The sequence below is a fragment of the Erpetoichthys calabaricus genome, chromosome 8, assembly GCF_900747795.2.
Source record: "Erpetoichthys calabaricus chromosome 8, fErpCal1.3, whole genome shotgun sequence".
In the NCBI taxonomy this organism is placed as follows: Eukaryota; Metazoa; Chordata; class Cladistia; order Polypteriformes; family Polypteridae; genus Erpetoichthys; species Erpetoichthys calabaricus.
In genome coordinates this window covers 90,731,289-91,019,646 of record NC_041401.2, presented here as the reverse complement: position 1 = coordinate 91,019,646, position 288,358 = coordinate 90,731,289, and the positions used below count along the sequence as shown (strand labels likewise).

Below are 288,358 nucleotides of genomic sequence, written 5' to 3'. Positions count from 1 at the left end.
CCATAGTGGGGTCTGAGCGCCGTTGCTTTCTTTGTGATAAACCGGGACTTCTGGCTTGGGACTGCCGCCTCCCACCTGCACAAACCACAGACATCTGTCTGACCCAAGTATGCAGCTCGCAAGTTTCCCCCAAGATGTTAGTCAAGGACAATATTAAGGTCTCTGTTAAATTGGCAGGACGTGAACGGTGCTGTTGGAGCAACCTTTGACTTATTCCAGCAGACCCCTTATAGGACCACTGACTGAGGTGGCCGCTCTACTGACCAAGACATCACAGACCATGAGTGAAAATGGTTTTCACTATATGCTCGTGTTGGCTGGCTATGCGACAACATAACATGATGTGGCTGCTCTACTGAGAGCGAATGGACAGACTGTCGCTAAAGCTGTCTCGGAAATGTTCACACATATTGGCATCCCGTGTGAGATTTTAACTGACCAGAGTATGCCCTTCGTCTATGCATCATGAAGCAACTGTGTGAGAGGCTTGCAATTATGCAATTGAGCACCACTGTTTGTCATCCACAGACGAATGGCCTGACTGTGCGGTTTAATAAAACGTTGAAATAGATGATACGGCGGGTAGCCCATGATGACCCAATCTCCTGGGATACTGTGTTGCCTTTTCTCCTGTTTGCTGTTTGGGTGTCCCTCCAAGCATCCACTGGGTTGAGTTCATTTGAACTACTGTTTGGCTGGCGACCACGTGGGGTTTTAGACATTTTTCGGGAGGAATGGATGGGGGTTTGCGAGGCACCTCGCGGGAGGGCAATATGTCGATTGAGTCGTTTCGCTCCAAGAACAGATCTTGAAATTGTCCTCTATTGCAGTGGAACATATGCAGTGCGAATAGGAGGTGCAAAAGCATAATTATGACAAGAAAAGCAAGCTCCTTGATTTTAAGAAGGGGGATCGTGTGCTGGGGTTGATCCCCTCGGACCCACGTAAATTTCAGGCAAGATGGCTTGGCCCAGCAGTAGTGGAAGAACACATTAGTCCAGTGAATTATAAAGTCAGAATTCCCGGTCGGCAGGAGCCCGTGCAGATTTTGCATATTAATCTGTTGAAAGAGTGTCACAACCCTGGTCATGTCGGCAGCAGTTGCTCAAACTGAACTTGCTATTGGCGATGATTTGACGGATGCCCAGAAGGCAGACTTGCTGACACTAATCAGAAGGAACTTTGATATCTTTTGGGCCTTGCCTGGCTGGACAGAAATTACAGAACACAAGATCGTAACTGCACGCAGTGTTACTGTACATGTAGCCCCCATATTGCCTGTGTGGAAGGCGGCCAGGTGGGCCTGGACAGTGCAATACCTCCCCCGGATGCTAGATGGCTGACTCCCTGAGTTGGAGCGGTGCCTCGGTTTCCCACAGGGCTCCATGGGAATTTGAGTTGGGTGCAGCCCTGTTGGGTCCCACAGGCACCGCCAGGGGGTGCTGTATTTGGGACTACTGAACCCGTGTGGGCAGCATATTCATCACACCCGGAAGTGCAGCCGGAACTCGGTGATCAAGCACCTGGAGCACTTCCGGGGGAACTATAAAAGGAGCCAGTGACCACCACTCAGGGGCCAGAGTCGGGTGGAAGAGGAGAAGGTTGCTTGGGAGGAGTGGTGGTGCCAAGGAGAAGAGAAAAATGCGTGATTTATTTGTGTCTGTGCTTTGGGACTGTGTATTGCCTGTGGGACACGGGGAAGACGTGCACCCACAGGGGAAGAAAATAAATAGTTTATTTACTTTACTAGTGCCTCCCGTGTCCAATCTGTGTCAGGTCGGGCACTATATAGCGTCTCATCTTACACCTGCCCAAGGCAACGAAGAAGGTGATATATGAGGAGGTGAAACAAATGGTCAAATTGGGGGTTGTATGCGAAAGCAAAACCAAGTAGCAGAGCCCAATTGTTCTGATCTCAAAACCGGACAGCTCAGTCCAGTTTTTTACAGATTTCTGTTACTTCAACTAGATTTCCAAGTCTGATGCGTACCCGATGCCGCTTCAGGTCCCCCTGAAGGAATCCAGTTGCAAGAAAGCTGCATTCACCACCCCATATGAGTTGTTTGAGCTCACCAGGTGTCCTTTCAGTCTCTATGGGGCTCCATTAATTTTTCAACAGATGATGTACCAGATCCTGCATCCCCATTCCGTGTATGTGGTAGCATATGTCGATGACGTGGTCATTTTCAATAACGACTAGAGATCTTCCCTCGACCGCCTGCACGCAGTGTTTGGCAGTTTGAGGCCATCGGTATTGACGGCTATCCCTAAGAAGTGCAGGCTGGGTATATCGGAAATATTTGGGGTATTCCATGGGGAGGGTTCTGTTTAAGTCTCAGATGGTCAAGGTAGGGGAGGTGCTTGCGTATCCACGGCCCGAAACGGAAAGGCAGGTTTATGCCTTCGTCTAGCTCGCGGGGTACTCGGGCAGTTTATTCCCAATTTTACGCATCGGGCCACTCACCTTACTGAAGAACCATAGTATTGTCTGGACCAATGCCTGTGACAGCCTTCTCAGACTTAAAAGCCGCTTTATCGTCATAATCGGTTCTACGGAATCCGGACTTTTCAAAGGAATTTGTTCTGCAGACAGATGCAAGTACTTTTGGTTTAGGAACAGTGCTTTCTCAATGTTTCGAGGTAGAAGAACACCCCATTCCGTTTCTCAGCAGGAAACTACTTCCCAGGGAGCGCAATTGCTCAACCATAGAGAAGGAATATTTAGCGATTAAGTGAACAATGTAGCGTCGGTGGTTTATTCTAGTGACTGATCACACCCTGCTCCAGTGGTTCTACAAACAGAAGAATGTGAATGCCAGGCTCACTCGGTGGTTTATTAGCTTACAGCCATTTGCTTTTGACGTTCAAAACCGTCCCGGGGCTACGCATGTCAATGCTGACATTCTCTTGCGCTTGGCCAGGCCCAGTTTGGGCAGTTGGTTTGCCCACATTGTTGTGGACAAAGTTAAGGGGGGGGGCTGTGTGGTATTTTTTAACTCTGTTGAGAACCTCCCCCCAACAGGGCGACATGCCGAAATGCGATTGACATAACTGTCAAAGGCTTCTTGACTGTCGCTGAGGCAATCACAGGTTTGCAGCGCCACAGAGGCAACAGCAAGCTCATTGCCTCCTCGCGTAACATGTCTGTCGCCCAGGCCCTGTCCGTTTGCTGTGTCTGGGTGTGGTAGAGTGATATCTCCTGCTGCAATAAATAGTTACTATCCACAGTTTTACACATCTATGGTAGATCTTGAAACGTATCCCCCGCCAATACAGGGGTTCTACTGTATTCTTGGTTTCCCTCCAATTTATTCAGCCTGAATTTTGGTTACTTCTGATACTCCGGGTGATACAATTTAGACTGCAACTCTCCACAATCCTAAAGCTGCATTTAAGCTACATTATATTACATGTTCAGTGACGCAAGGGTGGATCTCTAAGGGCTCGTTTATACTTCACGCTCCACGCATCATGGCTGCCACGCGTTCCCAGCGTTCATTTGACGTGTCCTTTGAGCAGGTCCTCAGGAATTAACGCGACACGTGTGCGAGTTGCAGTACCAGCAAAAAGTGGGGGGGGCACAGTGTGATAAAAGTCGGAATGTGACGTCAGAGTCTCTGTTTACTATCTACATGGGACCGAAAACTGCTTTGCAGATCTTATAGGATCAATGTGCGTGCTTCAATGTTTGATGAATGGTTCAATGTGGTGAAGCGAAATTCTGACATACAGATGCATTCGTGGTGCTTTTATATTCAAGCGTCGCATATTCCCGATCGTAATGACATTTTAAAAGTCTCACATACCATCTTTTGTGCCATCTTTTTTTTTCCAACTTCACAACAACAACATAATGTATAGAGCTGTATTTGAGCCACAGAGAAAAAAAATAAGGACATGGTGAAAAGGTGTATTTTGTGATTAAAGTGGAAATTTCAGCTTTAATCTTGAAATGTCCACTTTAACCTTGTAGTTTACTTTGTCATTAAAGCAGACCGTCGTAAACGTCATCCCAGTTTTTAATCGTTACGAGCTTCTTGGACCTGAAAGCAGCGGCAAGCAACAAAAGATCACCACACAGAACACATTAAATGTATGATATTCCTACTCTCTGCAAATTTAGAATCTTTAGATTTATACTTGATATCACTTTCATGATGAAATGCATTAAAGTATGTAGATAGATAGATACTTTATTAATCTCAAGGGGAAATTCACATACTCCAGCAGCAGCATACTGATAAAAAACAATATTAAATTAAAGAGTGATAAAAATGCAGGTAAAACAGACAATAACTTTGTATAATGTTAACGTTTACCCCCCCCGGGTGGAATTGAAGAGTCGCATAGTGTGGGGGAGGAACGATCTCCTCAGTCTGTCAATGGAGCAGGACATTGACAGCAGTCTGTCGCTGAAGCTGCTCCTCTGTCTGGAGATGATGCTGTTTAGTGGATGCAGTGGATTCTCCATGATTGACAGGAGCCTGCTGAGCGCCTGTCGCTCTGCCACAGATGTCAAACTGTCCAGCTCCATGCCTACAATAGAGCCTGCTTTCCTCACTATTTGTCCAGTCGTGAGGCATCTTTCTTCTTTATGCTGCCTCCCCAGCACACCACTGCGTAGAAGAGGGCACTTGCCACAACCGTCTGATAGAACATCTGCAGTATCTTATTGCAGATGTTGAAGGACGCCAGCCTTCTAAGGAAGTATAGTCCTCTCTTGCACAGAGCATCAGTATTGGCAGTCCAGTCCAATTTATCATCATCCAGCTGCACTCCCAGGTATTTATAGGTCTGCACCCTCTGCACACAGTCACCTCTGATGATCACTGGGTCTCCTAAAATCCACCACCAGCTCTTTGGTTTTGCTGGTGTTCAGGTGTAGGTGGTTTGAGTCGCACCATTTAACAAAGTCCTTGATGAGGTTCCTATACTCCTCCTGCTCATTCCTGATGCAGCCCACGATAGCAGTGTCGTCAGCGAACTTTTGCACGTGGCAGGACTCCGAGTTGCATTGGAAGTCCAATGTATATAGGCTGAACAGGACCAGAGAAAGTACAGTCCCCTGCGGCGCTCCTGTGTTGCTGACCACAATGTCAGACCTGCAGTTCCCAGATGCACATACTGAGAGGTCTGTCTGTAAGACAGTCCACGATCCATGCCACCAGGTATGAATCTACTCCCATCTCTGTCAGCTTGTCCCTAAGGAGCAGAGGTTGGATGGTGTTGAAGGCGCTAGAGAAGTCCAGAAACATAATTCTTACAGCACCACTGCCTCTGTCCAAGTGGGAGAGGGATCGGTGTAACATATAGATGATGGCATCCTCCACTCCCACCTTCTCCTGGTATGTGAACTGCGGAGGGTTGAGGGCATGGCGGACCTGTTGCCTCAGGTGGTGAAGCAGCAGCCGCTCCATGGTCTTCATCACATGTGACTTCAGAGCGACTGGCCGGAAGTCATTCAGCACACTAGGATGTGAAACCTTTGGGACTGGGGTGATGCAAGATGTTTTCCAAAGCCTCGGGACTCTCCCCTGTTCCAGGCTCAGGTTGAAGATGCGCTGTAGAGGACTCCCCAGCTCCAGCGCACAGGCCTTCAGCAGTCGTGGCGATACTCCATCTGGACCCACTGTTTTGCTGGTACGAAGTCTCCTCAGCTCTCTGTGTACCTGGGCTGCTGTAATTTTGGGTGGGGGAAACTCTCTCCTATTCTGGTATCAGCAGAAGGATGGGTGGAGGGTGCAGTACTCCGAGGTGAGAGTGGGTTAGGGTGGTCAAACCTGTTAAAGAAGTTGTTCATCTGGTTTGCTCTCTCCACGTCTCTTTCGATGGTGGCACCCCACTTCGAGCTGCAGCCAGTGATGATCTTCATCCCATCCCACACTTCCTTCATGCTGTTATTCTGCAGCTTCTGCTCCAGCTTTCTCCTGTACTGCTCCTTCGCCACCCTGAGCTGGACTCGGAGTTCCTTCTGCACACACTTAAGCTCATGCTGATCACCACCTTTAAAAGCCCTTTTCTTCTGGTTCAAAAGGCCCTTGATGTCACTTGTAATCCATAGCTTGTTGTTAGCATAGCAGCGTACTGTTCTTACTGGAACTACAATGTCCATACGGAAGTTGATGCAGTCAGTAGTGCAGTCAACAATCTTTTACAGATACATTTTACAGATAAATCGTTAATTTGGTTTAAATAATGAATACTGTTAATAATTACACACAAGGGGATGACATGGTGGCGGAGCGGTAGCACTGCTGTCTCGCAGAGAGTCACATCACGGGTATTTCCTGGTGGGTTTCCACATTGTGCTCCAGTTTCCTTCCAAAGATATGCAAATTTGGTGCTGCTAAAGTGACACTAGTGTGTGTGTGTGCTTGTATTCACCTTACGATGAGCTATGGCCCCGTCCAGGGATTGTTTCTGCCTCATGCCCAATGCTAGCTGGAATGGACACATCCCTGGATTGCTGGATTTAATCATTAAATTAAATATCCTTTTCAGAGATATTGCGGTAAGGTGTCATCAGAATTTAATGGGAGTTCCAGGCAATTCACAACACAGAGAAGCAGAACCTGTTCTCACCGTGATAATATCTCGCACTGCCACCTGCTGGATTCCTCCAGATGTATGTAAAGTATGCGTGCAAGTATAAACAGTAAAACGCTTGTGTAGCAGGATTGTCCGCTTCAGCATGCGTCGTATCGCATGAAGTATAAACCCGGTGTGATAATAATACAACATAGACATCATAAAGATTTGGGGCAGCCACCCGTATATTGTTTTCCCAGCTGCAAAAGTTTTATTTTTTTTAAGCACGATGTGAACAGAGCAGAGTTCACAACAGAACTGACTACAATAGACAAAGATGCAGGCTTTAAAGGCATGTAGAGGAAATGATGTCATCAAAAGGGCCGGCTTTAGAAGTGATGTCAGTAAAGGGGGCGGCTTCAGAAGTGACGTTAGCAAAGGGGCCGGCTTCAGAAGTGACGTTAGCAAAGGGGCCAGCTCTGGAAGTGATGTCTTCTAAGGCGCCGGAACCTTGCAGGATTTCCTAGGAAAGGTCTGTAGGGAACTGAAAAAGACAGTCCATGCACTCCGCCGCCCCCTGGTCGGATGATTTATTACCATTACTCAGACCCTTTAGCTGCCTCCTACTCGCACGTGTGTGACACTGGCTTTAGTCTTTCTTTTATTTACCTAAGACTACCTTTTCCTTTGGAAGATCATGGGAGTCCAAAGTTTGTGCCAGTAGCCTTGGGTACATGCCAGGTGCCAACTCTTAAAGTCATGTATTTCCATTATAGAGCTTATTTACAGATTCACTGGGCCAATTCAGGTTGTCACAGGATGCTGGGGGGCAGACCCAGCCGGGACACCTGGAAGGACCGGGAGGCGGGTTATTCGTTCCCCTGGCCACGAGGGGGCAACCGCCCTGGATAAAGAAGGGACCACGGGGACGGAGCCAGGAGGCTCAAACCCATTAGGGCCCATGGCCGCCGTCGTGGAGCCCAGGAAACCTGCACTTCCACCACACCTGGGCAGGTGGAGGAAGAACCTTCTGGGGACACCTGGAATGCTTCCGGGTGCTCGTGTGGCACTTCCGCCACACCAGGAAGTGCCACCGGAAGGTCATCAGCGAGCACCTGGAGCATGTCCAGGTGAACATAAAGGGGGCCGCCTTCCTACAGTCTGGGAGCTAGAGTCGGGAGTGGGAGCAGGACGAAGCTCCCGTGAGGAGAGGAAAGGCGGCCCACAGGCACTGGGAGAGAGGCCCGTGAAGAGGGTGATTGGTGCTGGGAGCACTGTGTGCTGTGCAGGACTGTATTTTATTAATAAGCCCGTGTGTTTTTGTAAAGTTTTGGTGTCTGTCTGGTGGTGTTCGGATCCGTGTCTCACAAGGTTTACTAATTAACCTAGCAAGTGAGTTAGTGCAGTGATGAGCACTTCTGCCTCACAGATTTAGTGACTTGGGTTCAAGGCCCAGCACTCTTAGTGTCAGTTTTCTCTGAGTTTATTTCCATATCCCAATAATGTGCATTAAGAGAAAGTGCCTTTGTAAATAATCAGGTATATGTGGCTGTACTGAGCTAATCAAAGGCTGATTCCTGCATGCAAGTGATTGATTCTACTGGGACACACAATGCCCCAGCAGCTGGTATAATGTAATGTAAATATACTAAGTCAGCTAGAACTTTTTTTAGAAAATAATTGAATAAGTATAAGTAAGTAAGTTACAGAAGGTATAGCCAAAAAGTAAACCAAAATTTGCATATTGTGTAACTGTGCAGCAAATGGGGGATGTTGGTGGAGTTGTCTTTCATTAGTAAGCAACATTTAGAGGTATCTGTACCAACAAAAGCCATTCTAAAATGTATTTACGGTGGCCAATACATCAATGAGTGAAGGCACTATGCACATTGCACAATAAGGAGACAGTGAGGTGATTCAGTTTGAGCAAGGAATTAATCTTATATTTTGGGTATAATATAGTAGGACCTTAACTGACATTGTTCACGTTTCAAGAAGTATATGATAATGAAAGAATTTCACAAAAATTAGGGAATGTGTGATACAAGACCTTTTAAATGAGGCAGTAAAGAAGAGCCTGTTTCCTTAAAGCACTTTTGGCCTCCGCTGCCAATTACTGATTGCTCTATAATGTCATGTATCTTATTCAAGACATGTACACCGGACAGTCTAGATACCTCAGCCGCCATCCTGTAACCAACTGTCACCACTTTTTTGTTACACAATATTAGATTAGGTTAGATTATACTTGTATGCTTATAATTCTTCCAAAGAAAAAAATAATAGTTTACAGAAGCTAGCAAAAATAATAAAATAAATAAATATAATAATAACAAACAACAACCCTTCCAACCACACATAAAATATGTAAGATTAAGTATATTTTAGACAGCTCCTTGTATGTGTTGTTGTAAGGAGACCATCTGAAGAGGGAATATTCTGAACAAAGGAGGAAAAAGCCCAGCTATGGAGCTCATAGATAGATGTCAGGCCAGGGTAGACAAATGTCATTTAGATACAGCAAGAGGGTAAGCTTTATAGGGAGCCTTCTCAAGCCTAGAACAGTAATCCACAGAACCTAGCCATAATGTAGTGCCATGAAGAATCTGTAATTCTGTGGTTTATTTTTAGTATCCCTGAACTTACAACATAAGAGACACTACACAACAGGGGTCTAGGGAGATGATACTAAAATGCTCAGTGCCAGCAGTGTTTATTAGAAGGAAGTTACTACCACTGGTAAGGGCAGACATCCTAGAGTTAGACTGAAGTGCCAGGTCCTTTTGTAGTGTAGATGCAAATAGTTCATGGGACAGCTAGCATGTCTGCAGTTCAGTGGATGAATTAGTTTGGAGGACCACTTCTGATTTCATGGGGAGACTTGAAAATTAACTCTTGGTGGGGTTAAAATGACTAGTATCCCCACCAGACAAAAATGTCTGAGTTTAGAGTAGAGGAGACAAAAAGATACAATGACCAGAACCTATTGCCATAAGATAAGAACGCTGGCAGCCTCATCATATTGAATGGATACAAAGACAGATCTGGACAAGGCAGATACAGTAAGTGGTTTATTGAGTCATGTGCTTTGGAATTTACTCTCCTCTTCTTATTGTGGTCACTCATTATAACCAATTTGTCTGTTTGCAATTCTGTGATTCTGTTTCAGAGACAAGCAGTCACAAAATACAAACATACATCAGACACAGAATTGGCACAGAGTTTGTTGGCAAGTACATTACATGTACAAACAATATGTTTTGTTGCATTGATGTCAGGGCAGGGAGTTAAGTGCACTGTTAATATCAACATATACGTATAATGCGTTTTGTTATTTCTTTGTGTTACCCTCCCTTATTGAAATATTGATATTTATTTCAGTAGAATATGACATTGACATCAAAATAATATCTTATTATATCTGAGGATTAGTGAAAGCAGAAAATAAAAGATGCTATTCCTTACCTCCTATTCACAGAAGCAATTTTGTAAACCTTTTACAAACTGCCTTTAGCAGGCAGGCGGAGGTGGAGTGGTGGCTCTGAAGCTAGGAATCCCGTAAATGCCAGAACTGATTCCACTCCATTAGGCCCTTAAGTAATCCCCTTAACCTGCAGTTGCTCTGTCTTGGGTATGACATTAACCAGAATGCACCCCTGCACGCAGGTCCTTCATCTTGCTAGAGAAGATTTTGGGGTTCGTGGCAGGATTGGTAATCCAACCACTGTAAAAAACTTCACACTGTTCCATTCCATTCAAATAAGAGTGGTGCCGAGGTGTCACCCATTGCACAGCTGCACTCGGTTCCTAATTTGGGATCCTGAGGTGGTTTGTCATGTGTTGGGTGCAGCAATGCACTGTATCAGTGCATGCTCCTAACCTCTTTCTCCTCTTTAGCAAGCACTAAGGGTTAGATGATACCTGATAGGGCCTAAATGAGTTACCATTAGTGAGAAAAAAGCAGACTAACAGCAATTTACAAAATAGTGCACAACAAACAGCATCTGTCTGTTTGTACTGTATATTACCTTCATTTACAAATGTAATCTTTTTTTCTATGCATGGATGTAGAATCAATGAAAATGAGTGTAGATGGGGGTCCTGGTCAATCATCACAGATGTCCAAAGATCATATAATGAGAGCAATGTGCCAACTAAGAAGAACAAAGGAAACACTAAATAATTTAGTATTACTTTCAAAATGCTGAAAAATAAGGAGGCACAGCAAGTACGGCAGACACTTGAAGAAGGCGTTGTAGCACGTGCACGTCTAGCCTCATGCCAAAGGTAGTTTCATTAATTGAAAAATCCAATTTTGTTTTAGTTGTTTTTGCCCTTCATATTTGACAGTTATTTTATTAGTATACACAATGTATACACAAGACATGATATCCAAAAGATGTAATTTATTAACGGTGATAGAGAACTATAAACACACATACTGCATCTATTCTAGTTTTTGGTTTCAGTGTAGTTTATTTTTGTATAGTGCAGGCACAGTGACAAGTTCTCAGGTAGAAATTCAAGTTAAATTTTACAAGTTGCTAAACACAAATTAGCACACACAAAAATTTGTTTATACACACAGAACAATAAAGTAGTTTAAAACAAATGTACATAAATGGAAACACAATATCTTTCCATTAATTACTTATTAAACTGTGGCCAGTTGACAGCAGAGGAGAGAAAAACAAAAGCGCCAGTCTGCAGCAGCATCCCAGGAGAAAATAAACCTTTGGGAGCCCTCAGTCAATTGTAAGGGAGAAAGACAAAGTCAGACACAGTCAAAGTCCTGAAGACCTCAGCCAACTGGCCACCCACCCGCTCCTGGGCATTCTACAATACAGTCTGCGCTGGGCCATCTGTAATGACTACATAATGATTCTATCCATTGGCTCTCGGTATCTGACATGACTTCTCCATAGGCAGGAGAACAGCTTGGGAGTAGAGCAGTGGATCATATGCCACAACAAGATGCCAAGAAGAGACACAGAAGAGAGGAGGGTTAATAATGATTTAAAAATATTGTATTACAGTAATCCCTCCTCCATCGCGGGGGTTGCGTTCCAGAGCCACCCGCGAAATAAGAAAATCCGCGAAGTAGAAACCATATGTTTATATGGTTATTTTTATATTGTCATGCTTGGGTCACAGATTTGCGCAGAAACACAGGAGGTTGTAGAGAGACAGGAACGTTATTCAAACACTGCAAACAAACATTTGTCTCTTTTTCAAAAGTTTAAACTGTGCTCCATGACAAGACAGAGATGACAGTTCCGTCTCACAATTAAAAGAATGCAAACATATCTCCCTCTTCAAAGGAGTGCGCGTCAGAGAGAGAAAAGCAAACAAATCAATAGGGCTGTTTTAAGTATGCGAAGCACCGCCGGTACAAAGCTGTTGAAGGCGGCAGCTCACACCCCCTCTGTCAGGAGCAGGGAGAGAGAGAAAGCCAGAAGAAAACAAAGTCAAAAATCAATACGTGCCCTTTGAGCTTTTAAGTATGTGAAGCACCGTGCAGCATGTCCTTCAGGAAGCAGCTGCACACAGAAGGTAGCAACGTCCCTATCGTCTAGGTGTGCGAACAGCCCCCCTGCTCACACCCCCCTACGTCCGCGCAAGAGAGAGAGAGAGAGAAAGTAAGCTGGGTAGCTTCTCAGCCATCTGCCAATAGCGTCCCTTGTATGAAATCAACTGGGCAAACCAACTGAGGAAGCATGTACCAGAAATTAAAAGACCCATTGTCCGCAGAAACCCGCGAAGCAGCGAAAAATCCGCGATATATATTTAAATATGCTTACATATAAAATCCGCGATGGAGTGAAGCCATGAAAGGCGAAGCGCGATATAGCGAGGGATCACTGTACTTATATTTTTGTAAAAATAATCAATAAACTATGTGCAACTAATCAGCAGCTCTAGTCAGGGTATGCTATACTAAAGTAGGAGTTTGTTCAGCCTGGATTTAAAAGCTGAGACCAAAGGAGCATCTCTTATATTAGCAGGTAGATCATTCCACAGCTTTGAAGCCCTGTAACTAAAACCTTGACTTCCCATAGTTAGTTTATTAACCCGTGGTGTCTTTATTATAGATTGGCATCTTCAGATATCAATGTGTGCTTTTATTTGTAAGTAAGGATAAAATAAGATAAGTAAACAAGGCCATTTTAGGCTTTATATGTAAGAAGGAGAATTCGGAAATCGGTGGTAAGTTTAACTGAGACCCAGTGTATAGACTTGATAGTTATGTGTTCATGCTTTCTAGTTCGTGTAATGTTCTTTCGGCAGCATTTTGAATTAATTGGAAACTGCATAAAGAACGATTTGAACAGCCAGCGAATAACGCATTATAGTAGTCAATCCTACTAAAAATAAGTAATTGTATTTTTTTTCAGTAAACTTTGTCTTAATTTTGTATCGTTTTTAAATGAAAAAATCATGTTTTGGATGGTTTCTGTGTGTGTTTTAAAAAGTCATGCTAGTGCCAAAGCTGACACCTAAGTTGTGTGCTAATTTTTTAAAATTAATGGTTAGTCCGACTGAATTATGTAACAGAATATTGTTGCAGTCTGCATTATTCCCCTCAATAAACAGCATTTTTGTTTTTCTGTGCTCAGAGACCAGTAGTTCACATCCATCCACACCATCAGAGAAATGCCATTTGGTCTAAAAGAATGGTATAGCTGATGATCTTCTGCATATGATTGAAAATTAACAGATATGCAAAGTGAATCATAATAAACAATGTTACCACCAAAATAAACAGATATATTGTTAAGTACATGGCACTCGGCTATGTCAGATGTACAATGTCTACAGTAAGACCATTTGTAGAATGGAATACCTCTGGAATGTTTAAGTTTGAGATGGAAGAAAAAGAGATTTTCAGAATCAAGGAATGTTGATTGGACAAGAAAGTTGTCTTGTGAGAGGAGATTTTCAGAATTATGTACATGTAATGAGCTCCTGAAACTTGCTTGTGCAGGAGAATGTAACCTAAGAACCATTCCAGAGTACCTCACACCTTTAATTCTATGGTAGAAGATGTAAATCCATTTCTGCAGTCACAAAGTTAGAGTTAATGCTGTCAGAGACAAAGGTGGATTAGTAACTCTTGGCATCATCTGTTATCACTTCCCTCATCTCTAAAAATAATGATGATGCTTAGAGAAGCAAAGGCACTTGTTTGTAGGCAGCATTGGCAGAGGAAACGCATGTGGTATTCCTGTTAAGTTATGAACGGTTCTGGAGCTGCAGGGGCAGTCCAGGTCCCTGAACAGGGGGGGGGGGGGGTCCACCAGCACTGATGAGACATGTTCAATTCTAAGGTGTGCACAAATATACATGTTGGAGAATAGAAAATTTGCACATAAATTTGGGTCAGTGTATCTTGACCAGCCCTCACCCTAAATTACAGTGGTGGAGAGGAGGGGAGAGAATGGAGAATCGGTTCTTGATTTTGGATCCTGATAAATCTCAGATTAAATGCAATCAGCTGTCTGCATGCAACTCCACTGCAGACACACGCAAGGGTTGGTAAGGAAAGAGGGTGGTGAAGAAAATAGAGAAAGTTAAGAGATAAAATGAGGGGTCCTCAAATAATATATTCACATTTTTTTTTAATTTAGGAGGCATTTCTAGCATCCTCAAAAACCAGGAGAAGTCCAGGCCAGGCAAAACTGAATTGGAAACAAAACTTACAAGTTTTGTTTTGCTAAAATGCAAAATTATGCAATTTTGTGCCCATTGAAATTCATGCCTTTGACCCAGGTAGAAAGGTATTTAGTACAGTATGTTTAAAACAACCTTTTCCGCCTGTATTTTCATCTAATCTGCAATCTTATGGCATTGCTAGCGAAGGGACTACAATTCCCATCAGGCAGCAGTAGTGTGCTGGGGCTGACTGGAGGCCATTTTATCTTCATGTACAAAGTTTAATTAGCACATTTAATTGCCATCTAATTTAGATTACATCTTTTGTCTTGGAGGAGTAAATCTGTTATGTCTCATTGTAGATTGTTTTTATCCATGTTAAATTTGTACCCTTTTCTGAGAAATGTATGGGTCCAAAAGGAGTGTAAGGTGTTGCCAATTATATATTTTTAATTATTACTTACCCAGGCAGTTTGTAGTGATGGCTGAGAAAAAGTTTTACTCTCATGTTTTCATGTAGAATGGAGCTAACAATGTTTTTATGCTTTTATGAAAAAAAAATATTTTTAGTGAGTTATGTGGTTGTGAAATCCATTGTGAAATTAATTTAAGTGCTAGTTTTATAAAACTGTTAATGAAAGGAAACTCTGTTGCTTTGCTCCTCACTGTTTGTTGTGTTTTTGTGATTTTATATTTTACATAACCTGGTGTGTTTTGGTCAAAGGTGGAGATATGAATTTCATTGAACTGTGTACATGCGACAACAAATCTGGAATAAACAGATGAGGCTGCATTTTTTTATCAGAGCAAAGCCTTCATTTAAGAAAAAGCCAAGAGAATGAAGGGTGATTTTTCAGTGCATTCTGTTGTTGTTATTCTGAATGTGGTAGAAAGAGAAGGATAGAGGATGGCATTACTAACTGTTGCTGTTTCCTGTTGGTATACATTTACTCAAGTCCATTTTATTATCAGGCACTTATTATCTATTTTAAATCAACTTTAATTCATCTTTATATTATTTTATACCATTTATTCTAATAATACGGCGCTCCCAAACACCCACAAAACCATGTGGCAGGTACAAAATGGACATTAAAAGTGCCTTCGGACTTTTAAACCATGTTATTAATTACATGCTAATAGTTTATTTTATTTAGAGACACTACTGCTATTGCATATTTGTGATATTGTGTATAGCTGTATTACTTATTTATGGTTTTTTAGAAAAGTCTGGTAAGATAGGTGCAAAAATAAGGATATGCACTCCTAGAACATGCATGCTGACATGTAAGAAATGTCCTTTAATTAAAAACAGCTGCAGCATTGCATTATACAGAGTGACCTTTACCGAACTGTTGTTTTCTGAATAGTAAGCTCCCACAGCCCCCTCAGTCAGCTCACAGTGGATTGCTAGTCACCTATAGGAATGTATTTGTTCTCCAGGGGCAGAACAACAGAAGAATAGGACAGGACACTGCACAAAGAAATTCTGCTTTACCCCCCTCAAGTCCATAGCATGGCATACATAGTCAGTCGTGCAGAAAGTCTGAGATGGCAGACTGCAATGACCTACACTAGAAATGGAGCTGTAGCTACCTTGATCTGAGATCACCAGTCAGTCAGTGCTGCTTCATTTTATATAGCAGCTTTCACAGCGAGTGATTTTTCCATGTGCTTTACATGACAATTTACATTAATGAGGCAGCGCAATGGAAAAGAAAGGAGAGCAGCAACTCCACATGGGGGAAAGGTGCAGCAAAGCGGGAAGGCACAGTGGTTACCTGGGCTACCTGATGAGGAAACCGACAATGCGTAACAGTAGTCCTTTTTTTACCGACCTTATTGTAAATTTATATAAGCATTAGATTATCAAAATGTCAAAAAGTATCTTATTTGTAAGCGATGAAAGTTATGCAATTGTGTTAGTTTTCTGTGTAATTCAGAATTCACTATGCACTTTTCCAAGTGTTCATATTTGTTATCAGTTGACACATGATTATAATGGCACTTATGGTCTGACTGCAATGTGCAAGGGTAAAAATATTCCTTCCACCCAATTTCTGCACTCACTTATTCTAATATAGTTGTGGAGTTGGAATCTGTCCAGGCAACGTCAAGCACTGGTGCCAGTCCATCATACGCAGGACACACTTGCACACAAACCCAAGCTCACTTTTAATGGAGCTGTTTAAAGTTACCAGTTATCCTAATGTGTAAGTCTGTGGGATGTGAGATGAACTGGAGTACCTAGAAAACACGAGAGAGCACAGGCCAGGCTAGGAATTAAACAGGTCAACCGCTATGCTGTTCAATGAGCTGCTTTAACATGTTCATTGTTTTCCCAGATTTTGCATTCTGGATATAAAGGGCATCACACTGTACACAACAGTGAAGTTATTTTCATTAGAGTCACTAATCGACCTAACAGCATGTCTTTGAAATAGGGATAATATGTAAACTACAAAAGGATAGCCCAACCGAAAACCAATTTTTTTCACAGGAAATGTAAGTGACCTTATTTGCCAAATATTTTCCTGTAAGTTCGCCATGCAGGCGGTGAACATTTTTTTTCCTGACACGCCATGATGCTTTGAGAGGCCAGTGTGATATCGCAGAACTGTAGCCACCATGTGCAGAACTTTCACGCATGCTTACTGTAAAATAGTTGCAGATCTGCTTCAGGCATGCATGATTTCACCACTCGATCAGTACTGCAGCCTTCCACCTTGCATGCATTTATTTAAGATTCTGCATTTGCCCTTTTCATTACTAGCCTGTAACCATTAACCATGCAATAATTTTCTCTTCTCTAGTGGGCGTTTTGAGTTATTTTTGGGAATTTGAACACCAAGTTCACAGCGGAATGGACTGGCAGAAAAATAAAAAAGTCAAGTGCTGGCTAGTAAAAAGGGAACATGTAGAATATTTATAAATAAAAAGATTTATTTTTACAAAACTGCTCTGAGGCAATAAAATAAGTTCACTGGAGCACAAGAAGCCAAAGCAGTTTCCTGATATAAAAAAGTGCAATGCAAGGCAAACAATGTACCAATAAACAAATAGTCAAAAAATGAGCACAGAGGTAAAAAACATCCAGTAATTCACAAAAGCACAGAAAAATCACAAAAGACGCTCACTAACACTAACGCACTGAATGGACTTCAAGGGACAGTCATTATTCCTCAGCCGTTATAGAGCTGTGGGCAGCCCCTCGACAGTGATGGGCAGGTGTCTCACCTCTTGGGGGACCACCTGTAAAACAAAGGGCACATAGTAAAAGATACATCAATACACAGAAACTAAATGATCAGAAATATTAACATAAACAAAACATTTAAAAATGAATAAAACAGACATTAAAGAGAAATTTGAAAACCAGTTGGGCGGGGACCACGGCTCAAACATAACAACAGCCGCCTTGAAGGAGGTTGAGCTGCACCGGGTGCTGAGCCAGTTACAGATATACTGACACAGGTTCTTCCTCTCACTGTCTCTCTCAGTGGACATGAGTGTTAGAAGGTGGGATGTGAACAAAAGGATCATCAAAAGGTACAGTCATGTGGTGGAATTGAGACTTGGCTCATTTCATTGCCATAACTTGTAATGGAACAACCTGTTGGCCATGGCCACAAATGTACTGTACACTAGATGTTTAATTAGATCTAAAGGTCACACTCTAATGCCATTATATAAAAGAAATCATTAAATGACTCAAAGAGCCCCAGCTGCTTTCCTGGGAACAGGTGCCCATGGTCCACTAAATTTATATCAGTGCCTCCCAGAATCGCTTAGTGAGCAAGAAGCCCGCTGGCCTGTTCTGGTCATGCAGTCCTGGGCGCTCACATTCTGCTTTCGATATTAAGCCTCTGAAGAATTTAATTTCAAAGGTCTTTGTTAAATAGCTGAAAAAACATGAAAGTGCAGCTCCCCACTGAAGATCTAAAGAGGTTTAATAATTTATAAGGTTGAAATGTAGTCGATATCAACATTAGAACACCTCTTTCGTTAGATTGCTCAGTTTTGAAGAAATCTTTTAAACAGAAGCAGTCATTTATGTGCTGATTTAATTCTGAATTATAAAGCATCAGTGGAAATGCAACAGTGTGTGATAGGTCAGTATAAACAAAGCCTTGCATAGCATATGGGAAGAAGGAGTGACATTTTGCAAGCATGAATAAAAAATCTAGACTGAAAATAAAACAAACTGGAATTTTTATAGAAATGAGAAAATTGAATTTGCAAGCGGTGCCCCATGAGGTCAGGAGGATCCACTACAGGGCAGTCAGGCAGAGTTGTCAGCTGCCGGCTAGCCAATCAAAGACGCCGTGGGTACGCGCTTTTCAGAAGAGCCTATTGTGTTTCTCAATGGGATGAGTATATTAGTGTCACTTTATTTTTTTAATTATAATTTTGAAAAATCCAGCACACAAACAAAAAGATTTTTTCTCCTGATTTGTTGTCAGCAGCAGGTGCTTCTCAAAGACGTGGTTATGGCAACAATATAAATGACAGATAATTACTTTTGTGACAACGTGCCAATTAAATTAGACTCAGCAGAATAACATAATGACAATTTGTTATGCTCTGGTGAGCAATAACACACCAATCATAATTAAACGCTCTGACCAAAATAGCAAGCCGCTCAGCACGAAAAATATAACCCTATTCCCTCTCCTTTAAACATTCACGGCTCGGGCCTCATTTTAATTTCAGAAAGATAATGGCATTAGTGCACAGTGGAATTGGTCTGGGCGATGCTTCTGCTCCGATTATTTATTTATTTATTTATTTTCTTTCTTTTTTCCTTTTTCTATTCACCATAAATGTATGCTGTGCTGCGTTGCCATTGGAATAAAAATAATAAAGATAACAAAAAAAGAGCTGATTGGATCCCATTTAATTTGCTAGCCCTTCAAACAAAAGTGCTCTCGGCTTTGTCTGCTTTTACTGAGTATCATTGAGACGGAACAAACACTTCCAGATATGATAATTTACTTGTTTAGACTTATTTACACCCACGGTGTCTCAAATTAGCAGCTCAGTTTTTTTTTTGTTTTTTTTTTTTAATTCCAGGCAAGTCTTATTCCATCCGGAATGCAACATCCCCATTGACAGATACCCGCTGGTGCCTCCGTACAGTGAGTGTGAGCAGCCACGCCATGTTGAATAAACACTGGCATCACAAGGTTAGTGTGAGAAGAATCTGAAATGCTAGCAGGTTAGTAAGATGGATCTTTTTGGTTGGAAAGCACACCAAAGTCCACATAGAATGAACCCTGGCTCTGGGCAAAACAAGCCAGTGCCGTGCAATGTCATTAAAGGTCGTGGATTTTTGAGGGGCTTGTCTTCATTTCTTCCTTACCACATCTGAAAGTTTCAACATAGAAAAACTATAAATCACTGCTGTGTAAGTGTGTTGTGTGATAGACTGACTGTCTGGGGACAAATGCTAAAATTTGACTAAGTCTGGACCAAGCCCTCATAATCACCTCACCCTGATACGGTGAAAGGTTTTGACTCAAGTTAGGTTAGCATAATGGCAAGGTGGACACCAGTGTTCTTTTTTACGTTGCACTATGCTAATCTGCATACAGGTGTACACGTCCACCATCTCTACTGCTTTCAATGCTCACACATTATAATCCTGCTATACCAACCTACCTGTTCACTTAATGACCAGTCATTTGGTTTTTGACACCTCCTAAACTTAAATTTACATTTTTTTATTTATGTATTTATTGAAAGCAATTAATTAATCAGAAGTTTATAGTTCAGTGGTTTTCAAGTTCCATCAATTTATCCATACAGAGAATCAATTACTGACCCGGGAACAATATGCCCTATACTTCAAGACCTTAACTACTATCCATTTAATATCATAAAATTCTCAAGATTGCATAATCCAATGCAGGGTCACAGCAGGGCTGGCAGTATTGGGTGCAAGGGAAAGCCATCACAGGACAAATTCACACACACTGAGCCAATTTGGAATCACCAGTTAATTTTTGGGATTTGGAGGAAAAGGAAGAACCCATGCAGACACAGAGAGAGCATGCAAACAGCACACAGACAGTCACTGGGCATGGGAATTGAGCCAAGGATACCGAATCCATGAGATAACAATGCCAACCTCTGCGCCATCAGCCTGATCTTAAGTTCTCTCCATTCATCCATTTTCCAACTTGTTTGTCCATGTTGCTATCCTGGTAACCTGGTGAACAAGACAGAAACCAATTCTACATGAGACACTAGTCCATTGCAAGCATTCACACTTGCGCTGGGCCAGTTAACCTAACATGTGCATCTTTTTGCTCCCTTTTTCATCATCTCTAACACCAATTCTAATCTGCTGTACAGCTACAGTGTCTTTCAAGCGTTATGGTCCGTCTTTGCGTTCTGGTTTACATTTCATTTCTGTTTTGTTCTACCTTGTTCTCATGTGTTCTTCATAAAGTGCCTACTGGGGGGGTGCAATAAGTTGACTGACCAATCAATTGATTCCAATTCTCGGTTCTTCTGCTTATGACAGTTTTGTCCTCCTCTTGTCACTTCTGCTCTGGCAGGAGTGAACGGTTCAGGTGCCAGAGCAGCCAGCCCCACACCCCATGGGAGGACACAGCTGGCACACTGTCATATTACTCAACCGGAGACAGCAGCAGGTACTCCCGTGGACCTTGTTATGCTTCTCTGAATAACTAATTCCCATGAATATGCCTCCCTGAGAACTATACTGTTCAGGCCATTCCTCAGAAAGAAGAAGAAAAAAAAAAAAAAGAGAAAGAAACGTGGACTCCATCGTCTGTCCTCTAGAGACAGCACAGTAATGACAAAGAAAACCCCATTCAGTGACTCATTAATGAATAAACGGATGGGCAGATTAATTGGCAAGGCTTTCCAGCGAGGGTCAGGGAATCAGAAGGCAGTTTCAATTAAGTTTGGATTGTGTTCTGCACTCATGCGATGTGCGTCTCTCTTCAATTTACAATCCCCTTCCTTATGAAAACAGAAAATCACAAGTCCTTGCGAGTCTCCACTGCTCCACAAGTGCTTATTGTGAGATGTGACCAATTAATCAGCAGTCGCACAGAACATGCAAACTCAGGAAATATCAGAAATTTGAGAAGAATATTCCTCTTAGGTGCTTCACTGTATTTGGTATATTCGATGAATAATATATTTTCTGGCATTTTTGGGCAGACAGCTCTTAGAGAGAAACATGGGACCTTCATGCCAATCATCCAGAGCTCAGTGTGACAAGGGTGCTGCTGCCTGTCAGGCTTACACATTCGCATAGATTTGTTTTGTTGTGGGATATGGTACAGATGCTAGATGATAAAGAAAGTATGAAATACAAAAACTATGGCAAATGAACAAAAGTGTTGCTTTGTGATTTTCAGGTAAATCCTCACGATTTTTGTAGGCTAGTGAGGGCTCTGCAGGAAAGACACAGACATTCAGATGACAGGACCATGGAGCGTGGGCATCTGTCTATAGAGACCTGGGCCCCCGGCTGAGACACTCGCACCACAAGCCAGCAGGAAAGAAGCAATTAGCCCAGCTGCCACCTGACATGTCGAGGAAGGCACTGTGATGGCGGTCATCGTGAAAGACACCACAGAAAATGAAGACAGATTGATGGATTGTGTGTCAAAAGCATAAAGTTGGAACTGAAATGTTGCTTTTCTTTTTTTTTCTTACTTTGTGAGCAGAAACGTGAAAAGCAACGAGCGCTGCTCCAGAAGCACAGTCCCCAGGGTGCTGAAGATGACTTGTCGATTAGTTTGCAATGAGAGCTAATTTCCATCAGCCCCTCAGGTCTGTGCTGGTGCTAGGGCTAAGAGCCTGGGATCCAATGAGGCTGTACTGCCACCTAGTGGCCCCAGCAGACATCAATCTCTCTAAATACTGTAACTTACAGTACATTAGAGGCCCCGCTGCCTCTGGCTGTATCACTCAAGTGTGACATTTGCCAGAGAATCGATAACTCATTATTGGCAGCACACAAAATCTGATTTGTGTTCATGTACAGAGAGTATGAAGCTGCATGTGTCCGTGAGGCAGGCACAGGGAGACAGAAAGAGAGAGAATGTCTCAGAAAAGTATTTTATCCTTTCTCTGTTTTCATGTGATTGTCCCACCAATCTAGCCGTAGTTCATATAGTCAGGGAGCACCATTGCAATCAGGACCAATGCTACACAATAAAAAGCAGGGCACCAGAAGTGCAGAGTACAGAAGTGCATTAATGGCACTGTGGAGAAGGCATGCAGTTAGAAGTAGGCCCCAGGATCAGTGAAAAGGGAAAGGAATGAATCATCAAAATGTGGAGGAGTGTAATCAGGAGCTTCAACAGATCTGAATGACCTTCCCAGAAAGACTAAAAACAAGTTCCCATATGCATGTGATGCCATATAGCACCAAGCGGGGAAAAGGCTTCCTGTCCAGCCCCTGGGATGACCTCTGCATGCAGATAAGCAGATGGTGCTGAAAGCATTTTCACAGAAAACATTTAAACATCTTTCCCGGAAAGCTGAGCACTCATCCGGCATTGTGTCCACTTGAAAGGGTCACAGTTCAGTCCTTCATGCTTCATTCCCACTGCCTATTGAGAAAAGCTGTGGTGCTGCACAAAGCTGGCAGGAAAAAAGAAGGCAACTACAGTGGAAAGCTAATGCCACCAACAAAGATCATCTACACACCTCCTGTACCACACAGATAGAGTGACACCAGTGTCAGGGGGATTGGGGTACCAAGTGTAGATGACCTATTACCTCTCCTTCTTGAGGAAGTCAGTGTTTCTTACAGATGACTCATGACATCTGAAGGAGCTTCTGTGTGGTGTGCCAAATCGAGATTGGTTGGTTTTACATCTCATAAGTGGATACACTGTATCCTCCAGCATGACCAAGAGACACCCATGTGGCAAAGGGGCAACCGCAGAGTGAGGTACCCCATAAACCAGGGAATGCAGGGAAAGGATGGCACCTAGATTCAGTACCATTTTCAAGCTGCCTGAACACAACTAAGGCAGTGAACTCTGATGCCATCAGTGAAATCCATCCGCATAAATGCAATAAATAAAGATCAACATTACCATGGCCGTGTCAGTCATTTGCCACGCTCCACGGGGAAGGCCGGGTAACGGCGATAAGGTGCGGATTTATAATGAAGCAGCAGGAGATGTTGGAGCTACCACCTGACTTCAGATAAAAGAAGTCAGTCAAGCCTGCTGACGACCAACTTTGAGACAAATCAGTCAGGATGATTGACTGGGTGGCTCTATCAGCTCCGACTGCAAGGTAAAATAATTAATCTCTCAAAAGGTTAGAATAGACTAGGATGAACAGCAGACAAAGAAAAAATTTGAACCTTCTTGAAAGGAAGCCTTTTCTCTGGCTAAAGAAGAAACTCTGTTGGAGTATAAAAGAGCACTTCCTCTTGAAGGCAAATGAAGAGGAGACAGAATCAGAAAGTGATGGGTGTTGTCAATCAATCAGCAAATGTAATCTAAGTTTTAACCCATTAAGCTCAGACTACCAACCACAGCAGCCACTCTCCGTGTTTTCTGATTATTAACCAAGTAATTAATCATTTGTTATACAGTGCCTTTCCAAGTGACCTCAGTGGCCATGCAAAAAAGAAAATTTCAGTACAAACAAGGGTGAAATAAGGCATTATGACACCTGTGGCAAGCTGACAAATCATGCCCCTGCATAAATTCGGTATAACCTAAACCCACAGGTTCAATTTGCATGAAGACCTGCGTGAGAGATCAACATGGCCAAGCATGCAAACGATTAGGTTTGCATGTCTCATGTACTCAGACACATGATGACCTTGGAATGGCTTGACAATGCTAAACAACTGAATACGTCAGGCAAAGGCCAGACTTCATGGCACAAATGAAGAATCAAAACCACAGGTGGAGTTGTAGATCATGGGACAAGCGGTCACATTCTCTTTTTCAGTGATTTCCACCATAAATTATCAGGTAATACCACCTAATCTGGGTCAGTCCCCCATAGAGCAGGGTCTACATTCAAAGTGTTTAATAGAATATCTGCCAGGGACTGTGACTGGACTTGGTTCAAGCATTCAAAAACACACTGGACTGGTGTCGGGTCACTCTAGAGAAGATGCAGAAGTCAGTACAATAGTCTCACTGATGCTTACCATGGCAGCCTGCCACGCTGTTCAAGGGCTTCTTGCCTCATCCTAGTGGAGACCCAGCCCCTGGTGATCCCCAGTGGGACTAGTGACTATTTCTTTGACGTATGCAATAATTCAGTGACGACATGGAAATATTTTCAATGAACACAGCTGCACATGGTAGGTTTTTAGGAATGAAATTCCTGTTGCTTGGCCATTACTATTCAAATTCACATTCAGTGAGAAATGAGCACTAAAATGTGTATAGCTGCTTCTTTCTCATGCTAACAGTTACTTCTTTAACAAGAAGCATCCGTAGCTTTCTGGCCATTATCCTCTTTACAATTCTGATTTTTTTTCCTTTGACTGTACTATTTATAAGAGATGACAAAGAGCCCTGATTCTAAGGCATTCACTGTTTGGCTACCAAAGCAGTCCATACATCTCTAGGCACTTGCTTACAAATGCAATGGGCAGCTATGCCAAAACACTTTCAACTTGACAGATTAGGAGAATGAGGAAAAAAGGGTCTCAGTGAAAACAGGCTTTTCAGCCCAACACAGCTTGTGAATTTCTGCTCACCTAGCATTTGGAAAATAATGTTCAAGGTAGTTAAGGCGCTATTTTCCACTGCTTTACTAAGGAACTGATTCTAAGTAGGCATAATGGCTCAGTAGTTAGTGCTGCTGTCCGACAGCTCTTACGTTGGTGTCCCAGCCCAGTCGCTGTTTGCATGGAATATGCTGTGTATGCTGGGGTTGAACAACATACACCAGTTTCAGATGGATGGATGTTTAGTTCTAAGTATTCAATGCTGACTGTTTGAAGAAATTTGTAGCTTCTAATGTGTGCAATTTGCCTCAAAGCAGCCTGCAAATGTACTTTACTCATTCATCCATCTATCTGATTTTTTTAAACTGTTTGACTTAAAGTATAGGGGGCACTTGCAAGTTAACCCCCCAACCCAAATAATAATTAAAACTTCTGTCACATTGAATGAGTCAGAGTCAGAGGGTGGGCAGCATGGTGATTGTTGCTTGCATGTTCTCCTCATGTCTGTGTTGGTTTACTTCAAGTGCACCGGATTCATCCCACAGTCCAAAGACATGCAATTTAGGAATATTTGCAACAGTAAATTAGCCCTTGTGTGTGTGTGTTTGAGAGTGTGTTCACGCTGAGATTGGCTGGCCTCCTGTGCAGGGATTTTTCCAGCCTATACTTGCTCCCAACCCCCTGAAACCCTTCTCATCATTATGCAGGCTTACAAAACATCATGGAATGGAATACTCGGGGGGCATGTCAGACCTGATGACTGCTGTTGTTGATCTTGTTGCCTGAGAATGTAAACTTATCCATCTATCCATTATCCAACCCGCTATATCCTAACTACAGGATCACAGTGGTCTGCTGGAGCCAGTCCTAGCCAACACAGGGTGCAAGGCAGGAAACAAACCCTGGGCAGGGCACCAGCCCACCGCAGGGCACGCACGCACACACACACACACCAAACACACGCTAGGGACAATTTAGGGTTGTCAGTGCACCTAACCTGCATGTCTTTGGACTGTGGGAGGAAACCGGAATACTCGGAGGAAACCCTTGCAGACACGGGGAGAACATGCAAACTCCACGCAGGGAGGACCCGGGAAGCGAACCCAGGTCTCCTTACTGCGAGGCAGCAACACTATGTAAACTTATATGACTAGAAATTGCTAGGTATGTCTGATTACCTGACTAAGTGATGACTTTCCAGCACAGTTTCACACGTCCAAAGTATCAAAAGCTTATCACTTTTGCTGAAAACCAATAAAGTGGTGCCTGATAGAGCCGGTACTTTTCCTTTCTGTCGTGGTACGTGCAACATCAGACAGATGAGCCTCTCTTCTGTTTATGAGGTCCAAAACCTCATTGTACTAACAGGTGACTGCTAATTGGTTGTCGGCTCTTGCACAGATGGAGTAACCCCCATAACGTGGCCAGTCATTGACTAGTTGGTCTGTGTCACTGGGTATGTCAGACTAGACAACTTCCTCTGACATGCTACGATTATGTAAATGAAGTCTGACTGAAAATCACTGGAAATGTTGTGAAAAGTGACCTGGCCTATGGGAGACCAAAAGTATCGGGATAAAGAGGGATTTATCACAGACAAGGTTAGTAACAAAGTATGACAGAAAAATAAAACAAAGGCCCAGTGCCCTTCAGGGCCCACCTGTGCAGGTGACTATCCCCTGTGGAGCAGGTGGTCAACTACTCATAGTGTTCCTCTAATACACTCAACTCACCTTTCAGGAGTATATTCTTGGCCTTATTTCTTTCCACCAGAGGAGCCCTTGCCAAATGCTCACATTTTGACTTCACACTTAATGGCCACAAGGCCAGACGTTGCTTTTAAGCTGCAGCCATCAACTACTTTCAGCCGCCCCTGCAAATTACCATCAGGGTCCTGGACATTTTACAGCTCACTGTGTTGGCCCCAGTCACTTCTATGACTGTTTAAAGGACTAGATACCCCACAGAGGCCTGCCCATTATATTACTTAAATCATAAGTGTGCCAAGAAATTGATCATAAAAAAAATAACTTCACATGCTCCTGAACACCCAACATGGTACAGAAAAGTCTGAAATCCCATCACATGAAGGATATGACAGCAAAAGTGCTCCTTCTTGATGTATTAGACCACATCTTGCTCCACAAGTTACCCACACAGAGATTCTGCCCTTCATCCATTACTCTCTCTCATAGGATGATAGTTTTGATGGAAGTTGCTTCATTCAGTAACGCCTGAACTTGGACTAGGTGGTGTGCTTCCACACCCTTCCCCGATGCTGAGATTTGACAAGATTTTTAAGTTGATGTGAAACACAATATCATTACACTTTTGTAAACACGGCCTTCTTGATGCTGTCATGAGAGGAAAGTAGTCAAGCCTGTCACTTGCTCGTTCACTAGAAATTTAGAGCCACCAATTCATGTAACACGCACGTCTTTGGAGTGGAGAATGACCACTGGACTACATGGAGAAAACTCCACACTGGCATGGTGCGAACATCCAAATTCCATGCAGGTAGTGTGGAACAATGGAACTGTGAAGCAGCAGCACCAACCACTGTGCCACCCAAAAGGAATATATATATATACTTTAAAAATGTCAAGCCACAGAAATCACTGAACCTTGGGATTATCATCTTCCTCATAAAATAAATATTTTTTCAAGGGAAATGTTTGAATGCAGGCAACACCCGTCATCAGGCAGTGAGTAGCTTCTGAATTCGGTGATAGTGAAATGCAATGGCTGCATGTTTATCTTCCCACCAGTTTTATTATTCAGAAGCCACTTCCAGTGGGTAATCTCCATCTATCCATCCATCCATCCTCTTCCACTTATCCGAGGTCGGGTCGCGGGGGCAGCAGCTTGAGCAGAGATGCCCAGACTTCCCTCTCCCCGGCCACTTCTTCTAGCTCTTCCGGGAGAATCCCGAGGCGTTCCCAGGCCAGCCAGGAGACATAGTCCCTCCAGCGTGTCCTGGGTCTTCCCGGGGCCTCCTCCCAGTTAGATGTGCCCGGAACACCTCACCAGGGAGGCGTCCAGGAGGCATCCTGATCAGATGCCCGAGCCACCTCATCTGACTCCTCGATGCGGAGGAGCAGCGGCTCTACTCTGAGCCCCTCCCGGATGACTGAGCTTCTCACCCTATCTTTAAGGGAAAGCCCAGACACCCTGTGGAGGAAACTCATTTCAGCCGCTTGTATTCACGATCTCGTTCTTTCGGTCACTACCCACAGCTCATGACCATAGGTGAGGGTAGGAACATAGATCGACTGGTAAATTCAGAGCTTTGCCTTGTGGCACAGCTCCTTTTTCACCACGACAGACCGATACAGAGCCTGCATCACTGCGGACGCCGCACCGATCCGCCTGTCGATCTCACGCTCCATTCTTCCCTCACTCGTGAACAAGACCCCGAGATACTTGAACTCCTCCACTCGAGGCAGGATCTCGTTCCCAACCCTGAGAGGGCACTCCACCCTTTTCCGGCTGAGGACCATGGTCTCGGATTTGGAGGTGCTGATTCCCATCCCAGCCGCTTCACACTCAGCTGCGAACCGATCCAGAGAGAGCTGAAGATCACAGCCTGATGAAGCAAACAGGATAACATCATCTGCAAAAAGCAGTGACCCAAGCTGGCTCTTGGGACGTGGGTAATCTCCATCTTTGTTTAATTAGTTTCCACCTTGTTCTTTCAGGATCTCAAATGGCCTGAACATGTCATAAACGTTTGTGATAAAGCCAGTTCTTGTTTCTCTCCTTACCTGCTAGGATAAGCAGGCATGGAATAACTAAAGAATGAATAGGTACTGTCATAGCTTTTAGCACATAGGAGTCATTTTATATACTTCTTCATCAGCTATACGTTTTAAGAATTCACTTACATGTTAATAGTTTTCTCCCTTAATTACTGTTAAATAATTCCTTTAAAAACGACAATTAACAAGCAGCAGGCGCCAGTGCAAATGACAATGCATCCTGAAGTGGAGCTGCTAATTCAGTTCCATTTACACTTGTGTGCTCATCATCAAGCAGCCGATTTAATAATCAGCACTTTAAAAGAAAACAAAAGAGCAAAATCCTGCCAGGTAAACTCAGGAAGAAAAATCCACTTGTATGACTGAAAGAAAAGGACCTGCTTAATTTCACAGAAGTATAGAAGAAGCTGTGCTGGTGTTTTCAGTGTGGCTTCCCACACCCACAAAGCTCTAGCTGTGAACATCACTATTAAAGACACCAACAGATTCCAATTTCCCCGCCCTGACCAGAAGGCCACTACAGAGCCCACATCCGCCCGCACAGCTGGAAAGGCAGGCAGCCCCAGTGATTTTCTTCACTTATTCTTTCTCTTCCTTTACTATCTTTCATTGATTCCTGGAACTTAAAGTGAATTGGGCTTGCATTATTTTGTGCTTGTACAGATTTTGTAGAATGCCTTGGCAAATTTTTCAGGGAGTCATTTTGTGAAAGGATAGACTTTGTCATTCTACATCCCCGAAATTGGATTAAGCAGCTTCATTGAATGGATGTATGGATGATTATTTTGAAAAAGAAGTAAATGGTGGCATGGTGGCCAAGCATTTTGCTTTGCTTTCTGACAGCTCCTTGGTCCTGTGTTCAAATCCTGCTCTGGTCGCTCTGTGTGGACTTTTTATGTTCTGCCTGAGTTGAAACGACAAGCTCTGCTACCTCATCTACATATGATCCTGCATTTGAAAAAACAAGTTAAAAAAACTGAATTTAAGTTTTCTATTTAAAGTGTCATATAACGGTGTCCATCATATTGATGTGCTGCTGAGCTGCTTTCCATGCTTGTATGTCTGTAACCCCACAGTCCATAGATGTGCCGTAAGATTAAGTAATGTGCCTGAGAACAAAAACAATCTATTTCTGGTATAACCCAAAATCACAAAAAGGAATGCCTCAATGGACTTTTGTAGGCCCGGTTTTTTCACAGCCCCCAGCCTTGACACCCAAAGAAGACAAGAAAAAAACTCCCAAAAAACAAAACCTTTGTAGTTAGGCATGTTGGGTGTGCAATGGGTACTCAAAAAAAGGGGTAAATACAACACACACAACAGAAGTAATTCTCTTCACGGAGCTGGATGGCCAATCTATCATTACTACCTTAGCAATACAATACAATAGTACAAAATAAAAGACAAAATGCAGGAACAGATTTTTACCACTCACTAAATACAAAACTATCACATATGAGAATACAGATTTGTTCAAACACACCAAAAACAAAGTAGAAACTAATTAACATAAATAAAAACAACACAATCTGTCCAGCCGTTCATTGTAGAACCTCGGCCAGATTGTAGAAAAGCAGTCAGACAAGCCGGACACAGTCAGAGTCCTTCAGTCCTGGAGACCTCAGCCAACAAGCTGCCTCCTCCCTATTGGTTATTCTACAGTCGAGTCAGTGGTGGGCCGGCCAGTCTGATGAAAGGACCCTTCTACCCCATGATTCCAGAGCTCCTTTATCTGAGATGACTTTTCCATAGGCTGGCAAACAACATGACAGTAAAGCAGTGGCACCAACTGCCACATAAGAGTGCTAGTGTGCCTGCATCACATCCAGGGTAGGTTCCTGTCTTGTGTCCATTGCCACTGTGGTAGGCTTTGCCTCCTCACCACTCTGTAACGTAAAAAACAATCAGAAAATGAACGATGAAGTTGCATGATGGCTGCTTTCTCATGGATCCAGTGTCCATGCTTGGTCATTGCCTGTGTGGAGTTTGCAAACACTCCCTGTGTCTGTGTGGGGTTTTCTCCCAAGAATCGGTGTATTAGATTAATAAATGATTAAAGAATGGCTCTTTTTCAGTGCATGAGGGTGGTCCTGTGATGGATCGATGCCTTGTGCAGTGCTGGTTGCCGCCTTATATCTGTTGCTGCCAGTTTAGGCTCCTTTTGGCAGGTTTGAGAATGTTACATTTTGATCCATGTCAACAGGCTTTGCTTCTTATCTTACCCCTCTGGATGTTGTTATCCTCACCAGAGGAGAGTGCTAAAGAGAGCTGTCACTTTGCAGTATGGTTATATATTAATTTCCAAAAGAGAGAGCAGATGACTTGAATGGGACCGCAACTAAAAGCCGCCTCAAAGGTGAGATTAGCTGGTGTCCAAAACCCAAATACAAATAAAGAGAGAAAGACGTAGAGCTCTCTGAATAAATGGTCTCATGAGGAGAGGCTGGAAAGAGGCCATCAGAGCTGTAAGTGTAAAGCTGAGGCGGCACTTCATCGCTGGATGAACAGAGCATTTCTTTTTTTTCTTTTTAAACTCCCTGCCTTATGATATCACTGTTGTCGGCTGTTTTATAAGCAAGCTCCTTGCAGAAGTTATTCAGCTTATCTGAGAGCAGATTGCTTTCGGTCAATTGTGCTTTCCACTTTAGCAATCATTATAGTTGGAGATTTCTTCAGGTAATGTGGCATTGAAAAGGCATCAAGATGGAACTGTTTTCAATAATAAAAAAAAAAACCTAGGAAAATAGGGCGAACGCTGACAAGGTCATTGTGTGAAATAGACAGTTTGGCTGATCTCAGATCTGCCTTTTGTTGGGAGAAATGTGTAATAGATGTACAAGAGGCTATTCAAACCTGCAGATGGAAGAGGGACCTTTTTATCGCATTGCGCCAAGTGAGATTACTGAATTAGCCATTTCTATTGCTAGGCGGCATTCAATGACCCCCATCGTGTCCTGGAGGGATTACGCTCCTCTATAATTTTTATAACGGCTGTTCAAATCATGGCCCTGCATTGACAGCAATAAAAAAAAGAAGAGAAAGATGCAATATGGGGGAGACTGCTTTGTTGGCTGCCGGTTTGGGTTCGTGGTCACCTAATGTGTACCTCAGTTGCCTAACAAGCAAAGGAGAGTTCAAGAGTTTCATTTGGCGCACAGCCCAGGGCAAAGCATATTGGAGTGTGTCATTCTGATGCCCCCACTGTCTCTGAAACATGTTGACAATTGCATGGGACAATTAACGCACCATGGCTGACTTACTGGTAATGTAAGCCCATGGCTAAGAATAGGGTTTAAAAGCACAAAGATCCCACTGGTGGCATAGGATTGTTCACTTTATTATGTTGTTTGAGCAAGTGTTTATCATCAAACAGGCACGTCTGCAATAGGGAGCTGTCTCCCCTGCAGCTCAGTGACAGATGGCAAGTTTAAACAATTCATCTTTTATGGAAGCACAACACTTTGCCATTCATATAAAACAAAACACTATTTGCCCAAGTTAAACTGATTATGCGCTCATTGCTTCTGTGCCTGTAGTCCTCTCACACACTTCTTTGCAGTGGCACTTGCCATGAAAGACGCTATATCAATAACATCATTCTGCTGGTTTCAGGAGTAGCATATTCGTGTGGTGGGTGATGTTGCCTCGCCATGTCTGGACCCAAGGTGAGCTAGGGTGGGTTTTTTTGTATGTTGTTGTTACCTTCCACAGTCCAACAGCACAAATGTACGTCAATATGTGTGCCCAGCTGTCGCCTGGCATCACCTACAGCAGTGTCCTATTACTTATTTCCACTGGGGTCACAACAGTGAACAAACAGAAAAAGTTGGGTTTAGAAAGACAGATGGATACAGTAATCCCTCGCTATATCGCGCTTCGACTTTCGCGGCTTCACTCTATTGCGGATTTTATATATAAGCATATTTAAATATATATCACGGATTTTTTGCTGGTTCGCGGATTTCTGCGGACAATTAATTTCTGGTACATGCTTCCTCAGTTAGTTTGCCCAGTTGATTTCATACAAGGGACGCTATTGGCAGATGGCTGAGAAGCTACCCAACCAGAGCGCGTATTACGTATTAAATAAAACTCCTCAAATATATTGTGAGCACAGGGGCTGTTCGCACCCCTAGAGGATACGGCCGCTTCTCAATATACGCTGAAAGATTACCTTCACATTGCTCTCTTCCTTGCTGGGCTTACATATGGCTGCTTTGTCAAGCGATATGCTTCCCGCACTGTGCTTCGCATACTTAAAAGATCAAACAGCACGTATTGATTTTTGATTGTTTGCTATCTCGCTCTGACATTCTCTGCTCCTGACGGAGGGGGTGTGAGCAGGGGGGCTGTTCACACCCCTAGACGATACGGACGCTCGTCTAAAAATGCTGAAAGATTACCTTCACGTTGCTCCATTCTGTGCAGCTGCTTTATCAAGTGACATGCTTCCTGCACGGTGCTTCGCATACTTAAAAGCTCGAAGGGCACGTATTGATTTTTGATTGTTTGTTTTTCTCTGTCTCTCTCTCTGACATTCTCTGCTCCTAACGGATGGGGTGTGAGCAGAGGGGCTGTTCACACACTGACCTAGAGGATACGGACGCTCCTCTAAAAAATGCTGAAAGACTACCTTTACATTGTACCAGCCGTGCTCCGCATACTTAAAAGCCAAACAGCCCTATTGATTTTTGTTTGCTTTTCTCTCTCTCTCTCTCTGACATTCTGTGCTCCTGATGCGCACTCCTTTGAAGAGGAAGATATGTTTGCATTCTTTCAATTGTGAGACGGAACTGTCATCTCTGTCTTGTCATGGAGCACAGTTTAAACTTTTGAAAAAGAGACAAATGTTTGTTTGCAGTGTTTGAATAACGTTCCTGTCTCTCTACAACCTCCTGTGTTTCTGTGCAAACCTGTGACCCAAGCATGACAATATAAAAATAACCATATAAACATATGGTTTCTACTTCGCGGATTTTCACCTTTCGCGGGGGGTTCTGGAACGCAACCCCCGCGATCGAGGAGGGATCACTGTATTTCAGTTCTGCCTTCATGAATGAAAGCCACACCCAGGGACACCACTTTTCACAATTTTGTGGTTTTCCTTAAAATGGCAGTGAGTGTTGTCACTTTAGTAGCCCTCCGTCTCAGCACAGTGTTCCAGGACAGCCTTTACATCAGTTCCCTGATGTTATTTAGACCTTTCAGGCTCCTTCATGCTTGCAAACCCAAATCCTTATACTGGTCCATACATGCTCTCCTTACCCCATGTCTTCTCTCTCAGGTGTTTCACATGAGATGACTCAACAATTCCTTTTGGCTCCACTGCTTCCAAAATCCTATTAGCCATCAGATGGAAGTCCCCTGAAATGTTGAATGTGCGCCATTGGGTTTTATCTTTTTATAATTGAATCCACTCTCCACTGGGAGAAATGATAACATCTCCATGAGAGCTTTCATCTTTGACAGAAGGCAGCAGCTGCCCTCAAACAATATTGTTAATTGAACTATTTTGTTGTTTATTTTTCCCCTTCTTTTCTGGCAAGGGGCAGGATGCTGAATTTTTATTACTCTTGCTGCCCTCATGTTCTTTCCCTGCAGCATCTTAAGTTTTCGAATACTGAAACAACAGACCTTGAGCGCATCTAGGCGATGGGAGAGGAGAATATGGCTGCCAAGTGTGTTGTGCATTTCGATTTGAACGGGTACAGGTAAGAGCATATTTTTTTCCCCACTTTCTAACCTTTGCATGTTTTATTTTTACTTAAACTATTATACTATCCAGGCATCTATTCATAGTTTAAACACTTTTTGTATTACCCTGTTGCACAGAGTTTGTATTGTTGCAAGGCAGGAAGCAGCCCTAGACCGTAAACATAAATGGACTGCACACAGGTCGTTTAATGGCCAGAAACGGAACTGAAGCCGTATCCAATGAGCTCCCATAGTGTTTTGTTAATTAATAAATAAATACATAGTAAACCACAAGCCCTTTTCAAACAGTTCCCTCAGAGAACTGAATTAAGCCCTCAAGATTCACAATTTGCCATCCTTAACCCCTAACCAGAATCACACCATCGTGGAATGAGACAGCAGCCTCAGCCTCGGCTCCAGCACTCATTTTAACAGCAGCTCACCTAAATGTGCACGGGGGGACCTCAGTTAATCTGAATTGACCACAGTGGACACTGCATAATGCTTCAGTCCCTTTTCTGGGCATTACCCAGTCTGTGTGGGGTCCATTTATGTAGGGTTTCTTCATGCCTTGCACCAATGCAACCTACTAGTTAACTTGAATTGACCGTGTTTTTCCACCATGGCGTGCTTAGCATCCTTTTAAACATCAGCTGAACCCCAACACCACTGCCATAGCTTGTAAACATCTTGCTACAGGTGTGCACATCACGGCAGGTCCCCCAGAATGCTTTTATTGTACTTGAGCTGAACATCTCCTTCATGTCCCTGTCAACCTCTGTTTAGCTGTTGTTAACCTTGTCAAACTCCTCATTTCTTTCTGTAACTTTCCTTCAGCAGGACCTGAGGCCTTTGCCGTTGTAAGCATTATTTTGCAATGCAGCTTTTCTGATAAATTATTGAAGCAGGTGTTTTAGATGTGTCAGTTGTGAAGATGTTTTTATAACTGTTGACAGACATGTGCTCACCTAAGCCTGGCAGACTTAAGAGCCTTTTACAGTGAAGAACATTTTCTCTGAAGTGTTTTCAAAGTGAAATATTTTGGAAATAAGATGTAACTCAAAGTTGACTTATTTCTACAAGGCCTTGCTCCTGAGCTCAGCTCACTAAGGGCTTTCGAGGTTGCAGGTCTTCTTTGTAACCAGTCTGTTCATTTTGGGTACTCCAGGGACTCCTTTGTTAGTCAGACTTCTTGTTTTCATGTTTCTGCTCTCCATGAGTGAAATTGCAATTAAACTTAGGAAAGTTGTCTATTAACGATACAACACGTTGGTCCACACAGGCACATTTATTTTTTAGTGTGTTCATTAGCGTTTTGCTGCTGCTCTTTTTTTTTTAAATTGTGGGTAATTACTATTGAGGTGCGAGTGACAGTGAATACAGTACATAGCTTCTCTGTTCACATGCCATCATTGTTGTTATAAAGTAGAACACCACAGAGGTTTTGTGAGTTAAAACTCTTGAATGGGATTTAGGTTTACCAAAAGTCACACAAAAGCAACATCCAAATGGTAAGGAAATTAGGAAACAGGAGGCCTGCGCTCAGTAAGACACAAAGCAACAATGAAAGCCTGCAGCGTGGTAGGTAGGAGAACACCTTTAATCATTATTGAACAGTGGAGTGGTGGCTCTGAGGCTAGGGATCTGTGCCGGTAATCGGAAGGTTGCCGGTTCAGATCCCATAAATGCCAGAAGTGATTCCAGTCAGTTGGGCCCTTGAGCAAGGCCCTTAACCTGCAATTGCTCCGTCCTGTGTATGACATTAACTAACTTGGGGATTGGTGGCAGAATTGGCACTCCAGCCACCGTAAAAAAAACATCACACTGTTCAGTGTGGTGCTGAGGTGTCACCCATTGTACGACTGCACTCAGGTCCTAATTTGGGATCCTGAGGTGGTTTGTCGTGTGGTGGGCTCAGCAATGTGCTGTATCAGTGCACGCTCCCAAGCTCTCTCTCTCTTCAGGGTCAGATTAGGAAAGGGCGAGGCGAGGGCCCTTGGACTAAGGACATTTTGAAAAGTCAACAATAGAACTCAGTACAGATGCCTACAAATACTGCATAGGTAATTGTGTATATTAACACAGACAAATACTGTTTTTCAAAATTGTACTTTCTTTGCAGAAAAACCCTTGATCAGGTCACTAAAATCCATTTTCTGAACTAGATCACTCCACGTTGACATCAAATGATTAAGTCTTTCTAGTCCCATTGTGGAACTGAGCCTGCTCTTCACTAGCCTGAGCTTGGAGAAGATCACTCAGACTTTGGACAGCACTCAGTGTACAACTAATTTAATGAGATACAAATAGACAGAAGTGCTAATAAACAGTATTAACACTACAGCTTTCACTAAAGTTCACAGTGTTCATTGCCATTTTGGATTGACGTCATGGTCTGAAGTTGGACAAACTTAGACTTGACAGACCAGCCCTGAGTTACCAAGTTGGAAATCCAACTTAAGGGGGCATTCCAGTTGAAAATTCCAACTAGGAACTTGGAAATTCTAACTTCTCACATCAAATGGAATGTAGCATAAGTAACCAGGAGTGATTGGACCCTCGCACAGCATCATGGGGTATTAGTGGAAAAAAAGTTAGCTTAATCCAGGATGTACAGAAATTCAGCACACAAGGATGCCGGGAAAATCCAGTAAATTTGCTGCAAAAAATGCTCTTTTTGGGATTTCCTTAGAGGTCAGGACCCTAGGCCACTGCCCTGGCAAGCCCTTGCTATAATCCACCATGAGTACCATAGACCATTGTGGTCCAAGTTACAATAAAAATGCATGAATTGAGAGAGTTTAGGTACAACATCATGTGCACACCTTGCCTTTTAAATACAGGAGCTGAAGGAGGCCATGGCTCTCTGCTAGCCATAAGTCTTGGATTCAGTCTCCACGAAGGTGGCTAAATATGATATGCTTCAGACATGCAGGACATAAAGTCCTGTGTAGCCTGTGCTGACATGCTGTTCCTTAAAGAAGCCACATGAAAGGACACAAATTACAACAAGACTGGCAACGGTGGTGTCAGAAGTAGTTTGTACCCATCTGAGGTGAGGGTGGAGACCCTCTAGATGGTCCTAGATGGTCCAGAAGAAGGACTGTTGAAATGAAAGGCTGGATTGGGCTGCTCATTGCAGTTGGAGATATCCTATATATTTCTGACTTATTTATTATATGTAGCTATGGTCCCTCAAGTGAAGCCCTTTGTCACAATGCTAATCATGAATGGAGCTCTGCAAATGAACTAGATAGATAGATAGATAGATAGATAGATAGATAGATAGATAGATAGATAGATAGATAGATAGATAGATAGATAGATAGATAGATAGATAGATAGATAGATAGATAGATAGATAGATACTTTATTGACCTGAGGGAATGTATGTATATATTCATTGAGACAATGCAGTGCTTATTACATACACTAGTACCCACCCGCATTCTGAAGTGTGCTATAGTGACATTTTTGCTCCAAGATGAGGAATCGATCAACTGATTCTCAAGCACCTTTTCAGCCATCCACCTAATTTATCCCCAAAGGCCTCCTATTGAGAGCTGAACCAGCCTCGTCTCACCTCCTAGTGAGATCTAATTAAACTGGGACACAAGCTGCTCACCATTCCGATGCCAGACTTAATGGCCAGTTTTACAGTTTTTCATCAAGTTGTGTACAAGTCTGCAAACCCTCAACCCGCAGCTTCACTCAATGGCCACAGCATTACCAGAATTTGTCATATGGTGCAGAGAGACAGTAACAGAAGCTCTGGTACACTGTTCCTTTGTTTTTTGCGGAATCCTTTAAAACCCATTTTAGGGTCTTGGGGTGGCAGGAAGGGTACCCACTGCTATATTCACTCACCCACTCAGAGGTGATTTAGAGTCAGCCAAAGCTACTCATCTTTGGGATGTGGGCAGAAAACCAGCATCCACACAGGACTGAGCAGATAGCATAGAGATGGTGACTAGACCTTGAGGAGTGAGGTAGTCACACTTAAGCACAGTACGCCGTCCTGAACCACCAGAGCAACCAAACAATGCTAAAGACTTCCTTTGCTTTTTACACAGTACCTTTCATGGTGAGCACCTTGTCCTGCTCTACTCATTTTGAACACAGAGTTCACACTTATGACACTAAATTTTGAACCTTAGACCTTGCAACTTTGTAGCTCAAGACAAATAACCAGTAGGAGAAATGGTGAGGCATTGTCAGGGCAAACGCAAAATACAGTGCAGCAACGGGCAAAACATTCCATGTAAACAGAAGGAGAGAAATCACTTGAGAAAAAAAGTACAAATAACTGAATGGCAAAAAGGAGGCCATATCTGACGTCTCCTAGCTGGGGAGAAATGAAATCTCCAAGCACAGAGTGCACAGGGCTCATTTTCCATAGCGAGACCCATTTCAGAGGAAGTGATGACAGCATCACATTTCGGGATCCTGGCACATGAATGATAAGGGCTATCTCAATAATTCAGAGCTCCCAGAGCAGCGTGGGCACTTTCAACATACGGTACATGAGACGTCTAGGAATATGGGGCTGGAGGTGTTGTGGGTCTTGTCTTAAGCAGGATTTTTCAATACTGAATAAGTTGTATGAGATGGAACAACTTTGGTGCTGTGCTCAAACATCCCTGTGTGATCATGTAATTTTAATTTAGCCATCATTAATACTGATGCACTGAATTTCCATAACTATTTTATTCATAGCTGCAAGATGAACTCCTAATGGCAAAGTCATTATATAGAAGTAGAGAAATAATGTATACCTCACACATGGCAATGCCACTGGGCCTCATCCATCACAAGATGAAATACTCGCTTTGAATAGCTTGCTTCTAATGTAATGGGATTTCTAAGATTGCGTCTCTATGGCCCATCTGCACAGGCCTTCCTTCACTTGTATTCCCAGAGATAAAGGACCGGGATCTAATGTGCTATTTGTTATAAAAGTTTTTCCGAAGCTTTGTTCAACTTCCAGTGACAATGTTATGCAGTCATGGCAAGGCCAGGCTGGAGGGGCCAGGACTACTCGTTGATGTTGTTGATGTTAATGCAGTTTGCAAGATTTAATAACACAGGCAGATGGTCACAGTCACCATTAAATGTCACCCAACTAGGTCAGGTCTGCTCAAGGCCAGGTCAGTGACTACTTTACGACACGGTATCCTATAGAGAGTTGCATCCATCTCTTTACTAAATAATTCATACATCTGTGATCAAACTTGGCTTTGAGCATTGAGTGTAAGGCAGGAATTGTGAACCTGCTGCCAGTCACCCAGACTTTCACACACACTCGTACTGATCAGGCATGCCTTCAGGATGTGGGATGAAAACTGTGACACATGGTGAAATGTAATAAAAGAGAAAAACAGTGCTAGGTTAGTAGAAGTGACACAAGAGCAGTGTACTGGGGTGCCACACATCATGACATGATCCCTGCATGTTAGTGTGACAGTGAGTTGAAGACATTCATTTCAGATTACCTGAGGACTGCGTGTGTCCTGTGAGGGACTGCCATGTGGTTCTCCGAGGTTCATGCCCTACACCAGTATCACTGTCAGCTGGGTCAAGTGTCTATAATGAGTATTTGGATGGATATTCGGCATATTCATTTTAACCTGTTTCATTTTTAGAATGGCCAGTATACACTATAGGTAAATTAATGTGCTTTCCACATAATCCATAATTTCCATTCATATAATCAGCCAGTTAAAAGCAGGTCAAAGATCACTTACTTCTGTGTACCTGCTACTCAGCCTTCTTAAGAATCTACGGCTGGCCCAGCAACAATGCAGCCCACACTCCAAAATCCAATGCTACGATATGCCTGTCCAGTATCAAACCAGTTTAATCCAGTTCAGGCTCACGGGGCCACTGCTAGCATCTGATGCAAGTCAAGAATCAACTATGGATGGAGTGCCAGTCCATCACAGGACACACTCACCCATTTATCATTCATGCCAGGCTGGTTTAGAATCAACAGTCAGCCTAAATTATACATCTTTGGCATTGGGAGGAAACTGAAGGGAAACGGCATGGGCACTTCTCACACACACACACAGTGACAGAGCCGAGAAGTGAAGCTGCCAGGGTCTGGCCCAAGTCTTATTTCTCAAAATATGAAATGACTGATTCATAACATTTGCTCTTTCTCTTCCTGGCAGTGCTGTAAAGCATTGAGCTAATAAAGTCTATCGCCAGAATTTAATGACCAGCACTCACTTATTGGGAGGACAAGTAAAGGGGACGTAAAAAACGAACACACTTCTCCAATCATGAGGTGATTTAAGGTGATGACCTGTAAGACGTTTTGACTGGAGACTCTCCAGAAGTACAGTTGAAGATGCCTGATGTAGTGCATTTGGAGGCTAAAGAGCGCCAACGGTTTAATCAATCCCCTAATTGGTTTGCTGATTGTTTAATGATAAGGGAACATTGATTTTGATTAGAGAATGTGTTGCGCTGTGCCAGTCCCCTTACAAGAAGCACAGGCACAATCAGGAGAATTAGGGGGGATGTTGGGTGGCTGCCGAAGGAGGCATCCTGCAGTGAAGCATCAGGTGGGCTTAGCAGCCCAGGAAATCGCTTGTAATCAAAGAGTGCAAAGCCCAGAGAAAAGAGGGCATCAAGTATTCTGTCTTTGTTTGATGAGCAAGGGTATCAAATTCCCTCCATGAGGGCTGCATTGTGTGTTGTTCCTCACTGTTTCTCACTTTATTAGTCGAGTAACGCACGTCTCCACGCCTTGAGCTCTTTGTGGCACTTTATAAAGCTCTTTTGTGACAGGACACAAACTTACTCTGTGGAGTTTTTGTGCCCATTTTTCCAGTTTATTCCAGCTCCCTTGCACATCCCAAAGACATTCATATTAACTGATGGCTAATTTCAGGGCATAACTACATACGACACACTGGGCAGCCTAACCTAACCCTCGTGTTTTGTTTCGAGGAGAACCCTTGGGTTCCTCCAGTCCTGTGTCAGCACAATTTGGACCAATGCCTGTTATATTTTAACCAGGGCCCCTCCCCTGGCTGCTGTTAAGGTTCCTTTTTTTATGTCCTTTTTTTCCATTTTTGATTCTTTTATGTTACTAGTGCTATACTGGTGTTAAATATTTGCATTATTCTGTGTTCCTCATTAGTTTTGTGTATTTTCTTTGTGTCTATGTATTTTCACTATGTTCCAAGTGCCATATGGGTGGTTTACCAAGAGGTGGGTCCACCTTGCCCATCAATGTCAAGTGACTATCCTATGAAGGCAGGGGAAGACCTTCAGTCCCTTGCGGTTCATTGAATGTACATGTATTGTTGGTGAGCTCTAGTATCTGTTGCTTTGCCAGTGATGTATTGTTCTGGATTTCAAGCATTTGCTCTGTTCTTTCAACTCTTCGTTTGCATTTCTGTATTGGGACATTGTTTGCTATGGGACTGTCAATTTCAGGCAACTCCTGAAATGCCATTTTTACTCTGTGGAACTTTTTGTTAAGATGATTGTAAAAAAAGAATGTTTTAAGTAAGATCCAGTGTTTGCCCTTTTGTTACTAGCCAGGGTTTGACAGCCCCCTCCCCCACTTCTAGTGGGCCTTTTGGGTTTTTTGGGACTCTCTTTTCTAAGGAACCCCTATTTCAAGACTTCAAGGCGGCTGCTGTGCTTCATCCAATCCAAACAACTCAGACCAATGGGTGCCCCAACTGCCTTTTCAATCCTGCCCTCCAGTTTGGCTTTCTTCCTTGGAGGATGGAATTTTAAGCTTGTACAAACTAAAAGAATGTTGTGAACCCCCCCACACACCTTGTCCACTTTGGTAAACTCACCTCACCCCACCACAGATGGCTCAACAAAAATGTTTTCTAACTGCTAAAAAAAATAAGGTCACACTTAATCATCACAGTGTAATACCAAGTCAGTTAAGCTTCAGGGATATCAATCTGTCCAGTTAGGATACATAAGTGATTGTGAATCAACTTCACCGGGTTTGGTGCAAATGAAAGTGACAACAAGTGCACTGGAGAGGCAACAGCAAGACAACCCCCAAAAAGAGAATGGTGGCCACAGACAAGTGCTTTCTCCTCATCCTTCCTAGGTGAATCTTCTCTAGTTTTGCATTTTGCTAGTGTCCTTGTCACCACTGGTAGCATGAGGTGGTACCTGCAGCTAATTCAGGTTGTACAGGTAGTCCAGTCTCCTCCAGGATGGCACATTTATACGTGCCGTCACAAGAAGGTTTGTTGTATGTCTCAACACAGTGTCAAGAGCATGGAGGAGATACCAGTGCACTTGCTGTCACTTTCATTTGCACCAAAGCAGGTAAAGTTGATTCACAATCGCTTACGCGTCCTAACTGGACAGATTGATATCAATGACGCTTAATTGACCTTGGTGTTAGACTGGGATGATTAAGTGTTCCCTTAATTATTTTGAGCATTATAGTAGGGTCATAAATCTGGTAAAGCCACAACTGGTTGCACAGCTTTTCCTTTAAATATTTTTTCTTCTTCTTTCTCATCATCTTTTCCCACTTCTCTGTGGTGTTGATGTACTTCATCAACCTTCTCCAAGCAGCTCAGTCCACTGTCCTCTCCACTCAAGCGCTTCATTTACTTTATCCATCCACCTCCACTTTGGCCTCTCTCAATTTCTCCTCCCCCGTACTCCATTCCCATGATTCCCTTGCCTACACAGTCATTGTCTCTCGTCATCACATGTCCGTACCACTTCAGCCTACTTTTCCTGTACTATCTTAGATCTGTCTCACACTTTTGTTGTACCTCTGATTGTCTCGTTATTTATTTTGTCCTTTTTTTAACTCCACACATCCACCTCAATATTCTCATTTCTGCCTCATCTAACTTCCTCTCATGCGCTTAATTTTACTGCTCATGTCTCTGCTCCATACGTCATTGTTGGTCTTATGACTGAAACCTTACCTTTAACTTTAGCCTTAATTCTTCAATCATATAACACTCCTGATACCTTCTTCCAGTTGTTCCATCCACACTGCACACTATGGGTTATCTCTGCATCTAGTTTTCCATCTCAGGCTACCACTGATCCTAGATATTTAAATGTATCCACTCTTTTCAGTAGATCTCCTTGCAGGCTGACTTCTGAATTCTGATCATCATTAAACTGCATATATTCTGTCTTTTTCCTATTTATCTTCAACCCTCTATCTGACAAAGCCCTTCTCCATTTTTCCAACTCACTCTCCACTTCCTCTGTTCTGGTGGTACACAACACAATATCAGCAAACAGCTCACACCAGAGGGATTGGTCTTTTACCCATGATTCAACACATCCATAACCAGATAATGTTACAAATACATTCATGCGCTAGATATTACTCATTTCTTTTTACACTCCACCTCACCATGGTACTCGGAGTAAAGACCACGCAGACAAAGAGAACATGACACCTCCACAACCTTGAAACTTCTGTCTTCCTCTCCTGAAAAAATTCAGAGCACATTTACCATCACCTAGCAGCATAATAAAAACACCTGAAAATACACAGAAAAAAACGTGACATGTGCTCATCGTCAGGTACAAATGGCCATTTCTAGATTTCAGAGAGCCGCAATAGCATGTCCAGCAGAGAGTGGCGACCTGTTGCATGTTGATTCGCCCATGTGACAATTAGGACAGTATAGCTTAGCCCAGGGAGAGTTGGCAGGTTTGTCGTAGACGGGATGGCCTCCCACCAGGTGTTCCGTTCTGCCTTGTTCTCAGTACTGCCAGGATGGGCTTTGGTCTAACTGGAATAGGCAAGTGCAAAAAAATGAATAGATGACCTCCTAGTAGGCAATAAGGTCTGCATTTTTACTGTAAGCTGTAGAGTAAGAAAGCAGGTTTAATATCTACTGTACATCCATACAGCTCGATCTCTGCTCACTTCTTGGTTTGTTCTTCATGCACAGCTTGGTTTTTCAAGCCACAGACTTGACATTTGGCACACAGCGAATTCTCACCATAAGTCTGAGTTCTGACATAAAACTACACTTCAATGAGGGTGGCCTGGGGTCTGTGCCAGTGAAATACTAAAGTGTGATCTGTCGACAGAGAAGCAATGCAGTGTTGGTGTGGCAATTAAGAACTCCGGGTTCAATTCTGACCCATTACATTATTCTTTAATCAAGCATTTAAATGTCACCCTGGGTCACCAGAATCATTTAGCGCAATTTATTGCACCAGAAGTGCCAATCCTGGCCACTTTGGGCAGATATTTTTATTTTAATGTGTACCAGTTCTGTATGTAGTAATTTGTATAAATTTATACTTGTGTTCTGAGAATAGTTTACAGTGTTCTGAGCCTGCACTATACACAAATAAGTGGCAACTGTAATTGTTTGGTTCCCACCCTAGAAAGGGCACCAGTCCATCACTTTTTAATGCTAACTTCAGTATTTTATATTTGTAATTACTGTGAAAGCGAACTTTGTAAGAAAAAAACCTGAATGAAATTGGATTGAATTCTTTAATTGTTATGTCCCCTTAGCAGCATTCACTGCAGTGGGCAAAGCATACGTGAGTGGGTGAGCAACCGCGGCTCCAAGGGCTCAAAGCTCTGTGTGAAGTGAAAGGGCTAACGGCTCATGAGAGTTTAATCCACCATACAAAGAGGTACTAGATGGGTGATGTGAGGGGCCTGGAGTAGTACAGAAATGAATCCGGAGGCACATAGTGAGCCAGCGTCGTGTCAAAGCGTATGAAAGTTTAATCTGCAGCAGAGAGCAACGCTAATCGTGTAAAGTTGAAGGCCTAAAGGCTTTTGAAAATGTAATCCACTGTTCATACAGGCACATAGGAAGATGTAATTGGGAGAAATCAACAGCTTAGAGGCTTCTAAAAGTTGAATTCTTAGTAGACAGGTGAGTAACGTCTTATTGAGAAGAGAGTGTGTTATTGAGGGCTGATGTGCGTATCGGTGCAGTACAATCCACTCATCCATTTGACTGTCAACTTGTCCACTCCAGGGTGCACAGAGTCGCTGCCTGTTCTTTCCACATTTGGTGTAAGGTAGGAAGAACCCCGGATGGGGCACACACACTCACTTTGTGCCAGCGTGCTATCACCTCTTCACCTAGGTCAGAGAACACGGGCACAAAGTGCAAACTCCACAGAGAAGAATTACATTTACATTCTGGCTGACGTCTTTATCTAAGGTGACTTACAACATTTACTTCTTTTGGTTTTTCCAATTGGAGTCAATGCATGTCAAGTGATTTGCTCATGGCCACACAGTGTCAGTAGCAGAATTTGAACCCACAACCTCAGGGTGTCAAGTCCAAAGCCTTAACTACTACACTACACTGCCTTGCCTAGAAGTGGATGACCAGGCTGGGCTTCGATCTCAGGACTCCGGCGCTGAGAGGCATCAGCAGTAATCGCTGAGTCTAAACTACAATACACCAAAACACTGACGGAGATGTGATAGAGATGGGCAATTTTAATGAGATGGTCATATATTAAATATTCAGGAGGGGAAACCTGTCTTAGCTTTAACATTCTGTAATAGCCAAGGCAGATTTTAGACTGTAAATGTTACCGAGATATTGGGAACCAGCACTCAAAATCATCAGCTGCACACTAGTTCATCGATGTGAATTGTCACAACTCCATTTTCTTCACCTTCTTTTTTCAGGACAGGATTAGGGCTGCATAGAAAGTTCCAACTGCAACAGGAAGAAGACAGAAACCAACCCTAGGTGGAATGACAGTCCGTCACAGGGGGCTACCACAGCAGCAACTTATTCAACGTCTTATAAATGATGTTAATGAGACACAAATCGATCCAAGGTACAATCTATACTACTTCTTTACATTTATATTGTATATGAAACAAATTAAATATTAGCACAACCCTTCCCCCATCAATTCTAAGAGCTATGTGAACAGAGAGACCCTCATATAAACTGAGTCCTCTTCTCAAGGAGCCCACTCTCGACCCATCTCAAGAAGGTAATTACAGACCTGTGTGTCTCTTCTCCTTCTTTATCCAAAACACTGCAACGTGCTGCCTCTAACTGAGTGTCTTCCTTTTTTCTAATCAGACAGCCTTTAAGGAGGGCCATTCCACCAAGACCACTCTGTTTACTGTTGTCAGCACATTACGGCAGGTAAGAGCTACCAACGTGTCACCTGTCCTCATCCCGCTAAATTTCTCCTCTGCCCCGACACGGTCAACGACCAGGTCCTCCTTCCCAACCTCTCTGACCTTGGCATCACAGGAATTGCCTTACAGTATCTCTTGGGCAGATCCTAGCATGTGTCCTGGTGAGGAGAGATGTCAAGGGTGTGCCAGGCAAGTGCAGGGTGCCCTAAGGATCAGTGCTGGGCCTTCCTCTCTTGTCTCCATGCACCTCCTCACTAGGTCTTGTCATCCAGTCCTATGGTGTTTCTTATCATTGCTATGCTGATGATACACAGATGTTATCTGTTGTTCCCTCTAGAGAACCACATGGTATCTACTAGAATCTCAGCATGTCTCACTGATATTATAACCTGGATCAAAGAACACCTTCTTGTCTACTTTGGCACCCCATCCCTGCTCAGCTAGGCTCATTATCACTAACACCTGCCAAGGTGGTACACAACCTTTGGGTGGTGATCAATGACTGGCTCTCCTTTAGGGACCATATTGCTATAGTCTCTTGGTCTTGAAGATTCACTCTATACAATATTAGCAAGATCAGCCCATATCTGACAAGAGTAGGCAGCACAACTCCTGGTCCAGACTTTGGTCTGGTTACATTAGGACTGCTGCAACTCTCCACATGTGTTAGCGTTCTGCTTCAGATGATTCAAAATGCAGAGGTACATCTGATGTTCAACCACTCAAGACAGGCACATGTCACTCCTCATTTCAGATCACTACACCTGTAGGGGCACGTATTCCATTCAAAGCATTGATGCTAGTCTACAGAATAGACAATGGGTCAGCACTTCTGGTGTCCAATGCTCCTTCTCAACCAATCAGGTCTGCTGTTGAATGGTGTCAGGTGATGCCACCTCAGTGTGGTATCAAATCTCAGTCCAGACTCTTTTCATGTGTAGCTCCTGGCCGGTGGAATGAGCTGCCTACCTCCTTTCGGAATTCTGACTCCCACAATGTGTTTAGGAAACATTTAAAGACTCTTTTTGATTAGTGGATTTATGTCTAGCTGATATTAACTTAGGTTTTGTAACCTGGGATCGTAGGTTGCTTGTATGTTTGTTCTGAGCTCCTCACTTATGGTGATCAATTTTGTAGCCTTGTCCAGAAACACTTGAAACAATCAAAAACAGTCCAAATAGACCCCCAGACTGATGTTTACTCAACCATGTTGACCTCTTTTGTGGGTCACATTGGATAAAAGTGTCTTCTGAGCAAATAAAACAAAATGTAAACGATCAGTCGTTAGTCAGCTTGTTTAATTTAGGACAGCGTTAGTACGTTCTTTTAAAATATTTCTGAAAAAGACCATTCTCAATAGAGATATTTTTTATTATGTAAAATAACATGGTATAGTTTATAGATGATACCAAACCTGAAGAAAGGCAGAAAATACCGAATAAGCTGAATTGTTGCAGAGGGACTTGGACAACATACAGACCGGGGCAGGTTTGTGGCAGGTCAAATTTTCATTTCCATTTCTTCATTTGGCTGATGTCTTTATCCAAGGTGACTTAAAACATTTATGATACAATTGGTTAGATTTCTTTTGTTTTTCCAATTGGAGCACAGGCAGGTCAAACAACTTGCTCAGGGCCACGCAGTAATGTAAATTATTTTAATTTGGAAGTAAAAATGTTCGATTTGAATACAAAATGGGAGGTCTGAAACTTGAAAATTCACATTATGAAAAGTCATAGTAAACCCATGACTATCTACATCAAGACAGTGGACAAAAGCCATTAATAAGACTAATAAGATGTTAGGCTAGGGTTACAGAGCACAAGACAAGAGAAGATATGTTTAAATTATAAACATACCAGTGAAGCCTCACCTGGAGTACCATGCTCAGATTTGGTCTCCATCTTACAAAAAAGACATAGCAACACAAGAGAAGGTCCAGAGAAGAGCAACTAGGCAGATTCTGAGACTGAGAGGGATGAGTGATGAGGAGAGCCTGAAGGAGCTGAGCCCTTTCAATTTAAACAAGTGGAGATTAAGAGAGGACCTTATCAGAGTGTTTACAAATATGAAGGTAATTAGCAGAGTGGATCATGGCCGTTACTTTAAAGTAATTTCTTCAGCATGAATGCAAGGACAATGTTGGAAATTTATTAAAGGCAGACTTTGCACAAATAGTTGACAGTTTTCTTCATGCAAAGAACATAGACACATGGAATTAATACAAAAGTAATGTGGTGGAGTGTAGCACTTTAGGGACCTTCAAATGCTATTTTGGACAATCTCGGTGAATAGGATGGATGAGCTAGTTGGGCCAAGTGGCCTGTTCTCATCTCAAGGTTCCCACTAAATTACAGAAGGTCAATCAGGATTATTCCAGTTGAGTAAGATGAGACAATAAGGAATCGGTGGGGGGTAAAAGAGCACCATTGATTTTTCCATGGTGTTTTCAGGAAAACAAGGAAAACTCCATTTTGGGATTCAAAGTGTGTCTCACTACATAAAATAAACTGTTCAGGCTTACCACTGTGTTTAGTTGTATGTATGTGTGTGTGTGTGTATGTGCGTGTGTGTGAGAAGTGCCCATGCCGTTTCCCTTCAGTTTCCTCCCAATGCCAAAGATGTATAATTTAGGCTGACTGTTGATTCTAAACCAGCCTGGCATGAATGATAAATGGGTGAGTGTGTCCTGTGATGGACTGGCACTCCATCCATAGTAGATTCTTGACTTGCATCAGATGCTAGCAGTGGCCCCGTGAGCCTGAACTGGATTAAACTGGTTTGATGCTGGACAGGTATATCGTAGCATTGGATTTTGGAGTGTGGGCTGCATTGTTGCTGGGCCAGCCGTAGATTCTTAAGAAGGCTGAGTAGCAGGTACACAGAAGTAAGTGATCTTTGACCTGCTTTTAACTGGCTGATTATATGAATGGAAATTATGGATTATGTGGAAAGCACATTAATTTACCTATAGTGTATACTGGCCATTCTAAAAATGAAACAGGTTAAAATGAATATGCCGAATATCCATCCAATTACTCATTATAGACACTTGATCCAGCTGACAGTGATACTGGTGTAGGACATGAACCTCGGAGAACCACATGGCAGTCCCTGTTGAGATTTTAGAGGACATATTTTTTATGAAAACAATCACACTGGGATTTTCAACAAAAACTGTCTTTGTAGACGCACTGAACATTCTTTGGAAAGCTGTGTGTCTGTAATATAATTCAAAACATGGGAAGCATCTGAGCCATATATCAAGTGTCACAGCAAAGGGTCTTAACACTGTGTAAATCCTGTTTTTGCTTTGTCCTTCTGGGGTACGGAGTGTTGGTAGACAAGAAGAGGCCAATCAGCACAACAAAGCTCGCCAGTCCTATCCACTTAATTCTTCTAAAATAACATCGTCGAGTTTTGAAAGTCCCTAAAGTCCTACTGTCTACCACACTACTTGGTAGCTTATTCCACGTGTCTCTGGTTCTCTGTGTAAAACACTTTGTGAAGCAATGCAGAGCTGGCCCCCCATCCACGACTGGACCCTGCCTCGTGCCCAGCACTGCCCATGATTTTCTTTGTAATAAATCTGAATTTGGCTTTCATGATCTTTTCAAGTGCAGACTAAAGTAGAGCTGGCCTCTCTCTATGGCCTGAACAGCAGCCCAGGGCCTCCTGGGGTCAGCTCCAAGCTTTAATAGCCTACACATATACATAATCAGAAATCAAATCATCTGATTAAGACAAGGCAGTGTGGTCCTTTATCACGCTATAGCTGCATACATCTTAATACCACGTTCTTAATTTATCAGGTCAGCGCTCCATGCCTTTATAATCTCCCTGCAATATTCCACTCTTTGCACCAGGCTTCATTTTTGCTGTACAGCTGGAGTTTACTAAATATTCAGTAAAAAGGCAAACTGCCACACAGCAAGGGACACCGCAGTGATGGGAAGTTAATTCCTGATGAACTCAGACATCTGTTAATCTGCACAAAACTGATTTTCCCTACAGCTCAGTGGAGTGTGAAGAGGGCTCAGGCAAATGAATCTCATCGGCTTGCTCCCACGCATGTGAGCGTTCATTGCAAGAGTCTCAGCACGGACGTCCATCCAGCTGCATACGCTTGGCCCTGCATGACAGGGTGAGAGGTCAGAGTGTCCAGTAGGCTAATGGCTACCACTAGAGAGCCTAGCAATGGGCTCAACCCAATAGCATGATGGGATGATGGTGATCTTGGGATGCTTTTATTGCCACTTACAATGTGCGAATGACTTAGTGAAGGCCAAATTGTCAGCCCCACTTACTGCAGTAAATGTGACGGTGAGAAGTGCAGGTGACACTTAAAACAAGTAATGATTCATTGGTCCAAAACAGGGGGACACACACGGTGGCTTTCTATACACAGTAAAAAAAAAAAAAAAAAATCCCAGGGTTGACAATTGTGTCAGGGCATGGAATCCTGGAAGTTTACCGTATCCAATAGAGTATTACGCAAAAGCTCCGCAGAAGAGGCAGTGCTTCATGGTGGGTGTGCAGCAGCCTAGAATGTTCCACAGATACTCTCTCAGTGAGACGGATGCCATTGTGAGGTTTGCGTTCACAGGATATGGTGACCATGTGTCACCAGGCCTTGCTTGGCTTCATAAGGGCACCATGGACACTTGCAACAACCAGTCATGTGATGGGTCTTCAACTCAAATTGCCCCTAAAAAGCAGCAGAGCGATGACCAGGCCACCTTCTGGTCATACGAATCCATTTTTGTTTCCAAATGGACTGAGGCTGCTCAGTGAAACCAGTTACAAAAGTCCCTACAGGAGGAAGGAGGCATGCATCACAAAGAGTCTAAATCAAATCACACACAAGTTTGTAGCGACATTTTCAACATAGAATTTCAAGGTCATCATAAAAATATTCTTAAGAATGAAACAACAGACTTCAGCATTTGCTTATTTTTGTTTTCTATTCATACCAATGAGGAAAATCAATTTTGGCTTCATTAACTTTTTGCCATTCATCCAATTTTATGATGGTTGAAGGAGAATTTCAGTGGATTTAGGCCATTACCAGCACTTGGCAACACAAGGTATGGATAGCTGTTGTGCCACACACAGGCTTGGCGAGTCTCTTTTGGGGACTACATTAAGGGTACATTTAGGGGATGCTGGAACGTTGATTCACTCGCTTTCCATTTTTCTCTATAGAATGGACAGACACAAAGAAGAAATCTGGCATCACTTCTTTAGGCTCCAGCCAGGAAGAATAAAACCCCACATGATTTTGGACTGGGTGGCAGTCAACCAGTAAATGAAGTAAAGTGACGACAAACTCTGAACACTAGAGTGCGCCAAAAACACTAGAAAAATAAATCTGATATTTGACTAACAACATGCCAATTAAATAAGGTCTCCTGACTGGAACCCCAATACTTTTTACATTTCTTCTCCTTCCTTTTTAACAATGCACAGATATGAAAGTTGAACCCATCACTACTAAAACAAAAAAAAAAATGAGACCACATCCTCCCTCTGTGGAACAGCAAGCAGAGGAATCAACTTTTTTGATTGACAGCTAAGTAAAAGCCCAGGCTGTCCAAAAGTAGATGATGTTATATAATACGCTACCGTGGCTATCAGTTTGTCTGTCCGGGATTTTAAATCACCTGTAGCTCACGGTTTGTTTGAACTATTGACCTGAAATGTGGTACACATATACTACATGACATCTACTTTCCGCTTTCGGGGTGATGATTTTTATTACTCTTTTTATTTTTAGTTTACTTTATTGTAGAATCGACTCTCGGCAGCGTGCAGCAGGGCGGCTGTGTGGCGCATGTGTATGGGTGCCGTTCTCATTCCCTACCACTTTCGCCGTCATTTCACTTACCTCTTCATACCTTAAATCATTCTTGAGGCAGATTGAACACTTGAGTGCCAGCTTAAGTGAAAAATGAAGAAAAATGTACCAAGTAATTGCAACACAACCACTGACTGATCAGTTTTAAACGTGAAAAGATGTTGACAAAAGAAGAGAAGAAGCGGGCAGCTAGGGTGGAGAAAAGAAGAGCTGCTCAGAAAGCAGCAAGCGCATCAACCTCCGAGCAAACGAATGCTAAACATACAGAGAAAGAGGATGAACACTAGGAATGCTCAAGTCAAGTGCACCATTACTGGTGTCATAAGTAAAACAGTATTAAGTACTAAGACATTATTCTCAAAAGTATGTATATAGTCTCACATGAATTCATTTCACTAAAACTGTTTCAATGATACGGCTTTATCAGAATCTTGAGAATTTTTACAGAGTCCGCTACTTATTTAAACGTCAGCTCCTCTAGAATATCTACTGTGTAATAAAACACAAAGGTCTGTGCGTGTCTGGTCCGTTGGAGCAATCTGATAGGCTTTGGTGAGGCAATTTATGAGATTTGGGACACACAAGAAGGAAGGCATAGGAGGCACGCTGAGAGTCGCCTTCAAAGATGGGGAGTATAAAAGCGGACAGGAGAGAGTCTAAGGACTTGGCTTTACGGAAACGCACTTAAGAGGGGGAACGCTGATCCAGAGAGGTTCGGACACAGGACGATACAACGGAAAGGCATTGTAGCAACCCCATCAAATATTTTCTCATTTATTCTATTACTCATCATTGACAGGTCACATGGCTAGTTTAAACATAAAAGACCAGGGGTCTTCAGTGACAATCCTGGAGGACTGCAGTGGCTGCACATTTCATTTCAGCCAAATGTTTTTTAATTAGACCCCATTTATTTGCTGAATAAGCAATATGGCCTTTGGGATTCATTTTAGTTACAATTCAGAATTCTTACAGATTTTAGTTGTATATAGCTGCATTTATATTTTAATTGTTTTTTAGCATAATCAGCCACCAGTTAAAAATGAGATACCTGCAATTTCCTTCAGCGTTAATAAAGTTTCTCTCTCTCTACAAATAATGAAGGAGCCAAAACCTCGCCGGCTAACCTGCTTCCATTTAAAACTATGTATATGCTTCATTAAGTACCCTGTTAATAAAATGTATAAAAATAATTAAGAGAGAAAATAATACACTCTCAAAGGAAATTGTCACAATGTGCATATTTTGGTGTAGCCCTCAAAGACTATTATTATGATTATAACGTCTGACATATGGAATAAAATCACAATACAGCTCACTACTGAAAATATGAAAAAACATATTTTCTTGAAAACATAACAGCTGTTCTCATTGACCATGCCAAAAAAATGACCAAAGTACATGGAGGAGCTGACCTGTACCCTACCATGTTTACCGACTTCATCTTTAAAGTCATGGGGGCTGATGTTTGAAGATTACAAGGCAGCCACAGGCTTGAATGTGATATTGAGGAAAAAATACAAAGAAAAAGACCGAGCGGCTAGTCATTGACCTGGAAGACTTCCATCATTAAGGCAAAGCACAGAAAGCTCAGTTGAGGTCTAAGAGAGTTAACCTCATCTCAGCCCTTCTTGTGCTGCTTAACCTGCTCAAAGGAGGCAGGAAAGGGGGACAAATGTAGCACAGGCTTCACACATTTGGTTAAACAAGGAAAAAAATGACTAAATGCACTTCTGAAAGAAAACCTTTAGAAAAAGCAAAAACAAAAGGATTTCACAGCAAAAATTCATCATCGGTACAGAAAGAAAAGTCAGGTAGAGATTCCAGAAGACTTGCTGGAGGAGGAAATGAAAGACTGCTGGTGTACTTTCATTATAAATGGCCATCTACTTAAGTAACATGAAATAACTTCCAAGATCAAAACTAACCATGGGTTTCGGCTCTTTGAAGTTATGAAGAAATTCTTAGTTACTCTAACGTGTGCTAACCCTAAGCAAGGCTTCAAGTTTTTACAAGCAGCTCTGTGATGGTGAAGGTTTGTGTGACACCAGCTCCTTTTGTTTCACTAATAGGACACTGTGCTGAGCGCCTTACGATTCTAAACAAGACCCTCTTTTTCACCCTCCAGTGGTCTCCCTGAAAGCAGTAAACTCAACAGAAGGAGAGTCCTCTTGATTTGGAAACATCACGGCACCAGTTTCAGTCTAAAGTGTATTTATTTGCATAGGGACTGTAAATACCTGCTGTACTTATGAAATAAACAAACTGTCCAATTCTCTCATAGCATACAAGACATTGTTCTCTAAATATTAGTAAATATGCCTACACTGCAGGTAAAGCACATTAAAACACTGATGTCTGGCTTTCACGTCTCTTTCCTCTTCTTTTTCATTGCCGAAGTGGCCAGAGCTAATTTCACTGTTGCACATTTTTCTTGGGCCATTCACATAACAAAGACGGACCTTACCGGATTTTTTTTCCATAAAATTAACGTGTGCATAAATATCGAGGATACAACCCACATTTGGGGGATCTCGTCTTATTACCATCTTCCAAATTAGTTACGTTGCAAGAGAAGGCAAATATCACACAGTATCATGTGGACATCTTGATACTACCTTTTTACATTTCATTTGTAATGACTTTCTGTATGCATTACAACATACAAGCCAATTTAATCAACAGAAGTTATTCTACTGCAGAATGTTGGGAAAATGATCTGTTTTAAATAGCTGAATGGAGCCTTTTTTGTTATAATTAGTAGCATAAAATCCTGAAAGCTTACCATTTCTGACAATCTTTTAGGTCCTACTTTTCTCAATAAACAGAACTCATTAAAACCATAATTGGCACTATTTTAATAATAAAAATATACTTCTTCTTTACGTAAAGACAACTATACTTTTCCAGCACAAATGTATACTGAGAAATAAAATGCTATAACTTAAGATTTTCGGTCTTTATTCCACGTTATTGTTTGTAAGCTCACAAGGAACAATGTCCTTAATAGAAAACACCACTGGAGTCCACTTTTGTTCTTCACAGGTATACAGGACGCCAGAGCCTCTTTACACAGCTGAGCTTTCACCTCAAAAGCAGTGTAGAAATTTAACATCACAGAGAAATTCCCATTCGCTCCTAGTAGAAATCCCTTCCTTCAAGCAGATGGTGTACTCTGAGAAGGGATATTCTCTTTCTCTGAAGACTGTGGAAGAGAAGACATTACATTTTGCCGCTCTTCCAACATGTCTTTAAGTTTCATTTCAAGTACAGGTCTTTGGTTTTCAGTGTCTGTGGAAAGTGAGCTATCTGAAGTCTGTACTGCCATCTGCTGGAAGAGAGCAAAGGATTACTATCTTTAAAGGTAAAATGAAACACTTGTAATATCGGCATTTTAAATTGTACTTTACAGTTGTCAGTTAAGGATTGAAAGATGTATTTTTGTAGCAAACATTTCAGACATTCAAGTATGAAATAACTGTACAGGTGCAGCTCTATAAATCAGAATATCATCGAAAAGTTAATTTATTTCAGTAATTCAATTCAAAAAGTGAAACTCATATATTCTATAGATTCATTACACACAGTGATATATCTGAAGCATTTTTTTCTTTTCATTTTGCTGATTACGGCTTATAGCTAATGAAAACCCAAAATTCAGTATCTCACAAAATTAGAATATTGTGAAAGAGTTCAATATTGTAGACTCATGGTGTCACACTCCACTCAGCTAATTAACCCAAAACACCTGCAAAGGTGACCTGGGCCTTTAAATGGTCTCAGTCTGGTTCAGTAGGCCACACAATCATGGAGAAGACAGCTGACTTGACAATTGTCCAAAAGACCGTCATTGACCCCTCCACAAGGAGGGTAAGCCATAAAAGGTCATTGCTAAAGAAGCGGTCTGTTCAGAGTGCCGTATCCAAGCATGTTAATGGAAAGTTGAGTGGAAGGAAAACGTGGCAGAAAAAGGTGCACAAGCAACAGGGATAACCACAGCCTTGAGAGGATTGTGAAGCACAGTTCAAGAATTTGGGGGAGATTCACAAGGAGTGGACTGCAGCAGGAGTCAGTTCTTCAAGAGCCGCCACTCACAGACGTATCTGGGACTTGGGCAACAACTGTCGCATTCCTTGTGTCAAGCCACTCCTGAACCAGAGACAAAGTCAGAAGCATCTCACCTGGACTAAGGACAAAATGGACTGGACTGTTGCTCAGTGGTCCAAAGTACTCTTTTCAGATGAAAGTAAATTTTGCATTTCATTTCCAGAGTCTGGAAAGGCATAGAATTAAGTTGCTTGAGGACCAGCGCGAAGTTTCAACAGTCAGTGATGATTTGGGGAGCCATGTCATCTGGTGGTGTTGGTCCACTGTGTTGTATCAAGTCCAATGTCAGCATACCAATACCTGGTTTAATGGCCATGGTATCACTGTGCTTGACTGGCAAGCAAACTCCCCTGACCTAAACTCCATAGAGAATCTATGGGATATTATCAAGAGGAAGATGAGACATCAGACCCAACAATGCAGATGAGCTGAAGGCCGCTATCAAAGCATCCTGGGCTTCCATAACACCTCAGCGGTGCCACAGGCTGATCGCCTCCATGCCACACCGCACAGTAATTCATGCAAAAGGAGCCCCGACTAAGTATTGAGTGCATATATGGACAGACTTTTCAATAGACCAACATTTTTGTATTAAAAATCTTTTTTTTTATTGGTCTTGTGTAATATTCTGATTTTCTGACATACTGAATTTTGAGTTTTCATTACCTGTAGGCCATAATCAGCAAAATAAAAAAATAAATAAACGCTTGAAATATATCACTCTGTGTGTAATGAATCCATATAATACAGTACAGAGGGTCCTCGGGTTACAATGTCTCGACATACGATGTTTCGAGTTTACAACACTCACTCCCATTAGCGTCGTACTTACAGACTATGTGGGCGAACTAGTTTGGTTGCGCGCGGCACAAGTGTTCTTTTTGTGTTACTTTGTTTGGCGACTTTTTGTCCCTTATCATGGCTCCTAAACGAAAGTCAGAGTCTTCAGATGGTAGTGCTTCGAAGAAGGGGAAAGCCATCACGACAGAAGTAAAATTAGACATTGTAAAGAGATCAGAAGGAATAAAGGTAAGGAATTTTTTTATACTCATTTTTTCTGTTACTACAGTACAGTGTACAGTATATTTATTTCCTTTTTCTGTGGCTTAGTTGTGTTTTTATGTTCTAGATTATGATTTTGCAAATGTGTTAGGATAAGTAAGTGACTTAGTCTAGGGTGTTTCCACTTACATCACTGTTGTAGGAATGGAACTGTGTCGTAACCCAAGGACCCCCTGTATATGACTTTCACTTTTTGAATTGAACTACTGAAGTAAGTTTTCGATGATATTCTAATTTATTGAGATGCACCTGTATAATGAGTGCCACAACAGAGTCACACCTATGTCAAATAATAAGTCAGCTGCCAGTTAAATCTGTTTAAATACAACAGCATATTAATGTTTCTACTGCCTGGGTCTAGCTAGCACTCTTCGTAATGTGACGATGTCATGCATAAGTTACATTTTCACATTCTTTAAATGTGTAAATAAAAAGGTTCAGCCTTTTCCCTGCTGTAAGACATCTATAAGATGCTGAATCCTAAGGCACTTCACTGGCTTTCCAACAGAAGGACAAAAATACGACAAGAAACAATAAGGTGATAATGATATGCTGAGACAGCATTTTACTGAAGTAAAAAATGATGTTCTACAAGTTTTGGGACAAAGGTATACTGACCCCAAAGCCACCGGTCCTTCTTCTCAGGATTAGGCCTTCAGCAAGGAGTGCTTTTCCAGTCTCTTCCAAAAGTGCTTCTTCACTAAGATTTGATGCTTTTTCAAGTTCCTGATATTTTTCTATAAACCTAAGGCAATGGAGGGAATAAAGCAGTGCTTTTGTATTTTTCCACAGACAGAAGGCTTTTCCACAGTACACTCTTGCCTGAATGAATTTAAATAAAAGAAACACTACATAAATTAAAGATATTCATGTAGGAGACGGATACTGAAACCTGGTCCTGGAGGTCCACAGTGGCTGCAGGTTTTTGTTTTAAGCAAAGTTTTAATTAAAACCCAGATAATTACTACTAAAGCAATATGTTTTCTTTGGCTTAGTTTTAGTTAACTCACAAGTTACAATTCAGTACCCTTAATTGCCTATTTTAGTTTTAAACAGCGGTTTCATTTTAGCCTGTTTTCTTAACTAGCCATCAGTTAACGATGAAGTGCAAATGACAAAGGAAACACCAACTCTCCAGCTAACATGCTTCCATTCAAACTTGAATATATGTATCATGACGTTTCTCTGTTAATTCAATGTTAAAAAAACCTGAGAGTGAAGGGACAGACCAAGAGGTACCAGAAAACATATGGACAATATTCTCAGAAAATGAAAAAATCTACAATGTGAAAGATTTGTCTTAGAAAAATAAAAGCACCAGCAAGCCATATAATTAAACACAGAGTTCCATTGTCAGCTAGGCCTGACATCTAATTATGAAACAGGGTGGAATGAAAACTTGAACCCTCTGTGGACCTCCAGGATTGGAGCCGGATACCCCTTATGTAGAGTTTATACTCAGTTATTTTACATTATTGCATTATTAAGTGGTTAAGGAACTACAATATTTTCTTTCTCAAATTACTTAATCCTCAATTTTATCTGGTGGAAGCATTTTTTTTTAGCTGTCACTGAATATTCACATTTTGTTTCATAAGTAGTTTACACTGCTTTTTTCCTATTTCATTATAGTGCTGGGCAGTATACCGGTTCCTACCAAAAACCGTTTTTTATTTTTGTTATGATATGGATTTTTCTTATACTGCAACACTGGTTTAAATAGCCTAAACAACGTTCAGAACGTGGCACAGCGGGAAACTGTTAAAGGAGGGACCTTTTTCACTGCTGCACCGCTAAACACGCATACAACGGAGTACGTGCGTTAGTGGAGGTATTGAACGGTGAAAATGGACACACATTCCGAAACTGAAATTGTAGCAGACGATAAAGTTGAACATGATGACACAGAAGAACTTTTGCTGACAACTTTTGTCTGTTGTCTGGAGATGGTTTGTTTTTAAAGGTCGGATGTGGACCATTATGTTCAAATGTGTAAATACTGTTTCTACACTACTGGATAATACTGCAAGCCAAGTTGTACTTGTTTTATTTTTTTTTTTTCAATACTGTGTAATGTACCTGGGTACTGTGTAATAGTGTGACGACATGTTGACTTTATTCTCGACATTTCCACTTTAATCTCGACGTTTATGACATTTAAGTCAACATGTCGACTTTATTCTTGTAATTTGTCATTAAACTAGAACATCGTAAACTAAACTTCATCTTAAAATGAATATTTTATTTACTAGATTTTCTCAAACCCTGTCATAAGTTATGTAGCACATTAAATGCTTTGTGTTAAATGTTCCCCAAGCCATGTTAATCACTACGCGCTTCTTAAACTGACTTCCTCTTGGACTAAGAGGAGGCGCAGGCAGCAATCGCTGCACAGAATACATTCACTTCATGATATTCCTGTTCTCTGAAAATTTAGAATGCTAAGATAAATACTTGATATCATTTTCATGATATGAGTCGGGGAACACTTAACACAAATCATTTAATGTGCTACATTAACTTATGATGGGGTTTGAGAAAATCTAGTAAATTAAACATTGATTTTAGGATGAAGTTTAGTTTACGACATTCTACTTTAATGACAAAATAAACTAAAAAGTGGAAATTAATCTCGACATATAGTTTTTTTTTTCTTGACTGTGTCCGTATTTTTTTTTCTTCCCCATGGCCCTAAAATATGATTCCGTAGGGCTACACCACAAATAAATGTAAGTTTCAGTTTTATTATTTATGTATATAGCTTAGCTTGAAACAAGGTCCATATTAATGCAATTTGCCTTAATGATGGTTCAGCTGGTAAAGATGTCATCACCAAGTTGCCCTTGTTTTATTTTATTTTTATTTGGTGAATACTGTGTAATGCACCTGGGCTTGAAATCTTGAAGTAATAGTATTATTACTGGAAGTTCCACTATTATTTATTTTATTGTTATTATTTATTAGTTTAAATATTATGCAGTTTAATGATGGTAAAGTTGTGTAAAATGTCACTTTAACGTGTCAGTGGACAGAGATTGTTAACATTAACAGAAAGTGTAGTTGGTTTACAAAAAATATTTACTATTTATTCCTTTTCTAAGACATGTTCAGTGCCATACAAGTTTTGACAAGCACCACTGGATATTTTACTAAGTCTAAATGCCTCTTTGGATGGTTGAAAATATGTTGTCAGAATTATAGTTTAAGTTGTTTGCAAAATTTGTTCAATATATTTTGATTGGAACTGTCATGCAATGTGATTCCTTCTCTTCATTAGTGCCACCCCCTTGAAAACTATCACTTTATGGGGCCATGCAAACCTGTATTAGTACTTGTGTGCACATTAAAATGTTTTTTTGTACAATGTACAGTTCTCATGACAGTGGATTAGGTTATTCTTAGCCAGTCTCCTGCAGTAATTGCAGTGGAAAATGTGGTTAACATCAACTCATGCATGGGAAAAAAAATACCGTTGAATACCGTGAAACCGGTATAATTTTGAAAAAAATGTGATAATAGAATTTTGGTCATACCACTTGGCACTATTTCACTGCCTGTTATTTTTTTCATAAATGTGAAATTATCAGTGCTGATATTGTACTTACAGGTATGTGCATCACTATAACGTGACCTTTTATAGTACACGGAAAGTAGATTGTATTTTTATTGTTTATTTGTTTTCTTTTCTTACCTTTGACTTGTGGACACAAAGTTAGCCTTAGTGAGATCAAAAGCACGAGGTCCATTCCCATAAATTTCAAAAAATTTCCTAAAATGAACATTAGAGAATATTGTATTACATTGTAATGCTTGCAGGCAAACAAAAAAAACAGACATGTGATGACACCTACTGGCAGCAAACAGGATTACAGAAAAACACCAGGTTGCTATTGCTATTGTTGCTATGCTATATTGCAGTTACATTTTAAAATAATCTAAGCCAATATGAATCCAAATAAACAAACAATTATATCTCTGAGTAAACCTAAAAACAGAAATGATCTTACTAAATTGCTTAATTAATTCTAAGAGACTGTAAGGGACAATTTTTTAACAATTATAATAACTCAACATACTAGGCCCAATAACATGTTGACTCATTACCACAGGTTGTTTAAAAACCTTATTACTGTAAACCAAAAACAATGCATTTTATTAATAGTGTGCAGACCAGAAATTCTAACAATGAAAAGCAAGCATTGCATATACTGTTAGAAATAATGGTGCTTGCACCCTTCTTTGTTTGTTATATTGCTGCAACTTTTTGACACTGAATGTTTTCATGTCTTCAACCAAAATCCATCAGATAAACTGAGTGAACAAATAGTGCATTTGTAACTCACCAAACGAACAAAGTTATACAGCACCAATTGTTACTGTGCCCTCTAGTGACATCACCCCAATTGAAGGGACAGTTAGTTAGTAAACTGAGTGAACACAGCCAGGCCGGAGTAGTGCCAGCTCTGCTCAGTATATGAACTTCTCTTTATTTTGACCTTCACCATCACAGTCAAGTTAGCAGCACAAAATGCTGCAATCAACGGAAATTTCTAAAGAGATCACAAGAAAGTTTTCTATCAGCCTGGAGAAGGCTACAACGCAATTTCTGAGGCTGTGGGACTCCATGAGCTCCAAAGAGAAAACACTTGAACAAGTGGCTGGCCTACCAAAAAGTGTGCAGCATAAAAGCATCCAGGATTTCATAAAGTATCCTAAAATAACAAAAAAGAATTGCTGATTTCTCTTGCCTTCGTAAACGCCAGTGTTTACCACTCCACCATCAGAAAGAAATGGAGCAAAAATGGGCACCATTGAGGGGGACAGAGAGAGAGAAACTATTTCTGGCCAAGAAGAACAAACGCTGAAGTGACAAGCACAAACTGAATGACCAACAAGCCTTTTAGGAGAATGTTCTGTGGACAGACAGACAAAAGTGGGACTTTGCGGACAGCAAAAATTCAGTAATATCATCCAAATGATTTGAAGTCTAAAACGAATAATTTTCAGTCTGTCACATCTTTCTATTAAGTGTTTTATTAAATCAAACAGTGCACGATGAACACACAGATGTAAATGGAAACAAGCTACATGGAGAACTTCTGACTGCTTTGTCATTTACATTTTATTGCTAATTAGGAGCCATTAAAACAGTGAATGCAGCTCTTTAAGATTGAAATACGCAATTAAGGGTGGGGAACCTTAACAAGCAAGACCACTAAAATGAAAAATCAAAATGCCACTTAAGCAATAAGTGGTTCATCAGCAATAATTGACTTCTCATTAAGAAACTGTGTTGGCTCTCCAGGACCAACATTGTCCACCCCTGCTCTATAGGGTGTCCTTCTCTTGCACGATTTGGCTCAAAAACTAATCGGCGCATCATCATCTCATAACTGGCTTAAGTTTCCGGTTTGGTATTTTTCCATCCAGCTGTTTTAGCTCTAGACCGTCCTCAAGAAACCGTGACACACATATAGACACCCACCCACCTTCAAGATATCAACATTTTCAGTGTCAGGGGACCTTAAAATATCAAGATCCGTTAAAAACTGGAAATGGAAATTTTTGATGAATCTAAAGCTTTCACCCCGCAGTCAATAGGTTATGGTGGGGGAAGGTGTTACTGATCAGTAACGTTTGGTAGTACCCTCCACCTCGCAACATGGTAGTTGACCCCTTTTGACACTGATTTGATAAGTGGTGCAGTGTATTACAGTACATCAAAATAAATGTGTCATGTATTTCTGTACTGATTCAGAATGTAAACACTAAACACACTTTAAGTTAACCAACAGACACAAAACTCTGAGACAAACAGGTCGCTGTCATTTCATGCTATTGTGAATAAAATGGAATGAACAAAAGTTTAGTGATGTTAAGTAAAGCGCAGCTACCATAAATTCAAAGTTGATTTTAAGAATTCCAAGCAATGTTATCAATCATAACAATTGTCTTATTTGGCAGTTCGGAGACTCTCATGCATTTCCTCATTCTCTGCTCAGCAATCCCGAAGACAAATAACGACAACAACATTTATTTATATAGCACATTTTCATACAAATGTTGTAGCTCAAAGTGCTTTACAAGATGAAGAAAGAAAGGTTTATATGAAACAAAAACAAGATTAGGCAATACTAAGTAACAAAGAATAAAGTAAGGTCCAGTGGCCAGGAGGACAGAAAAGGCTGGAGGAAAAAAAAAAACAAAATCTGCAGGGGTTCCGAGTCCACCCAGCCCTCACTGGGCACTCTACCTACCATCAATGATCTCAATCAAATATGTTTTGCTGTAAGCAATCGGTGCGGAGGTGTGCATCATTTATGGGCAGCTTAAGCCATCACAATACAAGCTTTCCCCAGTACTGGCCATAACCCTCTGTGAAAAGTATCCCATGTCAACTTTAATGAAGAAGACTTTCCCTCATGTTGGGTGCACTGTAACACTGGCTCTTCGATGTGGCCACTAAGAGAGAGTTACCAAGGAATAAAAAGGAAACTCTCAAAGTGAATGTTGATTAAAACGTTTTGTAAACCTTTGCCTATGTGGGCCTCAGCAAACTCTGAGTAGGTTCACTTGTACCTTCCTGACTCATGTCTGAACAACTGCTGCTGGTTCCTCTTTGCCTCTGACGTGTTCTCTCTAAGCCCAGGCCCTTTGTTTAATTCCACCTCAAAGGCGGACATATTATGGGATACAAGGTGAGGGTTTATTGTAGGTGGGTGCAGATCACATTAGGACTGGACATCCCCTGAAGTTTACTCCAGCATCTGTATAAAACAGAATTCTGCTTTCTTCCATGTTTCCCAAAGCCCTTTGCATATCCTTCCTGAATTTACTATGTCAGCAAGAGCAGACCTGAAATGTTACAATACGTCAATGAAACGGTATAAACATTATTAATGTCTATATGAACTGATATTAAATATGTTGCTAAAAGATATGCATATTTGTATTAATAAATTTCAAGATGTTTGGTGTATTGTTTTAATAGCATTAGGATGACAGATTCACATATTCAATTTTATGTTTTATGAGCTAACATTAACTGCCAAATAAAAAAAAGAGCATTTAATTTATCAGATTTCTGCAGTACTTACGCCCGAATAACATCTTCCTTGTAGAATATTTCCTGAACATTGTCCTCCACCTTTCGAAATCTCCCCATGGGTTTTTGATAGACTGGTTCCTTTTTAGGTGGAAAAGCAGCATAAACGTCATACCAGACAGGTCTGTCGGCTTCCTTGATAACTCCAGCTCGCATAAGATCTCGTATCCTTGATGTGCAAAAGAAAACAACAAAAAAAAAAGAAAAGAAAAGCATCTGGTCAGGCACAACTCATGTTTCAGCTTCTCTGTGCCTATCTGACCTTCTTTACTGATCAGATGTCAGTCATTTTCTAACCTGCTTAGTACTGGAGAGGGTCAAGGGAGTCTGCTGGAGCCTAATCCACCTGACACTGGGTACAAGGTAGGGCGCTAGTCCATTATAAGGCAGGCGGGCGGTCACACACACACACACACACACACACACACACATTTAGGGTCAACTCCGAACTGCCACATGACAGTGAGGTTCACTCTTACTTCAACAAATTCAAAAACACAATCGATAAGCATACTTCCCTATCCATTTTCAGATTAATTGCTGGCATTGTGTTTACTTCGACCAACGGGATACCTTGACAAAGCTCTAGTTTATCAGAAAACCTCCCTCTAGTTGCACTACTGTCCGATTTTCCAAAACACAAAAATGCTTTAAATTTCACCTCCCTGCAATATAATTAAAAAGAAACCTCACCCTAAAGAGAAATTTAATTTCAACTCCTTTAGCTGCAAACCTGAAAGTCGCCCACCACAAGAAGGCATTAGTTCTCACCTTGTAAATACGGTGCCCAGCTTCTCCAGGCGGCTGCCTGCCATGCTTACAGGCTTCTAATCCTCCAAAAGAGCTCCGGTGTCCAGGACGTGTCTCGTCAGCGTAACGTGATAGCAACAGTGGCAGTCCTTCACCTCGTACGTCTCTCACGTACCCGTCAACAGGTCATTATTACGGCACAAACCCTACAACGTGAATCCATAGCACCCGGACGTGAACGGAAGCGAAAGGTCAAACGTCACAACTGCCGATACTACTTCCGGAGTTTAAGGGTTAATAAAAACCATCGATATGCATAGACGTCACATTCACTTCACCCGGACACGTCAATAGAGCCGCCATCTTGGAGCGGTCGACCTTTTGTTCTAGCGGTGTATCAGATTTACCTGCGACCTTGAAGGAAGGCCTCAAAACTGTACAGCCTGTAAAGGCAAGGAGGGGAGAAACGTGCAGACATGGCAGGGAAGGACCACTTCTCACAAATGAGTTTGTATTTTGTATTACTGGTATTACCAAGTTAGCACTGTCAGACTTTAAATAAAGGCAAAACAGATAAATATTGATATTTTGATTTGTGTATGAATATATTCATGTCAAAATATTCAATAATTGTTTGTTGTGTGGACATATGTAAAAATATTTAATTTTATAGTCCTGATACAGTTACAGCTATCATGTATATTTACATATCATTATATGCAAAATTATGTTGTTTCAAGCACATTAATACTTAGGATTGGATGGGTTTGGATTTAAACTACCTTCCCAAAGTTTGGAACGAAACAGTCATATTGCTCATTGTTATGTCATTCAAGAATAAAAACAAAATAATAATAACATAGCGCTGGATCCTTTTGCGCCTTTCATGTCTCTTTTTAGTGCTGTGCCATTCTTGCACTGGATGAATTTTGTTTCCAACACTGCATGCTTGCTTTTTTTATGGGTGTCCCTGCCGCCGTCTCTGAAGCCACTCATTTGTTTGATGGAATGCCAGCTCATACTATGGGTGACCCATCCCTGACAGATACAACTTGTCGGCACTGTTACAAATAAAAAAAAAAATATATTAATAATAGCAGTTATAATTTGCCTTAAAATAGATGAAATAGATGACACCAAAAAGTGCTTCAGATATTGTATTTATTATTTCTGTTATTTTGGCCACAGCAGATCGGTGATGCGATTTTGATCTCTGCTTCGTAAATGCAGAGCATTCTGGATGTTAACTTCATTATAATATTGCTGCCAATGCTCTTCCATGTAGTCCGCTGTATTTGTCTTATTTTGTCTTGTGTTCCTCAGAGGGTGTTTGAGGGTAGACTGTAGTTCCTTGTGCCTCCCACCTGGTTTCCCTCTTTTATGTAAGCTAAACAGAGAAGGTGCCCATCTTGCTACTCCCCCGTAGCTCTTGGACAGACTCGGACCCTTAACCAGCCTGATCTCCTTTCACCTTGTACTGTGCACTGTTGGGGAAAAACAAAGGTACAAGTCGTCGGTGGGGCTGTGCGGTCAGGGAGGCTGGCAACTGTAACCCAGTATGGGTGCAATATTTATTTATACCCTTAGAAAAAGCTTTATGCCATCATAAAGGTACAAATACTGCAGCCGTGCCAGTGGTCCAGAGGATGTGCCTTCATTTATGAAGGGGTTTCACTGTCGCTCTGCTATAATACTAGAGTGTCCAATACAGGAAGATACAATTATTGAATTTGTGTTGCCTTATGTTTTATGACATTGTGATATTTGAATGCTTAGGTACCTGCTGCATTTGTATTTATGTACAGGACAAACAGCACATACACACTGTGACCACTTACTTGATGCTGTTTCATGGAATTTGAGATGTAGGAGATTTTAATGTTAGTTAACTGCAGTTCATCATAAAGTACAGTAGTGCATGTAAAAGTACAGATTAAGCAGTGAAATCACTTCTAATACCAGGCAAACTTAAGACTATAGTAGAAATAATAATAATAATACATAGGTCATGGAATGATTAAACAAACAAATAAATAAAACCTGCTTGAAATCGCAACAGCACAGGGCATCTTCAAAATAGAGAATTTTCATTGTACTGTACTGTAACATTTTCCACATGGAGGAAGCAGAATATTACTGTACATCGAGCAAAGTTTAAATAATTTATGCATTTCATGACCTGCTGCTAGTTATTATTTTTGTTAGTATTATTATGTGTACTGTGTATTAGATTCTCCTGTTCTTTACGCTTAAGAGGTGAAGCATTATTATTTGTACGTTTCCTTGGAGAAAGCTGAACATATTAGATATTTTTTCATTATTTACTTATAGTAGCTCACTGTGGCACTGTTTCTTGCAGGTATTAATAACAAAACGTTTTACAAATAATACACCATGTAATTTGGAAAACTGGCTGCAGGCATGTCTACCATTTAAAACCAAACACATTTTGGGACAATCGGTTGAGAAATAAGAAAGTTCCCCACTGATTTTAACATGTGATCTCCATACATGTCTGTGAGTTTCCAAGCCAATCCAGACCTCTCCAATATGGCTGACATGTCAGCAGTCAGTGTGACCTCCGTGTGTGTATAACTGCTAATTAGCTGCAATAGAATAATAGCAATAGTATGGCTTGTGATTTTATGTTTTACATTGGGCATTTGATTAGCAGAGGACAAACCTGCTCCACCTCATACATATTTACATGTCTATCTGATATTTATATGGTTTTAATATCTTAATGTTGCATATGTACTGCTTGTTCATTGCCACTGCTCTATGTCTGCTCCACTTTATTATTAAGCATACACTGCATTGTTGCTTGCTCCATTATTTAATGCGTCTGTATTCTGTTGTCATGTAAGGTACAGTATAATGACAACATACCCGGCTGAATGTCACAGATATCATTAATGCCGATGACGTGTATACTTTCTTAGTGCCACCATATTCTTCCATAAATGTCCTTTTTTCTGCAGGATTTTGCTCCATGACTCTTGAGTAGTTTCAGTAACATTACAGTGCATCAGCCATTTTCTTGACAGTCGTCCACTCTGAGTATTTGATGAGATGAAGGGTTCAGAGTTGTTATCCATCACAAGCTAATTTAAAACACCAACCAAAGAACACAATGAAGCTGACATGGGCCAGCATCCCCGTCCTGCAGTTTGGCTCCTCCACATTCCCGTGAACTTAAGTTATTTTGAAAGGAAACGGGGAACATTTCACTCTTGGGCAGGTGTACACATTGGTAGTAAAGGAGGTAAGTTTACAATATTTTTCAAAAGTCTGGAGTGTAGCTTGGTGACAAATTTTCAGTCACTTTATGCAACTGTCACATTTCGAAGCATTAAAAGCATGACCGAATTACAGACCATAATCGGAAGAGTACACAAGTAAAACATTTGCTCACAGAGCCATATTTGTTCTATAAGGCTGTTTTTCGTACTTTTCCTGGAAAATGTATGCTGTATAGGCTGCCTGATGTTACAGCAGGTTTAGAGAGAAGTTACAAAATCATTAATATTTTTACAGAATTCATTTCTGATGCAGCACCACAAAGCAATATTAACCGCTAATAATTAGTAATAATTAACCACTACCTTGGCAGCCATATCCATCCAAGTTGCAGAGTATCTCCTTTAGCTCAGCCAGTTACTTCACTCCATATCAGTGCTGGGTTAAAATACTCCTTACTTGTGTTTTACACAGCATAGTATTGACCAATTTTGACTTAGCATAGAACTGCTGATCATGGTCCTAATTTTGAATGTTGACCTTTTCACTCCCTGGGCACAATTTCTACATTCTTCCTGTGTCACTGTAGTTTTTTTTTTTTTGGGGTTATTGTACTTTCTCCCCACATGCAGGACTGGCTTACTTGCAATTCTTTTAAACGGTGACCACTACAATGGACTGGAATGTTACACGACCCTGTTACTTACTTGGTGCTGTCCCGATAGGTTCTAGTCATTCACAAGCCTAAACTGGACTGAGCGGCCTTTGAGAATGTTTAGTACCTTGTAATGATACCTTGGTTGTTCACAAGTATTAGGCTACCTAATGACTAGTAACTGACCTTATATCAGTGAGAGTGAGTGAGGATGTGTGCAGTCCATCCAAGGATGGCTATTGTCTCACACTTGACATTGCTGACTCTGAACTGGATATGTGACTTCCTTTATGTATGGCAGGAAAGACATCTGATGCTTGGTGGATTTTATTTCTCTGCCACCATTTCCCTTTGTGCATCACAAACAGAAATGACTGATTGTATCATAAGTCACTTATTAATGATAGCCTAATGCATTCCATCCTCCTGGAAAATAACATTCTCATATTCACATATGTAACACTTGGGATTAGGCAGAGAGGTCAGTGATCGATCCACTAGACTAGTTTACCAGTTTTTTCCAATTTAAAAAATGTTTCAAGATAACAAATGGTTGAAATATACTGCAGTGTTGAGAGTAGTTAGGATGATTTACTAGAGGCAACTCATCTATATGTATTATATATACTGCAAATCAGGCGGCGCAGTGGGTAGTGCTGCTGCCTCGCAGTTGGGAGACCACTTCCCGGGTCCTCCCTGCGTGGAGTTTGCATGTTCTCCCCGTGTCTGCGTGGGTTTCCTCCCACAGTCCAAAGACATGCAGGTTAGGTGGATTGGTGATTCTAAATTGGCCCTAGTGTGTGCTTGGTGTGTGGATGTGTTTGTGTGTGTCCTGCGGTGGGTTGGCACCCTGCCCGGGATTGGTTCCTGCCTTGTGCCCTGTGTTGGCTGGGATTGGCTCCAGCAGACCCCCGTGACCCTGTGTTCGGATTCAGCGGGTTGGATAATGGATGGATGGATGGATACTGCAAATCTATATATACAGTACTAGGCGGCTTTGCTTGCCCGTCCCCGGTTTGGTTAACTGGATATACAATTTAAAGAAATTGTTATTTTCATGGGAATTGTTACATATGCATTATTTTCACTTTTACTTTAAAACTTCAGTAAAAATAATATTTGGAATTAACTTTTCTTCAAGATCGCATTGAATTTTGATTCTGTGTTTGGACTTGCATCGTGTCAATGCAACGTATAACTGTGTGTGAGTGAATATCGTTTCTTTCTCTCTAATAAAAAAACTTGACTTTTTGGAATGTTTGTCCATGCTCTTTCTTCTTTGCTAAGTCATTGATGTATCATCTAGAATGTATAAAATTATTGTCCTGATAAAATTTATAACGGCTGAGAGCCAGGAAGTGTGTCTGCCAAAAGCATTCACACAACTGAGGTTAGATCAGGGGTAGGCAACGTCGGTCCTGGAGTGCCACAGTATGTGCAGGTTTTTGTTCCAACCCAGTTCCTTAACGAGAACTCAATTATTGCTGATGAAGCACATATTGCTTAAGTGACATTTTAATGCTTCATTTTAGTGGTCTCGCTTGTTAAGGTTCTCCAACCTTAATTGCTTATTTCAATCTTAAACTGCTGCATTCAGTGTTTTAATTGCTCCTTATTAGCAATAAGATGTAAAACAGGGGTAGGCAATGTCGGTCCTGGTGAGCCGCAGTGGCTACAGGTTTTCATTCAACCCAATTGCTTAATTAGAAACCAATCATTGCCAATCTCAGACCTTATTTAATTTTATGGCTTGTTAGTCTGTGCAATGTAAGGCTTTTATATCGTAGATTTTTTTCCTTTCCAAGGATATCATCCAAATGATATGAAGCCTAAAACAGATCATTTTCAGTCTGTCACATTTTTCTATTAAGTGTTTTATTAAATCAAATAGTGCATGATGAACACACACAGATGTAATTGGAAAAAAGCTAGCTGGAGAACTGCTGGCTGCTTTGTCTTTTACATCTTATTGCTAATAAGGAGCAATTAAAACACTGAATGCAGCAGTTTAAGATTGAAATAAGCAATTAAGGTTGGAGAACCTTAACAAGCGAGACCACTAAAATGAAGCATTAAAATGTCACTTAAGCAATATGTGCTTCATCAGCAATAATTGAGTTCTCGTTAAGGAACTGGGTTGGAACAAAAACCTGCACATACTGTGGCACTCCAGGACCGACGTTGCCTACCCCTGGGTTAGATGACCGTGGTCTTGTTTGAAAATAGTTGTAAGTAAGGCGTGACTTGAAAGAATCTAATGGCAGAAGTCATGTCTCATGGGACTTCATTCCAAAAAGTCTCTCAAGAGGTCACGTCTCGTCCCAAGATTTTTTTTTTATTATAATAGACAGATATAAAAAAGCTGCCACTCCCTGACTAACTAACAAGAAATTTCTGTCTACTTGCAACCGACCTAAGAAAACAGTATTCACTAATTGATCTACCAATGGCCTTAAGGCCCAGACAAAAAAAAACAACCTTATCAAAAAGTTAATTTAATCAGGGGGAAAAAAGGGAGAAAATCACAATGGTGTTGCATTTAACAGCCAGAACGGGCACTCTTTGCATCATTCTCTGGCAGGTGCACATTAGCACAGAAGGCAGCGTGTCCGACTGCAAGTCAGCAGCATCGGGTTTGAGTCCCAGCTGTATTCTTTTCAAAATCTTGATCTTTTATGGTTCAGATGCAGAACAGTTAGCCAAACTCCATACAAGAAGTGATATCAAATATAAACAACTGGTTATTACTATAAAATTAGCTTTTATCACACACAAAAATATCCTCTGATATTGTTAAAAAAAATGTAGGATATTCATACCATTCAGGCTTTGCTTCTAGCCGTTCCTGAAGTACTGTTATTATATTATATTGTTATTTCATCTGGATGCATTTCATTGCCATCTTCTGTATTCTATAATTTAAACCAATTACATTACCGTTGTCCCTTAAGGAAACACATTTGTCACTGTCACTCTTTCTCCTGCATTGCTCTTTGTTAGTTCACATGTCTGAGTTGCTCCTGCAGTTATTTAGTTAGGGGTTAAAAATGATCACTCCAGTTTTTACGTTTGTCATTAGTAATCTATACATTTCTCTCTTCCTATTTGTACTATCATGATAACTGTGTTATTCATTCAAACAAACTGGCTGCAGAATGTAAGCCTTAATTATTACTAGTATGATGATATACTTCAAAGCAAATGTTATTACAATATTGCTTGGTTTTCTGTCTAAATATGTTTTACCTACATTAGGCTCAGGAGACTACATTCTCACTTCAATGTCTATTTGCTCTTTTTCACCTTAATAGAATTAAACTCCCACAAGGCACTGGAATGCAAATGGTAACTCGTATTAGTGACCATTCAAAAATGTACTGCCTCATTGACCACTGGTTTGAATCTGCTACGAGGCAACCTATGTGCAGTTTGTATGTTCACCACATATCATTATAGACCTCCTCCAACAAGCAAGACATTGTCAAGCTGAGTCACATGATAAGACCCCTGAATCTATGTGAGCCTGGCATCACAATCAGGCCGAGTGCTACCGAAACAGGCATGAAACGCTTATTGGTTTGAAGTGCCATTTAGTGATCAGTCCAGGCCTACCACACTGCGGGGAAGACTTTGGGGTTGGTGGCAGAATTGACACTCCAGCCGCCATAAAAAACCTCACACTGTTCCACCTGAACTAGTGTGGTGCGGAGGTGTTACATGGCTGCACTCAGGTCCTAATCTGGGATCCTGAGGTGGTTTGTCATGTGGGGGGTTGCAGCAACGTGCTGTATCAGTGGATGCTCCTAACCTCCTCTTCCTCCAGAGAATTGTTTACCTCTCCAAATGCAACTCCTTACATGACACCACAAGTGGGAATTATTCCAGTATGCAGCATCGAGCAAGAATCCCGCTGCAAAACTAACAATAAGCAACAAGTGCAAAAACACAGAAGAATACAACATCACTTTAATATATCAATAGCTAATAAACATTTTCTTTTAGACGTAAGAAAATCAATTTTGAAATAATTTGTAAAATACAACAATCACACACAAAGCCTTCACAGGTTGAAAGGACTTTTAAAAACTCAGGTTTTTTTGTTTATCATTCCATCAGTAATACAATAGATATAATCATTCTGATTATTTTATTAAAAACATTTACTATTAAATGAATTTTTTTCAGGATTAGAAAAGAAGGACCTTGTCTTCCTGAACAAGGACCTGCAGATTTAATAGACTGTATCAGCTTGACTAAAAAGTTGCGTTCATCTAAATAAGTTTTAAAACCAGTACATCAGAATACATTCTCTCATGTATTTGCATTTTGCAAGTTTTTCCCACCCATAAAAGGTCAATCATAAATATGAGTTCTTGCACAGAGGGAGTCACAGCCACTCTTGACAAAAACCCTCAGTTAGTACATTCAGTAAGCACTGTGCTCCTGCTGGGGCAGCTAAAGCGGAGCATGCTGGGAAGGTTCACCTTCTGGAACAGCCGCTCCTTAGCAGTTAAAAGCAGAAGCCAATCCAGAATCGCACACTTGCCTATCAAGTGGAAATGAAAGTCTCGAGTTGTCTCCTTTTAATGATTATTGTGACATCGGAAGTAAAATAACAAAAGAATGCTGTGCAAGGGGAAAAGCAACTGATAAGATTCTGAGGCCTGGTGAGCTTTGCAGTAAAGAAGAACAGAGTCCTATGTTACTGTATTCACAGAGGCGTATTAGTGGGGCCCTTAGGACCTTACGCTTACTTGTTATCTCTTTAGTGACAACTGGCCCTTTCTTGTCTTCTTCCACCCCTCCCAATATTTCATGAACAACATTATAACAGAATTTGATTGTTTTAATCCTCTCCTATAGTTGTGTTAGAAACTTCTAACTTGGCTGGCTCATCTCTCTGGGTTTTTTGGTCTCTTGTGTTGTATTTATTCCCAAAGTCAACTTTGTACCCCTGTATGGTGTTTGTGGTTATCATGGATGACTAGTTAAGTTCAATGGGGCTGCAAGCTAACCAGCCTCTTCAGTTGCAGAGAGGGAGGTTGGTGAGTGAAGCTACTGCACAATTTCGGACACTCATGAAAACATTGGTGCAATGAAAAAAAATCACAATACCTTTCTCAGTTTACCAACAGAACTTAAAAAGTACGCACTACATTAAAACTCAGGTCATCTGTTCAGAGTTGGAGCTTTGAAGGTACATGGCATCTCACCTTTTGGAGGTTTCCAAAATCCCCCTAAGCTTAATGCCAAAATTACTCACTGAGGTGGGTGTGTTTAGATCCTTCAAATTTTTCTAGTTTTCTTCCAGTTGCTGAGCTAATTCAGATAAATGTTTAACAAGTTTTGAAGTGGTTTTCTTAAACTGAAACCTTTATATGTAAACAAGTGCATGGAAAGAGTGTCCAGTGAACCAACACTCAAATCTAAAGGTGACTTACAGTCAGGCCAAAAGTCATTTTACACTCAATAATTTTAAACCATACTTGAGTCTTAAATGCCCTGTCTATAATCGAAAAGAAATTTAGCATTCATGGTCAGTGTTGACATTTACTGGTAATGAGTGGAGATGCAATAAGATAAGAAAAAAGCACTTTAAGACAACATGTCCTAGTCTGGACCGACTCACAGTGATATCATCTATTGGTTTCTGAACAGAGATAAGCTACATTAAATTGCATGCCTCCTACCTTTTCTCTGATCTGAATATGCAGACATGAGCAGGACAGAAGCATGAATATCCCTGAGACTTGATGCTGCCATCATGTGAGGCAGGCAGTCAATTCCATATACTGAAAATAAAAGTCCTTCTTATGATGTGATGCATTAATCAAAGGCTTCTACTGCTTACGTGCCATTGTGGGACACAACTGCAGACATTATCATTGAATCCTGTGAAAGTCAATGCATATGCTCACTGTTGCCCTCTGTATGATCATTTTTCTTCCTAAATTATCAGTTTCTGCTTGAAAGAATTTATGATGCTAAGACATGGTTTGCTTTGGCTCATCAACTGGAAACTGGGCATTGCAACGCTTTAGCAAGCTAGCATGGAACATGGGAATGATACACAGAATCCAGACAGGCACCATGCATGACTGATATTTACAAATGCTGCTTTGTGTTATTTCTCTTATCAATGGACCAGGATTTAAGAAAAGAAGCCAAGACATGCGGGGCACTATAACTAAAGCAGAGGCAGTGCACGGTCTCAGCACACATCAGCTTACTTGGTATCCCCATATACATTAAAGTCTCCAAGTGTTGCACTGCTTTCTTTTCCGTCACATTTGTGAAATGCACCATGCAATCAGCACGTAACTGATTACATAAAGTCTGGTGAAGTAAATGGGGCTTGGAAAGATTTAACTTGGATATCCCAAAACAATATACATCCATCTAGCCTCTATGCCCTGTCACTCTGAGAGACAAAATAATGAATTACTGACCTTGAGCTCAAGATTTTCAGAAAAAAATAAGAAAGGCACTGTCGGAGTAGTGCATGTCTCTGAAGGAAACTGTTTAATATGGTGCCAGGTGGATTTTATGATTGCTCATGGGGTCTCCACATGCTTCTCTAGCGACCTCAAACCAGTGCATGGCTTCCTTAATGCAGTTTAAATGCATGTATGGTTAGCTTTGAAAAACATTCTGTGTGCAAGTAGCTTGGATTTGCATCAGTTGCAGCATGCAACTCTGAAATATGTTTGAGTCTATCAAAGTAAGATAAAGACAAAGGTAAAAGGTCTACACTGATAAGTGGGTATCGACGTCAACATAAGCACTCGCACACCATGCTCAGGGATAAGTAGCAGATAACGGCTGCTGGCTGACTACTATAGATATCTGTACCTTTATGTGATATTAGCCTCACAGAGACCTACAATATGGAAAAAATTTTTTTTTTTTTCCAGTAGCAACTGGAAATGTTAATTTCTGAAAATAATGGGTACTACTCTAATGCCATCTCCCATATCATTTCTTGGAACAAAGGTGCAGCTATAAGCAGTATCTGCTCATAAAGTCCAGCTAGAGCACCAAAGTAGGCAAGGTGAATACTCAAAACATGACAGAACAGAACGGGGGTACATACTGCTTCTAGAGCTTGTTTGTAGGAACAAATACACACATCAAACAAAATGGCTGATACCACGGACATTCACTTCACCTAATACCTTCTGAAGAAACTTGTCGACATTGTCTTTTGTGTGAAAGAGTTAAGCCTTTTTAAGCCATGTTCCAAAGGCCCAGAAAGTAAAGACTGAATGATCTATCAAAGCTCTGCTGCCACCTCATGCATGCTGAATAACCCAAGGCCAAATCATACTCTTTAAACTCAATAATACACTTATTTTCCTGGGGCAATGGCGGCTAAAGAAAAATGACGTCTTTTTTTGTTTGTTTTATGTTAAAAAGGAAAAGAAAAAGAATGAGAAAATTGCTCTGCGTTAAAAGCAAAAGGTGGATCAACAAGTAGCAGGAGAGCCCTGTGTTAATGTCGCTCCTCAAGACGACAGATCTGATGAGTCACACAGCTACTGCCCCAGGGTTAAGACAGCTGATGAATAAAATCTGGCAGAATGCTGCTTAGGACAGGAGGACGTCATATAGCTGATACACCCACTTAATGCAAACTTGGCTGCAGCATCGATGTCCCAAAGAGCTGAGACCTCGGGGGATCTAAAAAACAGAGAAATAACAGAAGCATGAGAAAGTGAGGGGAACTTGGAGATTGTGTTGCCATTCTTTGAAAGGAAGAGAGAGAGCTCACTCAGAAGAGAACAATCTATCATTGCAAAGCCAACATGCTAGAGTCCAATCCTGAAATCATGGGGCTTACACCAAAAACAAACCTTGTACATGACGCCAGTCTGTACAGAGAACATAAGCCTTCTGCAGTAAATGGTATCAGATTTAACGACACAGCCTTAACAAGGCTTGAATTGGGCAGCTTTCACACCCCTCGGACTGTGGCCTTATGTTCCGAAAAGATTCCATCAGCATTTAAAATTACTAGTAGGGTTTTGTTTTAATGTTATTCTTTATTGTTTATGTATTTGCCAGTTTACTGTTCCAACTGATGACATTGCCATTCAAAGTAGTTGTAGCTACATCACTTCATTGTTTCCAGATGCCTTTGTGTATGTGTGTGGTGTTGCACTGTAAGCTGTATGAAGTCGCCATCTTATTTAAGGCTGAGTCACAGTTCTGAACTTTGTTTACATAAAAAGGCTAACCAGTGACAGAATATTAATTTCTTTGGAAAGTTCGAGGAACAGTTTAGGTTTAACTTTTCCCCATCTAGTGAATTCTGAATGTGTTTTGCTTTTTTGCTTGGTTGGTTATCTTTAATCTTTAAAGTTTGTGAAATGAACCCAGTAATGTTTTGACCAGCCAGCCTTTTGTCATCAGTTCATTTTCTACTGGCCCTTGCCTTGATGTAGTCACATTTTACAATTGATTATTTAGTACATTGTACTGTATAGGTTTTTGCATTCGTGTTACTGGCAGGCAGTACAGTATAGTATTTAATGAACCATCACCACTGGGTGAAGATGCTGTACTCAAACTGTATAAAATAGTCAGTCAGTCATTGTCCAACCCGCTATATCCTAACACTGGGTCACAGGGGTCTGCTGGAGCCAATCACAGGGTGCAAGGCAGGAACAAAACATGGGCAGGGTGCCAGCCCACCACAGGGTACACACACACACACACACACCCCCTCACGCACCAAGCACACACTAGGGACAATTTAGGATCGCCAATGCACCTAACCTGCATGTCTTTGGACTGTGGGAGGAAAACGGAGCACCCAGAGGAAACCAACACAGACACAGGGAGAACATACAAATGACCCAGGAAGCGAACCCAGGTCTCCTTACTGCCAAGCAGCAGCGCTACCACTGCGCCACCGTGCCACCTGTATAAAACAGTTATAAAAAGAATTTTGTTTTCACTATAGAAATATATATACAACATATGGGCTATCACTGTACTTTGTCTCTAACTCCCGTAATCCAGACCAAGGTCGCAGTGAGGGCTGGAGCCTATCCGAGCTAGCACAGGACACAAGGCCAGAGTGCCTGTCTATTAACACACTAGGGCCAATTCAGCACTACCAATTTACTTAACCCATGTGTCTTTAGATAGAGGGATGAAAACGGAGCCCCCAGAGGAAATCCACGCAGAATCAGGGAGAACATATAAACTCGACACAGGGAGAACTAGGGACACAAATTGCTGAGGAGTTGGCAACAGCACTACCTCTACTCCACCATGCTGCCCAGGGCGATTTTAATTAATATCTTTAAAAATGTAAAGCTCTGGGCTTAGAAGTGTAAGTTTCCTGTGGTATATAAGAATCAGCTGAACTGGACTAAAATTACTCAGCAGTGTAGGTTTTTCTTTTTTGGGAAATCTGTTTATCATATTCTCATGAAGGACTGTCATATGTTCCTTTTGCAACATGCAGTGTGATTTTTTTGTTTTACTTGTCCGCTGTTAAAACAAAAAGGCATTAAGGCCTGAGATATGGTAGAAAAGTAAAAATTGAATTAGGGTGTCAATTATGTTAGTGATTTTTTGCTGTCTTACACAGTTGGTCCTTTTTAAATTTGTGAAGGCTAAGTGAAATTCTTAGATATGCAGTTTCCATTTTCACCAGTGTTGGTAGGCGTCACTATATTAGTTTTATACATTTTACCAATACTTGACTTAATTCTTAGTTGTTACGCTGCTGTATTTGCTAAAGTCTGGTATATTGGAGGCTTGTAACTGAAAACGATATTTATTTTGTGGGAGAACTGGGAATTGAGATGTAATCAAAACTACTCCTCATTTCAACGGTTTAGAGACATCTTTTAAGATGGTTAAAAAAGTGTGTTTTCTTTGATGGATTGGTGCAACTAACTGCAACTGTAAAATGAGATTCAATAAATAAATACGTAGATCGTTTTTTTCCTTTACCTACAGTTGTTGCCTTATTGCTTCAGAGTGCTGGGTTCAAATCCTGACTTGGCCACTGGCCGTTAGGCGATTGTGTGTTCTGTCAGCAGTGTCTGTCTTTGGACCTATTTCTATGTATTCCAGTTTCTTCCCACATGCATATTAACTGACTGGCAACTCCAATATGAGTGTGTCTTGCAAAGGACTGGTCTGTCATCTGGACTGGATCCTACTTCATTCCTGATGATGATGAAATAGGACCCAGTCCCCATTCACCTAATATTGAATTAAGGAGATTTAGAAAATGGATGGATAGTTGGATATTCATCCATGCATATACTGTACCTGTGAACAAGTAATCTGAAATTAGTATATTCATATATTTGGCATCAGTGGCAGAGAATATTGCCACAGTGCATCTGTAAAGATTCATATATACTCCTTCTCATTACAATTTTTCTTAATCTTAATTTTTATTTTTCCAAAGCATTTTCAATCTTTCTTTGTAATATTATTGTAGTAGTTGATTGATTGTAATTGGTGACTGACTGAAAGAGTGAGATGTATTGAGTAGACTGACAGTGTATAACTCAACCAAGTTACCTTCCTAAGTAAAGATGCAGGCAGTGAAGAAGAGTCGAGCATTAAATATCGCAAATGCTTAATAAATATACAGTTAGGTCCATAAATATTTGGACAGACAACTTTTTTCTAATTTTGGTTCTGTACATTACCACAATGATTTTTAAATGAAACAACACAGATGCAGTTGAAGTGCAGACTTTCAGCTTTAATTCAGTGGGGTGAACAAAACGATTGCATAAAAATGTGAGGCAACTAAAGCATTTTTTTAACACAATCCCTTCATTTTAGGGGCTCAAAAGTAATTGGACAAATTAAATAACTGGAAATAAAATGTTCATTTCTAATACTTGGTTGAAAACCCTTTGCTGGCAATGACAGCCTGAAGTCTTGAACTCATGGACATCACCAGATGCCGGGTTTCTTCCTTTTTAATGCTCTGCCAGGCCTTTACTGCAGCGGCTTTCAGTTGCTGTTTGTTTGTAGGCCTTTCTGTCTGAAGTTTAGTCTTCAACAAGTGAAATGCATGTTCAATTGGGTTAAGATCAGGTGTCTTGGCCATTCAAGAATTTCCCACTTCTTTGCTTTAATAAACTCCTGGGTTGCTTTGGCTGTATGGTTTGGGTAATTGTCCATCTGTATCATGAAACGCCGCCCAATCAATTTGACTGCATTTAGCTGGATTTGAGCAGACAGTATGTCTCTGAACACCTCAGAATTCATTCGGCTGCTTCTGTCCATGTGTGTGTCACATCATCAATAAACACTAGTGTCCCACTGCCACTGGCAGCCATGCACGCCCAAGCCATCACACTGCCTCCACCGTGTTTTACAGATGATGTGGTATGCTTTGGATAATGAGCTGTTCCACACCTTCTCCATACATTTTTCTTGCCATCATTCTGGTAGAGGTTGATCTTGGTTTCATCTGTCCAAAGAATGTTTTTCCAGAACTGTGCTGGCTTTTCTAGATGTTCTTTAGCAAAGTCCAATCTAGCCTTTCTATTCTTGAGGCTTATGAGTGACTTGCACCTTGCAGTGTACCCTCTGTATTTACTTTTATGCAGTCTTCTCTTTATGGTAGACTTGGATATCGATACGCCTACCCCCAGGAGAGTGTTGTTCACTTGGTTGGCTGTTGTGAAGGGGTTTTTCTTCACCATGGAAATGATTCTGCGATCATCCACCACTCTTGTCTTCCGTGGACGTCCAGGTCTTTTTGCGTTGCTGAGTTCACCAGTGCTTGCTTTCTTTCTCAGGATGTACCAAACTGTAGCTTTTGCCACTCGTAATACTGTAGCAATTTCTCGGATGGGTTTTTTCTGTTTTCACAGCTTAAGGATGGCTTCTTTCACCTGAATGGACAGCTCCTTTGACCGCATGTTGTCTGTTCACAGCAAAATCTTCCACATGCAAACACCACACCTCAAATCAACTCCAGGCCAATTATCTGCTTAATTGATAATGACATAACGACGGACTTGCCCACACCTGCCCATGAAATAGCTTTTGAGTCAATTGTCCAATTACTTTTGAGCCCCTGAAATGAAGGGATTGTGTTAAAAAAATGCTTTAGTTGCCTCACATTTTTATGCAAGCGTTTTGTTCATCCCACTGAATTAAAGCTGAAAGTCTGCACTTCAACTGCATCTGAGTTGTTTCATTTAAAATTCATTGTGGTAATGTACAGAACCAAAATTAGAAAAAAGTTGTCTCTGTCCAAATATTTATGGACCTAACTGTAAGAATTATAGCATACTATGCTGCAAACTCGGTTGACACAGGTCACTGTCTAGAATTACTGGCATCCAAATATGCATTTCCCCAGTTATTACAAAAACAAAAAATAACTGCCAACATAAGGAGAACTATTGTAAATAAACAAATAGGCCAAGAATGGATTCTCAGACCCATATTAAGCCTCTCTAAAAAATGTGTGGGAGAAAATTAAATCAATGACAAAAAACAACAGAGCTGGCACAGTGAGCCATAGCCCAGCTAGAAGGAAGTGACAGGAAATCTCTGACTCTCACCATGACAACCCTTCTTTGTGTAGACTACCTTCTTCTTGTACAGCAAGTTGCCTTCTGATCAGCGTGTCTTCATCTACAAAAGAAACAATAAGACAGAATATTATTTGGAGGTTGGCATGGCTAATGGCTATATTTACAAAATAACTGTCAACTGCAAGGCTTACCACAGGAGTTTCCTTCCACATCATCCAAGAGGTTGGCAGTGGAGGCTGCACTCCCCAGGCTGCCCGCTTGGTTAAGAAAAATACTATTGCTCTGCTTATATACATTATTCTAATTACAGGAAGAAACAGATGTGAAAAGGATACGACTGATGTTTTAGCAGGGTCTTCCTTTTCGGCTTCCTCATCTTTGTCTTCTCTGAGAAAGTTCGGGCAATTTCAAATAGCTTTTTTCTTGTGGCTGTGGGTATATCATAAAAAGGTTAAGTTAATTTTAAGCTTCTTGATACCATATATCTAGTTACAAAGAAACTGCCTTTATTTTACATAATATCTTTTATAACAAACACCATCACAAAGTGCTCCACACATGCATCAGCATTAAAAAACTGGAGCACAGTAAGGATAAGAGACTCTTCAAGGTCACAATGCCACCCTTGGGAGTGCTTAGCCAACTAAACTGAACTGCCCACAACAAAATCTTGAAAACTCTTGCCAAAACCTTAAAAAGCTTTAGTGACGGAAACCTAAGACCCCAAGTCTTCACAGTAGCAGGATCTCCAACACACCTGCATAACAAAGGCATCAAGGCTAATTGTTAAACTAATACAAGGATCTTTTCTTTATATCATATATGTACAGTAGGGAAGTTGTGTGGTGTAGAGGGGAAAGAATTGGGGCCTCATGTATAAAACTTGTTTACACTCGGAAACATGCATAAGCCATTTCATACGCAAAAGACAGGATTTATAAAACAAAACTTTAGTGTGGAAACTGGCTTAATGTTACTTGACGTTTCCACTATCTGCAGGTCCTATTCAACTGTTTTTGGTGTTGGCATTTTAGTGACTCCAGCAGGCAGGACAATAAAGTGACTAGAAATTCTTGTTCAATGATGTGTCAGTCACATTCTGATCTCCATCCATTTTTCTAAACCCACTTTATCCTAAGCAGTGTTACATTACAGTTGACCGACATGTTTTCTTAAGACTGCTGTCTTCAATGTTGGTAAATATACCTAATGCAAACACTTAGGCTACACATTAAGGCAGTTATCTTATCTATTTTGTCTATAAAAAAGGTGTGCTATGTGTTTTATGGCATAACTGACAACAGCAGCATTGCGAAGAAGCCACCCATCATATATGGCATGTCCCTAAAGTCTCCTTTCACACTATTTAATAAAATAAAGGAAGCAGAGTTCAATTGGACCACTTCGCAACAATGTTAGCCAAACACATTTAAGCATCAAGTATTAGTTGTAAATATGCACCAGTACAGGGAATCTACCAATCTCAAGGTCTGTCATGCGGGAATTGAAGTGATGACAGGAAGAAAGTGGAGAGCATAGACTGTTGTAGAACAAGCACAGTCTCTACTGAGGAACTGTGGGCTGAAAGGTTGTGATGTCAAAGTTGGCTGCAGGTCACATACTCCCTTGAACCCAGAGCATCAATAGTCATGTACCATGATAAGCCAGTGCAATGAGGATTCAAACCAAGCAAGAGAAAGGTACAAAAGTGCTTTGTGCATCTATTCCATAAATTAAAAAAAAAAAAAGTTTCTTCCATAATACATACTCAGTAACTACATCTAAACCCAATTAAAAAATGTGTCTATTGTGGAGGTTAAAAAAGCCAATAAATAAGTTAAAATCCAAATGAAATGATAAAATTACACATGTTCCTCTTTTATACGCGCTTTCGGTTCTTGTCAGGTGACATGGGTGTCCCACAGACATAACCTTATGCATCCCCCACAATCTGCCACCTATTCCAATACCTGCAGACCTGCAATGACTAACTCTGTCGGTCACTGCAGCTCCCAGTGCGCTGTGTCTCCTCTCAGATGTAGCTATGTTGGGACCACATCCTTTCTCCAGCTCCTGTGACCTCTCTCTCACTCTTACCAGCTCTGCCTTTTCAGTTCTACACTTCTGCAAATGCAGCCAACTCCCAGAGCTCCTCCATCCTGCTCCCTGTAAACTGATCAGCAGTCCGGTATTGCCCAACTTATCCTCCAGCATCTATATTTCTCTGACTCTAGGCTTTGTTCTTTTTGTTTTTTCTCTGTCAATCCTACTTCCTACTCAGGCTTCGTTTTATCTTCCTGTGGGAGATGCGCCATAATTACAATCTGCAGATTGCCGATGTGGAACAGCTGACCAATTAAACAATCAGCACACCCCCACACAGTATAAACCCATGGCAGCCCAGTTTCTCAGCCACCTCTGCAACCACAGAGAATTGTTTTTACTTAAAACCTAGCACACTGCTACAGACCCTTGACATACCTCATCACACAGGTACATTGGCCAAAGGACTGGCAGGCTTGAGCAGTTTCCAGATGACCCATTACAACAAAGCAACAGGCAAGCTGAGGAGCCAACTAGTCCAGCAGGAGGTAAGAGCTGGAGTTGAGGAGCTGCATGTCAGTAAAGCTGTAGGAATGTGTTAGCAGAGTGCCTGGACCAAATGGGACAGGGCAGAGGAAAGAAACATCTCTTGGAGTGAACAGCAGCAAGCTGAGCCCCAGTGCCCAAAGTTCCTGATACACTCAGTGTACAGCATCCTTCCAACACCTGCTAACCTTTTTTGCTAGGGAAAAATTGAATCACCATCTTATCATCTGTACCAAGGCAGAGGGACACTGGAGTAGATTCTCAGCTGTTGCTCGAAGGCCCTGAGATAAGGGTGCTATTGTTGGCACCACAACCTGGTGATCAGAACAGTAGCTGACACCATTTGTAGAACAACCATGTCCATTGTTAAAGCAGATGAGAACCATGTATTCACCAGCAGAAGCAGTCAGGCATTTTGGAAACAACTAGGAACAGGCAGCTGATGGTTGACCTGGGATCATCTCCATGACCATGTCTAGGCCAGACATAATTCTGCTATCTGTCATCCAGACAGGTGTTCAAGCTTAAGCTGCCAATTCCCTGGGAAGACCGGGTGGAGGACTCATACAAGAGGAAGAAAGACAAGCATCATGGCTTGGACGAGGAGTGCTGCTGCAAGGGACCGCAGGCATGGTGCATGCCCATAGAAGCAGGATGCAGAGTGTTCATTGGGAAATTGTTCTGTAAGGCCCTAAGTCGATTAAGCACAACAGGCACCATTAAGAGGAGATACCATCAAAAATATCACAGAGGAGGCTTTGGATAAAGCAGAGTGAACCATGGCAGACTGCTGCTCACACACAAGTTGGGGCCTGATCAACTCCAGCTAGGTCGCCCAGGCGAGTGTGTATGATGTTCAGAAGACTCAAAACACCCTATGACCCAAGGGAATACCACTGAGTGTTATATATAATAATAACAATATATTAATTGAATGAAAGTGCTTTTTGTTTACAAAAGCAAATTTATTTTGTGCTGGTGCCTTTATCACAACATGTTTGAAGTCAATTGCGCCAATTGCATTAGAAAAATCAGCGGCAAATTGCTTATTCACCTCATCTTGTTCACCCTAACCTTACAGAAGTTCTAAGTATCTGGGTTGCAACTTAATTATACTATCCCATACAGATGTCAAGACATGGCTGAGGGATGACAGCAAGATTCCTGAATGGTCAGCCAGTTCACGTTGTTAAAGCCTGCAACAGAACAGGGATTGTGGGATTTCTGCAAGATTGACTCCATAATGTAGGCTTTAATTCAGCACAAAGCTTTAAATTCTAAGTCTAAATCATCCTAAAGGTCAAGTTTACAAGTAAATCATCATTGCAAATACCATTAACAATATTTATATGACAGAAAACATTGTATTTTAAGTGTTTGTCAACATACTTTAAATCGCGGCAAAATAAGTACTTTATTTTAACAAGTTAGAAAATGTATACATAGCATAACATTTGGGTGGCAGTTAATTGATTTGAAAGTTACAATGTTATCTGTTATTTATTTGCATCATCCAAGACATATTTTTTAATTAAAATTATACAGAGTATACCTCTGTCTGTGTTTAAATGTAGGTGACATGCAAAGGAGAGTTGCTTTGGGCAGGACAGTCTCTGGTGTTCACTGATCCATCCATACATCCATCCTCTAGATCTGCTTATGCAGGGCAGAGGGCAGCTGCAACTTATTCCAACAAGCAACAGATATAAGCAGGAACAACATCTGGACAGGGCACCAGCCCATCGCAGAGTTAATAAACAAACATATTTGGGGACAATTTAGTATCGCCAATTCAAATAACCTTCATGCCTTTGTACAATGGGAGTAAATCGCAGAAAACCCATGCAGACCCATGTGAAAACTCCAAACAGGGACGCGACCACTACAGACTCCTTACTACAAGCCGCACGCGCCTGTGTGATCATGTGCCTAATTAGTTGATTCACACTTACATTAACTGTGGCCAAAACAAAAAATACAAAAAAAACTGAAGAAAAAATAACCTTTTACTTGAGACTCATTTTAGTAACATAATATATATACTCTGTCCATTAAGGAGAGGGGTGCAGTCATACTCTGTGTAGATGGAACTTAAATATTCTGATGCATGAACACAGTGGGCGAGTGTATTACTTGGGTAAGAAATCAGTTTTGTGGCAAATGGGAATGGAAAGCTACAGGATATGATGCAAGCCTGTATGCAGGGTTTCCTACCATACAATATCAACTAAACACAATTACATTTGTCAAACACTTAAAGGCAGTGATAGTCGAAGCCCATATTGAGCCTTAGGTTGGGAGTGTCCTCCTTAGGAGGCGGAGTGGTGGCTCTGAGGCTAGGGATCTGCACTGGCAATTGGAAGGTTACCGGTTCGAATCCCGTAAATGCCAATAGGGACTCTGCTCTGTTGGGCCCTTCAGCAAGGTCCTTAACCTGCAATTGCTGAGTGCTTTGAGTAGTGAGAAAAGCGCTATATAAATGCAAAGAATTATTAAGAATTATTAGTGTCCGGAGTGCACACCCTCTAACTTACCTAAATGGTACCCCTCGGATGACGGGATCAGCTCTGCTTAAAGGACCGTGACACCAGACAACATACAAAGAATTTCAAAAGTTATTTTATTTAAGTTACAGAAATATTAATTAGCATAAACCTGTAAAGTGCTTGGTATGAAGTACAGATGTAACGTTAATTTTTTTTTTTTTTTTTTACAGGTAAGAAAGTTTTCTGTAGTCAGTTAAATGTTTAACACATTACAAAAAGGGATCTACAATTATTGTTGACATGCGGGCCAGGTTTATTCTGTGCTGTTCATTCAGGGGCAACAGTCTTTAGTACTGAGGCTCCTTGACTCCTTCGATTTTAAACTGTCACTGCAAAGTACGATACCATAGCGCCTTACTTTTTCTTTATTACATGCTATTTTAAAATGATATTTCATCACATTTACTATATAATGCAAGACACTACAACTTTTCAGTACTGAACTGCATGAAGAGTGGCGCTAAAACTTTGTGTGCTCATATACTTCCAGATGTGCTTCAGTGTGTGCATTTAATTCGTCAGGGCTCATTTACAATCCAACAAAAGCACGCCTTACAGAACAGCATGTCGACGTGCTAGTATTTCTGGAAAAAAGCATGAAAGTTACAAGTCAGTAGTCTGCTTATATGTCACTTTTCTGAACAATTGTTTGCAAAAGACTGCATTAATGTTCTTTTTACTTGAATGCTTATTAAACGTTTTAATTTTTTTAATGTATTTGTTTACAATCTATTGTAATATTTATTCAATTACCATTTAATGTCATTTGTAACATTTCATCACACTACATCAGTAATTTTTTTCATCAACGTAAAAAAAAACTATTGACTGGATTTAAACTTCTTTATTTTTTATTGTTTATAGAACTTTACTACTACCTTTTACAAAAGTTTGCACTATTTCAGGTATTTGCGTTGAATGACTAAAATTTGTATTATTTATTTTAATAAATACAAAGATTTTAATGCATGCAGAATTGCAATTTAGGTTTTTTTATTGCGTTGCATAATATACTGTATTGGGTATCAAAAATGCCATCGAATTTCAGTACTTTTCTTAGTATTGTATCAAAGTTTTAAAAATGTTGGTATTGTGACAACCCCAGGACCATTGACTTAAAACAACAAGGTACAGTTGTAGTTTTATTTAGGTTGCATTAGTGCTTACTTCCTTACTGAAGTGCATCAGCAATAAATATCTAAGTCTTGGCTCAGGCCGCTTTCTTTTTTGTCCATGGGGTGAGGTACGGGCTAGCCTTCAAGCAAAAAGAGATGACAGACATCTACACAAACTTCGGCAAAGATGTCCTCTTAAAAACAATAACTAATCTTTGTTATCTGTAATTATGGGAGAATGGTGCTGGAGAATTTCCAAACACTGAGGTTTATTTCCTTTAATTGTCTCTTAATCTTAAGTAAACATCTGCTTCACAGAGAAGACAATATTTTACTGTTAATTGTTTTTTTTTTGTCTCTTGTACTTGACCTATTTAACTAACCCACCAGAAATGGCAAAAAAAACACAATTAGTAAAATTAAAAGAAACAAAGCTCAATGTTAAGGCTGAAATTTTACCATTTAGTTTTTCCTCAAAATTCTAACTTGCATCAACTTTGATTGCTTCAAAGTTCATTTCTGATGGTGTTTGAAAAAGGTAAGTCAGTAAAGTGCAAAAAGTATCTGTTAATACCTGCAAAAACATATTAACTGATTATGCATGCATCAATATTTTTAGAAAATTGGCAAAGCATGAACTTATGTAATATATTTGACTGATGGTCAACTTAGTAAATATTTATTTAAGTTATAAATTAAGTAGTAGTATTTTCACATGTACGGTTGAGTACATTAGAACTATTTTGACAAGAATGGGCCATTCAGCCCAGTAAGCTCACCAATCCTATTTACCACATAGCATCATGCGTGGCATACTTTACACTGTACAGCTCAGTGTTGAACAGATTTGCCTAGTACAACTCAAAACAGTGCAGACAGGTCAAGATCTGTGTGGACAAACAATGGAGAAAAACCCAATTTAGAAAACCATAGCAATGTTCCAAATAGAACAACCAGCACAGAACACTACATTTATCTATCCAGTAACTTTACCTGCCTTGGGTGCCGTACATAGCAGAGCATCCTCACTCACACTAGGTCAGTTTTCATGTTCCAAACAACAAGAAAAATAAAGGATTTCCAAGAAATACATACTTCATGAGTTGGCTAACCAGGATTTTAACTAAAAAAATCTAATTCTATAATTACCATTGATTCAAATAATTTGGCCATGCTTTCTGTATAAGTTAATGTAGGATTTTGAAACCCTCTTAATCAAGTTATGGGTTACGGAGATGGGAGGTTATACCAGCAGCACTAAAAATCAGAAAACAACCCTGGACAGGACACCAGCTCATTGCAGGGCCACTTGTGTACAAACCACATCACTCTTAGTATCAAAATGCAGCATTATGTGTCACTTGTTCAGGTGAGTGGATGAAAAGGAGTGCCACTTAACTAAACTGAATCCATTTAACTGAAAAATGTTAAACAGAAAAGTTAATAGAAAAACTGCTGAGTGGGGCATGAATCAGTATCATCTGGGGTTTAGGCAAATGAAATCCAAAGCACAAGCTTCAATAAAATTTAGACCTTGTTTCTTTTCTGTCTGCACAGTTTCTATAAGAAAACTTAAATTCAAACACTGCTATTCACCATCTTTACTTTGAAAGTATACCACAAGTAGATTCTACACAAGTAAAAACTGAAACCATGTTAAAGACCTTTCCTACTTATTATGAAATTGCTTGAAAATGACTTGTAGTAAAGTCAGATTGAATCAAGAATTTTTTTTTGTTTACATAACACTGCCATTATTTTCGAAGTGTTTTAATAAGAGTGGCATGGTGGTGTACAGGTTAGCACTGCTGCCTTACTACAGCTATTTGTGTAGGTTTTTCTGTAGGTTCTTTGGTTTATCTTCTACCTCTCTAAAACTTGCATATTATTTTGTTTGGAGATTCTAAATTGGATTTGAGCATGAGTGATCACTGCAATGGATTGACACCCAATCTAGGATTGTTTCCCACTTTATGTCTAGTAATACTAGGTACTGACTCACTGTGAACCTGAATTAGATTAAGAGGGTTTAAGAATGCTGTGTTATGTTAAACTTACCACAAAAGTGTTATCAATTACAAAGGTCTGCATACATCTGCTTCAAAATCTGTTCATATTGAACGCAACAATACCCAATAAATAAATATACCCTGGGGTGTGTGGGGGGTTGATTTGTTTTAAACCTTTTTTTTTCTTTTTCTTTTTGTAAAACTGGAGTTGTGTATGGAATGTTATTTGATTTTAATAAATTCAATAAAATTACAAAATAAATAAATAAATATACATCTTTTATGTGATGCTACTGAGTATTCTTGCCAGCTACCTTTTTACCAAAGTAAAATGCATGCAATATATTAGTGTGATTCATATGTTAACAGTTAAAGCAGGTATTCATTAAATGAACTGAACACGGTGTGGTTTCATGCTGAAACATGTTAAACCATTTATATACTGACTGTATTTGACAAATGTTCTCAAACACTGATGGATGGCATGCTAGTTTCGCCATCTGAAATAATATCAGACAGCAGGGTGTTGCAGATAATACGTGACATCCTTTTACCGAAAGGAGACAAAAATACCATGGCCTAGCTCTCTTACAGACTGTAATGTGTGTGCATAAATGAAAACACATTTTTTTCCCACTTAGAGCATACTTACTTCTTTCAACAATGACACTCAATTAACCGCTGTGGAGACCTCTTTCCATGAACACTTTTTACTACTACAGTACCTCATGCACAATGGCCGGTGCCCCTAAAGAATACAACTTTTATATTTCTTCTTGAAGTCATTTGGATATCTTCAGTATAAAAGGGTTAGAACGGGGCAGGCTAAATTGTCAATAACAATTCATACAGTGGTCCTTATAAAATTAAGGTGTATCACAGAATTCCACCAATCCGACAATGGTGAATGACAAACATTAACTTCAAAAATACAAGCTCCAAGAAATGTTTTCATTATAACATTTTTATTAAAAGCTATTAGAGAGAACAATTTTAAAGTGAAGTGATTTTCCTATGACATCATGTAGTCACAAACATAAAACTGCTTGCTTCTGCTCATTTTGCTAATATATGAATATGTGAACATCACAACAATTAATCAATTGCAAATATTTGTATCTGTCAGTAGTGTTTTATACTTGCTTTCAGTAATTTTCATTTGTGAAAAGACTTGCTGGCAGCTGTACATGCTATCCAATAATGATGTTGTGCAAAGCGGGCTTGGAAAGCCTTGGAAACAAATCCTGACTGATGTACAGTCTATAGAAATCAAGCAGAGAAACTTTTCTAAACTTTAAGTTCAGTGTTGTCCTGGGGCTCAAATGTGCACATCCAGCTGCAAAACATCTGGAACACTGCTCATATTAACAGCAAAACGAGATGAAACAATTGCAACATCTGTCTTGTGGCACCTAAAGTCCTGAAAGTGAGATACAAATTCACCACTAAGGACGTCAGTCCATCTGCATGTCTGGTGAAGTTCACATTCCTATATGAACACTGTTCCTTAAAATTGGAAAACAAACCAGTTTTGCCTGTTGTAACTGGATGGATGGATGGATGGATGGATGGATGGATAGATACTTTATTAATATGAGCAGTGTTCCAGATGTTTTGCAGCTGGATGTGCACATTTGAGCCCCAGGACAACACTGAACTTAAAGTTTAGAAAAGTTTCTCTGCTTGATTTCTATAGACTGTACATCAGTCAGGATTTGTTTCCAAGGCTTTCCAAGCCCGCTTTGCACAACATCATTATTGGATAGCATGTACAGCTGCCAGCAAGTCTTTTCACAAATGAAAATTACTGATTACATCTTGCCTGAAGAAGGGGCCTGAGTTGCCTCGAAAGCTTGCATATTGTAATCTTTCTAGTTAGCCAATAAAAGGTGTCATTTTGCTTGGCTTTTCTCTTAATCCCAAGGGGAAATTCACTAAAATAAGAGTATTTTAAAGTGTGAAGCATGGAGTAAAACATAAATTAACAGCTTTGTATCTAAATTCAAATGAGCTCACATGGTAAGCCGTAACTGCCCTCCCTCTTCTGACTTGGCAATGACATGTTTGAAAAACACACAAACCATCTGAAGGCAAGGTGAGAATGCTAGTGTCGGTAAGTGCATTTTATTTCTCATCCTATTAAACAGAGTGATACTGCATCCATGTGCTATAAGAATTTTCAGAGCTCCATCTTGTAATGTTTCACCTTCTTACTACAGTGCATTCATGTAAAACACCATATCTGGCTGACCAATTTATATTTTTTTTAATTTTATACACCTGGCTGAGGTGAAGAATCGGCACTTGTGGTAGCTTTGTTTTTTCCAGATTGTCCTACATGGAGCTCTGACTTCATACAGCTTTCACATGAAATTTCTAACTCAACAACTCTGATTGTTCATATATCCAATAGCTCATAAATGCAGCAAAAAACGTTTTGTTCATTCCATTACTGGAAAACCTTTCTCTTTTTTTCAGAAACCTTTCTCTTTCTAACTTCTCCTTTCACATTTGTATATGGAGCTGTTTATAATCATTTGTGTACCTTCGAGGTACCACTGCCAAAAAAAATCCATTGCTGATAAAATAAGCCATGTTCAGAGTCACATTCTTTAAAAACACACATTCTGGACAAAAAGCAAGTAAGAAGCTAAAAACAAACACCCCTCTATGTGGTAGCAGTACAGACTGTCCCTATTCATATGATTAAAGCTTTATTTATTTAGTTATTATGCTTAAAACCAGCCACCTTTACCATCATGTGGTTAAGAACAAACATCACACAAGGCTGAGTGGCCCACAGACCCCATACACCCATGCCATGGGACTGACAATGATTTAGAAGCAACACACACACAAGAATCAAGCGCTAGTTATGAAAATTAAACTGCTTGCAGTACATTTAGGAGGAGAAACTTCAAAGTTCTAACTGCCATGTACAAAGCTTCTTAAAAATGATAATGTCACTTACATTTACCCATGTGCTTCAGTTTATCTCTGAACAAAGCATCATCAGACACACCATGGCAAGCTTCTCCCGAGCAGGGCGCACTGTGATCACCTACAACACAAAAACAGATGCGTTTTAATCATTTATGTACAGGGTAGTTCTTGAGGGCTATAGGACTGTAGACATTACCATGGGACAGCCCATAAAGGGATATGACTAGAACTTAATGGATGGGCTTTCAGCACAAAAACAGCTCAGCTGTAGTAGAAGGGAAGAATGTCAGAAAATACAAAAGGGACCCCTGGGTAAATGACCTGGTAAGACTCAAGAGACTGCTTCCACTGTATAATCAGTGGGGGCATTTTGAAGGCCTCAACACATGCCACAAGACAGCAAGAGCATTTCATAGATTAAATTCTTGAGATACTGTTGCCTATTGGGAAGGGTAAATAGATCATAGAAAAAACACAAAGAGTGTGTGTGTGAATGTGTGTGTGTGTGAGAGAGAGAGAGAGAGAGAGAGAGATGCACAGAAGAGGTAAAATGGTGATTACTGTGATGGGACAACACCCCATTTGGTAGACAGGGCAAAAACTTGCAGATGCCAACCTTTTTCATTTATTGCTGGATTATCTACTTCAATAAACAATTCATTATGATACCTCTTGTGCTCTTATGGAATTTTATTTCAAGATGGGAGCAACCTGTATTGTTTAGACAATACATTTCAGTAGAAAGCATTTCAATAGATTCAAGACAAAGGAACAATGTAACAATTGATATTCACTCTCATATTTCAGTTAGCTCAGCTAATTGCACTATACGGAGAAAAGTATGGGATGGCCTGGCATCCCACCCTCAGTAACCTTGCGGCCTTGCATTCATTGCGATGGGAAACAATTTGAGTCCTTGTGTCGCATTTTGAAAACAAGTTTAGAAAATAGAATGGATGGACAGATGACAATTTACTGTTCACTGCTTTGTATAACAACTCTTTGCTCCTCGAAGACTCTTCAGCTGCACCACATCAAAGGTTCATCTCACTGCTGGGTCACTCAAATGTTATGAAAGGACTGTGGCCCATAAAAACAGTCAGATCTGTAGTTCTTTTCATAGTTCTGTCTGCAGAATGTTATTTGGTCAAATCTGCAATGTTTTGTTCTATGTCAAGGCTGTTTTTGTTCAGCATTTGCAATCTGGTGTCAGAATTATTGGGGATATTCTACTTTTAACATCAGTCTCAGTATGTCAAACTGTTAACTGCTATAAATTGTCTGAATGAACACTGGTCAGTTGTCCGTTTTCTTTATCTTTTGCATTCCCTTCTCCCTGAGGGAACTGCAAACTTTCCATCTTTACTATAAACATAAGGGTTTGGGAGCTTCTGATTTAGAAACATAGGTAAAATCTTTCTTAACATTTTCTTTCTTAAAATTAAGTTTGATCATTTATGAATGCCAACATAGTAGGTTTAAACAAAAAAAGGTGGTATTTAAAATATTTGAGAAATCACAAGTGATAAGATTTTTAGGACTGTGAGAAATGTAGAATCTAAATAAATGGCTTGCTTGCTGTATGCTGAAATCCATATATAGTCATCTCTATTAGCCAGATATCAGTGATACTACTGATGCTACAAAAAAAGTGAAAGCTCATCTGATGTCAAATGGTGTGTGGCTGAATCAGGCTGTTTCACCAGAACATGTTTCCTAGAATTTATGAAGACTTATAATCAAAATGTGAGCTGTCGAGCATGCCGGCTATCACGCTTGATGACAGATGTAGAATCGAAGACTGTAATAACATCTGAGGTTGAAGCTGTAGATTACTTTAGTAAAGTAAATGAGATATATAAGATGGAGATGTTGAAAGAGAATGAAAAATGTTACCCTATAAAGCAGCCATGAAAGTGGCTAACAATACTTTATTTAATAATGTGTATTGCTTCCTATCCAGGACAGCTCATGAAAAAACATGTGGCTCAGACCTATCCAGTTTATGATGGATGGACACTGTGCCTGGGTAATGTTTAAAGTAGTCGTGCCATCAATTTACAGCCACCAGTATATATATCAATTGAAAGAATTCCTATTTTTTTTCTAGTTAATGTTGAGACTCAAATGATTAAATAACTGGCTTGGACTTTGTGGTTTAGGTCAGGGTTTGCTAAAGCAAACAAAACCTGTGAAACGGGGGTTAACTTCATCCACTCTGCAAATTCCTTCAGCCATTCCCAATGTGAACAGAAGGGCCTGTGACACACAGACAGAGCAACACAGGATCTCCTAAGGCTCATCTTTAGTCAATGAAGATGTACTCCTGCTGTTTAAACACTGAATAGAGGAGAATTAGAGAGCATATGATGGCATTAATCAAATCCAGAACATATCAGGACAGCATACCTCAGGGCAGAGTAACAGCACTGCTGAAATTCTGGAGACACATAACCTTACCTGGTGATGGATTCTCCATGCCCATGCCAGCCAGGTTGGATTTTGATTTCTTTGATTCATATTTTAGCCGATCTGAAACATTAAATAACAAAAAGATGAATAAGATTAATCAGACCAAGGCCTGTCTGGCACAAGAACATCCATGTACCTCTTTCCAGTGCAATGAGGAACTCGCGGTTCCTCTGTAGCTCTTTCATGAACTCCTCATTCTGCAAAAATAGCGCAATCCTTTCGTCTTCCAAATACTGCTTCAGCTTGTGCTCCTGTTCTGTGGCAGCCCCCTGGCAGACCTGGAGGGCACCCCCTGCTCCTCCCTGAGCTGGCACCAGTGTCCTTCCTTGCAGGATACTTGAAGTGGAGTTCTGAAAATAGCATGAAGAAAAGGCAGCTTGAGATTATTAAAGTGACACCACCTAATGCCAAAAAGCAAAAGATCTAGTGGACAAGTTCAGAAGGCAAAAAGATTGCCTTAAATTTTTAAGCCAACACTTATAGATGGATCCCCTCCTTTAGGCTTGTCAAATTAACCTAATTAAGAATTTCTACAAAACAAATAAAAAACTATGTTTAATTTTTGACTCTGCTTGTTATAACTAAATAATAAAATAATGACAAACACAAAGACTTGAATATTAGAGCCAGTTTCAGATGACAATTTATAGAGCCTATACAGGATTTAATAATCTGTCAGATAATTATAACTCATACATCCATTGTTGTAACCCGCTTATCGAAACTCTGGGTGTCAGGAGAATACAGTCTATCTTGAAGTTATCGTGCACAAAGCTGTATGGGATGAAAAGTGTATTGCATTCAAATTAAATTATTTTTATACTTTATACTGCACATTTACATTAAGAAGACTAGAGGACTGTATCCTATTACAAATATATCTAGTAACAAAACACTTATTAGCCCATTCTTCCTAATATAGGTCAGTATCAATTTCTGTCACAGGAAAGACTGTGCACTGGTCCAGTACACAAATCCCTTTAACTATTAAAAGTTGGAGACTCCATTTCTCTTAGGCTGTTAGCTTTGAATTTTGTACTCTTAATGTCCAAGAATTAGGTCCTTCAAGGTTAAAGAGTCAACTCTTAAACAGCTACAAAAGGTAGTGATATACAGGGAAAGGTCAGCTCAAGAGTGAGCCATTGGTAGTGCCATCTGTCATGCTGTCTTATCTACTGTACATCATATTGATCCCTTGTAGCTGGGTCTTGGTGGGCCTTTGAAGTTACAACAATACAAAAGACAAAGGATTTCAACTGTGTGTTGCACTACTGTGTATCAGCTCTATCTTCCAAGTGTTTTACCAAATTTCAGAGGCTGTCTTGTGCTATAAGGTGTCATGCTTAATGTTACTTTATGTATGTAGTGTGTAAAGAAGTTACTTTTATTTTTTGTCGTTTGTTTCACTATTCGTGTGGTCTGCCATCTATTGATGATATCACTGGCTTTACTGTGCGGTTCAGTCTTTAATATGATGTTATATCTTATCTTCATTCAAGTGCATATGTGTGGCATGCTGTGATACATTATGGCTGGAATCCTACTGTATATCAGACTGAAATACATTTTAAATGCTTATCTGATCCTTGTTCTAATTCAGGGGTGTCAAAGTCAGTTGCTAAAGGGGGCTATAGTGGCTATAGGTTTTTGTTCTTGCCACATTCAGGACCAGTAACCAATTACTGCTGCAATTATTGCCTTGAATGAAATCAAATTGCTTTTTAAGATTCAGAACCATTAACTGTTTCATTTTTCCCTACTCAACAGCCAAAGTGAGGCAACAGATAACAATCAAACTATGTGGTCTCAAACCCAGTTACTGGAGGGCCGCCATTTTTATTACAACAAGTTTCTTAATTAGAAGCCAAATCTTGAAAATCATTATTTAATGCTATGGCTTGGTGGTGCTCTCATTCTGCCACACCAAAAACTGTTGAATTTCTTTTTATCTGAGAGGACCATTTTGTGAACAAGACTAGATCAATACTTCTCAGACCTTCACATTTTTCTTTTCAAATATCTGACTTTAAAAAATGTTGTATGATAAGCTACAAATGTGGTCAAGTTAGCTCTCATGTTGGCAGCAGCAATTAGTTTCTAATTAAGAAAGTGGGTAGAATTAAAACATTAAAACACCTGTGGCCCTCCAGGACGGGAGTTAAGAAACCCCATACTAAATAAATAAAGAAAACTGTCTTTCTAATGAAAGTAATCCTTTTGTTCTTCAAACTAAGTAAAATGTTAAGCCTTGAAGTGATTTTGTGATTAAGAATTTGGATTCACCCTTTAGACAACACCACTCATATCTGCTGCTATTGTGTACTGATTCATACTCACCCCAACTACTTTTCTCATAATACCTGTTAATAAACATAAAGCTCTGCCACAGAAAAAAGGGAAAAATACTACACATATCTTTAATGTATGGAATGATCTAAATGTCTGCAACACTAGGAATGAGGGCTCCCAAGTAAATCTGATTCTGAACCACCCTGAAAGCAAATCACATCTCCGATGGACTTTGATTGCATTGCTGGGATAACACTATGCTATAATGGGGCTACAGCTCAGGCACAGTGGTGCTGCTTTAAGATTACTGCTTAATAACCACACCAGACTGGGTTTTAACCCAGCTGGTGCCCCATCCAGTGTTGGTCTTGCCCTACCTCTGATATTGATTACACGGGATAAATGGTTCCAATAAGTGGATGGATGGAAAAATCACTAATTCTGAGAAAGAGATGAAGATATACTAGAACCAATGGCACAAATGAATGTGTCAGTTCTGAAAAATGAAACAGGGTGATGTAATAGCAGCATCAGATATGCATGTGCTTCAAGTGTATGTGCTCCTTATTTCCCCATACTTTTTCATTGAAATGGTGTCTGGTGACATTTTTCAAAGTAGACTATTCACCGTTAAATGAATATTAAGTTTTCATACCTTTTCAGGAAGAAAGTGAAAGACAATAAAGTAACATGATATACGTATTGCTGCTTTTGTTTTCCACACACACTGCTTTTCTGAACACACTAATTATTAATTTAGTTCCAACTAGGTGTGTTGTTTTGGTCCAAAAACACTTCCAAGAACACATTTGTTAAGTTGTGTGGAGGATGACTAGAAGTAACTGAAATGTAAAGGTTTTTACGGCTGAGGCTTGGTTATCATAAACATAGCAGCTGCATCAGTATAGCAGTGAATACACTCAAGACACCCTCAAATACTTCGAAATAAGACCTTTCCATAAACTATACCCGTTAGAGTGATATTTATCATGTTGACATAAGTTGTGCCAAAGTTCTTTAAATCCAGTAAGCACTAAGCTCAGACATTTACCAAGCTGGCTTTTGTGTTTTTTGCTTTAAGGATCCCCTTGTAGTCTGCCAATGCTAATTTTCAAATCAAACACAAAATAATAAATAATGTGATAAATGAATATGTTTATTATTCAGTTTCTTGGTACCCTATAAAGAGTGATCAGAAAATAGCATTTACTCACATTAAAAAAGCTATTGATTCTTGATACTATTGTGATGGGCTGCCCAGTTGGCAAGACTAAAAAAGGGAGGATAGCATAGGACGGGTACAGCCATAAGAGATAAATGCACTGGCACTGCCACGGGCATGTACTGGCAGTATGTTAGGCCATATACAGCTACTAACTGGACCAGAAGGGCAAATGACAGGTCAACAGTGCAAGAGCAACAAATAGCTATGACTGGGAGTAACAACACAGAAATAAAGTAGGCCAAAGAGTCATCACAGGAGATTGGAAAGTCTCGTGGCAGATGGGACAGCATATGATCTGAGTCATGAAGATGAGTGATGTTACTCGTTTAAAGGTTGGGACGGGTGGAATGTCCATTATGAAACTATCATCTAGCAGCACACAGTTTTCACCTGGCAGAGATGGAACCATTCTGCCTCTTATTGACATGCAGCCAAAATGCAGACCAAGACATTTGGCTCTTTAAAGACTACTTTACCTTATGGGAAGAAGGATCACCAAGAGCTGCTACAAGTAGTCCTTACCTGAGATATCACTGCATGAAAGTGCCACTACTGCCAGATGAAACATCTGTAAGGATTTAAAATCTCCTTAGGAGATGTTTTGGGGTAGGGACATCCTGACAGGAAGAAGATACTTCCATCTGTCTGTTCCTTTTAAATGAAGTAAGAAAGTGTCCAGTGGTACTTTGGATTTGGGGACACCATTTGCAGGTAAAGGTACAAGACCTACTTAGGTAGCTCCCGAGTGTGACGCTATAGCCTCACCGTGACGCTGATCTATTTATAGCACGGACAGCTACGAGGCAAGACTTTCAATAAGTTTTACATATGAAATACAATGAGCAAAGTACTAGCGGGTTTGCAATGAGAAAAAAAAAAAGGGGAACGTTTTTTTTCTAACTTTTGTAAGATATTTGGACTTACCATCTGGTTGTTAAGGTTTTTTTTTTTCAGAGGTTTCGCCGTAGGTTTCGAGCGCAAGACTCGCGCGTAACATATCATTTTTACCGACTGGTGTTTTAAAGGGGGTGCAGATGCTAAATGTAGTCACAGGTGCCTGAGAAGGTCCAACGAAAGCTGTAAGAGAAGTCCAAATAGTATTAGTAACGTACGTGTACCGTAATGTTTAAATTTGTATGTTAATAACCTCGAGGTTAGGTATAAATGTTTTTGTTGTTTCGTTGTTTATTGTTTTATTAGGTATAGGTGGTTGTCGGATATTTTGATTTGTATTTGGATGGTACGATTTCCCCGGAAGGTCTTAAATGGTATCTCCCTATGATCAGGTAAGCCGGTCCTGCTAATGGAAAAGGCTTTATAAGTACAGTTGTGGCCACAATGAGGGGATCGTGTGGAGAGAATTAAGAGGTGCCGGAGCGCTGAGCTGTTGGTTGCTGTAAAGGAGTGTGGTAGTCTCCTGAGGACCAAAAACGACTCCTGAGATTATTTTTTTTTTGAGGAGTTGTACTGGGAACCTGGACTGACACAGAGTCCAATTTTGTATTATTTTAAGGCTGCTGATGCCCTTGCATGGACTGTAATTGAATGTATATATATTAGGGTAAGAGCCTTTGTGTTTTACAATTTTTATTTTTTTTGTCCTATTTTTTCTTTTTCTTCCCCTTCTTCATTATTTGATTTTGCTGTGTCACTGGATTATTTATACATTTTTGCATCCTTTTTTTTTTTTCTCCTTCAAAATTAAAATTACCTTTGGTTTTGAACATCTGCCTCTCTCATGCCTCTTATTACCCCCTCAGTCCTGGTCGGTCCCAAACTACTAGCAGGCCATCTGTTTTATTAGACGGTCTGTGACATTTTGGTGGCAGCGGTGGGATAGACTGGGGGGCTTGGAAGGAAGATCTTAGAGAGAGCAGAGATGGCACCCAAGAAGGTTTCTGCATCCGTTCCAGCTTCCTTGTCAGGTGAAGAACCACAGCTGCAGTCCCCAGAGTCATCGGAAGCAAGGTCTAAAGAGGCACAGTCATTGGAAAGAATGTTCCAGCAGTTTCTACAAGCACAGGAGTACAAGGAGAAACAACAAGAGCTGAGGTGGAAGTCGTTGCAGCATCAGTTTAAGTTACTGCAGACGGAGGTACAGCGAGGACGCGAGGGAAGTCCTTCAAAGAACCCTGGAGTGGCTCGTTCACAACCTGTAAGTCCTAATCTAATGTCTACAGAGGGTGCGGAGGTTAACACCAGTAACTCTGCTGCAGGATCTACCAGGTGGGTGGAAGGTCCAAAGCTCCTCCCCTATAAGGAAGATGAGGATGTAGAGATATTTCTTGCCACATTTGAAAGGATGGCTGTTGTTTTTTCATGGCCAAAAACTGAATGGGCAATAAGATTAGTACCCCTATTAACTGGCAAGGCTCATGCAGCTTTTGTGGCTATGGATTCTTCTGAGTCATTAGACTATGAGTCACTCAAACAAGCCATATTGAATAAATTTGAGATTAGTGTAGAGAGTTATCGTCTGTGGTTTAGAACTGCAGAATGGAAGGAGGGTGAATCTGCATTAGAGCTACAAGCCAGATTAAAGGATTTATGCACTCGTTGGCTTAAACCTCAACAACATGATAAAGAGATTATAATTGACTTTATTATTTTGGAGCAGTTTTTACAGGTGATGAAGCCGGAGCTAAAGACTTGGATTTTAGAACATCGGCCAAAATCTTCGCGCCAAGCCGCGGAACTGGCAGAGGTCTTTCAAACTGCTCGAGGCCATTCCAGGAATCTACAAAAAGTGACTAAAACTATTAGGGCCCCAATGACTTATCCAATCCTTCCTAGTGCATCCAAGGTCGTGGTAGGTCATGGTTCTCTTACCTCTAAGAGTGGGAGGGATGGGGGTGGAGCCGGTGTAATATGTTATCTTTGTGGACAGCGGGGTCATAAGAAAATACAATGTCCTAGGTCTAAGAGTAGTGCAGTGTGTGAAGAAAATAAATTCTGTTATGTTCCGTGCCCAATTCCTTGGAAAGTAGTGCAGAAGAATCAAGAAAAGGTAGTTAAAGTAAAAATAGCTGGTCGAACCAGAACAGCATTGATTGATACTGGGAGTACCCAAACCTTGGTGAGAAGAGATATTCTAGATGATAAATTGCTGTCGACATCCAAGAAGGTGGTTCTGAGATGTGTCCATGGAGATGAGGTTTCTTATCCATTGGTGAAGATGTGTATTGAGATAGGAGGCCAAATGTATGCAATGTCAGTGGGCATAGTGGATGACATGCCATACCCTGCCTTGCTTGGGCTGGATGTGCCAGATATAGATGGCATATTGCAGCAGAGCCTGGTGCAGGAAGCCCGGGTCTTGACCAGAGCTCAAGCAGCTGCAGCCATAGAAAGTGACCAGGTGGACTGGAGCACTTTGCCTTTTTCCCAAGGGAATGAGGACTCTGTCCATAAGACCCGCAGGCAGAGGAAACAGGCGAAAATTTTGGGCACACCTGCCCTTGATACTGGCATTACTCTTGCCTCTGGAGATAGTGACTGCTCACCTTTCATTACAGGGGAGATAGGGGCTTTGCAACGAGGCGATCCCAGTCTGCAGGCCTGTTTTGTTAAAGCCGAAAAACAACATCAGTCAGTTACAGGAGAAACCTTTGTGTTAGACCAGGATATTCTTTACCACCAAGATGAGCATGGCAAACAGCTGGTATTACCTAAAGAGTTTAGGGATGAGGTGTTAAAAATGGGACATGATATCCCTTGGGCCGGACATTTAGGGCAAACTAAGACTAGTGATCGTATTGCTAAACATTTTTATTGGCCAGGTTGGTCTAAAGATGTAGTCAGTCATTGCAGGAGTTGTCCTGAATGTCAACTTGTAGGACCTGTTAAGAAAGGAGACAGAGCTCCGTTAGTGCCATTACCTGTGATAGAGGAGCCTTTTAGTAGAATGGCGATGGATATTGTAGGTCCTCTACCACGTAGTAGTAATGGGCATCGTTATATACTGGTCCTATGTGATTATGCAACGAGATATCCAGAGGCATTCCCATTGAAGAAGGTCAAGGCTACTCAGGTTGCTAACGCCTTAGTTCAGTTGTTTTCCAGAGTTGGCATCCCTAGGGAAATGTTGACCGACCAGGGGGCTAATCTTACAGCAGGGCTAATTAAACAGGTGTATGGTTTGTTAGGGATCCAGGGTTTGAGAACCACACCTTACCATCCACAGACTGATGGCCTAGTAGAACGCTTCAATGCCACTCTGAAGCAAATGCTAAAAAAGTTTGTGTCTGACACTGGGGCAAACTGGGATCAATGGCTGCCATACTTGCTCTTTGCTTATAGAGAAGTCCCTCAGGCGTCCACAGGATTCTCGCCATTTGAACTGGTCTATGGGCGAAATGTTCGAGGCCCTTTAGCTGTTCTGAAAGAAGCATTAGAAAATGGCAGTGGTCCAGAACATATGAATATTCTAAGTTATGTTATCAGAATGAGAGATCGACTGTCAGCAATGTCTGAGTTGGTTAAAAAGAACATGTTGCAGTCACAAAAGAAGCAGAAAGCCTGGTATGATCAAGCTTCACGTAATCGGAGTTTTCAAGCCGGTCAGAAAGTCTTATTATTGTTGCCACTATCGACTAATAGTTTGCTGGCAAAATGGCAAGGCCCGTATGAGATTGTTTCACAAAAAGGCCCAGTAAATTATGAAATTTATATGCCTGACCGGTCTAGAAATAAGAATCAGGTCTTCCATATTAACCTGTTGAAAGAGTGGAGGGAAAAAGCTAATCCTGAGGTACAGCTTTTGATTCGTAGAATTCAAGATGAAGATGAATTACCAGAACAGTTTCTGCCTGCCACATCATCTTCTGCAGATCTACCAGCATTGGCCCACCTTTCGGAGAAGCATCAGGAACAGTTAAAAACCCTGATTCCGGAGCATCTGTTCAGTGAAATACCTGGTAGGACTAATTTAATAGAGCATAATATTTGCCTTACATCTCCAGGTCCCGTACGACAGACATGCAGTAGAGTTCCAGCTCGTCTGAAGGAAACGCTACGGAAGGAAGTACAGTCCATGCTCCAATTAGGTATAGTAGAACCATCTACTAGTGAATGGTGTAGTCCAGTGGTACTGGTTCCAAAAAAGAATGGACAAATTCGCTTTTGTGTGGATTATTCCAAACTAAATTCTATTTCTGCTTTCGATCCATACCCTATGCCAAGGGTGGACGAACTGATAGAACAACTGGGTCCAGCTATGTTTTTATCAACTTTAGACTTATGCAAGGGATACTGGCAGGTGCCACTAGCAGAAACAGCTAAACCCCTCACAACATTTAAAGTGCCTAGCGGACTGTATCAGTTTAACGTCATGCCTTTTGGATTACACGGAGCTGCAGCCAATTTCCAAAGGTTGATGGATATTATTTTGAGAGGGGCAGAATCTTATGCTCGAGCTTATATTGATGACATTGTAATCTACAGTGAGACTTGGCATGAGCATTTATCACATCTTGCTGATGTTTTTCACAGGTTAAAACAAGCCGGCCTGGTGGTAAACCCGGCTAAATGTGTGTTAGCCAGATCTGAGGTACAATATCTGGGATACACCATCGGAGGAGGATTTGTAAAACCTCAGGTGGACAAGGTGATGGCTGTGCAGGATCGTCCACGTCCTAACACCAAAAGACAAGTCCGGTCATTTCTAGGACTGGTTGGATGGTATAGGAGGTTCATTCCACGGTTTTCGGAGATTGCCCTCCCACTTACTAATCTCTTACAGAAGAAAGAGCCCAACCGTGTGAAATGGACTGAAGAATGTGAAAAATCTTTTGCTAAATTGAAAAATCTAATATGTTGTAACCCTATTTTGAAATGTCCTGATTATAATTTACCTTTTTGTTTACAGACAGATGCATCTGGAGGGGGACTGGGTGCTGTATTGTTGCAGGGTGAGGGCGAAGATAGACACCCTGTTGTCTATATAAGTCGCAAGTTGTTTCCTAGGGAAATGAGATATTCCACTGTTGAGAAGGAGGCACTGGCAGTTAAGTGGGCAGTGGACTCTTTGAAATATTACCTGCTAGGTCATCCTTTCGTTGTGGAGTCTGACCATCGTGCGTTGCAATGGCTAGCAAAGATGCGTGACTCCAACGCTCGAATTTCGCGGTGGTATTTGTCCTTACAACCATACAAGTTTACAGTGAAATATATACAAGGGAAACAAAATAGATGTGCCGACTTTCTCTCTCGAATGCATGATATCGAGGGTCTGAGTGAGGGGGTGTGTGACGCTATAGCCTCACCGTGACGCTGATCTATTTATAGCACGGACAGCTACGAGGCAAGACTTTCAATAAGTTTTACATATGAAATACAATGAGCAAAGTACTAGCGGGTTTGCAATGAGAAAAAAAAAAAAGGGGAACGTTTTTTTTCTAACTTTTGTAAGATATTTGGACTTACCATCTGGTTGTTAAGGTTTTTTTTTTTCAGAGGTTTCGCCGTAGGTTTCGAGCGCAAGACTCGCGCGTAACATATCATTTTTACCGACTGGTGTTTTAAAGGGGGTGCAGATGCTAAATGTAGTCACAGGTGCCTGAGAAGGTCCAACGAAAGCTGTAAGAGAAGTCCAAATAGTATTAGTAACGTACGTGTACCGTAATGTTTAAATTTGTATGTTAATAACCTCGAGGTTAGGTATAAATGTTTTTGTTGTTTCGTTGTTTATTGTTTTATTAGGTATATGTGGTTGTCGGATATTTTGATTTGTATTTGGATGGTATGATTTCCCCGGAAGGTCTTAAATGGTATCTCCCTATGATCAGGTAAGCCGGTCCTGCTAATGGAAAAGGCTTTATAAGTACAGTTGTGGCCGCAATGAGGGGATCGTGTGGAGAGAATTAAGAGGTGCCGGAGCGCTGAGCTGTTGGTTGCTGTAAAGGAGTGTGGTAGTCTCCTGAGGACCAAAAACGACTCCTGAGATTATTTTTTTTTTTTGAGGAGTTGTACTGGGAACCTGGACTGACACAGAGTCCAATTTTGTATTATTTTAAGGCTGCTGATGCCCTTGCATGGACTGTAATTGAATGTATATATATTAGGGTAAGAGCCTTTGTGTTTTACAATTTTTATTTTTTTTGTCCTATTTTTTCTTTTTCTTCCCCTTCTTCATTATTTGATTTTGCTGTGTCACTGGATTATTTATACATTTTTGCATCCTTTTTTTTTTTTTTCTCCTTCAAAATTAAAATTACCTTTGGTTTTGAACATCTGCCTCTCTCATGCCTCTTATTACCCCCTCAGTCCTGGTCGGTCCCAAACTACTAGCAGGCCATCTGTTTTATTAGACGGTCTGTGACACCGAGTTTTATTTTGCCTATTTGTACTTTTTCTCCTTGTGTTCATAACTACTGTATATTGTGTTGTTTTTAAAATAAATAATGCCATTTTAAAAACCTTGTGACTACTTGGTATATAATGATATACCAAGAGGTGCCATCTCATGTTTTACTAATTTTGGATTTATACATACATATGCCAATGTGACTACACAGTGTCGTTATTTTCTGGGGGTGCTTGGGTAATTTTTTTCTTTGTTTTCTGATGCAGGTCTAATCCAGGTAAACATCACTAAGAAAGCCCTTACACTACAGGATCCTTCGACATGACAGACTGTTAAATCTTTATCAGACAGCAAATGGTGCCACAGCTTAATAGCTAACCACACTGCCTCATAACACTTGGAACCCAACTTGATTCCCAGGTGTGCGGTTTACATGTTCTTCTTTGGTTTGCCAAAGTTTCCACTCACAGTCAAACAACTCATCATTAAACAAACCGATGACTGAACTGTCCTGGGTGTGGCATGATTGTTACCGACAGATGTACGCGTGTGCCCTACAGGGCTGTTACCTATTTTTGTATCAGCTCTGCCAGGAAAGGCGGTAGCATCCCAGAACACTGTATTGGAAAAAACAAAGGTTGTGCAAATAGATGGATGCATTTTCTTTTCATTTTGACAAGGAAGGCTCAATATTAAATCAGGCACAAGGAGCAACACTACATGGTGATCCATGCATAATGCTCCAGGCTTGCTGTCTAAATTAACCCAAATTTACCTGCATACTCTCCATTTGCTGTGGTAGTATCCTCAAGAAGTCATCTGGAAGGTTGCCCAGTAATGGGGGATTCCAGTTTCGATAATGCCGTGGTTGCTGTGGAACAAGAGTTGGTTGTGCATCAAACCTGCAAAATAAGTAAGCGATTAACAGTACATGTCTTTGCAATGAAGCTCTTCAAAAGGTGTAAGGTGGCATCATCTGAAAATGCCATGGTGGCCAGAATCTGAGATACTATAGGACCAGACTAGTAACCATTTGGAAATTGCAGAACCCTTTTTTTCTTAAGACTAGTGTACCAAAATGGCAACTGTTCAGAAATAGCAGGTTAACCAGTTCCTTTGACTGTTAAAAAATCAAGAAATAGTAGAATTGCTTGTTCTTGAAAAACAATGCCAAAAGATTGGCAAGGATTCAAGACCAGCCCTGGCTAAAATATTTGGGCATAATGTGAGAGGCACTACACAAAAGAACTGTTTGTGGAAATGCATTTTTTTGGCAAGCACTGTACAGATTGCAGAATATAATCACTCACTCCACTCTTCCAGAGCGATTCCAAAGCAATGCACACAAATAAGAACAGCCAGAACTAACAAGTTTCTCACAGCATGCAGAGCTTCCTTGAGGACATGTATATGCAGAGAGGAGAAACTAGAAAGTATTTAGAGCCAATGATGTGAAAACCTGGAGTCTTCTGTGTCTGCTATGGCACAAATGTGTCTGGAACAGCAGGGTGTGAATTTTGTTTTAAATGTGTAAGTTCAGTCAGATGAACCTGATTTATCTTTGTCAAGAAAGTGGCTGGCACCTCTAGATCTAGAAGCATGACTTGCTTACCTTGGAGGGGGAGTAGGTGGTGCTTCTGGGTACTTTCTATCATAGATGTGCATATCATATGTGGGGGGAGAGTAAACTGGTGGAGGTTCTTCATCTGAACTGTCTGGCTCCAGAGTTCGCTCCAAGATCTAGAATAATAAGGATACAAGACAAAAAAGATATTCACTCAAGAGAAGCTGGTTGGCAAGGTATAAACATAAATAGATATAAACATACTGTTTGACAATGTTAGCCAAAACACTGCCTAACAGTGGTAAAGGGTACACCGTGTTTTTGGGAAAATGCCAAATATCTGACTTTACCATTTAACTGCCTCAGCCTCTTCCAGAGACATCGAGTTTGTTATACTGGTTCAGTGTGGAGTTATCTCTAGTGAGGAACCATGTCTCTTTTACTGCCACGTGGGTCTCTCCAATTCAAACCAGATCCTCTCAAATCAGTGACATAGTGACATCTTCTCTCTTCCATGATTTATCTGTCCATATCTTCACTTGTCACTTTCCTGTGGCTTGACCAGATTAACTTTTCAGTAATATCAAGACAGTTTTTGTTGATTTGCAACCCAACTCAAATCTTCACTGTTAAAAGGACCACCTGTAGTACTAACAATTGCTGACATATTGATTGATTGAAATGACTTATTAAAATAAAGGATGTATTTACAGCATGTTGGCTACTGGAGATTCTAGTGCTAGGATCTCAAAGTAGTGTCTTTATGGGCTGCAGAATTTCAATTTAAATCAGATTTTAAGTTATTCGTAGCTGCTTTTTCATTGTATGTCAACAGTCAAAAAAAACAAATCACAAAAATATGGGTTTTACTCTAAGAAATTAAAAAACTTAGCTGGCACAGTCAAAGCCTTCAGTGAGCTACATTTGTTTTGGACATATTTTAGATAAATTTGCTTATTTGCATGTTTTCTTAATAGGAGAAGCATGGTAGTGCAACATTTTTCAGAGGTACTTTATGGCTTCAACAGACTGGGTTAATATCCTGGCCCAAAATTTGCATTTTTACTAGTGTTTGCTACATTTAATTTGGAGTAAACTGTCAACTCTAAATTGGTCTTGTGTAAGTGAACTCTACAAAAGACTGCTGCCCCTAAATCTCGACTTCAAAGTGACTCTAAAATCTAGACAAATAAGTTTCAGGGAATGGTTGTTCTTCATAAAGCAGATAATGGAATACAATATTCAAAAATAAAAAAAATAAGGATTGCAAAATACTACTTACTACACTCTGGTCTGTACAGCTCTCTGTTTACTTATTCCAAAAGGTAACATTTATAATTTTGGGTATTTCTGACTAATAAGAGTAGGCACTAGCCATTTAATTAAAAGAAGTGGTGGCTCTCTGGCTAAAGGATCGGGGCTGGTAACTTGACGGTTGCTAGTGCTATCAGATCCTGGCAATGACAGAAGGAATATTACTCTGTTGGGCCCTTGAGCAAGACCCTTATCCTGCAATTGCTCCAGGGGAGCTGTACAAATAGCAGACCCTGCGCTCTGAAGAAAGTCTCTGGAGAGTAAGTTTTGGTATGCGGAAAATGACAAATTCCTAATATACTGTAAGAAATTGTATATGGTGATTAAAAATCACTAAAACAAATTAAATGTATTATGATGATCTACGTCTGAGGGTGGCCTTCACATCAAGTTAGTTTGAAAGCTGTCAGTTCCATTCCAACTATGAACTTGATTCACTTTAACAGGTGTGAAACACTATTTGAATACACAAATATGAGAGTACACAAAAATTTTGAAGCCTGGTCCAAATGGGAGTCTTCTGTCTCTACCAATTCTAGACACACAGGTGTGCTTTGTTTTCAAAATCTGTATACAGTATGTGAAAGCAAGCTATTCCAATTTGTATTCAGTATCACAATGTGTGAGATACTGTGAGCCTGCATCAGTAAGTAAAGCTGTCATCAAACAGAGCAATGGCCACACTGAAGGATGCAACTAATGACCAACTGAACAGCATTTACTGGTATTGATGCAGACATGTAAATATGACATGTAAACTGCAAATCTTAGTCACTGTTACATAAATACAAACTCACTAATAATTGCATCTACCAAAACGGAAGTCTGCACACAACGCTACAACCCAGGCTCCACATAATATATAGGATGTAACACACATTTCTTATGCACTACCAGCTCTGAAGGGAAATTGCGTCCTATCCCATAGTAACTGGGCACAAGGAGGGATCCCTAAATATGGCATCAACTAGTATGTATTAAAAATATAATTATTAGACACTTTATTGCCCCTTTATCAATTGGAACCACAGGTTTATATAGCTACATATAAAGTATGCTACTTTGGCATTATGAATATTTGGTGTTTTACCCACCCATGCTCAACTAACACATCAAAAGGTCATGCTGAATTTTAAAGGTACAATGACTTGTCTCCTTCTTGTTATTGACACTTATCAGCATGTATACATTTGACAAACTGCTAATGTGAAAGCAAATCAAACTAAAATCTAAAAAAGTCAAAATTCAGACTACACCTGGAAGGTGGGAAAACCCTGAAAGATTGCTAGGGTCCAGTCACCATCCTGGAAGGCTACAGTATTTCACTTACACCTGATTTTCATATTTTCAGAATCATTATTTAACTAGAACAGGAATCCCATGCTCAGTCCTAGAGGACTACAATGGCAGCAGGTTTTTGTTCTAGTGCTACTGCTCAGTTAGAAGTTAATCATTGCCGATAACAAAATTTGTAATTTAATTCTGTGGCTTTCATTCAACCATATCAGGTCACTCATATATTGTAGACTGTTCCTTTCCAATGATATCATTCAACTGATTTGTGCCTCTGAGCAGATCAGGAATTCTCAGTCCTTCACGTTTTGCTCTTCCATTACTTTCCAGACATTTTATTCATATGGAAATGTCTTGACTGACATTCAGGTGTAATTACGGCAAAGTTAGATGATGTACTGCTGGTTCTTTCGTCATTGTTAATTTGCAGCTGGTTAAGAAAACAAGAAGCAAACAAAAGTAATGAGTGCAGCTGTTTGTGACTAAAAGAGGCAATTAGGAGTTTGAATTTTAACAAGCAAATTAAGTAAAATGAAGCCAAAAAATGTTGCTTAAGGCATAACTGCTTATGCAGCAATGGCTGGCTTCTGATTAACAAATTGAGCTGTAGTTAAAATCCCACATCCACTGATTTTGGAAACCCCTAAATTAGACCCTTGGTTTTCTAGCACATTCTTATTTTGTGAACACAGCAAAATATAAAATTTATAAAAAGGCCAATTGCCATTTAATTTTTTTAACATTATTAAAATCCTAACAAATATTAAGATATACACCCTACTGGTCAAACATTTTAGAACACCTCAGTTTTTTCAGTTTTTATGGAAATGCATGTTTTAATATTTTAATGATTCACTAAATCAATCATGAAGTGTACAAAATATTATTCAAATTTTTGATTCATCAAAGTAGTCACCTTTTGTTCATATAACAGCCAAACTGTGGAAACCCTTTTGATTCAGAATGCCAGTCACTCTGTACAAGGCACCAACTCTGCCTCCAGCAAAAGAACCCCAGACCATCAAACTTCCTCCTCCATGTCTGACAGCTGCACACACTGAGGAACAATCTTTTCATCAACTCGACGGCATACAAACACCCTGCATGATGAACCGAAGATCTCAAATTTTGATTCATCAGTCCATAAGACTTTCTTCCAGTAGTCCACAGCTGGTATTTCAAGGCCCTGTGTTGTCCTTTACGGAATGGATTTCTTACTGCCAATTCCCCAGTCAAATCTGCAGCACAAAATCTCCTCTTCACAATAGAAACTGAGATTTGCTTTTTTCCACTGCTGTTAAGCTGTGCTTGAAGCTGTTGTGCACAGAAGAGCCTATCACGCAAGCTGGTGACCCTCAGAAACCTGTCTACTGATTGTGTTGTGACTTTGGGTCTGATTTTTCTGACAGTTCAGACAAAAAGCCATTCACAGCCCCTAATAATGCAGCTCTATAAAGATAAAAAGATGGGGTTACCGGGGCTTCCACCTGGACCAGGCCTGGGAGAAGTGCTCACTTCCATCAGGCGTAGCCCCAAAACATAACATGGGACTGCCCTCCTCTTGGCTCACCACCTGCAAGAGGAATAGAGGCCGGGTGCAATGTGACCTGGGTGATGGTTGAAGGCAGAGGCCTTGTTAGCCTGGAATGCAGACACATAGACTCTTGGGACGTAGAATATCACCTCTCTTGGGTGGGAAGCTGCTGGAGTTGGTGGGTGAGACAGAGAGCTACCAACTAGGTATAGTTGGGCTCATATTCACTCACTCGCTTGGTTCTGGAACCAAATCCCTCAAAATAGGCTGGAGTCTCCTTTACTCTGGAGTTTACTGGGGGGGAAGATGTCAGGCAGCAAGGAGGTATAGACAGGCCAATAAGGCTATGGCGTTGGCAAGCAGGGAAGCAAGAACTCAAGTGTTGGAGGAGTTCAGATAGACCATGGAAAGTGACTATCGATCAGGCTCAAAGAGGTTCTGGCAAACCATCACGTGACTCAGAAAGAGAAGGTACGGATTCACCCAGGTTGTTCTCAGCAAGTGTGGAGAAGGGATAACCCAGACTGAGGATGTTGTCTGGTGGTGGAAGGAACACTTTGAGGAGCTCCTGAACCCAACAGATATGCCCTCTGTGGAGGAGGTAGAGCCAGAAGCTGATGGGAAATCAATGCCAATTTCCCTGAGGGAGGTCACTCAGGTATTTAAGCAACTCCACAGTTGCAAGGCCTCGGAGGTGGATGACATCTACCCAGAAATTCTGAATGCTCTGAACATAGTTGGACTGTCACGGCTGACACGCCTTTTCAATGATGTGTGGTCATCAGGAGCTGTGCCTCTGGAGTGGAAGATTGGGGTGTTGGTCCCCATTTTTATAAATGGGGACTGGAGTGTGTGCTCCAACTATTGGGGATCACACTCCTCGGCCTCCCTGGAAAAGCTTATGCCAGGGTATTAGAAAGGAAACTCTGCTCAGTCACGGACTCAGATCTAGGAGGAGAAATGTAGATTCCATCCAGTGTGGAGTTAAAGAGTCCCTAATAAGGGCTATTTGGTTCCTGAATAATCACACTGAGAGCTGTATCTGCATACTCAGAAAAACATCAGCACTGCTTCCAGTGGGTGTCAGACTCTGCCAGTACTGTGTTTTGTCTCCTGTCCTGTTTGTGATTTTCATAGACAGGATATTGAGGTGCAGCCAGGGAGGGTGGGGGGTCCAGTTCGGTGGACTTAGAATCACGTTACTGATTTTTTTTTACAGATGACATGGTCCTGTTGGCTTCATTGGGCTGTGAACTTTAGCACACATTGGGATGGTTTGTGACAAGAATGTGAAGTGATAGGGATGAGGATCAGTACCTCCAAATATGATGCCATGGTCCTCTGTAAGAAAACGGTGGATTGCACTCTCGAGTGGAAGGTGAGTTACTGCCTTAAGTGTAGGAGTTTAAGTACCTTGGGGTCTTCTTTATAAGAGAGGGAAAGAGGGATGGTGAGATCAACAGACAGATTGGGGTGGCGAGTGCAGTTATGAGGCTGCTATACCAATCTGTAGTGGCAAAGAAGGAGCTGAGTCAGAAGGTGAAGCTCTCAATTTACTGGTCGACCCATGTTCATACTGTCACGTATTGTCATGAGCTTTGGGTAATGATTGAAAGAATGAGTTTGCGGGTGCAAGCGGCTGAAATGAAATATCTCCGAAGGGTGGCTGGGCTTTACCTTTGAGATAGGGTGAAAAGCGCAGACATCCAAGAGAGGCTTGGAGTGGAGCCACTGATCCTCAACATCAAGAGGTGCTAACTGAGGTGGTTTGGGCATCTCATACGGATACCTCATGGACACCTCCCTGTGAAGGTTTTATGGGCATAATGAGCTGCTAAGAGACCTTGCGGAAGACCCAAGGCTTGCTGGGAAGATTATATCTCCTAGATGGCCTGAGAACATCTTGGGATCCCACAGTATGAGCTAGCAAGTGTGGCTGGGGTAAAGGATGTATGGGCCTCACTGCTAAGACTATTGCCCCCGCAACCTGGCTTCGGATAAGCGGTGGAAAATGAATGAATGAATATTATTAAAATGCTTTTAAAGTGGTTGACCATTTTCATGATTGATAAAAGAAGAATTGCTTCTATTTTGGACACAGTGATTTACAACTATGAATCAATATTTTTAACCATTAGATTCATTAAAAAAAACTCATAGACACCCATTTCACACAAAAGGCAAAATAAAGCTTTATTGGTAAAACATTCTAGCAGAAGTGAAACTGAAACGCTTAGGACCTTTTCAGTTCCTTTGTGTAGTGCATAAAATAAGAAACAAGAAGTGAAGCAAACTAGGAGTATGGTGAATGAGAAATATCTTCTGATTAAGAGACTGGTTAAAGGTAGACACTGAGGCCTCCCAGTACCAGTACAGAACACTCATAGTCCAAAAACAGTAGCTAAAACAGAAATCATTTGATCAAATCAGCTCTGCCTGGTTGGAAATACCTTATCTAAAGTCTCCTGAAAATTCAGATAAATAATCTTACAGTGTCTTGAATAACCATAGTTTTGTTGCTTCCTCACTGAATTTCAGAATATTATTATATTATTATTATATCTCTCTATTATAAAAAAAAAATCCTGCAGAGAAACAGTAGGGCGTTGAGACGTGATCGTCACATTAAGATCACGGAAGACACTTAAAAGACCCGCAAGACTAAAAAGATTGGCCACAGAGCGTCTCACAGGGACCTTAAACATGAGACTGTGCCAAGAGATTGACCCAGGACCGTCTCGCAATGACGTAGAACATGAGATTCTTGCAAGACATGCCCTGCTTACAACCAAATAAGAGCACGGTCATCAACACTCTCAGTTGTGTTTTGGCTTTGAGCACACACAGATCCAGGGCTCTGAGCGCATATAAAGCGTATAAGGACAATACGTTACAGATGAAATGTAGGCGACTAAGTGAAGAAGAAAACAGCGTGGAGAAAAGAGACTCAAAAGCGTTGGAGAGACAATAAAGAAAAATAATAATCTACAGTAGGTGCAAATTCAGAAAATAAGGAAAGTAATTATCAGCCCGGAACAAGTGGAATTGAAAAAAAAGCACGTCCAATCCAGACGATGGCGCTATACACATGCAGAGAAGGTTAGAGATTATGAAAGCAATGGAATTCGAAAGGCTCAAAAAAAAAAACAAAAAAAAAAAAACGGCGCGATACACATGTGGAGAAAGTTAAAGAATATGAAAATAGGAAAATTAGAAAGTATAAAAAAAGAAAGTAAAGATTGCAGTAGCACAAACAAACGGAAATTATTACTCGAAAAAGGGAAAATAATCACCATGGACCAGGTGTCATTGAAACAAAAGCAGGATAAAGCGAGGTCAGAAATAAAAGACAGAGTAGAAAACAAAGTAAAACATCATAAAGAGGTTAAAAAAAGGGGGGCAAACACATGCAGAGCAGGTTAGAGATAATGAAAACTGGAATTCAGAAGCCTCAAAAAAAACGTAGGCGCGAAACACATGCAGAGCAAGATACAGAATATGAAAGCAGAAAAAAACGACAGTGTCAAAACAAAGAAAGTAAACATCGCATTAGCGCAAAGAAAGAGAAATTATTGGTCGGAGAAATAACGAAAAGGCAAAAAGAGATTGGATATATGGACATAGGTGATATGTCAGAAGTATGTAAATACTGTAAGGCTTTGAAGTTTAAGGCAAGAGAATTTCAAAAACGGAGTTTACCTCACATGCATTTATTGGTTACTTTGCAAAAAAAATGAACTGCTGATGATGTGGATCGTTTTGTCTGTGCTGAAATTCCAAACAGAGAAAGCTATCCTGAATTATGGTACAAAGTCATTAAACACATGTCTCACTGACCTCATTAAAACGATTCAGCACATTGGGACTCGAAAGATTCCAAATATTGTTTTTACAGGAGTTCAGAAATAAAAGTGAAACTAATGAAATAGCAACAATTCAAAGAAAAAAAAATCTTAAAAGTGTGTATCCGGAAAAACAAAAACTGGGGTTCGAGAGTGAAGCAAGCTGGGGGCGAAGCCCCCTAGTTATTATTATTATAATATTAGTGAAACATGACCTGCACTGTTTGAACCCATGTTGATCATCTGCCAATATACCTGTTATTGACATGTGATGCTCTATCGTTTCTTCATAATTGCTTCCTATAGTTGCATAATCAGCCCGATTACCCATTTCGTACAATTAGATAATATCTGCTAGCCTCTATTCTTTCGGAATTTACCCGGTGTGCAGAGATTTTTTGGAAAACAGGTATCAATGGTTTTCTATATTTGCTAATTAACTTTCTTAAGCACTCAGGATAAATGTCATTTGGTCATGGTGAATTGTTAGATTTCATCCTATTTAAACTAAACAGTACTTCTCCCCTTATAATTTCCAAATTACTAAGTATCACTTATTAGTTTGTGGTACTTTTGGGAGGTTAAAGACTTTTTTGCATGCAGAAAGTTCAATAAAATGCAAGTTCAAAGCATTTGTTATTTCACTGTCTATATATTCTGCCTCACTCATACCATTCCTAATACATTTCATTTGCTCCTGTTCCTTTCTGACTGTTCTTTTACTACTAAAATATTGAAAGACTCTCTTAGGGTCATCTTTATTCTGTTGTGCAATATTTCTCTCCAACTGCCTTTTAGCTTTCTTAAAATCCTTTTTAAACATTGCTCTTATATTCCCTACAATTAGCATTGGAGTCTTACAGTTCTTATAAGGCCTGTTTTTTTCTTTGTAACTTTTTTAGCTCCTAGCTTACCCACCACTTGCTTATTTCTTACTGTTTCTAAATTGTGGGATACACTTGTCCTGCATTACCTGTAAAACACTTTCGAACCTGCTCCACATTTACTCATCTATCTTCACACTAAAAAGCTTATCCAAGTTATTTTTTTAGACTTTGCTGTATTGTCTCAAAATTTTCCCTGCTAATATTATACTTAACTATTTTAGTTTTTGAATATGCATTCTGCTAAAACACTGCGAAATGTGTAATCTTTTGGTCAATAGATCTTAATGGTTCACATCTAACCCCTGAATCCAATCTGGATTATTACAGAATAGTAAATCTAGACAGGCTTCCCTCCATATTGGTGGCTTAAAAAAATGTCATTGATTGCACACAGAAACTGTTGTTCTTGTGCTCTTCTTTTGTACGGTTAGCCAAACTGCTCAAAAAAATTAAAGGAGCACTTTGAAAACACATCAGATCACAATGGGAAAAAAATCATAATTGATATCTATACTGATATGGACTGGATAATGTGTTAGGAACGAAAGGATACCATATCGTTTGATGGAATTATCAACCTACCATATAGGAGGCTGAATTCAATGACACCCCGAAAATCAAAGTGAAAAAATGATACAGCAGGCTAGTCCATTTTGCCGAAATTTCATTGCAGCAACTCAAAATCGTACTCAATAGTTTGTATGGCCCTCATGTGCTTGTCTGCATGCCAGACAATGTCATGGGGTGGGGGGCATACTCCTAATGAGACGACGGATGGTGTCTTGGGTGATCTCCTCCCAGATCTGGACCAGGGCATCACTGAGCTCCTGGACAGTTTGAGGTGCAACCTGGCGGCATCGGATGGACCAAAACATAATGTCCCAGAGGTGTTCTATTGGATTTAGGTCAAGTGAGCGTGGGGTCAGTCAATGGTATCAATTCCTTCATCCTCCAGGAACTGCCTACATACCCTCGCCACATTAGGTCAGGCATTGTCGTGAACCAGAAGGAACCCAGGACCCACTGCATCGGAATAGGGTCTGACATGGGTCCAAAGATTTCATCCGAATACCTAACGGCAGTCAAGGTGCCGGTGTCTAGCCTGTAGAAGTCTGGATATGCCTCTCCAGACCATCACTGACCCACCACCAAACCGGTCATGGTGAATGATGAGGCAGCATAACGTTCTCCACAGCTTCTCCAGACCCTTTCACGTCTGTCACATGTGCTCAGGGTGAACCTGCTCTCATCTGTGAAAAGCACAGGGTCCCAGTGTTGGACCTGCCAATTCTGGTATTCTATGGCAAATGCCAGTCGAGCTCCACAGTGCTGGGCAATGAGCACAGGGCCCACTAGAGGATGTCGGACCCTCAGGCCACCCTCATGAAATCTGTTTCTGATTGTTTGGTCAGAGACATTCACACCAGTGGCCTGCTGGAGGTCATTTTGTAGGACTCTGGCAGTGCTCATCCTGTTCCTCCTTGCCCAAAGGAGCGGATACCGGTCCTGCTGATGGGTTAAGGACCTTCAATGGCCATGTCCAGCTCTTCTAGAGTAACTGCTTGTCTCCTGGAATCTCCTCCATGCCCTTGAGACTGTGCTGGGAGACAAAGCAAACCTTCTGGCAATGGCCCGTATTGATGTGCCATCCTGGAGAAATTGGACTACCTGTGCAACCTCTGTAGGGCCCAGGTATTGCCTCATGCTACCAGTAGTGACACTGACCGTAGCCAAATGCAAAACTAGTGAAAAATCAGTCAGAAAAGATGAGGAGGGAAAACTGTCAGTGGCCTCCACCTGTTAAACCATTCCTGTTTTGGGGGTCATCTCATTGTTGCCCCTCTAGTGCACCTGTTGTTAATTTCATTAACACCAAAGCAGTTAAAACTGATTAACAACCCCCTCTGCTACTTAACTGACCAGATCAATATCCCAGAAGCTTCACTGACTTGATGCTATATTCTGATTAAAAAGTGTCCCTTTAATTTTTAAGCAGTATATTTAGGTCACTGAAGGCCCCAATGACTGTAATATCTCACTCTAGACTTGCATTTTTAATACTGTCAGACAATTAGAAGTGTTGTATACTATGATAGCATGCATTAAAATCAATGTCTAAAAATCATAGTGAGTACTACAGCATTTTGCAAAATAAAGTATGTGGAATTAAAAATCACTTTTTTCATGCTTGCTATATGGAGAGACACTAATGCCTTGATGAGTCAGCGCTGTCTCTTACAACCGCACAACTCCACTGCACTTACAAATGCACTGCAATTTGGTATCCAGTTTTTGCAGCCTTTGACAAGTTACGCACCACAACACAGTGTTGTGAAAAAGTACTTGCCCCCTCCCTGATATTCTCTATTTTTTTTGTTCGTCATAATGAATGACTTCAGATCTTTGAACAAAATATATTAGATAAATAAAAGCAGAGATAGCATATAACAACATTTCTAAATTGCTACTTAATATATTTAAGTAAAGGCATCCAGCACCTCTGTTGTGCCTGTGAAAAGGTAACTGTCCCTTCGCTACTCAGTCAAACAGCTGACCATTGTTAGTTGAGATTTCAAGAACAACATGATTTCTCAATCAAAGGAAATTCCAGAAGAGATGAGTAAAAAACTATTGAAACTTACCAATCAGGAAAAGGTTACAAAGCCATTTCTTAGGCTCAGGGAATCCACTGTGATCCAGAGAGAGCCTTTATCTTCAAATAAAGAACAGTGGTGCTGAATTTCCACAGGAAAGTCCAGGCTTCCAAAATTAGCCAAAGGGCACAGTTGACTACTAATTCAAGAATTTACTAAGGGTCCTAGATGAACTTCCTAAGAAATGCAGGCCTCTCTAGTCTCAGCTAAAGCCAGTGTTAATGATTCCATAACAGAACTGACTCTTTAGATAACACAGGTCCCACTATGTCTGGAATAATGGTAAAGCATCATTTACAGTAAGAAAAACATAACACCTACAACAAGATATGGAGTGGTAGTGTGACAGTTTGGGAATACTTTCTTGCTTCAAGACCTGGAAGACTTGCCTTTATTGAAGAAACCATGGATTCTGTACTTTACTAGAATAATCTTAAAGAGAATATCAGGTCATCTGTCCGTCACCTGAAGTGTAATTGGGTTACGCAGCAGGACAATGACCAAAACACAATGGCAAGTCTACAACTAAATGGCTCAGAAGAAATAAAATGAAAGTTCTGGAGAGGCACGGTTAAAGTCCTGACTTGGACCTAATAGAGATGCTGTGTCAGGAACCTGAAACAATCAGTTCATGCTTGGAAAACTACAAATGTGCCCGAATGAAAGCAGTTCTGCAAAGAACAGTGGGCTAAAATTCAAGTGAAAGACTAATTTCAAATTATAAGAAGCATTTAGTTACAATTATTGCTGCTAAAGGTGTTGCAGCCAAGTATTGAAACTATGGGGTAATTACTTTCTCACACACTAATGGGGGTATTGGGAAACTTTGCTCCTTGAATAAATAAAGTAACAAATTGAAAACTTTATTGTGTGTTCACTCACAAATACTGCATTTTGTTTAAAGGTGTTGGGACATTATTATATACTAGCAAAATACCCGCGCTTCGCAGCGGAGAAGTAGTGTGTTAAAGAGGTTATGAAAAAAAAAAAAGGAAACATTTTAAAAATAACGTAACATGATTGTCAATGTAATTGTGTTGTCATTGTTATGAGTGTTGCTGTCTTTTATATATATAATATACACACACACACACACACACATAAACATATATATACATATACATATATATACATATCTACATATACACATATCTACATATATATATATATATACATATACACATCCACATATATATACATATATATATATACACATATCAACATATATATACACACATACATAAACACACACATATACATACACACACACACACATACATACACACACACATACATACACACACACACACATACTATATATATATATATATATATATATATATATATATAAACACAGACACATATATATATACATAAATATTTACATATCTACATATATACACATCTACATATATATACATATCTACATATTATATATATATATATATATATATATATATATATATATATATATATATATATTTATCTAGACATACATACATAGATAGATTGACACATAAATATATACATATCTACATATATATATATATATGTAATTGTGTTATTGTTATGAGTGTTGCTGTCATATATATATATATATATATATATATATATATATATATATATATATATATAGCAAAATACCCGCACTTCGCAGCGGAGAAGTAGTGTGTTAAAGAGGTTATGTAAACATATATATATATACATATACATATATACATATCTACATATACAGATATCTACATATAGCAAAATACCCGAGTTTCGCAGCGGAGAAGTAGTGTGTTAAAGAGGTTATGTAAACATATATATACATAAACATATATACATATATATACATATCTACATATACACATATATACATATACACATCCACATATACATATACAAATTTACATATCTACATATATATATATATATATATATATATATATATATATATATATATATATATAGATCTAAATATAGACATACATATATACATACATACATTCACATATATATATATATATATATATATATATATATATATATATATATATATATATATTCACGGCATTCGAAATCTGTGTCACAATCTGATTGTATGGGTGGTTACCTACCAGGTAACACTTGTGGTTGGCCAGCAATCTGCTAACATCCGCCACGGTGCCCTCAGTTTGTGAGGAGCAGATCATAGAATGGTTGAAATAGTTTACTGTCAAATAAATGCAAAGAGTACGCGACACGTGTTTTGCCCTCATTCTGGGCTCATCAGGCGTACAAACTCCACTGCACTCCCTCTCGGGAATCGAACCTCGGACGTCAGGAGTGCAGTGGAGTTTGTACGCCTGATGAGCCCAGAATAAGGGCGAAACACGTGTCGCGTACGCTTTGCTTTTATTTGACAGTAAACTATTTCAACCATATATACAGTGGTGTGAAAAACTATTTGCCCCCTTCCTGATTTCTTATTCTTTTGCATGTTTGTCACACAAAATGTTTCTGATCATCAAACACATTTAACCATTAGTCAAATATAACACAAGTAAACACAAAATGCAGTTTGTAAATGGTGGTTTTTATTATTTAGGGAGAAAAAAAAATCCAAACCTACATGGCCCTGTGTGAAAAAGTAATTGCCCCCTGAACCTAATAACTGGTTGGGCCACCCTTAGCAGCAATAACTGCAATCAAGCGTTTGCGATAACTTGCAATGAGTCTTTTACAGCACTCTGGAGGAATTTTGGCCCACTCATCTTTGCAAAATTGTTGTAATTCAGCTTTATTTGAGGGTTTTCTAGCATGAACCGCCTTTTTAAGGTCATGCCATAGCATCTCAATTGGATTCAGGTCAGGACTTTGACTAGGCCACTCCAAAGTCTTCATTTTGTTTTTCTTCAGCCATTCAGAGGTGGATTTGCTGGTGTGTTTTGGGTCATTGTCCTGTTGCAGCACCCAAGATCGCTTCAGCTTGAGTTGACGAACAGATGGCCGGACATTCTCCTTCAGGATTTTTTGGTAGACAGTAGAATTCATGGTTCCATCTATCACAGCAAGCCTTCCAGGTCCTGAAGCAGCAAAACAACCCCAGACCATCACACTACCACCACCATATTTTACTGCTGGTATGATGTTCTTTTTCTGAAATGCTGTGTTCCTTTTACGCCAGATGTAACGGGACATTTGCCTTCCAAAAAGTTCAACTTTTGACTCATCAGTCCACAAGGTATTTTCCCAAAAGTCTTGGCAATCATTGAGATGTTTCTTAGCAAAATTGAGACGAGCCCTAATGTTCTTTTTGCTTAACAGTGGTTTGCGTCTTGGAAATCTGCCATGCAGGCTGTTTTTGCCCAGTCTCTTTCTTATGGTGGAGTCGTGAACACTGACCTTAATTGAGGCAAGTGAGGCCTGCAGTTCTTTAGACGTTGTCCTGGGGTCTTTTGTGACCTCTCGGATGAGTCGTCTCTGCGCTCTTGGGGTAATTTTGGTCGGCCGGCCACTCCTGGGAAGGTTCACCACTGTTCCATGTTTTTGCCATTTGTGGATAATGGCTCTCACTGTGGTTCGCTGGAGTCCCAAAGCTTTACAAATGGCTTTATAACCTTTACCAGACTGATAGATCTCAATTACTTCTGTTCTCATTTGTTCCTGAATTTCTTTGGATCTTGGCATGATGTCTAGCTTTTGAGGTGCTTTTGGTCTACTTCTCTGTGTCAGGCAGCTCCTATTTAAGTGATTTCTTGATTGAAACAGGTGTGGCAGTAATCAGGCCTGGGGGTGGCTACGGAAATTGAACTCAGGTGTGATACACCACAGTTAGGTTATTTTTTAACAAGGGGGCAATTACTTTTTCACACAGGGCCATGTAGGTTTGGATTTTTTTTCTCCCTAAATAATAAAAACCATCATTTAAAAACTGCATTTTGTGTTTACTTGTGTTGTATTTGACTAATGGTTAAATGTGTTTGATGATCAGAAACATTTTGTGTGACAAACATGCAAAAGAATAAGAAATCAGGAAGGGGGCAAATAGTTTTTCACACCACTGTATATATATATATATATATATATATATATATATATACTGTATATATACATATCTACTTATTGGCTCCTGTATTTAGGATATAGCGGGTTGGATAATGGATGGATGGACATCTGTATGCATAGCCCCATTTGCCCGTTTTCATTTTTTTTCTTTCTTCAGTAATATTTCAGTAAACCCGGAGCTTGTCAGTTCAAATCCTGGTACTGACACCACTGTGTGACCCTGAGGAAGTCACTTCACCTGCCTGTGCTGCAAAAAACAAAAGTAATGTAACAAATTGTACCTCAGATGTTGCAAGTTGCTGGAATAAAGGCATAAGTAAAATAGATAAATATGTATTATACACATAGGAACTATTCATTTATTTTCAGTTAAGTCATCTGCAGCAAACTTTTATAAATGAGGGTTTCTCCTTTTTAGATAGTGCAAACTGTTTCTTCTTCATTGACGTTTTCTCTTGGAGAGCTTTTTTCATTTCATTGAAAATTAAAGCAGCAGCTGCCAAAATATGTAGCTTTCTTATTAATTTTTCAACATTGTGTAAAATAAATTTATAAAGTAACATAAAAGGTTTAAATACTGGTTATCCTTTTACACTAAAATATTACTAAAGAGATACAAAAAAAGTAAAATGGATATGTTCTTTTTCTTTAAGGAGATTAAATATTACTGAAGAAAGAAAAAAAAAAAATTAAACAGCCAAACGGGGCTATGCATACGAACTTAAAAGGTTTAAATAAAACAGAAATATATATTTTATTTTTACTTGCTTAACTTGTGGAGGGTGTATCCTGTAGCAAAGCCCTAACTTTTTTCGTGAAAGCCCGTTTCAGTCAATAAGTCTTAAAAAAAGGTGTAAAGATATTGACAATAAGCTACGCAAACCCACCAAGACATGGAATCGTTTAAATCAAGTATCATTACATCTTCCTTTCTTAAAGAGAAGTAAGGCAGTACTTATAAGCTTACATATTTATATATAGACATACATACATATACATATATATATATATATCTATATCCAAAGCCGTGCAAGCACACTCTTGAGAATGCAACGTATGGTTGTACAGAAGAAAAGCAATCTTGCCTCAAATGAATGGCAACCTTTTGTAGGTCTATGAACTTAATTTAAACTTTAGGTTTACACGGTGCTTTCTTTCCGAAGTACCTGCACTCATGAATATGTCTGTATGTGTCAGTCGGTCAAATCCACGCGCTTCGCACCGGCAAAGTACCGCTTTTAAATTTTTATTAAGAAGAAAACAAAACCTTTTTAAATTGAGGGAAAATATACTAATAACAGTTTGTTAAGGATCTGTTTTTTTGTGAAGCTGCCTTCACTCGAGTGATCACTTCGACCTCACTTGGTGGCCAACTATAAGCGTTACCTGGTAGGTAACCACCCATACAATCAGATTGTGAATCAGACTACGAATGCCGTGAATGTAATTACCCCGATCTACATGTTGTCAAATAAACGAACCACACGCCGTGGCACGGAATGTAATTACCCCGATCTACATGTTGTCAAATAAACGAACCACACGCCGTGGCGCAATTTTAGGGGCTTTGCCTGTAGCGCTGACGTCCGAGGTTCGATTCCTGTAAGGGAGTGAAGTGAGTGGCTGGTTACCTACCAGGTAACGCTTATTGTTGGCCAGCAAGTGAGGTAACATCAGCCACGGTGCCTTCAGTTGTGAGAAGCAGATCATAGAATGGTTGAAAATAGTTTACTGTCAAATAATGCAAAGAGTACGCGACACGTCTTTCCCCCTTATTCTTGGCTCATGAGGCGTACACACTCACTGCACTCGCTTACGGTAATCGAACCTCGGACGTCAGCGCTAGAGGGGCTTTGCAGCGGTGAAGTATTGCTTTTAAATTTTAATTAAGAACAAAAGAAAACCTCAGAGGTTCGATTCCCGTAAGGAAGTGAAGTAAGTGGCTGGTTACCTACCAGGTAACGCTTATGGTTGGCCATCAAGTGACGTAACATCAGCCACGGTGCCTTCAGTTGTGAGAAGCAGATCATAGAATGATTGAAAATATTTTTGCATTTACCTTTTTAGTAAAAGGCGAGCTTTTAAGCCTGAGAAATCACCCCGTAAATGCACACGTTTAATTGCACATGTGTTAATATGTATGCTTACACAGTATTAAAAGACAGTGAACAACGTCATTTAACTTTGTTCCCGCGTTTGATAAAAGGCGAGCTTTTAAGCCTGAGAAATCACCCCGTAAATGCACACGTTTAATTGCACATGTGTTAATATGTATGCTTACACAGTATTAAAAGACACTCAAAAATTAACGTCATTTACCTTCGTTCCCGCGTTTGACTCGTGCTGTAAATCTCTTCCTTGTTTTTAGTTCACGTGATTACGTAGGAGGCGTGATGACGCGATACGTGACTCCGCCTCCTCCATTAGAGTATATGGACAAAAAACATGTTCCCGTTATGACCATTACGCGTAGAATTTCGAAATGAAACCTGCCTAACTTTTGTAAGTAAGCTGTAAGGAATGAGCCTGCCAAATTTCAGCCTTCCACCTACACAGGAAGTTCGAGAATTAGTGATGAGTCAGTCAGTCAGTCAGTCAGTCAGTGAGTCAGTGAGGGCTTTGCCTTTTATTAATATGTATAGATTAGGAAGCGGGCAAATACTTTTTCAAAGTGCTGTAATAAGCGAATTTCAGCCACAGGGAAGAAAAAAGCAAACATGTCATGACTACACTAATGACAGGTTTCTACTGATACCTGAGTCATGACACCATGTGGCGCCATCTCTGCTTTACAGTTTTATAAATAACCAACATTTTAACTATGAAGTGTACATCTTGACCCAAAATTTTTGAGACCTTATTCGTTTTGCTGGCCACTTCAACTGACCAAAACCCATGTTTTAACTAAGTTAATGTATCACAACACAGTGGGGAGGGGTTAATTTGTATCTGAAGAACTCATTTTGGATGGTACCATTTTTAGTTAGCATTACTTTTTCGAATCAACTTATTGTTTCATTGATTTACTGATGGTCAAATAGTGTCTAATGCTTCACAGCTCCTGTCTTTGACTGGGATGTTGGTCATGAGGCTAATTATCAAATAACCCAAGTGAAGACAGGATGATTGTTAATTAAAGGAGTGTCTTGCCCTTTGACCACTGCTGCCCCATATGTTTCTGATAAATTCTCTACTGGCCCCAAGTGAAAGTAGCGGTGTGCGTGAATAGACCCTGCAATGGACTAGTGGACAGTCTAAATATGGTTCTTACTATATATCCAATGTGTATAATGACATCTAGCTTCCTGCAACCCTCAGCTGGAAGGAGTGGGTTTAAAAATGTTACGACCTAAGGCTCTGTAATGGTCCAGCTGTTTTCAGTTCAAATTATTGTTTGATCAGTTTAACGTGACATTGAACTTTCTTAGTTGACATGTACCTAGATGTTCCTACACATTAACTGCAAATGAGGGATGTATTTATTAGTGCATTTTTTTTCCAGAAAATTAGTCTCTGTTCTTTGTTTCTCACCATTAATATTAGCTTGTAAATCCCAGATTCTTGCAAAATTGGTGACGTCCAAACTTGTGCCATTATCATCTAATTTCTAACTTTGTAATATGTGAGGTAGATAATTTTACATGGTCATTGTGATTCATCCATAGTCATCATGATTCTCATCTTCCACTAGTATTTTTTTTTTAAATTCCTATTAGGCAGTGTAGCTTAGTGGTTTAGGCTTTGGACTTTTAAACTCAGAGGCTACCCCTCTAGTCACCACTTCTGAGTCACTGTGTGACCCCGAGCAATTTGCTTAATCTGCCACTGCCACAATCATAAAAAAATAAAATAAATAAAAGCCAAAGTAATTGGGTCGGGATTGAAGTTGTGTTAAGGATGAGTTTTGTATTTTGATATGAAACATAAATCTGTCACATGTTGTACTGATTTTATCATTTGACTTATTTTTGGCTTATTCACAGTAATGTAATTTACAAAAGTCAATAAAATATTTAATAAAAAAAAAAAAGAATGAGGGAGGTGGGATTTAATTCTTAGCTTTGCTTGATGACTTTTGATTCATCTCTCCACCTCCATTTTTAAACTCGCTTCCTCCCATTCAGGTGCAAAGGCACAAATCTGCCCTAGAGAGCTGCTCAGTTTATTCACCAACAGTTTGGTTCAGGAAATGTAGAACTCACACAACTATAAATTGTGGAAGTAGGCCAAACTGCGTGAAGAAAAGCCTACATGAATATGAAAATGCCATGCAATTTTGAGGTGTTAATACTACCCATTATGCCATCATGCCACGCTGGCCTATATCCACTATAATATTCCAGTGCAACACTGCTTTTAATGATGTAAAATCTAAAAGACTTAAAATGCAAGTCTGACACAACTGCAGCTTAGCTTATTTAGAATTCAAATCTATCACTAAAATGATTGCTTTCCAAAACCTAGAGAAGAGAGTGTCGTGACATTACTTAATTTCTTTTTGTATTACTGGGTAGCAAACACAACTGCATTGTGACTTTGTAAGGTGACAAATGTGAGTGAAAACTGACCCGGCTAGCTACAGAAATGAAATTGTGCTAAACATCCTTTCTACTTGCTTTGCTATGTTATCTTGTTAACTCTAATTATCATTAATTTACCAGCAATCTCACAGTTCACTTAAGATAAAATATAAAATATCATAATAGAACCTAATTTAAGGTGGGGCACTTTGACCCGGTGCACCAATATACTGTATGAAAACCATAAATATCAAACTTCTTAAACTTATTCAACATGTGGAAATCACTAGGTATTCAATCCTTCAGAGATCTCTATGTAGACCTTTATGCTTCTTTTGAACTATTACCTCATAAACATAATATCTCAGCAAAATAGTATTTTTTCTATATGCTCATAGAAGTTAGAAGTTTTGCAAGAAGTAATACTCCCAGTTTTCTTCACTTCCCTTCAAAATATATTCCAGAAACAATACTGGTTTGTAAAATTAAAAGGTTTACAAATTTTAAGGAATTTACATCTATATCTGAGAAGGACAAAGGAACAAGGGTTTTTCTGTTAGAAGTTTAGATAAGAAATGGAACTCTGCTATTCAGGAAATACACTCAGTTTGTACAAATCATTATTAAGAACATCAGGTATATATATGTACCTAAAATGCATCAAAAACAAGATCCAAATTGTAAACACTGTTAACTGACGTCTGTCCCATTAGAACGTATGTTTTGGGAATACTCTATATTTTTTGCACATCTTCCATAATGCCTTGGATCTAATTAAACTCCCAAACCCTTAATAGCAATATCTGGAGTTGTACTAAATGAGATACTCTACTGTGGTATCACACACTGTTTGCACTAAGACTAACCTTGCTTACCATAACTGGGACAATCCTAATCTTCCTCTAAAAAACTCAATGGTAATATCTTACATTATCTTAACACTGGAAAAAATTAAATTCTCTCTCTCTCCAAAGAATGGTTCAAAAATGTTTGGAATTCATTAATAGTATCTTAAAGTAGCTTGCTGGATATTTTGCTTGAGCTTTGCTGTTGTTTTAATATATGTGCAGAATCACATTAGGTCTTTTTGCCATATACTGCACTGTAGTCCTCTGCTGTAGGTAGGGGAAGGAGGTTCTTAGTTTGATGGATTTTTTCTGGCTTATTTCTTTATTGGAACACAATAATGGTACGACTGTATTGCTAACTTAAGTGTATCTTCGACTAAATTGTGTGTTATTGTATGTGTATATTTCTCAAATAAAATAAATGCCACTTGTCATAGACTTGATGTCAAGAACATTTAGAGATGGGCTTCTTATCCATTTATCTATAGTGAATTCAAATCTGAATCATCTACTTTAAGTTGTTTTTTAATATATCAGATAATCAGGTCTGCCAAAAAAAACAATAAGAGGTAGAGCAAGCAAGAAAAACATGGCACTTATCTGGCAATTAAGTTTAAGGGCATGATATCCAGCTGCCATATAAATAGCTTGAATTAATTCCAAATGTTAGCTATATTGGCAGAAATTTATTCCAGTTTAGGGTCTCATAAAGGGGTGGAGCCTTTGCTGGCAGCAATAAGTACATGGCAGAGACCACTCTAAAAAGCATGGCTGTTGATAGAAATGATGCTCAACTGTCATTGATCAGGTCATTGATAAACATTTAATGGTTAGAATTAACCCTTCTATAACTGTACATAATAATAAAGGGATGATGGTGATGCAACTGGATTTTATAATCAATGTTTATTTTAAATCTGACAGGTGAACCCTTTTTTATTTTTATGCATTGTGTATCAGAATTTAACAAAATGCCCAGTTTTTAATTGACTAGTCATTTAATAAATGCACACCAAACATCAAAGCACGCCCCCACTCTTCGATTTAATATATATTTGATTAAATATATAATTTTGGGTTGCACACGAACCACTAAGGGGAACAACCTCCAACCTCTCCAACCTTTTCAGATTAGTATTCACCTACTACACTCACTGGAAAAGTGAGCTGTATCTTGTTCTGGAACCACGTAAATCTGGTCAGCCTACGAACAGCTCATTGTTTTCCAGTGATTTAGAAAGTCATCCGAACTACCTCATGAAGAGGCTCCAGTAAAGACCAAGTCATTGTCACCTACCACTCCACTTTATTTGTGGATTCAGATCTCCCTCTTACCTCTGGAGGAATGCTGTCATCTGAATCAGAACTGTCATCCAAGCTGTGGCCCTCAATGTTCATCTGCAGGAGCTGATCAATGGTGGCATCCACTGCACCATTGTTGGCCCGTAGCACACACTCAATTACATCATAGTCCATATTAGGGAACATAGTCTTGAAGTCCTCCATGGCCTGGTTGAATTCAAGCCTGCGGACCTGCCGCACTGGCCGGCTGTTATTGAGCTCCTGGGTTGTACCAGCCCCAGAGGCTGTTCCATTGTTGGTAGCGGAACCATTCCGTGAGCTTCCATTGCTGCTCCGACGAAACAGGCTGGTCATCTTTCCTACAGTCTTCTGAAAAATGTTCACTTTTTGAATTTTTAACCTGATATGTGAAAACAAGATCTAATTATGAGTTTGTCTGCAGTAATCCAACGTTGCATGACAACATCATCTCCTAAACCGCAGCTGCTTTTTTTTTCCTGCCACTTTCAGAATTAACTCTGAAGTTCCAGCTAAAAAGGCAGTTCTTCTTCTTTCCTTGGACTTAAGTCTACCCAGCCTTAGGGTGTGGTGATGTACAATAAAAACATGGCCCACCCTGTCTGCTGCAATCTGTTTTTTCTTCTTTTGTCAGCTATTGAAAATCATGTCACTTCTGCAGCTTCTGGTGCGTCCATGCAGATAAATTTCTTCTCATCAGTCTCCGTGAGTCAAAGTCATGAAGTCCACACCAAGATGCTCATCTCCATCTAATGGAACTTTGCTACCTGGTGAGGCAACAAAAGACAGAATTAGAGATTACTTTTATTGCTCAGTATCAGTCAAATGATAAAACATTTAAACAACCTCAGTCTTTCAGCTTGACCCCTACTTTCATTTCTCTCCCATTCCTAAAGTTTTTAAAATAACAGTGCAATGACAGTATGGGCACACTGTATTCAGTAACAACAAATTGGCCATTCAAAAACTAGTATTTTATATATTTTTCAAATATGCTTTCTTAAACACACTGGAAAGTATGCCCTATTTTGTTTGTGTGTGTGCATGTGAGGATGAGGACATGTATGGCCTACTGCTGAGGGCCTACCTGTCACTTGATAAAACTAGCTCAGCCATAACCCTGATAGGGTCAAGCAGGTTATAAAATGGATAAATGGACAAGGAGTGTCAAATAGATGGCACATGCTACAATCGGAGTAGTAGTTACAAGACCCCTTGGCCACAGTTCAGCATGCTGCAGCAAGATACAACAAACACAGTGTCTCTGATGTGGACAAGCACTCCCTCACACTCTGTGTTTGTCTGCACTGAGCCCTGGTTTTCATCACAGTTTAAAAAATGTCTTGTGTGCTGCTTGGCAGTGACCCCCATAAATGATGTGCATGCCAGCCTATAGATTAGTTCAACGGGAAAAAAATTGACTTCATGCTCTTTGCACCAAAATATTCAAGAAGAATCATGTCCTTAGATCCCTAAAAACACATGTAAACTTAACCGTGTTGGGGTCTGTGGCCTTTACATATTTTGTAAACATGCCATCACTGATGATAGAAGAACAAAGCAGTGTACCTCAGTTCACCCTTACATCAGGGAGTGTCCTTTATTTCTGCCCTTTTCCATCACAAGGACGAAGAGTAGTAGCTTCCAGATACACATGGCTGCCAGGTGTCATGCCCATAGCTTTTGATATCAAGTTTTCCAATTTAACACTCAAAATAGTTTAAACTTTGCTGACTGATTCAAGCAGAAAAATTAAAAGCAGACAGAAAAAAGTCTGCAGGTGATAAAAAAAATCCAAATTAGAAACAGTACAGTTAACAAAAGGATGTGTTGGACTGAGCATTGCTGGCTTTAAGTGGGATATCCTGAAACTGTGCATTCGCTAGGGAACTGAAAGAAACTCTGTAAGGGTAGTCGGTTTAGGGGACAAAGCTGACTAGATTAGTCAGGGAGTTTTAAATTGATGGAATATGAACTGGACAGTACATAGTCAGTCCCAACAGACAGAATCTATGCCATTAGCATTATGTGGCAGGAAACAACATTGGAAGTAAAGCCAGGGCATTATTCCTCATGGGGCATAGTTGCATGCATACCCACATTCTACTTGGCAAATGAGGAGCTGCCAATTTCCCCAACATGTATTATCAACGAAATATGACAGAAAAATGAAAGTTCCCCAAGAGAAAAAAAAGTTGCACAGACAAAGAGAGAGCATGTAAACTTTTGTGACAAAATCTGAGCCAATAAGTCTATTGTTGTGATGCAGCAGTACTAACCACTGTACCACTCTGTCCCCCACCTCACTATTTCCTCACATTCTCTCTCTCCCCATTTTATTACAAATAGAAGTGAATGGTATTACTCTTTGCACCAGGCCAATAAAGTGAATTCTGATTCTCATTCTTATTCTGTGCCGGACACAGAAGCAGGGCAACATTACGGTCCTTACCTGAATTCACTAACTCAGCATATGACATGATGTTGCACTTTGCTGGGAGTGCCACTCAAGGCTCCTTGTTTATTTATTAATCTAAAAAGGCTGCAAAGCAGTGGATCTAACTTGCTTAATGCTTGTGGGTGCCTAGCATCATAATCCGTTTTCTAACATTTTAAATTATTTAAAAATTTCAATTATTGGGGGTGGCACTTCCGCTTGTGAGCAGCCTAAAAGCTTGTACTAATGTGCTCTGCTTACCCACCTTCACTCAGATGTACAGATGTGTACTTTGAAATTTTATTTCACAGTCTACCGAAACTTTAAAATTCAGAAACACAGAAAGCCTTTCATCTCACAGCATTTTCCATTCACAAGCAGCAGGGAGGCTTATTGATGGATGTTCTATGCAAATTTTCTGCCAAGATGTGTTTTATATTTGTGTTAACTCACCATTGCTAGAGGCTCAGGAACACTTTAACTGAGAAGGTACAAATAATGAACACTTCATCCACTCTCCTGTCTCTTCACAGTCACGGTCATCATTAAATGGGCATTCCCTGACCTGACATGACACAGTTGGTATGGTTTGTCTGTAAGAGGGGCTTGTGTCTAAAAGAGGGGCTGTTGGCAGATAGGAGTGGCACTACATTCTAAATGGAAAAACAAGGACTATACAATGAAATCATGCCAATTAATATTTGTGTGCTGCTCTTCTCTGAGTGCAGGCTCAGATTGTGATAGCAAGTGTACAGTTAAAATGTGCATTATAAACATTTAAACATTAGTGGGTGTCTGTAGTAGGTTATAATAGAAAGTCAGAGATGGTCATGATCATATGATGCCTGAAAAATGGTGTGTAAATAAGCATTATATAAAAGCATGACAGAAAGACACAAATAATATGATGTTTGTATATATATTGCTATGTATGTGTGCCTAGGGATCACCTTCAAGGCTTAAGCAGGGAAAGTGATTCCACCCCAGACCAGAAGGAGGCACAGTCACTCACTGTTCACTCTCTTCCATTCGCTGTACCAAGAACAACCTCAGTATCTGACACAGCCCTCGGAGTGTGGAGAAGGCCCCACCCCTTCCAGATAGGGCCTAATAAAAAGGGGCAGGCCCAGAATAACAGATTTAATTTTAACCCTGAACTCAATCATGGAAGAAGCTCCCAAGCTATCTGAAACTGAAGTGCTTCTTGTGTGTATTGAAAGCTGTCATATCTGTTTTTTTTCTTTAGCGGATGGACTGATCAACTTTTCTTTCACTAGCAAGCCATAATACCTGTATATTTCTTTCATTAAATGGGATCCCCCCAGCTGACTCTCCAGATTTATTTTGGGCTACCTGAATCTTACTGGCTGTGTACTGCATGTATTAATTGGTTACTATGAATATTCAAAGTTCTAGTAATCTTATTACATATGTTTGACTATGATATATTATATTAATCATAGAACATTAATGATATGTGTAATATAATTTACATAATATACTAATCTGCTTTCCTCCCACGGTCCAAAGACATGCAGGTTAGGAAGTTTGGCGATACTAAATTGGCCCTAGTGTGTGCGTGCGTGTGTCCTGCGATGGACTGGCAACCTGTCTAGGGTTTGTTCCTGCCTTCAGCCCTATGTTGGCTAGGATAGGCTCCAGCAGCCCCCGCTACCCTGTTCAGGACAAAACAGTTTAGAAAATGACTGACCAACTTTTAGATTCTAAAACATGGGAGGTGCTAAAATTATAAAATGAGTCCGTCTTATAAGTGACAGCACAGAAGAAAAAAAAGCTAGTAAATAGCTGAATCAATTGGAGTGATTTTTTAAAAAAAATCTTCCTTAGTTTGTATTCTGTATTTATTGTGTATTTTGATATATTTACATGTTTTCTTTCATTCTTCGACACCATCTAAGCATTCTCAAAATAAATACATTTAATTTTTGCAGATGAGGTTGCTGTTGTGGCTCAGCCATTAATTTTTGAAATTTAGATACGACATGCCTGATAATTTGAAGCAACTATTTTGTGGAAGAAACCATACATTTGGAAGGACCACGGAAGTCCCTAGACACCAGGTCATGACAAAGAGTCACATTTCTGCAGGCCTAGGCCAACTAGTCCTGAGAATTCTACAGTGTTAAATAAATTGGTGCTGGGCAGCCTAGTAAAAATACTGAGTTCTTTCATCCAAGAATTCCAAGACTTCTAGTATCTCTGGGGTTTTTCCCATGGGCAGAAACAACAGCCTGGCAGTACAGCAGTGGCACCACAAGCCACAGCAGTGGCACCACATGCCACAGCAGGATGTCTTTCTCCAGAAAGACAGATAGAACAGAAATGGAAGAGGTTAAAATAAGCAGTAAAGTATAAGGTTCAAAAGTGAGAGAACAGGGAGAAATGAGAAGACATAAAATGAGAGACAGCAACAGGACAGGGGTTCAAGATGAGGGTTCAGTTAAGCCAATGTCCCATTACGCGACTTCTAGTCATTGGGTACGTCAGACTTGCTGACTGTAGTTGCTGATCTCATCGCCGGACCATGTCAATTAGCAACAGAATGCTGACCTTACAGCACAGCACATTCTTTTTCTGACAATGAGTGAATTTGGTTTGTTTTACCTGATGGACCTGCTGTCGTACGAAGGGTTAAGAGCTAAAGTGAATTCACCTGCAAGCGCAGCCTTTTTTTTTAATTTTGTCATGGTATATAAAACATGACACATCAGACAGACAAGCCCCTCTTGTAATTGTGATGTCTAAAATTCACATGCTCCTTATTCCTCGTCTCTGCATTATAAGCACTGTACCTCCTTATAAGCATTCACTGGTTGTCCGCTCTCATGCACACAGAGCCAAACCCTATGAGTAAAGCCAAAATTAAACCTGTTTCATTTTGTTGGACCATGTCATAGACTAGTTGGAGTAAGTCACTGGGCATGTCACATTACACAACACATTCACGGAAGTGTGACACCAATTGGCTCCATCTTGCCACAATTATCTAAATGAAGGCATCGGCTGAAAATCGATAGAAAAGTCGTTGAATATGACATGACCTTAGGATGAGTTCCACTTAGGGAGAAGTAGATACAGTAGAAATAGGGAGTGGACTGTATGGTGGAGAAAGTGGAAGACAGAAATACAGTAAAGGGAAACTTTGGAAAGCTGAGGAGTGAAATAATGGAGAGAATGTCATAGGAATGGACTCTAGAGCGCTTAAGCATGAACAAGTGTCATTATAAGTCTAATGACAGAAGTCAAATGTAAGGAGCTGTCATTGCCCAAAAAACGCAGTGGAAATATAAAAGAAAAAGTGTAGTTAATTGAAAGTGGAAACAGCTGGTCAAAGTCGAGTGATTATAAAAAGTACTATAGTCTTAAAAAGGGGAGTGTTAACCACACCCCCTTTCTGTGTGAACTTGGGTATGATAGAGTTGCATGAATTTGGTGAAGGGTGCAAAGAAAGGGAAGTGGTTATATAAAAAATAAATGCCTTTAATTGAAAAAGGGTATAATTCCATGAAACATATGTGTCTATAAAAAGTAATGTAGTTATCCAGCTCAGGGAATGGCTATTCAAGGAAGGATATAACAGAATAAAAGAGGAGTGGCTACACAAAAAGAAGAGAAGTTATAAGAAGTTCACTTGTTTAGAATGAAGAAGAAGTCTGTTAATAAAAAGGGAGTGGTTAATTAGAAAAAAGCACTACTGCGCCAATGGGTATGGCCATAGGCAAACAGGAGTGGCTATTTGTGTATTCATCCACAAAGGGAAGCACTTGTATGAAAAATTGGTCTGGCTTATCAAAAAGGAGACTGGCTATGAACCCTGGGTTTCAGAGTCAGCAAGCACTTGCTTATCCACTTGAGCTAAATGGAACTTCCCTTGCTCAAGTGACCAAGCAGACCTCTGATTTCAAACTACAATTGTGAGAAGGTCATAGTATGTGATGGCAGGCTTCCTTGCTGTCAGCTTTGCTGACCCTTATTGCAAGGGTATATTCACACAAAATCTTTTAAGAAGTCACAAAAAGTGGTGCTTAAATCAAAAAGAGGTGGAGTTACATAAGAAAAGGGTAAAGTTGCATAAAAGGGGTTTTAACACCAAGAGGGGCGAGTGATCAGAGAGACAAGGTGTCTATTAAATTTAAAAATAGCATAAGTGTATCAAAGGAGTGTAGAGTCAACTAGTTATACCTGACAGATCTGATGTAGTCAGGCTGTACTGAGTGGAAAGTGGAAATCTGTCTTTGTAATACAAGTGACAATACTCTGGAGCGTATACCAACCAATACCGCTAGCCACCGTTATAAAGGTGCATTGTGGTCCGAGCAGGTATATCCGTGAAAGTAAGAGAGTCTGCTCTCCCATAGACTCCTCTGCCAACCAACCCAGCCTCTGCTTTTCTCCCACATACATGTCCTACAACTAAAAAATATTGAAAATGCCCAGTGGTGATTTTGTCAGTATTATCATTATGGCTCATTACAAACACTGAAGGTGTGATATTCAAATATCTGCCCAAAATGAGTTATACTTTTGTTTTTTTTGGTTACTTTACCTGAATTCTATACGTAAGAGTTGAAGGAATGGAATACATAGCTTCTACCCGAATGAAACAAACTTAGAGCAAGATAATTTGGAGCCTTTATGGTATTAATGACGTTTGGTTCTGATGATGTGCTTGTACAAGACAATACAGACAAAATCCTTAAAAAACACTTGGAGGTAGAAATTTTGAACACTAGTATTAAACATTCCAGGTACCCTTCCACCTGTATGGCTTGCTGCTGTTTAAGAATTTATTTATTTTTTTTATAGATTGCCTATATTTTCCCAGCTATTATGGTATTTCCTGTATGAAGGTCCTTTCTGAATCATTTTGAAATTTACAGTGATTAATATAAATACAAGCAACCACCAAAGGCAACATAGTCATTGATAAGCACATACCTACTGCAAATAATTAATCTATCAATTTACTGAACCCACTTAACCTATTTTACTGTAAGTGTCACAGGGAGTAGAAACCTATTCCTACACCATCCCTGAATAGGGTGCCAGTCCATTACAAAGTATCATAGGCTTTTCAAATGTAGACAGACATATATTTACAGAGCAAAATCTCCTTAGAAAAGTTCCACACAGATTTTGACCATTCCATAAACAGTATTCAGACAGTGACATAAACAAAGACACACCACAGAGCGTAGGGTGAGATGAAGCTAAATAAAGAGATGAGGTCACCATATCTTGTAATGGCTCTGCTGTGGTTCAGCTCATCATATGTCATCACTTCACCATTTACCTCACAAGACTAGCAGAAACCACCTGTTCAAGAAACTGGAGGCCAGTGCACACAAGCCTTCAGCAGGAACTGACAGTCCGTTTGACTCCAAACTACATTTTATCCAATAAAGTGGTTGCTCGAGGTAAATTAAATTAGTCAAGCTGCATGCTTAGATCTCCAAAAACAACCTTTAATTCTCCATGTCATTGCACAATACAGACAATCTAAAATGTAGGAGGCAATTACTTCTACACCGTAGCCTTACCAATCAACTGGCCACCACTGAATCAATATACTGTATGTCAGCTTTTCTAAAAACAATCAGCTTTATCATGAAATTCCCAAGATGAAAAATATCAAGACAACTCCTTGAAATGGGAAGCCCAGGTTGGGTATTTTTCATTTCCTGCATGTGCTGGCCGTGAGCCCAAACACATAGACAATCTCAAGCAGGAGCCCCAGCCCCCCCTCTCTCTATGTAACAGTATTCTGCATAGAAACAGAAACAGTCAATGTTCTTCAAAGTAGTGCAGCATGGGTATCTCTTACAAGTAGTGTTTAACTACATGTCCACAGCAGCTGCCCAAAAACTTATTTGCTCAAAACGTATGAAATCAACTCAGATGTTACAGTTTCCACAGAAAAGTCATTTGAAAGAACATTCACTCCCTTTCCAAACCTGCTGATTACAATACAAGATCACACTTGTAGGCACAGTCTGTTGGGTGCAAGGTAAAACTTTGGGGGGTAGTAGTGCCATTTAGAACTGTCAACCACCCAACCTTGAACATCTTTGGGAAGCAGGAGGAAACAAAAAATTAGACACCAGGAGGGAGAGTATTCCATATACACAGTAACCAGGCTGGAATTTCAAGGACTCTATGAGGCTGTAGTGCTAAGTCCTTTATCACTCTGCAGCTTTTCTTGAAAATCCATCCACTTTCAGACCTGCTTTATATAATACAGGGTCTTAGTGACCAGTGCCCATCCAGGCTGCACTGACCGCATGGATGGACACTTCTGCAAACTTCCACAGTCATTTAGTCCAGAACAGATTGATTAGCTAGCCTTACCCGCATTTGTTTGGAATATGAGTCTCCCTCTCCCTTTTCCTCTCTTAACAGTCACTTGAAACAACTCCCGTCAAGATTGCAACTTTTGCAAGTGTGAGCTTAGATAGCTGAGAAATCCCATTCTCTCCCGATTAAGATTTTGAGGGTTAAAAGGTGAAGAATGACTGATGGCTGTTTGCAGGGTGTTGTGATAGTGTTACCAATAGACTGTGCAGTGTTAAATGGTATATAAAGTGACAGAAGGCACTTCCATTATATTGCACCCTTCCAAAAAGCAATTAACTAATGAGTTTCCTGGTCACACAGGGACCACAGAGAATGGGGTTATATCAAGGCACCTGAGGCACTTTAAAAGTGGGACTCTTGACACTGGCTATTACAGAGCAAGGCTTTAAATATATTATTTATATATATATATATATATATATATATATATATATATATATATATATATATATATTAATGGGAGCCTCAGGATGCACACGTCTACATGATAGCAGACCATAAGAAAATAAGTAGCCATTCTAAATATCACAGAATCAAATAGAGGGCTTTTTTTTCTTTCTGTGGATGAAATCCATGTCTGTGTGCTGATTATTTTATGATTTCACAGAAAGGGCTGTCCTTGGTGACCTTGCCCTCTTCTGCGATTATCCCTTATAGACATACACTGTAATCCTCCAGCCTAACACCTCATCTTAATATTCATAGAGAAATACATGGCACCAGCCATGGGAGGGCCTCTGGCAGACAAGCAGCACACATGCCACTTGTCCACAATGCTAGCAGATGAAGATCTCTGGAATCTCTGGTAAATTATCTTGTCCTGCAAATACTTCATCAAAGACTTAGTGCCTGAATGGGCAAATAGTCTTAGATTGTTGTTTTCTTTGTGGAAAGGCAATAAATAAAACAAAGAGGCTGACCCTGTGTTTGTCTAGCACTTCTTTCACTCTTCGAGCAGCTCCAAGCATCTTTAGTTAAATATTAATCTTTCAACTGCACTACACAGTGCACGTGATGCAGTGCAGACAGGGCCCAAGAGGCACAAATACATTATCTTTTTACATCAAATCTTTATGAGAAAGAAAAAAAAAAAACACAAACAAGAAAAAAGAAAAATCAATAGCACACAGCCGTCTGTGCTGATTTACCAAAGGTTATCAATGCCTTCCACTTGGCAGATTCTCAATAATTATTTCACAGGGTGCAGGAAAACCCTAACAATGCAGATATAGGTCAAGAAGGGACGAGCAAAAATAAAGGAGCAGCTTTCTGCAGGATTTCAGCTTTAAGTGCTGCAGCCGGACAGTGTGGCAGGCGAAAAAAAAAAAAAAAACAAACAATCCGAGTGACCAGCATGCCCAGAATAGCAATTAGTCTAGGAGTCCTAGATCACACAAAGCTTGTGCACAGATGCTAAGTTGTTTACAGCACTGGGTGAGTGCGTGATTTGATCTGTTATGATTCCCTAAATAACACATCCAAGTCCACCCATACCCCGGTGTGAAAACTCCCAGAATGCAATGCTACCAGTTTTCAATAGGATGGAACAAGAGAAAAGAGACAAAAGCGAGGAGTACTTAAAAGTTAGAGGGTAGAGCAGAGAGGGATACAGGAGAGGAGAGGATAATGAAGGAAATGGAAATAAAGGAATGAAGAGGGAAGATTAACAAAGTGTTCCCAGTTCATATCAAAATGCTTCATAAATATACAGAAAATGGTTCCTTTAAAAGAGATTCAAGAACAAGGACAAAATGTGTTTAACGTGATTTGTATTCTGCCTGCCTACATTTTACTAGTATTAATTTTCCATCTTAATAATAGCTTCTGAAGCAGACTCTTCACTAGACAGGTCTGTGACTGATCAAATAACCTTAGTGTGTGCTAAAGTCTAAAGCCCATCGAGTTCAAGATGTATTTTATAAGGCTGTCTGCAATAATTAAACAAAAAGTTTAATAGTCCATCATATCCTTGGCAGAAAATTAGGTGATCGTCACTTTGGAATGGCAAGAAAGATCTGTCTAGCGGCATCCCAAAAAGTAATACTAATCCCACCCTTGATTTCATGGAGCTAGCCACACTACCCATGGGTAGCCGCAATCATGACTGTGGCAGTTGTTTGTGTAGGCATTTATACGTGTTGCCAACTCATTCAAGTGCTGTAATTCAGCCTCTGCAACACTGCTGTTCACACACACATTCAGGGCAATTCCCAGGAATTAACATTTTGCCATTCACTCCCAAGATGCTTTCTAACTTGCAATAAGTCAGAAATGGCTGGGTGCTATTCTTTCCTTTAATTACTCACTGGTGGAACATGCAGGTCTCTAGTCCTCAAATAAAAGGGAATGGAAGACAATCAGACTGATATGAGGGCTTAAAATGGACAGCCATTAGGGTTTGTCTTCTCTGAAGTAGATGAATAAATATGTTTAAGGTGGTGTTTACTAGTTATTTGTGGTGAACACAGCTGCAATAGCATCTGATGCTGGAACACTATAACACCAGTCTTGTAAAAATTTTTACTTCTTAAACCTGTCTGTTTAAACCTCCCTGGAAAAGTCTATTCGGGGTTCTGGAGAGGAGGGTCCGTCGGATAGTCGAACCTCAGATTCAGGAGGAACAGTGTGGTTTTCGTCCTGGTCGCGGAACAGTGGACCAGCTCTACACCCTTAGCAGGGTCCTGGAGGGTGCATGGGAGTCCGCCCAACCAATCTACATGTGTTTTGTGGACTTGGAAAAGGCTTTCGACTGTGTCCCTCGGGGAATCCTGTGGGGGGTGCTCTGACAGTATGGGGTACCGGACCCCATGATAAGAGCTGTTCGGTCCCTGTACGATCGGTGTCAGAGCTTGGTCCGCATTGCCGGCAGTAAGTCGAACTTGTTTCCAGTGAGAGTTGGACTCCGCCAGGGCTGCCCTTTGTCACTGATTCTGTTCATAACTTTTATGAACAGAATTTCTAGGCGCAGCCAGGGTGTTGAGGGGGTCCGGCTTGGTGGACTCAGGATTGGGTCACTGCTTTTTGCAGATGATGTTGTCCCGTTTGCTTCATCAGGCCGTGATCTTCAGCTCTCTCTGGATCGGTTCGCAGCTGAGTGTGAAGCGGCTAGGATGGGAATCAGCACCTCCAAATCCAAGACCATGGTCCTCAGCCGGAAAAGGGTGGAGTGCCCTCTCAGGGTTGGGAGCGAGATCCTGCCCCAAGTGGAGGAGTTCAAGTATCTCGGGGTCTTGTTCACGTGTGAGGGAAGAATGGAGCGTGAGATCGACAGGCGGATTGGTGCGGCGTCTGCAGTGATGCGGGATCTACATCGGTCTGTCGTGGTGAAAAAGGAGCTGAGCCATAAGGCAAAGCTCTCAATTTACCAGTCAATCTATGTTCCTACCCTTACCTATGGTCATGAGCTATAGGTAGTGACCGAAAGAACGAGATCGCGAATACAAGCGGCTGAGATGAGTTTTCTCCGCAGGGTGTCTGGGCTCTCCCTTAAAGATAGGGTGAGAAGCTCAATCATCCGGGAGGGGCTCAGAGTAGAGCCGCTGCTCCTCCGCATCGAGAGGAGTCAGAAGAGGTGGCTCGGGCATCTGATCAGGATGCCTCCTGGACGCCTCCCGGGTAAGGTGTTCCGGGCACGTCCAACCGGGAGGAGGCTACAGGGAAGACCCAGGACACGCTGGAGGGACTATGTCTCCCGGCTGGCCTGGGAACGCCTTGGGATTCCCCCGGAAGAGCTAGAAGAAGTGGCCGGGGAGAGGGAAGTCTGGGCATCTCTGCTCAAGCTGCTGCCCCTGCGACCCGACCTTGGATAAGCGGAAGAGGATGGATGGATGGATGAAACCTGTCTGTGGTTTTAGCTTTCTCTTTCTTGAATTTGTCTCATATTAAGGAGTCACAGCTGCCAAATGGTGTGTATGACTTTGTTTTGGGAGTGCAGTGTAAGTTTGTGCAGGAAGCGGTCGGCGTTTGTCATGACTAAATTCTGTGTCCTGTAGTATGATGTTATGCATTGCTACTTCTAGGTTTTCTGTTTAAATATTTAATTCACTACTTTCCCACCCTGTTACATTCATAGGGTTTTCTCTAATTTTGTCATTTTTCCACTAGCTTTAAAGCAGACAAACAGTAAAATGTAAAATTTCGCTAATGTTCAATTTAATTATTCTTTTTAGGAAGTTTGAGATTCCTTGTCTTGTTAGCATGTTTCCCTGTATTTTGTTCAATTTATTTTTACAAACCACATTTCTGAATTGTCGTTCTCACCAACTCTTTACTGAACAAGGTCAATATCTCAAGATTAAAAGTTGTGATCTGCACTATTATTTGTGAATACATCTAGTCAATCAATCCTCTTCTAACTTTTTCTATGATACAAAATACCGCAATCAAGAAGAATCTTTAGCCAAGAGCAAGCAGAGCAATGTAGATGGCTGTGAGTTGGTGGGGCAGTGTGGATAGAGCTTGTAACATAGACAGCTTAAATTAAAGTCCTGTGCTGTACACTGTTCACATGTGCTCTCACCTGAGTGAGCTTGACTGAGGTATTATTACTAGCCCAAGTTCCTTCTGAGGCACCCCAATTCCGACAAGAGTTTTGAAACGAGTTTTTATCCATATACTAACTTCAGAATCCATATCAAGGTCTCAAGAAACCTAATTGATTAACTATTAGAATTAAATTGTAAATAAATTCAGATTTTTGAAAGTGTGTGTTTTGTTTTGTGTGTGCATATATCGATCCATCCATTTTATGATTGCATGTTCTAAGGAGCTTCATCATCAGGCACTCACACACACACACACTAATTTATGTAAGGCCAAGCTGGCGTTACCAAATACTTTAACATTTACATCTTAGGATGCAATAGGACACTGAAGCATTCTGGGTCATTCTCTGAAACCAGCCTTCACACTGTTTCATGCCTTAACTTTGACACAGCTGGCACAATCTTTGCAGCAATATGGTTAACACCCTCTAGAATGTGTTTTTATTACATAGCATCATCAAAGACTGAATGACTACATGAATGATTATAGCTGGCATTAGCTGCAGTAACCCACAATCTTGAGCTGAAAAGTCAATTTGCTTATAGAGCTCTTCATTGTGTATACTGATATAAAAAGCAGAGGGTGAGAAGAGGACAGAGATAGCACAGAAGACGACAGAAAGAGGTGCTCATGCTCGACAGACTAACATCAGTTTCTCCCTGTTGCTCATTCAGCCCTGTCAGTGAGTATTATCCCGGAGTTTCCCAATCCATGCCAAAATATGCACGTTTCCATGGATTCACAGGAAAGCTATTCATCATGTCACTGACTAAAAACCCTACAAGCACGGAAACTCTGCCTGCCAAAGCGCTTTGTTTTACTGTGCAGTGGAGCTTTTTTTCTTTTAACTTTTTCTTTTTTGTACTTGCTTGAGGCCTCCGCAGTAAATTCTATTAATCACAAGAGAATTCAACTGTTAGTGAAACTACTAAATTGAGGATGCAGTTGGTGGGCATTAGGAGAGATAGGATGGAATTGTTTGAGTGTATAAATGGTGTCAGCAATAATCTCTTACCAGTCACTCATCCCCATGCAAAACCAGTAATGCCTGCCTCCTTAATGCCAGCTTATTTAATTAAACAATCAGACCGACAGGTTGTCTTTAATACTGATCTAACTCATGCCTCTTGTTTCAGAATAATGCACTGGCCCGTAAGGCTCCCAGTTCCACTTGCACCATTGTGTCACTCAGAATAGTCTAGCCTGGCCAGAAGGTCACTGGCATTCCTGTATATCATCGAGGCAAGTGCCCTCCTATGTTCTCCAGTGGAGGCTGGCTGAGTAAATGTGATTAAACAAACTGGCTCCCAATTGGAAATGTGTGGAAGGCAGATGCTAATGCCACTGCTCTCACAAAAAAGAAAAAAAAAGGACTTACAAGCCAGGCTGCATCTCTTACCCACATTCTGCGGCCACATGGTTCATAGTGGCTTAGCATTGGAGAGCTGACACCATTTGATCCTTACAAGTCCTTTATTAAGCTCAAAGCAGGTCAGCTAAACACACTATTGGTGTCCATGTTGTGAACTGTTAGCAGTAAAGGTGGAGCAGTGTTGCTGCCATTAAAAATAAGAGAAGGACTGGATTCTGGATTTGTCTCCAGCTTTAACAGTACCCTGACCCTGTAAGCTGGAGCACTTTCTTTAGAGGCTTTGTTTCTTTTGGTATTCCACTATGAGTATGATATGCCACTTTAGTCTGCCTCCTATAATTATATCCTGACAGCTACTAAGAGCCTGAGTAGGAAGTGTTATAGAAGCACTTACAGTATTCTTCATATCTGAAAAATGGGTCAAGGACTAGTTGCAATGGTCTCTCATCCAACTACGTACAGATTTGAGGTTACACCACCATTCATTTTATTAAAGCAAGTATAAAGGCTTAAAAATAAAGACTACACATCTGGTCAAGCTCTGACAGATGGGCAGTCACTTAGTAATATGCTATTACATCTATGAAGGCTGGTTTGCCATCATGTCCCGGAGAGGAGGCTGACTGAGATGACATCTAATTAGGAGCAGCTGATTGAACCAACTTGTGAGTTGTGGATGGCTTATAGAGCTGACATTTAATTTGGTAGGAGCATACAGATGTGACAAGCAACTGGAAGGAAGCCGGTCAAGCTGACCTATAACTGGAAAGCAGCTAATTGAGGTGATGTGTAACTGGAGGGCAGCTGGTCAAGCTGTCATTTAACTGGAAAGTGGCTTATGGAGCATTGAAGAAACACTAAACTGGTTGATGGCATATATATCCAATAGGCATCTGGAAGAGGGTGGGATAAGCTGATATTTAATTGAGCAACAGCTGATTAATCTGACTTGTGATTGGAAGTTGGAAGATAGTGCAAACATTAAATTGGGAGGTGGCTTACGAAGTTGATATGTACTGTAACTGAAATCAAAAGACAACTTATAGGGGTAACCTGTAAGTAGAAGGTAAACTGTAAGCTCAAGTGTAATTCTATAGTCTTCCACCAGTATACTAACCTGATCTAGATAACTGGTGACTTAGAGAGACTTCCTTTATGCTTACAAAACAACACCATGTGGCAGTGAAAAATCCTTTGCCTTTGTCAGGAACAAAAAAGAAAACAAAAAAAAACACAAGAAGAAACAACCCTGGTCTCAACACCTTCTGCAGGTTCATCTGTAAAGGACAAGCTTCCAAAAATAAGTTGCTTAGCCTAAAAATATGCAAGTCTCAAAGTCCCTGGAGGTGGATGCATGGGAACTAAAGGAGTCAGAAAAGCAGAGCACATAAAGAATGAGCTGAAAAACCAGAAACTAAAGTTGAGGCTTAGACACAAGAAGGCTGCTTTTCTCTTGCAGCTCATTTCTCCTTTTTATTTAATGCTGTTATTTTATTTAATGAGCTGGCCTGTATGAACAAAAATCCTTCTATATTCCTGACGTATGGCAAATAAGACAAACAAAAATCTACAGTTTGCACTGTCTGAAGAAAACTAAAGCTAGAATTATGAAGTTAGGGAAGTCATGGTTTGTGACTTGGGTCTGGGAAGAAAAGGAAATAGGCAGAATTAAGGAAGAAGATGATGCCTCTTATAGGACTTGAAAGGATAAACAAAGACCTTCTGAAAATCTTTCATAGTCTACCAGAATAAAACAGTTGCAAAACAAGCTGTGGAAGGATACAAGGTTCTGCCTTTCAAAATTTTGTTAGACAAGTGTCAGGATCATGTTGTGGCTTCTTCCCGGTTAAGAAGGCTTCCCAGTAATTTTAGTGCACTCAAGTAAGTGGCAATCCTGAAGACTTGCCTATTTAAGCACAGCTTTGGCCCCAGAAAACTTTGGCATTGTCATGAATGTTTGTTCTGTCTTTTGGTTTGCTTTGGCACCCATTGTTTTAAGTCACGTTTTTGGTTATATTGGGTTTACAGAATTAAAGTACCGGTACTTCTTTTCTGGATTCCCACATGTTGTTTAAGTCTAGTCTATAGTTAGTCGATTTTACTAGTTTGCTAGCAAAACATTTTCCATTTTTGTTACTGTGATTTAAAAAATCTGTAGAGATTCTTGTTAAATATAATAGCTAACAGATCTTTCTGGTCGATGACCCATTGCCCATTTACATTTTGTGTTTTTGGATAGCGTCTTGGCCTTGGTAATTTTGGTTTAGTTTTCTATTTGTTTAATTTGTTAATTTCTTTGTTCCTTATTTGCTTTTTCTTTTTGGTTTCATTATTATCCATCCACCCATCATCCAACCTGCTATATCCTAACTACAGGGTCACTGGGGTCTGCTGGAGCCAATCCCAGCCAACACAGGGCGTAAGGCAGGCAACAAACCCCGGGCAGGGCGCCAGCCTACCGCAGGGCACATACACACACACACACAAATAAACCAAGCACACACTAGGGAAAATTTAGAATCGCCAATGCACCTTACCTGCATGTCTTTGGACTGTGGGAGGAAACGGGAGTGCCCAGAGGAAACCCACGCAGACACGGGGAGAACATGCAAACTCCACGCAGGGAGGACCCAGGAAGCAAACCCAGGTCTCCTAACTGCGAGGCAGCAGCACTACCCACTGCGCCACCATGCCACTGGTTTCATTATTATTTACATCAATAATTCTGTGCTTTCAGTTTTTTTTTTTTCTTACAGTAAAGCTTATTCAAAAAATTAAATACAGTAGACCCCCATGAAGTCGCAGTTCAGAGTTCGCGGCCTCAGTCATTTACAGACTTTCCTTAGAACCTATCTAATAATTGTTAGTGGAAACCGCAAATATCCTCTGCAATTTTTATGGCTTTTTCGTGGCAATACTGTACTGTGATATGCTTCTCGCTCGATGCTACACATACTTAAAAGCCTGAACAGCACCTGTTCTTTTTGGCTGATTGCTTAATTTCTCTCTCCTCCCCCAGACATCCTCTGCTCCTGTTGGGGGTCCGGCTCCCATTGTGCTCCCCTATGATGTTTGTCTATTCTTTAATCGAGAACTAAGTGCATACTGAGCTCATTTTACTTCTGAAAGAGACATGTCTGTTTGAATAAAGTTCGTGTCTCTACAATCTCCTGTGTTTCTGTGCAATTCTGTGACCCAAGCGTGACACCCTGCAACACTGCAGCCTAACTGTCCCTGGGATTGAGCCGCTGCACCAGACTAGCCTGCAAGCATCAGCGTTTACCTCTGTGTGCTTCAGTGCCGCCAGTTCAAGCGCAGTTGGCTCGGTGATTTACTGAATTTCATCCATGGCATCAGTTGTACTTTGTACATATTGTTCCAGTAGTTTTTTTTTTTAATAGTTCTTACAGTTCATTAGCAGTGTGTAAAATGATCAGTGTTGCAGTAATTGTGATGGTCTTTGCATGGAAAAAAAAGTGTTCCATTAAAATTTCACCTTTTCTTTGTGAATTGTGACGTTTACTTAAAGTGCAGCAAAAAAGTATTTGGCGTCCAGGGATGCACCAAGTATGTGGCAGTTTAAGGGTTAAAGCCCCAAGATGCCGCCGAAACGCCCTGCACATTCTAAGGCTTCTAGCAATGAAAACGCGCTTGCATGAATTACAGTACATATACTGTAGCGGTAACATCAGTATTTTACATTCTAGCACTGCGGGAGACATAGCAGTACAGTATACAGGTTTACCTTTACATTCTTTTTTTTCAAGTAATGTATATGGTTGAGTTTGAAATTAAATTAAAGTGTTTTGGGGGCATATTTAGGGTTTAAACTATAAAAATAGGCATTTTTTTAACCACATCCAAATTCGCCGGTGCTCTAGGAACGTAACTCCCATGAATTTTGGGGGTGTACTGTATACATTAATTGAAGTTGCCTAGTTTTTCTTACAGAATACCCTGTTTTCTGCTTTATTCCTCCAATCTAATCATAACAAGAAGAAGCAGGGAGTTTGATTAATCTTTCTCCCTTCCTAACTATGACAACAAAGTCAAGAAGATAAGCGAGATATGCCACATGTGTGCAGGGGGGTTCAAATGTTTGAAACACACACACCAATGACAACAGGCACCACAGCAAAAGATAGGAAGCTCAAACATTTGTTGGAAGAATGAAAAATCCAGTCACAGCAGCAGATTGCAAATGAGAAAGGTTCAAAGAAGAAAAGAGTTGAGGTAGCTACTGCAAAGACACAGGGGTTGTCAAAGATGTGCAAATGCTCCTAAAGATAAATGCACGTAATGAGCAAATTCCTTGAAAAACAGAAGAAATTAGAAATACTGGTGACTTGAAACAATCTTATTGATTGCCACTGCTGGGCTCTGAGGGCCATTGTTACTCCTTTCACTTGTTGAAGTGTGTCCCGAGTACATCAGATGTTTTCACTAAGAAGGTAAATCTCTCATGCAAAGCCCTCAGAAGTTTAGAAGTTTCTCATATTTAAAGTATAGGGCAAAATCATGTAGACTGGACACTGACTTCATCGTCTGCCTTCATTAAGATTAAGAACAGAGAGCAGAGGACAGAAGCAAAAAGAGAAGGGTTGATCCAACCTTACAAATCTTCTTCTGCATGTCAAGCTACATAGACAAGGTTGAATAGGGGTCAGTAGGCCTTGTGATTATATGGCCTGAATCCTTCAGCATCTCAGAAAGAGAAAGAGGTCATAGTACACCTCAAATAGCCTTCAATATCCTCTATAAGATATTACACAACCCAGCTCCATCTATGGGTGCCAGATTTCTAACTAAGATAATAAGGACATGTAGGAATGATGGGAAGCCAATACGACTCCAACAGGTGGTATTAAAGTGACCCTACAACCATACTCCCCTAAAGAAAGAACAAGTAACCAGAAAGCTGCTTTGCTGAACTGAGCTTTTAAAGGCTGATAAGCACCTAAGATACTGGAAGTAGATTCCGAGGCTTGACCCATAAGTAACACAGGTATAGGTGCAAAAGTCACAACTGCCAAATGGATTAGTCTGGATGCCTGCTAGGCAAAGGATTATTAAGGGAAAGCTAAACAGAGAGAGACATTGGAAGTAAAAAAGATAATCTTTAGTTTTATTTTGGGCAGGGGCCAAACTGGAAAAGGTTAGGACAACAGCCAAGCACAGCCTAGTCAAGCAGCAGGATTGCTTTGCTTTTGTCTTTTCATTGACTACTTTGTATTCTCCTGTTATTCATTCCTTTCCTGTGGGCTTTTGTTTAATGAAACCATTCTTATTCAATGGTAGCAGAGTGATTAGCCTAGCTACCTCACAGCTGCCACCAAACTGACCATGCCTACTTTCCAGACCTTTACCTTGAAAACTGAGTGCATCTTTCCAAAGGCACACTGGACAACTGAACTGTCATCCCATTAATCCACAGCACTTACTTTGTGGACATAATCAGTCCTAGACTGACTGCTTAAGTCATTTAACTGTAATGAAGTTAACATAAAAAACATTACCACTGATCATCTCCAAAGGAAGTGATGCCGCATTTTACAAAGGTTTGAGATGCGCTTCATCGTGTTGCATACCATGGCTCCCTTTATTTATTTTCTGCAGTGACTCATGTCACATTGAAGCCAGCTGTGCAGAACCCACTCTTGAAACACTGACTCCAGATCAAGAAAAGAGCTGCACACTGCCATGAAACAAAGTCTGGACATTTCCCGGCGCCTCACCCATCACATTACATGCCAGACCTCTAACCACATCCAGGTGTTCAGAAAGAGGGAAAGTATTCCGAGAGCCAGGACTGGAGTGAAAGAACGTGTCATGTGGGCAGATTTGCAAGCAGATGCCTTAATTCCTCTCATCTGGGCTAATTTAATTAAAAGAGGCCCCATGATAGGGTCTGTCTGTGCACAGCATTCATCTCTCTCTCACTCACACATGCACAGTGTGCAAGCTCCTCATGGCCCCTGAATGTAGTAATAAATACCAAATCTATTTAAAATAACAAATCTACATTAAAAGAACACCCATTACATTTATTTTCTTCAAATCTAACTATTTTAATTTTACATATCTTGCACACACATTTCATTTACATCATCAATTGACAGAGATAGCCAGCGTTTTAAAGCCCATTGCAGCACTTCGTGTGTGATTTTGGGCTATACAAAAATAAATTGTATTGTATTATATTTATCCAAATTCATGTATGATTAATCTGTTTTTTCTTTATGTTCCCTTTATTAAAATAAATCTCATTCTTCCCGAACAATTTCAAGAGTCTGTAGATGCAATTTATATAACAAATTGATCTGAAGACCAACCAAATAGTATTAGCATTGAAGCAAGAAACCTCTCATCCCCACTTAAATAACGGGTGTCTGAATGCGGCCTACACCTTCTGGTAAAACTCCTGGAGGGCCACACAGACTACAGTTTCTTAGTTAGCCTCCTGACTGCAGAATAAAGTGGCTTGCAGTGGCATACTAAAAGTTGTTTTGCCAGGCTACTGACTTATCTTCAGTCCATTCACCACGAGGGATCCTTTAGTCTAACAATACAGTACATGACGATGGTACAAAATATTTGATCAACTAATTGCTGAAATGACATAGTGTGCTCAGCTGGCAATATTTTTATAATTATCAATTCACTTTTTTTTTTTTTATCATTACAGGCTGGTTGGCAGAAGCTAATTAATCTAATCTGACTGACACCGACACACAAACACAGTGTTTAGGTCAGTAAACAAGACCAGGTTCATGTAGCTTCCTAGCTTCTTAAAACCACTGACATACAGTATTTCAAGAACCCATTCTTCCATTTCTTAAATCATTTTAATGCAATTTTTAGGGTAAAGGTAGACTTCCCAGTTGAAATCATCCCTAGATGGTACACATAGACAAACTCACATTAGTCAGTAAACCAAACCATTTTTGTGATGTGTAAGGAAACCTGGCAAAAACACACAAGACAATGAGAAAAACATGTAAATTCCACACAGTGTTTGGACCAGGATTAATTGTGGTGATTTTTATCAGACAATCAAGTGACAACAGGGAGTCAAGGTAGATCCTGAGAAAACTGGCACACAAGAGGCCTAATTAAGCGAGCAGTTCAATTAAAGGCGCGAAAGAGACTGTGAATAACTGAGGCTCGATCAACACTATAAAGTTAATGCAGTCCACAAGGAGCCAAGTTTAACATTAGAAATTAAGAATCAAACCTGATTAAGTAAGTACTTCAATCAGAAGATTGCTTTAGCTCTGCTTCGTTCATTATGCAATGTCCACATTTTAATGTTTGACAATACTATTATTTATTTTAAGACAGAAATTGGAAAATAAGTAACAGATGCATAACTCTACAATAATAACACAACGATAATTACAGTAGACTATAAAAGAAGCATGGTACCAACTATCATTAGTGAAACAAGCCATTATCAGTGGCAACAATGAATCAGCTTAAAATGGTCTTATTCATTATTTAGAGTAATGAAACAAAGTGGAGCATAATGTAAATAATACAGCCTATTAGCTATTTGTTTTCTGTACCAGATTTATTCAATTAAGGGTCAGTGGAAGCCACAGACTATTCAGCAGCACTGGTACAAGGTAGGAACCAAGCCTGGACAGAGCATTAGCCTGCTATAGGACATGCTCATGTACAAATGCACACTTACTAATAACACATACAATACAATGTCAACAACTAATCTAAAAACAATGTCTGAGGGATAGAAGAAGAAAACCATAAGACTGAAAAACGCAAATGGAATTGAACTTATTAAACCTTATCACTTGTCACACTAGAACATTCAGTAGTAAAATCAGGATGCACATAATTTTATTTTTAGCATGAGTTTCAGCATTAGTGGAAGTGCACTGTATTTTTAAGCACCTAATTGGAGAGTTCCTCATAAATTATTTATGTTTTATTAATTTTTCTTATTTAACATTTTAATCCAAATGACAAGGAAATGATCCAAAGCCAGTACTGAGAACAGTCAGTAACCTTAAGCCGTTAGTTGGTGAGGTGAAAGATGGACATTCCAGTTCCAACAGCCAGATTACATACCTTCACAAGTCAGTCTTTTATTAATTTCGTAGTGCTATCAGGTCCTTTATAAGCACTGAGCTGTAATGCAGCTGTTTACATAGATTTTTCATGCTCAGAGCACAAGGCAGGGTTGAAGCTTGCATGCTAGTTGGCATAAAGTATGAATTTGGTGGTCCATTTTCCTCTTGGTATATTGCCAGAAATCTTGAATTTTCTATATTTGCAAATAATTGGATGTATTATTAAATAATTGACTTTGGACTCCCTTGAATCTGCTTTGTTACCTCTCCCAGACACACCAATTATCATTTTTAAGAAGCTCTGGAGATCTTGGCACAATGTATTTGACTCACCCCGTCTCTTTTGTTAAAACAAGTTTCTCAATTTTAAGTAAAGTTGTTCAGAGTAAGTTGTTAATTAAGTGTGACTGTTTTGGTGTATAGAATGTGCAGCAGATTGAAACTGGGGGTTACTTACTTTCTTGGCAAGTTACTCCTGGCTATTCAGTGACAAGCAGCATTTTTTTAATGGAATTCTAAAAGGAATTCACTTGAACATCTGCCCACTTGTCTTGTAATAAGCATTTGTAAAACAAGTGTGACCAGATGTCACACAATGATTATATCCTTGATGCATCGAAATCAAAATGTTTCATAAAGTGTAGTGTGAACAGGACTCAAACTTGTTCCCATCCTCTTGATAATCTGCTGCTGTTCTTCCTCTGCAATATTCATTTTGTCCCAACTTCATTCCTTCACAATAAGCTACCTTCTGTATGTCTTTAAGCTTGCTGGACTGTGTTGGTGTGGACATTTGTTTTGCTAAAGTCGGGGAAGTTCATTTGGTGACATGCTTCATGGTATTCTGTAAATGGCTACAAGAGTCTCAGCGTTACCTGCACTGCACATCACACTGGACATCCAGAAACAGCTCCACCAAGTTTTATAGCAGGAATTCAGCATATTCCACCAGATGATCAAAAATGACTCGGTTCTCACTGACTCCTCATAACATATGAATATTTACAACTATATTAGAGTAATTTATAAAGTTTTACATTTAACTAAACAAACATGCATATCAAGGGAAATGTAATAAATTTAGAACACTTCACATAAACATGATTGGGATTTTATGGAATGGCTCCCATTAAAAGTAGTAGGGTAACTACTGTGCCTGGCAAGTCTTCAATGCCCATTTTGGCTACATCAATGTCTCTTTTCCTACTAATGCAGACCTGTAAATATCTTGGAGTGCAGCTGGATGATAAATGATAAATTTATAAATAAATTAGACTGGACTGCCAATACTGATGCGCTGTGCAAGAAAGGACAGAGCCGACTATACTTCCTTAGAAGGCTGGCGTCCTTCAACATCTGCAATAAGATGCTGCAGATGTTCTATCAGACTGTTGTGGTGAGCGCCCTTTTCTACGCAGTGGTGTGCTGGGGAGGCAGCATTAAGAGGAAAGACGCCTCACGCCTGGACAAACTGGTGAGGAAGGCAGGCTCTGTTGTTGGCATGGAGCTGGACAGTTTAACATCTGTGGCAGAGCGAAGGGCGCTCAGCAGGCTCCTATCAATTATGGAGAATCCACTGCATCCACTAAATAGTATCATCTCCAGACAGAAGAGCAGCTTCAGCGACAGACTGCTGTCACTGTCCTGCTCCACAGACAGATTGAGGAGATCGTTCCTCCCCCAAACTATGCGACTGTTCAATTCCACCAGGGGGGGTAAACGTTAACATTTAACATTATACAAAGTTATTGTCTGTTTTTCACCTGCATTATTATCTTTCTTTAATTTAATATTATTTATTGTATCAGTATGCTGCTGCTGGAGAATGTGAATTTCCCATTGGGATTAATAAAGTATCTATCTATCTAATGTAACCTCTGTTTCAAACATTATCTTGACCCTAAATTCTTTTTGTTCCTAAAATCCCTTTTGGTCGAGTGCTCAACCAATGTTTGTATAGGGAAGCCGTACAGTTCTTTAAAAGCTTTCATTTTTTGGTCCTAGCTCCATGTACTCACAGCAATTTATATCATATTGTTTTCCATTATTGACAAATATCAAAACATAACCTCAATGTATAAGGTAGTACCAAGAAAAACAAAATCAGTTGTTTCTGAGTTAGTTGATAGAAGCCCCAGTTACTTTGCATAGGTGTGAACATATGAAAGCAGTGTGACATAGTGGTTAAGACTTTGGATTGCAAACCCTGAGGTTGTGGGTTCAGATCTCACTTACTGACACTGTGTAACCACAACCAAGTCATTTGGTCCACTTGTGCTCCAACTGAAAAAAAATCAAAAGAATTTTCTGGAATTTCATTGTAACTTCTGTATATGCAAAATCACGAAGCCAAAGCTTGTCCAACATACTAGATTGCTTGAAAACAGTACCATCATCAGATCACAGTCTTTGACTGGCCCCATGAGAAGTTACAGTTCTATTACTGATTTCGAAATCTTTGAAGGATTAGCCACCATCTTTTCCAATTCCTACCGAATGCCTGGGCACCTCTGTGTCACTGGGGACAGTTTATTCTTTTAGCTTGCCTAGGAATAGATGTTATATTTGCTGTGATTGGGTCTTCACTGTCATTGGTCACTTTTGGTAGAAGAAACTATCTTTGTATTCTTGCGGTTGTTTTTTAATATTGTTTTTAACCTTGTTTTTAATCTTTAATTTGAGAATGCATTAAAATCCATTTCACTGCTTTCTTTGTAAGATGGTGGTTGCTTTTGTTTTATGTTGCATTTTAACTCTCTTTATCTTGCTACCCAAATGTCTGGTCTTGTGACTTTTTTTATTTAAAGTTTCTTCTCGTTCCTCTTTTAATTTCTTGTTCAGCAATCTTACAGTCTAAAAACTTCCACATAAGTAAACCGTATTATTAGTAATACTTCTATCCATTTAATAAACTTGCTTGAGATGGAACCTATCACAGTAATATTGGGCAAAATACAGGAACCTACCCATCATCGATTAAGCTAACCAGCACACCTTTAGGATGTGGGGGTGTTGGAGGGTTGGACTTTATGCAGACAAGGCAGGAAGATGCAATATACTTAGGAAAGATGACTGGACTCAGGATTTGAATCCAGGACTCTGGACTTGTGTGGCAGCAGAGATTCTTATTGCCATGTCTGGAACCTTTGGTCACAAAAGGGATTTCATGGCAGACTCAATATAAACATTTGAAATGATATTCATAATTAATGTACAAGTAAAAAAAATCCTGCAACACTGTTCAACGTGTTATCCTGTAATAGTGCAGTGATAGGCAATGTAATTAAAAATACATTAGTAAATCTTAAAATGAGCTTTGTAAATGACATTGATTCTGATATAGTCAATGTGTGAAATTTGCAGATGACACCAAAACTGAATGGAGAACTAAATAATGTGGAGGCAACAAAAACAATTCAAAAAGTCCTGGAGAATTTTCAAAACTTGGAAAACACTTGAAAAATAAAGTTTAATGTAGAAAGGTAAAAAGTACCACACATAGGAAAAAGGAACATTAATTACAAATACACTGAGCTAGAGGGAACAAGGTCTGAAAAGGATTTAGCGGTTTACATTTCATAGATAGCATGCAGAAGCGATTAAGACGACAAATTAGATACAAATCAAAGGAAGTTCTAGTGTATAATGGAGTACTGTGTGCAGTTCTAGTCACCACAATATAAAAATACAAAGCAGTGCTATGAGTAGTACAGAGAAGAGCAACTTAAGGGCATTCTGTGACTAAAGGAAAGGCCCTGCTGTTATAGGCTAAGGAGATTAAAGCTCCTTACTTTTGGGATAAGGCTGTATGAAAGGACCCAATGCAGGTCTATACAATTCTCAAATGCTTCACTAGGTCATGGAAATATGGAGCAAAATGCCAAGTCAAGCAGTTGAAAAAGAAACCTTGACAACTTTTGAAAAAGTATCTGAATGAAGTATCAGGACAGCATCACTCTTAATTAGTCAAGCCTGATGGGTAGAATTGTCTTCACTCATTTGTAAAACCTCTCATATTCTATATTAGCCACTTAGGATGTTTGTATGAGGGTCTGGGTTCAATCATAGATGCAGGATATTATAACTGCCTGAAACTCCATTAAATATGGGAAAATATAACTGAAATGAGATCAACTACCCAGATATATGAATAAATGTAATTTTGTACTGAAAAATAGAAAAATTGAAATTAAAGTGCATATCATACGTAAACTCAATAGTGTAGACACTCAATGAAATATTAGTTTTTATTGATGTAGAGGCTGAAATCAAGTCAGATCATATCAGCGTTAATAACATCTTCTAACCCACAATATACTGTATATGTGAAATGCAAATAGGTTATAACATAATGCAATATTCTTAAATCTGTTTAAGACTATTCAGGGTAGTGTGGAGCAAGAGACTATCCCAGCAGCACAAGGTAGGAAACAGTCTTGGGCAGGATGCCAGTTCAATGCTGGGGTCACTCATGCACACAGTGCTACCCACTGTGCCACCCACAAATGGATCATTTTAAGGAAAATAATTAAAACAAGAATCTTTCAAGGGTGGTACAAGATAAGGGTCAAAAAAGAGAGGGAGGAAAAAGTGGAGTGGGGGGCACTTTCCCTTAAACAAAAAGTGGATTCAGTGGTATAGTTCACTGAGGAATCAATTAGGGCCACTGGGGACAGGCATTACAGGGCTTTCACAGGACATTCCATGTCCTAAACCTGCACTAAGGACGTCAAAGAGAGAGATACAGCACAATAGTAGAAAAGGTAGAAGTACACCATATATACAGCACAATAGTAGAAAAGGTAGAAGTACACCATATAAGACAGAGATTGACATTCAATTAGATATAGTCAGGTCTAGCATGACAGCAGATGGTTTTTTTATTCCCAAGTAAGCGAGTGACATCAAGGTTCCACTTCTAGTTACAAGAGTATCATACCCAAAATTTTCTCCAAAATGGAAAATGCAACTGAAATTGTGTCTAATATTGGCCAACTGACCCTGTATCCATTATTGAAGGATAAAAATATAAAAGTAAATATTCCACTAGGCCATAGGAGTAAAGCTTCATTTAAGACTGCATCAAGCTTTTGAGACTTAAAAAACCTATTAATACACTGGGAAAACATACAGACTTTAAACTGATTGTGACAAAGCCAGGATTTAGAGCAAGTCTCCTGGAACTGTGATGCATTAATGCTATTCACTGTACCACTGATAAGTTACAATAAAGAACTGGGGCCTTATGATATTTATACCGTATACAAGTGCTGAGCAACATGGGTGAATCACAAATGCATCTAAAACAGACACTTCAAAGGCTTCCTTTAAGTAAATACAGAGCAGTAATTATTGGCCAGTATGCAGATATCCCATAATTGAGTGCTTCGCAACCGCTGCTTGGCATACAATTCTCCTTCACTCAGACCTGTTTGGCAACATTTCCAGTTAAGTAAACTGTTTGATGGATATCTGCTTAGGCAAATCTTCGAGAAGATATGTCCTTCCAGTTATCTGAACAAGTGTTGGGTCTTTTTCAGCCAGCCTGTATGTGCGGCTACAAATACTGACAGACACTATATTTGCTACTGTAACTTAACATGTTGTGTGTATGCATTTGTTGCCTCACTGAAAAGACAGAAGATCAGAACTAGAGAGATACACAGCCATATATAAGACAAGTGTAAGGATGTAAGGATATGTGGATTAATGGGGGGAGGGGCAATCCAAAAGAGAAAATGTACTGAAATGTTACAATAATAAAAAATGGTTCAAGTCTGCCTCTTAGAATGTGCCATCTAACTAGCTGGTACTCATTGCTATTTATGTTATTTCACCTCAGAAGTGCCTGCAAGTGTTAGGTTTTCTGAGAAAATAAAGAAAATGATTTATGGAATAGTATCACTCTATGCCTTAATTTGTTTTTCTAGTGTTAAAAGGAATTAAGTTAACTGTTGTTATTTGCACCTTATTGTCAATGAAAAAAAGAGTAAACTACACGTGCAAGCAATTTAACTAAAAGTAAGCACAAATGTGAATTCAGAATCAGAAAAACTTTATTAATCAGATGGCTAGTTTATTAATTAAAGGTGATTTTAACAATAACCATTAATTGTGTCTTCATTCAAAATTTCTATTATGACTGTCACAAGGGCTACAATTTCTACTTTATACAATCAGTTAGTGATACAATAATTTAGGTTTTCAACTGGAGAGGATAACTTTTCATACCCAGCAAATGCCAGCACAGGCACCTATCAGTCTGGACTGGGCAGCTCTCAAATAGATGAGAATGGGGGTGTTAAAGCAAAAGGACTAGAGTAAGGTGAAAGTCACTAGAAAAAATATGGTGCCAAAAGGTCAGCAGAACTTTGGCATTTTGCAGAATCTGCCTTACTGTTGTACCACAATAAGACACAATTTTCCAACACTGGACACCATATGACCCACCAAAATATAAAGAAGGCTTATAGAATAAGTAATTTGAAAAATACCCAAGCCCATCTTAAATAAGCAGCAGTCTCGTGCCATATGGAAGAAGCCCCTGAGGGTACCAGTAAATAAACTATCAATATCCTCATCCTCCAAACTGCAACAGACAAAGTGCCAAGGGTTGTTATATAAAGATTCCCACAATTGTATACATGTCTGTCCAGACCCGTAGCGGAACAAATCAGTTCTAGCACTGCAGCAGCTGCACAAGCAATGCCCCCTCAAGAAGGATTATCAGATAGCTGAAGGCCCAAAGTCCCAACCAAAGATACAAAAATTATGGCACTTAGAACAAAGGTCATGTTACATTCAATCTTTTAACTCTCTCTACATCTTTTTAGACATAAAGTAAAAGTGGACATTCCCTCGCATCAAATTCACTTCAACGTATACTAATTACATTGTAATCATTAACCAGCAAGAATACTTTATGTGAAGGAAATCAGCTCATTTTCAATTAGAAATGTGCATTACTTAATGCTAATCAAACTTATTTCACCTTGTAAAAATAGGCTAAATATTATGCATTCTAATGAAGCATTTTTCACTCTGAAAAACTGACCAAAGTTGAAGGATACAGTCCTGAAAAATAATGTACACATACTAGGCTAAGTAGATATTTTTCACCTTGATAATTTTAAGCTTTATTTTCACTCTGGCCCAAAATACAGGGATACAGCTTTGAAAAACATTCCAAAAATATCATGCTAATTAAATATCTTCTTCATAGTCAAAAATCAGCAAAAACAACCCAGGCAAACAATTTTGAAAAGTCAATAACTCAAAAATATCAACACACCTAAACTGTCTAACTGTCTTTATCCTGGTAGTCCAGCCCTACATTAACAACCACCACATAGCACATCTCAGAACCCCCACTTACACCTTGAACTTACCGCATACATGACAAAGGCTCAGAAAAAAAAATGAACACGCAAGTACAAAATACCATTTCATGTAAGCTTTATTCTCCAGGAAGCCAACTGTCGAATATCTAAAGCTAGACAGTATTTCAGCACTTAGGTGGAGCCCAAGCAGCCATCATAAGCTTCAACAGAGGGGAAAAAAGTTTTTCACTTAAGATTTTTTTTTTAACAATATGCCTTCCCAATTAGTAGTTTGTAAAAGCAAAACTGAGTTTAACGTTTTTGTTCCAGCATGGTCATTGCCTGTATGAAGTTTACACATTTTCACTGCACTGGCTTGGGTTTACATTACCATCCCAAAGACAATGTGCTGAAGTATTTGACCATTTTGGTTTGGTTCCATTTAATTTAGTTTGTGTACTAGTGTGCTCTATAATGGACTTCAGTCATCTCAAAGGTTCCTTTCTACATTTGGGCTGTTGTTGCCTGAGTAAGTTTTAGGCTCCTAGAACCCAAGACTTTGGCTAAGCAGATTTACTTAACAGCTTGAAGGATTTTCATAGACTCTGCTGCTAAAATAGTTCTGGCATGACTGTTTATTAAAGTCACTATTTAATTCAGGCAATGAGACATGGGTTTGCATCCTGGGTCCTCCCAGCATGGAGTTTAGAAAAGTGTTTTGCGTAGTGAGAAAAGCGCTATATAAATGAAAAAATATTTATTATTAATATTACTTTTATATAGCACTTGTAAATTATTACTAGTGTCTTGAAATAATGTGAAACAGCACTGATTAGGATGCCTCTGTTAAGTTTACACACAAATCTGCAATGGGCTCTAGGAATATTGTAAAAATAAATGGACAGGATCACTTTTAGACCTCTTATGTGTAATTAGTGAATGGGCGGAGTGGTGGTTCTAAGGTTAAGGATCTGCGCTGGTATCTAGAAGGTTGCCGGTTCGAATCCCCATCACTGCCAAAAGAGATCCTACTCTGCTGGGCCCTTGAGCAAGACCTTATCTTAACCTGTAATTGCTCCAGGGGCGCTGTACAATGGCTGACCCTACGCTCTGACCCCAAGGGGTATGCGAAAACTAACAAATTCATAATACAATAAATTGTATAAGGCGAAATAATGAACAAAAAAAAAAAAGAAGTAGTAAATAAGCAAAGAGAAATAACAGAGCAGATTAAAACTCACTTGGCCAATCTATAGTCATATTTGGGCAGGAAGCACTTCTAGGCAGGGACCCAGTCCATCATAAGGAACAAAAAAGAGAATCAAAAATTATTAATATTAAACCAGCTGTCTGAAAACAATGCAGGGAGGACAACTTTTCAATCTACACAAAGAAAACATTCAGGCATTTCCCCTATAACTCAGTGAGCCTAGACTTGCACCTTTACCAACAGACATTTCCCAGTTAGTGAAGATTGACAGTTATACTTTATGCATTTGCCAACATCAAGAATATTTATTTCTTGCACACCAATATAAAATGAACTGAAAAGTGATTTTCAAATAGTCATCCCAGCCCAAACCATCCACATATCCATTAACCAACAGCTATCAATCACCTCATATGAAACTGAAAGTGCACATGTTAGACTCGGGTGTGGCCTGCAACAAGTGAGACGACTTGTAGACATTCAAAAATTTTGAGCTTATTATCTCAGAGTGTCAAGCTGATACAGTGCTTTCAAGCACATCAAGGCCTTAACGGTGGAACATTCCACGAAAAAAAGCAAAATAATATCTTTTATTGGCTAAATAAAAAGATTACAATATGCTGCCTTTTGAGGCAGCTCAGGCCCCTTCTTCAGGCAAGATTTTGGCTTTTGCTAAGGTATTCAGAAGTATAGCCTTTAAAGGGGAAGCACTCCAAAGGCAGATTAACACTTGCCTGTATCCGCACACTTCTGGCTGATGTTGTGGTATTAGTATTTTGTACATCTTGCCTGAAGAGGGGGCCTGAGCTGCCTCAAAAACTTGCATATTGTAATCTTTTTAGTTAGCTAATAAAAGGTGTCATTTTGCTTGGCTTCTCGTGGCAGGAAAAAAAAAGTTTATTGCTGCATGTTTAAAACGACCTGTACTAATTTAGAAAAAGAACTGTTGTTTTCTTTTCATGCACGTCTTCAAGTCTTGAGAGTGAAACATCTAATAGCTGCTTACTGACACATTTTTGTAGATACCTGAGAATCATTTAGCTTTTATTTGGGGGATGTGCAAGCCTGGTAATCTACTGTTACTCTGGTGAATTTAATATTGCTTTTTCTTGTGTTATTTTGAAAAGTTATCTCCATCATGCCAGTTACAGCTATAGCATTCTGCCTCGCTAATTAATTACATTCAGTGGTAGATTATTAAAATCATGAATATCACCTTCCTGTTTTCAAGCTCACTAGCTATTTGTTGCTAACTTCTCTATTTTCCCCTACATAGTAAATTCAAGGATGTTTTTTTTTTTTTTTTGTTTTGTTTTTGTACTATGATTGTTTTCTGTGACTTAGTATTGTCTGTTGGGAAATTAAATATTTAGATTTTTGCTTTTAATGAAATGTGACAAGACAAGCAGACATGTGGTCACTGAAAAGTATGTTCTGCGGATTCTCGAAGTGTCGGGCATGAGCTTGATGACCTTAGTGAGTTTACATCAGACTGCATGGTCTTTGTGTCTCAGCATATTCTTGGGGTTTGTATTTGAATATGCTCCTCTGTCATGTGTACAGAGATACTTTATTGATTTGATGTGGGTTACCTCTTTCCAGACTTGTTCAGAAACCTATTTATATCAAACTGTCATTCCCACAGTATTGCTGTTAGCTGAGATACCCTCAGTTTCATGCATTTTAGCAACTATGGTTACTCTTCTTAACTGTTGTATATGTATCTGATTTTTAGCCATTTAATGACTATGTTCTGTGGCCCACAGGGGTAGCTCCAATTCCCCAAACCCAACACAGACAGATACAAGGCACAAGTCCAGCACAACACACATGCTATACTTTGTGAGAAATGCTTCTCAGACTTTTCCCCACCTACACAGTACAAAGCACATTAACCAGAAGCACAAAAAAGTATATAGCACTTTGTCTTCTCTCTCTTTCCACCTCCACTCTACCTCCAGCAAGCTTTGTCACCTTCCTCCCGAGTCTAGCTCCTGAGGTAGTGGCAGCAGGCTTCTTTAATCCTGAACCCAGGAGTACTTGCAGTGGTCCATTAGTGTGGTCCAGAAGCACTTCCAGGTGAGACAGAAGCCCAACAAAATAGGGCTCCACAATCCCTGCAGCACTCCCAAAACCCTACAGGGCTGAGTCTTCATACTTCGAGCATGCCTTGTGGAAATCTGTGGGGCTACTGCAACCCAGGGTCTGCCATCTAGCAATTCGGGGGAAATAATGCCCTGTGCATCCTTTAACAAGGTGACCCAGCCAGGCAAGGGCCCTGGCTGTCCGCCACAGTTCAGAAAAAGTAGCTGGTATGTTCTTTCAGTTCTAAATCAGCTTCTTATTCAGAAGTACTTTCAGTTTACCCAAATCAAAAAAAACAATGAAATAATTACTTTGAATTGACTCTTTTGCAAGTCAATACTTCACTCATTAAAACCTAGTTATCAGTTCACAGCTAAAAACTGACATCCTGTACAGCAAAACACAGGCAGAAGAAGTAGTACCACTGCGCAAAACATGTAGATTATCCCATAGCTAACAAGAAAGAAACTCCAGTGTCATATACTGTACAACCCTAAGGATATTTGTCCAAAGAGTCACTCAAATGAAGGAAAATGCCAAAACAACCTGCAGATGTGTTGCCAATGCACTACACACTACCAAGAACAAAGCAAATTAAGGGGATTGTGATCAACATTAGTGACAAGGAATACTTCCACAGATAGACAAACTACAGTATATGATATGATTTAATGATGTCCACAGAAAGATGGACAGATATATAGATACAACATGAAAAGACAGATGTATAGATAAGAGATTTGCTAGATTCTCCACAGCACTGGCACCACACCTCCTTAAGCCTGATTTAATCAACCAGAATGACAGACTACAGCATCTTTCAAATAGAGGACTACTGTCTGGCTTGAAGGACTATTGCTTATGTGTTCAGGATGCAGAAATACCTTCCAGACTCTCCCAGAATTCTGCATAGCAGGACAAGACACCTGCTGAAAGGCAAATGTGCTGTCCTCTCTCTCTCTCCTAGGACATTTTACGTCATGCTGAAGAAAGAGCTACACTGAAATGCAGAAGCAGTGACCATTTTACACTGCACAAAATTTCTCCCAGGTCCAAGCTTACTCTTAAACAGAGGAAGATTATGATTAGGGTCTATTGCAATGAAGAATAGTCTAATGTCAGGTTTTCACTTATAGCCCATTCATCACTGAAACCTCAGATCCTAACTGCAAGCACATCAGGGCACATTAGGTGTGTTACAAACGAGCCTTGACTAAGAATAACAAAATAACCAAAAAAAAAAACTGAACACAAAAGAGTTAATACTAGAAATGTCTAAACTGTTAAGGTTGATTTATCCTTCTGCATGGAGCCTACACCATAGCTACATGCATACTCTATGCCATCAAAAGCAGGTAATAATTCTGCGTTGCACTGTGCCACAGACACATTTTTGAATTTTAGTTGGCGGTGTTTGCAGCATGCAACAAAAGTGAATGATTCATTAAAATGATTGCAGTTTTTGCCACCCACAATCACTGCTCCTCTTGCTACACATTTTCTTCCATTGTTGAACGTATCTGTCCCTGACATTTTTCCACTTTTCATACATTTGCTATCAGAAATACCTAACTACCAAACTGGCCAATGAGAGTCATAAGGGTCTGTGTAGGGTTCGCGTTGGCACAACATGTAATCACATATTTGAGGAGGTGTGTGTCTGGCTACAATGCAAATACAGTGATCCCTCGCTATATCGCGCTTCGCCTTTCGCGGCTTCACTCCATCGCGGATTTTATATGTAAGCATATTTAAATATATATCGCAGATTTTTTGCTGGTTCGCGGATTTCTGCGGACAATGGGTCTTTTAATTTCTGGTACATGGTTCCTCAGTTGGTTTGCCCAGTTGATTTCATACAAGGGACGCTATTGGCAGATGGCTGAGAAGCTAGATTGCTTACTTTTCTCTCTCTCTTGCGCTGACTATCTGTGATCCTGACGTATGGGGATTGAGCAGGGAGGCTGTTCGCACACGATACGGACGCTCGTCTAAAAATGTTGAAAGATTATCTTCATGTTGCTATCTTTTGTGCAGCTGCTTCCTGAAACGACATGCTGCACAGTGCTTCGCATACTTAAAAGCTCGAAGGGCACGTATTGATTTTTGACTGAAAAACAAACTCTGTCTCTCTCTATCTCTCTCTCTCTCTCTCTCCCCCTGCTCCTGACGGAGGGGGTGTGAGCTGCCGCCTTCAACAGCTTTGTGCCGCGGTGCTTCGCATACTTAAAAGCCAAACAGCCCTATTGATTTGTTTGCTAGAGATTGTTTTCTCTATTTATGTGACATTCTGTGCTCCTGACACGCACTCCTTTGAAGAGGAAGATATGTTTGCATTCTTTTAATTGTGAGACGGAACTGTCATCTCTGTCTTGTCATGGAGCAAAGTTTAAACTTTTGAAAAAGAGACAAATGTTTGTTTGCAGTGTTTGAATAACGTTCCTGTCTCTCTACAACCTCCTGTGTTTCTGCGCAAATCTGTGACCCAAGCATGACAATATAAAAATAACCATATAAACATATGGTTTCTACTTCGCGGATTTTCTTATTTCGCGGGTGGCTCTGGAACGCAACCCCCGCGATGGAGGAGGGATTACTGTACACTGTAGCCGAAAGCAGACTACATCGTAACTACAGCATAGGCTCGACACTGAAGTATAAATCTTCTTTGATTTGCAAGTACATCCTGAAATACTTGCCTATATAATATTCATAATCTCAAATACAAAACAAGAATACCTCAACATCAGCTAGAAGCGTGTGGATTCATACTATGTGTCAATCTGCCTTCGGAGTGCTTTCCCTGAAAACGGTACACTTCTGAATACCTTAGCAAAAGCCAAGAGCTGCTACAAGGGCTACTACTCCTGTGTGTTTTCCACACCCAGATAACTACATTTGAAAGGGCTGTACAGTCTAACAGAAGCCAAGGCTTTGCTTGAAAGCCTTCCCTTGAGGAGTCACGAAAGTCTGTACTCGATTCACTACTTTTAAAAGAACTTAACATTGACAAACACAGCTTTACATTAATACTCATCGATCACTGCTAAATGTCAGTAAACAACAAAGCAACTCCCAAAATGTATTTCAATCATTAGTTATGTTTATTTGTAGAAAAAAACTGGCATTAATTTTAGATATGAAAACATATAACCTAATGATTCAAATTAAGCTCACACAGGGTCAGGTGGTGGCTTCAGCTTTCTCTTCTTAAGCCCAGTATGATGCTTACAAGCATTGGAACAGTAGATGGTAAAACAGAGTTGTCTTTTCTCTCTCTGGCAGTTATGAAGTCTTGCTAAAATGCTTTTCACCATGCTGTGAATTTTTAACAACTTTCTGGCTGACTTATATAAGACGTTGCACCAGTCGAAAAAGTGAGCAACTGATAAGTTCCAATGGTCTGGTTGATTGTTAGTTAAGTTACTTTTAGTTAACTATGAAACATGTCAATCTTAAAGTCCTAAGCCTCCATTTTACAGAAGCACATACACGCTGGTTAGATTATCCAAGCTTAAACATTAACATTCTCATGGAAATTAATGCCTTTTCTTGCATTTTCTTTCACATTTGCATATCCCCCAGTATTCTTATCTAGTCCCAAATTGAACACTCTTTGAAAATACACTTGCTGCTGCCTCGCAGTTAGGAGACCTGGGTTCGCTTCCCGGGTCCTCCCTGCGTGGAGTTTGCATGTTCTCCCCGTGTCTGCGTGGGTTTCCTCCCACAGTCCAAAGACATGCAGGTTAGGTGGATTGGCGATTCTAAATTGGCCCTAGTGTGTGCTTGGTGTGTGGGTGTGTTTGTGTGTGTCCTGCGGTGGGTTGGCACCCTGCCCGGGATTGGTTCCTGCCTTGTGCCCTGTGTTGGCTGGGATTGGCTCCAGCAGACCCCCATGTACCCTGTGTTTGAATTCAGCGGGTTGGAAAATTGATGGATGGATGAAAATACACTGTCGTTTATTTTATCTCTAAAAAAAAATCATATGAATCATTTGTATAGAGCTCATTTGTACCTGCCTGCTGTTCCAGCTACAGAATATTTTGATTGCACACCAATAACATCAGTTTCCCATATGAGCTCTGGTACACAGGTTAAGCGCTGTATCTAAATAATCCTATGATAAAAACACACCAAAATAAAACACATAAATATTATGAGTTATATTTAGCACTCTGTACATACATATTTTTTCTGTATCACCAATACACCTGGTTCAACCAGATCTCTCAATAAATAAAGCATAAGCACATAAAAATATTTCCTTGTGATCTTACAGCCACCAGCGGCCTTGGGATTTATAGATGACATACAATTGATCAATAATGTGCTACTCCATGAGCACACATAATCAATAAAGAAATCAATTTTTATTTTTACAAAAAGCAAGTTTTCTTCTCTAGTGGATAGTTCTTTTTACTGTATGACCACATCTTGCATAATTCAAACTGAAGTAGTCAATAACTAAAAAGACACTTAGCTCTATGTGTTAGAAATTAGCACTGAATGGTTTACCAGGATGAAACCCCCTTTGTGTTTCCCAGTCGATGGAAGTATAACCTGTATTCAGGAGCAGGCACTTGACAAGTAACGCACAACCAGGGTACCATGGCTGTTGTTCCCTTTGCCTGACCTTAGAAGGGTGGCACCTAAAAGGTGGGTGATTTCTCTAGTAACAGGCTATAGTACTCATAATCATGCACGCTGCGTCAGCTCCTACCATCTAAACCTAAAATAGCCTGATGTCACTTAACACTATTTATTTATAGGCCACTCTCAAAAAGAGTGCCGTAACCCAACCCCCTTCTAACAGTAAATTTAAAGACAAACGGAGCCAAGGAGAAAGGGACAGCTGTGAAGCTGACAGTTTACGTCTCATTGTTCAGCTGCCCGCTGGGCATTGTGCCACCTGGGCCTCTGATGTGCAATCGGCCTTGTGTTTGCCCCAGGAGATCCCATTCCAGCACATGTCAGGTGTCCAGAGCTGTAAGAACTAGGTCAATGAACAGCGCAAGACTTTCTCTGAATGAATCAGCAGTCCAGAGGCAAGTATACAGGCATGTCCCTGAACTGAGCCAAAAGTGCCGTGACCTCTAAAATACTTGCAACCACCTGTGAAAATATGCTGCAAGAAGTGGCATATTTCTAACATAAAAAAGAAATGCCCAGGTAACAGCTTAAATGAAAAGGAAACATGAGTGAAGCACAGTGTCTAATATCAGCAAGCTGCATTGACATTGCCAGACATGCCTTGATGGTGCTAACTGTCTCCACGTCAAGTTCAGTTCTCCTATTTTCCATCCAGCATGGCACATCTGAGGGCAACGTATATTCCATATCTGCTCAAAACACCATGCCACCTATGCTAAGTAAGTGACAGCCACACATCCGGAAATTTAAAAAAGTAGAAAATGAACATAGCACACAACTGCAACTGGGAATCCACGTCAACAACATGAAAATATGACGAGTCACCCTGACAGTCACACATTAACCAGAAGACAGGTTTACACACAAACCACATGACAGGTAAATTGACCAAATATTCTGACAGCTTCTTGTCAGATGGGGTTTTTGTCATCAGCAGAGGTTAAGTTGCTTAAGTGGAACTCTTGATGGGTCATCTGGGGTGATGTATGCTCATCCTGGGGCTGTTTTGTCAAGCCACAATTTAGAAGAAAAAAAAAAAGGTAATGCTACTGACAAATTGACCAGGTGAAATCTCATTTTTTTTGATGCACTGTTCAATGCTGATACTGTGCTAAAAAGTAACACCACACCTCCAAAGCTACCGATAACCTTATTTTAGCTTACAAATAAAGGTCATTATGAAGGTAAAAGCAAACTAGCCTCCCTCACTGTTCAGTTCTATCCTGGTGTAAACATTATCACGATGGCAGAGCCATACGAGCTCTGGGCACGGTCTTCTATTCTACTCCAATACCACCAACACTAAGAAGGTAAAAACATAAAGAACCTAACCAGCATTGACCTTCACGCCGCCTTCTGCCCCACTCTATCTTGACACTACTAACATTAGGAAGGTAAGTCTTCTCTGCACCTGATGGAGACAAGGTGAAGGTGGCTTTCAATACCATAATAATACCACCATTGTGATGGTAGAACCGCATTGTTATCTGCATTCTTCTTATACTCTTACAGTAAACCATCCATCCATCATTTACTGCTGATTCATTCCAGATATCAGGAGCAGTAGTCTAAGCAAAAACAAGACCCATTTTCCTGCCACCTCCTCCTAGGGGATATTGAGGTGTTCCCATGCCAGCTGGGAAATATATTCTTTCAAGTGTGACCTACGTCCCTCCCACATGCCCGAAATATCTCTGAAGGGAGGCATCCCAATCAGGTGCCTGAGCCACCGTTTTGATGTGAAGGAGCAGTGGCTCTACTTTGAGCTCTTCTATTCTTCTGACCATATCACTAAGGCTTTGCTCAGACACTGCAAATAAAGCTTATTTCCACCACTTGTATCCATGACAGAGTTCCTTCAGTCACTACCTAAGCGTGTGGCCATTGGTGAGGGTAAGAACATAGATCGGCCAGTAACTTGAGAGCTTTGCCTTCCAGCCTAGCTGCATTGTCTTCACCACGATTGACTGGTACAACATCCACTGCTCCGATCCACCTGTCGCGCTCTCTCTCTCTCCCTTCTCCCTCGCTTGTTAAAAAGACCTTGAGATACTTAAGGCAGCGCCTCTTTCACAACCTGGAGAGGGCTCTCCTCCCTTTTCTGGCTGACAGCCATGACCTCAGATTCAGAGGTGCTGATCCTCATCCTGACCACACTCTTTACAGTGAATATTATTAAGAGAGTAAAGTCACAATATGACTTGTCAGGGTCACCTCCTCTCCTCCTGCTGCCCAGTTCCACAGTGGCAGTAATCATCATTAAGAAAGTAAAGCCAATCCTGGTCAGAGTTCACCACTGCTCCCTCAGTATACTGTTACATCCTAATACTACAATCGTTAATAAGATAAATCTGAACAGACCCTTGGCTGACTTAGCCTTCACCCCTCCATTTGTCCATTCTGCTCTAACACTGCCATTATTAAGAAGGTAAATCCACCCTTGACTTGATTAGAGTCCCCTCTAGCCCTCCTGGTGACCACCACAACCATAATCATTACAGCGAAAGTAAAACCGTACCAGGATCTGCCACAGGCATCTGCACTTCTCCCAGCATCCAGATCTGCCATGACAATAAGCATCATTAGCAAGGCAAAGCCACGCCAGGCCAGTCCAGAATCACCTCCACTTCCCCTTGTGCCCTGTGTTATCCTGACAGAACTACCATTAGCGGGGGAAAGCCACCCCAGGCATGGTGACAGTTATCTTCACCCCATCTAGTGCCCCATTCCACCCCGACAGTAATCATTAATTAAGAGAGTACGGGCAGTCCTGTCCAAGCCTGGTAAGAGTTCACCTCTACAACTCGTTTATTCCTCGTTGTAGCCCCTCTATGAAAATGATAAAGGCACTCAGCCTCGCCATATTTCAGTGAAATGTAAGAAACACCACTGGCAAATACAAAAGCCTTTCCCTTCCCTCCGCCCAGTTCGTCATGGGCTCGTCTCCGCCAGCGATGCTAAAGTCACCGGGAACACAGAAGAAAAAAGCCCAAGCCCTCAGCAGAGCGGACATACACCAGTTAGCCACGTTAACCCTCTCCATTGAGAAAGCGAAGTCTCGGCCATGCCCCACTGCCTCTACGGCACCCAGCCGGCGGCGGTCCATACCTCGGGGATAGAGGCCGTGGTGGATGCGTGTTAACCGCCTTTCCTGCTGTTTCCCTCCAGGCAGGCCATGAGGACTGGGCGAAAGGCTAAGCGTCCCGGCACAGCTCACGCCGCTCAAGGCTGCGAGCCGCACTGACAGGCCGAGGCTGCGCGGGGAGAGGAGAGGGCAGCTGGCGCTCACACACACAAACACGCGCACACACTCACTCGCGCGCGCGCGCGCAGCCTACCTTGAGAACCCGGACCGCTGCAGCTTCGGCCCCTGGCCGCTTTCTCTTCCGTCACGAATCACGGATGCTCCCCCTTTTTCTCCTCTCCTGGGACTCGGATCCCAGTGCGCTCGTGACTGAGAAACCCCGAGGTCGCTTTCGCCTTCCGATCCTCCTCACACTTTGCTCCCCCGCTGTCTCGGCTCGCTTTGGCTTTGGTTCGCAATTCCCTACCGGCTCTTAAACATTCGCTCTTTGATTCCGGTTGCCGTCCCCCGCCTTTTCACACTAAGATCCCAGTGGATGTCCCCTCCGTCTGTTCACACTCTCATCGTGATCGCTGCCCCCAACCAACGGTTTCCTCGGGTTGGGATTCCAAGTCGACCCTGGCTGGCCAGCTAGCTATCAGATCGCGGCGGCTGCTGCTTTCAACGCCTTGCTCAGCGAGCAGCTCCTCCGTGGATCTCAGTGCCCAGTAAGATCCCAGCCGCTCGTCGTTATTACTGTTGGTCTCCAGACCAGCGGTGCCGATAACCTCTCCACATTGTCGGCGATTTCGCTGTCACCGGTGCTTACAGAAAGCCCAAGGCACGATCGGCGCCGTCTTGCTGCGGTTTGTTTTGTTGAACAGAAGGAGCTTCCAAAGGAGGAGGCAGACAGCTTCCTAGCGGGGGGTACGGAGAACTGCAAGCTGGCTGAAGCCCGACACCAAGCCAGAAGGAACAAAAAGTGACAAGAGTGGGTGAAAGAGAAGCCAGAATGTCCAGATGAATAAAGGACTGACGGTGAGTACTTCCTGTCAAGCCACCCAAAACATAACGTAACTAGGAAGAAAAAAATCCGAAATACAGTACCCTTTAAAAGCTAGGAAAACCCCGCCGACGCCTTAACGTTCTTCGTGGTGGTGACTGGCCGCCAACACACTGTATGATGAGCCGTGAATATTTATCAGTGTCAAAGCAACTTCTTTGGTATCACTTAGTCAATTGTATGTTTTAGTCTGTTACTGTAATGTACAACCACTTTATTTAATTTTATTTACATTTACTCATTTACAGTGGCAGGAAAAGGTAGGTGAATCCTATGGAATAACCATGATTTTCTCTGTTAGTTGGTCATTAAATGAATCTAATCTTTATCTAATTCACAAGTATTGACAAATATAATATGCTTAAGATAATAACACCCATACAATTATAATCTTTCATGTCTTTATTAAACACATCATCAAACATTAAATTGTGTGCTGTACAAATAGTAAGTGAACTCATGGATTTAATGATTGAACCTCCTTCAGCTGCAATATCCTCAAACAAGCACTTCCAGTAGCTATGGATCAGACCTGCACAACGTTCATAAGGAATTTTGGACCATTCCTCTGAATTTCTTCAGTTCAGCCATATTCTTACGATGTTTGATGTGAAGAGCTCTCTTGTGTTTATAACACAACAGGTCTATTGGATTAATGTCTGGGACAGTCCAAAAGTCAAGTTTTCTCTTTTTGAAGCCATTCTGTGGTAGATTTACTTCGATGTTTAGGGCTATTGTCCTGCTACATCACTGAACTTCAGCTGGCAGTCACCCACCCAGAAATTATCCTGTAAAATAACTTGATAAACTTGAAAATTCATTTTTCCCTAGATGATAGTAAGCTGTCCAGGCCCCAGGCAGCAAAACAAGCTCAAATCCTGATGCTCTTCCTACCGTATTTCACCATTTGGATGATGTTTTCATGTTTCCTGAAAATCCAACCTCAGTTTAATCAGTCCACAAAACATTTTCCCAATGGCGCTGTGGAGTGTCAAGACGGATTTGGCAAACATCAGGCGTTCAGTGGGTTCCTCCTTGGTGTCCTGCCATAGAGACCATGCCTGTTCAGTATTTTGTGTATGGTAGATTCACGGACAGAGATGTTAACCTGTTGCAATGATTCAGTCAAGCCATTGGCTGGTTCTTTTTTACATCATTGAGCATTCTGCATTGTGCCTTTCAAGTCATCTTGGTTAGTGCCCACTTGTAGGGAGAGTAGCCACAGTGCTAAATCATCTCAATTTATACACAGTTTGTGTTACTTTGGAACCCTGTCCTGCTATATGCAAATCAACAATTCTTGATCATAGATCTACTGAGATTTCTTTTTTTTGGAATGCATGCTTTACATCAATAGATACCTCCTATGAATAGCAAACTCGACTCCTTAAGTTTGACTCTTTTATTTTAGGTAAAAGTATCTCTGAACCACACCTCTAATCTTGCTTCTTTGACTGGATGTCAGGTTTGCTAACTCTTGACTCCAATTTGCTTTTGTTGAAGTCATCAGCCTAGGGGTTTACCGACCTGCACCTTTGAATGTCTGAATGATGTATTCAATATTTACAGGAACAATAGAATAATTTACAGTATGTGTACGGTATGCCTCATGCCTGGACAAACTGGTGAGGAAGGTAGGCTCTATTGTAGGCACGGAGCTGGACAGCTTGACATCCATGGTAGAGTGATGGGCGCTGAGCAGACTCCTGTCAATCATGGAGAATCCACTGCATCCACTAAACAGTACCATCTCCAGACAGAGGAGCAGCTTCAGTGACAGACTGCTGTCACTGTCCTGCTCCACTGACAGACTGAGGAGATCGTTCCTCCCCCACACTATCCATCCATCCTCTTCCGCTTATCCGAGGTCGGCAGCAGCTTGAGCAGAGATGCCCAGACCTCCCTCTCCCCGGCCACTTTTTCTAGCTCTTCCGGGAGAATCCCGAGGCATTCCCAGGCCAGCAAGGAGTCACAGTCCCTCCAGCATGTCCTGGGTCTCCTCCCGGTTGGACGTGCCCAGAACACCTCACCAGGGAGGTGTCCAGGAGGCATCCTGATCAGATGCCCGAGCCACCTCATCTGACTCCTCTTGATGCGGAGGAGCCCCTCCCGGATGACTGAGCTTCTCACCCTATCTTTAAGGGAAAGCTCAGACACCCTGCGGAGGAAACTCATTTCAGCTGCTTGTATTCGCGATCTCGTTCTTTCGGTCACTACCCATAGCTCATGACCATAGGTGAGGGTAGGAACATAGATCGACTGGTAAATTGAGAGCTTTGTCTTACGGCTCAGCTCCTTTTTCACCACGACAGACCGATGCAGAGCCCACATCACTGCGGATGCCGCACCAATCCGCCTGTCAATCTCATGCTCCATTCTTCCCTCACTCGTGAACAAGGCCCCAAGATACTTGAACTCCTCCACTTGGGGCAGGATCTCGCCTCCCACCCTGAGAGGGCACCACCCTTTTCCGGCTGAGGACCACGGTCTTGGATTTGGAGGTGCTGATTCCCATCCCAGCTGCTTCACACTCAGCTGCGAACCAATCCAGAGAGAGCTGAAGATCACAACCTGATGAATCAAACAAGACAACATCATCTGCAAAAAGCAGTGATCCAATCCTGAGTCCACCAAACTGGACCCCCTCTACACCCTGGCTGCGCCTAGAAATTCTGTCCATAAAAGTTATGAACAGAATCGGTGACAAAGGGCAGCCCTGGCAGAGTCCAACTCTCACTGGAAACGGGTTCGACTTACTGCCGGCAATGCAGACCAAGCTCTGACACCAGTTGTACAGGGACTGAACAGCCCTTATCAGGGGGTCCGGTACCCCATACTCCCGGAGCACCCCCCACAGGATTCCCCGAGGGACACGGTCGAACGCCTTTTCCAAGTCCACAAAACACATGTAGACTGGTTGGGCAAACTCCCATGCACCCTCCAGGACTCTGCTAAGGGCGTAGAGCTGGTCCACTGTTCCGTGACCAGGACAAAAACCACACTGTTCCTCCTGAATCCAAGGTTCGACTATCTGACGGACCCTCCTTTCCAGAACCCCCTGAATAGACTTTTCCAGAGAGGCTGAGGAGTGTGATCCCTCTGTAGTTGGAACACACCCTCCGGTCCCCCTTCTTAAAGAGGGGGACCACCACCCCAGTCTGCCAATCCAGAGGCACTGTCCCTGATGTCCATGTGATGTTGCAGAGGTGTGTCAACCAAGACAGTCCTACAACATCCAGAGCCTTGAGGAACTCCGGGCGTATCTCATCCACCCCTGGGGCCCTGCCACCAAGGAGTTTTTTGACCACCTCGGTGACCTCAGTCCCAGAGATGGGGGAGCCCACCTCCAAGTCCCCAGGCTCTGGTTCCTCACTGGAAGGCATGTTAGTGGGATTGAGGAGGTCTTCAAAGTACTCCCCCCACCGACCCACAATGTCCCGAGTCAAGGTCAGCAGTGCACCATCTCCACCATATACAGTGTTGACACTGCACTGCTTCCCCCTCCTGAGATGCCGGACGGTGGACCAGAATCTCCTCAAAGCCGTCTGAAAGTCATTCTCCATGGCCTCCCCAAACTCCTCCCATGCTCGAGTTTTTGCCTCAGCAACCACCGAAGCCGCATTCTGCTTGGCCTGCTGGTACCTATTAGCTGCCTCCAGAGTCCCACAGGACAAAAGGGACCGGTAGGACTCCTTCTTCAGCTTGACAGCATCCCTCACCACCGGTGTCCACCAACGGGTTCGGGGATTGCCGCCACGACAGGCACCGACCACCTTACGGCCACAGCTCCGGTCAGCCGCCTCAACAATAGAGGCACGGAACATGGCCCATTCAGACTCAATGACCCCCACCTCCCTTGGGACATGGTCGAAGTTCTGCCGGAGGTGGGAGTTGAAACTACTTCTGACAGGGGACTCTGCCAGACGTTCCCAGCAGACCCTCACAACACGTTTGGGCCTACCAGGCCTGACCGGCATCCTCCCCCACCATCGAATCCAACTCACTACCAGGTGGTGATCAGTTGACAGCTCCGCCCCTCTCTTCACCCGAGTGTCCAAGACATGTGGCCGCAAGTCCGACGATACGACCACAAAGTCGATCATCGAACTTAGGCCTAGGGTGTCCTGGTGCCAAGTGCACATATGAACACCCCTATGCTTGAACATGGTGTTTGTTATGGACAATCCATGACGAGCACAGAAGTCCAATAACAAAACACTGCTCGGGTTCAGATGGGGGGGGGGGCATTCCTCCCAATCACGCCCTTCCAGGTCTCACTGTCATTGCCCACATGAGTATTGAAGTCTCCCAGCAGAACGAGGGAGTCCCCAGAAGGTATGCCCTCTAGCACCCCCTCCTGGGACTCCAAAAAAGGTGGGTACTCTGAACTGCTGTTCGGTGCATACGCACAAACAACAGTTAGGACCCGTCCCCCCACCCGAAAGCGGAGGGAGGCTACCCTCTCGTCCACCGGGGTAAACCCCAATGTACAGGCTCCAAGTCGGGGTGCAATAAGTATGCCCACACCCACTCAGCGCCTCTCACTGGGGGCAACTCCAGAGTGGTAGAGAGTCCAGCCCCTCTCAAGGAGATTGGTTCCAGAGTCCAAGCTGTGCATCGAGGTGAGCCTGACTATATCTAGCCGGAACCTCTCGACCTCGCGTACTAGCTCAGGCTCCTTCCCCTTCAGAGAGGTGACATTCCACGTCCCAAGAGCCAGCTTCTGTAGCCGAGGATCGGACCACCAAGGTCCCCGCCTTCGGCCACCACCCAACTGACACTGCACCCGACCTCCTTGGCCCCTCCCATAGGTGGTGAGCCCATGGGAAGCCCACACTAAGCAAATCTTCAATTCCACCCGGGGGAGTAAACGTTAACATTATACAAAGTTATTGTCTGTTATACCTGCATTTTTAACACTCTTTAATTTAATATTGTTTTTTATCTATCTATTTATCTATCTATCTATGTAATTAGTATGCTCATTATTAGTACTAGGGTGTTGTACCGTGTTAGCCATTATGAATGTAGAGAAAAGCCAAGCAAAATGACACCTTTTATTGGCTAATTAAAAAGATTACAATATGCAAGCTTTCAAGGCAATTCAAGCTTTCAAGGCAACCCAGGCCCCTTCTTCAGGCATTACATCATTTCTCTTTGCTCATTATTGTAACTTAGATGAAGATAACACCATATTTTATGACAAATTTATAAATGCAGGCGGTGATGTCCAAAGGTTTCCCATACCTTTATTTGCCACTATATCAAATGGTTTGACAACATAACATAATCATGTAACCATCAATCTGGGGACTGTTATAAACTTAAGTGTTACAGTACAGGGTTACCAAATTGATCATCACAAATGAAGAGCTCTAAGGCAAACAGAACAACACAAGATTAGTTACTCTTTTCTTAGCCACAAAGAAGCTTGCATCAAAAGCATTATCGATTAGAAAGATATTCACAGAACATGAGAGACTTTAAACGCATCTTAAACACAGTGAGGAGTCAGCAGTTCGGATGAAGGTGGGCAGCCCATTCCACTAACTCAGAGTGACACTGGATTGAGGTTTGATACCACACAGAGGTACCAATGTCAGCAGCTTCTTTACTAACGACATAACAGTGGCTTTGTTTGTTGTATATACAGATATGGATAAATCCATGAAAAGAAGAAAAACCAACAACTGTCTCTGAAATAACTTGAAACTTGCAAAAGTAATTGGCACCTGTCATTGTTTATTTTGTATTTAACAAAAATCAGACTTTGCTTTAGAGTTTTGATTCAACAGAATATTTCAAGTAATAACACAAATAGAAATGGCATGAACAAAATTGATGAGACCCATAACTTAGTATTTTGTTACACAACCTTTACAGGCAATCACAGCAAACAAGTGATTCCTGGAGCTCCCAGTGAGACTTCTGCACATGTCAACAAGTAGTATGGCCCACTCTACCTGAGAAAACAGCTGTGTCAGGACTGAAGTGTGCCTACCTTCTCCAGGCTGCATGTTCCAGTTCTTTCCATTGATGTTCAACAGGAGTCAAATCAGGACTCATAGAAGGTCAGTTCAGAATTTAAGTTTTATTCTTAGTCATTCTTGGGTGCTTTTAGCGGTATGCTTTGGGTCATTATCGTGTTGAGGAATCCATGACCTGCCACTGAGACAGAGCTTTCTGACACTGGGTGGTACTTTTGATCTAAAATGTCTTGATAGTCTTGTGATTTCATTGTTCCCTACACAGACACAAGGCACCTTGTGCAAGACCCAGCAAAGAACTCCCAAAACATAACCAAGCCACCTCCATGTTTCATAGTAGGTACAGTGTTCTTTTCTTTGAAAGCTCCCTTTTTCAGTCTGTGGGCACAGAGCTGATATGACTTGCCAAAAAACTCCAATTTTGTCTCATCTGTCCAAAGAATATTCTCCTAGAAGCACTGAGGCCTATCAATATGCATTTTAGCTAATTGGCTAATTTCTGGCCTTTTTATGCTTTACTGTACTTTCAAAAGTGCAATCCTCCTGGGTCTCCTTCCATTGAGCGCACTGTCACTTAAAAAGCGACGGATGGTGCAATCAGACACTGATGGACCTTGACCTTGCAGTTCAGCTTGTATTCCTTTGGAAGTTGTCCTTGGCTTTTTTGATTACCATTCTCACTATCCTTCTGCAGCCTTGTCCAGAAAGGTTGGCTACAATCTCATGTACCTTAAACGTATTAATAATATTTGCAACTGTTGTCAAATGGACATCAAGCTGCTCGGAGGGGGCCTTATAGCCTTTGTCAATACCATGCTTGTCTATAATTTTCTTTCTGATTTCCTCAGACCACTCTCTCCTTTGCTTTCTCAAGTCCATGGTTAGTGTGGGACACACAATGTTACCAAGCAGCACAGTGACTACTTTTCTCCATGTAAATGGTCTGAGTGACTGATTGCATGATTGGAGATGTGTGTGATACTAATTAAAGAAAACAGCTAGTTGGAAAACTCACTCAAATCCAATTATTTATGGTCTTTTCCAGGGATTCCCAGGCCATTTTAGAATATCTTTGTAGAATAAGCAGTAATTTATCTCTATTCACACTTGCTTTGTTTTATTCGATGATGAAGGCATGCAGGTATGCATGGGACAACTGCGTTTCATTTAACCACTTTCTGTAAGGCATACAGCACTTTTTCAATGAGCTGTAAGGGTACCAACAAATCTGTCCTCGTCTATAGGAATAAATGCTGAGTAAATACACTATAGGGAGTCATTGAAGCTCCTAAAATGTTGTTATATGTTTTGTGTGCAAACATGAAATGATGGATTTACTAATACTAGTTCTAAATTCTAAATAAGTAGCTAAGCACATGTCTAGCACACATCGTTCAAAGCATTGAGGCTCAAGTGCTTTTTTTCTCACTGGTAATTTGTTATGGCCAAGGTAGGAACCAGAGCAAATTTAGCAGGCGGCATCAGGTATTCACGGGGAGGTCAATGCATGATTACAATTCCAATAAAACCCACAGTATTTTCAGTTTACATCAGATATACCTACCGTGATTCCCCCAAAATAAGACCGGGTCTTATATTAATTTTTGCTCCAAAAGATGCACTAAGGCTTATTTTCAGGGGATTTCTTATATTTTTTCATGTACAACAATATACATTTATCCAAATACAGTCATGTCATCTTCTTCTGGAATATCGCCATAACTCTCCACATTCAAACCCTGAATTCCAGCCTGAATTTCTTGCTACTCCAGCCGCTTTGAGGAACCTCCAGGATCGATGTGCGCGCTTCGATGTGTGATGAATGGTTCGATGTGGTGAAGCAAAATGCCGACATACAAATACATTCGTGGTGCTTTGATATTCAAGTGTCGCATATTCCCCAAAGTAATGACACGATAGATTTTAAAAGTCTCGCACACCATCTTCTGTGCCGTCTTTTTTTTTTTTTTTGCACCTTCATAATTTCATTAGGGGGTGGCACGGTGGCGCAGTGAGTAGCGCTGCTGCCTCGCAGTAAGGAGACCTGGGTTCACTTCCCGGGTCCTCCCTGTGTGGAGTTTGCATGATCTCCCCGTGTCTGCGTGGGTTTCCTCCGGGTACTCCGGTTTCCTCCCACAGTCCAAAGACATGCAGGTTAGGTGGATTGGCGATTCTAAAATTGGCCCTAGTGTGTGCTTGGTGTGTGGGTGTGTTTGTGTCCTGTGGTGGGTTGGCACCCTGCCCAGGATTGGTTCCTGCCTTGTGCCCTGTGTTGGCTGGGATTGGCTCCAGCAGACACCCGTGACCCTGTGTTCGGATTCAGCGGGTTGGAAAATGGATGGATGGATGGATAATTTCATTAGGGCGGCACGGTGGCGCAGTGGGTAGCGCTGCTGCCTCACAGTTGGGAGACCTGGGGACCTGGGTTCGCTTCCTGGGTCCTCCCTGCGTGGAGTTTGCATGTTCTCCCCGTGTCTGCGTGGGTTTCCTCCCACAGTCCAAAGACATGCAGGTTAGGTGGATTGGCGATTCTAAAATTGGCCCTAGTGTGTGCTTGGTGTGTGGGTGTGTTTGTGTGTGTGTGTCCTGTGGTGGGTTGGCACCCTGCCCAGGATTGGTTCCTGCCTTGTGCCCTGTGTTGGCTGGGATTGGCTCCAGCAGACCCCCATGACCCTGTGTTCAGATTCAGCAGGTTGGAAAATGGATTGATGGGTAATTTCATCAGAATGTACGGTGGCGTATTTGAGCCACAGAGAAAAAAAATAAGGACATATTGAAAATGTCTATTTTGTGATTAAAGTAAAAATTTCAGCTTTAACGTCGTAGTTGACTTTATCATTAAAGTAGACTGTCGTAAATGTCATCTTAAGACCCACCCAGTTGTTAAATTGCTACACACTTCTGGGGCTTCCTCCTGACCTGATAGCAGCAGCAAGCAGCATTGCCACACAGAACACATTAAATTTATAATATTCCAACTCTCTGCACATTTAGAATTCTTAGATTTATACTTGATATCACTTTCATGATGAAATGCATTTAAATATGTATGTTACATTTTACAGATAAATCGTTAACTTTGTTTAAATAATGAATACTGTTAATAGTTACACATATGGGGGTGGCACGGTGGCAGAGTGGTAGCGCTGCTGTCTCGCGGGGAGTCACGTCCCTTGTGATCCCTGCCTGGAGTTTGCTTGTTTTTCATGGTGGGTTTCCACAATGTGCTCAGTTTCCATCCAAAAACATGAAGGTTTGGGGATTTGGTGAAGCTACAATGATGCCAGTGTATGTGTGTGCTTGTGTTCACCTTGTGATGAGCTGATGCCCCGTCCAGGGATTTTGTTTCTGTTTTGCGCTGATGCTGCTGGAATGGATGCATCCCCGAATTGATGGATGTAATCATTAAACATCCTTTTCAGAGATATTGTGGCAAGGTGTCCTCAGAATTTAATGGATGTTTCGGGCACATGCGTTGCATCACGTGAAGTATAAACCCGGCCTTAGGCGCCTTATTTTTTAGCTGATGATCTTGACTGGGGCTTATTTTTGGGGTATGACTTATATTACAGAACAGCCTGGAAATCATGCTAGGGCTTATTTTAGGAGTAGGTCTTATTTTCGGGGAAACACATGTGCATACCAGCACAGTAGCACAAAGAGCATCATTGCCCACAAAGCCCAAAACCAAGCAGGGGTTGCATCTATCAAACATGCACCAAAAGCATATGGTCTCAATTATGGCAAAGAGCCCACTGATTAGCATCAGAAATAAATGAAATGCAGTACCTATTTGTTTTTGTAAGCTGCCACATACGTGCACTTGGGAGACAACATCAGGGCTCATCCTCTAGTAATTGGCGTAAGTTGGCGCTGTTGCCCAATGCCTCTCTTCTCTTTTCTACTGCTGACCTGACAACTGGATACACAAAGGCAAGTGGCATCAGTTCCAGGTTCTACTCCTGTGAACCCACTTTTTCTGTCTCGCCCACCTCTTACCTGGCTCCACCACCATCTTGTAGCAGTAGCATTTTTGACTCCCTGGAAAGACATTCTGTTGCTGTTCACTCGTTTATTGTCTTTGACCATAAATTATACAGGAGTCACCGGCTGGTTCCCTAACCCTTTATGCTCTTTCTGTCTGTTTTCATCTTTCTTAATATTTAATAGTTAATATTTCTTTGCTTATTTTGCTCCAATTTCTTCTACATGGTATAAGAGACAAGATGTTCACTGGAGGTGGTGTACTCATGCAATCCTCTGTTGACACCTTAATATGTTTCTGTTTATCAAATCCAAGCAACTGGTCCTGCTAAGCTTTCAGCACGTCTAACAGAATGTTGAATCAGTTTTAACCCAATATTCAAGCTAATCTTGTGAATGAGCGTTTCTTCCACAATGTCGAGGTTGTCTGTTAGGGTACTGGTTTCGGTGATAAGCTTTACCACACAAGGTGCCATCTGTGTTAGCCTCCTGTGCTTGGCTGTCTGTCTAGCCACCCCTCACTCTGCCACTGTGCGTGGCACATGACAACTACTCTGCATTGTGAAAGGGAAACCGATAGGACCACAAGGAAGTCATGTTGCTGTTCAGGTTTTGTTCAGCAAGAGGTCTAAATAGGATGATATCGAAAAATAAATAAACGCATCATCAGCCTCCTGTTATATATATCCCCGCTCTCTTCAGCCAGTCTAAATGCAGCTGGGCACATTATATAAAATTACATTTTACAAATAAAACACCTTCATATCAAATGTAACACATACAGTATTATATATATATATATAAAAGAATCGCAACGCCGTCAGAAGAAAGGACTCACTTTCATTGATCTACACGCATACTAAATCAACACGACATACATTTAACTGGGACAATGTACAAGTAAAATTTAAGGCCAGTACTAAAAGTGCCAGAGAGTTGGCCGAATCTTGGCTATCAAATGAGAACACCATCAACAGACACTTGGACATAAATCCAGCATATGCAAACTTAAGAAGAACATGTTCATAATAAATAAACTGTACACCCAATACCCCCCCCCCCCCCATCACACTGACTTAGCCACCCCCTCCACGTAATGTGTTGCTATATATTGCCTTTGATTCTTGTAAGTCTAAGCATTATCCTCTGATGAAGACCCCTGGTAGGGGTTGAAAGCTCAGGAATAAAAACTACTTTATGATACGTGATTAATTTTTTCTCCCTTTGTGGATCTCCAGCTGCAAATATGCAAACCGTATCACAGACCTTCTCTTCCATATATATATATATATATATATATGTGGAAGTGAAGGTCTGTGATATGGTTTGCATATTTGTAGCTGGAGATCCACAAACAGAGAAAATGAATCACGTATCATAAAGTAGTTACTGTGTTAGCCATTATGAATGCAGTGAGAAGTCAAGCAAAATGGCACCTTTTATTGGCTAGCTAAAAAGATTACAACATGCAAGCTTTCGAGGCAACTCAGGCCCCTTCTTCAGGCAAGATGTACTCAATATATATATACGTATATGGTAAAAAAAATAAGGCAGCAGATATCCCCAAAAAGGTTTGGGGATGGCCAACCTGATTACTTGAAAAACAGCAAACAAAAAAAAGTATCTTTATTGACAGGTCCAAAACAGAGCTGAACTAACATGGTGAGTCTGGTCTATAAATATGGCAGAAACAGGAAGAGGTGGAAATCAGGGGAGACCAGAACAGGAAGTAATGGTAGGTGGGTTCTGGGTACCAGAAGTGATGTCATCAGCGGGTGCCGGAGTAATGTCATCAGTAGGTGGGTGGAAAGTGACGTCATTGAGAGTCACAGTCTTCGGCTGGTCTGCAGAGGGACAAAAGGAGAAAGTATCAGATGACAGTGCCAATCCCTGGTCCGACTGAGAAACAACACTATTTGAGCTTATAAACCGTCTCCTATCCGCATGTGTGTCACTATATATATATATAAGGAGCAGTCGTCCAGATGACCTCAGTGCTCTTGGTGGCACATAGAGGTGAAGGTCAGAGATATATTTTGGAGCGAGACCATGTAAGGCTTTAAAAACAAACAACAAGATTTTAAAATCAATGCGACACTTCACTGGTAGCCAGTGGAGAGAGGCTAAAATGGGGGAGATGTGATCCCTTTTTCTCAACCCAATTAAAAATCTAGCTGCAGCATTCTGAACCAGCTGAAGGTGCGACAGAGCAGATTTTGGCAGATCCACATATAAGGAATTACAATAATCAAGGCGAGATGTAATAAAGGCATGAATGACTGTTTCTAAGTCCTTCTGTGATAGAAAGGATTTTAGTTTAGAAATTTGCCTTAGTTGGTAAAAACTGGACTTTACTACAGTGGAGATTTGTTTTTCAAAACTTAGTGATGACTCAAAGATGATTTCTGACATCATTTTGAATCATTGCTGCCAAAGGTCCTAACTGCATGCCGATTTCAACTGGAGATGTGGTAGGACCAAAAATAATGACTTCTGTTTTATTTTCGTTTAATTGCAAGACATTTTGTGTCATCCAATATATAATATCCTCAAAGCATTTCAACAGCTTTTTTTACAGATGAGGTGATGTCAGAACTAATATATATATACAGTATCGAAAAAAATACAGAATGAAAATAATTTGAAACAATTTTATTGTAAAACTGGATTCAATATTATTAAATAAATGAGTGATTTGGGGGAAATGAAATAAGTTAAACAAATCCTATTACGTCGACACCAGAAGTGTCACCTCTATACCCAGTTCAGCTGTGGCTTGTGCTGCTCTACAGTTTACTTCGTAAGATTTATGTGGTCTGTCGATTAACAAATCGTGATTTTTGTAAACTGAAATTAGAGTGTAGTGGCATCTACTGAAAATTACATTTTTAGCGTGAGCAATCCATGTAGTTAGCAGTAAATGACAAAATCTGAAATTGCATGCAGGAGTCATGTGATCAAAACTGCAGTATATTACTGTCCAGGAAAACTGTTACATTTTACAGTTTTCACCAAATTGTCATTTTTTTCAGTTTATTTTTTTATTTAAAATTATTAACACATGGAATAAAACATTATCTAAAAATATGTGTTTTAAGAAGTTGTGTTGTGGCCAGAGCCATTTCACCTATGCAGGTTGTTTCTACGCAGTAAGGGGCCGCACAGATAATTAGAGAATGAATGTTCCATAGCGTGCCGAGAGTAGCTTGCAGAGTATCATGGCATATTAAGTAGGCAGAGCTGCAGTCTCCATTTCCGCTGTTCCACAGGCTTTGCAGGCCCAAAAAAGGAACTAAGCCTAAAAATAAACTTAAATGTCTGGAAATATAACAAAAGTCCAACAAGAGGAGGGATGACCATAAATCCTTGGCTTGTAAAAAAGAGAAGAAACAAAGAATCATTACAAATAAAGGATTTATTAACAAATAACAGAAAATAAGACAAAAACAATTTGCCTAAAAGGCAATCCACAGCAAACAAGTCCCAAAACACAGTCCAGAAGAATAATCTGAAAAAAAAACAGTAAATCCATACAGAACAAAATGCTTACATAAACTGCACTATAAATGAATGATCTTCAGTTCCTGAGCCTTCTCAGCTAACTTAAATAACCAGATTGAGGGCTCAGGAGGGCTGACATCAGGGCTTAATAGCACCCTCTAGACATCACAACTGAAGTATAAGGTATTGGACACACTTATTTACTTATTGATTATACAGTAATTATTGACGACCAGGAGTGGTAGCCCTGAGGCTAGGGATTTGCATTGGCAATCGGAAGGTTGCCGGTTTGAATCCTGTAAATGCCAAAAGTGACTGTACTTCATTGGGCCCTTGAGCAAGACACTTAACCTGCAATTGCTCCGTCCTGGGTATGACATTAATCTGCATCCAGCCCTGCATGTAGGCCCTCCAACCTGCAGGGAAAAACCTGGGGGTTGGTGTCAGAATTGGTACTCCAGCCACTTTAAAAAAAACCTCACTCTATTCCACTCCATCTGAACTAGTGTGGTGCTGAGGTGTCATGGCTGCACTCAGGTCCTAATCTGGGATCCTGAGTTGCTTTGTCATGTGGTGGGTGGTCCTAACCTCTCCTCTCTAGAACAAAGAGCAAATCTTATGATAAGTTCTTAAGAGATTTTCTTTGCAGATCAAGCAGGTTCATTTTTCAGCACTTTCTCCTCCTTTCTTCTGTGTCAAACCCAGTAAAGTTAGGCAGTGCTGTGCCACCTTCTAGTTTTGATCTATGCAGTGTTTTCTTTTTAATACATGGTCTATATGGGAATTCATTGAAAAAGAAAAGAGTTTGAGGATGATATTCATTTTAACTATTTAAAAGAGGACAAGATAAAGATACAAATTTGAGGTAACAACGCACCCCTGTATACTGTAAAGGCAAAAAATAATTGAAGCTTTTCATCAAAATAATGTCACTAAAAACACTAATGTCTCAGATCAGACTATCCAAGATGGTGACACGTCCAGTTAAATACAAGCCAGGCAGGATGAGGCAAGTGCAGGTGGATGAACACCAGAATTGATGGCAGAGGTGGTGAGGTTGTCAGTCATCTGGTTTGTAGAGGGAGGAAGAGAAGAGTTGTTACAGTACAACGCCACCCTGTGGATTTACGAGGAATTACCACCACCAAAGCCTTTAAGCTGTCTCCGAGATGCACATGTATGACACTATATTAATTTTGCCTGCTAAAAATAGCTGAAGAGTTGGCACCTCTTAACTTCTTGCTTAGTGCTTTCCATCAAATTCCAAAAATTGACTTTAAAAAGATCTTATGTTTTTTTTTTTTGTTACTGCAGTTCCAAAAATACATGAGCTGTTTTGAGCAAGTCAGCATAAAACAGACTAATAAATTAATATGGCAAGCTGGTGAATTGAAAGGAAAAAGCTTGACTTTATTCAAATTAATTTTAAACCCAGAAATCTTATAAAAGTCATTTTGTAAGTTTAATAAGATCATCAATGGCTTGGCTCATTAATGAACAGAACCATAATGTCTCCATGAAGAGGAACTTTTGTTACATTCCTTCCCTTATAATCCCCTTTATTTTCCAGTGTTACTGAAGACAGATGGCCAGCAGTTCTGCAGCAGTGGTGGAGAGCATTGGTGATAGTGGACAGTCAGTCATTTCCCAACCCACTATATCCTAACACAGGGTCACGGGGGTTTGCTGGAGCCAAGGGCACAAGGCAGGAAACAAACCCCGGGTAGGGCGCCAGCCCACCGCGGGGCACACACACACACACACACACACACACACACACCAAGCACACACTAGGGACAATTTAGGATCACCATTCCACCTAACCTGCATGTCTTTGGACTGTGGGAGGAAACCCACGCAGACACGGGAAGAACATGCAAACTCCACACAGGGAGGACCCGGGAAGCAAACCCAGGTCTCCTAACTGCGAGGCAGCAGCGCTACCACTTCGCCACCGTGCCGCTGCTTTCATCTAAAATTATATTCATTTATATTGTTTAACATGCAGGCATCTGGGCTTGAACAAAGCAACCGATCCAGGCACAAATATCTGGATGAAACCCAATCCGGTAAAGCAATAACTCCATCAAACACTTTTTCTGCATCTGCAGACACTAAGAATCCTGAAAGATAAGTTTCTGGAGGGGGATGTACTGTATAACACATCAGACAAGCCATGAAGGTTCGATGATAGCCAGCTACCTTTAACAAATCCAGTTTGATCTTCTGATATCGGTTTCTCAATTCCTTTTGCCAATATCTTCATATGCATCGTTAAATTAAGAAATTGGTCTAAAAAATAACAATTTCAACAGATTTTTATTTTTCTTTGGAAAGATTCCAATTCCAATTTATTAAGTAAAGTATTAAAATGGGCTTCTAAGTCTTTAAATTATGACGTGTATAGAGCCTTATTTTCCTTTATTATACTGTATTTGTTATTGCTTTATGTTCACTAAATTTGATCCCTTCTATATTTTTAACCACTGCTGTTCTAATTTGCACTTCATTTTATGTATATGTTCAGCTGAAATCTTACTCATTTTCTCTCTAGGATTAGTGTGATTTAAATATTAAGTGATTTGTCGCCAGGAAATCAATTAACACTAACACTATCATCAAGCTAAAATCAAAAACTCAAATTCAGAATCAAAATACGTAGATCAGGACGCTTTTACCAAGAACGCTAACTAAATAAACACACCGTATTCTTATTTATTTGCAAACTCGAATATGAAGGAAGTGTTTGAGGAGTACTTTATACCTTTGACCCTGGAAGTGGAACCCAAACACTTCTGGGTCAGCTGCCTAACCATATCATAATACAAAATAAAATTCCACAAAATGATGGGAAACAGGATTCAGAATGGTGTTTACTATTGCTCACAATAGTTTTATATGTTGTACAATAATCTTTTATAATGGTAGTAATTATAGAATTGAGTTTTGCAACATCTAAAACTTATATTTACATAAAAAGGAAAGCAAAAGTAGGTCTCAAATATGCACAATAAAGTAAAAAATAATACCAATTGTGACAACTGTTATGAGAGTCATACAAAACCAATTATCTCCTTAGATATGCTTTTAATACTAGTAGTATTAAAATACTATTAATATTAATTAATTAATATTAATACTAGTAGTATCTCCTGATCATGGGTTCACGACCTGAGTCCTTCTTGCATGGAGAGCTCTTTGAGTAGTGAGAAAAGCACTATGTAAAGGTGAAGAATTATTATTATTATTAACTTCCCAAACTCAATTTAATGAAGTCATCCCATTTTAAATTTAAAAGATTCAATCTCTAATATGTGTTTTGTCAGTACAGCCTAGTGATCCAAATTCCAAAATATGAGGAGCATGATCTGAGATTACTTTATATTTACAAGATTTAAGAAAAGGTGAACACTGTTTTCAATACAGAAACAGTCAATTTGTGAATAACTATGACATACTGTATTGTGGAAAAGAAGGAATATTGCCATGAGTAAGAGTAAAGAACTCTCCATGGATACAAAAGATTATGATCCTTATGATCATTAAAGGAGCGATGGCGACCATTGGCTTTAGTACACAATTAAAATTTCCTCACATTATGAGCTTGCAAGAGCTCATATTAGGAGCTGATGTGAGACATAAACATTTAATCATCAGAATTTGGTGCATATTGTCATGAATTGGTTTCTCTGTTTTGCTTTTCATTGCTTTTTCAGATTTATTTCAGAGATCTGGTAATCATTTTGGTTTTTTTACAGTTATATATTTTATTAATCTAAAGTTTACATGCAAATTACACATTTACTTTACACGTTGTTAGTTATATTGATATGTTTCAGCCACTGTTTTCTTATTTCCTGATTGCCACCTGTCTTTTTGGGTATCTAACCGCATTGTTAGGAATGTGTCCTCAGAGGATGTGACATTTGAGTATCAACACAACGAGTTAAAAGGTCGGTCAAGTGTTCATTTTCTTATCCAAGTTATGGATAACAAACCTATCAAAGTACTCACATTATTCTGTAATTGAATTAAAATGCTCTTCCAATTTTGACTTTTGCGCCTGCTATTTTGGATTACATCTTTTGTTTCTCATTTTGGCTTTGACTCAAGTATTTTTGATCTCTTTTTCTATCTTTAACATCTGCCTCCTGGCTCTCTCACAAATCCTTGTCAGTTCGCTGACATTACACATATATATATTGACCAAAGCTATTTTAGTTTCATTTACTTTCCCCATCTCCATAATGTTGCACCCCCTCCAGGGTCAGGTACTGTCTCAGTAGTAACAGGAACGATTAGCGATTTCCCTGTGGATGAGGATTCTCACTCCTTAAGTCTTCTTGTTGTTGATGGAGTGAAACTGATGCAGTTTCTTTTCAACCAGTATTGATCCCTGGTATTTTTCCACTCCCATCCTAAAAATGTGGAGGCTGAGAAGGGCCAAATCAAGCGTTTTATAAAACTGTTCAAAAATCTTCAATGAAATTTCCAGTAACACGTTCTTCTATTTTTGTGGTAAGTGACATTCAATGCTGATGACAGCATGATGGAGCAGTGGTTAGCACTGCTGCCCTCACAGTTCCAGACTCCTGGGTTCAAGTTCTGCCTTGTTTGTGTGAAATTTAATTGTTCTCCACATGTTTGCTGTGGTTTCTCACCCACATTTGAGAGATGTAATTGCTAAGTTAGCTCACAACTCAAAACAGGTCTCACGTGAGTGAGTGTGTGTGTGTGTGCCAGGCTGCCAAATCATGGACTGCCACACCAGCCAGAGTTAGTTCCTAGATGCTGCCAGGCCACACTCTTGTTCCTGTCTCTCTCAATTTGATTAAGTATTTTCAAAAATGGAGGAAGGGCATACAATGATTATTGGTATTGGTCATTTGTGGAGAAACACTGAACATATTTATCCCTTTCTGATTTGAACCGCATGATGGGGAGCCACTGAAAGATGGGCAGATATCCAGTAAGGAAAGAAAAGGAGGTAAAGGAAAGAAGTACCTATAGCTTGGAGTAGCAGGTCCAGGGTGAGCCACCACCGCCTTTAGGTAAGAAAATGGGAGCCACACTGGATGTGTGGGTGCCCTCTGCAAGTCAATGATAACCAGTTACCCCTTGGTCTCAAACTCACCTCCTGGATGGCCACCAATGTTGTTCATCCATTTTCTTAATTAGAAGCTAATTCTTGCTATTAATCAAACACAATCTTTAATTCTATGGCCTATTAATACTTTGCCTGGCACACCATCCATTTCCAAACTATTGATAGTCTTTTTTCTGAAAATTCCATTAAGTGTTTCTTTCATGTGGCACAAATAACATGAACGTTTCTCAGGCCTTTGCTTTACATCTTCTCAAATATATTATTAAAACAGATATTGAATGACGGAGGCATCAATGTAAAGAAGATCAGGTTAGCTGGTCATCTCTTTACTCACTTTGCATTTTATTATTGTTTGGCTGCTGGATAAAAAAAGGAACAATTAGGGGTCATCAATATTAAAAAGCAGATCTACTCAATTTAGGGCAAAAGAAGAAGATTGGCAGTGGTCAATATTGATCAATTAAGAAAAAGGCTGGAATGAAAACCCATGGCCACCGCGGCCCTTCAGGAGCCAAGTTTGACACCCCTGGATGGTGTTTCCGTAAGAGGCATTAGCTCTCCGGAAATGTGTTCTTTTCAATTGCGGCGTTTTAATTAACCTGAATTTAAATAATTATAAATTATAAATTAAAAAGGTATTATCCCCCCCAGCATGCAATATGACGGTTACAAGATTACATGAGAAGTAAGGATAATTTAGCTCACTTTACTGACGATTTCACACGGTATTACAGACGGGAAGCTTATGACAGACTCTATCAAGCATGTGGGGGTCTTGACCAACACAGTCTGCCATCTTTCGTCGCCACGCTGAAAGGATTTTCCGGACAGAGGACATAATCTTCGATCCGTTGGCTTCAAAGTGTGTTGGCCATAGGTCCATCCTTATATTCTGGTTGCTCCACGTGCAGGCTCCTTCTTTGGATCCAAACAAGGACAGGAAAGGACTCAAACCCCACCTTCAAAAATACAGGAATAGCACAATGCCTACATACAGTTCTCATTCTCCCAACAAGGAAAGAGGATAGTGTGCTGACAGAAGACAGAAATATACTAGTCTGTCTTTAGGCTGACTATTCAATTCTCCAGTTGTCTTTGGCTCTCTAGTCCTGTGCTTGGCTCGGCAATTCTAAATGCTGAGCCCCTGCGTACCATACTTGGTCTGCCTGTATGAATGAGCCCACAATAGCGGGCACACAGAACAGTGACATTAAACTTAATAACAAAACATATTATAACAGATGGATGGATGGCCACTTATTTATTTTATTCATGTTTTGGAAACAATTACTTTTTTTTTTTATTTTCTTCATACATAGGAGAAAATGTTATAATAGGACTGAAGCTGCTTGGCTTCCATGCCTTGCAACTGAACTTGTCTCTAGTCAGAATGACAAGAAATAATTAGAATATTCCATGTACAAGCTGGCTTGAAGGGGTTATAACGGAACCTTCCGTTAACTACAGTATGTAGTAAAATATAGACAAACCTTTATTATAAGTAAGAAAATACTTATATCAATTTAACAGAACTAACTAACAAATGGCTCTTATACATATGCTACATTGGTCACTCTACTTACACGTGATGCTTATTTTGCATCCTTTTCTTTAATAATAATAATAATAATTCATTACATTTATATAGCGGTTTTCTCAGTACTCAATGCGCTATCCACACAGGGAGGAACTGGGAAGCGAACCCACAATCTTCCACAGTCTCCTTACTGCAAAGCAGCAGCACTGCCACTGCGCCACCTGTGAGGACTTTACTACTTTGGTTGTGCCTCCTCTGGTCAGCAGAGTGTGATACTGTGGGTCCACAGCTCAGAATAAAAGCCCAGTTTTTAAATAAATAATCACTGCACTCGCGGCTTAAAGAGGGGGCATGATAGTGTGGCCGGAACGGTTCTCGGATGCAATGTGCTCCAGGCGTTTCCTCGCTTATGTGCACAGATGAGGAATCCTCCGCATCTGTAATTGATGCCGGGAACTGCTAATCGCCACACCTGAGCCACGTCCCCATGATAAACAGGAGAAGCGCAAGTGCGGAGGGAGGAAGACAGAAGACGAGGAAAAAAAGAGCGAGAGCACAGCATTTGGGGGGAGGTGGTTTGGGGAGAGAGTGGACGTGCCAGTCAGCTGTGAAAGAGAAAGGTCAGGGGTTCCAGATAGAAGAAGTGAGGACAACCGACCCTGAGCAGTCAGGCAGATGCCGGCGGAGGCAGCCAAGACGGGGGTCAGTAGTATGAGGACCACGGTGGCTGAAGTCTCTCCCACTGAGCAGACCTTGGCTGACCTAGAGACACTGGGAAGGAGCAGAGCTTGGCTGGTGTGCCCTCAATGTCATCTGCATGATTTTAATCTCGTTTTAGCCTTGTTTTTAAAGGTCTGGATTTTTACCTGGTTTTTACTGATTATTTATTTAATAACGTTTTGAACACTGCACTTGTTTTGAACACTGCACTTGTTTTGAACACAGTTTTGGTTTTGTTTTAAATAAAAGTAGTTTTGCACCTTTTTGCACCTACCCTTGCTTTGTTGTGTCTTCACTGTCCAGCTCATCCGGTGACATTACCGACAGTGTCGGGTTCAAGAGCTCCCGGAACCCAGATGGGAGCATGAAGCAGAACCCGCATCATCACACAGAGTCTCCAACTGCTAAATATGACCAATCATTGGTCTCCTCTCCCTTATTTGCCTTCCACACTGGATTTTGTAGATTAGATGCCAGTGATTAGAACCTCCTTATTGAGTACGCAGGTGGACCTTGCCTTATGTAAACCACAGATATCTAAGGTCTGGTGCTTTCTTTGCTATTGATGTGTGGTGTCATCATGCCAAGATCAAAAGAGCACTAAGGATCCTCAAAAAGATGGATGTGGATGCCTATGAATCTGTCAAGAGACGTAAAGAGATTGTCTCATTATTGGAAATCAATCATTCCACTGTAAGGAAAATCATCTACAAGTGGCGTAGATTTCAAACGACTGCTAATTTGACCGGCAGATTCTGCCCAAGACCTGACCTTTTTGTACTAAAAGAAGTCTCCAAAAACCCTACACATTCATTGTGGACCCTGAAGGTAACTCTTAAAAAAGATGATGTCAAAGTGCATGCATCTGCAATCAGAATGAGATTACACAAATTTGACCGTCATGCGAAGTGTGCCAAGAAAGAAGCTTTTACTGTCCAAAATGAATATTAGAGTAATATTACAGGTTGCCATTGAATATTTCAGCAAAGATCAGGCCTTCTGGAACAATGTGCAGTGGACAGAAGAATTAAAGATAGAGTCGTTTGGTCAAAGTAGCAGTAAACATGATTGGAACAAACTAAAGACAGCATTTCAGGAGAAGAACTTCATACCAACTGTGAAGCATGGTGGTGGAAACGTTATGGTTTGGGGACGTTTTGGTGACTGGGAAGATTGTAATCTTAAGTCAGCTATGAATTCTACATTATATCAAAGTGTGCTTAAGGAGAATGTGAGGTCATCTGCTTGAAAACTGAACCTTTCAACACGATAATGGGCACTTGCAAATCCAACCAGAAATATCTCAAAACAAAGAACTGGATGGTTATGACGTGGCCTTGTCAGTGACCTGATCTGAATCCCATTGAAATGTTGTTGGTGGATTAGAAACAAGCAATACATGCAAGAAATCCCACAACCATCTTGCAGCTGAATGAATTTTGTATGGAGCAGTGGGTCAGCAATGTCACCGAGGCAATGTTAGAGTCTGGCACAACGCCTACAAGAAGTCATTTCTGCTAAAGAGGGCAATACCAGCTTCTGAGGCCAAGGGTGGACCTACTGTTCTTTTGCCCCAGTAGATCATTACATCTGTTTATATTTTTGTTGAATAAATGATAGAAAAAGACAATTTACCTTGTGTTTTTATTCAAGTTTATCACCTTTATCTGTAGGCACAGTTTGCATGAAGATCAACTGCTTGCCTCACCAGATGTGTTGATAAAGCCAACAGTTTCTAAGGGGTGTACTTACTTTTTCATGTGATAATAAGCCAAGACCTATGGCCAGGTTTAAATACAGTAGAAAACACAATTAGAAACAAGGGGGTCAAAACTCTTACAACTGCACATGAGCTCAGCTTCCACGACTAAATTGAGGGCACATTGATTGATTCCACGACTAAATTGAGGGCACAAGGGATCACTGTATATTATTATTATTATTATATAAATTTATACAATATATGCCCCCTACACACCCAGACCAATTTATTATATATCTTCTATATATCTTCCATCCCTCTACCATCATCAAACCTTCCTTATCCAATTGAGGTTTGGGAGAACCTAACCGACCAGCATCAGGGGGCAATTTAGAATAAAGAATAAACCAAAAGTACATTTGATTTGAATGTTCTGTAGAAGGAAAATTGTAAGGACCTGGATAGGGTTGCCAGATTACAAAATTAGAAATATGGGACACTCTTAAAATCTCTCTCTATTTTTCTACATACAGTGATTTCCCCGCTATATCACAGTTCAGCTATCACGCCCCTGCTATATCACGGAAAAATTCAACAAGTACATCCTACCTGTAGTGTACTCTGCAGCCAATTCATAACAAAGCATACAGTTTTCAGCAGTCACTATGTATGCTAGACAAAAGTTCGTTAGAACAATATTATAATTTATAATAACTAATGAGAAAGCAGAAAAAACATTATTAACTGTAATGATTATAAGTATCCATCTATCCATCCATTATCCAACCAGCTATATCCTAACTGCAGGGTTGCGGGGGTCTGCTGGAGCCAATCCCAGCCAACAAAGGGCACAAGGCAGGAAGCAGACCCCAGGCAGGGGCTAGCACACCGCTGATGAGTATAAGTATTTAACTCACAAACTACCAATGACTGTATTTTGTATTAATCATGCTGCAGAGAACTATATGATTTTATACTTCTTTATGACTTGATCTGCATTTAGGTAGGAAAGGAATTATGTTTTTGCACAGAATATGTGACTGATTTAATTCTTCTATGTGAAAGTGCTAACCTCTTGATATTAACAAAACACCCTGTGATATTATAAATCAATGTGATCGTTTTCTTCACTCTTGCTTAAAAATATAAGACAAAATTGTCATTTATGAATTAATAAATAAGGATTATTAATCTAATCAAATAAATATAATCTAATGAAGACATTAAAGTTATAAGAATGTAATCTCTTTATAACTAATGCAATGAACTTTAAGAAAACTGCTTAAAATGGGTTTGTGTGTGTATACTGAGAAGGGCACAGTCTTTAGATAATGTAGGTGCCTGGTACTGCTTTGTTTTTCTGTACTCCTATGTCATAAATTAAGATGTAACCCTAATCTATGTATGACCTCAAAATGTTATGTTTTTCTCTGTTCTCTCTTTGTCTAATGAAAAAGCTAGGTGATAAAAGGGGGAACAGTTTTTTCTTTTTCCAGTCTGCCCAGAACTCAAATCAGTTAGCTAAGCTGGGGGGGCAGTCTCACAATTTCTAACTCACCAAGAATAAAGAATAAAGAAATTGCTTTTAATTTTAAATTGGTGTTTATCTCGTCATTTTCCGACTTCAGCGCTCACACTAACGTATACATAACATTTAAGCAATACACTAGTAAATCATAAAACATACTAATACGTACAGGAATACATAGACAGAGTCGCAATTCATAACAAAATGTACATACGCTTTTCATTTGAACAGTTCATTTGAACAATACTGTATGTATTATAATTTCTAATAACTATTTACATAACTGTAAATATTGACTAAAATGCAGTAAAAAGTTAATATGTATATAAAATAATGAACATTTAAGCAATACAGTTCAGTAAATCATTAAATATATGTACATTGTACACTACGGTAGACAAAGAGTTTCACGTTACAGTACCCAGATGATTTCTTACAAGGCCCGTTATTGGCTGAAAGAGGAGACTCAACCAATCAGAGTGGGATTTTCATTATCTTGGGCTCTGATTGGCTGCTGCTAACGTGGAGTAATCTCACAAGAACAGCGAGCATGGGTCCCAGATGCATCTCAGTTCTCTGCATATTATGTACCTTGCTTGTGGACCGATTGTTATGAGCAAACTTTTTGTGAGCTTTTCATTTTGTTTTAAGCCCTACGATGGCTCCCAAGGGTCCTGCATCTTCTAAGCCTTCTGGTAGTAGTGAGCCTAAGCACTAGAGGAAGACCTTGACCATACAGGAGAAGGTAAAACTCCTGGATATGCTTCAGGAAGGAAAGCGTTATGTGGACGTTGCTCGCCATTACAAGTTTACATGTGCTTAAAGCGTGTGGGAGGGGTATTTTAAGGCTTAAACTATAAAAAAAGTTTATTTATATGGTCTTTCTATATCGCGGATTTTCACCTGAAAATCGCTGATGGGTCTGGAATGTAACTTCCGCAATAGGCAGGGGATCACTGTATATTATTATTATTATTATAATATAAATTTATACAATATATGCCCCCTACACACCCAGACCAATTTATTATATAAAAGTAGAGACACAAGTTAAAAACTTAAAGCAAGGATTTTAAAGGGTTATGAGGAAAACAAAAGTAAAATCATTTGAAAATTATTTACTGAAAGTGCAATTACATGCACCACAGTTTGCTTCAAAACAGCTTCTGCCTTATTTGATAAATGTCCATTCGCTGGAATATTCATCACGAAATTTAAACTTATGTTTTGGCATCTTGGGATGGATGGATGAGTTTTTAAGTGGGCCATGTCAAGTAGTAACAACACACTTTGTTGACACTGAATGTCGCAATGCTGATACAAAACTGCACAGTAGCGTGGCTGGAGAACACAATGGTAAGAGTGTCACTGTCCTCAGCCAACCATAGCAACTGAGAAAGTTGCAAACAGGCAGCAAACACTAGTTTCCTTGTTACATTTGGGTAATTTTCATCAAGAGAATCTGAGAAAAGAAAGTATAATTACTTATAAAGTTACAACCAAGTACCGTAAGAGGGTAGTAAAAATATATTTTTATTATGAAATTTGAAAACAAACTAAATACGAGACATTTGGGTGTCCCTGAAAGGTCAGTATGGGACAGGGGACAAAATTAAACATGGGACATGTCCCATATACAACGGACGTCTGGCAACCCTAGACCTGGAGATAAAAATACTTGGGCGAAAGGAGACATGCAAACTGGACACAGGGATTTGAACCCAGGCCTATGGATTTCTGATGCAGCAGTGCTAACCACCCTATGATGAAATATGCAAGTTTCAGTTTTAGACACCATACTGCGATTTGGCCAGCACCATACCTGCACAAGACCAGGACATAAACACATCGGTGAGACCCTCAGGAGTGTCTAGGAAAGAGTAAAAGTCAAAAGAGCACTGTTTCCAGCTCCTCAAACTCACAACCCTCAGGATAAAAGACATTTGGTTCACTAGGATACTCCATGATGACAAAGTGGTTGGAAATCTCCTTTCATTCCCTGATATTTTTCCATTTAATGTTTCCAAACGTCCCCCATATACTCAACAGGTGCAGTGCAATTAGAAAGCATTTGTCCTGAAAAACAAAAAAAAATAAAACAGGACATCAAGGGCAAAGAATAACACACTGCAGCTTACAGTGCCAAGCTCAACGCCTCTGTGCCTCTGACCTGCCGTCTCCATTTCCTGCTAACACGAGCAGGGGCCCAAGCCTGAAGTGCTCCTCCAGCTGCAGGCCTGCCATTCACAAGTCCCTAATCCTATTTCCCGGCACCAGATCTGCAGCAGCTGCCACCAAAAGCAGGCAGCCTTGTCACTGACACGCCGTCTCTGCCATGAGTTGGAATCCCCCCAAAGAAAAAAAAAAAAATAGGAAGGCAGTCCCCAAATCAACGAAGTCTGTCATCACCCAAATGACCAATGGGAGCAGCACACAAGTTGTGCATTGCTGGCAGATGGGGTCGTCTATTGTGTCCTTTCAGCCATCGGCAGAATAGAAGGGTCTGCATAATGGCTGTCGTACAGATTCATCCTAAAACAAAAAGAGAAAGAATCGTGTCTGTTAAGCTTGGCGGTTCGTCTAGGAGCCCAGAGGGCGGAGTCACTTAAATTTAAGAAGTCATTAAGAGAAATGGGGGCAGGGCAGACACAAATCAAAGGGCTTTGTGCAAACGCCTCGGGCAGCAAGGCAAACAGCGGCCATGCCTGACCCAAATACGACCGCATAGAGAACGAGACAGTTGTTTTGTTGGGAAGATGTCAAGCTCACAGACTTGTGCCATCGTAAATAATGACAAAGACCCCCGGCCCACTTAGCATCAGTGATCTGCACACCTCAGGCACAGGCTGGAGGAGTTACGCTTGACAGACCTACTATAAAGGAGGAGGCAAAAAGATGAATAAACACAAAGTCTGAGAAATTTTAGGGGCAAAACAGTTATAATTATAAATAATATTACATCTATTTACTGTATACAGTGCCTGTTCCATGCTCAAAGAATGCTAGGGACTGCAACTGCAGTCCCGGTGAAGTGATCCAGTACAGGATAGACATTTTATTTTTAAAAAAACAACCTTTATTTAAATAATCCAAAAAAACAATAGTAAAACAACTTCAATTACATGCTAACATTATAGATAAGTCCCCAAAAGTGACCTCCCAGTTCTTTATCAGTCTCCTATTAAATATTGATATTTTCAATCCCATAAACACCACCCTTCCTAATTAAAACCAAGCCCCTCCCATTCTTTCCATCCTCCAATCATACTCTCCTGATTACTATCTATTGACCCCTTTTCAGAAGTGAAACTAAACTATAAAGTCTGAAACTGCAAGTTATTGTCACCATACTTACAATACATTATTCACACACTATATGTCCTGAAACTTTTAGATTTATAAAAATTAAAATCCACTAATATTCTATTTTCACGTAACCTTCTAAAAATACAATTGCATCTTACATCACACACCCAGTGATCTTATTTTAGCAGTTTTTCCAAATTGCTAACTTTGTTTGCCCAAGAATTAAATGCATTGAATTCATATCATTCCTGGTTCATTTTGTTATTTTCACCCCAAACAAACACCATTTCTATTATATGACACCTGGCTCTCTATCAGTCTCTCCATCATGCTAAAAAAAAAAAAGACTACATTAATCTTTCACAATACATGAAACAATGAAGAACGTTTTTTTCTTAAGCCGATAGATAGATAGATAGATAGATAGATAGATAGATAGATAGATAGATAGATAGATAGATAGATAGATAGATAGATAGATAGATAGATAGATAGATAGATAGATAGATAGATTTGTCCCAAGAGGAATTTTTATGCATTTGTGTTATAAACCACCACACCATGGTGGGATCATGAAACCACCAACAATGACTGTTATATCCCAGCTTAGTAATCACATAGAAATTAATTACTCTTTATGCATAAAATGATACAGAGGTGGGCATTACAAATCTTCCAGATAAATATGTGGTGGTCCAGCTTCCTGTCAACTCCTATGGTTACCCTGGCCCTTTAAGTACTGTAGGTGTTGGGAGGCCAACGTGTAAGGGATACCTGGGGCCACTAGGTGAAGTTCTAGCTAGAGGACCCCTGGAGTTCACGGAGGCACTCCTAACCCAGGAATGTTTTCCTATTTTGGGTTCTAAAGGCTCTTTTCAGTCGTCCAGCCCAAGTAAATTTGAAGTAAGGAGCTTTGGTGTTGACAAAAGTTTATTTTTTGGAAGGAAGAAAAACGAGAAAACGTGGAAGGAGCTTACAGTAAGAACAACAGATGTAAGCAGGTCATCAGCTATCTTGCTAGGGAGATGGCTGACCAACTGTCTCATGAAGTCCAGAGGGGCATGCAGGTTTGTTGTTTCCCCATCTTTTGTTTGTTAATGTTTCCCGGACCTGCTACCTTCAGTATTTCATTTTGCTATAATAAACTCAATTTTTTTAAATATTACTTGGCCTCCTTGGCTTTATTTGGGTTCAAGACCATACTTTGTTAGCTCGGGAGTTCAGTCTTACAAACACTCATCCAGCTGTCCATTGTTAAATGCAGCTTATCCAGTTCAGAGTCAATGAGGACCTGAGTTTTTCCTCAGCAACATTTGGTGCAAAGTGGGAACTAACGCTGGATGTACTCTCACTTATGCTGGAATAGTTCAGAGCTGCCAGTCAATGTGCCCAACATCTATTTGGAATAAAACTTGAGTCTTTGGAGAAAAACCCGGCAAGACATGGGGAGGACATGCAAACTCAAAACGCAGGACGCTGCAGCCCTAACCACTGTGTCAACAGCCCACCACACGTTTTCATGCATTTATTTCCAAAACCACTCTGTGAGGTTCTTTGCTAGTAGCTATGCTAGAACATCACATTGTGATCCACATCAAATCCCACCCCAGCACATTGGGGAGGCCTTACTGTACATGGATTTGGGTTTCTTAAACACAATTCACAGAACCAGCTCAGCAACAATGAAGATGTTTGCAAAGCCTGTAATGAAAACTTGTGAAGCACTGTGCTGAGCGCAGTTTTTGTGTAATAATGTTTTATCAATTATTTGACACACTGCCATTTTCTTGTGTTTGGGTGTGACACGTCTACCTTGTTAATTAGTGGCCAGTCCCATGGGCGTGGCGCATACAGTAGGCATCATTCTGCTGTAGTGCCGGTGCTAGGTTATTTTATGCCCAAGGCCAAGCTTATTTGTGTGCCAACCAACTGTTCGGTAGCTAACCCCCCATCAGTCTGATCCCCGTTTATGATCTGCGCCCTAAGTGAATGCCTATTTCGCCTTAATGGTGGCGCCAGCCCTAGACACCACACATCCAAATCTTTGGATTTGTAGTAAAATGTACCAGCAAATTCTAGTGAGTTACAGAAAGGATTTCTAGACTCAGTTCAGATTTTATTTTTGGTACTTTGAGAATGATTTTGCCTTTAGTTTCTTATAAGACACAAAGGTCTGACAGGTCTTGGGGTATTTAACCACAGCTCGTGTATTAAATGCAGTTATCAGATTTCTGATAAAGAAAGCCGTCCATTATTTATTTTAAAAGGTCTCCCCTTCCAACTGTGTTGACATGTGAAGCCTCGACCCTGAGATCAGGGGTCTGTTCCAGAAAGCGCGATTATTTAATGCTGGATCTCAGAATGAAGCCCAGCATGCTTTAGCACGATAAGCCAATCCCAGAGTACCAGATTTCAATTGGCTGTCACAGTCATAGACATATATAGATAGACACCACATTCACTGGGTTGCCCAGTCGACACGATGTGTAAGCACGCCCGCCTGCCATATTGCAAGTGGCAAAAGTGCCATTTAAACTAATACAGGTAGATGTGGAAACTGGATTTTGTGATGAAAAAACAAAAACATTTAAAACAGTATCGTTTACATACAACAGATTTTGGTGAATTGTTTAAATGCAATTATTTATATCCATTTATACACTAATAATGGCAATTATTAAATAATAATAATATTATTATCATTAAATAATTCCTCCCATATACGTAACGTTTCTCGGACTGCATTCTTCCATCTCCGAAACATTTCTAGACTTTGTCCTGTTCTTATGCAACACAGTACTGAAGTATTGGTTAATGCTCTAGTCACCTCACGTATAGATTACTGTAATGCTATTCTATCTGGCATCCCACAAAAATGTATCCATCGCTTACAACGTCTTCAAAATTCTGCTACCAGGATAATAACCTGCTGTTCTAAATCCACTGAACATATTACACCTATTCTCTCTCAATTTCACTGGCTCCCTGTTAACTACTGAATACAATACAAAATACTGGTCTTAACATTTAAAGCTCTCCACAACCTCACTGATCTCCTCCAGACTTACACTCCTCTCGCTCACTCAGATCCTCATCTGCAGCTGTACTTTCTGTACCCCACATCAAACTCTGGTTCTATGGGAGCTCGAGCGTCTCTCATAGTGCTCCTCAACTCGGGAATTCTCTTCCCTCTCATATACGTTAGCTCGATTCAATAACACATTTTAAAACTACCCTCAAAACTTATCTTTTCAAACTGGCATACCAATTGTGAATTTTGCATTGTTACTGCCAGTTATCTTTGTTTGTTTGCTGTTATTGCTTTTTGATTTATAATTCTCTTGTTTTAATTTTACTAATGTTGTTTTTTAATGTAAGCTGACCTCGAGTGCTAAGAAAGGTGCCTATTAAAAAAAATGTTTTATTATTACTATTATTGTCGAGACAAAAATTTGACAAATGTCTGAAAGTCAAAATAGTAAGACTGCAACTGGCAGTCTGGTCTTTCTTTTAACAGTGAAATGATACACTCAATGACAAAAATAAACAATTTTATTGTACACAAATTGGCTTAATAATTTCTGAAAACATTTCACTCATTCCTCTCAATCTCTCTCTCTCACACGCACGCACACACACACACAATGTGGTTACTTAAATATATACAGGATAGGATCTAAAATCCTTGAAACAGAACTCTCTTACATAGCTTTTTCTGTGTGTTACCACTCTGTAATTTGAGAGTATTCAGTCTGGCAATATGGTGCAGCCTTAGTTTGTGGAAGACAGACACAACTAATGACATGAGTATAAAATGATGGTTGTCAATTTCAAACTGTGTTTCCTCAATGTGCTCCTTGAGAAAAAACACATCATCTGAACCAATCTCAGCCCGAACAAACTGATTGATCAAAGATACACGGACAGCTTGCCCTAATGTCGACTGTCAGATAACACGCTCGGCTATTTTGACCATCTAGACTGTACCCTCAGAAGGAATCATCAAACCTCCTTTGTTTTTTAATGTGAGCAAGTGGTAGCTTTGATCATATGATGCCAGTACAGCATCTGTTACCAAACTAGCACGGCACACATCACAGGACAGCGTTCTCAAAATCCCGTCTAAGGGCTACCTCCCACTGCTTCCTGAGGTGGATTTCTTTGGGAAACCTTCAAAGTTTGGGAAATGTTAACAGCTAACAACAATCTACATAGTGACTAAATACGTTTAGCCAAAATGTTGTTTGGAGGGTCACTTGAACACATAAATGCATAGCTTTGCTATCTTAGCCTGGAGTAGCTAAAGTTAAGATTATAAAACGGGATTTTCTAATGGCCATGAAATGTAATCCCCTGGGATCTGGTTTAGAGCAGACAGCGGTTTGTACAATCCCAAGCAGCACATGTGTGAGGCATCTTTATCCATTACTTCACTCCACAGCAGTGCCACTCGCAATATGGCGGCATCATTGACGTACAATGCTGCTGGTCACGTGGCATCTAGTAATTCTATGTCTATGGTCACAGTCCCGGAGAGGTTGATTCACGGCAATATTCACAAGCCCTTATGAGTCGATCAACCACAGATTACAAGTCTGAGACATGGAGGGAACAGCCTTCATGCCAGCAGAGTAAGAGGTGCTGATGGCAGTGCGTGAAGATTTGATAGAAGAGGAGCCACGCAGCGACTAAGGAAAGATTTGATGGCTTAGAGGAGCATCACTTAAAGAATTAGTGCATAAAACAGTTAATCAGTGAAATCTGTGTAAGTTTTGTGTGCTAAATTGTTACATTGTGCAAAACGTACCCCATGTGAGATTATATTACTTGAAAGGTTATATGCACTCATGTAAGTATTGCATTCCATTTTTGTAATTTGAATATAATCAAATGCAAGAAAGGAACTTTCCAAATGTAAGACAGACATTTGTTTTTAGCTGATGTTAAGAGTTGTTCAAGTTGTGATTGAGAGATGTCGAACGTCATCGTGCCTACGCTGACCCCAGCGATGTTTGGTAATTACGCAACAAACGAAAGGTTAATAACTATCATATACAAATCTGCAAAAGAACACTCGCACTGTTTGAATGGTAACTTACATGGTTCAAAGGTGAGACCCGGATATTTGGCTTCAATACAGTCCTTACCAGAATCCGGCGTTGGCCCTTCTTGGCTCTCGAGTGACCTCGGTGGCAGAGCAGAGGAGTCCTCGATGTGTAGGAAGACACACAGAGATGGTAACCCCAGTTTGTGGATGACTTGTCCATTTTATTATTATAACACAACGGTGAATACACAACACAGAGCTACTCACGGACACTTCTCCTGCCTTCCACACCCCCCCTCACTAATTGCTCCTCCCTTTTCTTTTAAATAAATCAATAAACTTTATTAAAACTCCCTAACATGAAGTGCTGATTACATTACTCTCTTACCCCAGAAGAAATGTCGTCATTACTATAACATTTTCAGAAATAATAATAAATTCAATAACAATGCAATTCAACTGCTATCAGAATTCACCTAAGCATTGTTTAAATATTAATCCTTAGCTAAAGAAGAATTTCCAAATTAAATGAAAGAAGATGGTGATGTAATAAAGTCGAAACATCAACAATAATACTTCCACATAAAACGGTGCACAAATTTGGCATAAAGTAAGAGAGCACGTAGCTCTCATCAAAACAATACTAACAATCAATACAACTTAGTAGAACACAGTCCTTAAATCTTGCAGGTATGTTCCTCTGACATGGAGGCAAGTCCCTAATGAGAGGAAAAGAAGCTGATGATCCTGGGATACCTAAATATGCTTCAATCCTGGGGAAACTGGGTGGTGTGGACAGTCTTAACAGCATCATAGGCCCCCGGTCAAAGTAGAGCGATGGGGTCCCTGTTTTGATAGCAAAACAAAAACTTGCATAGGCATCAGAAACATCGTGGGCTTCTATACACCTAAGGTTGTACAGAGTACTTCCCTATCTGATTTAAGGGCTGCCAAGACAGCTGGTTTGAGAATGCCAGATTATTGTATTCATTGAGGCATCTATCCTCTAAACCTGCTTATCCGGGGCAGGAGGCAGCTGGAGCCCATTCTCCCCTAGTTGAGCTCCTCATTTTTTGCTTACTGCTGCCTGGGTGCCATTCTGAATAGGTTACATACTCCTTCAGTGGATAGTCTTGTAAAATTTCAAGAGCTCTGACTCGACAAGAAATACGTTATGTTTTTATCCATCCATTATCCAACCCGCTATATCCTAACTACAGGGTCACGGGGGTCTGCTGGAGCCAATCCCAGCCAACACAGGGCGCAAGGCAGGAAACAAACCCCGGGTAGGACGCCAGCCCACCGCAGACGTTATGTTTTTAGGTAGGCACAAATACCTCTCTGGATAATAACGAAGTCTTGCTTCCAGACTGGCTCCAGCTCTCTGCCATCTTTCTGTCAAATCAGAGAATGGATAGACACACAGACAGACAAGGGAGAGAGACACAACAATAATATTTTCTTCAAACTTGAAAGCATGGGTACACTCCTGCAAAACTGTGTTTTATAGTTTTCTTTTATTTAGACAACCCAAATAAAAGGCACATAAAACATTGGGCATATGTTTACATAATTATTATTTTGACAAACATACATTTAAAAAAATGTAGGAATGTTGTTTTCCTTTCTGCTAATCAGGAAGCCTAGAGTCTTCATATATACAAAAATTACCATTGTTAATGTTCTAATAAAAAAGATTTTATAAAAGGTTATTTAACTTTTCTCTTGCACAAATGTCTATCATTACTACCACATCTGCGGAACTAAATGGTATTGTACAAACATATACATTCATTTGCCTTCACAGGGGTCCAAGATCAGGCTATTGAGACAGTCTGCCACAGGTACACTGGGCTAATCAACAGTACAAGTAAAAAATTAATGTTATGCTACACAAGTAAACGCCATGTTGCATGAAGGCAACCCCCCCTCCCCCTTGTCCAAGAATCTGACCTAAGAATACGGCCACCATGTGCTCCATGGTGCCACAGGCAGGCAGGCAGTGGGTGGGGCAAGGGGGATGCTGAGAATGTATCTTGCAGGCTGTTGGTGAATGCTGACCACAGTGATAACTTTGCTACCATATGCTGCAATTGAATGAGGCCTGCTCCTATCTAGACATGCCCACGCATATATGCGGCCATTTAAATGAATGCACACTACCAGAATCAGAACGCATGCCGCATGAGGCAGGTCACATAATGCAATGAGGGTTATGTTTAATTTGCAACGCATAGGTGTTAATCTTCAATGAAAACCTGAATGAGGGGGTGTTTGGGCTGAATGAGGGGGTGTTTGGGCTGTGTAGATGACTTCATTTAATATTTTTCTTAAAACTGGTCATTTTTTTCTCCCACATATTTGTTAAGACCAAAATTGTCATTTTATTAATGTGATTAAAGAACAATTGAAAGTATACAACATGACTACTGAATGAAGACTTGGAAACCATTTAGGTTCAAGTAAGTTAGGTTTTATCTGATATCCATGGTTTATCTTCCTATCTTGTAGGTTTGGGTTGTTATTAAGACCCTGGAAACTAATAATGTCATCAGGTTTGCTAGCCACTCCTTCTTCTCAATTAGCATGATTAAACAAATTATAAACATTTTAAATATGCTATCATTTACACTTAAAACTTAAAATAACATTTCTAATTTAAAGTACCACTTCCATGGTTTGTTCAGCTGATGATTACTTAAACTTAAACAATTACAGTCAAAGTACTCAAGAAGATGTGGAAACTTGCTTTATCTGAATATGGAGGAAAAAAAAAAAAAAAAAAAAAAAAAAAAGAAAAGAGTACACAAGTTACAACATTAGCGTAAATCTTAGTCTTTTTCCCCTATGGAGTGTTGTAGTGTTTTAAAGACAAAAAAATTAAACATTTCTCTGTGCAAATGGGCATTTTTTGGGGATGGGCTGTACCAGATGTAACTTGAGTAATAAATGACCCCAATAACTGTGAAAAGGCAACAGCAAAAGGAACCTTAGAGGAACTTGCTGAAAAATATATTGGTTTGTGAAGAAGCAGTAAAATATGAATATAATTTTTTTCAGATTTCAGGAATTTCATGCATTTACAAACCTTTTGTGAAGTGCATGAAGGTCTTTTACACACTGGTTTAATCTTAAGTCTTTTGACGGTGGAGCCAGATGTAATGACAAAAATCACGTTTGATTTTTTGTGTTTTTTTTTTTTTTTTTGGTAAATGGACGGTGGCCTTTAAACACAGTTCTTGGATCGCACCTCAGTGAAAGGCGTGTTTTTAGTTTAGTTCAACCATGTATATGGTCTAATATATATTTACAAAGTAATGTTAAAATCCAAGATAATATTACAAGTTAGACATGAACTCTTAACAGTTCAGAATTATTGGACTTTCTCAGCAAACTTCCTGAGTGCATGGTCACCCTATAAATTCTACTCCCCCATTTCTCTGATATCCCGTCCAAAACAAAAGCAGGGTATAAACAAGAACAAAACATAAAATGTTACACTGCATGCTAGCATAACATTGCTGTGGCCACCAGGATCACTCGCTTAAGTCAGTTCTCCCCGCCGAGACACTCGATGGCACTTTGAACTCTGCGGCACCAACCTGCCAAATGGCAGACTAGTGTATAATCTGTTGTTTATTGTTAATACTGTTTTAAAATTAATAATGGGGTATGAAGCCAGAGCAGGTTTTGTTCTTCTTTCATTTGAAACATTGTAAGAGTAATGAAATTTGCCTCATATCTGAGTGAAAGAAAACAACTCAAATGCAGAAACATATCTCAGCATTCATCGTAAGGAAGCCATTTTACTGTATAGCCATGCGTCTTTAAAAAATAATAATAAAAAAAAAAAAACTACTGTAAGAAATGCACAAAAGAGTTGTTGTACTTGTGGTGACATGATTGGCAGGTTTCAAACAAACTTATCCAATCTAAAGTATGATACTGCTTCCGTACCTCATAAAAATAAAAAGAGCAGCACATCCCTGCTTTGACATACATTTCAGATAAAATAAATCTTTGCCCTCCCACCAAAAGTCTTTTTTTTCCTTTCCAATCCCTTTGTCATAAAAAAACAAAAAAACTTTAAAACAATATTAAATACTGATTTGCAGGCTAAAAAACAGACTGATGCACTGTGTCATAAAGTCCTTTGCACTTCCCTGTGCATTTACTTTTTATTTCACTCACCACACTCCATTCAGCAAAGTCTGCAACACAGACGAGCAAGATGCATAAGTTCATCTTGGAAGCAATGCATCCTTACGAATATGTTTTGTAACATACAGTTTATTCGGGAAATAACAACTCTGCATTTTGGATGTGTGATGCTTCTGAAAGCTCTAATACTACATCCGACCATCTCCTCCTCTTTTAGTCCCCGTAGCCATACTACACCCAAGCAGAGGGAGAGATTCTCACCATGCCTTCTCCATTCATGTGCCAGAAGAGCTTTACCAAGGCGGTGAAGATGGCAGCACCTGGGACAGGAAAGGCATGCTCTCCATTGGCCTCATTGCAATATTTAAAGGGCCTGTGATATTCATAGCAGTGGAGATTGGCATTGGTGTAGTTATGGCCACAGGGTGTGCAATATTCATGGGTGCTGTTGCTGGAATATTGACAGAGGTGATATTGACTGGTGCAGTTATCGTCACCGGATGTGGGATGTTGACTGGAGAAGTTATGTTCACTGTATTGGTTGTAATATTCATCTGTGCTGCAATGGTAACGGGACTGCTGATGTTGCCACGATTCATAGTAGTGGTGACCGGTGCTGAAGCTGTTACAGGAGTGGCTGATGCAGAGTTACACACCTCACTAGTGTCTATAGAAGAAACAAAAAGAAAAATCAAAAAGAATATTAGACAGTGGACCCTTATCAAGCTGATGTGGCATCAACCACTCTAGTACTAGAAAGCAATATAACATGCTCATATCAATCTAAAGTCTGCAACCATTTCTGTGGCCAAGAGCAATATTTAACATAAAGGCAAACAAATCAAACATTTTCTCCTTCAACTTTTACTGTTATTCAACTACTTTAACATGAGGAGAACACACAATATTTACAAAGTGCTCAGGTTGGGACTCAAACCCAGGAGTCAGGAGCTGTGAGGTGGCAGTGCTAACCACTGTGCTGTCCTCAATTTTGAAAAAGATGGGCTAAAATCCTAAAACACAGCTGGCAGATAAGTAAAGCATTAAATTTAAAACTGACAAAATAAACAAATAACAATACAATATACAATGAATTAATACACTTCAGATGTTCTGTTTAAACATCATTTAGCCTTGTATGCAAAGTAAATTGTCTGTCTGTGTACATGTCTCACATAACTGGTTTTAAATAAGCACTTACAGTGTCTATAAAAAGTATTCATCCCTTTGAAAGTTTTCATTGTTAATTGTTACACAACACTGATTCAAAGTGGATTGAATTTGGCTTTTTTGACACCGATCAGCAGAAAATTAATCTTCAATGTCAAAGTGAAAACAGTTTTTTACGAAGTGGTCTAAATAAGAATATGTGAAAACTTCCAAAGGATAAATATTTTGTGCAGACACTGTAAAATACAATGAAGGGATGATTGCATGTGATTTTTCGTCTTAACTAGTAATGTCCACTTTAAGATAAACAAAGTTCCTTGCAAATTATAAAACAGCTCAAATATGTCTATTTAGTAAGCTAACATTCAACAATCAGCTGTACTACACTTTTTATTTATTAGTGAACAGTCATGAGGTTTTGGGATTTGTTCTAACTGTAACTAAAGAGGTCTGTTTACTCAGGACACACCTTTTTAAAGAGTGGCTCAACAAATAATCCAAGAAGCCAAAAATGCTTGTAACTAATCACCTTCAAATCTTCTCCTGATACATGCCTTTGAAAGACTGCTATCTGGTCTATTCAGCATATCATGTGTAAAGAATATTTAATAATCCATATCAGCATGGCTACAGTATACTAACTTACTCCAGCTTTCACCACCTGCCATGTGTCTTTCAAAACACATTATCTTATGGTATCATCCATCACCTATAATAAGAATGATGCCTGTTCAAAGCAAACAGAAGCAGACAAATCACAGAAGAAATGAAAAATCTCATCTGAAACTCAGAGTCGTACAAAATCAAAATCAAAGGCTGTAAATCCATTCTAGTGTTTGGCTTCATATGAGCCATAAGACTTTCATATTAAGGTGATTTATTACCTTTGCTTTCACCCACTGAGTTCCATATCCAGTCACCTAAGCCTATTCAGAAATAGATATACAGTATTATGAAAGACTATTCAGAACAGACAGCAGCACATTGTCAGACGGCAGCCAGAGACTCCCTGTTCTGTGCCACCACTGCATTTCACATGAAAAATAAAAAAAATGTAGTTAGGACAGGACATGACCTGAAACAGAAGCTTATTACTATGATGGCCTATTACTACATGTATTACATCTTCGTTGCATTACAAATTAAAAAAACAAAAAAACAAAACAGTGAAGATGACAGAGTATCCCATGAGAATGTTTACTTTAGTCACTACAGTTAAAATATTCATACTCTTTGAAATGACTTACAAGTATAGACAAACACTAATAACTCAATAACTACTCAATAAATAATTCTGTCAAATTATCTAATAATCTTTTGTCCTCTAGTTTCAGACAATGACTTTCCATATCCTCTGAGAATAGGACATACCTTTTAGTTCGGGAGCATGCTTTGTTCCCCCGTCATTGGGCAGATTCTATTGTAGCTAATGTACAGTAATTTATATAATGTTGTGATGAGTATTGCACACTGAAATTTTAGTAGCTCTTTCAAATTGTTCTGTACAATTTAATACATTCTTGTTTATGATGGTGCCAGAGAGTGACAACATGTTGTATGTTTACCAGACAAAAAAGAAAGAAATTGACTGCACTTTGTACATGCAACAATACTATGAGTGATAACAGTTGGTCAACAGGTATGCTGCTGGCTCAACTGAGCTATAGTTCTTCTACTGTCTCTCATAAATTTAGAAAAGAGAAAAACAAGCGGGAAAATGGTGGATCGTTTGTGCAAACTGATTAAAATCAATTGACTTTAAATCTAAATTTTCATACAGAATATATACAATATACAGTTAAAGCCAACTGTGCAAGTGAAAGCTTCTAGCTCTCTGCATTCCAAGTAAAGGTTTATCTTTAGAGCTACTAATCAAAATTAGTCCTGTGGTAACTTAATGTTAATGTACAAGTATAAACTGTAATGCTATGACATATAATCTGTCATACTGTTTATGTGTGTGAAATGTACAGCAAATTGTTTTATATAAATGAAAGTACCGTTACTGAAGAAAAAATAAATTTTGCTGTGTGGCCAGTTAATTCCTCCCTCATTTCACTAGTTTTTATAAAAACACCCCATAACTACCTACTATAGTTTGCAGCACTAAATATTCTTGAAATCTTTACATTTTAAGCTGGATTAAGTTTATAACATTAGTAGACAAAGAATCATTATTTAAAGCAATACAAGGCAACTAAGACAAAAGCATCCTGTGCAGCAGGCTATTATCCTTCACAAACTATTTATCTGATCTGAGGAAATGGAGAACAAACCATTTATCTTACAGCAAAGGTGTTGTTTCCAGCTGCTAGATGTTGTGTCAAAAGTACAAAAGAGTACTTCAAAATAACATATTAAATGTGGTAAATAAAATATATTTCTTGCAGCTTAAGCTGTAGAGTAAAAATGCCTGCAAATGTGATGCTGGCTGTTAGTCTGGTGTTTATAAACTTTTGATAAGCTGCCAGACATAATGTGTCCTTTCTTAATCATATTGCCACCTACAAAATTGCTATTAGCAGGAACCATATATGATTTTATACTAAACTGCCTTTTTATCTAGCTAGAATTGTGCATACACATCTTCTATAATCAAGTATTACACTGCACAGTATGTACCTTTGTTACATGGAGCTGTGAAGTTGCTCTGACCGTGCGTTTTCAAATGGCTGGTGATGTAGGCTGCACTGAGCATCTTCCCACAGATAGTGCACGTGACCTTTCCTTCGTGCCGGATCATGTGTGAACGAAGCCTGTCTTTGGTAGCAAAAGCAGCAGTGCAAGCCTGAGGAGTGGAGCAGAACACAGTTCATTTTAAGCCAAACATATTTAAACCCCTCTCTGGATTAAAAGAAATATAAATCACCTATAAAAAAAACCTACTATTTTTAAAAATTCAAATAAATTCACCAATTTGGAATTAAAATAATTAATTAATTAATAAGTAAACATGAAGGCTTTTACTGACAATACTACTACCTGATTAAACGTTTAGGTCAACACACACCTACTGTAGCAAAATCACTAAGAAGAAGCACCCCTACTCAAATCCCAGGGTTTAATTTTTTTTTGGGACAATGCTTTTATTATTCCAGAAGATGTTTTGCAAAATGCATAAAAGCAGTTATATTTTGCTGAAGTTCATAACAAAAAAGTGTTATTTTCTACAAAATACTTATGCATTTACCGTTACTTGGCATTTGAAGGGTCTTTCTGTAGAATGAACATGCTTCACATGACAGCTTAAATGGTCAGGTCTGAAATATAAACAGAGAAAAAAAAAATATGCATAAAACAAAAATTCCCTTATAGAGCAAGTCAGTGTGGTATAAGGCAGCTTGCAGAATTTGGCAGAGAGGCATGGTGTCTTTAGGTGTTCCTCACCTATTCCTGTAATAGTAGTTTCATTGCAAACTAATTTACATGCATACACCACTAGCTGAACCAAACTGTAGTAGCCTTTGAACCTACTGTTCTCAAGACATCAAACAAGCATTCTTCTTATCTTTTATGATATGATGCCTGTGTAACATTGCTGGATACAACCAACAGTGAAACAAGATCTGAAAGACCAACACAGGCTGAATACTCAAAAAAATCAGTAACATTCATATGTAAAAAAACATTAGAGAAGGCAAAGTGCTGAGAGCTTAACGCTTAGCCTATTATCACAAAACCTTTACAAACATTGAAAGCATCCAGTGTTCTTGAAGATAACATTAGCATTCTTTCAAAACATTTATCAATGTGCTTACATAATAAAATGTGTCTCATCATTCAAAATTAACTTTTTTACAAAAACAAGCCTTTAAATAAGTACAATCCTGTATTCTAAAAACTTAATATTACTTCACAGAAGAATGTTCATGATGGAAGATTCCCTTAAACATACAAATGTTTTAAACAACGTAGATGTCTGATGTATTTTTATTTTACAGCACTGACACTAAAAATGATCTTAAGAAAAAATGTAATAGGCTTTTTACACAAGTATTAATGTGTTGTGGAGGCTTGAAGTTTACACAAATTAGGCCACATCTGCCTTACAACTGGGCTCCACTAGTGAAGTATTAATAAAGCTGCCATATTTCCTGGATTAAAAAAAACACAGTTAAGAGATCATTATTCGGTCTAAACATCTAGTGATGTTGTGAAATGAAGTAAAACAGCATTCCAAAAAAACATATAATAATACAAATACATAAATTGGGAAAATGGTACAAAACAATAACCAAGTGCTTAGATATCCCAGTGGGCACTGTTGGGTCAATTATCAGAAAGTGAAACTAAATTAAGCAACCCAGACGCTGCTGAGTTAAGGTCATCGCTTAAAACTATACACAAACAAGAAGATGGTTTGTGAGAGAGGCCAACAATGACTTTGAAGCTATGTAGCTATGCGTAACACTGGCCTATATGGCAGGGTGGTACAGAAGAAGCCATCACTCAAAAAGAACCATGTGAAAACAATGGAGTTAGCCAATAAGGTATTAAGAGTAACCCAGCTGCAAAAAGGGAAAGACTGAGACTTTTGGCAAACAGACGTGTAGTACAAGGTAACACTATCCACATATCTAAAACCACCATTGCTACAATGAAATAGGCCAGTGGTAGCATTGAGTGTCTGGAGCTGGTATCCATTAACAGAAAAATATAAGGAAATACTGAAAGAGAACTAGTTTTAGTCTGCTAAAACAAGTGAAAGTTGGGCAAAAGTTAATCTTCAGCAAGACAAGGATCCCAAACAAACAGCCAAAGTAATCAATATGATCCAGAATCTGTGGCACTGTTGGAAAACTACTGAGAGTAAGCCTCCTTTAAATAACTTGAACAACCTGGAGCAAATCTGCTGGAAAACAAGGGTAAACATCACTATCTAAAAGTCTGCAAATAGAAGATATACTTACCCTAAAAGACTTAAAGGTGCTATTGCTGTAAAAGATGGCTCTACAAAATTACATTGTGGGAGAGTAAATTCGCAAAGAGCAAATTTCCTTTAGGATTTTTTCTAGCACATTAACTAATTTTGAGTGTCAAGTATGAAATAAAAAAAAATCCACAAAAAACAAAATTACAGTGCAGGATATGCTGTTTGGAAAAAGTATGGAACTGAATAATTTACAAGGGTCTGAATAATTTACAAGGCAATAGCTGTTAACTATATTCTAGAACAGATTTGGTTTATAAAAATAATAATGAAAACAACAGCGTTTGAAATATCCAGTGGAGCTAAATGCATTTATTAAAATCATGATATTCAAATTTCTTCTGCAATACATTTTTTCCAGTCAATATAATTAATTTAAATTAGATGAGCAATCCCAGTTCTAGACGGTTAAAGCAACTGACTGTTTTTGTCAATTACTGTCCAATTTCCATCCTTAAATAAAAGCTTGTTTAAGACATTACTTCATTTTAAATAATTTGACTCGTTATTTTCTTTGATTTTCTAGTTCAAAGATGCCTTGGCATTGAGATCTTGGGAATATTTTAAATGTATTTTCTACAGTTTAAGGCAGATCACTTAAATATTCCTACTAAGTACTATTTTACCTAAAGCACTTACAATTTAATTTAATTGTGAATTAAACAGTATCAAAACAACAATATTAATCATCTTGTGTGTCATTACTAGTAAATAAAAATCATTTTGGGAAATCATGCCTTTAAGGATTAATACAATCTGGTAATCTAAACACTGTTCTAAACAAGAAATTTCATGATAGGAGTTACTCTCACACATAATTGATAAATATGAACTACAACCAAGGAAATATTCTTTCCACAGGTGAAAATTATTCATTTTTTCAGTTCAGACTGACCAAATGTACATCTTGTTTACTCTATCTTCATGGAACCTCACATGATAGGTCATCCTGTCTTTCCACTTAAAGCGTTGTTGGCAGATAGGGCACTCAAATGGTTTTTCATCAGAGTGCGACAGTTTGTATCGGTTTAGATGGTAGACATCACAAAATGCCTTACCACACATTTTGGAGCTTGCTGCAATGAATTACTGAAACTACTATGGCTCTCCCTGACTATGTTTGTCCATCTGTGTTTTATAAAATATTGTTCCATTTAAGCATAGTTGAACATCACTTATGAAAAACTCTTGTATGACAAAAATAAACTTAAAAATTAAACAGTACGGTTGGCATGTTTACAGCAAATGTATATTTGCAGTAACTTTATTTAGGTTTCCCCCCCTTTGTGACTGACCACATTGTTAATCCTCAGGTTGAACTGATTTGCAAAAATATCATAAATACATTTTCTTCATTTTAAGGCAGATCGTATAGAAAAATATATCATAAAACTATATCTATTTTAATATAATGAAGGGATAAGTTAAAACAGGCGGCACGGTGGCGCAGTGGGTAGGGCTGCTGCCTCGCAGTTAGCAGACCCGCTTCCTGGGTCCTCCCTGCGTTTGCAGTTTGCATGTTCTCCCTGTGTCTGCATGGGTTTCTTCTGGGTACTCCGGTTTCCTCCCACAGTTCAAAGACATGTAAGTTAGGTACATTGGCGATTCTAAATTGTCCCTAGTGTGTGCTTGGTGTGCGTGTGTGTGTGTGTGTGTGCGTGCGTGCGCCCTGCCCAGGGTTTGTTTCCTGCCTTGTGCCCTGCGTTGGTTGGGATTGGCTCCAGCAGACCCCCGTGACCCTGTAGTTAGGATATAGCAGGTTGGATAATGGATGGATGGATAAGTTAAAACAAATGAATCAAAAAATAATTCCAAAATTCTGAAGTGCTTTTTCCATTTTAGTTAAGTTTCTTGCCAAAATGTATAACATTTTGCCAGCATTTTGCTTTTAGGATGCTCAGGTAACTCAACACCAAGGCACTTTTTTTTTTTTTTATTAAACATTTAGTGCAGGTGCCCTTTAAAAGTGTTCAAAAAAGACCAACTGAAAACCACAACACTGAGCTGGGTAAAGGAGTTTTGCTACCACATTCACAACATTAATAGCATTTTATTCAGTTTGCTGCTCTAAACACCAGTAAAACTTTCTTTACTTGTAAGATGAATTACATCTTTCACAAATATCATAAAGATCTAATGCCATGGTTTGCTATCAGCATTACACATATCTCACGGAGAACGCCAGAGACATATAAACCTTATTAAACTTTAGAACTAGCTCTTTTGTTGGCACTTAACTGCTTCAACATCATAGGCATTTTAAAAGGAATGAGGAACCAAACTGTAGTTTGTTTATTCTCTTCTCTTGTCTAATTTGAATAAGCCCTGTATATTGAAATTAATCAAATATATGCCATTTATTATTTGATTTCAGTACTTTTTCCTATGGTTACAACTACTTGGTACACATGAGGGATCTGATACCGAATCTTTGCCTTCTCTCTACCTGTGTGGAGATTGCACATCCATAAACTTTTTTGTGTGGGTGTTAGTTTGAAGAGCAACTGTGCAAAGGAGCATATGCCTATGTATGCCATGTCATGGTTGCACTGCATCAAGGTTTCACTTTTAGCTTGCACTCAGTGCTGCAAAAACAGGCTTTTGCATCCTAGGAAGCTGTAACAGGAAAAAGCAAATTCTGATAAACAGACAGTTATTATACACCTCCTGTATTACAAAAACACACTACATAAAATTTCAAGGTAAACCCTTTTCTCCTACTACTTGAATAACTATGAAAATAACAAGAGTGCTCTTATGAGACTGAATATGTGGAGAAATAAGAAGAAAAATTACCGTGAAAAACCTTTTCCACAGACTGAGCAAATGTAGGGCTTGTTTATTCCACCTTCATGGGACCTCACGTGATAGGTCATCCTGTCTTTTCGCTTAAAGCGCTGTTGGCAGATAGGGCACTCAAATGGCTTTTCATCAGAGTGCGACAGCTTGTGTCGGTTTAGATGGTAGACATCACGAAATGCCTTACCACACATTTCACATCCATGGTTTTTCTTCACTGGCTTTGGTGGTTTTTTGGGGGCAGGCGGCTGTGTGTTGGGGAGAACACTGGCTGACATAATGCTGGCACCTGTAGAAACTGAGGTTGTGGCAGTAGTCAGAATGCCTGCTATCGTGGAGACATAGGAAGGTGTGCTGCTGTTTTCTCGTGAGACTGTAGAAAGTAGTGGCACCATAGTGGGGGCCGTCTGGGCGGTCTTCTTTGGTCGTGACACCATCTTGACTCCTGTGTGGCAGGATTCATGCCGCCGCAAATGGTAGCTGTCCCTGAAAGCCTTGCTGCAATACCCACAGACAAAGGTTGTTTTGGTTTTCTGCTCCTTTTTGATAGTGCCCACAGGTGGGCCATTGTCTTTCATCAGTTCAGGTACAACTGGTTTCTGCTCCAAGGGAATAGGAAGAACAGGCTTCTGGTCTGTCTGATCTGAAGAAGAATTCAGTAGAGGAAGCAGACTATTCTGTGCCACCTGGTGCTGGTGATGTAATGCTTCATTTGTCTGAGGAAAATTAAAACAAACAAGTATAAATTCAAGTGAGAACTCTCTACACAAACCACTTTTTCTTCTATAACACAGCCTTGAAACCAATGTAAAATGCATTTACTAGTCTTACTACCAAATCATTTAATTGAAGTCATAAGTGCATCAAAAATACATTTAAACACTGTCATAATTCATTACTCAGAAAAAAGTAAGTAAGAAAAGAACACTGTCTAGACACAAGTAAATACATAATTCGTAAAAGGGTAACAGTAGTTTTTACAAAGGCAAAGTTTATCCATCCAAATAACCAACCATCCATACTCTTTCTAACTAACTTACCCATTTCAGTGTCACAGCTACTGCCTATCCAGGCAGCAAAGCAGAAACAAACCCTGAATTGGTCAACAAGCCATTACAGGGCACACTCACAGGCAGACCCACACCCACACTCACTCAAACAGGATAAATTTAGAGTTGTCATAAAAAAGTAACTTCTGCTGCTCCATTTAATATACCTAAAAATGTTTGTTAAAAAGCATGAAGTACGCATTTTTAAGTAAACTGTAATTTTTAAAAAGCATGAAGTACGCATTTTTAAGTAAACTGTAAATGTAAACAGATTTGAGGATTTATTTCTTCCTGATCATTTTTGTTTAAAGTATAAGGTGTGAGTAAAGTTCTCCCTTTTATTGAATTTAACTACTCAATAAAAACCATGGTCTTATTTACAGCTTTGGGTAAAAGTACTCATCGCATTTTGTTCATATTTCTATTTTTAACAAGCAACACAGTGTCAGCATTCAACAAAAATGCAAAAAAAGTTAAATCTGACCAAAACGGAATATTCTCATTATTCTTTTTTCATGATTTTTAAGAATAAAGCCTCCAATCAAAAGGTATTCATATTGTAGTAATACAAATATTTAAGCAGTTGTAGCCAAAAAAAGTTTACCTGCTTTTTTGATGCTGTTATTTAAGTATTCACACAAAAGTTACATAGGGCTGTTGAAACTATCGAAATGTCAAAGTACCGATTTTAACATTTTAAAATTACTTCAATACTCATTTTTCAAGGTATCGATTCTACAGCCTACATCACAAATGCACTTGCGATCTGGCTTTTGACAATTGAGACTTGTATTCTGTCAACTGGCATGGCTGGAGTTGCAGCTCCGTTTCCACCCACTCACAGGTGTTAAGACAGCATCTGGAATTACTTTGGCTTTATGGGGAGGGAAGAACCTCAAGATACTGTACATGCAAGCCTATATGCAAAATTTGTTAGCGCAATACCAACTACAGGGGCTAACACAAACAATTTAGTCAAAGACTTGAAGGACTGACATGCGAGTCAATAGCAAGAATTTCGAGATGTCTCTTATTTCTAAATTATGCAAGCACTTCTTTCGGCTCTCCGGTTAGAATGTAAACAGTTGCATATGAAGTAGGAATGTGAGGTTTGTTTTCTTTTGTACATATTAAAACATTTTATGTAGTCAATTAATCGTTTAATGCGGTCGTATTTTTACCTCCAGGTCAGTTTTATTCTGTGCTGTTCATTCAGGTGCAACACTCTTTAGCACTAAAGCTCAATCACTCCCTCGATTTTTAACCCATTGCCTCAAAGTGTGCTGCCACAGCACATACTTGTTATTGCATTACGTGTGACTTTAAAATCATGTTATGAAATGCAATTTCTGCAATATTTTTATCAACGTCAACACACTTAACAAATTTTGAAAGTTTCTAATGTCATCCTTTATATCCATCATATTTGATCTTTGAAGTAATAATTTGCACATGATTAGTTAACAAAAAATTTTTTGATGGAAAACTACACCAAAGTGCATTACAGTATTTAACAGTTGCTTAGGCAGAAGAGTTTAATGTTTGAATAAATAGTTTGTTTAGAAATTATTTTTATACACAGGGTGGCATAGCAGCAGAGTACCACTTCGTATAAGTTGAAATCCCACTGTGGTCACCATCTGTTAAGATTCTGCATTATCTCGCCATTTCTCATTAATTTTTCTCCAGGTACACCAATTAAGCTGGTTATGTTGATCAACAAGCGGGTGTTGTGTGAACATGTTACACAATGGACTTGGACCAAATTCAAGACTGATTCCTGCCTGGCAGTCAAAGCTATCAGAACAGACCTCTGTGCCCCATAATCCTAAATTATATTAAGCAGGTCCACTAATGGAAGGATACTTTACTTGAGGTGTTCCTATCTTTCTTTGTATGGCCAAATCTGAGAGCGAATATCTTTTATAAAAATATGTCAAATCTATTTGCAAATTTTAGGACACGCTACTTTAAATTAGTGTTATTTCCACATTTCAACAAAAAAAAAAAGTTTTTATCATTTTATTAATAGTAAAATTGCAAATGGCAAACGTTATAAACTATTTAGGGTTAAGTGGCTGTTAGACACATTTTTAAATTTCCACTGTATTCACAGTGATTTCATGCTTCTATACATTAATTTTCTCAACATGCACAACTTTGTGGTTTTTTTTTTGGCCTCTTATGGTCACAGCAAATGTTTCCTTCAGGGTGTGAAATGCCATTATTTTCTACAAAAATAAACATGTGGTGAAATAACAGAAACCCAGCTGGATACTTATTACAGTACACTGTGTTTATTGGTGATCCGCTACTATACAATATAGGAGCAATTTAAAGCAAAAAACTACTTAAATTAAACTTCATTAAAGCCCCTTTAAACTAGATATAGGATTTTGTGAGCTGGTAGTTCCACAATTAGTAGCATGGGAAATGCATAGCAATCTCTGCAAACCATCCACTTTACTTATTCTTTTAATTAGTAAATACATAGCAACCTCTCAGATATCACAACAAGATGAGTAAGTAAAATGAATGGCTAGTGTAAAAGTAAATTAAATATTTGAAGGAGAAAAAAAAAAAAAAAAACTAAAACTAAAACCAGTGTTAAATTACACAACTTCTAGTCAGGGGGGATGTCAGACATGAAAACTGCAGTAGATCTAGTTGTGCGAGCACGTCAGATTAAACAAGCATATATCACAGGGGATGACTAAACTACAAGACAATATAATGACTTTCCAGCTTAGCTTCACATTTCCAAAGTATCACAAACTTGTTTCATCTTTGATAGGCAATAGGGTGCTACCCGATTGTGTTAGTCCTGTAAACCATGTTTTCCAGCCACGGCTAGTTCAGGCAGGTGAGTATCACTTCTTTTAACAAGGTCTAAAGCATGCTCTTCCCCAGTTTACTAGCCGATACATGGTATGCATTATACTTTTAGGTGAACTCTCATTGGTTATCAGGTTGCACATACAAAGAATTCACCCAAACAATTTGGAACAAAATCAACAGGTTGGACTGAGTTGCTGAGGATGTCAATCTATGGGACTGACAGTCACTGTAGCATACCACGACTGTCCCTGACTTGCTAAGAATATGTAAATAAAGTTGGCAAATGAAAATCGCTGGAAAAATCATGTAGTGTGACAGAGCCTTAAAAAGGAATTGACCTAATACGAATTTTCTTTATTTAAAAAGTTTAAACCAGTAAATCCCAATACAGGATGCCTTATAGCCAGCCACTGATAATACAAAATCAGCAATTTGGCTCACAGGCTACCATAAATTGTTGGACACAGATACATTAACAGTCATCATGTTTTCTTCTTGTTCAGTTGGGACAGAAAGTGAATGCTGTCATTTATACATTCACAGATCATTGGAAACCAAGTGCACGTATCTAATTTGTCATTGACTTCAGTATACAGCCAACTAAAAATGAAAAATGTACATCAATTCAGATGTACAAACTCTCAGTGTAAAAAAAAAAAAAAAAAAAAACAACTATTTCCTCATTCTTCAAAGACCAGATACGCTGAATTAAAAAGATACATTTGAAAAGATAGGTGCATCTTCAGTTTAGAATATACAAAGATAAAAACATCAAAAAATTGCCACTTATTTATCTTGTTTTGGAAGAATCCTGAACTGTTTTATCTTTCTTTTTTTTATTAAACAGTTGTGTGATCCATTTAATATTGCAAACATGGGTAAATTAATTAACAGATTCTGGTATGTCATATTATCACCTCTTACGGAAACAAATAACACCTTCTATTTATTAAACCACAATAACAAACAAAGCAAATATGGCTAACATTCAAGATTCTGATCTAGTGATTAATTTGCACACTAAAAGGAAATACAGTAATCCCTCCTCCATCGTGGGGGTTGCGTTCCAGAGCCACCCGCGAAATAAGAAAATCCGCGAAGTAGAAACCATATGTTTATATGGTTATTTTTATATTGTCATGCTTGGGTCACAGATTTGCGCAGAAACACAGGAGGTTGTAGAGAGACAGGAACGTTATTCAAACACTGCAAACAAACATTTGTCTCTTTTTCAAAAGTTTAAACTGTGCTCCATGACAAGACAGAGATGACAGTTCAGTCTCACAATTAAAAGAATGCAAACATATCTTCCTCTTCAAAGGAGCAAACAAATCAATAGTGCTGTTTGGCTTTTAAGTATGCGAAGCACCGCGGCACAAAGCTGTTGAAGGCGGCAGCTCACACCCCCTCCGTCAGGAGCAGAGAGAGAGAGAGAGAGAGACACAGTTAGAGAGAGATAGAGAGAGACAGATAAAAAAATCAATACGTGCCCTTTGAGCTTTTAAGTATGCGAAGCACCGTGCAGCATACTTAAAAGCTGCACACAGAAGGTAGCAACGTGAAGATAATCTTTCAGCATTTTTAGAGGAGTGTCCGTATGGTCTAGGTGTGCGAACAGCCCCCCTGCTCACACCCCCTACGTCAGGATCACAGATAGTCAGCGCAAGTGAGAGAAAAAGAAAAGTAAGTTGGGTAGCTTCTCAGCCATCTGCCAATAGCATCCCTTGTATGAAATCAACTGGGCAAACCAACTGAGGAAGCATGTACCAGAAATTAAAAGACCCATTGTCCTCAGAAACCCGCGAAGCAGCGAAAAATCCGCGATATATATTTAAATATGCTTACATATAAAATCCGCGATGGAGTGAAGCCGCGAAAGGTGAAGCGCGATATAGCGAGGGATTACTGTAAATGTAAAAAATGATATTAAAAATTGAACCTAAATAATTATTGATAGAGTATTATAGGGCCAAGAGATTTTTTTTTCCCTAAGAAATCATTTCATTTGATTTAACAATTTAAAACAAAATTCAAACATAAAAAAACATTTTTTTTTTTTTTTTTAAATCAGCTGGTCATGTGTGTATAGTCAAAACATATTGTAACAATCTGGTCAAAAATCTCCACAAAGTAGGGTGCCTCCAGAGCAGAGTCCTGACATGAGGCATTCAAATAGGGCTGATCAGAGCACCACAGAGGAGGTGCTGGCACAGAGGAACTACATCAGCCCACTCTTGATGCAAAGCAACAAACTGAGGGGCGGGTATTGGGGATGAAAAAGGGGTGCCAAGGGGAAGAGGCGCGCTTTTCAGTTTCGGTGATGATAGTGCCACAAGCTAGGTTGTGTGTGGGACGTTGAATTTGTCTGCCATGCCTGAGCTAAACTGAGCTCGCAGGATAGCAACACATAAAACTCCTGCAGACTGCTATGACTTTCAAATAGAAGTCTGAAAGTACAAGCCGCTTTAAAAAAAAAAAAGTAAATAGTAAGGACCTATGTGACAGCATCTCTCATGGCTGTAACAACCAGAGGATTGTAAATTGTTGTTTATTGCATTATTGTTTTTTTTTTGGTAGAAAGAAATAAACCTGTCTGGTTTTTGCACAGCAAACTGAAAGAGCAGTTTAGTGGCCGGGATATAGTAGACACTACAAGATGTGTACAGTAACACTTGTGAATGCTGCTACTACTATACTTGCGCATGTACTTTATGTAAATGTGGAGGATTCCACCAGCATGGCAGTGCAAGATGCTGTTGCAAAGGTGCAACGAAAAAAAAAAAGTGCAGGTTGAAATGGAAACAAATTTGAAACAGATATGTTCAAGCAAAGCAAAAAGTGTCCAAGAAAAGAAGCTGGGATTCGGTCGTTGCAATATAATGAAGTGTGATGGCAATCCATATTACAGCTCCAACAGGATCAATATGCATACTTCGATGTTTGATGAATGGTCTGATGCGGTGAAGCAAATCATCAAACTTAAATGCTGACATATGAAAGTATTCATGGTGATATTCTTCATCCATGTCTCGCATAGGCAAGACAAACGTTTGCATATTCCCCATCATAACGACACAATACATTTAAAAGTCTCACATACAATTTTTTGTGTCAAAAGCTGCTTTCGATTATTGCATCTTCACAACAGCATCTCGTACTGCCACCTGGCGGAATCCTCCAGGTTTACATAAAGTTTGCACGCAAATATAGTCAGTACGCTGTTTGCATAGCAGCAGCATCCACAAGTGTATGTGTCACGCAGCTTCAAGTATATACTGGCCTTTACAATGCAAAGTACATGATGTGCGGCGCTTCTCTTATGAATGCGCTCGTTCCAAAGAAAGGCTGTAGTGTTAAGTTGGTTGTCTGGAATTGATTCAGACATAAAGGACTGGATGTCGAACACACTAAAATAAAATGCAAAGTTTGCAAAAAGACGATAACAGTTAAAAGTGACAGAAAATCCAGTTTATTTCAGTACTTAAAACAGAAACAGCAGAATGATACCGGTATGAGAAAGCATGAGTTAAATCCGGACCCCAACCAACAGCTCCCAAGTATTCTTCGCCCTGTTTGAACATTAACCAGAAAAGGAGCACTCCCTGTAATGTATCCTGTTCGATGGCATGATTACATTAGGAGAAAAACGTGTCTTGTTTAGGGACAAGGAATGAAAAGGCAGAGCTGTCCATCATACTTCTTGCCCCGCAATGGTGACTAGACTACGATGGGGAGAAGAATGAGCAGGTTGTCTGTAAAGGATGGTCAGAAAGACTAAGAGAGCGCACTTGGATGAAGAAACTCCTCTACTAGAAGATCATGCCGGAGACCACTTGTTATAGTAGAAGGAAGGCACTGGCTGAAAAGAAAAGTCACCTGTGGTAAAGGTGTGTTCTAGGTATAGTTAAATGCAGTCAGGGATGCAAAAAAAGAAAAAGCTGTACAGAAAACTACAGAACATTTTAAGTGAATTTCCCCATGGGATTAATAATGTTTATCTAAAGTTCCCTGTAAATGATGTTAAAGGAATGTGTAAAGCACAGTGAAGAACAACGAAGGCTGCAAACAAACACACAAAAAAAAGTTTCCTTATTTTGCACCTTTTGTCATTTACAACAAAAATATATAAATCTTTGTATTTCTACGAAGGATACAGTTGTATTTTCAGTTTTCACAATGAGGACAACCTTCTCATTTTGCAATTTTTTTTTAGTTGAAAGTGATTTCTGTGTTAAAATAATTAAACCACAAATTGTCCATTAACATAAAAAAAAATTCAGATTTTATTTTTTGCCATATCTCCCAGACCCTATAATATTATAGTGCCACCTACTTTAATAGTGGGTTATAGCAATTCAATCTGTGAAGGGCTGATGTGTACAAAGTTCAATGTCATACAGTCATCCTCAGACACTGATATTGTATATAATTTAAATATTTATAGCAACTGAAATGGTTAAATCATAAATTACCTATATCAGGCAATGTTAAGTTTTTGTAGTGTTTTCTGGTCTGATGTGTACAGTTTAATGTCATACTGTCATCCTGAAGAACTGATATTGTTGTACCACTTAAATATTTACAGCAACTCAAATGTTTAACTCCCAAACCATTTGTATTGGGTAATGCAAGTTTATGCAGTGTTTTCTGGTAAGTATTGTAGTTAAATCAGAGGCACAAATATATAGCTTCCTACTGCTTCTCATTCCAAGCATTCCACTTAAAGCTGGCCACGAGAAAAATAGCTCAAGCATAATTCAATGTGTACTATTGTCAAATTCTGGCACTGCACCTTATTTACAGTTATGGTGAGGCAGATGCTGAAAGCAACTTGATTAGAAAATCAGATAGCATTACAGGAATTCATGGTATGAATACCACTTCCCTTTTACAAGCATGCTGTCACCATTAAAATTGTCATTGGAACCACATTTTGGTGGAAGTTTTAAACCTGAAGCACAAGTTTAGAGGGCTTAAATGCATACAAGTATTGCTGCTCCAGTTTTAGGCCAATAAATAATCTTTATTTTCATATAGTTCCTTTCCTTAGTGGATATTACCTCAATGTGCTTTATATAAGAAAAGAGTTACAGTAAAATTGTGTACATGTCCTATGCTCAGGGTCACACGGTGAGTCAGAGACAGGGGATTTCTAACATCTTAACTATAAGACCACATTACCAACGTCCAGAACTAATTCCCAATGGTCTTTATCATCTTTCACCTTAGCTAAATGGTTTTAATTTAAATATATGAATACTAGACAAAGAGCCCGTTTCGACAACGTAAGCTGAAACGGGCACGAGTTTGTGTCAGCAGTGTATGAAGAACAAAGTAACGAAGAAGTTGTTTTGTAATGATTGTAGTCCGCTTTACTCATTACTGTACAGGCTTGTACTGTTAGTTGATGAATTTTCCAGGCCTATAGTATAATATTGAATGATGAATGTTCCAGTACAATATGGAATAGTAATAAGTATAAGCACCACAAACCTGATATAGGTGTATTGAATGAATGCGTAATTGAATCAGAATGCGTAATTAGGCCTCGAGCTGTAGTCGAAATCGCCTTTCAGGCCTCTAGAGCTTTAATCGAAGTCGCCTTTCTCTTTGAATTTTTGCTGCCGTAAATTCGCCGCCTGCCGCGATGTTGGGGCTGGATGTCGGTCTCGTAAGGTTTTTCGGGCAGCTGCGCAGAAGGCGATTGCGCATTCGGCTTCGGATGTGCGCAGAAGGCGACTGCGCATTCGGCTTTGGACGGACTTGAGTGAGTGAGTGAGGAGGCAGGTGAATTATGTACTAAGATATGCATACTAATAAAGTGATTGCCAGTTTGATTTTTTACATTGTGCATCTTTTTGAACGCATGCTCTCCACACACACAAAAAAGTTTGTAACCTGTGTTCTAAGTTGGTCTATCCTAAAAATACCCATCACGTCAAAGAAATCCATCGAGTCATTTTTGCATGATATGGATAAAAATAGACAAACAGCTATAGCTTTATCTACATGTACAAAATGATTTATGTTCAAATGTGCAAAATGAAATTAATTATTAATACACATCATTGTACAATGTAATTTTTTTTTTTTTTTTATGAGACTAACAAACTGATGCAAACATTTACAAGCTGAAAACCAGAGATACTGAATTAGTAAATTACAGGTTTACTAAATAGCATGGACTGAAAATATTAAAACACAATACTTTTTATTTGGACTGCTCTGAGAACCCTTCTAAATTAACAGATGACAAGAGATATGACTATTAAATACTGTACAGATCAGTAACTTATCTAAGATAAAATAAGAGTAAATCTCCATGTAAAATTTCTACCTAATATAAAGGTAGGATGGATTTTATGAGTTTTCTTAATAGTAAACTAGACACAACACAGTCAATGAGGGAAAAAAAAAAATCAGACTATATTATAATTCTTAGTGTACATCATCTTTGTAATTTTAACTTAAGAACAGAGCAGGAAATTCCACCGATTGCTAAAATTAAATCGAACACCTGACATTTAAATCTATTCCCAAAAACATTAATTAAAAAATTATAATTATGGTACTGATTTTCAATGAAGGAAATGTTCCTGATGTCTTAAAGTGTAAATAACATTTACCTAAGTATACTTACAGTATATACTGGTTTACTATACTTTTCTCTCTATAGTCTTTGAAAATTTACAAGTACTTTTCTTTGCATCTCTTTGTAAATGAAAAACTTAAGGAAAATGGCATCCTGTGCAGTATTCTTCAAGCTCACCTGCATTATTTTTCAGTGTAAGTTGGAGTGACCAGATGTGCATTATGAGACTGTTAGTAAACTAATAACGGCAAGAATGGAGGTATCCCTTCCCGGTTAAGTTGTCTGTAAATCCTTTGTGGCAAGTTGTATATATGGGAGAATTTAATTTGTAATACAGTGAGTGTTTTTGCAGTTTATTTCCTAAGGTAATCAAGACTGATACTTTATTTTTTAAAAACTGAGCTTGTTGATCAATGTGTAAGTTTCTTATGATTCACTGTCATTAAAAGAACACCAATATGAACCACTGCAGTATGCATCCTACTTCTGCCAATTTTGTGTGTGTGTGTGTGCGTGTGTGTGTATATATACAATATCATAATGAAATCACAATATCATATAGAAACACATATGCAATCAAATGGCCAGTGACAAAAGCATCTTAGAAAATCTTTAATGGAAGAACCCTAAATAAACACACACAACGGTAAATTACATAGACAATATACCTCAAATTCACTCTGTAAATGTCCAGTTATGCATTTTTGTTTTCTATGTACTTTCTGGTCACATGAGTCAGGAACAAAGCTATTTTCTTTGTTGATTTTTTGAGAAGCCTGTGGCCATCATATTATTTTGAATGGGCAAAATTGTCTGTCAGGGCCACGTACACATATAGTCTGAGCACCCACGTTGTGACATGTCAATTGGACCAAACATGTTCATACAGTCCAAGCACATATATCACTAGCAACTCTATCGTGCATTGTGAGTAGTACCCTGCTCAAGATTTCTAAAAACCACAACGTGTATTATTGGCATAACTGAAACTGAAAAATAAAGTACCAGTACAGTTTTAATCCAGCTATTTGCTACAGATATTTTAAAACAGTGATCTGGTGGCATGGAGGCTAGTGTTCACACTGTGAATCTTTGTGGGCTCGTGCTTGAGGATGGAAAAAGGAGATGAATGTTATTTACTTTACTGTACAGTTTTTACTAAACATATTCATAAAACTCAAAATTATCAGATTTTGCTATTTTTCTGGTCAGTTTCATCAAAGTTCCTAGATGGGCTTAGGATTCAGTAACAAATGCTGACCACTGAAATGTTCAGTTTTTCATACAAAAGAAGAAACATTAATACACTGTGTGGTGACTATTGAGGATCCAATACTCAATTACACCAAGTACAGTCCTGGATTCAATGTGACTTTTTTATTAAACAAAATACTTTTTACAGGTCTCACAAACACCAACCTTTCCTTTCCTGTCTTCTGCTCTCCATGCACTTTTGGGAGGCAGCCTTCCCCTGTCCATCCCCTACACTGGCCTCCCTGTCAGGTAAGAGTATGTAGTTTATTCATGCTAAGAAAATCAGACAACCACTGCCTCTGTCAAAACAGTTTGTAATATATTATATTTTATAAGAAATAACTATAACATATTTACTTTTTTGGTAAGTAATGAGTAATATAACTAAGTCTGCTGGCACAACATGCTTTAATAATGCAATGACATGGCTATGAACTACCTTGTATGCAGTGGTATGCCACTGAGACAGGGCAGTTAGGTGGCAGTGTGAGCTGTCTATATAAATGAGAACCGCCAGCAGAAGCAATGAGAGAATGGAGAATGAGCAGCTGGCATGAACAAATGGGCAAAGGAAGGGGGGTTCCGGAGAAGGATAAGAAATGGAGAGTGGAGGTGAACATGAAGTAGGAGCATGGTAACTTTGTTGAGTATCATTTCACCAAAAAGTTGCTGAAACTCAGAAACAGAAGGGTAAGCTGTGTCTTCTGGATCAGAGAAATGGCTTAGAGAAATGCTGTGAGGGAGTGGATGAGGAGACTCTGTTTCATCTTTTGTGCAGTAACTCACCTTCTAACAGGAGCTAGCAGCAGCAACTGCAGTTCAGTGGAGGCATTCCCCATGACCAGAACAGTGGGGAAGACTGTACATAGTTCAATACACTATTTCTTTAGAATAAGTTCTGACCTACACCACCCTTGCTTTTCCATCCTCACTCTAATAGAACTGTTCTTTTCTTGTCTCATGTGCTTTTCTTTCCTCTATCCATGAAGAAGTTACAATAATACTTTGAGTGTGATCGCGTACTGTTACTCAAACCAAGCATCTATTTCAACAGTTTGAACTTAAAGTAAAGTATACCTTTAGTGTTCCAGGTTAGCTCCAAAATTGTTTTTTAAGAATCATTTACGAATTGAGTCTCTAGTATCTTTGCAGTGTTTATAAACTTTTCCAATTTCTGTGAACTTTCCATTACCCAATATACAGAATAAGGGAAAAAAAGTTTGGGTCAGCGGCAGTGTGCTATGAGCTGGGGATTATCTCGTGCTTATCTGGTTCTTGGTACATATGTATTTATGGTAACAAGACTTAGACATCCTCGTGAGCAGGTTTAACATACTTAGTACAGTTGGTAATGTCACAAAAAGAAATTCCGCATGCATCAGACACACTATTACGGACATGAAAATGTTGTTATATGTCATTTAAAAAATATGGTAACCATATTTTATATATATATTAGGACTGAAGTATAGTATGATACTGAATCAAATATATTCACCTCAACACCATAGAAAAAGACAAGTGGTGGATTGTAATATTCATGTTGTACAATGTATGAAACAGAAAAATACTGACATACCAACGTTTAACCGCTAATCTTCAATAGTGCCTAAAGTGGAAACATGCAAGTGCCGGTACTCTATGTTTTGTTGGCTTCTTGGTCCTCCTACCGATGCTTTGAAATTTGAAATGATTTCATAATCAAGTGCTTGGGTCCCCACTGGAGTTTTGATAACTATGATATATGTACATTAGATAAGAGAGCTTGGAGGTTGGGGGGTCCCCTTCAAGGTCATAGTGAGGGATGCTAGTATGTTATGGCAATAAACAGAATACAGCTGGTACACCCTACCATTGCATAATAGCCTACTTCAAGCCCTGAGTTCTCATTGTTAAAACTTTGTTCAAAGTGTGAAAATATACACAAAAAAGAAAAAAAAAAAAAAAAAACACAGTAAAATGCATCCACCAAAAAAAAAAAAAAAGAAACTAATTTATAAAATCTGGTGTGAATCATATTTATCCTTGTAAATGTGCATACTTGAATGCACCTCAAACATCGCCTTGAAACATCCATATACGAAGCATGTTAATCAGCTTCAAACATATGCAACGTAATGTTGTAGAACTCATTGGCCTTAGGAGCCTTCCTCTTGTTGCATCAAGCCACCACCACCTGCATTCAAGAGTACCTGGCTATGATCTACAACAGAGTGCAGGATCATCCTCAACATTATAGTGCCTCTCCTCTGCATTCTAGAGGTCAGTCTGAGTGGATAGCCGCAATTACCTGCCACCTGCAATGAATAGTACAGGCCATATAAAAATCTCAGGGTTCCGCCAGTTACCTCTCCAATAAGCCAGCCACCACATAAAGTACCATCACATCTGTCAAAGCTACTTTGTCTCAAAATAAATGAATCACAGGTTGAGCCAGGCCAATAAGCCGCAATGCTTGTTAGTCTCATCTTGGCATCACAGATGACACTGCAGCTTCATTCTTGCTAGAAGCCCTTATTCCAATAGGAGTGCAGCAAATCGCTCCTATTACATTAGGAGAACCAGAAACTGCTGCAAATTGCTATCTGTGTTGGCAAAAACATGTTATGTTTAATGCATGTGCACCCACACTATACAAAAACTAGATGTTGCGCCTCACCAGTCAGTTAAAGACAGAGTGAAGCCAGACTGAAATACTCCAGCTCTGTTGGCCAATTCCCTGAGAAGAGACAACAGGTAGTGCAGCACTCTCCCTCTTAAAAGGGGAATAAGATTTACATTTGTGATGTAATATGCTTGTCACATCAATGCATTTATAACAACGGTTTGGTGATATGTATTATTATGTGTGCAAACTGTCATTTAGTGGGTCTGGCTCTATTTCTTTGCTTGATCAAGGGTGTTGTCATTTCCCAGTTTCTTCAGAATGTAGCATATGCTTGGGTCAGAGTTATAATTATACAGTATAGTACCATCAGTTACAATATGTAAGTAAATATCAACTTTCCACTCAATTCAAATCCAACCTTCCCCCACCTCCCTATAGATGTGGAATAACATGTATGATAAATAGAAAACTTGTTTACTTTAATAAACATAAAAAAGATAAAGTCATGAAGAAATGTCACTTCCTGTGAATGTATCCGACACGGATGATGGAGTAGAAGAGCCCTCCTGCAAAGAAACCTATTAAAAAAAGTAAAGCATTTAAAAGACACATCTATTTTACACCTAAAAACTAAACTGTCAATCAATCCTTAATACCAGCCAATATCTCACTGATATTGTAGGATTGAGTGCTTAAATTTCAGTAACAGGTCCAAGAGAAAACAGTTTTAAAAGTTCAATTAAAATCTTGCAGGATAACTGGCATCAAACATTTACAGTACTGTAACCTTATCCGATAAAAATGATTTTGTCAACAAGCTAAAGAAAAAGATTATTCTTTGAATCTTAAAACTTTTCCAGTGTGAGAAATGCTCAAAGTTATACAGATTAACTAGAACCAGATAGCATGAAGATCCCCCCCCCACAAGTACATATTATCACACAGAGAACTTTGAATAAGGCCAACTTGAAAGAGAGAGATGAAAACGGATATAGATGGCAAGTAATATGTAAATAATAATGAGATATATGCTGTTATACTTTAATTGCTGTAAATGCCAATAAAATAAGACATTGATAAAATGCCTTAAAATAATTGCCAAAAAATGCCAAATAAAAAAACTGATAAAATAAGACTTATTTTTATTCAGTAATGTTTACAACATTTGCCTTTTGTTTTGTGTATCGAGTTAGACAAAACAAAAAGCACATCGAAACTACAGGTTAAAATTTCAATAAATCAGAAACAGTCATATCATGAAGTATGGAGATGTTCTTCAGTGCGATCAAAATATTAGTGAACTAAATATCTATTTTTGTAAAGGAGAACCCACCAGGGAGCAGTCAAGCAGTGGCAGTTCTCAGGGATCAAATTTTGATATGTGTAATACGATCATTTCATGTGACTTAAAAGATCCCTGTTAAGGAGCTGCTGGCCAAGAAAGCAAGAGCTCAACACAAACTGCAAGATGTGGTCATGAAACAAGCACTGTAATAGAGTAAGAATTTGACCTCTTGAGACTCTTGTTAACTAATATTAGTACGCTAGTTAAACTGTTTATCCTTATCAACCACCAAATTCTCCTTCTTCCAATCCTATTGTCAGCATTACATATAATTCCATTTCAGAAATTAAAAAGCAATACCTTTTTAAAGTATTATTTTACATTGTTGTTTGTATATCTGATTAGAAATCTGACAAATGAGAGGAGACCATTCAGTCCATCAAGCTCACTTATTTAAGTTAATAGCTAAACTGTGGTGATATCTCATCTAGATACTTCTTAAAGGCTGTCAAGTGCTTTCTGGATTCAGTCCTAAATACATATCCCTTTAATTTCCACTGCTGTCCTTGAGTACATTATTCAGGTCCCCACGTAGTCTCCTCTACTTGTGACTAAATAGTCTGTCAGAATAGGACTTCTTTAGGTCCTGGGATGCACTTGGTTGCTCTTGTCTGAATAGCTTCAAGTGCTGCCAAGTCTGTCTTGTAGAATGATGACCTGAACTGCACACACTACTCCGGATGCTCAGACCGTATAACACACACTGAGCAGCATAATGTCCCTTAATTTATATTCAACAATTTTTTTGATATTTAACATAATATTTAATTTGCTTTTTTAATCACTTCTACACATTGCTTAGATGAAGAAAATGTGTTAAAATAAAACCCTAAATCCTTTTCAGAGGTTGCTTCCTTTAGGACAATGTTTCCCATCTTGTAATTTTAATTTGTTACTTTTCCCCAAGTGTACCACTTGACTTTTACTTCAGACATATTAAACTGCAATCATTTAGAAATATTTACATTATTTTTGTTAATTCAAAACAAGTGTGGTACTTGAACAAATCCATCAGTGAATAATTTTAACATTCTCAAATATAAAACAAATGCTGAAAAGTAACAAATAGTGGCTCAATTATTTTATTTCAGCCATCAATTATCTGCTGTCTGAATTCAACTAACACCAGTTAATAGTGTAATTTTTTTAGAAATGGCACCTGTGTGTTTTGTTTCAGTTCATTCATGTATAGAGCCCTTAAATGAAGACAAGATTAAGTTGCTTAGACAATCTGTAAATACAAAGCTGCAACAGAAAAGTACATTATTTAATATTTACACACATAAATATGTATCTACATACATCTGAGCTAAAATGAACTACAAGCTACAGCAACAGAAAATTCAGCTAATAAAATGTATGGCTGTTTGATAACAGCGGAGAGGATAACAAAAAATTACAGATTATATCCTTTGTGAATATTAAAAATCTGACAGATCTAGGTTCTATGGAAGTTAGGAGTTCAGCTTACACAGTTCAGGGCAACTTACAATATCAAGTACAGTGATACCTTGAGATACAAGTTTAATTCGTTCCATGACCGAGCTCATAAGTCAAAATGCTTGTATCTCAAATCAATTTTCCCCATTGAAATTAATTGAAATGAGATTAATTCGTGCCAGCCCCCAAAAAACCACCCCAATTTTTGTTAAATGTTTTCAACATAAGAAAAATGTATTTATAATGAACAAATATTGTATACAAACAAAATAAAACCTAATACATAAAAGAGAATCTAAAGAAATAAACAGAAGTTGGCAAAGCCGATTAGCGTATTGTAATGTTTTTTTTCTTTCACTTTACTTTTGCTTAATTTTCTTCTTCACTAGTTTTTTTTCTTTTTGCCACGCTTTCGTCACTTTCATTCTCAAGGCATTTCAATAGAAACCTGTCCAAGGAGCTCTTGTTTAGTCCTCCCCTTTATGAGTTAGGCAAGTGTCATTAAATAGCGCTGCTGCACGATCAGTTGCAACTGGCGTTTCTTTTCAGTAAAGTCAAGCATTAGACAAGTGTCATTAAATAGCGCCACTGCATGATCAGTTGCAACTTTTTCAGGGTGTTTCTTTTCTTTAAAGTTCGAAACTTTTTCCCACATTGCAAACATTTCCTTTATCTCACTTTAAGAGATAACCTCCTCCACCATACTGATCTCCTGCAGAACCTCCGTATGTTGCTGCATCTGTAGTTCCGTCAACTCCTCCATTGTCAGTTCCTCGGAATGCTCTTTGATGGCTCGTTTTTCGAATTTTGGCTCGTAACTCAAGGCAAAAAAATCGACCTAGTAACGGCTCGTATCTCAAAAAACTCATACCTTGGGGCACTTGTATCCCAAGGTACCACTGTACTACATACTGGAATCTAAAACTGTGCTATATAATAATGTTTACTGTTCTGTCTATCTTCACGTAACCAATTAATGAATCACTGTTAAAGCAAACTATAAGATAATTCAACCATAAGATAAATCACAGAAAAGACTGCAGATGTGCAAATTTTATAGGAGTAACTGAATAATACATTTAACAAATTTATATAGAAACTAACAAGACTGTAGATTTCAGACAAAACAGAATGATCAGCGAAAGTATGGGTGCAGAGGAGGACAAAGTACTATTTTACCAGAAAAAACAAAAATTTCAGGAATACAGAAAGTGCTGAAGACAATGTTAATAAGGAGGCTAAATAAACACTAACTTTCAAACATGGCTAGTAACTACAGGTGTGTAGCTTTTAGTAAAAGAAAACAGTGGGGAGCCATTTACATGATTACATTTTTTCCAACTGCCAATAAATCTCAAAATAATAATTATGTGGTTTTCTTAGGTTTACGAATATCATATTATAGTGATGTGTGAAGACAGAAACAGTCTCGTGTATTTTATTCAAAGGGAAGCTGTCACATTAGTACACACAAACACAGCAAGCAAGCCGTGTTACTGTCAGTTGTCCTGCATTCTCACCCTTCGTCAGATTAAAGGAATAGATGGCCTCCTTCATCAAACAGGTTCATTCTGAAGGGGAGATGACAAAAAGTGAGCACACAGCAAGGACAGTGGTCAGTTTTAAGTTTCCCGCATCATCAATCGAGTGACAGACACATTACGCATTGAGTCCCTGCAAACTTGCAGTTGAACTCGGAGTGGACAACCAATTCCTGCCTGTTGCAGCACACAGCACAGTTGTGAGGTTGTCGAGCACCCATTGAGGGGTGCAGGGGTCTCAAAATTCTCACTATATATATCTACTAGCAAAATACCCGCGCTTCGCAGCGGAGAAGTAGTGTGTTAAAGAGGTTATGAAAAAGTAAAGGAAACATTTTAAAAATAACGTAACATGATTGTCAATGTAATTGTGTTGTCATTGTTATGAGTGTTGCTGTCATATATATATACATATACACATATACACACACATATACAGATATATTATATATACATATACACATATATTTTTTATATATATATATATATATATACACACATACATACATACATACATACATACATATACACACATAGATGCACTTACAATAACATAGAAATCAATATAAACAACATTAACATCATTATCATATGAGAATATGAAGTAATATATAAGAAGCACATTTCATATAAATATAAATTATTAAACAGTAAAATCTTCTATAATTTGCTACCGTGGCTTTTCGTTGGTCTGTCCAGGATTTTAAATCACCTGTAGCTTGCAAACCGTTTCACCTATTGACTTGAAATCTGGTACACATATAATACGTCACGTCTGCTATCCGCTTTATGGGTGATGATTGTATTACTCTTTTTATGTTTATTTTATTTTAGAATCAACTCCTATCTGCGCACACCAGGGCGGCCGTGGGCAGATGCGTATGGTGTATTCACTCCATGTTATCGTGCATTGCGCTGTCACTGGTATTTTGATAAAAGAATTTGAACAATATATAAGATGCGTATAAATAATTAAACAGTAAAACATTAACATTTAAGAAGTAAAGTTACATTGAGTACTACTGCAGTGCCTTCGGGTATACCTCATTTTTTCTTTGCCCATTACATGCTTAAATGTATACATTTTTTGGTGTACCTACCCGAGAACACGCGACATATAACTGAGCGTGGGAGAAGCATGGATTTTAAACACGCGTTGAGTTCATCTGCTGGTCTCCCTCGTGGAATAACTGGTAATGTTTGACTAAAATCTACAGCGACTAAAACGACATTACCTCCTTTTTTTTTTTTTACGATCTCTGAGATCTTGGTTTTTTCGGTTCAAGGCTTCATAAGCTCTTTTATGTGCCATGGTGTACTTAATAAGTACTAATTATCCCAAACCATCATCTTTGAATGTTGCAAGACTTTCGCCTTGTATGTAGATCGGAGTAATTACATTCATTGCATTCCTAGTCTGAATCACAATCTGATTGTATGGGTGGTTACCTGGCACTGTAGGGTTGCCACCCGTCCTTTAAAATACGGAATCGTGCCGCGTTTGAGAATGAAATTGCGCGTCCCGTTTTGAATCAATACTGGACGGGATTTATCCCGTATTTTTGTTATCATTTTTTTTTTTAAAGCAGCGTGTCATGCAAATCATCCCACACGCATTTTATGAAGATGCCTCCTTTCCTACTTTTGATTGGGTAATACTTGATGTCATCGTTAGTTTGATTGGTCTTTTTAACTGTCCAGTGAGGAGGGCGTGTCTTTTAAGTAGAGTCTGCAAAGTGTTGGCACTGAGATGTGGCGTCAGCGCCATAGTTGAAGCCCCTAACGTTGCGGTCAGCAAGTCGGCTAACATCCGCCATGTGCCGTCTTTCAGTTGCGAGAAGCAGATCATAGAATGGTTGAAACTGTTGCCCCTAACGTTGCGCCACGGCGTGTGGTTCGTTTATACCTCGTGTCTTCTCATTAAACTTTTATCTTGCGAATATGTTATTGCAATCCGCAGCGGGAGCGTTTCTATAAACTTAATTTAAACTTACGTTTTACACCGTGCTTTGTTTCCCTTATGAACATGCTTGTATGCTTCACTCGCTCCGTTCTCAATTGTTTAATTAATTTTTTGCTCTTCGCTGTTTCCGGCTCATCCTCCATTTCCCCCTACTTCGTTCTTTTATCTCGCGAATATGTTATTGCAATCCTTAACGGGAGCGTTTCAATAAACTGATTGAAAATAGTTTTGCATTTACCTTTTTAGTAAAAGGCGAGCTTTTAAGCCTGAGAAATCAGCCCGTAAATGCACACGTTTAATTGCACATGTGTTAATATGTATGGTTACACAGTATTAAAAGACAGTGAACAACGTCAGTTACCTTTGTTCCCGCGTTTGATAAAAGGTGAGCTTTTAAGCCTGAGAAATCACCCCGTAAATGCACACGTTTAATTGCACATGTGTTAATATGTATGCTTACACAGTATTAAAAGACAGTCAAAAATTAACGTTATTTACCGTCGTTCCCGCGTGTGACTCGTGCTGTAAATCTCTTCCTTGTTTTTAGTTCACGTGATTACGTAGGAGGCGTGATGACGCGATACGTGACTCCGCCTCCTCCATTACAGTGTATGGACAAAAAATATGTTCCAGTTATGACCATTACGCTTTGAATTTCGAAATGAAACCTGCCTAACTTTTGTAAGTAAGCTGTAAGGAATGAGCCTGCCAAATTTCAGCCTTCCACCTACACGGGAAGTTGGAGAATTAGTGATGAGTCAGTCAGTCAGTGAGTGAGTCAGTCAGTGAGGGCTTTGCCTTTTATTATTATAGATATATATAAAATCCCTATGTGCATCCAGGTGTCCGTGTGTGGGTGTCTTTTGGTGAAGTGCGCATGCGCGGGGCACGGTGCTATGCGCGATATTACTGTCAGAGAAAGTTTGAGGCGTTTTACGGAAATACAACCCAGTATTACTGCGAGAGGAAATTAAAGGTACACAATACAGTGACGCATATTACAGCCACATACAAGCCAGTATTACTGTCAGAGGAGATTAAAGGCATATTTCCGACGCGCACGCCTGTATTACCGCCAGAGAAAATTAAAGGTATATTACGGACGTACAAGCCAGCGGACGTACAAGACGGTATTCTTCAATAAGGGCGCGCACAAAAAGGCGAGCCTCAAAAGGGCGACCTCAATTGGGTGCAGCAAATAAAGGCGCGTGTAAATAAAGATCTGCACCATTGTTGCTCTTCACATATTCCAGAGCCATTTGAACTAAATTATCTACGAATGCCTTTATTCACAGTGCTCAGTTGAGGTCGCCCTTTTGAAGCTCGCCTTTTTGTGCGCGCCCTTATTGAATAGAGCCGTAAAAGACAGTATTACTGTCACAGAAAATTAAAGACACACAATACACGGCGGCAGCCCACGAAGAACGGTCAGCTCAGCAAGTAAACATCAACAAAAGAAAGGCTGAAAGAAAGAAAAATACGACCGAGAAAAAGAATGAGGTCAAAGTCCCTTGCCATTTAATACAGACTGTTCCTACTAATGTTTATGCACTACTGTTCTAGCGCCCGTTATTGTAACGGGCTAAATGACTAGTGTGTATATATATATATATATATATATATATATATATATATTCACGGCATTCATAGTCTGTGTCACAATCTGATTATATGGGTGGTTACCTACCAGGTAACGCTTGTGGTTGGCCAGCAAGCCTGCTAACATCCGCCACGGTGCCCTCAGTTGTGAGAAGCAGATCATAGAATGGTTGAAATAGTTTACTGTCAAATAATGCAAAGAGTACACGACACGTGTTTCGCCCTAATTCTGGGCTCATCAGGCGTACACACTCTAATGCACTCCCTCTCGGGAATCGAACCTCGGACGTCAGCGCCCTGAGGTGATGCCCCTAACGTTGCGCCACGGCGTGTGGTTCGTTTATTTGACAGCATGTAGATCGGGGTAATTACTTTCACGGCATTCATAGTCTGTGTCACAATCTGATTATATGGGTGGTTACCTACCAGGTAATGCTTGTGGTTGGCGCTGACGATCCCTAGCTATATCGCGCTTCGTCTTTCGCGGCTTCACTCCATCGCGGATTTTAAATCAGTTGATTTGCCCATTTGAATTCAAACAAGGGACGCATTTGCTATTGGCGAATGGCTGAGAAGCTACCCAATCAGAGCACGCGGTTAAGCTCCTGGGTGCTGTGCTAACTCTTGAGTGTCTCGCGACCATTCTACGAATGGCAAAAGAGCTCCAGACATCAGTTGAAGAATGGGACCCGCAAATGATTCGTTCTTTGCAATTTAAAAATGCTCTTGACGGCGCCACGGAAGTGTATAGGAACCTCTTTACACAAATGAAAAAGCAGCGCCAGTAACTGCCCATCACGATGTTCCTTACAAGCAAAACACTGCCTAGTACGCCTTCAGTGGAAGAAGATGACGGCGGTGCTACACAGTCGCCTGAAGAGGCTCCTTTAGAACAGCTGTGACAGTGCAGTAAATGTCATCGTTATCTGACAAGTTGGTGAGTACCCAAAACTATTTTTCTACGTACTTAGTACATGTATGTACGTTTATTGTAACTGTGCACACATTTTATACAATTTTTTCCTTGCATTGTAGGCATTTATTGCCGGTGGCCTGTCTATCGTAATGGCTGTAACAAATGTGATATCGGAGACGCTCTATAGTATCTTTAAAATAACATTTTGGTTTAATGTACAGCATTTACATGTTATAGATTTTTCACGTATTTTTATATTACCTACTCAATTATAATATGTTTAAAACTGTATTACGTATTAAATAAAACTCCTCAATGATATACGATACGTATGTTTGTGAGTAGTATATAAACTGTGTTTACATACATAATTTCAACGAATCTTACCTAATAACTAAGAGAATATAAGGGTTTATGCTGTATAACTGTACGGGGAATATTTATAAACCATGTGGGACAGTTTATAAGGACTTAAAATATATAAAAAAAACCATATAAACATATGGTTTCTACTTTGCGGATTTTCTTATTTCGTGGGTGACTCTGGAACGCAACCCCCGCGATGGAAGAGGGATTACTGTGTACACACTGTATGTTTTAAAGAATTTGGTAAGGCTACTTCACCAGCGTGCTTCCTGATAAAACTTCAAGCACCTGCTGTTTACGAACTACTGCTCTATACAAGTTATTCCTTTGTCCAGTTCAGCACTTGGTCTTGAAGCCTTGTTAAGCATCAGAAGTCATTTAGTCCGTTTATTTTGTATTTGATTTTTTTCTTTATTATTTATTAACATTTTAGCTTTATCATTTTTGCTTGCATCAGTATTCAGTCCTGATTAATTTCTACTTTATTTTTCTGCATTACTTTGAGCCCTAGTGTCCAATTCATTGTCATAATCACAGCAGTAAATTGAGACTTCCAGTGTTAATTCAACCTGTAAAATCTGTAGATGGTTGATCTGGATATAGCAAGAATCTGCTTCAACATTCTGTAAAGCACAGTAAGTGGAACAGTTCCTTGAAATATATATAATTTGCAAAGGTAATAAGTTTAATTGAGTTTAAAACGGGAGCAAAATTGATTACACAAATGAACACAAAAGTGGAGCTACACTTTCAACACTCTGAGATAGGGCTGGACAATTAATCGAAAAGTAATCGAAATCGACATTCAGAACCTATAATCGATCAAATTTTTCCAGGTCAATTATTTCGATTACTTTCCCTTTAAAAACACTACCGCGTGTGGAGTCACGTGACCCCGCTCCGTTATGTTACGTTATTCCGCCGACATGTCGAGCATGGAGAGCTTAAACACTGACACACCTGAGCAACAAGAGCAGCTTGTACCAAAGAAAAATGCAGTCTCCGTCATTTGGACACATTTTGGCTTCAGTAAGGATGACATCGAACAAAATGAAGTCAGATGTAGACACTGTAGAAAAACAGTTTCGACGCCCAAAGGTAACACCACCAATTTGTTTCAACACTTGAAGCACAATCACATTACTGAATATGAACAGTGCATGGCTCAAAAAAAACAAAAAGAGACTGACAAGCGCCCAGCAACAAGTGCCTCCGCAAAGCAGATGTCGATAACATAAGCGTTCACAAATGCCACACAGTATGAGAAGAGTTCAAGAAGATGGAAAGAAATAACTGACGCTATTTTTTATTAGATCGCAAAGGATATGACTCCCTTGGCTACAGTGGAGCGAAGCGGGTTTAAACACCTCGTTAAAACTCTCGACAGAAGATACACTGTGCCATCGCGATCACATTTTTCTAAAACTGCGCTGCCAGACATGTACAAGACATGTTGTAAAAATGTAGCTGCTGAACTGAAAAATGTTCAACACTTTGCAGCCACATCTGATCTCTGGTCAAGTAGGACGATGGACCCATTCTTGAGCCTTACTTTGCACTACATTGACGATGATTGGAAGCTGCGCCAGAGATGCCTTGAGACGGCATATTTTCCAGCTGATCACACGGCAGATATGATTGCGCAAGGTCTGAAAGATATGCTTTCTGAATGTTGACCTCGCGGAAGAAAAACATTCAGCCATTACAACAGACAACGGTGCTAATGTTGTCAAAGCTGCTGCGCTTAATGGATGGTTATGGCAGCAGTGTTTTGGACACCGCCTACACCTTGCAATTGGTAAGTACACGTCAGCTTAATTAAATATAATAGCATAAAAGCAAAAGAGGTCATTAGGAAGCTTTTTTTAAAGGGAGTGAGGCAACACCTTCAGCAAGTTCAGTTACACCCACTCTGTCACTTCAGCAATCGCTAGAAGCAGAGATGAGCAGCTATTTGGTGTCCCCCATGCTGGATAGTGAGGCAAATCCACTGGACTGGTGGAGGAAGCATCATGTACACTTTCCCACTCTAAGTAAGGTGGCAAAAAAGTATCTCTGCATACCAGCTACTAGCTCCCCATCAGAGCGGGTTTTCAGTTCGGGCGGAAACATTGTTACATGCCTCAGGTCCTGCCTGAAACCTGAAAAGGTTAACATGCTCGTGTTTCTTAGTAAGAACTTAGAGTAAATTCATGTTCATATAGTGACATGACAAGATCGCTAAGATCACCTCATGCAACAGTGTTTAGAGAGTTCTATTTTCATTACAACATTAAAATATTTGTTTACAGAAGATGCAAGAAATGCACTGTTTAAAATATTATTTACAGGATATATAAGAGTTATTTTATTTAGAAGAGATACTGTTTATTTTCTGCTTTTAATAAGAAAAACATTGAAAATAATTTATTTTGTTTCCAAAAGTGCAAGTTATTTATTTTTACTTTTTTTATAAGAACAAAGTGACTGTTCGTTTTAGGCAATGTGTGCTTTAATTTCAGTTGTTCAACATTGATGTTCAATAAATAATCACAGATAGAAGATAGTGCGTTTCCTTCAATTATTTTAAAATCAAGTAATGCACCCTTCATTCAAAAATCTCTCACTTGTAATATGTGAGCATATTTACTGTACAAAACTTGTCAGTGAACAATGAGGGCAAAAAAAAAAAAAAATAAAATAAAATAATCGTTCATTAATCGTAATCGAGTTAAAATGTTCAATTAATTGAGATTTTGATTTTAGGCCAAATCGCCCAGCCCTACTCTGAGATAGAAAGGGTCACAGAGTGGAAGTACAAGCCTCCACCGTCTCTCTTCTGAGGCATCCTTCAAAGTGCTGGACTTAGTCCACATTTTTTTTCTAAATGCTGCCAAATGAATCGACAATTTGATTTAAAGACCTCAAGTTCCATTCCTTTACTATCATCCAGCTTGGTGTGAAAAGCTGAATGAATGCTATAATGACCTCAATGCTCTCACATACACATTCTTCTCTGTAAGACTTTGGTGTGATCATCTGGGCAACTAAAAATGCCCGACTTCTTAACATTGAAAATTTAAAATAAAAAAAAAATAAATAAAAAAAAAAATCACAGCATTCTGTCTGACCCTTGAATCCCATGTTATATCTATAGTCAAAACCATTTTACCATTTACAAAATATAGGCAGTTTCTGACCATGTTGAATTTAATTCTGAAATACCATCATGTACGCTGTTTTCAGTGCTATGCATGCTTTTCCTATACGATGTATTAACAGGTTACTGAAGGTTCAGGATGTTGCAAGCCGTCTATTAAGCAAACACCAAATGCTGGGAGGACATTACCTCTCTCAGTTTATCTACATTTGCTTCCTGTCAAATACCAAAGAATTATCAAAACTCGGCTTTAGGTTTAGGTAGACTTTATTATCCCAGAGGGAAATTTCTTTTGAGACTTAATAAACCTTACCATATTAACTCAGAAGACAGCTAAGGACCATTCACACTATATTGCAAATCCAAAATATATAAACCTTGGGAAAAACTTAGCTTTATGGCTACTATTATCTAGAACTTTCTTCCTTGGCTTATCTGCAAGCATCTGTCTTTCTTGACAGTTGCATTAAATCTTGATGACTCATTGATCTCTTTGACATTTTAATTGCTGCTTCTTCTTTTACAAGGTTTATATCCTGTTGTCCACAATTACAGCACTGTCACTACAGCACCATAAACTAATGATGCATTGATGAACCAGCCAGGGATCTGTTTCAGCTGGTTTTGCTCTTCAAACGCAATGAACAATAAGACTTATAATTAGCTGATATTTTGCCTAATTCAGGAGACAAATAATTAAAGCATCTAGCATGTTCAGGTTCCTGTTCTTTGCAAGCAGTGCTGGGTACATATAAGGGAGTGGAACATTGTGGGAAGACCATGAGTTTCAGTTTCGTTTTGACAGCTGACCTGAATAATGCAGTTTACTAAATTCAAATGCATTTGAACAAGCACTCTGTTTTACTTCTATTCTCATCTTACTAAGTGGAATCAGCCTTTAGATTGGAAATGTTCTATCAGAAAGATTTTAGCATAGTTGTTAACAGTTGTGGCCAAAAGTTTTGAGAATGTAACAAGCATTGGTTTTCACAAAGTTTGCTGCTTCAGTGTTTTTAGATCTTTTGTCAGATGTTTCTATGGTATACTGCAAGTATAATTACAAGCATTTCATAAGTTTCAAATGCTTTTACTGACAATTACATTAACTTTACGCAAAGAGTCAATATTTGCAGTGTTGGCCCTTCTTTTTCAAGACCTCTGCAATTCGCCCTGGATTGCTGTCAATCAACCTCTGGGCTGAGAACTTGTGGTCAGTCCTCAAGAGGCGGGTGGACAAACAAAAACCAACAAATTCTGACAAACTACAAGCACCGATTATGCACGAATCGGCTGCCATCAGTCAGGATTTGGCCTAGAAGTTGATTGACAGCATGAAGTACAATGAAGTACATTAACTTATATAATAATATACACACAAATAATGTAGTGTAAAGTGAACAGGAATCTGAATGAAGACTACTTAAATAAAATTTCTTCTGATACTAAACACACTGTGTCAAATGAAATAAGTAAGCAGTATAGATTGATTATAACAGGAGTGGCTTAATGCCTCTGTCCATACCGAACTTTACAGATCTATTGTGGTGTGTTTGTGTGTGTTCACTTCTAATGTATCTCAAAAAGTACTCATTGTGAAAATTTTACAACTTAATGGGCCCATTCATATAACTAATCAATCCTGGATAAATTAAACAATTTCTATAGAATTTACCACCAGACACTGAATAAACCATTTTTAAAGAATATGGAGATAAGTACTGGACTAAAAACAATATGCCTTGAGCCTGTAGCAAGGCAAACTTGATACTATTTGTTTGAAAAAGATTGTTCAATTATTTCTAAAGTTATCATTGTACATAGGTTTCCACAGACACATATACACAACTTGCTAAAATAATCTTTTCTGGATGTTTTGAACATTACAGAATCAGAATCTGCCTTATATAACACATTAAATTGGCCATTACTATTGGATTCAAAATAAGGCTGTCAAACTGGGTGTGTAAGAAGATGTTGTTTCCTTTAAGCTTGTAGTTCAAAAAGGAAAAAGCATGATTCTGTACACAGCTGGAAGTGAATTTAGAAAACGGAACACCTTAACTTTGAAGAACAGCATGGTTGGTAGTGCTCCCACCTCAGAGATCCAGTATCTTGGAGTCAAATTCCCCATATTTCTGTCAGCTTTCCTCCAGGCTTAAGGTTTTCCTCCCACATTCCCAAAAACAACTAGATTAGAGCCGATTAATGGAGAACAAATTTAGTCATGTGTCAGTCTGACTGTGGGTGTTTGTGTAAGTTTGCTCTGTAATGGACTATATGCGATTGTTACTTCAGTTCAGCAAAAATGTTTCAATGAAATAATAAATGCAGAAAAAATTATTTTTTATGAATGCTACCTTGAAAGCTCTGTCAGGGAATCATGGTGACAAAAAGCTAAGCCCTACTAGATTAAATCTCTTCATAAGCTTCAGTTAGTCCAGAATTCTGCAGCACGCATCATTACTCGAACCCCATCTATTCACCATATTACTCCCGTCTTGCAGCAGATTCACTGGCTCCCGATTAAGTTTCGAACTGATTTTAAGATTCTGCTATTAACATTTAAGGCCATTCATAACCTCACCCCTCCATATCTGTCTGACCTTCTTCATGTTGCCATTCCCTCCCGTAACCTTAGATCCTCTTCCTCCACCCATCTGACCGTCCCTCTTGCCTGTCTAACCACCATGGGGAGAAGAGCATTCAGCCGTTCTGCTCCCAAGCTCTGGAATTCATTACCTACCGAGCTCAGAAACATCAAATCATATTCATTCTTCAAATGTAAACTTAAAACGCATCTGTTTAAAATGGCTTTTTCTTTTTCTTTATGATTACAGTAGTTTTGTTTGGTTTTAATTTTTAGATTTTCTGATGTTTTAAGTTGTTTATAATTGTGTCTTTTATTTATTGTTTGTTTGGTGTCCTTGAGTTCTCTGAAAGGCGCCTTGTATAAATAAAATTTATTATTATTATTATTATTACAGACCCCCAAAGTTCTGAGCTGGTCCCAGTCTAAGGACTGAGTATGTGAAGTCTTCATGTTATCCTTGTATTGTGGGGGTTTTCCTTTCACAGCCCAAATATATGTGTGTTACATTAATTGAACTGGTCCCATGTGAGTGCAAGAGTATGTCCAGAAGTAGAATTGAGCCCCATGGGTGTCTGCCTTGCATTTAATGTTAAAAGATAACAATGATTAAATGGTTTTGAGATAAAGGCACTGATAACATTTGGAACTATATAGGTACAACATAAAAAATGTGCTTATTTTCTATCATTTAAGTTTATATTTAGGAGGAACAATACATTAATGACTGAAAAATACCATTACTGTGGATCTAAACATATGATGCTGAAAATGTGCATTCATTTTTTACTACTAGTTAAATAAAAATCTAAAAATTTGTTTAATCCTAATAACATTTTTAAAATAATGCAATATGTCATACTAAATTTCATTTATGACTCTTTTTTTTTTTTAAATATATTGGGCGGAGTAGTGGTCCTGAAGCTAGGGATCTGCGCTGGCAATCGGAAGGTTGACAGTTTGAATCCCATAAATACAAGACGCGACTCTACTCCTTTGGGCCCTTGAGCAAGGCCCTTAACCTGCAGTTGCTTCATCCTGGGTATGACATTAATCTGCATCCATCCCTGCAAGCAGATCCTCCAACTTGCAGGAAAAACTTGGGGGTTTGTGGCAAGATTTGCACTCCAGCCACCGGTGGGGGGAGGTGAGGTGTCATTCATTGCATGGCTGTATTTGAGACCCAACCTGGGCGGTTCGGTGTATGGTGGGTACAACAACGTGCTGTATCAGCGCATGTTCTCAACTTCTCTCTCTTGCTATATTTCATATTTCTACATTTATTTTTGTATGACGAATATTCAAAATATTCCAAAATGTCTTTTAATTAATTATTTTTAATTGTATTATTTCTAAACTTTTCATTTTTCCATAATGTATCTCCCAGGCATAGCCAAAATTCACATCTATAAATGTGGAGGTTGAGCTCCCCCCACCCTGGGAAAAAAAAAGTATTTGTTTTACACCTACCTGCTTCTTTGCAGCAGTCAGAAACTATTCAAACTTTTTTTCCATAAGCCTTTCTGGCCAGTTTAGTTTGCATAATGTTGAATTTGTGTTTAAAGGAGATTCTACGAGCAACCATTTCTTTAATCAAAACACAAAAATGAAAAGGCACAAGCATCACTAGCATTGAGCAGTAGGAGAGTGGTGCGAATCCTATATATCCAGCATCCAAGTACAGTGGAACCTCGGTTCACGAACGTCTCGGTACATGTACAAATCAGTTTACGACCAAAAAAGTTCACCAAACTTTTGCCTCGGTTCACAACCACACACTCTGTATACGAACAAGCCAGTTTCACTTTCGGTTTGTGCGCGCCAATGATTTCCGCACATGTTGCATTGTTCTCAAATCACAGTCTTTCGCTGTGAACTCTTTGTGCTCTATTTCATTTCCCTTCCAGTTTGTATGCACCGACTACTGTATTTAAGCATGTGTTCAGCCTCTCCCTGTTCATTGTTCTCAGTCAGACGTGCCTGCTTTACCTGTGAACTCTTTGTGCTCTACAGTATTTCGTGTGCTTTTGCAGTTAACCATGGCTTCTAAGCACTGTAACCTCCTCTCCACCCAGTTCCTCCTCACTTCATGCCAGAACTCGACTCATGCAAGGTTAGTTTTCTTGGTGGTTTATGGTTAGTTTTTGTATTACGGATTTTGTAAATGTTCATTTTTCGGTTCGTAGCGTGAATTGTTGCAATGTTACTTTTCTTGGTTGTTTATTATAAAGTTACTGATTTTTCAAATGTTCATTTTTTTTCCCTGCGATCGGGTTGTAAGGCTATAGTGTGAACTGCTGCAATGTTTACTTTCTTGGTTGCTTGTGGTTGGTTTTTAAATAAAGTTCGGATTTGTTCAAATGTTCCTTTTTTGTCCCCGTGCTTAAAACTCATTAAAAAAAAAAAAAAGTGTTTATACAGCGATCGGGTTGTAAGGCTATAGCGCGAACTCTTGCAAATATAGTGCGAACTCTTGCAATGTTAGTTTTCTCTGTTGTTCAAGGTTTTCTCAGTGTTATTCAATGTTTTTACATTGAGTTTACTATTACGATGTGCATTCTATGGTGTCATTAACTATATTTGTGCTTAAAAATCTTTAAAAAATATATATTTACATACAGTTCGTACCATCTGGAACGGATTAATTGTATTTACATACAATCCTACAGGGGAAATTGCTTCGGTTCACAACCAAATCGGTTTACGACCAGAGTTTTGGAATGAATTATGGTTCCACTGTACTGTGCAAGATAGATGATGTAGTATTATGAACAGACTTTCTAAGTTCTTCCCATGTCTGTGTGAATTTTCTTTCCACATTATAAAGGTTAGGTGATTTGGCAATTCCAGAAGTGGAGTAAAATAACAGTTGTTGGTAATTCACGGAGAAAAATAAGCTTGTGAGTTTGCTTAACAGTCACATGTGATACATACTATATGTTGACTGCTTTGGAATTGCCCGTTTTTCTTTAGTTGCTGAAATTGTGCTGCTAAAATTTAGTTTCATGTATTTTTGCAATTGCAAGATACACTACAGTATTCTATCTGCAGTTTGTAAGAAAAGCATTCGTACATAAACAAGCAGTTATATGTTTGCATTCTATGTATTATCTATAAAGATGTTCAGTCATAAGAGAGACTTGAAGTAGCACCTGTTCAAGATGTTGCATTTCAGGTGAAGTGTAATTTTCACAAATTTTATTATTTGCAAGCATGTGAAAATTTCCAGCCATTAATAAAATATTGCATAACAGGTATCTGAAAATACAAGAATGTTTTGCGTTAGTAATATCTGCAACAATAAATTGTAAAGATGAAATTAAAAACAATGATCAATTAGGCAGTATGGTTCAATGTAACTCTGTTGCAAAGCTGTATGAAGCATGTTCTCAGTTTTGCATATTAGGACATCTTACATTTGGGGGTGTGACTGAACATATGTACAGCACCATCTTAAATTATTTACAGCTGGTATTTAAAGCATCCAGTGTTACTCAGGAGTGCATACAATTAAGTTCATAAACAGTTTAGAAACCAAGTGCCAGCTTTAACGTATTTATCAAAACCACCACGATGCAATCTTGTTATGGATCAAGTGGTTCACACAAATTAAACACAATCAATATAAAACTGCTTTATAAGTTGTTCTGCAATTTAAAGAGATTTAAAATTATGCACTGCAAGAGACATGATCTTGCATTTTAAGATGCAATAAAAAAACAGGATGTCATTGTGTTTTATAACCACAAAAAAATTTCATGTTGGTTCTACAGCCAATCCAAAACATTAAACTTTAATACTTATATTACTTGTAATATTGGCAGCACTACAATATCTACTATCCATCCACTGTAAAAATTTGTTCTAATGAGATAGTTACTTGAAATATCCTTCTTTCCCGTCTTTATGCTGCACTGTAGTAGACATAAAAACAGTTTTGCCATGTTCAGCTATCCTCTATGACCACACTATACATTTAGTAAACATATATATGTTTGTTAGACATATATGTGTGTATTATATTTTAAACATTTAAAGCTGAATTTTATTAAGTTTTTTCCCCAATTAGAATTTTCTTACTCAGGATGTCACTGTTACATGGTAGAATTTATCAGATAAGTATTGTGTATTAGAAATGCTTTGTGTGGATCAGTCTATTCATATTTTTGGTTTTTTTTTTGGTTTTGTTTTTTTTTTTCTGTTGTATCAGGGGACAGCCTTCCTACCAGCAGGACAGCCAGGTTTCTTTGTGAAATGCCAGTTGCTTTGTAGAAGTCTGCTAGTATGGCTCTTTAGTCTCTAAACCCTAGATACCAAGGACGGAGGCACTTGATGGCAAACTTATTCTTCAAGCATAGATGCATTTTGAATAGTCTGCATGTAAAAACTAATGTGAGTAAACAGAAGTCAAAAGATGCTTTCACACACAGTCTGTATGCTTTGTTCTGAATCAGGGGATGTTACAGTACTTTGCTTCAATTTCCAGTTAGCTCAGTAGCATTTCACACTGTCAACTTTCAAGCAAACTAAACATATAAAAATATTTTGTGGCCATGTCATGGACTTCATTCATTGGGTAGAAACATTTTATCCCCAGAAAAAAATATCATGACATATATTTGTGTATCACTGCATTTTCCACAATTATTAACTGGAAGACTACTTGAAAATTATAATCTACTAAGTTTATGCACTTAATGAAACATTTCAAATACCCAAATGTACAATAGAAGACAAGCTCTCCTAATGGCCTACACTGATGTGCTTCAGTTAATGACAGCAAAGTGACACGAGTTTTGAATTTAACTACACAATGTTGCGTATTTACTCTCCAGGAGCCACAATATTAATGTAACCTCAATTTAGTTAATTTTAAATTATGTCTACTGTCTTAACTCTTATGCATATTTGTTATTAATGTTTATCTCGGAATACTTTATTAACATTGACTATCATGTCAATGTTACTGTGCACATTGAGCATAAGCCCCACCTGCAAACATGGTGTAAAATTAGGACATTTGATCAGCTGTTTCACAGGGCACGGTTGTTCATTTCTTGCACCCTCTGTATGTGTTCTGATTGACCTGAACACAAGTAAATTGACACCAATTTTATTTATTTATTTATTTTTTAAAACAACATGGTCAACTGTTGTCTAATCGTGCACACAAGAGGCTCTGAGACTGAATCAAGTGCTGATCTGATTAAGCAAGTATTTGTACAGGTCACTTTATGTGAATTGTGTGATATTTGTAGGTGTGTGTGTTTAACATCTTTATTGTTTTTATTACCCCCATGTTAATCCTCGATTCATTATTCTATGAATGAGATCCCCCAATTACCAAGAATAGAGGCACAGAATGACAACCACATCAAACTAAATTTCATGCATAATGAACAGTATTTCACATAGTTAAATCAGGCCTGATTTTTGTTGCTTGCAGCTGCTCTCTTGATGGTGCAATGTCACTGCTAGTCTTTCTTTTATACTAATTTGGACACTGCATGCCCTCGGGAACTACTGAAAGTACTAAAAATTTTCTATTTTCTTGATTAGGAGGGGTTCATCATTTTATTAATTTAGCAAATGATTCTATTAAAGGGTCTTACAAAACACAAAATGAAAACAACTGCAAAATAATTAACAGGGAATTGGTTAATAACCAAAAGAGAACTAAATTAAGTAGATTGCACAAAACTTAGCAGCTATAAATCAAGGAAAGAGAACAGAGGGACAGAAAACCTGAGGAGTCCCAAACTGTTTTATAAAAGGGGCATATCATATCTTTCAGAGTGTTGCAATTCTCACAAAGGTATGGACATCCTTGAAGTGGTTGCATATTAACTATAAGCACTTCATTCTTTCTATGAGCTGCTTTTATCCCCTTCCTACCCAGCCACTGTGTCTGTGAGAAGTACAAAAATGGGCTAGAGTTGCAACAAAACAACATGATCAAAATAAAAAAGAGAAATACAAACAAAAGAAGTTCCTTTAAAAGAAGTAGTTTATGCAGAATTAAACAGCCTACATTTTGCTTCAAGAGGGCTAAGCATACAAAGCTTAATCAGAAACTCCAGATGATCACAGGGTACAAGTTTCTTACTGAAGACATAATTTGAGTGGCCAAAAGCCCAGATCAAATGAACGATTCACTTTCTGAAGATGATCCAGAGATTAAAATCTGCGCAGTTAACATGACAAGAATAGAGGAGGTTACCAAGTCCACTTTTCAAAATGGCTACACTTGAAGAAAGCAGTTGCTTGGCTCATGTTTAAAGACATACTGCTGCACTTAAAAAATGAAAGAAAAACATTTCAACTAGAAGTAATCTAGAAAAACAACAAATTGCTTATCACAGAGCACATGAAAAGGTACAAACTGACCTTAAAACCAAGCTTGATTTCTCCAGAAAACTGGGCTAAAGCTGAAACAGAGCTTATCCGCCTCAGTCAACTGCAAGAATTTCCAGAAGAATTAAAGGCTTTAAAGAAAAATGCTTGTGTAAAAAAAAAAAAAAAAAAAAAAACAGTCAAATCTTCAAACTTGATCCAGTCATACAATATGGAATACTGAAAGTTGGAGGAAGACTCAACAAAGCTGCAATGCCAGAAGTAGCTAAACATCCTGCAATTCTTCACAAACATTCACATAGTTTCCCTTATATTGCAGCACATTCATAAAGAAATTGGTTATTGTGTATTAATTATATGCTCACACAGCTACACCAGAAATATTTGATACCTCAAGCAAACTCAACTATCAGAAAAATCATTTCAAAGTGCACAACATGCAGAAGATGCACTGAAAGCAGGAGAACAAAAAATTTGCCAGAAGATCGTTTGGTATCTGACCAACCACCTTTCTCCATTGTTGGAGTTGATTATTTTGGCCCCTTTCAAGTCAAAAGAAGACAAAGTCTGGTCAAGAAAGTATGGAGTAATTTTCACTTGCCTAACAATCAGAGCTGTGCTCATAGAGATTACACATAGTTTAGACACTGATTCAATGCCAGACACCGATTAATTTGCAGAAGAGGACAAGTTAAAATCATGCATCTCCGATAATGGAGCAAACATTGTTGGAGCTGAAAAAGAGCTACGTGAAACAATTAAAAATCTTGACCGAGAAAAAAAAAAAAAAAAAAAAAAAAAACAGCAAAGCTATGATGAAGAAAGAAATTAAATGGATCTTCAAACTACCAGCAACCTCTCATCTAGGTAGAGTATGGGAAAGACAAATCAGAAGCATAAAAAAAAATTCTAAACTCAATACTTAACTAGCACACTGGACAGACGTGAATAAACTGTGCCTGCTTCAAGAAACAGGCAATGTTTGTTTGCAGTTTATTTGCAGTGATCTGAAAACGAAAGTTAGAGTTAAAGTAAAGTTTGTGGCTCTTGTTGAAGTAAAATATAGTAATTGTCTCTGCTTCTGCATAAACAATTAGGGGCCAGAAATGTAAGAGCCAATCTTAGAAAGTTAATGCTTTAAGTTAAACTCATATTAGTGTTTATTTAATTTGAACAGAATATAATTTTCTCTCATAGCTATAGATTATGGTATAATCTCTCTCCCCACCAATCCCCCCGTAAGTTAATATGAGATAGAACTTTCTTAGCTATATCTGCAATACAGTGCGTTAATTAAGTCAGTGTGTTCTGGAATAGGCTCTTGGCCTAGCATGGACTGAAAGACCCATTTGCAGTTTGTAATAGGTTTGGGGTAGGCATACAGTTTTCTGATTGTTAAGAAGTGGTTCAACTGTATTAGAAATTTTAAAGAATGAAACAAGATATTTAAGCTTTAAACAGAACATTTTCTTTCTTTTCTCTATTTTTGTGTGAACTGTTTTACTTTGAATTTTTGCTAAAGCTTTTAAAACCGAAGCTATTTTGTCTGTGGAATCATTTCAACGTGTCAATCTATTGCCAGAATCCCATGAAGCAAACTAAACCTGCAGAACTTTGGTAATTTTGGGTAAACACAGTTACAATTAAAATCAGTACTATGATGTGAAAAAATGCAACTTATTGTGAAAACAGCACATTGGTCTCCTTGCAAGTTGTGCTTACCTCATACAGTAACTTTTTGTGTTTCCACTAAATTTTAATCTAAACTAAAATACATTTAAATGGGCTTGACTTAGGTGGCCGCCTGATGACAGGATATTCTTTATTTTTGTCACAGGTGTAATGTTGTATACATAACGTGTCATGTGCATGCACATAGGGGACAGCTGAAGGGCTCCAGTAACTGTAATTCCACCACCACAGCAGGGGTTGGCACTGTGTCTTAACATTTTATCTTTTTCTCCCTCTGTAGACTGGATGATTGACAGCTAGAAAACCTCTGACATCACTTCCGGTGTCTGTCCACTTGAACCTGCCTCTTCCTGCTGAGAGAACTGAAAGTTGGAAGCTACGCCATCTTTGGCACTTCTGTTTGAACTCACTTCTGCAGAGACGACTCCACAATAAATGTGTTAATTATTTATTTTTTTTTTTTAAATAATTTTTGCTGAATCCAATTATATGGGCTGGCTGTCTTGGCACCTGAAATGTTTAGCATTGTCCTAATGTCCTCTCTTTCGTTTACACCATTCATTTCCTAAACTGCAGGGGTGTTGGAGCTTAACAAAGCAACATTGGGCACAAGGCAGGAACAACACCCAGAACAAGGCATCAGTCCATCACAGGGCAAACACACACGCACACCCACCCCAGGATCATTTGGCAATGCCAATTCACCTAATTTGCATTGTCTTTGGGCTGTGGGAGGAAATCAGAAAGCCTGGTGGAAAGCCACGTGAACATGTGGAAGACTTCGCAGGAGGTCTCCTTGCTGCAAGGCAGCATTTATTCTACTGCACCATCGTGACACCCAAAGTAGTAAATCATGGACTCAAGTACTATTATTCAAATAATAAAAACAGTAAATGAATATTTGAGAAGATGCTTGCACATCTCCTTTGTTAATCTTACAGATTAGGAAAAACAGATATAAAGACTTCTGTAATTCATCTGAAGATATCCTTAGACAGGAATTGTGTAGTAGTTTTAAACAAATTTTCAAATAGACAGGAAGTGATTTAAAAAATACCTCTACATTTTTTTTTTTTAAACACGTTACAGAAACATTTAAATATAGTGCTAAATAACATATTTTGAAATTATTTACAGATAACTTTAAATGCTATTAACTGACCTTCAAAATGATTTAAAGTAGTATGTAATTCAAATACAGATATCATTAAATGATAATTAGGCTTTCTCTAGCCCCTGAGGTAAACTTTATTAAAATAATGCGGAAGACTTAAAATGCTAACATACTGTATTTGAATAAATAATTTGACCAGTTTTAGGCTACTTTTAGGCTGTTTTCTGTAGTGTGAAAATACCAAAATAACTAAGATAACTTTATTTATATTAGCAAACCCTGCTCTTTTACATTTATAATTGTTTATAAGCTTCCAGAGACTCATCCATTTAAGTTTCCCTTTTCTGCTATTTTGGACAAACGGTAATGATCCATATTACTAACCGAAGGTTGTAAACCGGATGGGCGCAGGGCTCACCGGATGTACGGAAACCCCAAAGGTCCATGCTGTGACAACGCGCTTGCGAAAGGAGTCACGGCACACACCAACTGTGACAACACGCGCGCCTACAACACGCTTGCGAAAGGAGTCACGGCTCAAACTAAAGAAAACACACAAACGAGACTACGACCTGTGAACTACACCTCAGGTAAAGCGTGCACGCCAGGTTGTATGGCCGCGACCGCCCACACCACCGCATAGGTCCGTGCTGTGACAACGCTCAAACCAAAGGTCCATGCTGTGACAACGCGCTTGCGAAAGGAGTCACGCCTCAAAAACGAAAGGATTCACGTCTCAAACCGTGGGGCGCAGGGCTCACCAACTAACAACAGAAACGATAATATTCAGCGCATATTTCAATCGCGTGGCTCACCGGATGTACGGAATCCCCAAAGGTCCATGCTGTGACAACGTGCGTGGCTCAAACCAAGAGTCACGGCTCAAAAACGAAAGGATTCACAGGCTCAAACCAAAGGTCCATGCTTTGACAACGCGCTTGCAAAAGGAGTCACGGCTCAAAAACGAAAGGATTCACGTCTCAAACCGCGGAGCGCAGGGCTCACCGGATGTACGGAATCCCCAAAGGTCCATGCTGTGACAATGTGCGCAGCTCAAACCAAAGGTCCATGCTGTGAGCGCGCCTACAACGCGCTTGCGAAAGGAGTTACGGCTCAAAGCAAAGGTCCACGCGCGCGCCTAGCTTACGAAAGGAGTCACGGCTCAAACCAACTAACAACAGAAACGACAATATTCAGCGCATATTTCAGTATTACAGTACGGAAACCCCACACGTCCACACTACACAGCATATGTACGCTGGCACCTACAACGCAAGCGCCTATACAGTAATAATAAGCCACAGAAAACACCGAGACAAGAGCAGAAGGATAAACACAATAAACGAACGCTCCGCATTAAACGTAAGTGCCATTATAATTCATAACAGTAAACGACGTATAGCTAACGGAGTCACGGCTCCAAAAAGAAACAGCTGAACTAACGGAAATACACACACGATCCCGCATGGATAGACACAATGAACGCAGGCGCCTACAACGCGCTTCTACACTGAAATATATTTCATACATATATTTGCGACAACTCAACAACATTAATAACAATTACACTTCTATTGTAATTACAATATATTTATTAATGTGCGTGCATATATATGTATTTCATTAAATCCATAACCTCCCAAAACAATCCCACCCTCCATCGTATGTCATCCCTCCAATGATTGTATGAAACACAGACTGATTGCCGTGCCTTCATATACATACATATATATGTATTTAATTAAATCCATAGCCTCCCACAACACTCCCACCCTCCATCATCTGTCATCCCTCCAACGATTATATGACACACAGAGTGATTGCCATGCGTTTATTTACGATTCGTTAGAGAATCGGGGGTTTACTGGTTTCACATAATTGCCCAATCAGTAGAAAAAGTGGCACTGCATAACCAAAGCAGCTATAAAGAGTGACAAAAACTTAATATAGATATTACAAGATAAACCACATAATGCAGGACAATATCACAGAGTGAAAACACGGAAATGAACAAAAAAGTAACTTACACTTTTTGGGTGGATAATATATTTCTAAAATAATCTCCTAAAAATATTCATTACACTCAAGTGAAAGGAAAAACTTTCAGTAGTCCATCTCTGGAAATGTGAAATGTAAACCGACCTTTGAATCTTTTTTTTTTTTTCATCCCTTAAAATGGTTTTGTTCTTTGAATTTTTATCCTAAACCAAAAAAAAGCATAATTTACCACAGCACAGTAGCTCATGATCTGCTTTGTTGTTTTAAATTCTACTAGCCAACCCGCGGCGTACCATACGCCGCATAATCAGGCCGCTTTTTTAATGATTTTTAAGCACAGGGAGAAAATGAACATTTGAAAAATCGGAAATGTAATAAATCACCAAGAAAAGTAACATTTCGTGTGCCCACCCCCAACTCGTCACACCCACCCAGCTTGTGTGAAAAAAATGCGCCCGTTCTTTCATCATTTTGTTGCAGCCTATTAAAGACTTGCTGATCATGTTTTGTAAATTCAATATATATTGGCTTTTCACTCAGCGCAAGGGCGCACATTCATCTTGGATTATTACATCCTGCTAGACTAATCTGGTACACGGCTGCATTTGAAAAACCGATTTATCCCGGATGAGTTTCACCGGCATTAATGATTAGGAATCTGGTTGGAACAAAACCCTGCAGCCACAGGGGTTCACCAGGACCGAGTTTGGCGAACACTGCTGAACAGAGACGAAACCGACTCAGGTGAGGAGTGGGGGTGGGCAAAGTAGTTGCAGCTATTGATTATTCAGTGTTGTTTGCCTGGGTGTCTGATCTGCGTTGACTGACATGGCTGTTTTCTGCGTATCCCATGGTTGTCTTCCGGCAGTGTGAATGCCTCGAGAGACAGGGCATCCTTGTGTGGTGAGTTGTTGCAGTTTGTGACCACGTCGCCGACATTTTCCCAATGTTGGCAAACAAAGCCAACATCCATGTTGCGAAGTCTGAGAGCAACAGTTTCGTCAATGACATTTTTACATCCAGCTAGTGTGCTAGACTAATGTGCTACACGTCTGCGTTTGAAAAACCGACTTATCCCGGATGAGTTTCACCGGCATTAATGATTAGGAATCTGGTTGGAACAAAACCCTTCATCCACAGGGTTTCACCAGGACCGAGTTTGGGAAACACTGCGGAAACAGACAAAACCGACTCAGGTGAGGAGTTGGGGTGGGCAAAGTGGTTGCAGCTATTGATTATTCAGTGTTGTTTGCCTGGGTGTCTGATCTGCTCAACAGGATAAATAAAAGGAAAACAATGTGAAGGCAATGTCACAGGTGATCCTGTGGTATAGCGGGTCCACAGCTCCCCTTCAAAAGCCCATTTTTAAATAAATAATCATCGCACTCACAGTGTAGCGAGGGGCGTGGAAGTGTGGCTGAAACGGTTTCCGGGTAGACTCGTGCTGCAGGCATTTCTCCCCTGTGCAGTGTGTGAGCGAGTGAGGAGAGAAAGCCGGTACGTTAGAGTGAGCGAGAGCAGGCTTGAAGGCAATGTGTTCCTGTGGTATAGCGGGTTCATAGCTCCCGTTCAAAAGGCCATTTTTAATCAGGCGACTGACAGTAGTGGAGTCAGGCACAGAGAAGGTCAGCTGCAGAGAGAGCGTCTCGACTGTTGCAGGGCCTGAAGCAGGTGAGACACTAATGAAAAGAGACACAGGGCTTATTGGTTTTTAAAGACTGCTTCCTTCATTGTGTTTTAACTTCAGTTTTAAAGGATTGCACGGCTCTCTCTTGCGCTGCCTGTGTGTGCCTCCGTCTCTCTGTGGCGCTGCCTCTGTGTGTGTGCGCGGCGCTCTCTCGCGCGCACTGCCTGCGTGTGCCTCTGTCTGTCTGTCTGTCTCTCTCTCTGGCGCTGCCTCTGTGTGTGTGCGCGGCTCTCTCTCTCACGCGCGCTGCCTCTGTGTGCCTGCGGTGCTCTCTCTCTCACGCGCGCTGCCTCTGTGTGTGTGCACGGCTCTCTCTCTCTCGCGCTGCCTGTGTGTGCCTCTGTCTCTCTCTGGCGTTGCCTCTGTGTGTGTGCGTGGTTCTCTTTCTCGAGCTGCCTGTGTGTGCCTCTGTCTCTCTCTGGCGTTGCCTCTGTGTGTATGTGCGCGGCTCTCTCTCTCGCGCTGCATGTGTGTGCCTCTGTCTCTCTCTGGCGCTGCCTCTGTGTGTGTGCGCGGCTCTCTCTCTCGCGCTGCCTGTGTGTGCCTCTGTCTCTCTCTGGCACTGCCTCTGTGTGTGTGTGTGCGGCTCTGTCTCTCTGGCGCTGCCTGTGTGTACGTGGCTCTCTCTCTCGCGCTGCCTGTGTGTGCCTCTGTCTCTCTCTGGCACTGCCTCTGTGTGAACCAAGGTTCCACTGAGGTTGACTAATGAAAAGTCAACGTGGCTCAGAGCTGCAAGTGGACTGTGGCACAGACAAACAGAAATGATGGCATGTTTTCCGAGGCGTCGCGTCTGAGTTGGTGGGTGTGGCTCTGTGATTATTTCGTCGTATCCAATGGTCTAAGAGTTGGTGGGCGTGGCTCCTTCCTGCGTGCCCCACTGGCGTCTGTCTTGTCGGCGGTTTAGTGAATCCACGCCCCTTCCGGCGTGTTTTCCATGGGTGGCTACTTGTCTCCCGGCTTAGTGAATTATATATATAGATTATATTTACTTATACCAATAGTAATACCTATGATTTGCAGAGCAATTTGTTTATAATTTAGCTAATTGTACTTAAGCGTTAGATATAGTTTTCCCAAACTAACAAAAGTTTGCAATGATAATGATATATGCCAGTCTGTTGAACATGCCTCTTGATAGTCAACACATGGAAATCAACTACATTACAGTGGTACCTGAGGCCTTGGCATGGAAAAGCAGACTGGAAAATGGATAAATTAAAAGATGGAATTTGATGCCTTTAGTATACTATATATACCAAATATCCAACTACCATAGATACTCACGTATTAGTCGATCTCGCAGATCAGTCGAGTGTATTGTTAAAGCCGAAAATTACAAAATTTGTTATGACCCGCGTATAAGTCGAGGGTAAAACTTGACAGCTATCAGAGATAGAGGGCGACAATCAGTTGTTAATGGCGACAAAACTCACTGTCACGTCACAGGCATTCCCTCTGTGCTTAGAGGAATGCTAGACTCGTTGACTCGGTAACTAATCCTTGCGCGTGCGCGAGTTGCGAAATGTAAACAAAGGCAAGATGGTGTCGATATGTCACAAGGGAGCGAAGCGAGCGCAGAAAAGAAAACACTCGGCAGACGATGTTTTGCACATTATCGCTGAGTCGGACTGTGATTTTTCAGAATCGGATTTTATTGACAGTGATCAGGAATCGAGCAAGAGAGTGAGAAGCCGGCATCAGCTGATCGGCTGCCAGCTGAACGCATTCGCGCAGCCGATGCAGCTATGGCAACGTTCGCATGGGAGGAATACCCAGACATTGATCCATGGGAGCCGAACTGGCTACCGGACTTCACAAGACAGCATGGCTTGCTGCTGGACTACTTCAGGCTGCTCTTTCCTGATGCTGCTTTTCAGCTACTGTCAGACGAGACAAACAGGTAGGCAGAGAAATTTTTTGAATCGTGGGCTGCGCTTGCATCGCATTGATAGCGTGCATTGCCTTGGTTCTTTTGATTCCAAATCTGGTTGCACGTGGCAGCTAATGGTATGTTTGTTATCCAAAACCTGCAAAAGCTAATGCTCAAATTCAAGTATTTCACAGTTTAAAGAATTATTTAATGAAATTAGAAAAAAAACTAGCTAATTAGCAATAGTATTGCTGGCTTATAATTATTTCAAAGACCATGGGAAACGGCAGATGACTGGTGACTTAACACCGTGAAGCATTGAGTGTGCAATGTCATTACACAAATTCTATGGACAATTGTGTTGCCAGGCGGATAAGTCGATTCTGTTTTTTTGAATGAATTTTAAGGCATAACTTTTTCGACTTATACGCGAGTATCTATGGTATTTTCAACTCGGGTTCTAACTATATTAGTAATTTATTTATGTACATTTATAAAAACAAAATAATAAAAAACCCTCCACACACCCTTCTGCTGATACCAGCATAGGAGAGACATCCCCACCCATAATTACGACAGCACAAGTGAGCAGAGAGCTGAGGAGACTTCGTGCCAGCAAAGCAGCCGGTCCAGATGGAGTATCGCCACGACTGCTGAAGGTCTGTGCATCGGAGCTGGGGGCTCCTCTACAGCGCATCTTCAACCTGAGCCTGGAACAGGGGAGAGTCCCGAGGCTTTGGAAAAAATCTTGTATCACCCCAGTCCCAAAGGTATCACATCCTAGTGAGCTGAATGACTTTCGGCCTGTTGCTCTGACATCACATGTGATGAAGACCATGGAGGGGCTGCTGCTTCACCACCTTAGGCCACAGGTTCAACACGCCCTTGACCCTCTGCAGTTTGCATATCAGGAGAAGGTGGGAGCGGAGGATGCCATCATCTATATGCTACACCGATCCCTCTCTCACTTGGACAGAGGCAGTGGTGCTGTAAGAATTATGTTTCTAGACTTCTCTAGCGCCTTCAACACAATCCAACCTCTGCTCCTTAGATACAAGCTGACGGAGATGGGATTAGATTCATACCTAGTGGCATGGATCATGGACTATCTTAAAGACAGACCTCAGTATGTGCGTCTTGGGAACTGCACGTCTGACATTGTGGTCAGCAACACAGGAGCGTCACAAGGGACTGTACTTTCTCCGGTCCTGTTCAACCTATATACATCGGACTTCCAATACAACTCGGAGTCCTGCCATGTGCAAAAGTTCGCTGATGACACTGCTATCGTGGGCTGCATCAGGAATGGTATGGAGGATGAGTACAGGGACCTAATCAATGACTTTGTTAAATGGTGCGACTCAAACCACCTACAACTGAACACCAGCAAAACCAAGGAGCTGGTGGTGGATTTTAGGAGGCCCAGACCCCTCATGGACCCCGTGATCATCAAAGGTGACTGTGTACAGATGGTGCAGACCTATAAATATCTGGGAGTGCAGCTGGATGATAAATTAGACTGGACTGCCAATACTGATGCGCTGTGCAAGAAAGGACAGAGCTGACTATACTTCCTTAGAAGGCTGGCATCCTTCAACATCTGCAATAAGATGCTGCAGATGTTCTATCAGACAGTTGTGGCGAGCGCCCTCTTCTACGCGGTGGTGAGCTGGGGAGGCAGCATTAAGAGGAAAGACACCTCACACCTGGACAAACTGGTGAGGAAGGCAGGCTCTATTGTTGGCATGGAGCTGGACAGTTTAACATCTGTGGCAGAGCGACGGGCGCTCAGCAGGCTCCTATCAATTATGGAGAATCCACTGCATCCACTAAATAGTATCATCTCCAGACAGAAGAGCAGCTTCAGCGACAGACTGCTGTCACTGTCCTGCTCCACTGACAGATTGAAGAGATCGTTCCTCCCCCAAACTATGCGACTCTTCAGTTCCACCCGGGGGGGGGTAAACATTAACATTTAACATTATACAAAGTTATTGTCTTTTTTTCACCTGCATTATTATCATTCTTTAATTTAATATTATTTATTGTATCAGTATGCAGCTGCTGGAAAATGTGAATTTCCCATTGGGATTAATAAAGTATCTATCTATCTATCTCTATCAATTGAAAACCAGAAGCACTTCACTCAAACCAAAGTTCATAATGAAAACATTCACAATCCATCCAATAAAACGTTCCTTCGTACAATGGATGCACCAAAAGTAATGAGCATGTTACATTTATGATTCAATAAATTAATGGGGATGTGTGCTTATAAATTTTGCCTAGTCGGTTAACTTTGTATAAAATAACCATGATTATCTGTTAAACCCCTCCTTCTGGGCTCATTAAACATGCTTTTTTTGTTTATTATACACAAGATATGTAGTCTTTTTATTTTAAAATGAAAAATAGACAAATACTTTGGCCAAAAAATTGCTATTGATAACAACAACAATAGTAATGAATGGTGCAAATGCATTTGCTGATACAGACAAAAAGACATATAATAAAACTACAAAAGTCAGATATTAAATTATTATAATCTGGAGATAATGCAGCCATGAAGTTGTTTTTATTGTATTATAAACTAGCAAAATACCCGCGCTTCGCAGCGGAGAAGTAGTGTGTTAAAGAGGTTATGAAAAAGTAAAGGAAACATTTTAAAAATAACGTAACATGATTGTCAATGTAATTGTGTTGTCATTGTTATGAGTGTTGCCGTCATATATATATATATATATATATATATATGTATATGTGTATGTATATATATATATATATATATATATATATATATATATACATACACATATACATATATATATATACACATATATTATATATATATATATATATATATATATATATTATATATATATATATATATATATATGTTATGAGTGTTGCTGTCTTTTATATATATAATATGCACACACACACACATAAACATATATATACATATATATATATACATATCTACATATACACATATGTACATATACATACGTATATACACATCCACATAAACATATATATACACATACAAATTTACATATCTACATATATATATATATATAGACATAGATATATACATACATACATTCACATAAATTGCGCATCCCGTTTTGAATCAATACTGGACGGGATTTATCCCGTATTTTTTTTATCATTTTTTTTTTAAAGCAGCGTCTCATGCAAATCATCCCACACGCATTTTATGAAGATGCCTCCTTTCCTACTTTTGATTGGGTAATACTTGATGTCATCGTTAGTTTGATTGGTCTTTTTAACTGTCCAGTGAGGAGGGCGTGTCTTTTAAGTACAGTCTGCAAAGTGTTGGCACTGAGATGTGGCGTCAGCGCCATAGTTGAAGCCCCTAACGTTGCGGTCAGCAAGTCGGCTAACATCCGCCATGTGACGTCTTTCAGTTGCGAGAAGCAGATCATAGAATGGTTGAAACTGTTGCCCCTAACGTTGCGCCACGGCGTGTGGTTCGTTTATACCTCGTGTCTTCTCATTAAACTTTTATCTCGCGAATATGTTATTGCAATCCGCAGCGGGAGCGTTTCTATAAACTTAATTTAAACTTACGTTTTACACCGTGCTTTGTTTCCCTTATGAACATGCTTGTATGCTTAACTCGCTCCGTTCTCAATTGTTTAATTAATTTTTTGCTCTTCGCTGTTTGCGGCTGTTCCTCCATTTCCCTCTACTTCGTTCTTTTATCTCGCGAATATGTTATTGCAATCCTTAACGGGAGCGTTTCAATAAACTGATTGAAAATAGTTTTGCATTTACCTTTTTAGTAAAAGGCGAGCTTTTAAGCCTGAGAAATCACCCCGTAAATGCACACGTTTAATTGCACGTGTTAATATGTATGGTTACACAGTATTAAAAGACAGTGAACAACGTCAGTTACCTTTGTTCCCGCGTTTGATAAAAGGTGAGCTTTTAAGCCTGAGAAATCACCCCGTAAATGCACACGTTTAATTGCACATGTGTTAATATGTATGCTTACACAGTATTAAAAGACAGTCAAAAATTAACGTCATTTACCTTCGTTCCCGCGTGTGACTCGTGCTGTAAATCTCTTCCTTGTTTTTAGTTCACGTGATTACGTAGGAGGCGTGATGACGCGACACGTGACTCCGCCTCCTCCATTACAGTGTATGGACAAAAAATATGTTCCAGTTATGACCATTACGCTTTGAATTTCGAAATGAAACCTGCCTAACTTTTGTAAGTAAGCTGTAAGGAATGAGCCTGCCAAATTTCAGCCTTCCACCTACACGGGAAGTTGGAGAATTAGTGATGAGTCAGTCAGTCAGTCAGTGAGTGAGTGAGTCAGTCAGTGAGGGCTTTGCCTTTTATTATTATAGATACATATACACATATATTTTTTATTTATATATATATATATATATTATATATATATATACACATACATACATACATATACACACATAGATGCACTTACAATAACATAGAAATCAATATAAACAACATTAACATCATTATCATATGAGAATATGAAGTAATATATAAGAAGCACATTTCATATAAATATAAATAATTAAACAGTAAAATCTTCTTGTATAATTTGCTACCGTGGCTTTTCGTTGGTCTGTCCAGGATATTTAAATCACCTGTAGCTTGCAAACTGTTTCACCTATTGACTTGAAATGTGGTACACATATAATACGTCACGTCTGCTATCCGCTTTATGGGTGATGATTGTATTACTCTTTTTATGTTTATTTTATTTTAGAATCAACTCCTATCTGCGCACACCAGGGCGGCCGTGGGCAGATGCGTATGGTGTATTCACTCCATGTTATCGTGCATTGCGCTGTCACTGGTATTTTGATAAAAGAATTTGAACAATATATAAGAAGCGTATAAATTATTAAACAGTAAAACATTAACATTTAAGAAGTAAAGTTATATTGAGTACTACTGCAGTGCCTTCGGGTATACCTCATTTTTTCTTTGCCCATTACATGCTTAAATGTATACATTTTTTGGTGTACCTACCCGAGAACACGCGACATATAACCGACCGTGGGAGAAGCATGGATTTTAAAGAAGCGTTGAGTTCATCTGCTGGTCTCCCTCGTGGAATAACTGGTAATGTTTCACTAAAATCTACAGCGAGTAAAACGACATTACCTCCTTTTTTTTTTGTACGATCTCTGAGATCTTGCTTTTTTCGGTTCAAGGCTTCATAAGCTCTTTTATGTTCCATGGTGTACTTAATAAGTACTAATTATCCCAAACCATCATCTTTGAATGTTGCAAGACTTTCGCCTTGTATGTAGATCGGAGTAATTACATTCATTGCATTCCTAGTCTGAATCACAATCTGATTGTATGGGTGGTTACCTGGCACTGTAGGGTTGCCACCCGTCGTTTAAAATACGGAATCGTGCCGCGTTTGAGAATGAAATTGCGCGTCCCGTTTTGAATCAATACTGGACGGGATTTATCCCGTATTTTTGTAATCATTTTTTTTTTAAAGCAGCGTCTCATGCAAATCATCCCACACGCATTTTATGAAGATGCCTCCTTTCCTACTTTTGATTGGGTAATACTTGATGTCATCGTTAGTTTGATTGGTCTTTTTAACTGTCCAGTGAGGAGGGCGTGTCTTTTAAGTACAGTCTGCAAAGTGTTGGCACTGAGATGTGGCGTCAGCGCCATAGTTGAAGCCCCTAACGTTGCGGTCAGCAAGTCGGCTAACATCCGCCATGTGCCGTCTTTCAGTTGCGAGAAGCAGATCATAGAATGGTTGAAACTGTTGCCCCTAACGTTGCGCCACGGCGTGTGGTTCGTTTATACCTCGTGTCTTCTCATTAAACTTTTATCTCGCAAATATGTTATTGCAATCCGCAGCGGGAGCGTTTCTATAAACTTTATTTAAACTTACGTTTTACACCATGGTTTGTTTCCCTTATGAACATGCTTGTATGCTTAACTCGCTCCGTTCTCAATTGTTTAATTAATTTTTTGCTCTTCGCTGTTTGCGGCTGTTCCTCCATTTCCCCCTACTTCGTTCTTTTATCTCGCGAATATGTTATTGCAATCCTTAACGGGAGCGTTTCAATAAACTGATTGAAAATAGTTTTGCATTTACCTTTTTAGTAAAAGGCGAGCTTTTAAGCCTGAGAAATCACCCCGTAAATGCACACGTTTAATTGGACATGTGTTAATATGTATGGTTACACAGTATTAAAAGACAGTGAACAACGTCAGTTACCTTTGTTCCCGCGTTTGATAAAAGGTGAGCTTTTAAGCCTGAGAAATCACCCCGTAAATGCACACGTTTAATTGCACGTGTTAATATGTATGCTTACACAGTATTAAAAGACAGTCAAAAATTAACGTCATTTACCTTCGTTCCCGCGTGCGACTCGTGCTGTAAATCTCTTCCTTGTTTTTAGTTCACGTGATTACGTAGGAGGCGTGATGACGCGATACGTGACTCCGCCTCCTCCATTACAGTGTATGGACAAAAAATATGTTCCAGTTATGACCATTATGCTTTGAATTTCGAAATGAAACCTGCCTAACTTTTGTAAGCAAGCTGTAAGGAATGAGCCTGCCAAATTTCAGCCTTCTACCTACACGGGAAGTTGGAGAATTAGTGATGAGTGAGTCAGTGAGTGAGTGAGTCAGTCAGTGAGGGCTTTGCCTTTTATTAGTATAGATACTGAATGTATGCTTATTCACTGTATACAAAAAGGTTTACAGAGTCACATGCCATAGCTCATTTTATTTGCAGTTAGTTTCTAGATAAGTCACATTACTTTTTTTTTTTTTTTTGCTTTCCTTACTAGAATTTGTTTAGTCGTGTCAGGTAACTGCACACCTTCAAGTAACACAAAATGGATATGTGGCAGAGGTTTGCACAACCAGCTTGACTGCATGTCCCTCGCCATATATGCCAGTCTGCCTACTTTTCAAAATTGCAAATCTTTTTAGCTTTCAGGAGCAGATATAGGATGAGTATGAGAGAAAAATATACAAATTGATATAACCTCTCTGAAGGTAAATTTCAAAAATCAAATTAGTCAGTAAATAAGGTCACACAGGAAGTTTCTGTACTTGAAGAGAGACAATTTTGAATTGTCATCAAAGCTTTTTAAATGGTAGGTTTTCCAGTTTTAACAATGTGTACAGCACTCTCTAAGTGCAATATCTCAATAAAAACTGAATTTTACTGAAAAAGTTCATTTAAGAATAAGTGTACCATGTTTTAATTAAATCAGTCTGGTGGGAACCAAGTTGTTTCATGCAGACAGACAGACAGGCAGGCATGATGATGATAACATTAGATGCTTTTTACATTTTATACAGTTAGTTTTTTTTACAGTCACAGCAGCATGACACTACAGTTACTTGTTTAACCAACAACCAACACAGTATTAGTAAGAATAAGTATGCGGCAAAAAAAAATCCCCAACATTACTGATGAATTTTAGCCATTTTTTTTTTTTTGAAAAGTCCAAAATCCCTTATGGTAACTTGGTTTCAGCTCATCTGCATGGTATTTTCTTCCAATCTCCACTGCCTTATCTCTGATGGTCACATGTCCATTCTCTCTCCGGTAAGCTAAGTTTTTTTTTTTTGCATTTAGTACTGGTAGTTCACAGCAGAGTACTCCATGACTTGGCAGCGATCTCTTTGCTTTCACTTGTTAACAATTTCAACTCCATATGGAGTTTGAAGATGGGTGTAATTGTCAGCCTTGGGAATATCCTCCTTCACAAAAAAAAAAAAAATTCAAACATCGCCAAAAAATCTATCAGTTATTTTCTTTTACTTAAGTATTAGAACACATCTGAGGCAGGTGACCCTTGCTTTTTATTTATTCACATGAAACTACTGATTACTGATAATATTGTGAGGCATACCTTGGAAATTCTGTTATGCTCATTTCTTTTGGTAATGCCCTTACATTGGAGATATTTATCAGTCTGAGGCTGTACCACTTTACTCTTGTTGTGAAAATAAATTGTGTAATATCCATATAGCAATGATGATTATCATATTTTGACTTTTAAAAATATACTGTTACAGTGATCCCTCGCTATATCGCGCTTCGCCTTTCGCGGCTTCACTCTATCGCGGATTTTATATGTAAGCATATTTAAATATATATCGCAGATTTTTTGCTGGTTCTCGGATTTCTGAGGACAATGGGTCTTTTAATTTCTGGTACATGCTTCCTCAGTTGGTTTGCCCAGTTGATTTCATACAAGGGACACTATTGGCAGATGGCTGAGAAGCTACCCAACTTACTTTTCTTTCTCTCTCTCTTGCGCTGACTATCTGTGATCCTGACGTAGGGGGTGTGAGCAGGGGGGCTGTTCGCACACCTAGACGATACGGACGCGCATCTAAAAATGCTGAAAGATTATCTTCACGTTGCTACCTTCTGTGTGCAGCTTTTAAGTATGCTGCACGGTGCTTCGCATACTTAACAGCTCAAAGGGCACGTATTGATTTTTGACTTTGTTTTTCTCTCTCTCTCTCCCTGCTCCTGACGGAGGGGGTGTGAGCTGCCGCCTTCAACAGCTTTGTACCGCAAGCCAAACAGCCCTATTGATCTGTTTGCTTTCCTCTCTGTTTCCTTTGAAGAGGAAGATATGTTTGCATTCTTTTAATTGTGAGACAGAACTGTCATCTCTGTCTTGTCATGGAGCACAGTTTAAACTTTTGAAAAAGAGACAAATGTTTGTTTGCAGTGTTTGAATAACGTTCCTGTTTCTCTACAACCTCCTGTGTTTCTGCGCAAATCTGTGACCCAAGCATGACAATATAAAAATAGCCATATAAACATATGGCTTCTACTTCGCGGATTTCCTTATTTCGCGGGTGGCTCTGGAACGCAACCCCCGCGACGGAGGAGGGATTACTGTATCTCTAATATAACTAAGATGTGAACTGAATTAACACTGTGGAGTTTGAATAAAGCAGAATACTATATCTGGAATTAACAAGCTTTCAAAATGTACAACTTTTTAGCATGTAACTGGATACCTACTTCAATCCAGAAAACAGGAAGCAGAGATTTGGATGAGGAGAGCAATGTTTCTGCCATTACTGATCAGTTTTGTGAGAACTGCACAAATGTACACTTCTCAACCAAGCACTGCATCTTCCTAGCTGTTAATACCCACTATATACCCCTGGGATCAACTCATCTCCATGTTTGTGGCGAATTACAAACAGTGATGCTTGGGGTTTAATTGCATTTCTCTCCTTCTTCAGCAGCAGTATGACTAGAAGTATGACTTCAGCAGTTAAAAAATGTACTTCATGGCCACCACCTTTAACTACTTAACATACAATTACCGTTGATGTGTGCAGTTTTTATCCATGATTGTGGCTTGTTTGAACAACTTAGGAAGTAAGTTTACAATTCAGGGCCACACTTGTTTCAAAGAGTTTTAGCACGAGCAAAGTGATCTGGGTAGTGATGGACACTGCAACTCACTTTACTGATTTGCTTCTTTTGAACTACTAGCTTAAGTAAATTGATTCATTTGATAGGTCAATATGGTTGGGGAGGTTGATTTGGAGCCCCACTTAGATGAAATGCAAATGCGAGGGGGGGGGGCAAAAATTCCCAGAATTGTTTAAAAAATAAATAAATAAAAGTTATAAAACTTACAGCAATGCCACTTTATTCACCATGCAAATACTCCCTTTGAGATGAAACACTCTTATTCCTGTGCTTTTTCCATTCTTGGAAACATTTCCTGTGCTCATCTTTTGTTACAGTATCTAGAGCAAGCCTCCTGCAATTTTTTTTTTTTTTTTTTTTTTTTAAACTTAATTTCTTCCCTTCAGTCTCAATTTTAATTTCTGGGACAAAAAGTAGTCTGGTGAATTCTGTGGGTGGTGAGGAAGCTGCAAAGCAACATCCACATTGCTCTTGGTAAAAAAAAAAAAAAAAAAAAAAAAAAACTGACAACACAGTGCATGTATGTGCACGGTCACAGTGCAAAATGCAGTATTGCTAGCATTACTCCCTCAACAGTTCATTGTAATGTTAATTCTTAACAGCCTGTTCATGGGGAAAACCTTTATTACCAAATCTATCAATGTCGAAAAACATGATCATTTTTGCATTGATGTTCGATATGACAAACTGATTTTATTGGCTTGGAGAAAAAAATTCATAGAAGTTATGTGCACGACTGTAGAATATATATCAAAAATACACAATCAAATCAGCCCGATGCCACTCTCTGGACTGATTAACAAGACTGCAGACATACGAAACTTAGCAGCATAGTCAATAACTACATCCAACTCCCGTGCTATTGACTGATTTCAGGAATTTTAGGGTCTTCCCTCAAATAATTCATTCATTCATTCATTACATTTATATAGCGCTTTTCTCAGTACTCAAAGCGCTATCCACACAGGGAGGAACCGGGAAGTGAACCCACAATCTTCCACAGTCTTCTTACTGCAAAGCAGCACCACTACCACTGTACAGTAATCTAAAAATTTTGATATCTGCAATAGCCAATATTAAATATATAAATTATACAAAGGGGCCACAAGAATTTACTCTCAATGTACTTAACAAATGTATTGACTTAACAATGCACTGGTTTTGTAATTTGCTTTATAGTTTGCACACTACCCAAGAGTCTTGGGTTTCATTCTGTTAAAGAAAATAATGCTCGAAAAATCATACAACTCAGCTGAGTGTTCAATTCATCAGTCAGTGTGAGAAATGAACGAGAATAGTGTGCCTCATTCACAGGTCTAATTTAGTTTGAAAATAAAGTGAAGGAGAATTGTGCAAATCATTCTTGGGTAATAATTCATTTTCCAACCGGAGTATAATCAGTGAGCTGTAAGGGTGAGGGTCCATTTAAACAACAAAGTTGAAAACAATCAATTGTTAGAAATTACAGTAATAGGCTTATAAGGTTCACTTTTACTGTTGTTAAATTTACTAAATGTATACAAGTGAAATGCTTGTATTGGTTTTATAATACATTTATATATCCTATTTAAAACAAAAACCTATCCATTGTCAGTGTGTTGCCATTGCATTGTAATTTCATGATGAACAAGGGAATCATCAGTGAGTAAGTTCTTGTTTACTAGTAATGATTAAGTTCGAACCTGAAAGAATCATAAGAATCATAAGCTAACAAGAATCATGAGAATTGTGAATTAGACCTTAAGCTCTTGCACATCGACTTTAAACATTTACCTAGAATTTGCTAATGACATCATGCATGGACCACAGCACTAGTGTTGCACACTACTCAAATGCTTATGTCTGTGAATTAATTTGTACAACTCACAGTTGTTCAAAATGAAAGAATCTGATTAAGGAGTAAAATTGAGTTGGAGGAAACACCACTGTTAATACTTCAAGGATGCAGGCTGAACCATGTTTGCTTAAACATACACATGGTATTGCAATGCTTAGTACATGTTAGGAGAATGGTAAGATATCATTAATAAATATTTATTGCTATAAGTTACTTAAACTGGTGGCTTTAAAAACTAAGCCTGGTGACACCCTACATGACTATGAGTTAGGAAGCATGCTAAACTTAATGAGTACATTTGCCGAATCTTATTGCCTTGATGATGGCAGATTATATGGCAAGGAACCATAGGGGATAACAGACTACATGACTCACTCATGACCTCTTAGCACAGTTTGAAATTTCCAAAGTATTGAGAGCTTAATACATCTGAAGTCCAATTGACATGCTGCCTAACAGCAACAGTGGCTGTACAAATGTGTTTCTGGTATAAAGAGTTCAGCAGCATTCCTGCCTTCATTCATTTAGTCATGGTACAATAAACATGACATACCACACCTTCTCTTCTGTCTATGCAGTTTAAAACACATACTTCACTTTTTTCCTTTGCAGCCACATTGCATGTACTGTGCTTCCAACTCAGTGCTCATTTGTTGTCAACTCTCACATATACAGAACACCACTACTGCGACTTAAGACCAAATCAAAACAGTTTAAATTTTGTTGTTGCGAGTCAATGTAACTGAGTTGGTAGGGATGTCACACTACCAGACTGGTAGTCATGAATACACACTGCAACTCAACATAATTCCCTAAGATTATGTAAATGAAGGTTAAAACTGAAAATTACTGAAAAAGTTGTTTAGTGTGACACTGCCTTTACACACACAATCTTAGTGTAGCACATTTAAAACGTGTTAATGTGTAATAGACTTAATTTTATTTAATGACCAATCCACGTTGGCTGCTAAAAATTAAATATAGTGTAATTAAGTTAAACACATGGAAACATTTACTTTCAGCTGTGGCACAGAAGAATTGAAGCATTACGCACATCCGAATCTGTTCTTCGAAGAGTCACAGTCAGGGCAGATGATGGAACGGTCCTTATGGATGGCGCTGCAATTGTGACTCATTGGGCTGTCTTCTTTGAGCACCTGTTTAAAGGTGATCCTCTGGCTAGGACATTGGATATCTCTGGGTCCACAGTTCTTGAGGCTGATCCTCCAATTAGCTGTGAACCACCCAGTCCCACTGAGATTGCACAGGTGGTGAACCAACTGAAGGTAGGGAAGGCTGCAGGGACTGGGTGGTATCCAGGCTGGTAGTAAGGCTGTACTCCTGGCATTGCAAGCAATCTTTACTGCAATTTGCAAAGCATGCATCATCCCAAATAACTAGAAAACGGGAATTGTCATTCCTATCTGGAAAGGGAAAGGTGATAACCTGGATTGCGGTAACTACAGGAGGATAACACTGTTCTTGGTGCCAGGTAAGGTTCTTGCTAGGGTCATGCTTAATAGAATCTGTGATCACTTGCTCACCTACCAGCAATCGGAGCAGTCTGGTTTTACACCTAAGAAATCTACCATGGACCACATCCTGGCACTGAGGGATCTCATGGAGCACAAACTCGAGTATCGACAGTTTCTTTGCAGCCTTTGTCGATTTTCATAAACCATTCGATCAAGCTGCCCTGAGGGACATCCTGAGACTTCATGCGATCACCCCGAAATTGCTGGATATCATGGTCAGCCTGTACACTGGTACTGTGAGTGCTGTGCAGAGTTCAGGCAGAACCTTTGCATTTTTCCCCCGGTTGATTCTGGGGTCAGTCAGAGGTGTGTTCTTGCTACTACTCTGTTCAATGCTTGTGTGCACTGGGTGTTAGGCAGGGTAGTGGGGTCCTGCAGTTGTGGGGCATTCATGTCTCTGGTGATTCTTCCTATAAGTCAATATACAGGGTGGGACAGCTTGGGGGCAGGGGAAGAGGTCATGAGGTCTCTGGAAAGGACACCTGGAAAGGGTGTGTGTGGCACTCCTGATATCTTTGCCAAAGGACAAAGGTCCAAGTCTTCAGAATCCTGGTGCTTTCTGCTATATGGCTGTGAGACATGAATGCTATCCAGTGACCTGAGGCAAAGACTGGACTCCTTCAGTACTGTGTCTCTTCGGAGAATCCTTGGGTACTGCTGGTTTGACTGTGTTGAACAACCGGTTGCTCACGCAGTCCCGAATGAGGAACATTACCTGCATTGTGAGGGTGCATCTGCTACGGCACTACAGCCATGTGGCGCAGTTTCCCTGAGGATGATCCAGCTCACTGGATCCTCATTGTTAAGAGCCCAAGTCGCTGGACCAGACTCCAATATAACAACTCCTTCTTGGGGGTTTGGTGCGCTTTGGGGGACTGGACTGTGTGACTGCCTGGGGGATTGCCAACCAGGATCCCAGGCTGTTTCGTCCTGTGGTGGATGCAGCAACACACTGTACCAGTGCATGCTCCCCAACCTGACCTGAACTATGGCACAACTCAGTATAATGATGTGTCATTTCTTTAAAAATGGTGATCAGACAATTATAAACTGTGGCTGAAAGATTTAAAGGGTCAGTTGTGAACAATGTGTCACTAAGCAGACAACCTACCTCTATTAGCAAAAAATAAAAACTTTGATAAAAATATCAGCCAGTGCTTATCTAAATTACAATCTTACATTTTAAAAGAAAGCATTATTGATTTTCTTTGGAGTGCAACAATGTATTTCCAGTAACACAATGATAACAAGGATCTCCCTTAACACTGAAAAAAGCTGGCAACAATACAAAAACCATCAAGTACATCCACTTCCCTCAACTGTGGACTTTCTTTTCTTTAAACCAGCCTTTCTACATGCAAAATATCAGCCCAAGATTCTATTATTTTCCATTAGACAACAAGTAGCAGGTAGAATCACAGAATGAACCAATGAGTGAACTGGGGAAAAAAAGTAATCCTAAGTTTGAAGGTAATCACGACAAAATATTTCTGAAGAGCTCACCTTAATGTGGGTTGTGGGGAATTAAACCAAATATTACAGCACCACCGGGCCTACATTTTGAATCCTACAAATTAAACGTAGAAATTTTTTTGGAATTACAACTTGTCTAATGTGCACACTGACTGTCACTGACTGAGATAACATGACCTAATAAAAGTATCAATTTTAATAATTAATATTACACATACAACTTATTCTGACATGCCTTCTAATCAAGAAGCATTCACACCAACTGTCAATGGCTATTTACTTGTTTCTAAAAAAATCCTTTTGCAAAAAAGAAAAAAGTGCTAGTGCTCCAACTAAACACCTGTGAACATAATGCCTCCAAGAACACAGGCCAAACTGAACAAGTAATTTTTAATCTGTGAGTCCCCTCCAGCCCAGACAATGCTCTTACTAAACATTTTAGGAAATTACTTATAACGTATTTACTGATGACCTGCAGTTGCTGCTGCTTTCAATTAAAATTTCTTTTACTAAGAGGTAAATTCATCATTTTAACTGAAATATTTGCTTTTAATAAGATATCTTGCTTTCCTGTTTCTGAACTCAACCTAAGGATTTCACAAAAATGGTTAAAGTGCCTGGCATACCAAAGAAATGTTTTCTGTTGATCTAACCATAACTCTTAAGAAAGCAGCAAGTCACCAACAAACCAACGAGATTCTGCATTTTTCCACCTGCCACTACAATTCACTTTGTAACCCATTTTTATCAACTTATGCAGATACAGGGTTAAAATAAAACACAAGCCCTAAGTACTGGTTAACCCAGGCAGATAATTAAAGTGTAGTCTGTTATGTTTCAGACTCTTTTTGTTACATATTTAAGTAATTGTAACCTAAACATTAGAGAACCCAACTAATTCATGGTACACCACAGATAACAGTGTGATGAGGTCAAAAAATTACCTGCAGTATAGACAATAGAGGTGCAACTCTTTGGTCCCCAAAGGCTCAAGAGTGCCCTGTCAGCCTATGCGTGAAAATTATAAACAGGAGAGAAGACTAAACACTCCCATGGTGTGGTCTCTTACTGACCTTAAATTGACTTAATGCCAAGAATGCAGCTATATGTCTCCTTCCACTGACACAGAGACAAAATGGTACACAATAGCATCCCCATACCTCTATAGTGACATCAACTACATACCCCATATGTAGTTGATAAAGGTCAACAGTCTTCTCCAGGTCCACAAATATACACAAATACAGAGTGGTGTGAAAAAGTATTTGCCTCCTTATTGATTTCTACTTCTGCTAATTCATAACATGTTTCTGATCTCCAAAAAAAATTAGTATAATATAAAAGACAACCTGAGTAATCACAACACACAGTTTTAAAATGATCATTAAATTTATAGATGGGGAAAAATGTTTACAAACACCTATATCACCTATGCCCTTCTAAACTTAATACTTAGTTGTGCCATCTTTAGCAAGTACAACTGCAATCAACTGTTTCCAGAAACAGGTTAGTCTTTGGCATCACAGTGGAAAACTTTTGACCCACTCTTCTCTATAGAAATTTGTTTCTTATTCAGCCACACTGGAGGGTTTTCGACTACGAACAGCCCATATAAGGCCCTGCCGCAACATCTCGATAAGGTTCTAGACAGGACATTGACTAGGCCACTCCAAATCCTTCATTTGTTTTTGTGTGTGTTTTTTTTTTCCTTCAGCTATTCAGAGGTGAACTTAGTTTTGGGTTTTTGTCCTGCTGCTTAACCCATTTGTGCTTCAGCACACTGATGACTGTACATGCTCCTACAGTACTTTTTGGTAGACAGCTGAATTCACGTTTCCCTCAATTATGGCAAGTCGTCCAGGCCTGGAAGCTGCAGAGCATCCCCACACAATCATACTACCACTGCCATGTTTGACTGTGCACATGATGTTTTTATTGTGAAAATCTGTGTTAGCTTTAAGCCATATGTAACGAGATCCACATCTTCAAAAAAGTACATCTTTGACTCATCGTTCCATACCCCATTAAACGTTATGAGGATAATCAAAGTGTTTTCTGACAAGTGTTATATGTGCCTTTCAATCCTTCCTATTTAGCAATCTTTTTTTCTTTTTTTGCCTTGCAACTCTCCCATGGATACAATATTTGCCCATTGCCTTTCTAATGGTGTAATGTAGTTCCTTAAATGTTTGCCCTAGTTCTACTGTGACTTCGCAGATGTGCATTCTTAGGAGTAAATTTGCTAGGCCAGCCACTCCTAGGCAGGTTTACAACTGTTTGAAGTTTTTCTTCATTTGGTGGTGATGGTTCTTACAGTGGTTCGCTGCAGTCCCAGGTTTTTAAAGATTGCTTTGTAACCCTTTCCCATATTCCAGTAATTTTCTAAAATCTTCAGGAATTTCTTTTGGTGCAGGCACGTGTGTTGCTTGTTGAGACCTTTTTGACAACTCTTAAAGTCATGTTTATTTTCAATAAGGCTGACAGCAATCAAAACAGGGTGTTTACACTCTAATTTAACCAGTTACTTAAATTTGGTACACTGGATGATAGACTGACTCGAGGGACAATTACTTTTTCAATGGATAATACAGGTGTTGGTGAACTTTCTTCCCTCAATGTATCAAAAAATCACTAAAAAAACCATGTACTGTGTTTACTCAGGTTGTTTCCTATATGATACACAATTTTTTGGAGATCAGAAACAATTACGTATTATGAATTAAAACAAACAGACAATCCAGAAGGACCAAATACTTTTTCACAGCACTGTAACTTTTAAAAACTCATAAAACTTAACAACCCTGATATATTATTGTAAGAAAATACAGTTGGTGTACTGTTCCATAGTTAAGACAGAATCCGCATTGTCTTAATTTTTTCCTATTAAAAAACCTTCAGCCACTTGCGTTTCATGCTGTGTAAACTTATTTCAGACTATATTAAAAGAATCACCTTTAATATGTGTAAGAGGTTCTTAGTATCCAATGCAACATTTGGTCAAACAAAAACATATAAAAGTAACCTAGACTGTGTGTGTGTGCAACTTGCCATAGCCCTGATGCAAATGTATATTGAATAACGAAAACAATGATAATTTGTTTAAAAAAAATAAATAAATGTACTGTATTTACAGGAAACTGGTTGGACATCTACTTTCTAATACTGTTCACTTGAAATATGTAAAATGGAGTATAGCTCTGGTTCATACAGGAGTTTGTATTAGTGGGATCCAACCTGACATGGAGTGCTACAGTGTAAAGAAATGCAGGTGCAAATTTAGCAAGTTTTAAAGTATAGCAAACCTCTGTCTATGCTCATTGTAAGATGTTATCTTCCAAGAACTGAGCACTTTGTATGTATGAGCACTGAATCCCAATTACCACAAATCTGGACTGGAAAAGCAAATTACCGGTACAAAATGGTTGGATGGATACCAGCATGCAGAAATCTAAGAATCAATAGGTTTGATTAAAGGCGTGAAACAGCCTAACTCTCAAGAAAAACTGTTGGTCACTCTTGATCTGGAACCTTTTGTCCAAAAAAATAAGTGAAATTCCTTTAGTCTAAAGTCATAATCCAGCACTGCCTCCACACCCCTGTATTGGATAAATCTGGTTAGAAAATGGATGGTGGGATAAACAAGCTGACACTAATTTCTAAATTCTCCCAAATATTTAATTGCCAAAATATGATGCTAGAAAAAGAATTTAAAAAAATAAACTTACATATATATAAAATAAAATGCATTAAAAGAAAATGCCATTTGCAAATGTTTTTAATACTGCATTGAAAATCAAACATCTCAGAAACTATGCATATGAAATATACAAATAAGGCCACTCTACTAATAAATAGACTAATTTAGCAGAGTTTACCATGTGTTCTAAATAATTCTTAACTATTACTGGATTTCATTTTACTTGACTTTTATTGAGCCTTTTAACTTCCACACCAAATAAAACTCAGTTTCAATATATTCTTTCAAACAATAATAGTACTCTAAGTATGGTATGTGTAACAAAAAGATTACAAGATTAAGAACTAAATAAATTAAAATCCAAGTTAGAGGTGCACAATACAGCAAACTAGAGTAACAGGCTGGCACTATGCCATGTCATGTTTGAGTAGGACGAACTGAAGCAAAAAGTCTACCTTTAATTTTTCCTCAAAAGTTTGTATTTTGAATTGTAAACCTGGTTATACCTATTATTTTTAGAAAAATATAACCTGGATTGACAGGATGATGTCATATAGACAAGGAGGAAACAATCCAAAACAGAAAGATAATTTTTTGGTTAAATTGAAAAAAAATTCTTCAGTAAAACCTTTGAGACGACCAAGTTTAACCATGTATAAACAGAAGAAACGGACTCAACACTACCACATCACTGAGAATAAACAAACACAGAATCAAGCACTTGGTTTACCTAATTTAAGCATATATTAAACTTAAGACTTTCAAGAGAAACCAGAATCTCCAGGGAACATGTTGAAAATTCCAATTGGAAGATACACCAGCACAGATCGTTCCTCCCCCAAACTATGCGACTCTTTAATTCCATCCGGGGGGGTAAACGTTAACATTTAACATTATACATAGTTATTGTCTTTTTTTCACCTGCATTATTATCATTCTTTAATTTAATATTATTTATTGTATCAGTATGCTGCTGCTGAAGAATGTGAATTTCCCATTGGGATTAATAAAGTATCTATCTATCTATCTATCTAAATTCAAACATGGAAAACATGTGCTTTGATTAAGAGTAATTACGGTTTCCACCATGCAGGAACAAACTAAGTGGAAGTGCATTCAAGACAAAATACTGGAAGCATTTCTTCACTTGCAGAACCATGTAAATCTACAACCCCATTTCCAAAAAAACTTGCAAAAATGTAAATAAATACAGAATGCAATGATTTGCAAATCATGTAAAACCTATACTTAACTGAAAAGAGTACTAAAACACCATGGCAATTTTGAAACTGAGATTTTGTTATATATATATATATATATATATATATGAGATCATTTTGAATTTGATGCTAGAAGCTCATTTCAAAAAAGTTAAGACAAGAGAATGTTTAACACTGTGTTACATGACCTTATCTTTAAGCATCACTCTATAAAGTTTGAAAACCGAGAGACCAATTGCTGTTTTGAAAGTAAAATGTTTTCCCATTCTTGCCTGATATTGGATTACAGCTGCTCAACAGTTCAGGGTCTCCTTTGTCATGTGTTTCACTTCATAATACACTAAATGTTTTCAATGAGAGACAGGTCTGGACTTCAGGCAGGACAGTTTAGCACCTGGACTCTTACTACGGAGTCATGCTATTGTAATTAGTGAAGAATATGGTTTGGCTTTGTCTTGCTGAAATAAACAAGGCCTTCCCCGAAAAAGATTTCTGGATGTCAGAATATGTTGCTCTAAAACCTGTATATATCATTCAGCATTAACGATGATGTTCGTGATGTGAAAGTTACCCATGCTTGTGCACTAATGCACCCCCCCCCATACCATCACAGACGATGGCTTTTGAACTGTATACTGATAACAAGCTGGAAGATCCCTCTTGTCTTTAGCCTGGAGGATGTGTTGTTCAGGGTTTCCAAAAATAAATTCAAATTTTGATTCATCGGACCAAGGGACAGTTTTCCACTTCGCATCAGGCCATCTTAAATAAGCCTGGGTTCAGTATTTCTGGATCATGTATATATACAGTTTATTTTTTGCATGGTAGAGTTTTAACTTGCATTTGTGGATGCAGCAATGAACTGTGCTCAATGACAATGGGTTTCAGAAGTATTCCTGGGCACATGCAGAGATTTTCACAGCAGAGTCATGTTGGTTTTTAATGGAGTGCCACATAGGGGTCCAAAGATCACGGCCATCCAATATCTTTCACAAAACAATCAACTTTCTGTTTCAACATCTGATATGTTGTCTTTTTTCTATTTTCAATTAAATATAGATTTAAATAATTTTTAAAAAATCACATTCTGTTTTTATTTTATATTTTGCACAGAGTCCCAACTTTTTTGGAAATGGGGTTATATAGTAAACTGCAGTCAAAGCAGATAACTTGTGGTGTGGTCACTGATGCTGACCAACCTGTGCTCTTTATTAGCCTTAACAGGTCTAACTGCTATGTACAGTATGTCTTCCTTTATAAGAAGAGTTTTCATGAAATTATTTCCATCTGTTCAATAATACATTTAAATTAACTTATGACACAGTTTATTTGGTTCATTTTAACTATATTGCTCTGTGAAAGTTTGCCATGTAAATGAAATCTCTATCCAACCATTAAACACCTTCAGGCAGTGTGCTTTAGTGGTGAACAAACTAAACTCAAACAGTTGCTCAACTCAATCCCTGCCTCTGGCCCATTGTATGACCCTATACAAGTTACTTAACTGTCTGAGATGCAATTCTAAAAATACATCAACATATGTACAATGCATCCACCCTGTAAAGGACCTTAGAATAGACTTAACTACATAGAAAGACGCTATATAAAAAAAACAAAGCTGTTGAACTCGTATAACTCAGAACAAAGTTACAGGGACAGAAGCCTATCCTGGGTAGTATGGCAGGGATCACCTATGGATGGGTCCCAAGTCCACTATTGGGCACACTTAGGTATATCCATGCACATAATCACAATCATTTATAAGGGACAAATCCGGAGACACAAATTAGTCCAACTTGAACATCTTTGGGATGTGAAAAATAAAGCTTACATATCCACATAAACCCCCATGGAGGCAGTATTCAGTCTCTATAAAGACAATACTCAACCACCATGCCATATAAATAAATATGTACATAAAGAAATACAAGTTGGGGTAACTTGGCTAAAACATTCTCTAACTAAACAATTTTAAAAGGTGGGAAGGTCTGTGATATCTAGTACAATTTCAGATTTTAAACAAAAAGGGATGGAAAGCTAAGTAATTAAAGTGACATGTCAACATGCTACAAGTGGTCATCTCCTGCCACTTGCACAAGTAATGGCAAGTACATTAAAAAATTGCTGCTTAGAAAAGGTTACATCATTTCAAATGATTTGCTGTCTAGTCTACATTAAATTGCACCTTTTGTCAAATGTGCAACAGGGGAGTCATATTATAAAGGAATGACACCTTTAATATTAGATCTGCAGGGCTGGGTCCTATATTGCAGCACAAGTTAAAAGCACACCTTGCCTCAGGAATGATCAAAGTTAACAATCTAACTTCCATGAACGTCTATTTAAATCGCTAAAACAATATTACAGAAGCCTACATTACTGTTATGGCACTTTACATACATCTTTCGAACCAGGCGCATTAACCTCACTTTAAAATGTGATTTCATACTATCTCAATTTAAATAAGCTTTTAAGAAAAAATGTATTTTGTTGGATCAAACTGCAATAGCGACGCACAAAGCACAAAACCAGGTGAGTATACGATTAAAAAAAAAGGATCAACGTATTTTAAGTACACATCTAACATTTCATCTTTCAGAAAAAAAAATATTGAGATGAAGACTTTCGGAGCGTGCGTAGATGTTCACTAGTTTCAAGTTTAGATGAATTGAATCTGGTAGGGATCGCCGAAGAATGGGGACTCGCGGCCTCGGTGGTCAGATACTGAGATGGGGCCGCAGAAGTCCGCACTCACCAGATGTGAATCGGGGGCGGGAGTAAAAGAATAGGCCGGACCGCAAGCAGCAGCCAATCGCATGCAGTTATATCACCAGAAGCCCGCATCTCAAATCAACGGGCCGCTTTCATCCCCCTAGTTCATTAACTAAAGGCTGCGCGTCTTACAAATCACAGCGCCTTAACAAATCTGTGACGGGGCAGCTTAGCTGGGGGGGAAAACGGAGCTGTAAGATGAAGCCCAACCGCTACACTAATCAGAGAGCTAATTATTTTAAAATATAGCACGGGCCTATTCACATTTTTTCATGTTGGGCGACTCCCCTACCACTTCATTTTTTAAATAATAGCATTAAAAACAGTCGCTCGCAAAACATGTTCTTCTGCATGTACAAATACATAATTATTTATCTCTACATCGATCCAAAAACAAACAACTGGCTCACAGTACGTTTCCGGCGGCAATCGCTTGCAGCTCAAGCTTCAGCTTGCTATCAGGTAGGCGGATGCACTCACAGGCAAAACCGGGGACTGACAGGCGCTTCAGATAAACCCTACCGAAATGAGCCAGGCGGCAAATCGCAACAAGAAAATACCGCTCATCCCAAAGAGAAAAACAGTTATCCCCTCCCGTTATTTTGCAATTTAGCTACTGTAGAAAGACACACTTCGCATCGCGACGATGAAGTAAAACGGATAAATAAATTTGTGGACAGGGAGCGGGCCGGCTGCAGAAAAGACTTGGCTCTGCACAGCTGGAAGCCCCGGGTTTATGTACTATTGTTGTCCCCGGCTACCTCATTTCGCCCCGCCAAACCCGGGAGAGGTGCCTCCAGCCGGTGACCGCCCCGCTCCCCACCTCCGTGGCGGGCCACCCTCGCCCCGGGCCACGCTCTTTACCTGGAATAAGAACGTGCTCCAGCTCGGCTCCATCGCGACCGCCACTCAGATCAGGGACCCACAGGAACTCGAGCAGCGCCGACAACAAAGCAGCCCAACATGGCAGCCGCTACAACTTCCTGTAACCCGGACTGCACCATTAAACGGCCCGCGGGGAGAACAAAACATAGGCGAAGCGTCGCTAATAGTACACCACCGTGTCAGCGAATGACGCCGTGACGAACCCCGGGTTAACTTTATGCAGTGAAATCAAAGCCACTGAGACTGACATTTCTCGGCACACTGGCCGGACATTGTGGCCGTTCGGCAAGACGGCAGTTTCCCCTATTTGCATCGGATCCGGAGGTCCGCAGCTTGGAAGATGGTCGCTAGTCCCCCTCGCGCCGCTGCGCGCCTCTTACTGTGTGGCAGATTTTGGTTTAACGTATTTAGCTCGTTTTCGGGGTCGCCTGGGTCATTTTATATTTTTGGATGCAAACGAATATCAATACATAAGGCCTTGTTTTGGAATGTGGGATTTCTAGCCACGTAGTTTTGACGATACAATTGTCTTCATTGCTGCAATGAATTAATTTACTGGTGGATCGTTACATATAAGATTTTTTTTTGTTTATTTTCAGCTTCAGGGGACTATAATTGTATATATCCCTGAATCGATTGTGCAATTACCTAAATGGGTTGTTGGGCGTGGAAGATTTTTTTCTGCAGAAGTAGCATATGTGAAGTGCATCTTTGATATTATGGAATAAAGGCTATCCAGAACATTTTTTTTAGCTCAACGTCTAGGCGATTAAGCATCCTAGTGTTTGTTCTGGTATGCCTGACTCCTTTTGATTCTAGTGAACCCCTTTGGTCAACACCTGGGCAAAGCACAGTCCCTTAGAATCAAATGTGAATTTGTTTTGAAGAGCTAAGGGGGGAATCCAGGACAACAGTTGTCTCTCATTTTATTGACTGACTTCTTAGGTTAGTGCAGATGACCTCAAGACTGACCTTTAAGACCTTTTCTGGTGGTGCATGAATCCCATCCCCTGTGGAATTCCATGACATTTGCCCCCCTCACCCCCCAAGTAGAAAGCCTGCTTAGTCGTTTTTAAGGTTTCAAGAAAACTGAAATTTTCCAGGTGTCTCTGTGAGAAGTCAATGTCCAGTCGCCTAACTGGCCAGACCTGCTTCCTCTGTCGTGTCCCTTGGCAGATGGCCAGTTTGGCCTCTTTTATGTGGGGTTTAATATGAATATCTTTTTTTTTTTTGGTGGGTGTGGTAAATTGCACTGTTCCTGACCCCTTTCTCAGTGTTTTCTAAGTTCTCACCCATCTGGCTTGTCAAGTGTTAAAACACTAAAATTGCTGATCAAACTTCTCATCATCTCTTTTCCTTGACATTTGTATTTTTGCCCTTTTGTCATCCACACAGGTATGCCAGGACAGGGCATGATCATTCTTTTTGTGTACCATATATTCTGTAACTTGGTACCGCACTCAAAGTTATCTGCCCATAGTTTGTCAGTCCGTGGCATTATGAGGTAAGACACAAGATTTGTTTAACATGTTGCCATTCTTCAGGTGCAGATTTGAATGCCCTTATTGCTTACTTGATGACCAAATATGCTCAAGCAGAATGCCCTTCTCAATATAAAGCCACATTGCTGTTATAGTTTCCCTCCAGAACAGTGGTCTTATTGTCTCTTCAAAGATACTCCTGTAAGTTAGGCAATAGCCAAACAATTTGTTTCCAGCTTACCAACTGAAATGTTGACAATAAAGTTTATGGGACATTTTAAATCCCAAAAGTCATTTGTTAGAACTTCTTCACACCATAGATCAGGGGTGCCCAGCTCCAATCCTGGAGGACCATAGTGACCACAGGTTTTCATTCTAACCATTTTCTTAATTAGTTACCAGTTTTTGCTGCCAATTAACTTCCTTTAATTGAATTGCTGTTTAAGATTCAGACCCTTTAAATCAGGGGTGAGTGACGTCAGTACTGGGTGGGCACAGAGGCAGCAGGTTTTTGTTCCAACTCAATTGCTGCATAATAAGTCATTTATTGCTGATGAAGCACTTATTGCTTAAGTGACATTTTTCTTCTTCACTTTAGTTGTCTCGCTTGTTATTTTAGTCTTAAACAGCTGCATTCACTATTTTTAATTGCTCCTTATTAACAATAAGGTATAAACGACAAGAAAACCGCCAGTTCTCCATATAGCTTGTTTCTGTTTATACCTGTGTGTATTCATCGTGCACTCACAAGGAAACTGAGAAAGTGAAAAACCTAAAATTGTGATATCATATGAAAGGAAAAAAAAAATCTATAATTTAAGAATGACCTGGCATTGCATTGCTAAAACACTAACAAGCCATGATATTAAATAAGACCTGTTATTGGCAAGAATTGTTTTCCAATTAAGCAACTGGGATGAAACAAAAACCTGCAGCCACTGTGGCCCTTTAGGGCCATAGATGTTGTAAAAATAAAAAAAAACATTTGAATGAGGGAGCAGCTGCTGCCTCGCAGTAAGGGGACCTAGGTTTGCTTCCCACGTCCTCCCTGCGTGGAGTTTGCATGTTCTCTCCGTGTCTGCATGGGTTTCCTCCAGGTGCTCCAGTTTCCTCCCACAGTCCAAAGAATGCAGGTTAGGTGCATTGGTGATCCTAAATTGTCCCTAGTGTGTGCTTGTTGTGTGTGTGTGCCCTGTAGTGGGCTGGCAATCTGCCCGGGTTTGTTCCTGCTTTGCAGTTTGTGCTGGCTGGGATTGGCTCCAGCAGACCCCCCATGACCCTGTGTTAGGATGTAGCAGATTGGAATATGACTGACTGACTGACTGACATTTGAATGAGCATTTTGAGTAACAGACAGCTTCTAGTACCAGCTCTGTAAATTCGGTAATGACAGCTAGGTTGGCTCTGACTCGGCGACTAATCAGTATATACATGGGAAATACATTTTTAGTAGTGACTTTGTCTAGATGCAGTTATTTAATACAAAAATACCATTTCTTTTTTTATCATGGTCCCTGAGACAGGCCAGGTGCTGTCAGTGGGCTGAATAATTTATGACTTCATCTTCTGTAAGATCTGGTCAATGGCATTTTGCCAAGCAAGGGGGATCTTCCTGGTGTATTGCTGGAGGCAATGACCTTTACCTTTGTTAACTATTACCAAATGATTCAGGCCACATGTTCTGAGGAGTTGGGAAAATTACGATTGAACTTATTTTGAAATTCTCATAACTAGTGATGATGATGATGATGAATAGGAACTGTAAGGTATGTGCAGGCTCATCTTCCCAGCAGGGTTTATAGCACATACAGCAGTTCCCTATCTGCTCTTGCCTATTGGGCAGAGGGTGCTGGGAGGTAATACTATATGTGCTCCATCTTCTGTTGATGCCATGAACTAGAGGATACCTGACAAAATGGTGCATCCATGTTTGCTGCAGTTATATCAGAAATGGTCTGGGGCTCCATCCCTCATCCTTTTCCCACCAGGAGCTAATATGTACAGTATTGGAAAACACTGATGATTGATCATGTAAAATCATGTAGCAAAAGCCATTATGTTTGATATAATATGGCTTCTGTTTCTTTTTCAGGTTAGCATTAGAGTTTGTAAGAGACTTAAACACTACATGCTTTTTCAGTCAAATCTTTCCCACCAAAGAAAAGTTTTGTTCTTTTGTTTCTTAGTCTTGTATATTGTATTTTACCACTGTCTCTTTACTTATCTGTTTATGATGTCTTTACCCATTACCATTTTGAAATTTATTGCTTTGATTACACAT

The 288,358-nt window shown here is 39.8% G+C and overlaps 3 protein-coding genes across 4 annotated transcripts; all 3 read right to left on the bottom strand.

Annotated features, from left to right (window-relative positions):
* Nucleotides 1–55,254: 55,254 nt before the first annotated feature.
* On the bottom strand, nucleotides 55,255–65,589 carry mrps23 (mitochondrial ribosomal protein S23). The gene is made up of 5 exons (XM_028807087.2): nucleotides 65,356–65,589; nucleotides 64,577–64,753; nucleotides 61,171–61,248; nucleotides 58,098–58,224; nucleotides 55,255–55,638 (listed from the first exon to the last, which is right to left on the bottom strand). The coding sequence occupies exons 1-5, from the start codon at nucleotides 65,397–65,399 to the stop codon at nucleotides 55,468–55,470; spliced, it is 597 nt and encodes a 198-aa protein (XP_028662920.1). The 5' UTR covers nucleotides 65,400–65,589; the 3' UTR covers nucleotides 55,255–55,467.
* A 7,588-nt stretch (nucleotides 65,590–73,177) lies between these two features.
* Nucleotides 73,178–172,368, bottom strand: cuedc1b (CUE domain containing 1b). Its single transcript, XM_028807086.2, is given in 13 exon segments — nucleotides 73,178–76,909; nucleotides 81,793–81,865; nucleotides 81,957–82,015; nucleotides 82,101–82,194; nucleotides 92,996–93,085; nucleotides 95,428–95,499; nucleotides 95,576–95,706; nucleotides 95,708–95,746; nucleotides 103,793–103,802; nucleotides 107,022–107,158; nucleotides 107,869–107,996; nucleotides 130,080–130,831; nucleotides 171,486–172,368. Coding segments are annotated over 12 exon segments (1,155 nt in total). The 5' UTR covers nucleotides 130,401–130,831; nucleotides 171,486–172,368; the 3' UTR covers nucleotides 73,178–76,908.
* Nucleotides 172,369–206,190: 33,822 nt separating this feature from the next.
* On the bottom strand, nucleotides 206,191–284,728 carry LOC114655824 (vascular endothelial zinc finger 1-like). 2 transcript variants are annotated; one of them, XM_028807084.2, is made up of 6 exons: nucleotides 284,576–284,728; nucleotides 217,751–218,469; nucleotides 213,215–213,284; nucleotides 212,647–212,812; nucleotides 210,909–210,950; nucleotides 206,191–209,521 (listed from the first exon to the last, which is right to left on the bottom strand). In XM_028807084.2, the coding sequence occupies exons 1-6, from the start codon at nucleotides 284,606–284,608 to the stop codon at nucleotides 209,148–209,150; spliced, it is 1,404 nt and encodes a 467-aa protein (XP_028662917.1). In that variant the 5' UTR covers nucleotides 284,609–284,728; the 3' UTR covers nucleotides 206,191–209,147. The 2 variants fall into 2 exon arrangements, with proteins under 2 accessions (XP_028662917.1, XP_028662918.1); XM_028807085.2 differs by lacking the exon at nucleotides 210,909–210,950.
* Between the last annotated feature and the right edge of the window lie 3,630 nt (nucleotides 284,729–288,358).

Excerpts from the sequence above, each read along its gene's own strand:
- LOC114655824 (XM_028807084.2), bottom strand. The coding sequence starts at position 284,608 with ATGGAGCCGAGCTGGAGCACGTTCTTATTCCAG. Across the intron at positions 212,813-213,214 it reads CCTTCAAATGCCAAGTAACG|GCTTGCACTGCTGCTTTTGC; the intron begins GTAAATGCATAA and ends TCCACTCCTCAG. Across the intron at positions 210,951-212,646 it reads CACAGCTCCATGTAACAAAG|GCTTAGGTGACTGGATATGG; the intron begins GTACATACTGTG and ends ATTTCTGAATAG.
- mrps23 (XM_028807087.2), bottom strand. The coding sequence starts at position 65,399 with ATGGCAGGCAGCCGCCTGGAGAAGCTGGGCACCGTATTTACAAG. Across the intron at positions 64,754-65,355 it reads CTGGGCACCGTATTTACAAG|GATACGAGATCTTATGCGAG; the intron begins GTGAGAACTAAT and ends TTGCACATCAAG. Across the intron at positions 55,639-58,097 it reads GAAGGACCGGTGGCTTTGGG|ATGGCAGTACAGACTTCAGA; the intron begins GTCAGTATACCT and ends CTCTTCCAGCAG.